Here is a 288,358-nt window from a genome sequence, read left to right on the forward strand (position 1 = left end):
CTCGCCGCGGCAATAGCGGGATAAAATCCCGCGCGACGAAACGGATTTTTAAATTTATGATTCGTCCGTAATGACATATTTCCGTTTAATCGACAGGCTCTGTCGGTCATCGGAAAAATTCGATCATTATTACGTTGGGATACGAATTTGCAATTTAATTCGCATTCCTTGATTTTCGATGTAAATCATGGTCGCCCGCTGGAGAAGTGACGTTGAATAAAATAATTCGGCGAAATATTCGTCTCATCGCGTAATGACACGTAAATGCGTTATTTTGTCGTTAAAACTGTATATAATATCCATCTGCGTAAATTAAATCGTAAATGCGTTTTATTAGCGCGCTATTGCAACGTGATCATCGGTTGTGCGGCTGCATGCGCTCCGTTAGGCAAATTAATAATCGCCCACTGTTTCAAGGGCTTCGACGAACAGACAGGCGTAATAAATACCGGAATCCGGAAAAGCGTAATTATGCACAGCACCCGCGCGGTATTTGGCTTTTAACTCATCACACGGACGCTACCATGCCAATATTACGTCTTTATTACAAATTGTGCAATTTGTTTGTCTCGCGATTCGCGACGACGTCTCTTAAAACATTTACATCAACGACGAACGAAAATAATTCCGGCAGCAAAAAAAGTGTCGTGACAGTCTCGTCTAACGACACGTAAATGCATTTTATTTGTAAGTAAAACCGTGTAATATCCATCAAGGTAAATTAAATCGTAAATGCGTTTTATTAGCATGCCATTGTACAATCGTCAGTTATTCGATTGCGCTTACTCTGATTTTTCTATCATTATTTCCATACGAAAAAGATCCTAGGAGACTTTTTTCGAGAATTTCAGAAAATTAAGTACATGAGAATGATTGAATAAAATTTTGTACAATAAATAAATTATTTAAAGTTACGAGTTAAAAGGCGTTTCCGACAACAGGATAGCAAGAGATAGATAGATAGATAGATAGAGAGAGAGAGAGAGAGAGAGAGAGAGAATTTTCGCGCCTCAACTTCCTCGCTGGAATCCGTATATAGTCTTCCTCATCCATCCGTGATCTCTTCTTAATGCGGGACCGCGCCACCTCCACATCTCTCAAGCCGCGATCTACCGCGCGGCAATTTGTGGCTCGTCCGTGCACGTGTCGGTCCGTCTGTGTGAACCTCACCCTCGACGACGCGGACTAACGCACGTGTGAGATGAGGTAATAAAAATATTACGAGAACCTCTAATCTTTCTCATATAATGGTATCCATAATTCCTCAACGCGCTGTGGAGTCATGATCGGGCCTCCCCCCTAGCTATTCGTCCCGCGTAACCGCCACCACGTGGCCGCCGACCATGCAGGGGTAGATGGTTTCCCGATCTCTACCCTCGTCTCCTCTCACGCCGTTCCGGCCTCATCTATCGGCGGCGGGCATAAAGGAAGGCGCCGATAAGTTTTAACGTCGCCGCTTCCCACCGCGGTTATCTTTTTCGAGCAATCTACCTGACCCTCACTATCCCCCTCCATCGCCCGAGGCTATCCGTCTTTCTATTTTCATGAGTTTTCCCGCGAATTAAGATCCTCCGTTTACGACGAACTGATCCACGCCACATGGTCCGGCCGCACTTTCAAAGCCGATTACGGCAAACTGCTCGTTATCTGTCCAATCGACATCGATCCCACCTTATTAATACCTGGTTAATTTTTATGGATCGCTATTCGAAAGTACGAAGTTTCTAAAACGGTCCTTTTTTAATCCATTAAAGATCACAGTTGTAATAGAATTATAGCAGCAATAATTAATTTTGAAGTCAAATCCATAACTCCTCGATTAGAATTTAAGTAAAATCTGTTCCCCTTTTTGGAGTAACAAAATACCATAATTCAATATCACGAAAAAGCTTTATAAAGCAATACATTAACGCGTTTATAAAAGTTTCGGCTTCTCTTGCGTTTGCCGGTTGTATTCTCATGAGAATAAGTTTTAACATGAGAGTCAACATTGGTAATACAAACTACGCTGCATAAAACAAAATAATAACAATTTTCACACAACTCTTTGTATATATGTAAATAGAAATGCAATGCCGGTGTTTATAAGTTCGTAAAAATTTCACGCAAATGCGTTTGGTCTCTAATTAAATTAAATGTCCATTAGATGAAAAACATGGCAAAGATAAAAGTTGTTCATTTTAATTAACCACAAATAAGTAAAGAGAGCCTCGTCCGCTTTGAATAAAATTCTCCTCGTTTATTTGAATCGATTATTTGAAAAACAATTCGAAAAACGTAAGTCATTTTTTTGTCAAAATTAAAATACTTAAAGAAAATTGTGCAGTATTTACTTTCTCTGATTTTGAATCCTTTAATATTTCAATTTTGCTAAAAAAACTTTGTTTTCCAAATGAATTTGATTGTGTTCGTCGCATATTGGTGGGATTTTTCACTTTATACTTTATAATTAAGCATTTTAATTGCTTTTGTTTCAATAGTGCTTCTCGTATTGTCATAAAGTAAAGATTATCGGTGCTTTAGTTTTATCGTTTCTTCGAAGGAACGGAAAGAGCGAGCTTCTGAATCACTTCGCATCGATGAGGAATAAATGTGGCATACTGCAATGGCGCTGTTGCATGTACAGGCCGAAGTAGTTTCCGTGCCAAATGAAGTTGCATTCAACTTTCGGTTATTATTTCCTAACTTCCATTCCGCGTTTCTAAAACCGCGTTCTGCGGTTTAACGGTCGAGTACTTCCTTGTCGAATGGAAGGCAATGTCTGATTAAACTGGCACAGGTACGTGTTCAATACGCGTTTCGTCGACTTACACTTAAGACGCCAAGCTTCGAGAAAATTGGTTCATATTTAGATATGGCATGTTTCGATCGAGTTCTATATTTCGAATCGCGAATGTAGGACATAAGATATTGATATGTGTAGACGTAAATACCTCAGTTTGTAATAGCCTTTTATTAGCGACAGGTCACTCGATAGTGCAAACAGATGTATACAAATAATGTAAAATATTTGAAAACAAGATTTAAAAACTTTGTAAAAACCTAGAATATAAAAACAGCGAAGTGAGTGAGAGAGAGAGAGAGAGAGAAACATCCAATAGAATTTTTATCAAAGAGAACGAATCGTACATTCGAGAAGCAAGAGGAAAAAAAATGTGCAGTTACATGATAGCTCGTATATTGAATATACGACCCATAAATGTAGCCGTCGATACTGATTTTGCAAAATCCACCGGTGATACCGTATTCATGCGACGTCATGTATGTGCGCGTTCGGGTCTAAAAATAAGGGGCTCAGTCACGAAGCAACGGCTCTCAGATGGAGAGCACGACAACGAGCAGGATGATAAGGAAGCAAAGGAGGATGAAACTTGTACTCGTGGGAATCCGAAATCACGTCCTTAATTTCCATAAAAGAGTGCAAGGACTACGCGGCCGGCCCTCGCCCCTCATCCGCCCCTATCCCTCCCTCAATCGAGAATGTCACGTGACTCCCCTCGTCCACCCACGCCTTCTTTCCTCATCCCCTTCTTCTTTCCCCTCAAAGGAGCTTTTGAGCTCGGTAAGCATATCTCTCAGCATCCTCTTACCTACCCCCGGCTGTGCGCGACGAGCCAGCTACTCAGCACATTCTCGGCGAATCCCGCCGTCCGTCCCTTAAATTCGTTGCATTCGTTTAGGCTGACACACGAGAGTGCGCTCGACGCGGTATCGCTGTTTGAGAAGGTTTGACCGAGAAATCGCTCGCGCAGCCGAAGCGGATTGTTCACGAATGAGAGAGGTAGCGACCGTACGGTAATCTAAGTGCAGAAATTCCCGAAGTACACGCTAAATCCGAATGCAAATGCAGAGAGATTCGGAAACTTCACGCATCGCCCGTCCGCTACATACTTATTATTCGACGCGTCATCCCATTTCCCGTAATTTTATTTCAAATTTAATAGAACTTGTGCCACCTCTCGAGTCATCCGTGACGAATCCCCGAGCGAATAAATTTTCATATACAGAAGTACTTAATGTAATTACCACGCACTAGCCTTCAAAGATCACGTAGTTAATTATTTACCGCGCAATGGATTCAAATTACATATTAAGTGACCTCATTAAGAACGTTGCACGCAGTTCGAACTCTTCTCGCTTGCGATTGTAATTAAATTGTAATAACGCCGTGGTAAGTGTGTGTGTGTGTGCGTGCGTGCGAGGCGTGACGTTAACGTGAAGAATATTGCGCCTTGACGGGCAATCAGTTTCTCGTATATAAATTATTCCGCAAATTGATAAAATAGGATCCACTTACCTTCGTCTCAAGAGAGAAAGACAGAGAGAAGAGGATGAAGGGTTTCGCGTCCCGCGAAAGTTGCTCGCCGTTACTGCCGTGGATAATTAATTAAGGATGAAACGTGGTCTCACAGGCCGAGGCATGAACTTCGGGCCAATGTTCAACCCAGTTTTGTTCCCAGATAATTTGTCAGCGTGCTCGAATTTTTGGATCGAGCGCGGTGCTCTGCCGATGCTCGAGAGCACCGAAACTTTCGCGCGGGCGCGTCGTCGGAACTTTACCTTACCCTTGACGCACGTCGACGAAGAAATTTGTAATGCCTAACTTTGAAGGGTGTGCCGAATCGAACTTTCTCCTAAGCGATTAGTGGCTCTCCTCGTAGATTAGCGGGTTATTGGAATTTATTAATTTACGTCCTTGATATCTCTTCCCGTTGGCGCGTCATGCGTTGATGTACGACGCCGTGTGAATTATTCGATGAGATTATGGCTGGATATATCCAATCAAACGTCAGAATGGCACAATCACAGGAAAAGAAGGAAGGGATTAGAATCTGGCGCGTTCGAGAAAAGAAAAAAAGTGAAGGGAGAGAAGGAATGTGTAGACACAGCGATCGCTGTTGCTGTACAATATAACGTCGCCTTTATTATTACCGTTTTTGGTTATTAACCACAATTGTTAAACGTTCACTTTTTCGTATAATACAACTTTATTCTCTATACACACGCTTTCCTTCCTCCCTAAGAGTTCCACCTTCCGCGCTGCTTAACGTCTATTTTTAGGTAATGTCTGTTCGTGTACATTTTCTGTGTTTTTATATACAAAAGCGCCGGATTATTCGTCCGTCGGCTAAGCTAACGGAGAGAGCCAGCGTTCTCTTCCGCGCGATTGATCTACCACATGACTTCATCCTAATCTCTTCCTCTTCCGAACCATTCCTTCTTTATTATCCTACTCCTCTCTATCCCGGAGCTATTACGAAATTGCTCCTCCGCCTCTTCTCCTCCGCCTCTTCCACCAACGAGATACCCGGCTATTTCTTCTTCTGTATCTTCTACCGAGATCCATCACGATCGTCCCGCTTCTTCCCGCGCTTCCGCTTCATTTCCCCCATCCCATTTTCCCACCCCCGTTTCGTAATGGTTTTCGCTTTACATCGTTCACGTCGTATCGCCATTGGCTACGAAGTAATTGACAAAAACCTGTCAAATAACTCGACTGATTTGCAGCGGGATTAATCCATTCAAGCGAACGTGACTTTATTCTCGCGGTCTTTCATGTGAAAACAGATTGATTTTATCAATGATGGGCATTTTAAAAAAGTTCCCTTACGTTAAGAGACAACGCTTATCTTGTCGCTATAGGAATCATCCGTCATCTGAAAGTGCTATTGTCCATTTTACAAAATTATATGCATATGTATATATGTGTATACATGTATATACACACCGTAAAATTTATAATGACACGTATTATTTTAAGTTACGCCCATCCTTGATAACTGTTACAGCCTCCAAATGCGTAAACTTACAAACAGCGTTAAACGAAAATCTGTATCCCAACAAGACACTTAAAGCTCCTTTGATCACTCGTGTTACGAGAATTACGTTAGTGCTGTGTAGCAACACGCAACTTTGTCCTCGCTACTTCGGAGAGAATAAAACAAAACTTGATTGACGTTGTAAACTTATCTGCAAATTACGCGTGATATAATTTGCAGATAATTATGTACATGTAACTTCTGCATGACATAGGCGGTTACGTTACAGCTGTTCGTCCATTTCTATTACGCGATTATTCATTTCGCGTTTTCCACTTACAACCGTATTATAAATTTACGTTCTGTCTCTGTTCACACAGCCACGGCACAATTTCTTCGTTCCCCCATCAGAAATTTTCCATCGATCCTTCCTTCGTTCCCCTTTGTTTCACGTCACATGTGAATTCATTTCGTCTCACTTCTTTAAAGAAAAGTCCCCTCTCGTGGTCCTGCCGCGGGATGGCCTCAGACTACGTTGTGCGATAGGGAACCGTCATCCCGCCACGTGTTGGCTGGAAGGAAAAAGTCATCTTTTCAAATTCTCATCGAGACGATCCCTTCGCGGTGAAGCACGAAGTTTAGGGGCTCATGGAGCCTGGCTAACATCGTGTGTTACCTCTATAATGCATGTCCTGCGCCATCGACGGACACTTGGCGTTTCCCCGCTGCCGGAATAACACAGAAAGTGCATTTAAGTTGCAGTTCCACGAGAAATGCCGACGAGATTGATTCTTTTATGATCAATCAAAATATTTATAGCAAGAATTTTGTCTACTGATAAAACTTTAATAAACGTTATAGATAAAATAAAAAATCGAATTAAATGTAAAAAAAAAACGATATCCGGTTATTTAATGCTAAAAAAACGCGAAAGAAGCTTTTATTTAAATCAAATAAAGCTCCTTATGCATTGACAATTGTTTATAGAGTATAATTTATAATCTATGTTTAATAAATATAATTTAAACAAACATTTTTTTCCCTTGAGAACCCTTTAATGGATATACTAATATTACGATATTAGATTTACCGCGATATGCCAATTACCCTGATTGACACTACATTCTTCGCACGAAGAGTATCGAATGACATAATCACAAGCGTTATATTACCTTGGCAAAATCGATATTTGTTCGTACGGTTCTATAATGAAGACCCTGCAGCGGTCTGGAATTGTTACCGAGAGGGGCTTTCGGCGTGCTGGAAGGGCCCTGCATTAATTTCCTTAGGGCGTACAGCTAATAACAGAAACAATGCGTTTCTATAGAAAGACGAGATTCCGTCGATTGATCCAACAATATCGACAAAACTATCTTGGAGCCGTCATATAGCGTCGGCCGCTATTTACGATGATTCGATTATTATTGCGAGACACGCGAACTCCTGATAAGCGGACTTTGGGAAGCGAAAAAGGGGGGGGAAAAAATATGCCGGGAGAAGTTCGATGGCAAATCACCGATTGAAAGGATCGATGTTTTACCTCTCGGGCCGTGATGTAAATTGGTTTGTTGAGGATCAGCCAAACCGCCGTTTCCCAACAACCCGGGTGCGTTGTACTACCCTCGTAAGTCATGTAACCGGTGGTGTCCGGTAGAAGGCTTTTCAGGGACAGGTAGCGCACGGGTGCGGTGTCCCCTGAAATATATAAATTATTAATAAGATTTACGTCAGACCCATTCTCTCAAGATAAGATTAAATTATCTCGTCTCACGCGATGAAATCGCTTATCTCAGTTACTTTGCAAGTGGATACGATTATGCCGACTGCCAGCGAATTTCTTTCGCTGGAATTTTCAAGGACTTTCAACGATACTAGCCGAATAAATCAAGCAAAATCAGTCAGCGATACCCCTTTAATTCTAGAAGATTTTCGCACATTAGATGACTTTAAAAGTTTAATTAGATCCTTGGAAAGAAAATCGTAAAAATCGTAAAACAGAAGTGTGTTCCCCAATTAGGAGACGGAGATTACAAAGTGAGAGATTGGGAGAAGCGAGATTCAGGAGTGGTGTTAACGCAATTAGTACATAAAATGCTAAACATGCCGATGTAGAAATAAAGAATTAATTATGGATGACGAGCATGGCACATCTAATAAATAAGATATTCTAAGATGTTTAACTACTATGCACAAGGCAGAAAGCTCTTTCGATGAATCATTTCGTTTTTATGTGCGCTTTTTTTGCGCCTTTTGAAATTCGACTCCTGTACTCGGCCACGAGACTCGGCAAACGAGAATCATTCCCTGCAGCTGCACGCGGCGCGGCGTTCCTATAAATTCAACGATTATCCGGGCGCGCAGCGCGAGCCTCGTACTTTTACCGATAACAGGCGTATGTGGATTACGGGGGATCGTAAAGCGTAAAAGTCTCAAATCTCTCTCGCGCTAAGGCTCCCCGATGGCAAATCGGTGTCGCGATACTCGACGACGAGCCACTTTCGCGCCGAAGCGAACGCGGCGGACAAGGCGAGCGGGCGAAATTGCTCGCGATTCGTTTCTGCGAACTCGCCTTTGAACTTTTGGCACCCCAGCAGAAGCGAGGCGAAAAAAAAACGACGATAAGTCTGGAAAAACGAGGGCGAAAGGAGCAGCCGGCTATGATTGACACTGCGCAAACACACATAAATTGTGCACAAAGCGCGGGCCATGTATTCGCGTTACATATTTAAGTACAATCTGCATTTCCAACACGTGCACTTTTCAGGCGCGTACACGAAAAAAAAAATCGCTAATGCACCGAATGTCCCACAATTATATAATTTAAATCGAGGACAATCTCAAAGAATTAATATTAACGTCTTTTTCGTAGAAGCGATAAAAGCGGCTGATCCTAAACTGCTATTACTACTGACAATTTCATGGATTCACTTCCCACGTTTGCAGCATCTTAAAATTATTATTAGCGAACGTTACTCTTGCCATCGAAATAATGGCACTGCACTTAAGCCATAATGCTCTCGCGGTAATAACGCCCGTTGATTCTGCACATTTAGCGAGTTATAATTTCAAACGTCGCTGGTCATAAGTGTATCATGTAGCCTGGTAAACAGTAGAATTACAAGAACAAACACACAATGTGCAACTCGCTTGCAAGCCGTCACTACGCAAATATCTGCGTCTCATGCAGAATAGTGTGTACACGCAATGCATTATGCACTAACCGGCATAACTTTCTATCGACAACAGTGGGCTTACCGCGTTTCACAAAAGCTGCCATTCACAATTCAATTATTACACTCAAACAACAAACCGTAATTAGTAACTGCACGAAAAGCATACTAAGGTATGTAAAAATTTAATTAGACACAGAGCGGAAAATAATTTTTTTTGTTACCATCAAAATAATTATGAAAGATGCTCAAGCCAGTGTTGCTATAATAGAATATCAAAATTTTTTTGCATTGCTCATCATGCTTGAACATATCCCGCGTAACTATTTTGAAATAGTTTAACAAAACTATTTTCTGATCTGTATCTATTTTCTAAATTAAATTAATTGTTTATTAGTAGTACTGTATAATTGTGATCATCAATGGTCATTCACTGCCTTTCAATGATCGGATTAAAAACGAATTCTCATTGATTGAAATCAATGTATTATTATTGAAAGAAAAAATGGATCACTGTTTAATATAGTTATAAATTATGACACTGAAATCAATAGCTTTAGAGAATAGTTAAATTTTTAACTACTACAGAGAAATCATTCATTCTGTGTATGAGTAATACTTGGGAACAGCTGTTTCTATGTGAAATAAAGATATTTTAAGCAAAAAAAATATGATAAAGTATATAAGGTTTTTTAGCATTTTTCTTTAAGATACACTGAGTTATAAAAATAACGCACACAAGAAAAGCTAATGTTAACGGAATTAACAAGGAGAATCATATTCATGTAATTACGATTTAATTACACATTTAGATGTGACTATATACGATTTTGGCGGATCGATGGAGCGTCGTGCGAAATGAATTTCAGAGAGACCGACGTGCGAGATATGCGTCGACGGAATTTACTCTTGAAGAGAGCGCGAGCGATAGGTTTCGCGGGTGTATGTACGATGGGATGCGCGCCGTTCGTAACCGCCAAATGTCCAGAAGTGATTTGTATCTTTCCTACGTATCGCGCGCGCGGAGCGAAATCCAGCGTAAAAGGTCATCATTTCAGAATGTGCGGTGAAAATAAATCTTTCTCTCGGAACAGTGCGCGCGCTCACGCCGGGGGGATCGTATTTATCGGGACCCTGGGAGGTATGTTACCGCGCGGTTTCACCGCGCGAACCTTCGATTCGAGCGTGTCTTCGTCTCTCCCCGCGCCACGCTTCTCACATCGGCCGGGCGAAAATTAATCTCGCGCGCAGCCGACTGTTCAATTAGAGAGCTCTTTAGCGCGTACCTTGGGGGTGGAAAAAAAAAGCACAGAGAACCGCACGGTCGTCGACTGCGTATCACCGGTATCACCGGCCGTGCGTATGTACATTTTAGGTGTACATAAGATTATCCGAATCTCGTTCGTTGTGGACGAGATGAAAATCCGGCCTGAACCATCTGTACACACACGCCCGCGCCAGTTTATCTACAAATAAAGGGATACATATAATCCACGATGGTTCTATGTAGCCAACATCTAACACGGACTCCACTGTAACGTCCTCCTCCTCGTATATGTTGCATCTATTTCTCGCATCAAGTCTGTGACGTTGTCATGAACCTTCGCTCACAAGCGCATAGAATTCATCCCCCTTTACTTGTATGGAATATAGCGAAATTTACACAAACCGCATGGATATACGTATTATGCCCACTATATCAAATATTGCGGCTAGCCGTGCTGTTCGCTTCATTAATTTATGCATCTAAACGTGAAGAAGTATGTCTTTCCCGTTGTGTTAAATTATGGAAATAATTGTCAACTAATTTTACAGTGTGCTAAACAAATATATTCTTACGCTAAAAGTACTAAGCGATAATCATAGAAATTTCTTGTAGATTTTCTTATAGAAAATAAAATTTTGACATTTTTTGACATTTTAATAATTATATCCTTTATAGCAGTAAAACATTTTTTAGCTTCGATAATCACGTTCCTCATTTTCATAAGTAATTTAGTCGTTTAAGCTTTTCAAGGTTTTACCTTTGAATAAATTATGCGATAAATTATTTAATGTGTACACACAAACATATCATGTATATGTTGATACAGACATTTATCCATTTAATAATTCATCACATAGAACATTTATCCAAAGAACATCATATAGAACAATTAACTCTTTACGATTAAAAAAAATGTCGATACTTCCAGTTATAGCCTGCAAACGTATTTGTTTTATAATCACAACATAGAGGTAAAAAATCAAGTGCATGCAAACGGAAGATTCAAAAGGGGGACTGAAGTATATCAGCCGCAAGCATGGCTGACGAATCTGAGAGTAGATGTGTGTGGAGCAAGTCGCGACGCAGTACAACGGAAACACTTTAAGTGCATCTAACCATCGTAACGAGTCCGTTTGAAGTAGTAACGTAACGCAACGACAATTTCGCCTCTATGCGACGAAAACCACCAGTAGTAACCGCGACGGGGAGCGAGCGCTTCATCAAAATGTCGCTCTATATACGCGGCCGTCTATTTCTCGTATTGAGTCCGTGACATTAAAGATGGGTGAACGCGTTCTCGCAAATGGCAGATCCGGCACAAGGGAGCTGCCTCGTTTTGCCTCGCACAGAGAACGATCCTCCACCCCGTGTGCCGGCTTCCAACGCGCCCCTCGCCGCTCCCCCCTCCCCCTCCCCTTCCCACTGCCGTTTCCTCTTTCGCGCGGAGATATTCTTAGGACGCCGACATTCAGGAACTCCGAGCGCAAAAAGTAGAAGCCGTCAAGTTCTTCTCGAGGCGAACGCCCGCCGTCGACCATCCTGTGTCACTCACCCTCGTTCGCCATTTGGCGCTATCTTTCCACGTCTACGTGTATCGGCCGTGCGTCTTACGGCCCCGCGTGCGTGTGTGTTTATATTTTTATTCATCGTCGCGTTGTGATCTCACTTCCTTCCCGGCGCGCCAGACGAGGTCGGCGTACGAGAGCGCCAGATGGGGAGGGTAAATGGTGCTTGAGGGGGAGGAAAGGAGAAAGAAATCCGGCGAGATGACAAGTAATAATAATGGGGGCGCCGAAGAACGGGAAAATATCAACTGCTTCGTACCGTCTGCGGCAGGGCGCCCGAGGCAGGGCGGGGGAGAAACGAGATGGACGAGAAAGGGTGGGAAGGGCCCTTCTGGTGATTAATGAAATGCATTAACTCCTTCCCCCTGAAGACGGGGAAAAGAGCGAGCCTGAGAAAAGACCGCCGGCTACGAGATCGCTTCGCCGTTTCGAGAGTCTGCGGGGGCTATTGATACGTCCGCGTACACAAGCGAGATTTAAACGAGGCAAAATGCAGTTGTATTATGCATTGTAGAGGACCGCTATAAGGAGAACGGTGGTCTATCGAATCTCGAAATTATCGCGTTTTCTCGCATTCTCATTTTAATAAAATTGAAATGGATTTTTTCAGACGAGTTCAATAAAAGGCCGTCGTTCATCGTTTTTTTTTAACTGTTTTTTTATATTTCTCATAAATCTTTGATAAAAAGATCAAATTTCCGTTGTGAAACGAAGGGCTAAAAGCTGATCTTCGAAAAGCATTGTTTTATCAAAATAATTCTCGTATACATAATTAAACGTAGTCAAACAGACACACAGTTCGCTTAAATCAAAGATTGGCTTTCTCGTAACATAACGTAATCGATTACAACTTTTATTTTACATTTCTGGTTTTCTGTAAAACAAGATATCGTAATTCTCGCGTCAATAGTATTCGAATTTACTAGACATCCCGTATGATAATAATTTTCTTGTGGAAAAAAACGGCGATTTTTGCGGCATGAAAAGCGATACAACACGTTCCCGTTTAATAATTCATGGTCGTCGCAAATCCGTGCCGACGCGCCATTATCTACTATCAAAGTCAGGGCCTCGGGGGTGGCCGGTCGCGCAGATATTCCCGTGGAAGGTCCACACGCACGACACGCGGCCGGCTCGTTGCGTGGAGGTCGCGCATCGCCGGGAATAACGTGAGGTGCTCTTAGGAAAATTGACCGTGCCTAATGGCGCACACCGGCGGGATAATGATGATGACAGCGGCGATAATCGCAACATAAGAACATCTTCGGCGCACGTAACGAACATCGACTCGTACGTGTGCCGTGCCTACGTATGGGGGTATTGTTTGACACACAAGAGGCACTCGTGTCGATTTCGCCTCGTACATTGGGTCGCCGCTCGATTTCTCGAAACGAGATTCCTGTTTGCCAAGTGAATAATTCTCGGCTCGTAAGCCGGCCAAGCTCTCTCGAGCGGTTTATTCTGTCTTATATCCCGAGAGCGAGGGGGAGAAAGACCAAGCGATCATTTTGCTGTTTACTCTCAATTAGCACGCCAACTCGGCACGACCACCACAGCGAGGGGTTTTAATAAAACTCATATAAATGTCGAAATAATTCAAAATAAATATAGAAACGTTACAGTTGATACGAACTCATTACTAAATTGAGCATTATAAGCAGCTCTAAACCTAATCTTTAAAATAACAAGACATTTTTCACTTGGTTGTATTATTCGTATTATCAATCTCAATTATTGTGTTCACTTATTATTGTGTTTGAAATAATCTTTTTAAAATGTCAACATCCTTCTGATTTAATAATTAATTGTTTCATCTGTAATTTCGTACGTGTGCAAAATGAAAGTAAACAGTAATTTATTTAACGTTTGACATATTGCAATTTTGAAAATATTATAGTATATGACTTTGATTAATTAGCAAAAGCGGAAATTCTAATTAAGTCGTGTAATTAATACATTCTGTTTTTTTCATTTGCAATGTTTTGTTGTACAATAAAAGGAAATGTTCCTCTCACATGGTCTTTTTTTAATCAGATTCTTATTGGACACTTGTCATTATTTACGCATACAGAATCTGTAGCCCAAGAACCTAAATATTTGCTGCATATTTATTCATAACTATGCTCCTTCCGAATCGATTTGAAGGTAAGGTAAGCATCATAGTATATTCGACGTATGTGTAGCAGCTCCCGATATGTTTTGAGAGCTTTACAGGAGATACACAGCAACGTATCAATAAATAATAACATCTGTATATATAAAACCACGCTACACGTACTATATCGAATCCACCGGCGCCGGCCAATGCAATCTGATTTCCGTAGCATTATTTCGTAATGTATCCCGCTCTCAGATACATCATTATTTAATACAAGACTTGTCAATTAAACATTATGATATATTTGTGAATATCGTGATCCTAAAGATACTTGTATATCGTTAAAGTTATATATATAACGTTATATATTATCATTTCAATACATCAAATCTTTTTCTTTTTACGAGAGCGACTTACGTTACTTCAAGCAACGTTTAAATATCATGCTTTTTTTCAGTATTCTCAAATCATCGTATCGGCGAAGCTTGTATCCGCGGTTACCCTCGCCGCGAGCGAAAAAAACTCTGAAAAAGAGGAATTGCTCTCTCGGCCCTCGGCACAGAGTAAGAGAGGATGGTCTGTCACCGTGATAAATTCACCACCTCCAATCCTTCGTAGCGACGGAAAATATTTCTATCGACTAGGGAGATCGCGCGTACGGGATAGGGACATGGAAGAAGTGAAAAAGAAGAAAAAAGGGAAGAAGAAGAAAAGCGCCGGGGCAACGACGGATGCATCGGAGGGGGATGCAACCCCGTCGAAAGATAGAAACGCATCGGGTGAGAGATACCTCGCGCCTCCCGACGGCCGGATCCGCAAACTGGTTTCTGGCGTTTCGTTATACGGCGAAACGCCACGTCTGGAGGGTCGGTAGCGGTGGAGGATCGGGGATGGTCGAGAGATAGAAAGGGGCGGTTTTGCTACCCTGCCGTATTGCGACGTTGTGTATACGATTGTGCAGCTGCGCGAGAAGGAAAGAGAAGCAAGGAGAGGGAGAGGGAGGGGGGGAGAGAGAGAGAGACATGCAATCTGGATGCATCGAAGAGAAGCGGGAATGGTGGAAGGGAGAGAGTCAGGACTCTGAAGGGGTTGCGCGAGTGGGCCCCGTCGGTGGCAGGGGTAGCTATAAAATACAATTTCAGGGGTGTCGGTTTAATACCACGCATACCGCGCAAATATTTCATCTATTATCTACATTTCGTAGATACGTAGGCATTCGCCGAGCGGTGTGCGGCTCGGCGGGGCTGTAAACGGGGTTGCGCGTAGAGTAAATGGCTGGTAATGTGTGTGTATGTGCGTGTGTATGTGTGTACGCGAGGCTACGCGAATATTCCTCCGGTACCTAGGACTCCGTCCTGCTCGCTTGCTTCCTCCGTTGTTCGGGTTACTACACCGGCAGCGTCGAAGCATCCCCTTCGTGCGTGTATTACGACCGCGTAAATCAGTGCGTTTTAATTCACCGGCCTCGGTACGATTTCACCACGCGGAAGCCAGCGATGATAATTACAAAGTAACAAGATAAAGGTATCATAAGCAGGAAGGAGAGAAAATTTTCTATAACACAAACATTGAAAACGCACACTGATAATTAATTGTGTATGTTCATTAACTGTTTAATTAATATCGTGGGGAAATTTCGTGGACGTCTAAAAGATGAAAGACTAAAAACTTTACTGGTGTTATTTTTGTATGAAAAAAATCACTTTTAAATGCTACAAATTAGCACGTGAGAAATAGATTCCATTAGTTCCAAATCAGCTTTCCTTTCTTGCTTAATCGCAATTTTGAAACAATTTATTCTTTCCAAATATTCCAGGCATTATATATTAAAATATATTACAGACGCGATGTATGAAAATACGTATGAATACTCGAAACTCATTTATCGAGTAAAAATTATCGCTTAAAATTCGAAGTAATGGGCATACCCTGTATCCCATCGAACAATTCATTCAATGCAGATTTGATGCAACAATTTAAAGAACGCAGTTATAATAAAAATTAGTAATTATGATATATAATTTACGAAACTCGTATGCGCGCGAATAAACGATGTGTGTTCCGAATACGCCTCGAAAATATTCGACGACATGTTGACGCTTTTCTCATCGTGCTTTTCCAATCCATCTGCGCCAGTCGTAATCACCGTTAATTACGTCATACGCATTATTGATCAAGGTTTAAAAACGCATTACTCCCGAAATCGATTTAGCAGGGACATTACTGACATTATTATTAATGATGCTGGTGAAATCAATTTCGCAATGCACATTGTGCGCGGATAAATGAAAAGATCCTTACTTGCTCGCGATTGCATTGCCGTAGGAGCGTTATTAAACGCTTAATTTACATCTAAACTGTTAAAAATATTTTGCATTATCACATGTGTTGCTTTAACTGTAATGCTACTCTGAGTGAATTTTCATCGGAGTGCTAATTTAACTTTAATTAATACAGTTTTTGCTGTTAGTATTTTAATATACAGCTTTAAATAAATAACATTTAATAACATTTTTTCACATTAAAATAATGTAAGTTCAGTTATTCTAACGCATTGCAACATAAAAAAATAGAAAGCAGATATAAAATGGACATAAAAAAGTGTAAATTATGTTAGGTGAAATTTTACTCAGAGTAGTATTTAATGTCGGAAAGATATGAGTAGCATTCCAGGGAATTAATATATTATTATATCGCGAAGAAATTTTGTTGGCTCATTTAATTCGATAAAATTCTAAGAAAAAAAAAAATCTTCCCCGCAATCCCGCGATAGCTCGGGAGTATGTGCGATCTCGCGTGAAATAAAAACTCTCTTTAAAACGTCGTTCCACGCAATTTCATTGGCGAACAATCTGCACGCGAGCGTTCCATGCAAAAACATGTTTAGCTGATGAAAAGCTTGAGTTAAATAAATTTCACGATGGCATAGGCGAACTATTGTGGGCCACTGTATATGCGACGTGCCTGTCTCGGCACGTACACGACAATGGAATACTTAGATCCCGCTGTAGCTCCTCCTCCCCGCGCGCCATTTTCCATTGTCTTATGATTTATGTTCCCTGGTCGCGGTGTCAACAGGGTATTGATTAAAATACACACATAGCCGTGTGCCCGGGCGTGCATACAGATTTATGCACACACCCCAGCCGGCCGGAGTATGTGACATCGCCGTACCTTGTAAATCGACCCCCTCGCCCTCCCTCGAATCCCCCTTCCTCCCTCCCTCTGTCGCGCCGGAGCGCTGATCGTGTTAACCGTGTAAAAAGCGCCAGGCACGCTTCCAGGTCGAATCGTTTATGCGAGGAGACACCGAACATCCTTATACGGACCTACGACTACTGCAGGCGGTGACGTGGGAGGGAAAGCGGTATCTGAAATCCTACCAGGAAGCACACCGGAGTGCGCATCGATGGTCCTTCCGCCATTCTCCCTGCCGCCGGCGTACGTTCCACCCTATCCCCCTTCCCCCTCCCTCCCCCCCCCTCGAGAATACTTGGCTGTAAAGTTTATTTTCTTCCTCGTCGAGCAATGCAACCAGCCGTGGCATTCGCAGAATTATGCCACGCAAGTTGAACGGAGGAGCGAGGCGCTTTCTTGCCGGTGCGGCGCCGCGGCGCCCCGCGCCCTCGGCGGCGCGCGCGACGGTGAATGCGCGGATGCAAATCGCGGGAGGAAGTTTGTTGCGCCGATGGAATTTGCGGAAGAAGAGAAAGAGACCAAGGAACAGAAAGAGAGAAAGAGAAAGAGAGAAAGCGAGAGAAAGAGGGAGTCATATTTCGATTTTACGTCGGGCGCAATTTGCGTCCGTAAGTCGCGGCACGATGCATCAAAACGGTGGATCGCGCTCGCACGCCGCTGCGCCAAGAACGCCACGCGGGCGCTATAATCCATTATGCGCGCCATCCATTTAATTTTAATATCGTAACGAGGCTCTGACGGGCGTTAATTCGCCGAGACAAGTTATGAAAAATCGCGGACGGATCTGCGATGATAAAAACGCGCGGCCGCGACTACCTATAGCGACTCAATTCACGCTCCGGAGTAAACGCCCGCGAGTTATCGGCGGCTTGGATACACACAACGTTACAATTTTCTTTCGCCTCGTATGTATTTAGCATGATTCAGTAAACCATAATTTGCGCGATATTATGCGAATGCTGTGCCCGTATACAATGACGTGATACGAAAGCGATAAAATCAAACCGAATAGAAAAACCGTGGTGTTATAATGTTAAATGCTTCGAAAGAGACGTTTACACACGGAAGTATAACGATAATTTTGTCAAAGTATGTAAGAATTTAGATACACAACTAAAACTAATTTTATTCAACTATTAAATTAATTATGTAGGGTAGTCAAATTATTTAATAGAGTGCCAAAACATTTTGCAGCATTATTATCAAGCTCGACGTTTTATATAATTAATTCAGCAGAACCATTAAAGAACGGTAAAAATAAACAAAATAAACGACGTTATATTGTTAAAATATGTATGGTCGCGATAAAACCTACGACGCCAGATATTATATTTGACGTGATGTCGCATGCAATTTAGATTGTTATTTAGACTATTACTTTAAGCTAAAATTAATCACAAACAAAAGAAAAATGGAGCTCAACGATTACCTCGTTTTTAAGCGAAATATACTAATTATTCTATGGCAATTAGAAAGCTGGAAATTTATTAACTAGCTGTCTAGTAGCATTGTTTCGCTTACTTCGATGCACGGGGGGAGCATTACCGTAAGTAATTTACACTGTCGGTTCGCATTTTCTTCATTACTCTTGCTCTCCGTTAAAACACTTCCTCGTTATTCATACTCACGCTGCTTCTTTTACTTTTTGTCATTCTCAATGGAGCGCGTATTTATAATCCCTGTATTACGTATTACGGACGATCCCTGCAATAATTATTTATATGTATGCGAGCGTTACACGATAAGAATAGCCCCCAGGAATGTCGCGCTTGGAAAAAAAAAAACTATCGTTGTTGAATTACAAATTGTGAACATATACAGCTCTCCGTGTGGTAAGAGGTACGATGGAGAAAAAGAGTTATTAATTGTGTTTAGAAAACGGCTCCGGAAAGCTAACATCCATTACTTATCCAGCCGGATATGACAACTCATCGTTCTTATAAATTCCAACTTAAGATTGGAGAGAAAAGGGTGCTTTTCACCACCCTATCCTATGACGACATAGACGCATCCGCTGGCGCGAATACTCGGCGAGTCGAGGAAGTGACTCGTTATCTTAAGAGAGTCATTTCGTCCCCTTCGTCTTTTTCCTCCCCCGTAGAGGCTCCGCTCTCGACTTTTCACTCTCGACTCGAGTGCCATCCGCTACAGCCGTCGTCGTCGACGCCGCCGTCGCCACCACCACCACCCCTTCAAGCTTTGTCCGGGTATCGCCCGGCAAAACCGATACTCTTCTCTCTTTCTCTCTCTCTCTCCCTCTCGCTCTCAACGGCGTTTTATTTATTATCCGCGGTTACTTCAGCGTTACCGCAGCATCCGGACAAGGCTCTCCGTTTTCGATCGCCACGTGGAGTATTCGATGCGTGAAGCGTGTAATCATCATGACCCGAAACCGCATGTCTAATCCCTGCCCACATCATTGCATTCATCGCAGACTGGTCTTTTAACGAGAGCTTTCATTAATTGCAACGCTCCGCTTTTCAGAACTCTCGGGCGATGTGGAATGAACCGAGAATTTCAGTTACCGCCAAAACTAACGCGGCCTTTAACTCGAGGAATTTCTAAACTTGGAGTTCTCTAAACATATTTGGTTATTTCCGATTAATCTCTTTTATAAACACAAGTCGTGATATCGCTAAAGTGAAAAAGTATGCTGCAAGCTTTGCAGAAACGACGAAAATTAACGATGCAAAAAAAAATATGTTCGCGAAAGATACGAAGCATCGTATATCTTTCTCTAAATTGTCCGAAGAGAAGTAGGCGTTTTTTTTCTCTTTGGAATATTTCCTAGAAATACTTGTAAAAGGATTTTCACATTACGATCCATACAAATTAGATCTCATTATTTCTCAAAGTTCTAGGCATAGCGTCATTCATGCACAAGTTCATTAGATTTCTTCGATGTGGGCTACGTCGGGACGATTTCAATTATGCATTTAGACGGGATATTGTAGGAAATTAGTATCGAGCTGCTGCACAGCTCGTTCAAAATTTACGTTCCGATGACACAATATGGCATAGTTACATCTGTCGTTACGTCGCCCGGTATTCCGGTAAAAAAACGCCAAATAGGAGAGCGCGCGAACAGATAATTATCACACGTCGCTTGTTTCGTCTCGATATCAGTATAACGTAACAGCTGTCCGCGCTGACATCGATGAAATCTGAAGACAATTTTGCAAAAATGTGAGCGCGTTAAAATTTTACTTTCAAATTTTTACTTTCAGAGTTCAATTTTTCAAAAAGAAATTACGTATTGCCCGCTAATTATAAAACGTTCCGCAAGTTTTGGGTCGTTTTAAGGAAATAATGGAGTGATGTTTAAACGCGACACGCGCGACTTACCTTTGTAAACGCTGCTCGTTAATTATGAAGTTATTTTATCCGACCCGGAAGTGGTTACATTTTGTTTTACATTCAATAACATAATTAATAAAATAAAAATTGCTTAACATCCTTTCGTGGTATGTAGCGTAAAAGGAGCTTGCAGCAGATGGACATCGCCGTGCACACAAAAGGAAAGCTATCGCAGCTGGTATACAGTGGAACATCGAGGTTACGGGGTTAAAAAGAAAAAAGTTATCGCGTCGTTGGACAAGATACAAGCAAGCATGTTATTACGCAATAGAGAGCCAAGGATGACGGCGGAATTTCCAGTTTGATTTAGTAAAGGAGCGAAGGAGAAGAGCGTTTTACGCTTCCCTCCGCCCCCGAGTATCGTACTCACCCCGATGTATGACCTTATTGAACACGCTGGTGATGATCTGCAGCTCGGGATTTAACGTCTCGCCGAGCTGAAACAGAAAACAGGTTTCTTTGTGTATCCGGCTAAACGACAGTGACACCTTATACCGCAACACCGTAACACCACTATCATCACCAGCACATCGTCGCCGTCGACGCCGTATGCACCGTCGGCGATGTTGTCCTTCGCCATTCCTTCCCCACCCCACGTCATTCTCTCCGCCCTGATACGTTTTCCATCGATTTCCCATGAAAAGGGGTTGCTCGGTCGGTGCTAAGTGCACCGCATAAAGAGGTGAAGGCAAAGAGTCGTTTCGAAAGTTCTACACTGGGCGCCATTAAAGATAACCGTAAAACCCCTGGCTAAACCAACCGCGGACTTTAAAGTAACGATAAATAATAAAAGTTGATCCGTGCGAGGCGCGCGGCCGCGTGGGTCCGCCGTCGATCAAAAGTTTCGCCGTTTCCTTATCCGTGGCACGAAATTATTATCGCAATCTCTCCGCCTCGTCTCTTCGTTCCGTAAATAGAGGTAAACAAGGGGGATAAGAAGATGGATAAAACGAAGTGAGATACGATCGGGGTTGGAATGCGCGCGCGTGAACGGCAAAGATATTTCTCTTTATAACGGACATATTCTTCGGTATCCAGATTTATGGATAATCGTTAATTAAAACTATCGATGTTACTGCTGCACAGAAGAACGTTTCACAAAAGCTGCTATGAACAAATAATGAGAAAACAACGCTCTCCATTAGCCTTTGAGAATGTCAATTGCGACGAAAAAAAAGAGTACATTGAAAATAAATTACGATATTTTTTTATCAAAAATTGAGATCTTCTCCGGTTTTATGTAAAATATACTTTGCGATAATTAAACTGGCATTAAAAGTTTAACACAGACGCTGCAATTTATATGTTTTAAGAGAAACGTTCGATTTTCGATTCCGAATCTTGCTGATGTTTATAAATTTTATAGCCTTTTATGGCAATTACAATTATCGACTAAAAATGCGTGTAATACTATTGAAATTATCAGGAGTTATGAGTTATGTAAAAAGGTGGCGACTGTTTTACTTCTTAATCCAGACATTTGAGAATTACATAGGACGTAATCGAGATTCAGTTGCGAGACAGGTAAGCAGACGCCGACGGTTTAATCTCCGTTTAAATTTCTTGTAATAAAGGGACCCTAATCTTAATTATGAGCTAAGAGAATTAATCTCAATGACGGCCATCCTTAAACGTTCTTAATCTTGTCGCTCTAGAATAAACTTAACTGGGAAAATTCGCGGTAATCACAATTTCTCCATATTCATTTAATTAAAAAAAAAAAAGTTTTTCTTATTACCAGCACGATGAAACTTTAAAACGTTACGTATATAAAATATTGCCCATATATGTAATATTTTTATTCAATAACTTTATCCCACGGACATTGGAATCTTCAACAAAAATGAACTGGAAAATATTTGTTAAAAATAAAAAAAAATGTACTCCTATATATATATATATAATTAGCGTATGTTTTCAATGTCATTATTGTTTTGTTTAAATTAATTGTGTTTTCCTAAAAATACATTTAATTCCATTATTAATTCACTCTGCGTTTATACCGCCGATGTCCAGTGTAAAATACTGCGAAATCAGCTGCGTTAAATCCCAACACGGTACGACCAAAGTCTATCTAGTTAAATCCGGTCTGCAGTTGCGGCTTACGCCGTCAGCATGTTGCTACTTGTTTGGCAAATCAACTGTACACTAATTTGTAATTGTAGCTTCGTAATTTCCGCGGCAGTTGGGCAATAAACAAGCTCTGACGACGACGCCCTGTCCTGAGATCGTATCGATCGCACGACGAGGGCCCGTCCTTCTAATCTCTCGTCTGGCCACGATCTCGTGCCACGATGATCGCGGATAAGGGTATCGCGCCAAATCGGTGCAAGGAACAGCCAGTGCTCGACTTCGCGTCATATTATGCAGTCTACCGTCGGACATGGAGAATTAGCAAGTCCAGTTCTCTCTCTTTCTCTCTCTCTCTCTCTCTCTCTCCTTCTGCTTTCTCTCTTTCCCTGCCTCTCGGTACCACAGGATCCTTCGTGTCAACTGAATTTCTCCTTCCGTTTGATAGTGCGGAATTCCTGTCTTTTGTCATTACATCAGAACTACTGACTGGCAGTCACGTTAAATTGACGCGTGGCGTAATTACAGGTTAGCAATTTCCTTGCAGTAGTTAAAGTGATAAACAACCGTCCGTGCAGATCATTCGACTACTATATGATATTTGCCAACCGAAAAGAGAGGACAACATGATGTCTCTGTCCCATTTTAATCGTAATTACAATTAATTAAATTGATCACAATTAATTACAATTGATCGAGTCTTTTATTTTCAAAGAGCAAAAAGAAAATTGGCTGTTTTGCATGCAAATTTCGCTCTTAATTCGCTCGTAATAAAACCACAAATTCATGTTTGTATGTAATTTACCTTTTCGATGAATCACAAGCAATTCGTGAAAATAAAGTCGTTGAAATTGCGTGTTACAAATAAATTTTTTCGACCTCGTTTGAGCGGAGTCCGAAAGTTGTTTTTCTAACGGGGGCTTTGCAGCGTGACACTTATACTTCACAGATTTTAGGTCGTAAGTCGCAATTTTCTTTTTCTAATAAACTTTCAATTCTGTTTAGTCGTTATACTTTCTCTGTGACCTTTTCGCATTCCGTAAAGCAATTGTCGTGACGGAACACGCCATTTATACGCCACGATCGTCACAAGGTCACATGTTAGTATAGTGCATATAACTGCAACAATTGTCGCATAATTGTGCAAATTATAAAAATTGTAGTTAGTTTATTAATTCTAGAACGACATACTATTTATTTTGTTGAACGAAAAAAACTAAGTATGGCATATTCATCTCAATTTTGATCTCTTACAGTTTTCATAAAAATAAACATGTAATAATTTTTTTAAATCAAAACGTCAAACATTATGGAATGCAATACATATATCTTATAACAAGCAAACAGATACATCTCTGTTAGTAAAAAAAGTTGCGATAAAAAAAAGGAACAGAAATTAAAGAAACATAAAAAGCTTTTTATGTAGTATATTAAAAACTAGGATCTTAGAATTAAAAGAAAAAGTATATTATATCGTTCCAACATAAATGGGATATTTGATACACTCACAAACTTTTAATTATCATTAAATATTATTCGCTGATTAATATTGTCTTTTAGATAAATATATCTAATGTGCTCAAATCTGCCAAGTATGAGCCAGCCTGAAGCCAACCTTCAAAATTGTAAAAATATTAACCTTCGAAAAAAAAGGTCTAAGAATGCCATACCTAGCACTCTAGGGTTAAGCTACATCCATAATAATAAATCATCTGTTAAGATGTTGAGATTTAGAACAGCACGTTGCGCATTACGAAGTCTTACGTATTGACGCTACAGATTTATACGGTTTAAAAAGTTTCCGACGTTAAAACGTCGACGGAGTTCGTTTCGGTCCGAGATCGCAGAGGTACCGACGTTATCACGGGGTACCGACTCATTTGGATCTCATCCCTCAGACACCCCAGGGTATAATCCGTTTGAATTACAGTCGTCAACCCCGTTGCCTCCAGACACGCCTTTACGATCTATTCGTCGGGAGATCGAGCACCTGTTAAAGGTTTCTAGGAAGGATGATGCCGCATTGGGATTATTCAAAACGCTGACCTCTTCGGGCGTGCGGCCGTATTTGTCCGGATTATTTTGCCCTCTCATTGGAATTATGATTCCGTAGCGAACATTATTTATGACTCATTTATGATTCCGTAACAAAAATTATTTCGCGGTCGTCCAAAATGTTTTCTGTTCATGCGGATATTAATTTATAATATTTAATCTTCCTTTCATTTGTCACACATCTGAAGCGTCGCACGGCTTTATTGAAAGCTTACGTTTATTAATAATTACGTTTATTTATAATAACGTTTAATTCGAGATTATCCGTAACAATCATAACTAAATAAAATCACTGTGATTAAGCAGCTTCAACTGGTCAAAATAAATCCATTGTTCGCATTTTACGTATTTTTCTTCCAATGGAATACTAAATTGCGGGAATGTATAGCAACCGAAAAAAATCTTTTAACGATATCTCTGCGGAAGCAGGATCATGAATATTTATACTTATCTGTCATATTAATCAGCAGATGGGCTGGCAAGCAACGAGAGCTAATGTAAAAGCGCGCGTACAGGCGCGGTTGTAAATTCTAGCGGAAAAAGCGCTATTATGTTCGGTATTATCGCGTCGACGAACCCTTTTCATCGTCTTATGGCCGTCGTCGTCGTCGTCTTAAAGCGCTCGTAAACATCCTCTTAAAAATATTCAGAAGTTGCTCTCATTTGTCGACGGCTGCAAGCGGAGTCAAAGTGCGTCATTATGACGCATAGTCGCTGTAACGCATACAGCTTCTCTTTTTATCTCTCGCCTTCCCTCTTTCTCATTTCATCGTCTTCGTTACATTGCCACGTAGAGGGTCGTGGTTTTGAAAGTTAAGTTGCTAAAGAAGGCAGAAAAGGGCTTGCTGAAAGAGGGTGCGAACGAGTGGCGCGCAGGAGACAGAAGGTCGTCGCTGAAAGTTTCAAAGTTATTTCAGAGGTAAATACAGTTCAGGTCGGTAGTAGTTATTGCATGTTTTATATCGCACCCTTTAAGGACGAGGGGAGAGAGAGAGAAGAGAGAAGTGCATCACGTGACGATAATCTCTTTCATTTCAGATTATTATATGTGAAAAATATTCCGCTTTTCGCCGGCAAAAAATGTGGGAACGAGCTGGTTTGCGTCTCTCCATTGCTATTTGAATAACACAGCTGAAAACTCGTCATTCCGCGGTTTTTATTACAAACGAAAAATACGTGCATATATTTAATAAACACATAGTTCCACGTCTAATTCTATTTACTCGGCGGGATGACATTTCATAAAACCCCACTGATAAAAAAACATTTGATTCTCCTAAAATTTTTATCTTTTTCGAAGTTTTTCTTCCTCGCGGTTTATTTGAGGTATTAATTTGTATGTACGAATTAAACCAGACAAATTTCTTCCATTTCCACTGTTGCGACAATGCTTTTACTGCATGTTACTGTAAAAGCAAGAAATTTAAATCTCAAATTAAAGCAAATTTATGCATTAATTATAATATTTGTACAAATGGTGTAACAAAACCGACTAATGGGGTACATTCCAATCAGAAAAATAGACTTGTGGAAGAAAAGGTATGGCATAATTTCCATTGAAGATTGCAAATTTAGTTTGTAGATGATCTGGAGGAAACTGTCGAGAGAAAGGAAATCGGTTGTCCATGAGCGTTGAAGCAAAATAATTGCTTCACGATAATAATTCCGTTATTTGAAAAGGAAAATACGAGAGGGAAACGGTTCGTTATTTTCGGTATGATATTAAAATCGCATCCGCTTTGATCGTCAATATCGACACTATCTGATTTATTCTTTACGCATACACGTACATTTTGTATATCCGATATTGTTTCTACGATTAAAAAATATAATAGTAATTTCATTTATTATAAGAAACACAATGTATGATGCGCGTAATGGAACGCGATAACAAAATGTAACGTAATATTGTAAACATAATTGAAAATTACATTACAGATATTCGTATGTACATTTATATAGATAAATATAAATACTTGCAATGCAATTTTCGATTGTATATACGATATCGCATTACACTTTATATCATGTTTCATTATATACTATATCAGCTACTAGTTGTACTCATTAATAAATTCGTTAATTGTTAACGTATTAAAGATAATCCTAAAATAATTCATTACAGTTACGTTTAGATTAAAGAGTATAGAAATCATATTTTATGATTTGTAACTCGTAACATAAAAATGGATAAATTTTCTAAAGTAACGCATTTTAATAAACAAAAATCTATCAGCCTGAAAATTGTATAAAATTACAATTTACGACTTGTTGATTTGTCGAGTTGCGTGTTCCGATCCAACGCGTTCAACCATATCGCGATTGTCTATTTTACAGATAATAATATCAATTAAAAGTAAAAAATATTTGCAATTTAATCCTCTCTGTTTTCATATGAGGCGAACGTTCAGTTCATATTTGATTTTTTTAATTGCATAGATATATCATAAAAATTAACTCTAAAATTTTCTGATTTTTTACTTAAAATTCTGGATTATATTTGTATTTTTCTTAATTTTGTTTAGCACACTTTTTGTTAAAGACATCGAAAATGTGTGTTTGGCCGAAGGAACGAGAGCAAAAGAGGGACAATAAAGAGAAAAACGAGAAGGAATGAACCGACGAGGTAAGGAAAGGTAAACGTAAAAGAGAAAAATGAACAAGGGTTAAGAGTAAGTCGCGACTTTAGCCTTTAACCAGAAGGTTCCTCTAAAAAGTTTAAAATTTATTCCTGTGTTAAACGTCCGCGCGTCTTGGAAAACTTACCGCGTGTTTGCTCGCAGCCTCCGACCAAAATGATTATGCCATAATAATGATATTGTTAGTTGGAAATGTAAGGGCTGCCGGAGAGTTCGCAGCTTGAAAAAATAATGGGTAACGTTCGCCCGCGCCTCGATGTAATTAATGCCCGTTTCGGAAAACTTCTACCTGTTGTGCACACGCGCGCGCGCGTACTTCGGGAGTAACATTTTACACGCGAATTTCTCCAAAGTTATTTTATTCGTGTCGAAAACATTTGTTACATCCTTCAACGCATTATTCTCGATGAACTTTATCAGACTGCACCAAATTATTTTTCTGGCGATTCGTCTAAATGTATTATTCTGAAAAAAAAAAAAATTCCCGCAGAAAAGTCAGCGAGTTTAAACTGAAGGAGAATCAATGATAATCGATTATTCATTATTTATTCGTCGATTATTAGTCGCAAGACAAGCATTATTAGCGAGACCACATAGCGTCTGTCATGTACTAACTACCATAATCTCTGATACGCCAAATGCATTTGTAAGGGGAAGCTAAGTGCGGTCCGAAGTCGAGAAAGTTAGTATCACGATATGCGCCCTGTTAGAAACGGCTTCGCCATAACACGATGGCTTGACAAGAGTTAGGGGTTGGGGAGCAACGAAGGTGTTAACAACCAACATAATTATCAATTTACGCTGTTCATTCGTCTAACTAAACGTAGGGTTTAGTTAGAAACCGGTAAATCTTATAAATTTGGATATGTATTTTTAAGTAGTTTATGTTAATATGTATATGATATAAATTAAATTTCAAGTTTCTCGTCGATTGTTATTGGTTTCATTGCATCTTGAATGCTGAACTTAATGTATATTTAAACAGATCTCTTGTGAATTTACATAGGTAGACTTAGTAACTTAGTAAGATCATATAAGTGAATTAGAACTTATGTACTTTTAAATACTTTACGTCATTATGTATAATATTAATGCGATACACGTGAATATATACATTTAAACGTTGAAATCAATATGTATACATATTTGAACAAATTTTATAAAAATTTATATGAATAATGCAAAATAAAAGGTTATTTAATAAAAACCGTTAATAATTTCTAAATCGCAATTATTTAATTTTCGAGAAAAACTCTTATCCTTTAATACTTTAAAGTTGCTATTACAAAATTACGATTTATGTTTCATTTATTCTTTCAGAATTGTATATACCTTCGATTTTACTAAATACAGCAAAGCTAATATCTGCGCGAATTAATTACGTTTTTATTAATGATGTATAAGATTAAATGACTGCAAAAATTTATAGCGTGGAAGTTAACGTGCCACAACTTTTACGGACTTGAACAATTTGAAAAATGGACGAAACTTTCGTCGGTATCCCCGATGGAAAATTCACTCACCTGCACCATTAACGAGATCGCCACCAGTCCCTGACTTTTATGCTGCGCCTCGCTCATGTTGTGATACAGTTCAGCGTTAAAGCCATAGACTTGTATCTGCAACAGAGAAAACCACAAAGAAATTACTTCCCAGTGGAATCGTGCCGCGGGCATAATCGTATCTCCCGCAACGCGATCACGCCGACAAATTCCGTCCCCGCACGAACAAATTCTCGAGTTTAGAGTTTAGATTCTAGAACATTTCGTGCCCGACGACGCCTCGCACCACGTTGTTCCCCCGCGCGTGGCCCCATGCTTCTATCTCCCCTCGAGATCGACTCACGTCTCTAGCCGCCGGCTTTCCTGCAGCTAATTAAACGATAAACCTTCCGATGTATTAAATATCAAATAAATTTTTTCTATAATCTTAAAATGCAGATAATAGGTAAAAATATTTTATAGAAATATTTAATAAACTTAGGTTCCTTTTTCAAAGGCGCTCATATTCCTAAAAATATTGAAACTTAATGTTACAAAATTATTTACGTCTCTTATATAAATTGCCTTTATAAATTTTTAGTTTTACATAAGTTAGATATTGTTAAAAATGAAAGAAATCGATAAGAGGTTCCAGAATATGATCTGCGAGTTCGAGGTATATTCGGCTCGTTTTATATCCTGAATAAATATTCCGAGAATATTTATCGAACACATACCTATTAAATCACATTCTTACGCGAGTATATAAATCTTCAGAGGCACCAAGATTCTTAAGCGCATACCATATGTGGATGCACTTTTCCTTTGACATTTTTGTGCGCCTTCTTACGTCAGAATCTTCGTTTTTAGTAAACGGAAATATTCTCTCATAGTATGGGCTTTTTGTAGTACTTTTTTTAGAAATATTGAACTTTTGCGAGAAAATAAAGTTTTCTTCGATACCTGATCATATCTCGCCTTTAACATTTTGCCTTTGCCCTCGTATTCTCATGCATAAAAATACACGAAATATATGTTATTGAATTGTTACAATACAATAAATGCTCTTTTCGCTACGTCCTTAAGACAAAAGTGTGTGTGTTGCTACGTAATTAATTAAAAAAAAAACCCCTACATGGATACAGTGCACGTAGATAAGTCGCGAAAGACAGGTCTATCGTCGTGCACACAGGAGAGCGTTCAGTTTATAGAGAAATGGAAACCAAGTCGCTCGTAAAATGTATCTTGTTTTTGGGACATACATCTCGTTTCGTGTCTCATATCCCGCGAATGTCACCTGCTATAAGTTTTGTATGCTGGATAAGGCGCGGAAAAGACACCGACGACGTGTACGTGTCTTTCTCGCGAAGAAAAGGATTTCGTCGCGATCGCTTTTCTTTGCAGTATTTCCCCTCACCCTCCCTTCCGCCCCTCTCTCACGTAGTTCCCCTTTGTTTCCACCGTTCTGTTCCTCCTTCGTTGTACCTGTATATCTGTTTCTTTCTGCTGGTAATGGCATTGCCACGGCACTTCCGGTTGTGCCTAAGGGTATCTGAAATGCCCGCGACGCACGACGAGTTCTTTTTCAAAGACGTCGGGGTATGCTGCTGCAGCACGACAGATGGGGGCAAGGGTATGAAGAAGGAGAGATAGAGGGATAAGAGAGATGTGAGATCCGCGAGAAAGAAAAAGATCGTGCAAGATGCGACGCGACGAGAAGGAAGCGGGAGGATTGCTGGGGAGTGAGTGTAAATCCACTGCGTCTGATCAAAGTACGACTCGTACTACTAGGAATAGGAAAGATTCTCTCTTCCTTCTCATTTTCGTGAAATTTTCTCCCGTCTCGACCGCTCCCCTTTCTTTAGTACAACGTCCTCTCATCGTTTCTGCCTTTTAGTAAGATATTTTTCTCTTGGTAACTTCTTCACTCATCGAAGAAGAAATCTCTCTCTCCCTCCCTCCCTCCCTCCCTCTCTCTCTCTCTCTTTTTTTCTGTCGTCACGTAGTAAAAAAATTTTATCTTTTCAAATGTAATTCTAGTTCAATTACTAAAATGATCATTTATTAATATTGGCGAGAATAAAATACGAAGAATGCGTTCATTTTAATGCACTTTGAAAATTGACAAGTAAAAATAAATTATAAAACATGGCTGTGTGTTATTTAATATTGTTCTTTAATATTGTGTAAGCAATTAAAAATATGAATAATATATTTAATTTGTACGTGTATAAACATTTATAAATTTATAACATTGTGTCAGATCAATTCTTCTATACAAAAATAGTCTATGACATTGATAAAAAAATTAATACTTCTGCTTGTTATCATTGAAATTTATTGGCTATTTTACTAATACTTATTTGATACCTATATAATATATTCATGGGATTTATACATGTGTCGAATAATTTTAATTTTGATTTGTCATCTGTCTGTTATCTATCTTAATATTTGAGTCTTTAAGATAAAAATAAATATAATAATGAAACTGAAAGTAAAGTTCCTTCGAACTTAACTTTCAGCAAAAAACTTAAGAAGAAATTATGTGAATCAGCAGAGCGACTTATTTCGACGTTTGATTGACGGTTTTTGCATGCAAACTTGAAGTTTCAATATTTATCGCGAGTAAACAGAAGTGGAAGTTAGGTATGAAAACAGCAGTCTGTGGAGAGTTCAGGGAACATTCATTTTAACTTCATGAAATTTAAAGCATGAATATATTTTAAGATTATCTACGACTGATTTTAAGGAAAAATTAAGTACATATGCATTTAAGCACAACAATTTTGCCGACATATTTTAAGCAATGAAATATATGATAACATATCCGTGTTTGTCTGCTATTAAAAGATTTTGTGACAAATAATAATTCAAGATACAAAGAATCAATACTTTTATCTATTTTTCTCAAATAAAGTTATCTCCTATTATAAATTTAAAAGCTTGCAATTATGAGCCTGGTTTACATGCGACATATATCCGTAATTAGACTTCGTTTAGGCTAATAATTAAATTTTGAATATTTTTTCGACATAACATATGTAATTTTAATAAATAGAATTTTCCCCTAACAGTTTTTTTTTCTTCTAGATTATCCTATATACAGCTAGTCAATACGGTTGAAGAGAAAAATTGTCATTAAGAAGCACTCATTGTACAAGCCATTGCACAAAGCCGCTTTCAGTGCGCTCATTATATAATTGCTGATATAAATCGTAGCAACGTTTTTCTCCGAGTATTACGGAGCACATTAGAAATATCTTTCACGTTTTAAGCCCCTTTCCCGTCTTTGACAAATGAAATAACTTATGTAGCAGAAGAAATTCTGTATCGAAATGTGTCGAACACAAACATACTATTTTAACGTGAATTAAACAGTTTCGAGCTAAGAATTACGTTCATAATTATTTATATTCATCACACAGAAGTGTATAGAAGCGTTTAATTGTTACATACGCATAATTTTCTAATGTAAAATATTTGTAAAAAGAGAAATAAAACAGTCTGTATGATAAATAAAACCCGTTTTTCCACTAATTTTTTTTTCACGTTTTTCATATGCGCTTTTATTCAGAAATACGGTGTACTTCCTTTCGTTCTTCCATTATCTCAAGCCAGGATAAAATTCTGCGGCTCTTAGCTGCGCGGCGATCTCGAAATTCGTTGTCACGGGCGAGCAAAATCCTACTTGACGACCGAGCCAAGGCGGTATATAGCCGAGCTTTCTGAAATTTGCTACGCCCTGGAAATTCGGAATTCACCGCGGGTAACCCGCGAAGTGCCGAGCTGGCCCTCTCTACCTCTGAGCACCTTTACTTCACGTGTACCATCCGATCTCGACGTATCTTCTGCACTCTGCCTCTCATCCTGGCCCGATGCCTCCTTCACGACCGCCTCCTCGTGCTTTACCCGCCACTTTGCCCGCCACTAGAGCATAATCACCATCCTCTACGAAGACTGCGACGAGCCCGCAAACACAGCCGCGCATTCGGTAAACGCATTATCTTCTCTTTAAGCGGTACCCGATGACAGTCTCAGTGAAGATTATTTTTAACCACATCTGGAATTAATCGTCGTAAAGAAGATATTCCGGACTAATAAGAAACATCAGCTTTGTTAAGTGTGAGATGTCACCTGTATGCTTGTGATATTCACTTGAAAGAATGTACAGTAGCTGCTTAATTTAACGTAAATTTAAGTAACGTAATTTATCGCGAAAATAAATATTTATTGTATTATATGTATGCGTAAGAAAACCGTTCAATTTTCGATTACTATTATTAATCTGTAAAAATTCGTGCAAAGATCAAACTGGCAAAAACACAAGTTATAAATTTACTAATTAAATGTATTATCAAATTTTTTACAACATGACTTCTTTAATTTCTAATGTTTAAAAATTACTATTTTATATTTAAAACATCTGTTAGTTCATTATAAGAAAAAACAAAAACTTATTACTAAAAAAGCGACGCGAAAATGCTTATAGCTTAAATTATTTTCAAGTAAAAAAGCAAGTAGACAAATCTCCAGTTCCCCAATAGAAAAATCTTTGGTTAACTTCTCTAAAATTTTAATAACTTTTTTTGTAAAGAGCAGTGCAAGAAAATAAATAATTTAAACAGCAGAAATCTATCTTCGTCATAATAAAGATTTTTTTTTTTCATTCTGGTAGAGCCAAATCTGATATTTTTTAAAGAGTTTATTTGAATAGTAATAAAATTGATCTTCAGCAGAGCAGCCACTGATTTTCAACGACTAGTCTAAGTCTGGCAACCGTGATTGCGAAATGTTCAATTTATTTTATGTTGCAATAGTTCGACACGATATTATGCACATAATGGCATAACGGTAAGCAGTAATTGCAACTGATCCGACGACACTAGTTAACCTATTGGCCTAGACCTACGAGGCTATCTTGCAGTTGCAATGCAACTCCCCCGACTGGACACACGAAATTGTCTCGTATGCAAACTTTGTCCGGATCTGATTACAAACAGTATCCCCTAACGCCTTCGCTCTCACAAGTAGCCCGTTTCCGTATTAACTACATCAAACATGTATATAAATCTCTATCTTATCATTATTGCTTATTTGTATGCCAAAAAAGCGAAAAAAAACCTACTAAAGTTACAGCTACCAAAATCAAATCACAGGGGTAAAAAATAAATCTATTCCTTCCTTAATTGATACGCTCTCGTATTCATAGCGTTATACGCGTTCTTTCAGCGCTGTGCCTCTACTTTGGGAGCAGGTGTGATAACGCTCTGCGAGTCACGACCGATATGAATATTCGATATGCGCGGTTCATTCGTTGGGTGCATCAAGTGTGAAATCAGCGAGTGCAATCGCGAGAGGGTGAGCGTACTAAACTGAAAAATCGGCACCTCGAGATAGGTAAGGTTTATACGAGCTACGCTCGTTGAACAGTTATAAAATATCTCTATCAAATTTAAAGTTGATTTTTTTCACTAATCTTAAATTGAGATAGAAGCATGATGATCAAGAAAATGATAATAAAAATCGGGATTTGTAAGTGCGTTGTAATTGAGGATTTAAAACAATATTTCGAAACAGGATGTTGCTACATGCAGAATTATAATACGCTGTCAAATATAATCCGTCCAACAAATCAAAGGTCGAAAATAAAGTGAACTTTTTGACTCTCAATTTTTCGCTACGATTCTCTGAATCGTAATTACAATTATAGAAGATTTAAGCTTCATATTATGTACAATTTAATCCTGCAGTACGTGCAGCAGAACGTAATAAACGATTAGCCGTAAGCAAATAAACCATAACCAATAAAACAGGTAGATTAAAATCTGCTCCGATGAACTTAACAAGGACAGCATGTCGTGTTGCCGTCATAATTGAAAAATCCAATATTCCCCGAACCGAAAAGCGATGAAATCATATCAAAGCAAAATGAGTACCGAAACGTTTGAGAGTCTCTTCAAAGTTTGATTTTCTTCAGTTTGAGCTTACACGTTTGCGAATTTTTTCATTAACGTGAAAAATAAATGGATTGTCAGGAAATGGACGAGACATCGTACGTTATGAATAAAATAATCGTAGTTTGATATTAGGTGGATTAAATAATAATAATAATAATAATAATAATAATAATAAATCTTTCTCTGGAAATCCTGAGTCTCGTAAATTGAGTTGGTGAATTGAATATAGGTGAACTAAATCATCAATAAAAATTCATGCCTTTTACATATTCATTGTCATTTTGCATATATTTAATTTGTACTTTGATTTTTCGTCACATCAATCATTTCGATGTGTTTCGTATATTCGAATATATTTCCTACATTCTTTTATTATAAGTAAAAAAATATACCTATGCCGACCTCCATAAAAATGATGCGACAAACAGATCGCTTCTGCTGCTCGGCGCAAGATTACCGCTCCCGTTGCGATCTCACGTTGCGTCATTACTCGAGTCTTTTTTTTCTCCCCTCAGATACGCGAGAACGTGTGCATCAAGGATAATTCACGCATTAGGGGGTGCGCTTATGGCGTTCTTGCGGCCTATGGGCATGCCATCACGATTTCTGGCACAATGCGCTATTCTACTGTGATAGATATACAGCTGTAATGCCGCGCTGCCACCTACCCTCCTCCCCTCACCGACCCTTCCACCCGGCGCGGCGGCTCTATATTAACCCACGAGTGCCGGCTGCACAGACACAGAAATGCCTATACAGGCACAACGACGTGACAATACACGCGCCGGGATACGCGTGCATTAATATGCAGATGCGTGTGTATACGTATACGTGTACACACGGGGCCGTCCTGAGAATTTCTACTATTCATATGTAGATGCGTCTTGCGTCATTTTGCTTGAAAAACCGCCAAGTGCTCCATTACCGTCCGAGCGTTACCGTCGCCCTACGGATACGTCCGTTATATCGCGTCGGCGGTTAATTGAATGCGGCGATTATACTTTCAAATTATTGCTAATTACGTTTTAGCGTCGTTAATACGGTTAACCCCCCACGGCGTGTAAAAAAAACCTTTCTTTGCGACGCCCGGATTATCGTCTATCTCTGTTTGTCCAGGGCTTTTGACTGTCACATTTTCACGTCAACCCGCGTCAACGGAGGAAAACGTTTTCTACAATATTCCAATTTTCCATCAGACATTGTATGAATAGCACTCGCGACAATGGCCGGTAGTCACCGTGTTGCTTATCGGCAGTTTTCATTTCAATTATATCACATTTCAACAACGAAAAATTTACAAATAAGATCGAAACAATAGATATATGTATAATTTTTATATTTTATAAATAAAATAAAAAATATTATCATTACATCATGTATGCGCGTATAATAATGCGGTACATAAACATAAAATTAATTAATAAGTTTCCGAAGCTACGCGCGGAGCAAACCATTCGTACCACGTTACATCATTTTACGATCCAATTAACTCGGATCGATATCGCGATTATTAATTTATTTCAGCGGAGCTAAAAAGGTACACTCTTGATATACATGTAACACCGGTCGCGTTGTAAAACTTTGATGACGTTCAAGTAGACGTCGAAATGCGGCGTCCCGCCGAGAGTCACGATGGCAGGAACGATGAAGGGCTTTACGTGTGAAAAAAAAAAGACAAGAGCACTGCACCCTCTCCTCCGACCCCGACGCCGGTAACCTTTTAGCACAAACCGGAAGTAAGGGAGGCGCTCGTGACAACACACAATCGCGACGCGACGAGGGTCGTTCAACTATAAACGACCACTACAATTACGGAAACGCGCGCTAGGCCCTCTCGACTGGTTAAAGCGCCGCACAGAATAATTAAATGAATATACGCGCTACCATTTCGGATTTCCCTTTATTCCACCATACGTTTAATACGCGCTCGCGACCCGCAGCCACGTTCCCCTCTAAAAAGTGTTTCGCTGTAAACTTAATGACAAAGCTGAAAAATTAACAGATTGAGCTCCTAAAATGTATTGTTACCGCGAAATGTATAGATATAATGACACAACAATGCATACAAACACGACAAATAATTATATGGAGATTATTAACATCTCTGTTGTTTTAATTTATTGTTCTAATTTATTGTATAAAATATTCGTACAAATTTCACGTGAAGAAGCTTTATTTATAGATTTATGAATAACGATCATTAATTAATTATTAATATTAAACGTAAAATAACATATGACGAAATTTCGTCATCTTGGCAAGGTCTATTTGTGCCATGAAGTGCACTGATATGCGATGGGTGGCTTTAAGGTATTAGCGTCCTTCCAGACAATTTCGAACGGCCGCGTTCCACAGCCTGGACGCCATGCAGAAATTAAACCAATTATGCCTGTCAATTTGTGTACGCTCTGGTGGCATAATCATAGCACTTGAATCCCGTGCCACGTTGTTTGACCATTAGTGGGTATACCGGCTGTCAGAGCGCCGTTCCTATCAAAAGGACCCTCGGTATCCTACGTCGCATTTGCACTGCGACCGTTCTGTTTCGGTTTTGATGCCGAAATTAATCGGCCGATTAATTATATACTTAAATTAAAACTGCAGAAAATAATAAATTGTAAAACAAGTTTTCTTACAAAAAAAAAATAAGAGAAAAGTCAAAAGAAAGACAGAGATAACGTCGTACAATCATATTGCAAAAATCACGTTTTAACATTTTGATTTATCACTAATTAGATATCATGAAACTTATTTCGTAGCCTATTTGCTAATTAGATTTTTAAATATTAATATCAATTAAACATGATAAAATCTCTTGACGTTTCTCTAAAAGGCGAAACATTTATTTGCCGAAAACAACGCCGCTATATTTTGTCATTTATCTACATAGATGTAATTTAATCAACATTGGAAACTTTTAATCAACAAATTATCGTACAGTATAAAGTTTTAATTATTTTCTTCATCAAGAGAAAACGAGAGCGAAGCTTAAATTTAGGTCATACAAAAACAATAATTACAAGTTGCAATATTTTCCTTGTAGGATCGAAATTACCGTTACATTGAAAGATTTGCTTTCTATTATAATCTTCCAGACATTATAGAGAAGTTCCTCTTTCCCAATATTTACTCTATTGATGGTTCTCTAAAGCTATAGAGTATTATTTATGTTCGTAGATCTATTCGTTGCATTGCATTCCCCGAGTAAATCATTCCTGACTCGATATCTCAAAGACGCTATTGAGTAAAATATCGCACCGACGTTTCTTACGGCGACGTGATCGATGGCGGACAATAACACGCAACGCGCGCGGTTCGCCCAATTTGGCCGGGCACAGCGGCCATAAATTCGCGAACGGTCTCGACAGGGGCCTGTCTACCGAGTGGATAGCGGTACACCGTGGACATCAGTTTCGCGACGCGAGGGAGAAACAGAGAGAGAGAGAGAGAGAGAGAGAGAGACGGACCCCATTCGAGGAGCGCGCACTTGAGGCACTCCATCAGCTGCTCCTCGAGTAGGCTTTCGGCATCAAAGCGGCTCGTCCCTCAAACACGCTGGTAATGGGTCAGACTCGCTCGAGTGTCGTGGCTCTTGGAATCCCCTTGTCCTCCCGGAGCTAGGGCTTTCAAACCGTGCCTTCCTCCCCAAACCGACGCTCGCCCCCACCCCCCCTTCCCTTTCCTTCGGCAGCTAACCACCGTACTAAACCGCCAGACCACCTCCCCCGCGCGTACATGACCGCCGGATCTTCCCACCCACTGGGCTTTCTGAGCATACGTATTAATGCAGATTTCATTATGCACACCGCCAACGCCTAACCATGATCCAGCGAACCACCCTCTCCCCCTCCTTCCCTCCCGCCTTGCCGCCAAGTGTTTACGCGACCAAGATGCCGTTGTCGTCGTCGTCGTCGCAGCAGCTTGAATTATTCGTGTCCCTTTGACGCCACGGAACTATGCGGAGCCCTTCACCGCCGCTGATTAATCGCCCGGCTTTTTAACGCGCCGTTGCCGCTAACGACGCCACTGTTACATTTGAATGCAAATCGTGTAACGTGCTTGTGCGGTGCGCGTATAGCCGCGCACGTAGCTGTTGGCTCTTGCCTGATGGACCATCAGTAAAAAATGTTGATTTCCTTGCGATAGTCGTGAACGAGCTAAAGAGTAAAACTTATAATGAAAAAGATATCTACATGCAGATATGCACTCTGGGCCGAGTTACGCCGACGCATTATAAATTGCGATTTTGCCCGAAATTTCGATTTCATAATCGCGAGGGACGACGATTCGACGGCCGAGATTCGACATTCGAGTTAATTTTGTAGCGTTTGGTTCATACGTGCCAATGTGCTTTCAATGAAAGCGATCTCTTTCTAAATTGAGCGGGTAACTTTTGTCATCAAGCACACAAGCATTCTATTGAACACGGCATTATATACACATAGCTAGCATAATGCACCGTATGTACCGGTGCCGAATGTAATTGTGTTTGCTCTCTCCGCCGGGGGTACTGAATTAATGATCAATAAACATGTTATGCTCTCTTTATTGACTATAATGTTATATGCCGCGCGATTATCGTGTGTTATATTTATCTACCTAACATTCGCACCTTCCCGACTATCCCCTAGACTCCTGAATTCGGTGTTATAGCTCTGGAGTGCCTAATGAATGTGCCTTGTATTAATTAAAAAATACTGCACTTGGCTACGAGATAGTTTTATGAAATAAGATTACCTACTCTAAAAGTTCCTCTTTTCTCTCATATCGAATAGAAAAATAAACTCTATGTTTATATTAATGTTTTTTTCTTTAACTTGGTAAAAAAAAATGCGACCAACTCTTCTTCAACTGAGATCGATTTGGCAAGCGGAAAAGTACACCGAATCTACCCTTCTTGCAGCTACCAAATTAATTCACGTACGTTCTCACATAGTCGATGTCCTATACAGAGAAGCGGCGTGAGCTAGACGAAGGGGGTGGTAGACCGTGCGATGGTAAATGACTGGCTTTGATTCACGATGCCATTGAAAGCCCGTTCCTCACCGAGGACGCAAGGATATAATGGCCAGCCAGCCGCATTTGGCGCTTTTCCTGGCGTCTTGCTAAACAACGATGCGTTCATAACTTAACCCCCTTTTCTCTTAGTACATTAAACTATGACGTATCAAATTTTAACAGATACGGAGAAAAGGAAAAAATTGCGATTTATACGTACGCGCCCTACCACGAGCTTTTTCCTTAGCATGTGATTTGTTGGAAAATCTATGCTTGGTGCATCAAGATGAAAACTATGTATTCGGATGCCTGTGCACGTCGAAATAAAAATACACTCCTAAAACTCGGAAACTGCATATCTAAATTCCTCGTGTCCTGAGCTAGATGGTATTCAACATTCTTCCATTCATGTATCGCGCCTGACATCACACGCACACATCCGAAAGAATGTATGAGATCGATATTCTCTGAATTTTCCCCGTATCTTATATATCATGCTTTTGAATCAAATTGGAGAAATGGATTTTATCTCTAAATAAAGCTTTATCGATGTTATAAAGTAGTTCAAAAAGTCTTAAAAATTATTCCTTCGTAACATTATTTTGCTGAGAATAAATGTAAGAGAAATGTTCTTCTTTCAAAATATTATTCGATAAATAGTTTATGCCCTAATTTCATAAAGATTTTATTTCATTTATTGTGCTTTTGTTTCTATTTATTTCATTTATCATGCCATTGTATATAGAAGAGAGCTACTTTTATCAGAATTTCTGTAAATTGAATTCTGTATATTATAAAATGCTGCATTAAGCAAGATCGTACTTGGTTTCGAATCAATCCTTGAAGTAATAAATAATTAAAAATAAATTATATTAATTATATATAACACCATGAGACTAATCAGTATTAAATCCTCGATTAAATATACATCAATTTCAGACAATAAAAGAAGGAAAAAACAATTGCAATTATAAATTATTAGATAAAATCATTCTTTTTTAATAATTTATGAGATAATTAACATACTTTACATGTACGTTAATTATCTCATTAACAATTTTTGAATTGATAATAGTTCCTTCATAAATAAATTTTAATTTTTTAAATTATAATATAATAAGCTATAAATAAGAACTTTATTATTATTTAATGGTTCGTTTATTTAACAGTATTTGCGATACTTGAATTAAATAATCGTGGCTTTTAACTCATTACCACTATCTAAGAGGATTTACGATGAGGAAATTATTATTGGCATATTAAATTTTACGTACACCGAGGTTTAATAAATGAGAAATCCGTGTTGGTCGTATCATTGATTCGACATCCTACAAATGCATTTAGACTTCTTGATTATCGATTCTCGATAATTACCTCTGGTTGCACAGATTCATTAATCTGCCCTTTTTCGTCATTAAGAAAAAAGGATGGAGAAGTATCCTTCGACCTGTATTTACGAGAAGTACTAATCGATATTGCATTTCCGCCGATTCAACCGCGCTCGCGCGCTTTCGGAAGTTTAATTTTTTAGCAGACTTGGTAATACCGCTTGTGTGGAATCCGTTCGGCTGCATCCCGCTGCGAATTTTTTCCATTGCAATTTATCTTTCAAAGAATATCACACAATTTACTTTTATTTTTTCCCGTCCGATGTCCCTATTTTCTTCACATATCAATTTTTTTCATGAAGCGGGTTTAAAAAATTTTCGAATAGATCTTCCACAATCGTATTTGTGACAATTCTGTCTTAAAAAAGTTAACAAAACATTAGAATATATTGTAATTTTTCTTTTCAATTCTACGAATGATTAAATATTATCAATGTTTCATTACCCGTATTTGCTGTATTGATAAAATTTGATTTACAGGATTCTTCACTTAAATATTCCTACGTATCTCCATGAATTACATTTCAACCTGGATTTTCAATCTAATTTGCCTTCAGATATTCATCATCAATGTCAACTTCTCCTGTCATCTTCAATCATACTTATATTAAAATTACAAAGCGTTCTGCATCAGGAAATGATGATAATGCACTTCTATTTTTGATACGCTGTCTATCATCTTTTTCTTCCTTTAGATCAGCTGTAATTGAATACATTGCACTGCATTATCATTGCTTTATCTGTTTTGTTATTACACAAACAAAACAAAATTTGGTATGTATTTGTACATCTTTTCTTTATATTTTTAAAAACATAATTATATTCTAATCTACTTGTATAATTACGTTATCCGATGTCTTAATCAATATCTTTAATTGTTTTAATTATTGCACTGTATATCTCTTTAATTAACATATAACGTTATATTGTATTATATCGGCTATATTTTATATATATGTTTATTTATTAAGCTAGGGCTTTATTTACTGTGTTATAATTTATTAACATTGTAATCACATTCAATAGTTATATTGTCTTCGTCATACAATTATATTATAATGTATTTGTATTACAATTGGCATATATCAATTATTATAAATGGTATATGACATCATGCCTTAATTCATATTTCCACATACATATATGCTTTGAGTGTTATACTATATGTATTCTTATCTTTTAATATATATACATATATATATGTTATTTATTAATTGGGTGTAATTATATCTTGTTTTATTTTGCATTTACAATAATAAATTAGGTCTTAAAATTCTTATCCTTTTTTATTATCTTAATATATCTTTCTATATTTTATATATTTATTTTGTAGTTATTACATTCAAACTATATTAGTTACATGCTTATGTAATAATCAGATAAGAGACATCACTTAGCTGCAGCCTCATCAATCGCTTTGATGTTCCTTACTTGCAGCATAGGCATTATTTTCTCTGTATATTGATTAATGTAAAATTATTATCTAATGTCGTCAATAAAAAAACAATTATGCTTAATAAAGGTGTTATTATTATTATTATTATTATTATATACTGTTGCGATCTAAGCCAAAAATAGTAACAAAGTCATCATTGATTCCATTGTTCGGGTTATGAGCTTATCAATGATAGCTAATTGCGGTATCGTTTTGTGGATTTAAAAGAAAATTGAAAACAAGGAGGAAGAAGAGGTTAATATCGACTGCTTCCGAGAGAAATAAACAGGTCACAGTTAATTGGGCCGCCGTCATGTCCCGTTTATCGAATGTTTAATTTGTCTCATTACGTTGCCGGCACGTAATTAATTTCAATTAATTATATCGTCATTCCCAGGTCATCCTCCGCTCTCATTTTACGGCAATGATTCTACGTACAGTTCATTCGCGAATAAAATCACGTACGCCAATATGTAGAATTTTACGAGAGGGCCAGGAGCGCCACGTGCCCGTGTCACAGAGGCGGTCGCCGACTGCATTGCGGTTATAATTAATTGGCAAACTGCAAATTACATGATAATTCTAATTATTTGTCGCTTTGTAAAGCGATTGCTAGGATAATGGCGTGATTAGAATTTCACGATTGTCTGTACCGCGCGTTTGTGGTGGCCGTAACCAAAAACCCGGGATTGCAGTTGTAAGTATCGCTTTACTCTCGTAAAGCCGTAGAGAATAAACTATAATTAGTTAATAACGTGGACAACTGCGTGAACTTACAAGCGTGTGATATTTCTCAAATCTTAAAGTTTTCTACTTCACCAACTTTGTGTCGCGAAAAGTGCTTATTCTTTTTATGAAAATCAATGCATCTTTGCAATTTCTTTAACAAAATTTTATATCTTAAGAAACGTCTTAATTACAAATTGAATAACGCTAATTTTGGATTCAATTGTTACATGTACTGTTTTAAAGTACAGATTATTCAATTAGCATTTCGATGTAACGATTATTTCAAACGTTTTTTTATATATGTTTCAATTTCAGAATATATCTCTTTGCGCAATTCTATTCCATAGGCTTCTCCAAAGGAAAAGAGAATTCATTACGAGTGATATGGACATTGAAAAAATGCATCGCTTTAAAATTAACGTTCAAACTGTTCGTAATATATTCTGTCCTATTTCGAATGGTATCTATCCGTCGTTTAAAAAATGCAAACACTTTTGCATAGGCGTCGTGAAGCTGCAGTTCGTTTCGCTCACAATCCGAAAATGGTTTCTCTTTTCCTTTTTATTATTAACCTCTTTAATCCCTTCCCCGTGGGATTTAAGGAAAGGAATAATCAATGTATTCGGCTTTGTAAAAAATATAATGGATATCTCTGAGATTGCTACGAAACATCAATTTTATGTTTTATATCGAATTAAATATTTAAAAATTATAAAACGCCAATTTTTCTGTTAAAATTAATTAATACATTTAATCACACAATTACTTAGCACTTTTATAAAAATGCAGATTTTATTAATGATTTTATTTTATAATTCAAGTCATTAATTCAAATATAAGCAGATTATGGTACTAAGCGGTCCAAATATCTTTTATATTGTTTGTGCTACTCACTTCAGCAGGAAAAGCATAGTTATTAATACGATGCTCAGAGCCATGACCGTCGTCCATTCCGTAGTGAATATATATCTCTTCGAACTGGTAGTGATAGGCGAGCGGGCCACCCGTTATATTAACCCGTATCTTCGCCTCTCTGTCTGCTCTAAATACCAGGAATTGCCCAGTATTATGTAAGTGTCCGGAAATCTGAAAGCAAAATTGATTGAAGTTTGTTAGTACCAATAATAAACTTGGTGAGCAGAATGCAATTAAATAGATTCATTCAGACAGAAGTCTAATTGCATTAATTGATGGATGCCGAAAATGGAAATAAAGTTTGCTATGTACACACAAAATTTGTTCGTACTTTCTCGAGTAATACCAACAAAGAATAATAAACGTAATAAATTGTGATAAATTAAAAAAAATTAAATCATAGAATAATAAAGTCTAACGATATTTAATATATTAGTTGTATACTATATTAATTTATAGTTACGTCTGACATGAATATCTTTTTATTCGTAAGTCAGACTTTTGTCGGTAGTAACGTGAAAGGTTTTTAACACTAATTCGACTGCACTTTAGAAGGAGATTCACAAACAATGAGAGATTCGCATGCCTTATCGTAATGAGCTGCATAAGAGCGCGGTTGCAAAGATGTCTACAAGAAAGGGTGGTAACTCGTCGTTCGTAGGATAATTGATTAGGCATTTAATTGGATGGAATAGCAAAACCAGACACGGTGCCATGTCGCACAGGAGCTCGGCAAAGTGCAAGACGAGGCCGGGGAAGTCCATTTTCTTGTACGTCGCCGAGAACCTGAATTATGGCGTCATCAGTTAGAAATAATGAGGTAACCTCGGGGAGAAGCCAGCCGCGGAAGACACGTCGGCAAAAGTCGTCGGGAGATAACTTATTATTTTGCAATAGATTTTTGGCCCGCCTGACCTCCTTTCGATGCTCTAAACCTCTCGTCTTCCGCGCACAGCGATTTTCCTTCGTGAAATTTATTACATTAGTATAGTATCTTTTTAAAATTGAATTTCTCTAATAAATCGGTAAAAGATGGCAGAAGCCAATATTTCGTTACATGTAAAAGTAATCTTTAAGAATCTTTTAACGTCATTTTTTTTTTCAAGACACAATTTAGTAAAATGGTAAATCATTTAGATATAACAAACCAGTTACAATAACTTCGTATCGCGATGCGAAAATTCCAATCAACGCATAGCCCTGTCTAAGTTTAAGCAATCTCGACCATTACTTTCACTTGGAAAATTCCTTCGTCGCTGTTTCCTCCAGAATTCATTTAGATATGGGAGAGAACGGCGGCTCTCCCCCGCGATGACAGAGAGAAATGAACGCGAACAGGCGGCGCAACTTTCTCCCGGCGCGTAGAGGAGAGTCAATGGCGCATAACTCATTATTTCGCGATAGATTTCCACCCCTCCGGCCGCAGTGGAATAATTCGTCCGCCCCCTTCGTCTTTTTCGCCAGCTCGAATTCCTTTTTCTCTGGTACCAGGCGCCTCTGAACTTGGATCAATGGAGGCGACTTGGTGAGAGACCGGAAGGAAGACTCGCAGCGGAACACGATAGTTCCGCGCGATCTCGAACGGGCGCACAAAAGCCGCCCTTCTTTCGACGAAACTCAAAGTTCGGCCGAGGGGTGGATCATCTTCCAGCTCTACGCTCCCCCCTCTTCACCTCGTGAGCTTTCCCTCTTGCCGGTCGTTCCGCAAAGTCGTCCGCCACGGTCCGAACAATCGTCATTGCGCATTCTGGCCGGCTGCCGTAGAATCCACTCCCATTTTGTTCCCACAGGAGCTGCAGAATTCACGAGCGATGTTGGGGAGGAAATGGCGGGAGGGAAAACGGGGGAGGGGGGGGAGACATCGAGATATAAGAAGGCGCGTGGCGCCAAATCTTCTTAAAGTTCATCGACTTCGCGGCGCGGCGATGCTTCACGATTAATACCGGCCTTATACCGACGACTCCCTTTTTCGGGTAATGGGGATGCCGGTTGGGAGAAGTCGTGAGAATAATCGAGTTTCGCGGGAAGAGGTTGGGGGTAGTGCTTAGTTAAGAGCGCGCCAGACCCCCTGATGTAAAATCTAGTTCTCGCGGAGTGTTTACGAGATTGCCGAAACTCGCTAAATCCGTTTTCCATACGGGCTGCAATTTCGCGATTACGCTCTAGGGAATTCGGGAACTATGAAAAATGGCTTTAGTTGTATAATACGCGGCCTGGCAGGCCACGTTATGTCTGACCCCTTCAAGCTATCCCGATGTGATCTTCATTCGAGATCGCAGGCCGCAGTAGAAACGGACGGACTTTGGTCGTACGGACCGGACTGCGCGCTAAAAAAGAAAGGGCAAATCCCGATCAGAATTAGGTACTATCAGCCCGTACACCAGCGGAATCCAGCTTTCGCGTGAAACGGGAATCAAGGCAGTGGCGGAGGATTAGCGCCACGAAAGACCTTCCAAAAGCCGGTTACGAAGTCCAACATTGTCTGGTAATTAACACGAATCGAGCGGCCACCGGAATCGACCCTGCACGCGACTCACGTACATCCTCGCTCCCCCCCCCCCCCTCCCTCCTATCCCTCTCTTGGTACTCGGAATGCGAAAGGTTTCCTCTCGCTCGCGTGGCCCTTTTCCGCACGGTTAACCGACAGTCCGCTCTCTGTTTATAGGACGGTTAACGTCGTTTCGTGTGCCGCGCGACAGTTTCTTACACCGTTCTGCGATCGAGTTTATCGAAACGTGCCGCTTCAATTATGGCGCGCCGGCCACAGAGGCACGGTCCGGGAATTGGCAATTCCAGCGCGACGTAAGAGAACGCGCTCGTTACAGCTTCGATTATAGCGAAGTCCGCGGATATACACACATACAATTCGCCAGTTTCGCGAGGGAATTGTTCGTGCGAAGAAACGTACTGTGGTATCGACGGGCCGTTAGCGGGCGGCTTTAGTGCGCGCCAGAGATAGAGAAGTAGCTCGTAAAGGCTCGCTGCCGTTCCGATCGGAATCTACTCGATCACTTGTTGCAATAAAATTACGACGGCCCGGGAAAGTAGCGCCGATATATAGAATGGCTCAATCTTACTTTACAAAATTTCTGGATTACCTTAATTACCTCTCTTTTGAATTGCTTGTAAAAATTTTATCGGAAATTAATTTCTTCGTCATAATTAGAATCTGTTGTGTAGCCACAATTTCAAGCAACACCGCAAGTTGATTAGTTAACTATATAATTGTTAAAATAATTAAAATTTTTGTTATCAATATATGCTTTAAATAATTTTTTTACTATCTCTCACTGTTCTGTACATTTTGATACGTCACATCAATTTCCATCAAAATCTAACCGGTCTACGATCTTGGAATAAAATATCGATGATCCCAAACCCCAAAATCCTTTTTACGAGATTACCCGAATTGCAGCAGATGGAACAACGGTGAGAAGGGAACCGAAGAGAATTAGGTTTCGCCGGAAACGTGAGTTTCTATAGGAAAATTATGGTATCTGCCGTATCTACGTCTGCTACCGTACTGTGAAGCGATCTATAGACGTTTTCGCGGGTGAACTGGCCACGAACGGGCGCTGGGCGAAAGAGAGAGGGGGGAAAGGAAGAGAGATGAAACGGCTGCAGAGCAAGCTCCGCTGAGCCGAAGACGTACGTTCGACTCCAGGAGGTGTTGGGGCGCGCGGTTCGTTCTATTGTTTAATTTAAGTGCCAAAGTTTTAACCGGGTTAAACGGCGTATAAATTCACGAGGTCCCCTCCCTCCCCCGGCTCCCACCGGTCTCGCATGACTTCGTCGTACCAACGGGGGGTTCGTTGGTTGGTTGGTCGGTCGGTCGGTCGGTTGGCGTCGGCTATGAAACGGCCGGAGACCGCGTTTAAATAGCGGGACCAGAAGGGACCAGGTGTGACGTCACTGCGGTTTCCGTCGCACGGATCCCGCAGTTTCATCTCGCCCTTTCGCGCACTTCCGACAAATCGAGAGTAGGATCTGAATCTCACTCTCGCGAGAAACTTTCGCTCGATCTCTCCGAGAAAAAGAGAAAAATCATTAAAACAATATGATATGCGTGTACGTGCGTGGGTGTATTTATTGCACGTATAATCTTCTCTTTCCGCTTTAAATTTCCGTTTTATCTCGCGCTACTAATTCAATTCTTTTTTTCCTCGACTCCCTTGATTCCTGCTTGAAATGAAACTTTCAAAAACTTTGCGCCTCGTGTGCTTGCCCCCGCATGTGATTTCTCGGCGGTTTCACGCCGCTTGTTTCAATGAAAGAGGCGAGGGTCGGCACGGCGGCGACGACGCGGTTAACAGCGCGGCAAGAGAGGTAGGAGGATACTTGAGAGAACTCTCTTTAGCGCTTCCTATCGCGCGCGCGCGCGCGCGCACAAACACACACACATACACGAGGAACGGAGGAAGTCGCTTGCTGTGAAGGGTAGGCAAACAATGAAGAGTCCCGTTCGTGGGTCGTTTCAAAGCGCGGCGGAATGCATCCGGTGACGATGTAGCTCGCGCTCGCACAGCTCGTGAAAACGCGGCTACTGACGGCGACGTGGAAAAGATTGACTCTACGATGAGAAGGGCGGTGGCGAAAGGAGCAATGGAAGCGAGATCGTGAGAGGGTGAGAAGGAAACGACGGCGAGGACGACAGGGCGAACGATACCTCGCGCGTTTAAACCTTTTCACGTGCATTTCCGCGGAAGACCACTTTGTGGTCTCCGTCTGCGCTCGGCGAAGTCGAAGAATGCGCACTTTTCTGCCTTTTCTCTTCTCTTCCGTCAGCGGTGGGAGGAGGAGGAGGAGGGGGGAGGGGAGGGGGGAAGAGGGAAACAGGAACAGGATGCGAAATAGATATCATATCTACTACGACTTCCGCGGTGGGTGGACAAATAGCTGGTTGCGCTGAATAACGCACGGTACGAACGTATAAGCCAGAACGCGCTGATAAAGTCGAAGAAGAAATAAGCGAAACGCGTAATGTGAAAGCGAAGCCAAGGAAAAGAAAAGTGATAAAGTTTCCCATATGAAATTCGTTGGTTCGCGGATATCCATCGTCGTACTTGCCTCCCGCAAATTTTCTATTAAACTTTCCGCAGTGTCGTTTTGCGCATAAACGCGGAACGGTTCTGTACTTGTCGTGTTTTATTTTTAGGCGACATTTATCGGAAGCGATAAAAATTATAAGAGATACACAGGCGCGTATTTACCTTGCACGCCCGTGTGACGCAACGAAACGCGATAAAAGGCGCCGGCATATACATATATATATATATCGAGAGGACACCGACGTCGCAATAATATCTTCGTCGCGAGCCAGTTCTGGTCGCTTGCATCTGGTACAAAAGAGTTATTGTCACGAACGTGCCGTATTTATTGTGTCCCTTCGCGGGCAATATCGTCGCGCGGGAGTTTTCGGTCAGCGTCTCGCATGAGGAGACGGGCGAAATACGGACGGCCGGAACCCGTATCCGAGAGAAGGCATTGTCACGGTATTCGGGCATTTTTCATGTTCGCTTTTCTGAGGAATAACGCCCCGAGACCGCGACCCATGCCAGCCGCGCGCGGTGCATGTCCCGTGGAAAATGGTGGGGGCTTACATTGAACACGGGGAGGAAAGAGGTGACCATATAACGCTTCGGTGGCGCGATAGAAATATCTCGGTAGGAACGTTACGCAGTACACAGAATCGACAGGACTGAACAGAGTTATACGACGAACGAAGGCGACGTAAATGGATAGAAATGGAAGTGGTAATGAGGAAATTTACGACAGAATATGTTGCGAGTTTATTGATTTTTGTAAAAGAGTCTGCTTATTATCAAAGTTATTTCCCTTTTTCGCACAAAATATGTATGATTTTTTTGTAAAACAAGTCGGGGAGCCGGCTATCGAAAAAAGTAATACGCGCTATTTTGACGTGAATAATAAAGTGCGATGATGCTTTAAACAAGTAACGAGCGTTTCATTTCCCTCCACCGTCAAATCTCCAACAATTCCAACGTCCACGTGTACGTTCCGCAACTTTTTTTTTTATTCGCTCTCTATAAAATTCGAATTATAGAGTCGTATCCCAAAAGCAAAAAGATATGAATGAGAATATAAATGGAGATGTAAATCGAGCAACGCGCGCGTTACAAGTTCTTCCATTCTACATCGAAAGTTCATACTTCTTCTATATCGAAAGTTCACAGAGACTTTTCGTTCATGCATTTATAAACGGCTTTCGACCCCTCAATATATTCTTCAATGCGCTCATACTGCATGCATGAGTCACTTGTACATGCAGATAGGCGAAAATTCAAAATAACGAATATGTTTGTAAGGAATATAATAGAGTCTCTATAATAAAAAAATAATAAACGTTTTCCTCTTAAGTACGTATCTTTTCTAAAATTCTCTTATTTGGATGCATACTTTCATTCCGTTAAAAAACTATTAGAGATCACTACCGGCAAATCGAGCTAAGCGAATTCGAGAGTAGACGAGTGGTATAATGAATAAATGTTTTCTTAATGGAAAATTAACGCTCACCGAAGCTCTTCGAGGCATCCTCACTGATGGAGTGGAAATCAGCGTTAAATAGGTGGCCTCGTAATTAATGGCTTTATTATCGAATCAACAAACTCGGCCAGTGAAAAATGGAGCAGCCCTCTCGCCAGTGAATTCCAAATCCATTACTATCACGTGACAGCTCTGGGAATACCTTTATGCTAGCCAACGTGATTTTATCCTTGCTTTTCGAAAGATGCTTCGAAGCAAATGAATCATTCTCGACGTTCCAATTTTAATTTAGTTTCGCGGCGTTAATATTAAAATATCGACTTAATAACTAGATGTAAATTCTTACCGAGTTTATGCCACGTTTCAATATAAATCAATCGCTAAATGTTTTTTATAAGATCTAAAATATGATATAATTTTATATGTTTGACATAGTAGAAATATATCATATAATGTAATAATTCTCTTCCATTTCATTAAATAAAAATTTTGGTAAGTATGTAATTTTAGCGTGCACATATTGCAATGAAAACTATACAATTATGTAAAATCTAAATTGCTGTTATATTTAACGTTAAACAGAATCATATATTTATTCAGTACGTGAATCGAGTTGCATTGTGTAATTATGAAATTTCATTAACGTGTACTGCATTTATTTTTCTAGCTGCGATACCATTTATACTTCATTTTATTCGAGATAATGTGCACCAGGCTTCAAATAATGAAAATAATTATCATACATGTACATTTATAATTTTATTCTGACTTGTTTTAATTATAAAATGGTACTCTTTATATATATATATATACATATATATGTATATATATTATACACACCAATCTTGCGACTGAAATAACTCGATTGCAATATGCATAATAGTGCGTGACACGTAATTACACAGGATAGTCAACATATTCAAACGTATCCGAAATAAACAATGTATCATGAGTCATAATGAGTGACCGCGTTTGGAAATCATTAATATCAATGAGAGGTATCTCATTATCCGTCCGCCAAACGCAAAAACCCGAGCAATTTAATCATCCCGCCGAGGGACACCCAGTATGTACTGCGCTTGACTAACGAGCGTCCATCAGACGACTCTTTCGTCTTCATTTGAAGTGGACGTGCACATGGGACGGGACCGAACTTCAGAATTTACTTCTTCGTACCCTTTTCCCCGAGATATCATACTCGAACGCGCAATGATATACGTGGTGCCCGATGTTGTTGCGTTAAATCTTAATTTATCGAGAATTGGCAGACTAGAATAAATAATGTAGAAATAGCTACTGTAAATTTTATGAACCAGTCAGCATCTCAAATTGAAATGTAATGTACAACTTTCTTGCATATGTCAATTTGAAACTGAAGCATATTTTAGCATCAAGTTTCATATAATAATTAATTTTGTATGTTATTCATTACTTAATTACATAATTAGATATACAATTAAGCATTTCATTTCAGACAAATTTATTAAATTTTTAAAACAAAGTTTTAATAATAAGCTTATTATTATATCAAGAAATGAACAATACCTAATAAGAAAAACATAATAAATAAGAAGTAATATTTTTTAATAAAAGCGGATCTTGGTATTTTAAATAAGATTTTCATATTCAATTATTATCATTTCATTTATTAAATACATTTTTTTAAACTGCGTGCCCAATACAGTTGTTGGATTTAAAACGCAATTGTAAACTGAAGCGAAGCAAAAGTTTTAAATTGTAATTTTCTTCACGAGGTTCTGACTTTATTGTACGCTTGCAACCTAAAGGCCTGCTCTACTCAAATTACTTCGCAATTTTGTAAACTAAAAGATTAAATATATTACCCTGTGTTTGTCGACGTGCACCGGTCTCAAGTGACGATCGAAAAGTAACTTGTCCGGCTCGATGTTGATTGGACTCTGCCGTCTTCCTTTCGTACAGAGGGACCATTGCGGATTTATCAGACCCCAAAACGAAGGTCCTGCAAAAAATATTACATGTGTCAATATGACAAAAAATAATTAAAAATCATAACAGAAAAACAATAACAAAATTGTTGCAAATTTACAAAAAACCTCGAAAATTGTAACAGATAAAAAAAAAGAGAATACTTAAAAACTACAATTAAATAATTTCAACAAATAATTTTTTAAACAAAAAGAATAAAAAAATACGTCGAGGAGCATGCTGAAACATGCGTTATTTTATCCCGAAATTTTGTACTTGTATCGTATCTCCGAGAGTCTGAAAAGTACGGGAGAAACTCGGCCGCGCGAACTCCCAGGTGGGATTCTTATTTTCTCTGTTTGAGTATGAATCGTCGTGTCACGTGTCAACCGCTCAGAAAAATCTGAAATTTTTATAATTTCAACTTTTCTGGCTGGTCGCGCCGACCGGTCCGCTCCTTGTCCGGCTCGCGTCAAGTTTCGCTCGGCAGAAGGGATTTTGAACTCGTTTTGCCGGCTTCGTACGCCAGGGACCGACGCAACCCCCCTTCCGATACTTTCGTCTTAGGGACCGACCGACGTTCGCGTTTTCCGCCACTCCTCTGAGAAATTTAACTTTCTTCACGTCACCCGCGAGGATCGATATCCCGAGAAAGCCCGACTTAACGAATCCTCGGTCGCAAATCTGAGCTCGCGAAACTCAGGCACGAATTGCATTGTGTACTTGTATTTCGAATAATATTCAACGTTTAAAATCCGCAATGAGCACGATTATATTTAAAAAAATCAACGATTTTTATTCGATTTCTATTCCCACTCATATTTATTTGGTGTATCTATCTATTTCCGTACGTATCTATCTATCTCTATATGTAACCGGCAGTTCAATTTATCACTCTATTCTCTACAATTCTAAGAAAAATTATAAGTCACGTTCTTAATCCACTCATCCTCGTGAGGGATAATAAATAAAACTTCCCTGAAATGTTCTTGCCCTGAGTGAAATTTTTCTCTCTATCTTTCTAATAATCCTTTCTTTACAAAATCACGGTCATACAACGGTCCTTCATGGAGAGTGGCAATTTATTTGTCTCAATTAAGAATGAATGCAATAAATTATTAGTATAACACCTCGCTTAAGCGATACACCGAAGATGTCAATAGGAATCTGACAATGATAATCATAAAAAAACTCACATATATATTAATATTATCTGAGAAATAAAGTATATATAAAGTGCCGTAAAAAATATGAATTTTTACTACCTCTAACAAGCCGCGATTAATTTATTCATAAAACAAAGACACCACGCACATATATTATTCGCGCTGAAGCGCAGTTAATCAAAATAATTGTGATATTGGAGTAAATGCGACGTCATATAATATTCCTCATATTGATAAAATAAATGCTCCACCACTGCTCCTGTCAATTTTGCAACGAGTACACTAAATATGTGACACCTAAAATTTTGTCAAATTAATCACACAGAAAGCTCATTTGTTTATCTTGATTTTCAACAAAAAACAAACGTTCTCTCTCTCTCTCTCTTATGAATATATCACTACCATGATTATCAGATCGCATTGCGTCGTGATTCTAACATACCCCATGCCGTCGTACATAAAAACAGTCGTAGATATTCGTGTACTAGACGATGAGAGCCAAATTTACGTAAATAAAGCCGAGTGTTTTAGATCATCCCGTGTACGTGGGCAAGCGAAACAGGTGTGTGAAAGGGAATATGTTCCAGGCCCATGTATTAACGCCGAGGATCTACCACGGAGGGTACGAGGGATGACACGTAATGACATCCCGGCACGCGAGCATAATCAAAACTTACGGCCCGATAAACGTGCGTATCGGTTCAGTGGCGAGCAACCCTATTGGGTCGGGTTTGCGCATACACGCACGCTCGTGTGTAACAGCAACGACACGTCGGCACTTTAGCATCGTAATAGCGGTAAATGTAATTAACCTTCGTTATAATGAGCATTTCAAGCGCAAGAACGCGCACTTTTTTTTTCATCTTTAACCGTCACGTGAGGTTTCTGTGCACGACGTGCGTGAGCGATTCACTTTATCGAACGGAATTTATTAATTAAAGAATTGTATATTAGCCAGTAATTTTTTTTCTTTGTCTCGCGATACAAAATGTACAACTATATAGTCCTATAAAGCAAGTAAAACGAGATTATGTAGATTGATTTTGACAGGTGTTAAAAGAGCATCGCCTCCCCCGCTCAAGTGTTTACTTCCGCTTGTGATTTTAATGTAAAAAAATCACTAAACTCTCTCTCCCACCATAAATCTCAATTGACTGCGGCAGCATGAAAAATGGGTTGATGTGACGCAGAGGGATATTATTTTTTGATTTATTTTCTGGACACAAGTTGTTACACATTCACCGGCACGCTCTTTATAACTTTCCTCGCACGTGAAGCACGGGAGCGCACGCGGCCGCCTAAAGAAGGCCGCCTTGATTTCTTAACGCAAGCGCGAGCGAGGGCCGCTATTATTATCCGCACACATCCCGCGCGACACACATTCTTCTGCACCGCGGGAGGTTTTTTTTTTTTTTTTGCCTTTCCATGCCGCGGAATTTATGTCGGAGGAAACGACGGCACGCCACCGCGCCAGCCATGCAAAAGTTTATTAAATGACGCACACATGTATAAATGCACGCCTTCTCCTTTTATTCCGGTCGTCAATTCGTCGCGCGATACTTTCGCGTTGCGATAACGCTCTCCGCACCCCATTTCTGCGATCTTCGTCATATCTCTCCGTTATCGCCACGCATCGACCACCCCATGCACGCGGCACGGGATTACGGCGGGATATATACACACACACCTTACGTGCATCTGCTTATCAGGAGATTACACGGATTCGCGATTTATCCGATTGAGATTCTCAAACACACGGCCGCCGGCGACGTGTACGTGCGTGCGTGCGTGCATGCGTGCGGGCACGCAACCGCGGAGAGACGTCTGAAGTATTTTGTTGCAATTTAGATTCCATATCGCCTCTTAGATACTAGCGTGCTCGGTGGACATAAAACGCTCATACGTAATCTACGCTCCGTAACAAATACGTGCCGCGAAAAATAAAAATGTTTCCCCAAGTCGGCCGGCTGTTTATAGCATCGTAGCGTTTTTCAGTTCATTAAGTCGTGAAACTTATTAACGAAAATATCGTTTCCTTAATGGAACCGTATATTACATTTAAGTGTCGCGATAAAAGGTGCCACGTTCCTTAGGAGCGAGATCCGGCGTATGGCGCGCGAGGCTGTTTTAGGAGTGAATTATTCCGCAAAATACCACACTATGAAATATATTACTATATTAGTTTTATTGCGCGGCACTTTGTTCGGCGCGAGATACATTACGCGTGACAGTGAATTATTAGCTCGCGGAAAGCATCGTACGTTGTGTGTATGTACCGGACGTGTAATCTACTATTGGATTATAGTTACATGGGCGCCGTTTAAATCGATTCGCGCCAGTGGACGATCGGACCTAAACCACATCGGACCGTATTCTATTAAATTAAGCCCATTGTTCTTCGCGGACATAGCTACGTTGTATCGGCCCCGAGAACAGACCAATTTAAAGCCACGAGATCCAATTAGGATCGATCACACACACATTCAGTCGTAGTGCTAACGGGCCCGGCTGGGTTTATTAAATATTTCAATCAAATGCGTAATAACGGGCGAGAAAGAGACAGAGAAGGATTCCTATCAATTAATTTTAATATAATTTACGAGAAGCTCCGGAGAAGCTCTTGATATAATTATTTTCTTTTTCCGTTATAACCTCGCGCGATGATGGATAACTTCTTGGACTGTAGGGAGGTGAGACAACTGTCACTCGGTACGTTTAGGATCGATCCCGTTGCGAGTGGTATGATACATTTGGTGTGATAGTATATCGATCGTAGTACAGTCCTCTGCACAAATAGCCAAGAGAAGTGAAAACATCTAAATCGAGATTACAATACTTTTTAGCTAAAAACAGAGAATTGGTGGATCTTGCACAGCAGAAATGTAATAATTCTCTTCTTCGATAATTAATACGATCGATAGAAATGATTGGATAATTGCATCGCAAGTGTGAGATATTCTGACATTTTGCTGCATTTGCTGTCCAATTAAATCTAATTTCATATTTAATGGTAAACGTACATGTTACACGTTTAAGCGATATCGCCATTTGGAATTTGATAATCGCGAAATAAGATTACAACGATCTCTACGCCGTAAGTCTTGGTTGCTATTTTGGAAATATATCCAAATTTGCTAAACCGCAACTCCGTCCTCTCGTTGCTAATTCGTCGAGTTTTACTTTCGCATAATTGCATAATTACCTTCCCGACCGTTATTAAGAGGCAAGCTCGCTGATCGTCGGTGCAACGGATAAGAGTGGCCGCTCCCGGGGTAAGTGCACGGGGGAGAGATAATGAAATAACGGTAGGCAGATGGAATGATTGCTTTCTTATCACCCCAAGGCAGGTAGGCTATTATAGCATTCATCACGTGGAACCTGAGGAGGCGAATTCGACGACGGCGAGGCGGAACTCCAAGTGGCGGGGTGAAGATGAAGGGGGTACGAACAGACACAGGCATCTCCCCTCCCCCCTCCCTCTCTGGCCCCGGTGTATAACCGGGGCTACGAAGGAGGTCCTGGCGGGGGTGTAACAACCCCATTATTGAAACTTCAAGCGCGGAGCAATCATTCTGCAATTAGCAAAAGTGATTAAGTGTGGAAGCCAAGGTAGCCCGGTCCCCTCCCCCTCTCTTCGCCCCTTCTCTTCTCGCCTCAGCCGCATTCACCCCCTCGAACCTCGGCAACCAGCGTCGTGCCGGATCCTCGCTTAAGCGGTATTTTCCGACCCTTCAGCACGGGCTTGCACGGGCCCTTTCCCCACTCCACTACTGTAGTCCTTAAACACCTGTTTTAATTATTCACCTATCCTAATAACTTCTAATGAGAAAGGACGGTTAGAGCGAGGAAAAAAAAGTAAGCCGGCGATGCCTCGTCTCCATTCTCGTTAACCGACCTAATTATAGGTTAACAGGCGCCGGGAATAATTGCCGGAAATTTTTTGTCCTCGCCCTTGCTGCTTCGCCGCTCCATCTTAGCCCGATTTTCTTTTTCTACCGTTCAACCGAGCGGAGTCGTTTCTTCCCTCGCCGTCAGATTTCCGCCGATAAGAAGCAGCACGTTGTACGGGAACGGCAGCGGGATTAATCAAGGGTGGATTAGCCCCTACGGGATGGGTCTTTTCGATAAAAACAATTAATCGACGGCTAGTGTTTGAAAAATGCCGGGATCGAATCGGCTTTGGAACGCGTTTTAATGATTTTTGCAGGCGCGAGAAGATCGAATAATAGTCGTATTGGCGAAAATCGAGCAGGAAACTCAAGATTTTGATGATAAACTCATAATTAAAACAAATAAAAACGCTCGGCAATCTCTACTTGCGTGACCTAAATGCTCAAACTGCGGACTGATTGTTTATTTGTAACTCTCGCATCCCTCCGTATATTGTACTTTAATACGTTCAACGATACTTTGAACATAATATTAAAAATGTTGCACTCTCTCTCTTCCTATACTATAATGAAATACAATTCATTATAGTTCACAGCAAAATAAAAGGAAACCTTTCATAACTCTTTTGAAAAGAAGGATTAACGTGTGTATAACATGACGTGTGTTTTATCATAAAAATATCTCTCTGGATGAAATAAATAATATACTTAGTTGATGCATGCAATTGCTGTGCAGCGTAGGATATTAACTCGCTCCGAAACAAAACAAAACGTTTCCCTTCTGTTGCGCGGTGCGAATTGTGTTATGGAAAACCGTGTAAAGCAATTTTTGAATAGCGTACTCGGGACGCGCGCGCTGCAAAACTCGCGTGGCGTACGCAAACGAAGCGGGAAAGAGCCTCGTGTTTCATCGCGACATTTAAATTTCACGAAAAAATCGTGACGTACAAACTCGTTCGCGCCTCGCTTAGTGCAACGAGGGCGTAACAACGGGTAGCTACGTCGCGCATAAGATCTGAAAACCAAATGCTTGTAAAAACTGTGTTAATGGCGCGTCCTGGAAAGAGAAAAGTTGAGGGAAAGTAGGGAGCGGTTATTTGCATGGTATTCATTAGCATATATATTTACGCGTCAGCAAAGACCCCCGGCTGTTACTGAATATACAACGGACTATTTTGATAAATGCGTTGTGCGTTCGCACTTCCATGGAAACGTGGTTTGAATGTCGATCCTGTTCGCTTTTTTCCCGGTGCGTATATATACTGTGAAAAAAACGGTTTTCCCAAAATACGGTTATAACCCACAATTAAGTAATCAAATTATTTGGATTGTTCATAACCCTACTGTAGGAAAAATTTTAAACAATTTTTTTTTAGTTAAACACCTTAATATTTTGATTAGTGCCATACTTAAGTGAAAAATATCTGCGTAAATGAATATCGACGGAATTAATTGAGAGATTTGACTAGTATAACTTAAAAATCTTTGAAATAGATGGAATAGCTAATTGCAATTTTTAATTAATATCAGATTAAATTGAAACAATAAACGTAAAATTATGGTTACGAGCAATCTGAATAATTTAATTACTTAATTGTGAGTTACAGCCGTATTCGAGAAAACTATTTTTCCAAGAGTATATACATATACATATATATATATATATATATATATATATATATATATATATATAAAAAACGCTATTTTTCACTTGAAAATTTGAAAGAAAAATTATAATTGAAATGCTAATTAAAATTAACGTTATATGCATAAAAAGTTTACCTCTCTTTAAATCTTTGTAAGTACTAAAGCGCGATATTAAATATATTATAAAACCGCCACAATTTTTTGCAAAAGCAAGATAATTCTTTGATTAAACTGAGATATAATTATTTCAATAACTAACGTTTAACTAAAATTATATATACGTAAACAAGTAGAATATAAAATCTTTTATATTTTCGTTCTTTTTTCTTTTAATTAATTAATTCGCCAAAATAAGAGCGATTAATAAATTAGAACGCAAAAAGAAAGTAAAAAATAATAAAATATTACTTTTAAGCACCTATATAAAATTACTGACCTAATTTAACGATTTAACAAAGAAAGGTATTATCTTAATTTAGATTCTTTTCTTATTCTCTTACGATTTAACATCACGGTTGTCATCTTTTTCAGATCTTCAGATTAAAGCGGATACATTTCTCTAAAACGTTTAAATCGTCAGTGTCACGAAAGTGTTGCGGTTTCCACGGACACGATTTGGCGATCTACTAGAAAGCGCTGCAAGTAAACTCGGCCAAATAAACGAGCCGATTGACTTCCAAGAGAGGTTTACGTAAGAATTCCGTTAAGTTGCGGGCGTAACACGAGTTTTCAATCTGACTCGTCGATGCTTACACTACCGTGGCAAAGTGAAAAAGAGCTTAGCGGCGAAAACAGTAAAAATTCTTCCAGCACGCTGTAAAAAATATATCGTAGAGGACTCGCTGGGTGGCTGGATAGCTGGCGGGTTCTCGATTCTCTTCGGGAAACTCTCGTTTCCACCGAAAGGGAGGAAGATTTATCGACTCCTGTGAGAACATGAAAAGTGTCGCGACCGACCATCGGGCGCAGCCGAGTTTTGCCACGAAGGAGGCAAAGGTCGTCGATATAAGGAATATAATGGCGCCGGGAGGTCCTTCATAAGTTGTGGAAGTCCTGGAAGGACGCTTGATTTTATTTTCTTCATAGCTGCCAGCTTCTTCTCGAGATCGTTAAGTCGCTTATATCGTAACGGGAACTCTTTCAAAGGAGAAGTGATAAGAATTATTAGTAATAAGAGCAGAATGAATGTTCGTTCAAACGCTAAATGTGGAAAGTTTCTTTGGTTTTTCTTTCTTCTTTTCCTAAAAATCTCGACGATTAAATATAATTTAATCGGCCCGAGGGGATTAATATACATCGGAAAATTAAATTAATTGGAAGAAACGCGCTAAAAAAATTAAAATATCTTTCTCAACTGTTTAATATATACGGAATAATTTAATAAAGATATGCAAGTAGAACTTTACTTTTCGCAAACTTTTATCCTTATATATTTAATTTAGTGATTTCAGTTTCAAAAGATTAAAATTTAAATGCACATGTCCGCTCAAGTCAAAATTTTACTCCTACTTTTGACCTTAATTAGACCTTTTGAGCTCCTATTGTGTGCTTCAAAATGATAGTTATCGGAAAAATTCCCATTTTGAGATTAAAAAGAGGTTTACGGTAAAAACCTCTTAAAACTTTCCATAGATCCTATTATAGTCAATAGGTTAAGTAAGTATAATATCAAAAGAGGTCTGCTTGAGTGCTTAAACCATCAAAATGAGCGTAAAAGGTCTAGATAAGGTCGAAAGTATACATACAAGCGTATACAAGAAAAGAAATGTGACTCAAGTATGATTTTATTAATACCAAGTTTTTTCGTTTATAGCAATGTATTATCTCGAATAGATTTATTCGCATTTTGAATTCCTCCAGTATCAGAATAAGTTTGTATAAAAGTTGGAAAGAATTAATCCTCCTTATTCGACCGGCCGAGCGCAACCTTTGACCCACTTTCCACGATTTTTTCTCACGAAAGATAAGAGGGCATTCGCACCGGTCGGGTCATTGCAATCCGCCCGAACGAAGTCGTTCGATCTCTGGCTTCTGATAAAAATAAATCACGATCACAATATCTTTCTTTAGAAAGCCAAATATTCTGACCGAGAATATCGGCCGCGGGATATTCTCGATCAGAATATTCTTTATTAAATAATCACACAAAATTCCGCGGAATTTTTTTTACACAGATTAACTACACAGATTAACTACATATTTGATAATGTAATGTCAGAGACACGAAACAGATATTGCAGCTTGTTGTAACTTGCTCGGCTTAAAGACATCTATGAAAGAGAGCAGATCGCCATTAAAACGATACTCTTTAAAATGACATTTACATCCATCATGATTAATGAAGGGAGAGAACTGTAGGGATCAAATATTAAGAATTCACGACTTATTGTCCGAGGATTATGACATCATCTCGAGGGTCTTCGCTTCGGCTTCGACGTCGTTAAAGCTGTCGCATCACTTCCAAATTAATTGCCGTTGTATAATTAATCAATGTCGTCGCGACGTCACGTCCTTTACAAATCGAATCGAACTACTTCCTGAATAACGATATCATCGAAGACGGAACATCTTGCGTGGGAGGAAACCATAAAGAAAAACAGAATGCAATATTATATGCCAAATCTTCTACGTCAATCTTCATCAAAATAAACTTAAAATATTTTATAAGCACATTTTACATTGTCAATTACATAAACCTTTTCTTTGTAAAACGCTAAGTTTGAAAAATTCTATAGTTCAAATAAAGCATTTAAGACTAATGTTCAAGTTTCTAAAACGTTATGTTTAGATCTTCGTAATTCCCCCTTCCAGAAATATTATATATGCAACTATAAAAATCTATATCGATATCGTGTTACTCTATTAATTAAATTAGTTCGATATCAATAAAATGCATTATGTTCATCTCCCAAAGATTCTAACGAGAGGCATAATCGGTGTGAAATGGAGAAACAGGGCGGCCGCGTTCATTAGCATGTGGATATTCCATGTCCCCAAAAAATACCTGGCCATGCTATGCGGCCCGGACAATAGCTCTGCAGTCGACTCTCCCCAATGGGTTGATTGGGGAACAGCGAAATGTATTCATGTATGCATATGAATTCAGCCCTCTCGCGGTAGGCCGAGGCGCCTAGATACGCCAATGTCTGTGGACTAAAGCCCGACCGTTGAAAAACATCTTAATTGGACTTCGCGCCCTACCGGTTTGTCATCCCCAAACCTCTCGTCCTAAGCCGTTCCTATCGCGGATTCAACATCCCATCCCTTCTCTGCATCTCTTTCTTTCTCTCTATCCGACCACAATGCTGACACACGGGGGTATCTCAGACTTCTATCTCCGATTCTTCGATTAATTTTTTCAGAGTTTTATTCTCAAAAGTGTAAATATAAATCACGATTTTATCAAGAACTTGTAATTCAAATTATAAAACTACATAAAGATTATGAATAGACATGGACGACATGTGTAATCAAATTTTTACTCGGAAGGATATACTTTATTTTAGTTCAAAATAGTTCATGAATAAATACACACACGAAATCTGAGTTAGCCCGTATATCAACAACTCTCTTCGCTATCTCTAATTCTCCCTATGCACCTTCTAATATCAGCGGTCGTCGATAACCGAGAGAGAACCGCGATGCATCCTCGCGATCGGGGGAATCGGAAGGAACACATATTTTTCCGAAGCTAGGGAGATGCCGATGGTTTTCCATCAGGCGCGTTGCGGCGGGATGGCGTGCCGCAAGTAAATTTGTAGCCGAAGGGATGTGCGCAAGATGCGTGAAGTCGCTGGTTGATGAAGGAACCGACGTTGAAAAGTGGCGAACGGGAAGGGAGATATCAGGACTGAAGCTAACGACGTCGGGACACGTCAACGGACTGTTAGAGCTTTTCACTTGCTACCTTCCGCCCGTTTCTACAGATCTCTCTTTACTGCCCTTTTCAGTTTAAGACCTTGCGCTTTTCACTACGTTAACGGGACCGTTAATCGATGTTATGTAACTCTCGAATAGTGTCATTTCCCTCGTCCTATCGATTTCTTATCCCATAATATTATATAAAGTCATAGAGAAGAAATTAGAAGTTACTATATAAAATTACTGTAGAAATTATTTTTCATCTGCAAATTTAAAATATTTGCAGCCTAAGAAAACTAGTGTTAATTAACTAACAATTAGAATCTTCTTCAAGAAATATTTCGTTTTAATATCAGTTTATAATTTCTCTCTTTTTTTAGTATTAATTTTTTTAAATTTTATAATTAGTTTTATAATTAGTTCTATTGTACAGAATAGAGCTTCCGTCCCGTTACTGTCAGATTAAAACCGAATATTGCGTGCTCAAAAGTAATATAACTTGTACGAAATCAGCGCTAAACGACTACTTACACAGCTTCGCTTGGATAATAAACGACACTCGTGCGACGATAAACAAACGCTTTTATAAACTGAGAAGCGCTCGGTTACGACGCGATGTGCCGAATGAGTCGCAAAAATATGGCGTGAGATAAGGACAGTTAATTGTCGATGCATAACGACGCCGTTGTAATGTTATGGCTTCACGCGTACGGCGTCGTACTTTTCGTAGCCGAGAACCGTTTCGCCTATTAAAAGGATTCGGAAGGATTTCGAAGTGATAACGCGAAGCGGGGGATACAATACCATAATAATGTAATGCTGTTTTAACGTCACGTTCAGTGGAAACGACACACTCGCGCGCGTGTCGTCCGCACACACACTGGACACGTACGTAACAATTACGTTTAATTTCAATATAACATCGTCGTATTATCTCGTACACACGTGCGCACTATATATACATTCGATATTTGGCGTTTCGTCGTAATGGCAACCGGTTTAACGACTGGCAGGGAAAAAGGGGAGGGGGAGGGTGGGGGCGAGGGGCAACAAGTTTAGTCTGGAGGATGAAAAATGCACTGGACACGGGGCAAATGAATTAAATTTTACATCGTTCGCGAGATTTACGGCGCGTAAATCCCGGCGCGATTAAAGTATTCGAATATATCCGCGTGAAATATTTTGTCACGCGCGACGAGATATTAAAAAGCCACGTTATTGATTTTGAGAGCCACCGTGGGCATCGTCCACGTTCGATGCTCGCGTCAATTTGTCGGCAAGCGATTTGGCTCGTCGTTTTGAGTTACTATATTATCGTACATAAAATAGTCTCGTTCGTACGCGACGATTGTGCGTGAACTCTATAGAATCAATGATTTAAAATCAAAATTTTGGCGAATAATTAATCTTCAAAAATAATCAAACGAAATAATTCAAATCTCGCAATCATTGGGTGTGTAATACACCCTAGAATTTACGCTATGCGAAGATGAAGTTAATGTCATGACAGACAAATACGAGAATGCTGATGAACCCATGACTGTAATTGTCTTCTTGTTATTTTTAAAGTCGGTGCTCATTTATATTTCACTTAAGCTAATGGACCACTTGTAGTCCAGGGAGACTACGAGCTTATCCAAAATGCATCGAGCTAAAATACGGGCGCGAGTTTCCCTCATCAGTACACAACTGCTACGGCAGATCAGGTGTTCGAGGGACTTGAAAATTTCATCAGCTTTCGCAGCCGCGCAACCCGCCATTGCGAATAATCTCCCGAAAAAAAAAAAATCAAGTTAGCTTGAAAATCTTAACGAGAATACACGACGATAATAAATTTGCCGTCTAACGCGATCGAGTGTCATCATTTTCCTACAAAAAATGTCAATTTTGTCGAGTGTGATATATTTGTATTGCGTTATCATAATTCGCAATATTTTTTTAATTTCACCGACACCGACAGAATGTTTTTTGTTTTAAGAATAAAAAAAATTACCGCTCTTTGCTAATAGCAATATCCGGAAAAACATACCTCGCGAAGATAATAGAATCATTCACGCGGCCAATATAAATTGTAATTTGCATATGGAATTTGCAAACGAACTTCGATACGTTGGCCGTTTTTCAGTCCGCGGGAAAACAGAGCGAATTGCTAGTTTTCGCCGCTACAAATATAATGACATTTACAGTTTCAGTAATTTGTCGTGTCGCGCGCGCGCGCGCACGAAAATTTGCGGCTCGCCATCCATATTTACGCTAATCAACGCGTGGCAAAGTGGATGCGGCAAATATAGTATCAGCTACGTAGCTTCCACGCCGGGCAACGATCTCGTTGCTTTACGTGTATTCAACACGATAAATCCTTCCCAAGATAAATTCGTATCAAGGTGAAAGAATATGTGCGCAACACGCGTGGAAAACGAGCGCAAATTAGTAATATTTGCATATCGTTCGCGACGCACCAACGTAATTCACGACGCCAACGGACCGAAGCTCCACCGAAGCTTAATACCTAGTGATAACGATATCGTCGGGTTCGTATTCACGCTGTTACTGTCGTAGCGCCGCCCATACGTACCGATCTGCCTGTGCCGTAGTTGTAAATTCGTTAATTAACTAAGGCAATTGCTTCTGTAACCCGATAATGAATTCAGTTCTGAGTAGTGCGTAACACGTATGATGCACACGGTGACGAACGTCGCTCGATAACGACTGAATAAACACGCGTCTTTGGAGCATTGCTCGAATTAACTTATAATAATTGCGTAATCATCAGTTTCCTTATTAAAAATATAACAAATCGTGCGCGTTGCAAAATCTCGTAATGTTACACGGAGAAAAATTTATAATAAAATTATTATGGTAAAGAGCAGATCAAGGAAAGAATTATGAAAATTTTTACTATGTTTTTCATTAAATTGCCATAGTATTTACATTACTTAGGTATGATTTTTTGAAATTTTTTTCTCTCGGTTCGTGGCTACTATGGTACATAATAATTTTTGATATAAAATTTTCTCCGTGTAGATGATATTAAAACATATTCTGTAACCCAATATATTTTTAATTCTTAATATTATTTTTAAGAAATTATTCGCAAGAGTATTGTTAATTGTTTTGGATAAATTAATTTACTAAAAAAATAACAAACAAGTACCTTTGTACTATTTGTCGCATTAACTTATGACTGCACGTAAGTACCAATTTTCCTATTAAAAAAATAAAAACCAACCGTGTAGATTTTAAAATCTAAGGCAAAATTTAATATTTCTATAATTCTCAATACAATTTTTACAGAAGATTCTTTTCATATAAAATTATTCTTAAAAATATTGTATGTCGTTTTGGATGATAAATTAATTCACTAAAAAAAGGAGTATCACTGTTTCGCAAATGACTTTGTAGGCGGACTTGAATTGGCACTCGCACGATCGATCTCGAAGTTCTCGTTTCTACGTCTAAGATAAGTCGGCTAATTCACGTTTACAGGTATACGAGAACCAGGCTGTGAGCGTCTACTCTTCGTAGAAGTTTAATCGAAGCTTTTACGCCGAGCATCGTGTGAATAACGCAGCTGCCTGTTTTGTATCTTCATCAGACGGCGACGGCGACGTCGGCGACGACGACGACGACGACGACGACGACGACGACGACGACGACGACGACTTCATTACAACGCTCGCGCGCACGAGCAGCGATCGACCAAAATTTCGCCGGTTAACTTGGAGACACGGCGGATTTATTAGTTTGCATCTGTGCCAGTGGGACATATTTATTTATTACTTGCCGATATCGACTAGTTTCCCTACACACAGTTTACGATTTACGATCGCGTACGTACGCGCGTGGATTTATGCGCGTGATTGCAAAGCTCGTAGTAAAAGGACATTTAGTTACAGCCGGCAATCTCATCGGCGGGAAAAAAGCAGACCCCTCGAGCGCGAATACTTTTTTCTCTCGCACAACCGTAATTTTATTGCTCGTATCAGTGATATTGCAAGTAATTCCTTGAAAAGCGTGATAGCTGGAGGCTTCATTTGAATATCCACGCTACCGTATGAACGGCGCGAGAGAACTTCGCAATCAACGGTACAGCACCTGTCGCGTGACCGTTCGTTCACGAACTCTCTCCCTTTTTTCCCCCCTTCCTCCCGGGGAGGGATAATTCCACCACTGATGCCGTTATTGCTTTCAGTTTTTAAACATAACTGTGCATAAAGACATTTATTACGTTTTTCCGCACAATGTATCGCCGCCCAGTATTCGTAATCACGAATCGTAAAACTCGTAGGTAAATTAATCAATTCGGCGAAATCGACCTATCCGATCGCGCGATATGTGACGAAGTAACTCATAGATATCTGGCAAGATCAAATTAAACAGTTTGTTTTTTTTTTTCCCGATAGAAAAGATAATTCGATAATTTTACAGAATACAAAGATGTTCCAATGGTAAAAAATTGCCGTAGACGTCTTTGTAAAACTGGGAAAACACTTGCGACAAATCGCGCAATGTCGCGAGCCCGAGCAATCTTCGTCAGTAATTACTAGTACATTGATACATTACCAGTAATTACCGGTCACGCGCTCTATCTATGTCAGTTACAAAATCAATCAAGCGATCACTCGTTCGGCCGCTGCTCATTTACGTTTGGGTCGGCGAGTCGAATCGATCGCGCGTATAGTCTGGTTCCGAATTCCAGTGAAACGCGGGTTCATGAAACCCTGGAAGAAGATAAATCTTATATCCCGGGCATCGGCCGATAAACGTCATAATCTTTACGTTTCGCGTGAATACACCTCACTGCAGTTTTCTTCGGTGATTATTATCATCCCCTCCGTCGCGTCGCACCGCAACTGGCAGCTTGGAAGTTTTACGAAAATTCGGAGTGGAGCATCAACCGTTGGACTACAAGTGCTAACACGTTTCGATTTTAATCTGATCCAACTCCCGGCCGTTGGCTGGCGCGCCGCCAGTCGCGCCGGAACGAAAAGAACATTCGCTTTTTAGTGCTAAATAAGCCCGGCGTATATCGTCGCGCAGTGAGCGTTATCTGAGCGTTAAAAAGTTTCATAGGAATCCTAGTCCGGTGCCTCGAGTAGCGTTGGATAAAACAACGACGAAATATAAACTTTTACTGGAAGAAAGTACCGTATAGCAATCGCGATTAAATCTGAAAGCGCGGTATCAGTGAAAGCGAATGCGGTTAATTTCCCGTTTAATTAGAACTTCCTGTACACGAAGGGCGAGGGTGAAACGTAAAGATAGACGCAGCCCGGTCCGATAAACAGACACGTACCGCATAACGAAAGCACGCAGGAGCGCGAAGACCCGCTTGTTTGAAATCCACACGTCGCGCGTACTCGCCCCTCTTTCGCTTTCTCTATCTCTATCTCGTCTCCTCTGGCCGGATACACGTCGCTATAGTAATGTATGCACGCACTCGAGCCAGCCAGCCAGCCAGCCAGCCAGCCAGCCATCCAACCAACCGGCGGATAGACCAACCGGACCGGTACAGTAGAGTGGAGCAGAGTCGGTTTTCCGGAAACATATTCTATGCATACATGCATGTTCAACACCTGCGAAGCAGCGCCCGGCATCGTCCGGCCGCCGGTAGTCAGGATGTTAAATTACGGCATTTAAATAATTTCGTTTAATCTCTGTGCACGGCCCTTCTGCTACTCCTCTCCCGCTATCTCTCTCTCTTCCCTCTTCTCCCTCTCTCACCGGCGGCCCCGGCCATCCTCCGTCGTTCTTCTCCGAAACGGACCGAGCGAGGAATATTTTTCCACGTTAATTCCATGAACCAGTCGCGCTGCCGGTCCCGGCAACGACAAAAAGCCGTATAACGCCGAGAAACACCTTCCGGTACGTTTTACGTTGTCGCCCGCGAATTCGGGCCGCGACAACGCTGTCGGTCGCGACATCAACGGGGGTCGGATATTAAACCGGCGAAAGTGCTAATTAAGCGTGGCAACGACATGCGTATTTTTTTATCATCGGCCGTCGCGTGATGAACGACGCCGCCACATACGCTGATCCTCCCGGTTCGGGTTCATTCTGCTTAAAATTAAACGGCTGTATTATAAAACAAGATCTTGCTGTTTAATTGCAATTTAAAATTATATCAAGCTGGAATATGAAAGGTCTCGACATAATCGTCGAGAACAGAGTCGAGAATAAAATTGTGCAAATTTAAACAAATCTTTCGTTCTATTTAGAGTGCACGACCTATACGTATGATACTCGTGTATACGTTACATTATATTTGTATTAAACGTAAGAAACGGGGTGTATTTTACAGCGACGGACTTATTTTGCAAAAACTTGTCAAGATGCGATATCGCACGTAAATCACAACGACACAGTGTGCAACGCGATAACGACACGATTGTGTCGCCTGCGAGTGACTACTCATCGCAAAGAGTGATGCACAACGGCAGCCAACGGCAACGTGATTGATAGCACATACGTCGGCTTTATCCGCCCCGTTATCCTCTACCACTCCGCAATCTGGCTCCCTAGAAAATACGTGCATCGAGCGCGTGACAAATTTATTTTCAGTCGCTCTCTCTAAGAGCACACTTTCTGCTAATCGTGCCGTATCGATTGACGGAATCGTTGATGGAAAGGAAACTTATTACCTCGCTAACACTTATTTACATTTGAAAGAAAACGCGAGAATCTGTGTTGGCAGAAAAAAAGCTAGAGATAGAATAGAGAAAAGTGACTCTCTCTCTCTCTCTCTCTCGCTCGCTCGCTCGTTCGCTCGCTCTCTCGCTTTCTCTCCGCCTCCTGGAAATATGGATTTAAGTTTGGTTTGTAAATAAACTCTTTAATAGTCCGACCACGACGTCCAATTTACTCTGCGTTCGTGACCACAAGCGTTTTAGAATCGCGACAATGAACGTTACATGAAAGAAAAGAAAATCTCCACGCTCCCTCTCTCCCTTTCATCCGCATGTTTTTCCATCCCTTTCTCGCGACCCGTGCCGCGCGCACAGTTAAGTCGGCGCACTTGTATTCAGCGCGAAGTGATAAAGATGGAAAGTGGCCGGCATTTGCATGTTTATTCCACTTCTTTAATTCCGACCGTTCTTTCTTTTCCACCCCCCTCCTCCTTCCCTCATGGTGGAGATTCACGCAACCACACGCACGCGGAAAAATATATACGCACGGGAAGATCCTACCTCTCTTACTCCTCTCAATCTAAATCGTGTTTGTGATGGTAAAACCGCAGGATCATATTTTGTGCATTTTTCAGACTGCATCCGTCGCGGATAACTTTTGACTACGCGTTAACGTATTTATTCTACGTCACGTTACATGTTGATCCGTTTCCGCCTTCGATTAAAATAGATGGCATGTGAGAAATGACGTAATAAATGAGGAAGCGCTATTTTTCTTTTCAATCACGTTTGATCCCGCTAATTTTTAATTTACCAAAAATATCGTTAAAATTTTATACGTTGATATAATTTTATACGAAATGTCGGTTAATTAAATAGTCGGATGTATAATTGATTTCTTTTACATCATTAAAACCCCAAAAATTAATCTCTGTATATAAATAATATAATAAATCAATTTTAATCTATCCATTTTTGTTGGTTGTTCTTTTTTTCATCAAAATGCTATTTCGATTATCTTGTTATTCTGATTCTATCTATTACAGATTAAGATCGGGGATTGTAGAACTTTTTTGTATATAAACAATATAAATTATTTCAGATTATTATTGCTCATTATTATTGCTGCCATTCCCCGAATTCATTCCCCGAAACATTATTTCAATTGGATTGTTATCGCTGAAGAGACAAGATGAGGTTTCGTTTGTCTGACTTGTTTGGCTATTTTCACTTAATCTGAAAATTCACGTATACAAACGTATAATACAATAAATATCTGTAACGTAATTAAGGTCAAGAGATATCACTTTGTATATAAATAATATAAATCATTTTTTTATCTATCCATTTCACTATCATTAACTTCGTGTTTTTTTTTTATCAAAATACTATTCCGATCAAATTCCGATCAAAATCCAATAAAATTTGATTTGAATCCATCACCTTTGACTAATTGACTAATTCGAATGTTTGATTCTGAAACGCAACGATGCAAGAATTTCGTTGATATATAGATACGCACTTACATTTGCAATCTCCGTGCAAACTTCTCTGTGCGACAGAATATACAACGCGCCGACCGTCACTTCGTCGGAAGTTTCTGCGTGCGTAGACTCGTTTCGTTAATCCAGCGGAGTACAGCCAGAGATGGAAGCTATTAGAAGTTTTCGATTCGGCTTGTTAATTATCCGAGACTTGATTTCTCGCGTTGGAATTTGCGCATAGCGGCAGCGACAGCGACGATTTAATCCGCGACCGAAACTTCATCGTTACATCGCCGAGTATGGATCGAAGATGTAACGTTCTATATGTCCCCTCAATCGTATTCTACGTTGACAATTTGCAGTAATCGTTAAAAAAATATAATGCAACTTAAAAACTGATAAATACAGTTGACTCATTGAAAAATAAAATTCTCAAAGAAGTTTAAGATAAAAGTCTAAATTATTTCTCTCTTTTTATATAACGCTACGTAGCAAAAACAATTTTCGACATATCTTTATAAGTACGAGAAAATAAAAATTTACCCAGTCTGTATAAATGCATGGACACAAGGGCTTAAATAAAAGGCTGCCACTTTCATTGAAACTCCACTCCACTGTAACCACAATTAGCCAAAAGCTTATATGTGCATAAACCGACCCTGGTTTTGGCAAGTAGTCGATCAGATATCGGACACGTGTGGTATGATCACGTGGCTAAATTCCATGACATTTCACAAATTAGTGAAATTCCGAGAAATTCCCGTCCGGCGGTCCCAGAAACGTTACCATGAACCACAGGATTTCATGAGTGTTCTTACACACGGTGAGGTGTGTCAATCCGTTTTTTTTTTTAATTCAACTAATGTTATGCCAGTACAAATCGCGGATATTTGCAGAGAAAATGAGATTACAAATAGCGCATTTTTTTAAATTGAGCAGCATATTTCATTCGGTTTATGCTTTTGGCGCATAAACCCAATTTCGGGCAGAGAAAGAGAGGAAAAATATATGCTCGGAAGCGCATGAGGGATATATGAATTTACGTGTGTAGGGCTTGACCTTTGACCCGAATTGCGAAACACAAAATGTCGCTTTAATTCGCGCTTAAAATCTGAGACCGACCCAGACCCATTTGATCATAAATCGCGGCGAAAATTTCGTTGACCCTGACGCAAACGCTACGCACTGGACACATCGGTCGGCGTCATGGGAGAGATCAATGCATCATTTTGCGCGGGATGGCAGAGTGGGTCAAAAAGGCCAGCATAAATCTTCACCTCGGAGAATTTTTATGACGCCGTTACGCCCGCGGCCGAAAAGCGCGATCCATTTTACACCTGCATTAATGACGGCCACCGCGCCATATGGGTGTGTGTATGTATATAACGCGGCCCGAAATAATATTCACGCAGTGGCAAAATCAATTACATTTCCAATGAATCACGTTATCGGGGTCTATACACCATCGGCGCGTGATGAAAATTGCGTTTTTACGAAAACCCGTTATTTCAGAGTAGCACGACACTTATAAATAATCATAATATCGATCCCGTGGCAAATTCATTTCTCCGCCACAAAAGTTTTCTATCATCTTTTTACGGAATCTACTTTTTACCTGTGAAATATCAAAATAACACGGGAGCACTGCCATCGGCGCGACCTAATGTCACTTTACAAATGAAGGCACGCTATTTTTATTTTACTAACGCGCGTCGTTTCCATTCCAGGAGTGAATGCCGCTTACCTACTTTTCTCTGCACTTTTTGAAAAGAAAGATAGGTCTCAAATTTACACGGCTCAGTCTTTTAAAGATTATTATGGATGCATCATCTTTAAATGAGCAGAAATGAGCCCTTTCTACAATATTCCAAGTTTTCACTTTTAATGTCCTTATTATAATTTTCCGAAATTATATTAGATTATATAAAAACACTTTTTTTATCCAATAAATATAATTTTTCTGTTATCTAGTGATAAACTATCATTAAGTACAGTGCACAGCACAGTATTATAGAATGCAGCAGAGTTAAACAATCAGGTAAACAAAGGTCAAATAAACACTTGTGCTCACGGAGCTGTAGAAAATCCATTTCTTCATCTACTCTCTAAATAATGCATTCGATGCATTCTCCCAGGACCGAGAAGGCGTGCGAGAAAGTGGACTGCTGCATATGTAAGCGAGAGACGGTTTTGATTACCGTGATGTGCTCGGCTATGCCAAGTAGGAATCTACGAATTTACGCACGCGAGTGGTCGTTCCATGACTGCAGCGAACACGTATTCGTCTGGTAATCTCGCCGGCCGAATAGTTGAGCTTTCAGGCAAACTTTGATTGACCGAATGATCGACTTGCTTACAGGAAACAGTAAGCGTGTCTAAGCAACTGTTCGTTCGCCGTAGTCAAACTAGTCGCGCGAATTTCTCATATCTGTCCTATAAATTTTGCTATCGTAAATGATTCGCTAAATTATGTCAATGCGTCGATTCATGTAATGCCATTTATAAAAACAAATAAATAATTGTCGATAAAGACAAATGATAGAGTCTAGTAAAATCTTACAGCATTCTCTCTATATTAAGCTGTAATTACATATTTTATTAAATTTAGCTGAATTATGTATTAATTATATCATTAAAACAATTATCTGGAATACACTGTAGGCCCTAAAAATATCTGCAACTTATAAAAAAATAATCTTTCTAAATTATTCACGGAACGAACCGTACGCTGAACTGACAGGATTTATCAACAGATCCTTAAATAAATTTTTAATATCTTAAATTTATACCGAGAATTCTGATTTAGTACGCAATGCGGAATGCATACGGTATATTCGTTTAACTTCCTAAAGATAGCGTCGGAAGATATTCATATCCGGTACGAAAGGTACCACAGAAATGACCTACAGGACACACGGTGAATATTTCAAAAGAGCTCGGAAGATTCGTATCAAATATTCAAAAGCATTATTTTCATCAAAGATCTTCATTTTTCAGACACAATAAGTCTTCAAGATGCAGTTATTTCAACCTGCAGATATTGAAAAACAAAATATTCAAATGTGTAAATGATTTCAATATGCATTAAAAATAAAATAAAAGAATCGAGCATTAATTAACATTAAAATTTAGAGACATCAACTTCAATAAAATTTAATGCAAAAAAATAAAAGATGTAAAAATTATAATTCTAAATAAATTCTTTTCTTATGGCGTTGAAAAGAAAATTTATATTTAACTTCATATTTGATTCTTATTTTATTTTTTAATTTTTATCTGATCTCAAAAATTTAATTATTCTATTGAATTGTAAACTTTCGTAAAGATTCATATTATTGACGCACAAATCTATAATAATGATAATTCCTTCCTTGGAAGATTTCGAAAATAATATTAACACGTATATGTTTGCGTCCTTTTCATATGTACATGTATATTTATATTTTACGAAAGATACGCAGTGTTCTCTGTTGTATTCGGCTAGAAAAACATTCAGTATTCGTGCAGCCATTTGTAAAATTGCCTCAACGTTTGCTTTCGTATTTCGATATTTCCGTCTGCCTGGTTCATGTTTGGATCCAAACGTCGAGTCCGGCCATTTCACGCTTGTTGAGCAGCGGACAACTCCGCAATTTGGGTAAAGGACCGTATCGAGTGCGGGGTTCAAGAAATTTCTAATTTCGTTGTCAAACTCTGCTGCACTCCGCATTAAAAGAAAAAAGTGTTGAAATTCAAATCGCATCATCTAATGATATAAAAAAAATTAGCAAATAAAATGTAATTATATATGTATTTACTTAGATACAACTACGCAATACCGTTAGTAATATTCTCGTCCAAACTCGACGAAAATGTCCGCGGTTGGGAAAAAACGCATTTATAGCCGAGATGACTCATTCCGCAACGAGAAATTACTTATTTTCTCAGCTGTCGCACCAACTGAGAAGCACCCTCTACGTAGCTACGCAAATATCACGAGGCTTTCGAATATTTAGAACGCAGGAGCCCGCAATTCCCGCCGGTAAACTGGTTTGCGCGGTAATTTCAATTATCGTATTGCATGGAGATTCGTCTAACTTCTCCCTCATAAATACATTAGTGTTAGTGATTTAACGCGGATGTGCAAATATCTGGGTAGTCGGCACTCTCAGTCGCTACCCGAAAACTTAGCAGGCGAACCCGGCCCAGGTACGTACGGGAGTTTGAAAAGGCCATTCATTCGGGTAAATATTTGGACGACAAGAAAATAGGCTGCTCACAATTTCCACCGGAGAAATCCATTACTTTTTTTTAACCCGTTGAAATTAAGTTCAAGCTGCCACATGTTCCATAGAATTCTTATACGAACTTACGTGTATTCTTCACCTTTAGACTCTAAAAAGATATATCAAACGAATAAACAAATATCAAGAGCTAACTCTGAAGTTCCAGCAGTGAATTGAAAATTTTCCACGTGCCACAAATATATATCTCGCACAGTTTTCACGTTATTATCGCGAATAGGGATCGTTTTTTGCGGATCTATTGCATTAAAATTTGAAATAACTTTTTTGCAGCCACGGGTTCGTAATGCAGCTCCCACTAGAAATGCAACGCGTGGCTGGAGGCGCACGAATCCCCGAGAAACGCGTTACATTTTTCAACGTCTTTAGCCGGAAAGACATATTCTCGCTGCACCGCGGAAATTTCATCTTCAGCTTCGTAGTGCTTCTTCTCCTCTCGGGCTTAAGAAACTGTTCGTCAAGTAACGGGGTGCTGCCAATGCTACCAGTTGCGTGGCGGAGTAAAGGAAGGACGACCGAGGCGCGTCGAGCTTAATCCCGTCGCCCTGGAAAAGTTCCGCATCCGCCGAGATTTTTCTCGCAAGCCATCTCTCTCCCGCCGGTCGCGGGATTTTTTTATTAGTCCGATGATTCACATCGACTCCGCCACAATTCGCGACCCCTATATAATCCCCGCGACTTGTTTCCCGTGGCCGCGAGTATTCCTCATATTATGTGTAATATCACCGTATGCCGAGAGGCGGCGGCCGTTTAATCTTCCAAAATCGATGCAAGCGCAATTTGAATGCATCATACATAATGAATTAGCATTTATCGCGGGAGCGAGAGAGCTTCGGAATATATAATTAGGAGATTGAGATATTTCGCTTATTTACAACAATTTCAACGCGGAGATGTAAGTGTCGGACAAAATTTTAAATTATTTTAAACGTTATCGATTTATACGAATAAATAAAGAAGCTCCAACTATAATCGAAACTAGATCTTGGTGCTTAATATTATTTTGCATATAAATCTTAAATTTTTCGTTTTATAAACTGCGCGCTGAATACGGTCAATCTTGAAACGCAATTATAAACTGAAAAGTAACTAGAAATAATATACAAATTAAATTGATCGTCAATTTAAGTGATTCTAAAAGCACTTTATTTATTACGAGAAATATTAATCTCTATTAAGCCAAGGTATATTTTTATTTATGTAACTACATTTAAACGATCGGGTTCAAATTATTATTGTTAGCAATTTAATTTTGTGAAAACGTCACGCACCAAGTTCTAATAAATTAGTTACTTTTACGTTTTTTCTTCTTCAGTATCTGTAGTTGGGAAGAGCGCCGGTAAATCTGGAACACGCGGCATGTTCGCGAATAATCGAAGCAATATATCTTGAAACTTCTTTTTTTCTTTCTCGTCTCACATTTATAATATAACAACGGTAGCAAAGTTCAGCCAGTAGTTTGCTCGAATATCCTCGAGGCAAAATCAAAGATATATCATGTACTGCGGCACGTCGCTCATAAAATCAGAAGCCGTTCCGTAAACCCGGTTGCCACGACAGTGCATTTTGAGGTCGAAAAAAGCATAAGTGCTCGACTTGCAATCTGCGTTGTAATGTAACCAGATTATTCCGCTGTCGCATAAATACACGCGGAAATGCAATTGTTCATGCACTCTGCGCTCGCGCAGACTTTGTGAAATTGGCAGCCTTCCACGTTGATACTCACTACTTGGTAAAACACGTCCCACGTAGCATTAAAGAAACATATCTATTAAAGCTATTAGGAAAATCACTCTAAATATAATTTCGACTCGTCTTCAATCTGCAATTAATTTTTCACGAACAAAATTTTGAATTATGTGATAATGCACTACTTGAAATTAATTCTACGACGAAATTCTAACTAGAAAATGAAAATCTTATTTCAAAGCTAAATTCATCAGTACTTTAGTATTTTAGGTAAAAATTATCTAACTAAAAAGATATTATGATATCAAATGTTAAATAACTTTGCAAAAAAGAGGCAGGTAATTAGATTTTTGGTAAAATATCTCGCCTTCAAATTTATCAAAAATTGTTTTATAAACAATTTCGCAAATAAGAGAGAACGTAATATAAAATTCGAGAGAAGAAAGGACCTTGTATAAATCTGGAAAAAACGGAGTACGTAATGTTCAGATCAAAGTGTACGACCGAGGGTGTGCGCTTATTGGTTGTAAAACGAGAACGCCCATCTGTCCACGCGATATGAGACATCAGTGAATCCTAAAAATCGACGACTCCCATCATCGATCACCACGATAAGTCACCTAGCCGATTCGACAGCGACGGGTGTGCCTAAAGTGCGAATCATTCCATTGAAAAATTCGGTGTGACTCGACACGCTGCGATCAATCGTGAAATATTCTTTAAAACGATAAAATACTAAAAATATATCTCACATATCTGACAGATATGCCTTTGTAAAAAAAATTAAATTGCAAAAGTGCTAAGAAAAAATGTGAAAGGATACACATCACAGTTTATACGATTAATAAGGAATTAACAAATGACATTTTGAACTTATGTATATATGTATACACGGAGAGAATTTTCTCTTAAAATTTACCCTCAAAATCTGGTAATCGTAGGATAATGTGTGACCTCGACGAATTTTACTACATTTTATTATATACTTTTAGTAAATTTTACTAAAAAGTATAGTAAAATTCCTCGAGGTCACACGTTATCTCACAATTACCGGATTTTGATAATCCGGTATTAATAATACAAGTATTTTGATACCGGTAAATTTTAAGAGAAAATTCTTTCCGTGTATGATAATAGAGAATAATAGAGAAAGATAGTAAATAACATATCCTTTCATTTTATTAAAGTGAGAATTTTTGAAATCCGCATTACACAGAAGTCAAAGTGCGATTAGCCGAACAGAAAAAAGATGAAGCGACAAGTTGTCCGTCGCAAGAATATCGCTCGTAATAACGATATTATCGGCACTTCGCGGAGCGGGCTTAATTTCGTTGCGACACTCGAGCTAATCGATGACGAAATTTTGTGACGCTCGTAAATTTTGAAATGAGATCAACAACTTCCTCTCTCCGCGACGTCAACAGGCTGAAGCGAAATTCGTAGGGTTCGCGCGACCGAAGGAAACGCGGGAGGAGAGGGGGCGGACGACTGGGGGTGCAGCTGAAATTTTTGGCGTTTTATGCGAACGCCCGAGTATACGGCACTGTTTTTCGTGTGGCAGCTGGCTCGCATGGCGGAACAACACTAAACTCAAGATCCAGGACCAACCGACGTGGCAGCCTTATCGGCGCGCGCGCTCGCCTTATTTTTAATAAAAACTACGACGAAGGGGAAAGGGATGTGGGTGCGAGATTAAAAAATTCACCGGCGCCCGGAAGCACTCGATGGCCTCGTAACTTAAAATTAAGAAAATTAGGAAGCCGCACGACCGGCTGAGCTCGCGAAACGCTTATACCCTGTTCTCGGGAATTTAATAGTAATCACTTGGCGAATGATGCATCTGTATCGATACGCGCGCGCCGCAAAATTACATTCAAATACGTTTTTATAAGCGGACAATGAGATAATCTCACGTTATTATAACAAGGAAACTGTAGACTTAGTAGATCAATTATCAGGTATGCTTGCAGAGAATATTGCATTGTAAAATTAATTTTAATTGTGTAATGTACTTTGCGCCACGTGTCCTCGGGATAATTCGGGGATATTAATTTTACTATTAACGTCGTCCTCAGTATTCGGTAGTGAAATTGTGAGAATTTTGCGCGAAATGAACAAACTTGGTGAAACGGGCGGGTTAAGTTTCCTACTTTGTCTATCATTACCGCGCGACACTCGGAAATATCAAAAAAGTGAAGAACACGAAAATTACACTCACAACGCGTAAAAGCGGCGACAGAGCGAAAAAATGTCGTAAGCTCAACAAATGTTCCTCGACAGTAAATAACTAGTGACAATGAATTATGTTATATAATAGCAATGGTAATAATTAATCATTCGCATACGCAAAATAGATAAATGTCGCTCTTAAATGTCGCATGTATGAATTGTTAATTGCCAATTAATTGCCAATTACTATATATCTTTATACCTTATATTCACGTCATTAATTTGAGCTTAAAATTTAAACGGATAAGCTTAACAAGTGTTTGATGTCGACATTGGTGAAACTTTTACCTTCTAAACAACTAAATTCATAAAAAGAAAGGTATTCTCACCAGAAATACCATCGTAGGTCCACCATTCCTCCCAGCTGGCTTCGGATTCTGCAAACAGAGACAAAAAAGAATATTAGTAAAAAAAAACTTGTTTCTAAAATAGTAATTACAACTACCTTCTTAGATTTAGCGTCCGTGCAAACTGTTCTAAGCTATACGGTAACGCGCGTACGTTGCACGTTTGGATTGCGATAGCCGCAATTTTATTTCTCGTACATTTTGCCCGAGCAATTCCCGAGAAACCCCCGCAAACGTACGTACGGCGGAAAACTTTAGAACTCTATCACCGCGTCCCGTAGACGCCGCGCCGGCCGGTACATCGATCAATTGCAGTTGTAGATCGGGGACGATCGGTCAATCGATTACCGCGCGGCAGAATTCCTAAGGCGGATGCTGCTCTCGAATTGTGCCACGTGGTTTTATGCGCGTCGGACATACCAGAAGTGCGACGGATCCGCCCCGTCGCACGTGCACACACTCGAGAAACTCTCGTGCCCCGTCTTCCTTGCTCTCCTCTCCCCTCCTCCCTCTCTCTCTCTCTCTCTCTCTCTCTCTCTCATTCTCCCTCTCTTGCAGTCGCTCCGATCGTAGCTCGACCCCATCCCGCTTTAGACGCTGACCCATATTCGATTATCTGGATGCATGCCATCCAACGCCGTACTGCAAACTAATTGCTTCAAATTGGAAAACTTTCTCGGGCTATCCCGGATTCGCCGCCTCGTCTGCTCTCCACTTCCCTCCCCCTCTCTCTTTCCCTTCGTCTTTCTCTCTTAGTGCCTCCCTTTCTCTCTCTCTCTCTCTCTCTCTCTCTCTCTCTCTCTCTCTCTCTCTCTCTCTCTCTCTCTCTCTCTCTCTCTCTTTCTCTCTCTCTCTTTCTACTGTCAATCGCGATGTTTCTCACCGGCATTCCTCTTCTCGGGTCCACAAGATATTTATAGGCGTCTATTCCGTTTCAGCGTTCATGATCCATCGACCGTTACGGACTACCGACTTGTGTCCATAATATCTGATGCGCCACATGTTTATCCGCGTGTACGACGTGCAACACGGCATACATGCTCGCTGATTGTACAGTGTACACCTTAATGGGACCGGTAGGGACGCGTTTCTCGTAACTGCACGATTGAATATTAGTCGCATCTGTACGATTTGCAGGATGTCCGGGAACCGTGTTGTGTCACGATTCGGTGATTTATAATTAAACATCATTAAAGAAACTAAATACGAGATATAAATTAACGCGATGTGTCAATCTCGGCGAGTTTATCGGGATTGAACATCCTGTTCGAGATGAATGGCTTGCATCTAAAAAGTAGTAGAAAGTTTCCCCCCCCCCTCCCCGCAACCCTGTAGCGTGAAGGAAACCATTTCACAAGTATCGAAATCTGCCATCGCGCTCGCGTGTTATGACCGGCGGAGAATTGATGCGCTGTCGTCACGTGAAATCAGGTTTCTTACGTACGTAGGCGAGAGTACGTGTGAACTTTGGCTGTCAAGCGCGAATACAAATGGAATACGACCCGGCGTGGCGGCTGCGAATGTGTTCGCGAGAACGCGAGGAGAGTCGACAATCGTGCGCGGCTTACATGCATCGTGCATAATCGATAGTGACGCCTGTCACTGTCACGCCCGACGGATGATATTATCAGCTCGAGCGTAGCACGCGGCAAATCTTGAACCCGATATTAGAACCGCAGTCGAACGCGATATTTGCGCTATTTCACAAATTTCTGATTTTTATGATCGTTGTACGCATCATCAGTTAGAGATTAGTTATCACAGAAGTAGATGACAGCACTTGCAAATGTCGTTGACTTTAACAACATTGTAACATAATGTTTTATTATGTCAAAATCGAATTAATATGTCACATTCGGATTACATGTTTAGATATTTTCGTTATCTCTTTATCGATCGATATTATTTTTTATTAAAACGACAGTTTTTGTCTCGATTTTCAGTGAAATAAAACAGATGGGTTTCCTCACGGCGCAATAAAAAAGTTTATTAGTCTCGTAACCCTGTCCAAGTTTGGGCCATAACGTTTCCTCTGGCGGATATTTTAGGACAACGTCGCCCAATACGTCTAATTTGAATATTTCATTTGTGGAAGACTTGTTTTCTCAACGGAACATTCCATCATTCATTGCACGTTTTATATTCATACTGTTCTGACGCGACACTCGATGCATACGAAAAAAATACATATTTACAGAGAGCCGCGCAGTTCGCAGCCGTAGTTAGTTTTAGTGACGATGAGAATTACGACGAAAACTTGCAGTTGGATCTTGTAGCAGACAACTTTTCCTCTTCATTTTTAATATAGTGTGACAACCACGTACGAAATATTTAACACACATCGCGTTATCAAAGTGACAAATCAATGAATTCGTCGGATCAAAGTTCACGAGGTTACCATTAATACTGACTTGCATATGCAAAGATACGTTTACGAGGTGCTTCCTACCGGCATCATTTCGATTATACGATAGCGTTTATCGCGTCTGGGTCACACGTCCCCCGCACACGAGCGATCACGAACGGCGTTCCAGATACTTACGTCTGACATAGGGCAAAGAAGTACCTTTTAGGATCGAGGAAGCAACGTTGAAAATACCGATAACATAGAACTGTCGCATATCGTCTGGGAGACTTTTCGTATTGGCAGCCCGTGGCAACCGTGTGAAACTACTTTTCCACTTGCGACTTACTCGCGCCTGACAACGTAAAAACAAGTGAAAGAAAGACTTTAGATAATTACATTCGGTGACGTATCCGAAAATGCGCGAGGATCATGCGCTCCTCTAATGCACGCGTCAGTGCCTGACCTATTTCTGACTGTACTACTTAAGTTAAGTAGCGACGAGATGCCACAAGTAAATCTCGCTCGCTTCGCTCCGTTTTGTATTCCTTTCTTCTCTCTTTCTTTGTTTTCTTTCTTTCTCCTTTTCTCGTTTTCGCATGTTGCTTGAGTTGCATTATAAATGCGACATTATGTTGTATAATAACGCAGATGCGAAACATTTCCCTGATTATCTTTTCACGCTAACTGCGGAAAGACCAACGCGCATGGGGCAAATGTTCCGAGCACGAATTTAACAAGCCGCTTAAACAGGATGTGTCGGAATAGTTTATCTTCGCACGGAAAATCCGTCGGAATTTCTCTTAATTTCAAGACAAATCTGGGAATCTTGAAAAATAAATAAAAATGTAAACAAGAAAATGTGATGTAGATTGTTCGTAATTCATTTAATTACAATAAACAGGTCAATATATCAAATCAAGAAAAATTATCCTAATACAAAAATTTATTAAATAAAAAATATATAACTATAAACTCGACTACAAAATGACTTTGTCGAAATTTGTTTAACATTTTTTAACACAGTTGTTTTGTAGTCGCGTTTATAATTATATATTTTTTATTTAATAAATTATATTGTATTAGGATAATTTGTCTTGGCTCGATATATTGACCTGTTTATCGTATTATTTTTGCTTAGCATTAATGAGCTCTTTATATTTGTTTGTTTTTAATTTAATTATGTATAATGAAATCATTTAAATGTCCACTCGTGATAGATTTTGCCACTTATTTCATAATTATAATATTTCGTTATTCACGAGACGTATCAAACGCCATCACGACTTAAATGAATTTTTTATAACAGCATAATATAATTATATCATTCTACAAAATACGTATTGCGGCTTCAGATTAAATTAAAATACGTCAAGCACTTTATTTAAAATATAAACGTTAAAAATGTTACAATCGTCGGACACAAACAGCGCGACAATATTTCGCACAATCCGTAACAATCCAGTTTGCGCATTATGTACTTTCACTGCAAGAAATAAACACTGAAATAACAGTTAAAAGGAGAAATATTGTTACGAGTGCCGTGGATAGTATTCTCGAATAAAACGTTACGCGCGAAAACTCTTTGAACGGAAATAGAAAGAAAAAGAGAAAGAAAGAAAAAAGAGAGGGGGGAAAAAATACAAATAGAAAAAGAAAAATTAATTCACAAATGTCCAAAGACGAATTATGCAATTATCAATGAAAGTCTCAACGACCTCTCGCATGCACCGGATACATATATGACTTCATGGGAATTGCACGCAGGTTAAAGGGTGCATCGCCTCAGAATAACGCTTGCACCAATTTCCCCGCCTCGCGCGCGGCAAGAGCATATCCGTGCCGGCAGGTGTGAGCGCACTTACACGATCCTCCCAAATTGTTACTCTTATTACACGCGGAATCGATAGTACGCCTATTCCACCGTGCTCTCCTTACCATTACCACCGCCGCTTTCTCGAACCCCTTTCCCACAGGGAAAAACAACCCGCGTATTTAGACACGCGGACCTCGCCTTAAGGCAGGTGGAATAATTTCCGCGAAGCTTTCAATAATTCATGTCACGTGCCGCCGCCGGAGATTCCGCGAGAAATACGCAACAGAAAATTGAACTTGGGAAGGAGGAAAGTTTAGCCCTATTGAGAATAATCAATATTTCATTATAATTCCTTAACATGCGGCTCCCCTTGATGAAAATCATCATTTTCTCGTTTCATTCGTGTTAACGTAAGCATTCTCAAATAAACCGTGGCTTCTTCCCGTCGATGAATCGATCCCGTGAAAGAGTTTCTCATTCGCTTTTTACCGCGAGCGACACTACGAGTAAGCCAATTTTCCAGGCGCCACGATAGGCGATAGGATGGGCGATATTGTCGAATCAGGGGGAAGTGTTTGCGCTAAATTAATTTCGGGTCAGGTTTGCGCGCGAGCAAAGACACGTAACGTGTGTGTAGTGAACAAAGTGAAACAAAATTGAATCACGGATCGAAAATGCGGACCGCGGGGTTGGTGCACCTAAAGGGTTATCCCAGGGCAGAACTAACGCACGCGAGGGTGTGTTAAAGTACCGCGGTTCGGATAATTTAAGTAAATATTTCGTGATATAAATGAAAGGCACGTGAGCCAGATACTGATTAAACATTAAAATTGATCGCCGTGGAGCCATACGAAATTACAGTCCACAAATGCCGGCGCGCCGTTTCGCAAGATAAGCCTGGGCAAATAACGGTGCAGATACTATCGCCTGTGCCTCTTTCTTTTATCAAGGGGCATATCAAATAAGTCTATAACTAACCAACCGTATCATGGCCAAGTTATTCCGCGATCAGGCGCATAGCGCACGAAATATTTTCGAGATGCTAATAGAAGTTTCGCTCCGGACACAAACGATTCCCCAAGAAATTCTTCTTTGAACGATAAGTTCTTCACCCGCATAAATCTTTTTAATATTAACCTAACAAATAATGCGAACGTTCCGCTTTTGTAGGGATAGTTTCGTTTTCCCGATGGTGTTGTTCCACTGTTCTACCGCCGAACATATAAATGTCTCAATTTAAAAGATATATTAATAAAAATTAATTTTCATTGAAATTGTTAAGAATTCGATCCTGCAACACAAAATTGTCCCGCCTTAGATTAGAAAATATCTGCTCACGTTACTCACAACGTTCTAAATATTAGTAAAATTTATATTACAAATTTTATATTAATGCATTCGTTGACACAAACGTTTCTCTTTTTTTCCCAAAGTAGGAACGAATGTCTCGTACTGAGAAAATTCCGATATTCGATTACGAATTAATCGATACAGCCGACATGCCGGCGATCTCGACACGTGATAATTCCGCGTAATTCTATTCGTATATACGCGGCGCGAAATTACCGGGCACCTTCAACGACGTGACATGGAAGCAGAACGAGATCATCCGCCCCGGCTAATTTTCTAATACTTATTCTTCTATTACAGCACAGCGCGCGTTACCATATTACTACACTCGTGATCTGAATACATGCATATTCATCCATACGTCTTTATAACGGCGGGCGCACATAGCTTAAGGACCCCCTTTTTTGCATAGAGAGCCATCCCGTATAAACGGATAAATTCAAATTGAAGCAGCACAAAAGTGTAAATGAACTTTGCGCCGAAAAAGGCCGCTTGTCCAGGCGCCGTCGACACGGATGACTTTAAAGGGCCGGATGGCCTTTGCGTATATACAGCAGCCTCCGGATTAAAAGATGAAAAGAAGTACAAGCGCGTCGACGTACGCTCACCAGACAGTTAATGACCGACAGTACACGTTCCTTCGCGTATTTAAACGACCTGCGTGTAAATTTCTTTTATAATGAAGTTTACTACAAAAGCTTGAGGGTCAACTTCATTCTAACAAGCTTTTACAAACCATAAAAATCTCCATAAAAATGCGATATACCTATTCCTCGCATTTTTATTAAAAAAATATCTTTAGAAAATTATTCTCTCAACTTGCGATTCTTATTTCTCATGACTTACAATTTATTCTATTTAGTGTTCTTAGATAATTAGAAATAATGCGTTCTTCATATCTCATTAATTGCACAAAAATGCGTAAAATATACAAAATGCCTTGTAATGACAACGGAAATGTCACAGAAACGTATATCTCCTCTTTAATTCCAATTTTTCAAGGGATATCAAAGGCGCTCCCCTCTTGGATGAACTTTAGATTAATCGCGAAGTATATGGGAGTAACAAGCGGGTCGTAAACGAATTCTCTGCTACGTACGCTCTTCGCGAAGTGTCGGTGAGGTGCGGGCGCGTAGAAAGGACTACTTGCGGCGCTCGTTCGTGCTCGAGCGAAGGGAAAGGGCCGCGAAATAGGTTACACGGAGAAGGAGTAGGATGGAGGAAAGGAAGGTGAGAGCCGGAGTGTCCAAACGAGTGGCCAAATGTAATTTAAAGAAGGAACGAACTTCATCTCCTACCACCACACTCTTGAGCCCACTCACCGCTACCCGCCTGCGCCGTACCATCCTCAGGCAACGACCAGGAGGAAGAAGGCGAAAAGTTCAGTCTGGTTTACAATTCAGCCCGCATACAGCCAACCGATCCTCTGCCTTCCTCCCCTCCTTTCTCCAGCATCATCATCTTCTCTCGCTCTTTCACGTCCGCCTCTTACACTCACCGTCACCGTCCTTGTTTGATTTCGCCTACAGTCCATTTCGAGTTTGCCTAACACGCGTCCACATAACGCTGCTATCGATCTATGAATAATATTCTCTTTCTTTCTTTCGGTCGTCTTCTTTTTGCCATCACTCGCGGTATATACTACAAAGTTTAATAAACACGTCCGACTTTCTGATAGATAAATACTGAAATTTTGTATTCCAAATTTAGAAATAAGATTAACGTTTCAATTTTTTATGTTACTATTAATCTTTATTATATGTTATGGCTCTAAAGTTGTTTATATATAACTTTTTAATGTATAATAATTTTATGCATGTTTTGAGTAATTTTTAAAAAATAATAAGATAACTATTAATTAACAAATCAAAAATTAATTATTTACATTGTTTATTTCTTGTAAAATATTAAGAATTGCGATATAAATCTTTCCTTTCCAATTAAACTTTTTCATATCTTACAAATACACTTAAAAAATACTAAGTATAGTTATTTTTTTAATAAAAAAAATATTTGTATAAGTAGTAAATTATAATTAAAGATTTTATATAATCTAAAAGCTGAGAGCGAAGAAATATTGCTGTACTAGTGAATTCATAATTTAGAATAAAAATGGTACACTATATGGACAAATCAAGTTAAAATCTTAAAAATATGTTTAAACACGATGACACATCTATATGTGTGATAGAATTATAAAAATATATAAACGTAAAAATAAAATAAAAGTAAAACAAATTAAATTGATCGTTAAATTTAGACGTATTCAAAACGATTTGATTTGGTAATAAAACATTAATAGTGTCAACAATTGACACTGATTGAATAAAAAACATCAATATAAAATCTCAAATAATCAGATATTTTATATTTGATACAACTTCTGTCGAAAGTAAAACATATAGTGATGAAAAGCCGATGGGAAAACCGTGACGAACGAGACGCGTGCATCCAGCTCCTTCGATATTCACTTAATATGTAGTTCCAGCAGAACGGATGCGATTCGTTAAGCTTGATATCGCCGTGCACTTACGGCGACAGCGGCAATAAATCGCATACGCGCACGCGAATTCTCAACGATTCGTATAACGCCATCAAGTGTCTGCGTGTGAATAGCTCGCGTCTACGTGTAGACCGTGTGTAAACTACTTCTTTACGCGTAATCCACGTAGACGGTGCATAATTCACGCGAACGGCGCCACTAATGGCCACGCTTCTCCACCTTTTCCTTGTTTTTAAAAATAAATACACTTTAATGGAAGAAATTAAATTTAATTTACGATTACGATACGAACTTTTTCCCTCCGTATTACTGCGAGCGTTAGCACGAGAATTATTTGCGAGATAACTTATTTTTTACATTACGTACTGTACGTACGGCGCAAGTCGAAATCGCGCGCATCGACAAATTCCTCCAGATTGGGCGTTTCGCTTCAATTGTCGATTGCTCCCGCCTCGTCCGCCCAAACATAAACTCTTACTACTTGGTGCGCGCGGAGTCGAACCGGCGACGGCGACGGCGACGGCGTCTCTCTAGTAAGTGCGGCCGTAAACACGCGCGCGGGGTAGTCTCCTTAATCCTTAAAACCTCCGGTCCGCGCGATTCGTTCCGCCGTTCATTCTGGAATTTATAGCCTTCTCGCGATACAGCGCGTCGCGCCACCGACGACGCTGCTGCTGCGGAGTCGTCTCGTTTCGGAATTCTCGCCCTCATCTTCCGCGACGCCGCTCTACGATCGTTTTAGCGACGACCATCGTTGGTCGTTTCCATTTCCAGCGCGGGAGAGGAAATGCGGGGCTGGAAACAACGAAGTGGGAAAAAGAAACGGCGTCTCCAGGATTCCACGCGAGTCGCGTTTACTCCGCGTCATCAGCGTAATTGTATGCGAGGGAATAAACAAAACTATAAAGCTCTCGTCGGTCCGGATTACTTTTCCACAAGTTCTCTCCTGTGGTCCTCTTTCTCTCCTCCCCCCTACCCTCTCTTCTCACTCGTTTTTGCGCCCTACGAGAAATCTCCTTGCGCTCTTTGCGTACCTTCTCACTCTTTTATCTCTAAAAAAAAAAAGGACATCCGGAATCGAGAAACGCGCGTATGCGTTTAACTCACGTTGCATCGACCTTCTCGTGCACACGAATGTATACAGGGTGTATCTCGAAACTCAAGATCTCAATTCTCCGTCTTTTCAAAATCGTTATGAATACACTGGCGCAAAATAAAATTGTTATCATTAAATAAAATTATACAAAATCGTATTAAAATGTTACCCAAAAATAATATTTTAATATATCGCCGTCTTTTGGCCAAATTTCCGAGGAAGACAGATCTCTGTCTTAAGACACGACCCCTGTATACTTTCTTCTAGTCTAACTTCTCACGAAATGTGCGCGCGCGTGTGGTGCGCACGTGTAAATACATGCACACACATACAGCGAGACCGACTTCCATCCCTTCTTGGCGGTTGCTTTTTATTTACCCCATTTCCTCCTTTGTTTACTCGAGGGGTTCCCTCGCTATCCTCGTTCCTCTTCTTCTTTCTCTCCGATGGCTCCCAGTCCTCCTTACCTACGGAATCGAGTACAGCCTCGGGGATGGCACACAGGGCCGAATCAAATGGTCTCGTCACCCTTGTCGGCGTTCCCTCTCGAGGACTGGCCAATGGGATTAACGGGCAATCGAGGTGGCAGGTGAAATTCTCACCGGAGTTCGACTCAATGGCTTCCTTAAACTCCCGCCGCTGAAGCCCTCTCGCGAAAAAGATTTCGTAGATAAACGAAAAGCGTCGATCGCGCACCCGGCCTTTTCTCGATTCCGCGGTTTTTCCCCGTGCATACTTTAGCGTATGCCATCACGTGCGCCTTATACTACTCTCATAAAACTTTACGAATTGGTAATATATGCAAATGAGATATTCCAGGCTGATGTGTGCGCGATAAAAGGGGACTTTAACGAAATCGCAGACAAGCGCGTGGATTTTTCTTGTTATCTCTATACCATATACCGTATATTACGCTATTTTTTAAACGATTTAATAATATATTGAACACTGAAAAAGAAGTATTTGATATCTGTAACTATAATTAAGTATTAAAATAATTATAATAAAATAATTTGAATAATATACTGTATCGTTTGTTAACATTACGTTTCATGTATAGTAGAGCTTCAATTTTGCTATCTTGGTTTCACGCGTAATTATTTAATTTCATTGCTTCAAAAGGCAATCTCAGTTTCTCGATGGTAGTTCATGGCATTTGTCATGGTTCTACTGCAAAAACGTGCGTATGCGCGCGTACGTGTGTGTTGCATACAAAACGCGCCTGGCGACAATCCCTTTGTTGCGACAGGCAGGGAGCGCAAGACTACGCCACTGACGTTAAATTTACGTGAGAGAAAACGAGGGGTGCAGGCACCGCACTCGTAAATACGCCCTCGTAAACACGTGCCCCCGCGGCGGCATTAGGACACGTAAATGAACTAATATCGCGTTCCACCTCTCATCCTCCGTGGCGCAAGTGCTTTCCCGGCGCCGGTCCTAATTACACTAGCATAATGAATCCGTGAGACGAAGCACGATGATTTCACAATATTCTCCACAAACGACACAGACAAGGACGCACGTAAAGCGTACTTGCGCCGGAAAAAGATAAATAGCCATGCCGATTGATCGACATTACAATTTAATTAATTGTCAATTTTTCAATTAAATTGTAAATGGAATTTCAAAAGAAACATTAACGCGATATGCCGCAACTTCTCATAATTATTTAATATAATTTGATATACTTTTTATTATATAATTTTATAATCATTTTGCATTTCTCTTAATAACGTATCATAATTTAATTTAAAGAGACTAGAATAACATATTATTTTTGTAAATGTGTTCAATCGTGCTATTAGCCGGCGCTTGATTTCCGAGGAAACGCGTGCGTGCCATTCGAGAGATGCAACACAGGGACGTTCATCAGTGTCCTTAACTTCCGGAATGCTCATCACGCAAGGAAACATCGAATGCAAGCGCAACGGGTTAAACCCGTGAGAATGAGGGTTCGTAGCGCCGGGGGGTTTGAGTTGCGTGCGCTGTTTCTAAGCTGCTTAGAATTTACGAGCTACGTCGCAAATGGCACCTTCATCCTCTGTCTCGGGATGCAACCGAGTAAGACATTCGGTCTGATCCGTGAACTTTGCTGACATCACGACAAGCCCAGCGTACCGTGAATTTCCGATTTCGGACGGAGCGCATACGGTCGGCAATGCGTGTATCATAAAATTCCGTCTCGTTTCAGAACCTCGAGACGATCTCGAGACGATCTCGCCTCCAACAATCGATTGTCTGTACTTATAATATTTTTCCTCCTTTTAAATAAGTAAGCAACGATAACATTAATATTAACGATGATAGTCTACGCAATCTTAATATTGATTATCCAAAAGAATCCTACCGCCCTTAGACAGATCTGACCTGGATCAAGAAAATGACGACGTGTACTTAACCCATTCGTTACAAAGTTCCAATATTGGATCATTCGACATTATCGACTTGGCTTCTTCGAAACTGCCACACTTGACATTTTTCATAGCTTTCGTTAGAGATGTTTATTTAGCGCGGAAGCCAAGGAAAAATTGATACATCCGTTCGAAGTTGTGACACGTGTTGTGTCTCATAATTCATGACGAAGGTATAAAAAGAACTACGGCAACGAATGAGTTAACGCGTTCTACATGCTTGCAATTTTTAATTCACTAACTCACAGTTAGGTGACCCCCACGAGGAGAAAAGTGCAGCGCGACGAGGCCGACGTTTACTTTCTCCCGGGCATAGCTGATGGTGCGTACGCACTTAGGAACGGAGATTGGCGTAGGCGAGAGGGAGGGCCGGGAGGGGTAACTTCGTTCAGGTTAGCGGTGATTCGATTTACCTGGAAGGCCGGTACGGCCAAGTGTACAACATGTTGCAGGCTGGGACAGCAATATGTAATCCACTTTAGCCACGCGCGCGCTGCCTCTCCTGTCTCCCCTTCTCTGTCTCACCGCTCACCCGCGCACGATATTTATCCCCCTCCCCTGCTCCCGTTCCTGTCATCCTCCCTCTTTCTCTCTCTCGCTTTCTCTGTTCTCGACCGCGGATGTTGCCTACCGTTGAGTAGATTTTCCATATTACGGAAACGCTATCATCGACCCTCGTGATGCAAAATCATAAACAATAAATCGTTAAAAATCACATATCGAGACTGCCGCACAAAAGTCGCGATTATAAAAGATTTTATGATGGAGGAAAAAAAACAGGTTGTTTTAAAAATTATAAAGAACTTTCAAAGCATCTTTGCCGACAATGAAATGTAATTCGATTTTTATCAACCCTTACTATCGAGACTCAGATATCGAGTAAATTAATTCTCTTTCTCTTTTTTTTACCTTTTCTCTACCCATCTTTCTCTTTCTCTCGTTGCTTGTAACTTTGATCTATTTTCTGACAAAAAACAAAGCCAATATGATGCTCAATTTAATTCAATATTGTTAATTATAGATAGAGAGATAATTTTATCAAGTCCATATTAACTAACAATATATCACAAATTTCAGACATTTTCGGCGTAATCCAATTTGTTTTTGATATTCTTTCTTCAATATCCTTTCCTGTAATACGTATAGATTTTCTATAACAAGTTTAACCAAATTTGCGCATGCTTTATAAATTATTATAATATTGTATGTAGCTTTCTTATGTAATAATTGAACATCCATTTCTCCAATTTCTATCTATTATCTTAATTATAAAAACAATTATTTAATTTCAAATTTTATTAAAATAAGATAGCGTAATTTAATTCTCTTATATTTTCGACGAAAATAACATTTTTCACGAAAACTCTCAGAAAGAATTCTGCTAACACGCATACTGTAGTTAAAAAGAGAATGCCAAATGCCACGTTGAACAATATTCAAATATTGTCTCGCAAGACTTATGAAATAATATAATTAAGCAAAGCAAGAAAGTCTCTCTCTCTCTCTCTCTCTCTCTCTCTCTCGCTCTTTGACTCCCTTTTTCCTCTTTTCTTCTGAAGAGCGGAATATTTTACATTTCGTGCATACATTTCTGAAAGATCGTACTGTGCTTTTCGAGACATTTATACAGATTCCGCTATCTTACCGATGTTCTTCTTTCATCTTATATGCATCTACTGAATGCCAACTATGCGCCAACATTTTCCGTATTATGGTTTCGCTTGTCGATCGATCTGCCCGCGATTCCAGGCAGAATCGTTTAGGTCGGATGCACGCTCGACGTCTCAGAGAAGCTTGACAGAGGTCGGCTCTAATAGTTCGCTTCCATGGCCGACGTAATAATAACAAGGCACGCCCGGTAATTAAATCCAGGAGATCGGCCGTGTCCTTCCTTAATGACAATGCGTCGATCGTATTCATTAATAATTTCCCGACCGGCCACATACCTCGTCCTCGAAAATCAGGATTGTCGCATAAATTCAGTGTGGTATAAATAAGTAGACTGTAGCGATCTCTCTATGTAAAGCGATGCGATGCACACGTCTATTCTCAGCACAAATTTAGTCAGCTATATTAATCATCACATGTACATTTTGGGATCGGCCAATGAAAAATTTACTTAACAAAGAAATTCTAATTTTATCTATAATGAAATAACAGTTCTCTATTTAAGAATGGAGTTAACTAAAAGTTGCCGCTTGTGGAATTGGCATAATTGTGGAAGTACAATGTAGCTATACGATCTAGAATAGAACTCAAAATGCACTACCTATTTTCACAAAATAGGAGCGCGGTAATTATACCATTATCGTGGCCATTGCTTTCAATGTAAGAGAACGACGTCCGCGCACTTTCGCAATGGCGTCATCGAATCTCGCGCTTGATTGGAAATTCCAGGAAGGCATTTGCCTCACGCGTAAAATTCTTCCGAGATTCAAATTTTAAATAATTCAGAAAACATTTTGTTATAGCTAGGCTTTAAACGAAACGTTATTTCCCGCGAAAGGTTTATTGCGTCACGCGGGCAAGTGCATGCCATAACTTACCAATTTAGAACAGATTTTCATTAGTTTAACTTCCGCCGGCGTGTCTCCACTGTTCCACAACATTCTGTGGACAGCATAGTTTCTCTCTTGGGCTCGTAATTAATTTAATAGAAGGGACCCGAGTGAAACCGCTACATAACGAATCTTCGCATTGCTTTCGCGTGATTACACCACTTCGTGGCTTCATATTTTATTGACGTTCACCGAGTCGATCGACGTGCAAGCTTTAAAAAAAAATATATGGATTTTATTCTCGCGCACCGGTCAACGATGGCATCTTAGCGAAATCCGACTTACCACCGGCATACAAATGACAGCGCGTCAACGTATTATCGGTATAATCGCGCGCGTGTCACGCGTGAGTATTTGCCGATGACAAACTCGCTTTAGAGCGAACCATGTCGACCGGCCCACGAGTCCAGTCGAGTGCGTTTAATCGAATAATATCTGCGACACCCAATAACAATACCCGCCTCACCCTTCTCATTGTCGCGGCGCGATAGCGCACTCGCGTGCAGGCACGGAAATGAAGGCGAGTGCGCGGATGCGTATTTATACACGGGCGCGCTTGTGTTAGCGCTTATGTACGAGGGATGCGTTCCCCGATGTGCCACCCGCTCGCGTTTATCGGCTACGCTCGATACGCATATTTCTGCACGCACCACATCCGCACACGCCTGCACACATCCGCGTATCCTTGGTTATTTGTTCGGTGTAATCTGCCGCAAAGGTTCTGATTATTTATTCGTGTCAACGTTGCTAATACGTCTGCGGACCATACATTTATAAAGCAGATCGTAATTATATATCATTTTTATGTAAATTTTTTTCATTCTTGGAAAGGAAATATTTCATCACCAATGCTCGAAACGGGATCGATTGGTTTTCTCGATAAGTTTGTTCTATTTTGATTTAAAATAACTTTCAATCTCTAAGGACCTACTCGACCAACTTCAGTTAACTTTAATCGATGATTAACTCAATCGGCAGAGTTACCAACATAGAAAGTAAAATATTATTAGAATCAGACGGAAAATTCTGTCCTTTTTTTAAAATCTACATTTAATGATAAAATTATATATTTTTTATTAATATTAACTGCTGATAGAATTAATCATCGATTAAAGGTAATTGAGTTAAAGTAACCCAAAATATTTAAAAGAGCTTAATAATGAACTGTGTGCATATGTACATGTCTATTATTAATAAGCAATCATAAGAACTAACGAAAACGGCTGTTAATTTTTGATTCAAACTTATGAGACCGCATGTTCTCGGATACACAACGCAGAGAAGACAAATACATGGCTGTTGTGGGCGTAATTAGGTTCACGGCAGATGATATTTTAATTAGTACAATAATTCAGTAGACTACCGGAGAGAGAGGGAGAGAAAGAGAGATCCAGATTTTCATCGGTATTAGTTCGGAAATGTATGACACCGAGTGGGCCGATACGATAATTATCCAACCCGAATATCACGCGATAGTGCCACTCTATGCACGCGTTATCCTTCAAATTAAGCTGGATATTACAGACCCGTGATATATTATTAACGAATATTACGCCGTGCATGTTTTCTTATGTAATAATACAGTGTATACTCTAATCACCAAATAAGTAATTAGAATTTTAACAGTTACAGTACTTAACGCTTCCTTGCGCTAAAATAATACGTAATTATAATTTTAATAAAAACCAAAAAAAAATTATAAAATAACCCGACGAGAAAATACATTTTAAAAAAGTAAAAAGATTTCTCTCCTTTTGGTCTCGTTTAGGTTTCTGTTAACTTTTATTTCATGTAGATTGATATTACCATCTCAAATGTTTAAGTAACGTAATAGAAATAAGTTAACTCAAGCAACGCTAATAAAAATCGCCCACAAGAAGCCTATCTTGACTTCTCGCACGTTATATTTGAACAATTCAACCTCCGTTGATCCGTAATTGCGTATGTACCGATTCACCACGTGCATGCGGAATTCCCGACCGGTCTACGCGTATGTCGTATATATGTAGATACGCGTAAGTGTGTCAACATTGTGTATCCATAACCCCACAGGATGTTTCGGGTTAGGATTTCTGTGGAATGTTATACCGCACGTGTGTGTGGGAGAGGATTGGTAATCCGGTGCGGGAAACGAGGGGGGCGGACGGGCTTGAATTCGGGTCGCGCGATAAGGGTAATCCAAGGGTTTCGAAATACCGGATAATTTCTACGAGGACCCTGTCCCGCCTCGCGTTTACGAGTATTTCGGGCGTAGCGGCCATCGCCTCGATCGCGCGAGAGAACACAGGTAATTTCGTATCGCGGAGCGGTCCCGAACGGCCGATCCTCGTTTGCGGCCAGGGCCCCCACCCCCTCTCCCCATTTTGAAGTTATGCAACCGGCCAATTATTATCATGTCGGTGAATCGCGCGAGGAAATACATACTGCCGGGGATTGTACGGTCTCGCGTGGCAAGCGCAGAATCGCGGAATTATTTAACGCCATCGGAGGGATGAATGCAACCCTCGGAACGGCGTGCCCGAGACCTAACGCTCCAACCTCCTTCATTTCTCGCTGCTCATATGATATGGTTCTCGAGCGCAATTTAATAACACGTTGCAGCAAATTAAATCTAATTAAAACGTGTTTCACACACACACACACACACACACACACACACACACACACACAAACAAACAAACACACACACAAATGATATAGAAAAGCTTTAAATAGAAGATAATTAAAGATTATCCATACGTAAACTGTATTTTCACCGGTACAAAGTCGTCGTTCATATGTAGGTAATAACGGCAAAAGATTTGCAACATAAAACAGCGGCGCTGCTTTAGCATCCAATAACGCATCGGATATTAAAATATCTCCGACAGCTACAAAATCGACAACCTACGGTGCGCGCGATTTTCACCTCCGGCGCTTTTTTATCTCGTTTTTCTTTCTCCTCTCCGGGAATACCGGTGAGCCATGCAAATACCGTCTCGAAATAAGATCGCGCGGCGTTATCTCTTCCTTACCTCCTTTTTTCCACCGCGCGTTTGTTCTCTCACGTTCGTTCTTTCGTTCGTTCACCTCGTTCGGTATTCCTGACCGATAAATTCCTCGTGGATTCTCCGAGCAACCGTGGGAAAATGGTTTTCGTGATGGGCTGCTTAGCGAGGGATAATAACGATAATAATGACGCTAACGCGCTGCATTGCCGTTCCCGCCAAGGCGAGAGAAGCTACACGAAGAAATCGAAGGTACAAGGTGTGCCCGAGTGGGTTGAGAGATGACGGCTGAAGGCAAGGAAAGAGGGCTGGATGAGGGAAGAAGGGTAGTGTGGGGCAAAGATGGAAAACTTGCCAACTGAGTTATTCCTCGCCCGAATTCTTCGTCCTGCAGTCTGCCAGAACGAAGAAGGAAATATTATTTCGCTTCCATCGGTGTTCCCTTTCGCCCGCTGCCGCCACCTCCTTTCGCTCACCGCTTCCCCTTTCCATGGTTCCCTTTGTCGTTAATCGAGAGTTCGAACTTTAGATTACACTCGCCTTCTGCGTGCCTTCTTTGCCGGCCGGTGAGAATTCAAAGGACATTGTGTCGAAACTTGGGAACGAGAATCAGCTGAAGGGTGCATAGTCCCGATGCGGATAGCAGGTTGAAAAGGAGGGGAAGAGAGACGGACAGAAAAAGGGAGAAAATAAAGAAACCAGAGAAGAACCAAAATGCGGAGTTGAGTTATTCCTATCGCGAATAGGAGAAGTCGTCTCTGCGGGAAGACGAACGGCTTGCGCTGCTATCATCGAAAAGAAATTTCGGCGGTCGTGATCTGTCTTTTTGAAATTATTCCAATCAAGTAAAAACTAAGTAAAAATAAATTTACTACGATATCCTTGTTGATACATTCGACACTGACAGTTAGGAATGAAAGTTAACGTTACATAAATTTCTCTATTCGTTTTAACGAGCTCCAATTATTGTTTTACGATGCAAGAAACAACGTCACATCTTTAAAGAATTTAACATTGGATTATTGCAATAGTCGTTGAACAATCGCCAGTAAGTGAGAGAGAAAAATATTAAGATAATAAGACTTCAAATAATAAATTGTGTGTGTATGTTAATTATACTGTAATGCAAATTAACTATGATATTTTTTGAGGGAGAGATAATAATTTAATAGTTATCATATTGTTTTCGTTTGTTCATTGAGTGGTGCACGTAGTGTTTCTGTATATTAACGAAGGCTTATCGATTATATTTACTTTAAGTTAATAACATCACGATAGCAAAGAACACGAAATAAGTTCTTCGAGTCAGCTCGCAATTGCACCGATCGCTTCGCGCTTATTACGTTTCAGATTGCGCTTACAAAATTACCGTCTTTCGTACACATAGCACGTCATTCTCTCATTCTCCTTTTTCCGTTGCTTTCGGTTTGTAAGCCGACGTTTGGAGGCACGCAACACGGGCTTCTCGTCGGTCAGGAAAGAACGCGTTGCTCGATACGGCGGTGGCGAGAAAACAGCACGAGCGAGCGGAGAGGCAATTCTCGTAGCACATGGTAAAATACGGTGCAAAATTGTTGGCGAAACTATTCGCCGGCGTTTCCGCTAACTATGTCGCGTCATTGCGTCCAGAATAGGGATGGTCAGGAAGGACTCGGTAGCTGGCGCTATGTCGGCTTATTCGGCCAAACAGGCATGCGTTATGCCAACCTATGCCACCTCGTGTGCCCGTGTATACGCGCCCCTAAGTAATACCTACGTGCAGTTTCGTGCGAGACCTTGCAAATTACTAGATGAGGCAAGTAGAAGTCAAAAGCAAAAAGTATGTTGCACAGTCCTGATATCAGTGGACGCGTATCCTGGTATTATCTTTTTCAGCGGTCACTCCACCGTATACTTACGGTCTTAAAGTGAGGGATCCTAAATAGCAACCTTGCGCTCTGATCTATTTTAAAAAGTGCAAAGTCAAAAGGGTAAAAGTGATTTAATGTTTAATGGTACTTCATATCAGGCTCGCTATCGCTTCGGTTTTATCTTTTCGGTTTTAACCTTTCTTTTCCGAAGGAAACTAATTACGTCCGTAGAGGATTAAGCACGTCCAGCAAACAAGAATTTCGCGCTCGTCAGCCCGATGCCACGAAATTAAAGCGATTTGTGTCACGCCGATCGCAGAGAAATTATAATATAACTAATTAAACGACGTTCTTCCCTCCTCTATTTCCAATCTACAAACCGTTATAGACGCCTGCGTCTAATAAAATTTTGTAGTAAACTGCTGCTATCCAAGACAGTTTGAAACCGAAAGCAAACGTAATTCTCTGTATCATTGGGAAGCCTTACTGCTGTCCAGGATCGGAACTTTGATAGCCGAACGTTATATCGATGAAGTTTTAAAAGAGGAGTTCTTCTCCGTGCGCCAGCCGGAGTTCTCGAAAAACGTGTTTTCTGGGACAATCGAATAGTTTCGGACAGTTTACCGGGATTGTCGGGACTAGCGGACAAGAAGAAGGAGTAGGAGGAGGAGAAGGAGATGCACCAGGCGGAGGAGAAGGCGCTGGAGGAAGTGCGCTCGAAAGAGGGTGGAAAGAGAGGGTGAGAGTGGGTCGAGCCCCGAGCTATCGACTGATGGTATGTAGTAGGATAGGATTAGTCGACCGCAGACTAAATTGGGTTTCTGTACAGTCGCCTGCAAATACTTCCTCGACAGATAGCCCGGTGCGCGCCCGGAGTTAGACCAGACAGATAGACGACCAGCGGAGGAGCGGTGATGGTATTGGTGGTAGCTGTTGGGCAGGACGGATAGGCGATGTAGGGAAGCGGAGAAAGAGGAATTATCCTTCACCCTCTTTTTTCGATTAAATTGGTACCCTTTAGTAGAAAGAAGAAGGGAGAAAGAGAGAGAGAAAGCAGTCAGAAGCAGGCCGCACTTCATTCAACGGAATACTCCAATTTTTCGGACCCTTATGCGAAGAGTCTTTTTATTTCCCCTTTAATCTTCCCTTTTATTGTTATTAAGACCAGTTATAAATCTCTCTCTTAATTTTGTGCCGTTAAATAAAGAAATAAATCAACGATTAAATAGACACTTCTTCAAGCAACTCTTCGACAACGTTACGTTTAACTAAATATAAATTTTTAATTATTTGTAAAGTTTAAATAGACGTATGTTTTATGTATTTGCAATAAAAAAAATAATAATAATATTATATATATTCTGTACTTTGCTGTCGTAAGTTCCTACCATACGTTTTGCCAACTTTCGCGTTATAGAATTACTCACTGCAACTCACGGTAAATTTTCCTGGCATCCCTTAGGCGATCTCTAATGTGAAAATCCGTGAGAGTGCACATGTATTAACTACATCGTATTTGATGGAACGTGCGTGACGGTGTGGCCGAATGGTAATAAAATTTCGCATTAAACTTTGTTCACAGAAGTTGGTCAAATGAGGCGGATTTTTGCTAAAAATAGCGTCAGTATAATGAAAGCATTTTACGAGTCAGCTATTGAAACATTTTTCAATTATGCTTGAGAGTTCCAACTGCGCTATTCATACGAATTTTGCATTGAATTTGTGGCTTTCCTCGTGCGGCCTTGTTATAAATATCTACATATATTCAACGTGTATATTATATATATATATATATATATATATATATATATATATATATATATATATATTTCTGAATCAATTTATAATCTCCGCCAGTTATTTATATTTATAACAAATACGTAAATGAATAAAATGGAAGCACCATAAAATTTCCTCGATCCAAATATATATCTATAATTCAGGAACAAAAACTTTCCAACCGTTGGTCCGTGTCATTTATTAATCGATTAAGATAATCAGATCAAACAATTAAGTTGTCGCTTCTTTCGTCGAGAAACAAACAAACCTTACTTTGTCAATAAATTAATCTGTTCAGAGAGAAAACCGACATCCTAAAAAATATCTTGCAGCTATAGTTAATCAAATTCCAGGGATTTAAAGACGCTCCGCGTTTTCTCGAATTCTTATTATTTTTCCTCCATCAGTTCATCAAAGTCGATAAAAATATGTTTTGCATTCGGAAACGTGAAGCGCGGAATTATTTTTTAATTCGGATCAAATTGTTCATTTTCATAGTTATAACATCCAGAAGAGCGAATAAACGATTTTCGCTGAAAAACACGCGCGACGACGAGCCATCTTTTTTTCGACCGTTCGAAAGAGCACGCTTCCCATTCCAGTCTAGATATAAAACGCGTCGTAACACGATATACCCGATTCAATACTGCAACGCGGCCGGCTAGCCAGCCAACCGGTCAGGTTTTCCATTTGTTTGCCTTGTTACTTCGGGCGCCGGCCTAAATTCGGTGCTTTCAGTCGCGCTAGACCCCTCCTTTAAGCTCATTCGCGGGTGTACGAATAAAAAAGGGAAGAAGAAGAAGGAAAAAAAAGGAATGGGAGAACGAAGAAGAACGTGCGAGAGCGGGCACGGGAGTTTCCATCGATTTGAGGGCGAGCCCCCGTGAAAAGGTAAGCGAAAAAAGGGGGAAAAGAAAGACAGAAAAGCACGGCACGCCCGAATCCGATGAAAACGTTCCGAGTGATCGTGAATTCTTCGATGCGACAATCTACCACCCCCCCCCCCTCCCCCGATCGGGAAACGGCGAGGAGTACCCCGGGGATGAGGCCGGAGGGGAGAAGTGTCCGGGGAGGATTGGCGGCTGTGCGCGTGAGTCGTTCATTACGATTCCGTCGATTCTCCGATTCGCTGCGCCGCGTTTACGACAGAGAGAAGTTGTCAATCGGTTTGAAAGGTTCGCCCGGTTGCAAATTGCGATCTTTCCCGAGGAAAAACTCGTTGATCTCGGGTGACGCGCGCAAAAAAGGGGGAGCGTGACGTAGCGTTCAGGGTGCAAACGTATTCGGCACCTTTGCGATTCATATCGCGATAAGAGGGTCTCGTGGACTCGGTGACGAGATGCAAAAATGCTTGAATTTATTCAATTTCACGCACAAAGAAATATTAATCGAATCGGACGCTTTGAAAAGGGAATTTTATGAAAGACAAAAATTCACCGGGATTGAAAATACGTTGCTTTCTGGACGACATTTCGTACTTACAGAGAAATACACGTTTAAAAAATGATGTTACTACTATGTCATGAAAGATTTTCGCATCCGCCAAAGATAATTTTTTTTTAGAAAATTTCTTTATGGAATACATAAGCGAATAATCTTCGGCTATATAGGTATCTCGTTTAATACTCTCTCATGTTACGTTTTTATGGCACGTATCGCAGCCTCTAAAAATTCAAACCGTACTGACATCGCTCGGAAATTTCACGTGCGTGGAGAGCCTTGGCCCGTGAAATTGAACCGTGTGATTTCGTTCCAAGCGATGGACAGCCACGGATTTGCGAGAAAGCATTGCACCGGAAGTAGCGCCCTGGAATCTTATATACGAAGGATCGCCGTGCCGTTTTATCATCGTTCTCGCAGGTGATCGACATTTTCCTATCGTCGGTCCAGTTATAAGTTATATCGGAGACGATAAAAACCGTGACATAAAAATAGTAAGTAATCCTTCATAAAGAAAAAGATTAATTAAACTTGAAAGATGAATCTTCTTCGCATGAAATGTTTTTTGGGAAGTTGAGATTGAAAATCTAAAAAACCCAAGATTCTCTCTCTCTCTCTCTCTCTCTCAGAATGCTTAATTCCCAAAATAGAATATGTATGCAATTCGCTCCCTTAAATTGCATCATAAAATGTATTAAATGGAAACTTCTTTATTTCCAAAGTATCCAGTAACTAGCTTGGTTAGAGTGGTTTCAATTGAGTCTGTTAAGTTTACTGACCTTCCTATTGGTACCTTTCTCGATTCCAAATGATTCCAAGTCTTTAAGGAAAATCACTAAATCGACGGAAATTGCATTCATGCAGATTTTCCTCTTTGCACTTACTGTTCTCCCAGTATTTTCGAATTCTACAGTTCTCCCCGGGAGTTCCTTAGAAAATATCTCTAAGAGAAAGACAGAGAGAATCTTTGAGAGAATATAAAGTCATTGGAGGATTAATTAACTATGCGATTTAGAGCGCAGAGACGAAATTAAACGCGTCTAAATTTCCATTGATCACTTTCGACTTTAGCAAATTCATGAGACTATAAACGAAAAAGAAAAATATTTGACGATAAGCGTCCTATAAGAATATAAAATTTAGAAATTAACACTTAATATATTAAAAATCTTACACGACACAGATACTAATGACTTTGATTAATATTTTTAATGTAAATATATTGTTGATTTGTATAAAAAATATTTTTGACCGCGCAAATATATTGACAACGAGATAAATTTGTCTAGTATCTTATCTGTATACGATATTACATGCGTGAAAAATTCACGCTTGTCCGTTCGATGCGATGCATCTGTCCCGCTATTCAAACGAGTAACCCGAACCCGAAGTGAACAAAATTACGGGCTCATGAATATATCTCCGCCAATCATTGCCGGCGATGCGCGACATTTCGCTTCCGCGTGTTCCGAAATAATATCGCGTGAATATTTTAGCAAATACAGTACTGATTTTAGTTTAATCCTTATACTCTCATCTGAATCGTTTGCACACAATTATACTTTTTTAATTAAATACAATTCAATGGACTAATGAGAATGACAATAACAAATTTTTCAAGTTCGTAATCTTTCAATAAAAGCGTCTCTCGTTCCATAAAATCCATAAGATAAATATTACTACAATTACTACTTAGATTTAAAAGCCTATTATTGACTAATATACGCGAATCCAATATTTAGTAGTACGGTAGTTAATTTACTCGAATAATTAATGCTTATAAAAAATTATTTCAGTGTAACAATTATTATTCGCAGAAAAATCTAAAAAATCGCGTTAGAGAAATTACTATTGAAATAATTGTAACGTGCAAGTCTCTGCAATTACAGATTCAACGATAGTACAGCATTCATCGATTACACATTGCTTGAAATCCGTTAATGCGTAAACCGGAAACACCGTTGACAAGTGCGGATTAAGCCCTTTGACCATTCGCAGCTTTGATTAAACAGATTGTTGCGTTACTACAAGGGAACAATTCATTGATCAGTGCAAATGTTTTTAGCTTTACAAATGTATTCCATTTTGAATCAATTCGATCGTGCCTAAATTTTTTTAATGAAAAAATATTTCGCGATTGTATAATTTGTATAAAGTCTAATTATAAATGTTAAAAAATTACTAAATTAAACTACTTCAAAGAGAAATTGGAAGGAAATTGTAAATACAAGTTACATAAAATTAAATTAAGCGCAAAACTTAGATTATATAAACAATTACCTTACACGAAATAAGTAGAAAATTGACATCTGTATTTATAGAAAATATTCTAAAATTCGAATTGACTTCTTAATACGTATATTTGCATGCACAAATGACTTTCTTCTTAATATCGTATCTGTGCAATACTTTCTGCATAGTATCGGATTTTCTTCCAATATTCAACGTGCACGGGCCAGCTTAATTTGTCGAAAGACTTTGACCGTCCTCGATACCTTTAGCGCGCGAATCGTTCATGAATTAAAGACAGCCCCGACTCCGGGGGAGGATCACGTTGCAAAATTCACCGAAGCGCGATTGAATTTGCATTCAAATACCTAGCCCGGTTATACGCCGAAAAGGACCGACGCCCTTTGCCAGGCCTTTTCTCTCCATCCCCCTATCGTATTCGTCGAACTTCGACACACAAAGAACATTCAACGATAGTATTATACGAGGTGTCCCCCCCTCCTCTCTTTTACTCCTTTTATCTCTCATTTCTTTTTTACCTCTCCTTTTCTTATCTTTCTCGCACCTTCCTCCCCCACCCTCTCTCTTTCTCTTTCTCTCACCGTCGAATTATTTATCTTGGTCCTAATGCCTGGCAAGCCTGCGCTTGCATCCCCCCAAAAGGAATCTTTGCTCTCCATAGGCTTTTGTGCTAACTAAGCAATTTAAAGATTGTCCTTGAACGTCAGAGTACGAAAAAGGAATAGTTCATTATCTTTGATGATAGGAATATTCTAAACTTTAAATGCCAAAGAGAAACTCGTGAAAGGCTCGTTTGTGAAAGATGTCGCGTCGAGTGTCTATAAAGACTCTGTTTCTATATTTATTTATACATAATATTTTGACTATGATAATATATATACAATTGTAATACACACTCTCATAAAAAAATTGTACAATTCGATAAAGTATATAAATAATATTACAAATGTCCGAGGAACAATACAGAATGTGACACACAGTGCAGAGAGCTTTATTTATAACGTTGCGTTCAATTGAATTGTCCCGTTTCATCTGAAGCGAGACATCTGACGCGTTTATTCAAGGCGTCCTACAAGAACAAAAGCAGATAATCTTCTCCTCTAAGTGAAACGTGGAGACTAAATTACGGTTACACCTGCTCGGAAGACCCACACATGTCAAACTCCATACATAGTTTTGAACTTCCAATGTCTAACAAAACTTGGCGTCGAGTTTCACTTGGTGCATAAAATGACAACTTTATAAAATTTTCAAGCGCGCATTTTGCATGTGTGGGTCTACGCGATGAAGTATTCTTTTAAATTCTCATAACTGAATTTCGCGTAAAAATCGTTACTGTATCCGATTACTTCGTTGCCCTCTGAGAATATAATATTTAATGTACAGGGTACTATTACACTTCTCTTTCAGTGTGAAATGATTTAGTCATTCGATATTGTAAAAAGTGTCATGGATATCCGGAAAAAATCCAAAAAATTCTCTTGGATCTTCACATTTTATTGGGAAAAAAAAAAAGATTAAAGAGTGCGCACGTGTGTACATGTATGCATTCTACATTACGATCTGTAAATCGCTTAAATTGATTGAGACGTGAAAGTTTGGTCATTGTTTCTATCATGATTGACGTTGATAGCTTTAGTTTAATAAAATATAAAGTGCAAAAGCGTTAAAAAGAATGCACTGAACATAAAAAGTGCGCATATGAACATTTCAAACACGTTTCCAAATAAACATATAACGTAAAACCGATATTCGATATTCCTAATTTAATTTATAACGAATCCAGGTCACACTTACACAAGTATAGCTATCAGTTTCAATCTTGAAAAACATACAAGTTTTTTTATTTTTCATATATGTTTTTTAAAATTGCGTCATTCCATGTCTCTTATTTTGATTAAATTTTAATCATTAAAATTTTTGCGCACATACAAGTTTAAATAGTATCTGTTTAATTTTAATAACTATATTTTTATGAATCTAACGGTGACGTAACGGCAATTTATTAAATAACTGGACGTTCCATCATTCAGTTGTCTAAAATTCAGAAACTATTTTTCGTAGACTATAAATTGGTCGAAATACTTAACTCACTGTGGCGCAGTTTTAACAATGCACCAACGTTATCATGCAGACATGCACGATAATGTTACGAGAATGACACGCGATAAAGATTGTAACTGCATTTTTTGGATTAGAGGGCAATAGCCATCTGCCAGTGATCTGGCTTGTATGAGGCCGCATAAATTTTCAAAGAATTTTATGCTTTATTATATTTTTGTTATTATCCAGTTTTAGACAAATAAATTCTTATTTCAGACGCAGTAAAATATATTTTATATATGTACATGCTACATATTATTTAAATCATTATTTTGTAACTCTTTTTCGCTTATTCTTTTTTAATATATAATTAGTAATATAGCACAATGACTATAATTATTCAAACCGTACACACATACTTTCCTAAAATATTTTCGGATTTCTGTATCAAATTATATGGATAACAATATTAACAATTTATTATAATAATTATATTTAAAGCAATATTCTATTTAAATTTCACGCATTAAATATTGATTTTTGATAAAAATTCCTAATGTTGGAGTAGGAATTATTTTTACACGCGTTATTCTATGAGCGTACTTAATCTACTTGCACGGCTGGAATGTAACGCACGCAACGAGAAGAATCGCGCAGCTTCAAGCGCTTTATTAATTTTCCTTAATTGCACCGTAATTGCCGAGTAATTATTTACACGGCGTTGGTTTTACCTCCGCTAAGCCGCGAAAATAATTGCGCCAGCAATAACGCGGAAATAATAATCATAACTGGAAGTGCGAAGAGCAAAGTTTATGAATAGCTCGTCTGAGATCGCGTTATCTCTGTAGCCCAGGACGATATTTCTGGCGAGCGTGGCACAAGTTAAACGACGATTTAATGAACTAACGGGATGTTTTGAACCGCAGATACCTATATTTCACAAAAGACTGATGCGATAGAAATGCATTAACTGTAGCATGAATATTTAACATCAACTTCACTAACTACAATTAAAATAAAAGGGTGTGTATACGAATGTGTGTACGAATTCGTGTGTGCATGTTAAGTGTATCCAGACATCCAGACGTTCGGGTATAAATCGTTTCGGTTCATAGCTGTTTGATCGATTCATATTGGGGCGCGAAGCCCATAGTCAATTGCTTGCTAAAGTTCGCTCGAATTTCCTGTAATTGCCTGATATTACTTTGACAATAGAAGCGAGATAAATATTTGAACGCGGAGGATAGAAGAGAGACCGAATGTGAAAAGTGACGATACGCCGTTGCCTCTATCAAACGGATCGAACGCAAGAACTTGAGGCTCCTGATGGCTTTTTGATGCACCGAGGCAATTCGCTAAAAAATACCGATTCTGAAAAAAAAAAATGAAAGAATCGAACGGTTTCGCATGATGGATTACTCGAGATCGTTTCTTTTGCGTAATATTCTATAGTTTTTGAGGCAGAATCACAGTTACGAATTGTATTTTTACTTTACTCGTGTTTTAAAATTAAATACCTTTGTCTTTATTCTCAAATTACACTTTTCCAAGATAAACCCTTTCCATAAAATATCAAATTAAACAATTTCTACTGCCGGTATATTTTTTTAATAAAAACAATTATTGCTACTTAAATGCGTATATTATTTTCTACAAAAATATTAAATGTTCTTTTATTTTGTTATAACCGCACATATAAAAAAATGTCACCCTGTTTTGTTATATAGAGTATATAAAGTTCGTGTATGTATGCGGGCAATTTTTGTAAACTAGTTTTTTCGACCACTGGATTATTTGACGCGTAAAAATATACAATAACGATCACGGATTTGTTTTTTTTTTTCTCTGGTCGCGCGCGCGTCACGTCTTCTTTTGTTTAAAAAATAATGTTTACATCAAATAAATGTCTCTGAATGAGTGCAATTCACGTCTGTTGTGTATATATTCCCGTACATACACAGAAATATTACATTCTTGCACTTTGTGTCAATAGAATATTTTCACTCATTTCGATATTTAGAATATGGAAAAATCGCATCTATAATTAAAATTACTCATTCTCATATAATTTTAATAACTTCTCTTTCATTTAAAAAGAAAGGAATTTCTGCAGAAATTGTATTCGCGATAATATCTCACGTTTATTATTTAAAGTGCTCGTTTAAAGACGATGGCTGTGCATTATTTAAAGTCTTGTTTTAAGTGCGCTAGATACTTATTACTTAAGGTGCCTTCGAGGAACTTTGTCGCGACTTCTTTTTCTCATTTTGAGGCATAACAGTCCCACGTCTTTTCACAGTTTCCAGTAAATTAACATATAATATACAACATGAAACAAAACGGCAGTAAAAAAATACACATCTATAGTAAAAAAATAGAAAATTTGATAATGTATTTATATGCAAATTAATTGATAAGTAACAAACAATACTCGTATTTATTTTCTTTAAAAATCAATATTTTATTCAATAAATGCTGTTATATCCATTTCCAACCGCATCTAATATTTATGAATGTTTAAAAGAAGGAAAGAATAGCTTTATTTAAATCTCTAAAAATTTAGCTGAATTTAAAAAAGATTTTATTGGACTATTAAAAATAATATGTAGAACACTTAAACATGATGAGCAATATCGCAAAAATACTGCTTCCAACATTCTAATAACCAGCTAAACGTCTGACGTAATTTCATTTTGATGATTTAACAAAATTATTTTCAAATTTGTATCTTTTATATATACATATAAAATTAAATTTTTAGATATTTTAACAGAATTATGATTTCCATGTATATATATACATATTTCTATTTTTAATTTTTAATACAAGTGACACAAAGTGTTGCCCTTTAAACTTGCAATTTGATAATTCGTCATGGCATGGGCTACTTATATTTTCACACCACCTGCAATGAATGCAATGAATTTTCAGAAAGGGCTCAGCCTTATCCGAGCCCTCAAAAACATTTCGTACGTTCGAGAACGGGCGTGGATGCCTCGCGAGCCCCGGATCCCACGAGGGGACGCCCGTACGGAAAGCGCGTTGCATCGACATTGCGCCCCGCCGCTCTAACCCCCGTATCGTCACCCCCAATAATTTCGTAACGGCACGCTCGGCGTTTCGTATTCCGCTTTCATTTCACGCGGCAGGAAGCGACGTGTACGCTACGCGACGGCACTCCACTTCGTCGCTTCCGACGAGAGGAGATAAAATTCGCCGTACTCGATTCCGGGGTGTCCCGATGCAACTTACAAATTCACGGTGTAAGCGCGGAAATCCGCACGTGAGTTTCAATATCGATAGCTATTTACGTAAGCACGTTAACCTGTGGAATATCGATGACGTTAAACTCTTGCCTTTTTACTGCAGTATCGTAAAAGATAACGCAGATAAAGATGTATATTTATAAACTCAACACGGTTCGCAATTCACTGTTTTTCTTTTTGCAAGATTTCCTACTTTTGTTTAAAATAATCGGAGCACGAAATAGAAAATGCAAAACATAAAACAGTATCTTTGTTTTTGTTCTGGAGGGTCAAGTTTGCGGTAAGCTTTGATAATTAAATTCGGAATGCATTTATCATGTATAAGCGGGTCGATATCATCTGACGGTGCTTACCTTCATAACCTGCTCTTTAACTGTGTCTCGTCTCTAAGATGACGGAAATTCGTGGAATTTGCAACGTCGAGATGCTTCTAAAGATGCAATCTGCACCTCGGGCATGTCTCTTCAAAGAGAGAGAGATATATAGGTATACAAACACACACGTACACCACATACATGTATATACACTATCTACCGCAGCGCGTTTCTCTTTGGCCCTTGCGTTAATAATACTAGATACTAATTTAAATTCCTTTGATCATTAACCGACTTTGATTAAGGCAATATGTAAGAGAAACAATGCAGAATAAAAATTAATTTTTTAATTAGCACTTTTCCGCGCCCCAGCATTCTTCTCGCCGCGTGCTGTTTATCGGCGACACAAAAGAATGGAAGATTTCATCGTACATAAGTTTTCGCGGCAATTGAGCATATCACGGTGCAATACTTTTTCTGCAGCCAATATACACTTCATCGATATTTCCGATAAAAAGTTGCGCAACAATTCAGATAAAAACAATTTAGTAACGTAATTTGATTATTGAATATCTCATCAAACAGAATTTTGCAAATTGATCTAAATGACGTCAAAGGGTATTAAAAAAATGACCATGGTTGTGTTCCGACATACATTACTAAAAATCCAATACTAAAAATCTATAGTTCACGTTACGTATATTACAGATTTTCAGTATTGGAATTTCGAAATTTCAGAACGCAGTTCATAAAAAATGTTTTAAATAAAAATCGACATATATACAAGTGTTACATGCAGTTTATTTCGGATTTCAAAACAATTTAGATATTACCATCGATTATTATTTGTAATCGGTAAAACCCGAATAGATCGTATAAATAAAAAGTTCTTAAATGTTAAAAAAAAGTCATTTAAAGTTGAATTAAGATTTGATGCGATACGTGTTTTTTCACATAAAACATTTCTACATCTAAAATATTTACATTTAAATCAACTTGATACTATCTAAGAGGTGTTTATTAATGTGTAATTATTCCAACATCTAGATCTGTTAAAGAAACAATACAGCAAAAGAAAAGAGACGCAATAATCTATTTTAAATTTTCTTTGCTCTTTTTATCTGAATTAATTTCTTCGCTCTTATTATTTTATCTTAATAAAACTTTGAAAGTAATTTTAATAAAATTTCTATATTAAACTTAATAAACCAATTTTCTTGAATATTCTAATACCTACAAATAAAACTGTCTTTATAATTAAAGAAATTGAGGTAACCTACTGATTTTCAAATTATTTTTAATTTATCGAAATTATTTGTAATATTTCTGGTGCCGCAACAGATTTAACGGATTTAAGTGCAAATCTCATCTTTCTAGAATTCAGTTTGCCAAACTTGGGATTTGCCAGGCTTGATTATCGATTAAGAGGGTGATTATAGGCGCGAGTATGATACGGAGGTCATTAGACTTGCCCCTTAATTAGCCAGGTAAGCCCCGGATATTAGGTTTGTACGTCGTTGCACACCGGTGTGAACGATACGAAGAACGGAGAACAGCCGAAGATGCATGCGGGACGGGGCGATGTGCGGGGTTAGCCTAATTCGCACGTGCCAGCCCGCAGGTGCGAACGTTCGAATTGTTTTCCGATACAGAGAGCGACCTTAGTCGACGCCACCTCTCGTTCGCCTTCGCGCTTTACCAGACACACACGTGCGCGCTTGCCTACCACACGTAACACGTATTTCCTGTTCACTTTCATGCATCGATCTACAAGAAAGACTTCACATTGTGCTCGAAATGAACAAAACTTTTCAGCCGTTTTAGTGTATCAATTTTACATTAACCTACAAATTAATATTATAATTACTACTATAATTATAATTTGTAATTAAACATAATTACAAATTATATTAATATTAATATCGTGAATATTGAATAGAAATTATATATATTAAAGTATACGATTACATATTATCGAAGAGATAGTCTGGTTCACGATACAACTCGTTTAGTAGCTTTTATTTGGGATATTTCTGAGAGAATTTTATCAATGATTGCATAAACTATGTACTATCTTGATTAATCTCAATATACTCAGATATCTAAAATCAATATATTGTAATCGCATGTAATCTTAATTGGAAATAATTTTTCTAATCTGTAAAATATAAGACGTCAATCAATTCAAAATCTCTGGATTAATTACATAATTATTTGTAAAAACACACATACACATATTCGTTCATTTCTAATTTTTTATTACGAAATGTTATTCAACTGAAACGATTAAAAATCAGTCTCGAAAAGGTCAAACAACGCAGGAGACGAGTAGAGATGGGGTAAATATGATTAATGTGTCTAGGTAGTCAATTTAAAAATAACAGACTGCAAGCGAGTATTTCAACCCTGTAAGTGAGGCGTTATTATCAACGCGACGTAGCTAACCGACTCTGGTGTAGCTCGACCTGGCGAAGGGGGTAGCTATTTAGGGGCTTAACACCTCAGGGGGTGGTCGACGGGTGACGGAGGGAACGCGGCTAGGTAGGTAGGGGGATAGCCTGGTACCAGGCTTGTGCAACCACTGTGTCACCTTTATCACCTTTATCACCTGCTGCAAATTGCCACCATTTGGATGCTAAACCTCGGGGTCTCACCTCACTGACGACTATTTGCAGGAACGGCGCGCATGAGTGAGAGCACTGGTAAAACAGGAAGAGACCACCGTGACGCTGATAGAGCGAGAGAACGGGAAACGGGAAAATGGAACAGGAGGGGAGGGCGGCAACGAGAGAGCGAGGAGAAACGAGATGGAAAGAGAGCCACACCGAATGCACGGTACATACATGCGCCTCGGAAATGCTTTAATCGGATTATCCGATGGTTTTAGAGTCGCTCCGTATCGTTGGGACCGCTCTCGATTCGACAAGATCGAATTTCACCTCGAGAGTGCAGTGCCGCGAATGTACTCGCTTCTGCGTATACTCGCGATATTTTATTTTAACGCTTTTCGCCATTGTACCCAGCTGCTTTTTTACAAATTTCATTTTGCCCGCGTTACGCACGTAAGCGTCAAACCGTAAACGGCCAAACCGTGATAGAGCATAATTTGCGCGAGTTTGCAGTGACAAACACTGATGCCGAGAGGTTTCGGAGCAGGATGTGTCGTGGGGGGGAAAAAAAAAAAATCTATCGAGAGTACCGAGAGCGAAAAAATATTCGGTGAGACACGCGACGAATTTTTATCGCTTCTCGTTGCCACTCTTACGCGCGCGTATAAACTTTTCTGGCTAAGTAAGTGCACGCGGGAGAAAACTAGGCTACCCCGGCGAGTCTTCTATACCTCTCGGAAAACTCTCTCGCCCATCCCGACCGCGGGCGCCGCGGCATAGAGAAGCCTCCGTCGCCGCCAAACTTCGCGCGGTGTTCTGAAAATGACTGTTATATGACGTATTTTGAATCTCTTTTACGCTTTCGCGCGACGTGCCCCCGCTCCGCCTCCCCACCCCTCCTGTTCAGCGCCTCCCTATCCATTTTGATTTCTCGCCCGCTTGCCTTTCGCTCCTTTCTCACCGGGCCGCGGCGATGCACCTTTCTAAAACTGCATCGCCCGGCGTGTGGCAACTTTTCTCATGGCTTCCCCCCCTTTTTTTTTCTTGCACTTGTTGCTCCCGCGGATTCGCGTTCAAAGTGAACTTTACCGTACGCGGCTCTTTTCCGCGTCCCCTTTTTTTTTCTGTCACCGGCATTGATTCTCCCCAACACGGGTATACGCGGGTGCATATGTGCGCATCGCAGAATGCTGCGCGCATGCAACGTGCAACCGTCGACGTAATTCACCCTGCGCGATAATGTAACGTACGATAAAGGTCTCGTGTAATAAGCGTCAAGCGTAAACCCGATTTATCGAAACACCGCGCGCAAAATGCACCTCCCTGTTAAAATACTGCACAGATGCATTTTCATGACACTTCCGTGACACGTCGGATAGTATTATGGTTTAAACGTTCGTTATCGCCTTATAAAACTACAAGCACGTAAATGTACTTTGAATGTACATTTTCCAAAGCCTCGTAAAACAATTAACGCGTAAAATTTTTATTTCCTATCGGAAGGTAATAGCTCGAACGCGTCTAACGTCTTTGTCGGGATTTTGATAACTCTCGAATCGCGATAAGCCGGATGATCCGCGACAAGCTGAAGGTGGGAAGCGTTGAGAGGCTGCGAAAAAGATCCGGAAGAACGTGCGAGAAACGAAAGGAGAGTCGGCTGGCAGCAAACACGACAGTCGGAATTACGGGAGAAGACAAGAGTACAAAGGCTGATGTGCGATAAATGAAACTACGTTTCGAAAGTGGTAACAGGTGATATTGAGAGCCATCCGCGCGCGAGTATTGTGATATCCGCATTTGTGGCATGTAAGAATATGTGCGTTCACTCAAGAATCACGTCTAATATTACGTCGAAAAATTAATTTGGCGATCTGAACCAACACTACAATTTATATTTATCTTATTTAAAAAGCAAAATGCTTACGTAACATCAAAGGTACTTGCGAAGACGTCTAATCAACAGTTAAAAAAAACTTGTAAGTTTAATTCGCGATGGAAACTGAAAATATCTTCGGTAATTTTGTCCTTGAACGCTGCGCATCACGTGCTTCGGAAAAAAAAAAAGAAAAACCCCGTCGACTTGACACCGCAAAACGCCATAAACTCCCCGACCTTTGAAGTGGACCCAGGATACCGTTTTTTTTTTGTGTGAGACAGGAAGAAAACGATATCCTTTCCGCTTGCGAGATTTAACCCATCCCACGAAAAGGTCTCGGAGCCTCTGAAGAGAGTCTTTTACCTCGTACCAGACAGGATAAACGGAAGGAACGTCGAAGTGTGGCGGGGTCGACAAGGAAAAGAGGGAGGGTCTCCTCCTCGTACGAGGGAGGAGGAAGGTGAACTTGTCGGTAAGGAGGATGAGTGGGCCACTTCCTTCGACGATAAGTTAGGAAGGAGTCTCGCGGATGTTCGCGCCATTTGCGCGAGCACCGCCCGAGATAATACCGAGCCGATAGACGATACCGGGTGGCGATACCGCTCGCCGGTTGGCTGCCACTGATGGACATGCCCATTTTATCTGAGCGAGCGATACGTCGCCCTTTTGCGATATCATACCCTCCCCACGATCGCGCGCAATTTCTCTCTCGATCCTCTCATATTGTGAGAGATGGCTAAAAAAATATGTTCCTTCCTATTAGCCGGCGCAATGACGAAACAATTTCGCCCGTCTTGCATCCGCTAGGATACACGAAGTAAACCGGTCGACGAAGTTGCGCGCTAACTTTTTGTATTAACTTTATATAATTATTAGGATAAACTCTAGGAATTTTTAGTTAAAACATACACAAAAGGGAGAGTACAAAGTTAATTTATTTGTCTCCCAATTTATATATCGCGAGGAATATTAAAAGATATTAACTGCGAATTCGAATAATTCCATATTACGTATTGTAATCCATCCGTCGTACTATATTATAGTTATCTCGCAAAGTTGAATAACCGATGGAATTCATTCGCGGTATAGTGCCCTTCGCGTTCCTCAATATCCAACTTTTACAAGAATTAATGTAATCAATGAAGCTGGGCTACGAGTAACACGAAACTCATTTCTAGGGAATTACTATGCGAAGCGGATAAAAGCGAACGGAAGTTTCTCTGTTTTTTTCCCCCCCTTGCCTTCTCCGCACTCGGCAACGCCACGAAGGCAGAGGTGGACGTTATTTCTCCGGCTTCATTATCCATGCCGTTGACATATTACATCGTTTTCTCTTCTTGCGCAAGTCCAAAGTTCGCGCTCTTTAATAAAACCGAAGTTACCCGGCTATTTTCTTTTTCCTCAAACAGTCGGAGAAAGAGAGAAAGAGAGAGGCAGACGGACAGACAGACAGAGAGAATTTCGATGAGCCTCGATCTCGCGGAAAATTCGAACGGTCACGAGCGAAACTCATGTTATCGCGCAATAACCGTGCTCGGTTTATCTACCGATGGGAATGCGCCATTCGGAAATTTTCCCAGGCAAATGTTCCCAACCCAGGGCAGAAATTTCCAGACGGGTGTTTCGAGGGAAGGAAGGAAGGGGCAATTTTCCCCAAAAAATATTTAACAGAATAAAATTCATTTCTAATCACAATATATCTCTGTTATATCTTTAATTTTTAACAGTTTATAAAAAAAAAATACACGAACAGATCAGAGTCAAGTCGAGTTACGAGGAACTCGAATCGACGAAAATGACGTAACAATTTCGTCGCTACATTTCTCGTTCCAACGAAAAAATCGATCGGGTACACGCTTTCCAATTGCGATAGGAAGAAAGGAAAATAGGGGATCGTGGTACACAGAAACAGCAGGATAACTCTCTTTCTCCCGTAGGTCGGAAGCTGTAAAGCAAGGCCGGCAGTGCGCGGACCGGCGGCTCGCATCGCGATCGCTCGGAAGATTCTCCCCGGTGTGATCCGAGAGGATATAACCCATCTATTCGGTATCCCCCAGTCGGTTCTCTCCAACCTGAACCTTTTCGGTTTTTTCGGTCGAATTAATACCTTCGATGAGAGCTTCCGGGCAAGCCGCCAGACACAGCGGCACGGTTTCAATTTGCGAGCCGACTCAAACAGGTCCCCCCCCCCCTCCCCAGGCGCAACCGCGATGCGTGCACACGTCCACCGATTTATGTACACGCACACGCTTGCATCCGTGTAAAAGTTGATCCACCAACGGGACGACACACACTCATACGGAAACGGTGATGCCTTTCTCGCTCGCTCGTTCATTCACTAAACCCATCCGTCTCTCGTCCATCCATTTCTCTTTCGCTCTCTCTATCTCCCATCTCGCTTTCTCTCCCTCGTTCATGCCGAGCTGTTCTCCCCTGTGCGCGATAAAACCCTCGGGCTCTTCCTGGCCAGCTTCCGCGGATTTATATATATTTTTCTCATCCTTTTTTTTTTACCTCGCTGATTCGTTTATTTTAATTTTCGCATTTCTATCCGTCCAGCTGGCCTTTGACGCTTTGCCCCGTTCGTCGCGAACACTCGGCTAACTCTCGTTACCGATTTTCCCCTCGACACGCCGTATATTAGCGTTCCGTTCGCCCCTAGACTCATTTCCAAACGACCACCCCCGATTTCCGTTCTCTACCGACGTGTTGATGCGTTTTCTTTTATTGACGCGTCCATTTGACGCCTCTGGGAAATTTCGAACCACGATCGTGCTTTGGAAACAAGTTTACTCAACGCGATTGTTTCGTCGCGCCACGATACGACGAAATGAAAAGGTCCACTGGTCATTAACTTTGATCTGATCTGGTGTTTGTAAATATTTATACAAACGTCGCTCGCGTTTGCCGACATTGCGATATTGATCATATTTCCGCTCCTCGTCGCACTTAGTAAACCATGTTTTTCAGAACATTGCGATGCGAATTATTGGCAGCTGAGAAATTCATATGTAGAGAGGGGAATACAAGCGACAAGCTCGTAGCAAAAAACGAGACAAGCATATATAATTTATGTCGTCAAATTAAAATATCCGAGTAAAATCACATTTTAATACCGATAAGAAAAAAAAATATACAGTACGTCAATCAAAATGTAACGAGGCAAAATCGATCAACTGTCAAGATACCATTTGCAATACCCTACGGGAATAAACGAAAAACTTTGATACGTCGATCAAGGGACGGGAAATTTTATAACGAAACGGTTCATTAACTTTTTCCGCATATACACCGATATTTTCCGACGTTTATCGCGACAAAGAAAACGTCTATTTCGTATAAAATTGATATTTTTCTAAAAAAATCGTCCTCCATTTCGCGCGCCGAAAGCGCGAACCTGTCAAGTACCAGCAGGATGCACTCGAAAATATTTAGACTATTCTAGCAAAAGTTACGGTATATTTTTTACACATGCCGGTTGTTTGCGTGGCTCGTGCGCGGCCGGCATTCGATTTTACTTCAAAGCGCGATATTGCCGCGAGCTGAAAAACGAGGTCTGTATTATTTCACGTGACGGTAGTTTTGCAAGACCCCTCTCCTACGATACACCGATTTTAACATCGTTGCTTCTAATTGTTGCGCGAGCGACTGAAGAATATTACTGTACGTCAAACAATACCTATTTTTCTCGCGGTATATTAGTGACAATTTGTTCCGCCGTCACATCACTTGACGTTCCTTTAAGCCGACCACCTTCCGCTTACAATGCCTCACCTTCCCCAATGGTGCACTTTTTGTCGTTCGTTTTCACTTTGCCGGCGTTGTGCCATTACGACCGCAGTCCCGCGACCCATTGCACGCGATCGTCTTTTTTGTTTCGCTTATTTCCCTCCATCTTTCCATTACTCATTGCCGGCGTGCTGCATTTTTCATTGCAAAGTAACATGGAGCGTGTAATTCATACGTGGTCGCTTGTTAATAATGAAACGCAAGAGGTTTTTTTTTCCACAAAATAAACGTCGATTCTTTCCAAAACTAAATAACCCGTGAAATTCACACGTTCGCGGCTTCTCCAAATTACAATTGTTTTAGGAGCGATTCGCATCGAGGTGTCATCATGGAAGTACCTGACAAGCCGAAATACGTGCTGTACTTCATAGATAATTAACATAATCAACGGGGTCATTACGCTCGTTAAACCAGAGCGCGATTGTTATGCCACATGTTATCACTCTGCTTCAGCAACACGTGACGCAATAATTGCTCCGTTTTAGTAGTTCGCTATGTACCAATTTTACGGTGCTTTAACCAATCAGACATCTGCCCACTGACTTTTTAACAAAACAAAAATAATTATGTCACAAAAATAAGTTATAATTAACGTAGTTATATAATTGTTCTCTGATATTTTACTCTAAATATAATATTACTGGAAAAATACATTCTCTCGATTATACGTATATATTTCACGTTTAGCAATTAAATCTACAGTTGCTGCATATGATCTGTCAAACAAAGTAGATATAGTACAAATGATTTTAGAGTATTGTTTGCTTTGACATCGTTGAATGTTGAAGCAGGTGCAACATAAAAGAGAGTAAGCTATATTTCGAGTCCCTCTTTGTACAAAATACACGAGTGTCTGTATCGTTCATGTATATTACCGTACAGAGGTGTAAAGGAACAACCGAACGGACGCACTGCGAGTGAAATATGTTCGTTTATATTTCATTCAAAGTGCGTGCACTCGCTTGTTCCATTACACATTCATGCAATAGCGTACACAGGCTAAAAAATACTCGTGCGTTTGATAAAAAGAAAGAAGAACGACATTATTTTTCACTTCTCTTTTAACGTGTATCACGTGTAGCAGATTTTGCTTCTTTTATATTTGTACAAAGTTCAGTTAAATTTCAGCAAATTAACAATTATGCCTCTGCATTAAAGCAAAGATATATTATCAAACCAATTATTGCATATATTTAAATATGCAATAATTGGTACGAATAATGTTATTTCGTACAAAATCGGATAGATACATATCCCTATTTCACGTCGCATTACAGCTTCACTGACAACCAATATTCCTCTCATTCCCTCGAGCTACGACCCGTGATACCCTTGCATCCATGCAATGGAACAATCGAGTTCTCGAGGAACATCGTCTCGCTTATACCGAGAAGGCATCGTGTGTGTAACTCCATTTCAAAACCAGTTGGTCGCACACAAAGATGACACCGGCAAGGCACGAGTCTTTCTAATGGACAAAGTGTAATCCTAGCTCTTCGCTTCATGTCCGCATGTCACACCGTGCCATTTCACCATCCCCCCGCAACATTCTCCCGCACTTTCGCCCCCTTACTTTTCCATCACGCTCATCACGTCAGAGTGAGCGATGCGCGTAGTTTGCGCCCGCGATGAAACTTGTCCTTGGACTGGACTCGCTTCTCGGCGGCCCACTTTGTCCGCCCATCGTTATTTCGCCAGGGAGAACGTCTGGACAGGTAGAAAACGGCGCGACAACGCGCATTTACGAAGCGCCAGTAGCAGTCTCGCCTATTGTAATATGTACGTCACACGCTGCCTCCCACGATTGTACGTTATACGGGCGGATATTCTTGAAATGTCTCTCATATTGTTGCAATCTATGCAACGAATGCGGACACTTCAATATTTTTATCCGGTTTTACTTTCTTTTTATCTCTCGCGAGAAAACTAAAATGCTAAATAAAAACTCTTATAAATCCTATATTTTACATACTATTATATTGTATTTTAATGTTAAATATAAAATATACTGCGAATAATCAGAAAAAAAATCTATCTGAAAACATTACGTTCTTGAAAATTAATAAATGATACAGAAGATGTATAAAATAATATCTTTAACAAAAAGATATAAGAGATATAATTAGTTATGTTAATAACATTAATACTCTTTAAAGAAACATTCCATAGAATTAACATATTTATTCATCGCAATGTTGCAATAAATAAAATTTTACTGTTTATCATTTCATCTCGGAGATAACCTGCATTTCTCTCATTTGTTTTAAATCTGTCCTCATTATAAAAATCAATCAAAACCTACTCGCAACGTCGCGTCCCGATGTGCATCATTTCTACATCATACATGGAATTTAATCGTGCGATAATAATGTCATTCTTGCGCAAAGGCGCCACGTCAGTTATTGGAATATCGTATCATGTGCGGTTACAGAAATTATTACACAAAGTATCCCACGATTATCGCGAGTATAAACTTTAATAGCGTATTTTAGAGAATAATTAAAGTCACAAATTTTAATACAAAATTTTTGTAATAATTTTTAAATTATAATCTGTTTAAAATGGTTAAAATCTGTTACTAACGTTCATAGAATGTCAAGACGATAACTTAACGCTTATATTTCTATGTACTTTTAAAAATTAAATTTATATCAAATGCTTTATATAAAATACTTAATTTTTGTTGATTCAGTAATTATATAATAAATTGTTTCAACTTCTTCAGCTCTTATAATAAGTGTTTTCGCGCGTATAGCGTTTTATAACATACTACTGAATTCGATCCATAGATAAATTATTCTTCGCTCTTCGCATTTCAAAATAATTCCTCATAGCTATTTTTCATGTATTAATCTTAACTTGAAAAACAATATTTATCTGTTTCGATCAAATACATATTTATCGTAAGTTAAATTTACCGTTATTATTTTCCGACGATTTTCGTTCCGATAGGAACAAAATATAGCATAATTAATGTTTCGATACTTTTGGTTAATAAAACTTTTTTTCTTTCTCATTATGTATAAAATTATACTTTCTCTCTTCAACTCTTCGCCTGAAAGAGAGCAAGCGAAAGAGAGAGAGGGGGAGAGAGAGAGAGAAAGAGAATGATCCTTGACGGCGTAAAGTGCATGTAAATAACGATTCGCCGTTAGCACATAATTAACCGATATAATTATTGCGCAATCAGTAGAAACTTAAACTGTTTCCCTTCCGGCTTGTTGTATCGATTTACGCTCGTTATTTCGAGTCTCGTGTACATAATTCGTGGTCGGCATTAACAGACGGCCCCCGAAGTACCTCTTACAACGCCTGCACCACCTCTCATCGTCTCCCTGCCCGCAATATCCCTCCCCATTTACTTCGTCGTAATTATATCTCGCCTCTCACGAAGCCCGACCGAGACTTCGTCGAGGATCCATAAATTTCTACGAAGAATTCGAGGCATCCTGCAGCAACAAATTCCCGAAATTTTCTCGCCAAAAATATTTCAAATATTCGTCCCGTACGCGTCCGCTTCCACTTCTCCTTTACGACGCCTAGTTGCTTTTTTATTCACTTCTACTTTTTTTTTTTAAACCTCGCTGCCAGCGCCACATTCGCACTCCCTAGCAGAATATATATTTAAAGACGAAGGAACGACGAGAAATGTTTGTTTCTGCGACAAACAAAATTCACAGAGCGCCGCAATTTCTAGAATGGGTAAATTTGACATAATTATAAGGCCTGCGGCTTGTTGTCAGAATGTGTCTGTATATAGCATTTATTAATTCTTAATGCTCGTATTTGAAAAACTAAAATCACATCTCTTCATCTACATTTTGCGACCTTAACAATTTTTTTTAATTGCTCCCAAATGAGAGAGAAAGAGAGGAAGAAAAGGTAGAGAAAAATAAAATATATAGATAATAAAATAACAATAAAATTCTTAACAAGATTAATAAATACATGAAATAGTTGTTATTTTCATTCGCTGTTGCGAATTCCTTACAACATCGCAGGATTTTCACGCTAGTCAGACAACGCCATCCATTTCCACTTTATTGAAACGCCACTGATCGGGATTTTACCGAGTAACATTTGTGAACTTGCCTGATTCTTACGTAAGGGTCTTCAATCATTGCTCTCGTTCCTATCCAACAGCATCAAGTAGAATCGCCTGATGCACACATCTCCCTTTCCATCCTTTTAAACCCGCGCTCTTTCTCTCTCTTTCTCTCATCCCCGCAAAATAAAGTCCGGATAACTCGGGAGCATGCATCGCCGCGTCGCTCCTCCCCTCGACCCGCTCGTTCTTTTTTTCTATTACGCCACATTTACCCGGGAAAATAATGCCCGTGCACATTTCACCCGCGTTATCTGCTCGCCAGGTTGCCCTCGACCCCCGCCGTTCCCGCTTTTTGTCGCACGCTGCTTGAGAGAGAAGGAAGAGAAAAGAGGGGCTGGACCGTTGGCCCCGAAAGCCTGCCAGTCGACGTGTCCTACGCTGACGTCGCTATCTGAATTGAAACGGACTCTTCCAACACGACGGTCCCATTTTGCCTCCCCCCCCCCCGCTCCCCTCATAGACCATAGACCCCCAAAACCTACTTCTGCCCCCGCTTTCACGTCTCTCGCTCTTCACAGATATCTCCGCCGTCTGCCATTTATCTCGTCAAGCGCGCATGAAACGCTCACATGCTGGCAAACGCACACATATGCCAACGGACGATAAAAATACATACAGGATGCTCCAAAATTGCATTTCTTTTCACTTTAACCACAATATACATTCTTATACTTTCTCAGAAAAAAATGTCATGATTAATCTAGTATATCTGTCACGTGAATAACAGTAATTACATCCATAATGTGGCTGGAGACCGTTCACTCGATTTTATTTTTAACTAGAAAGGTAGAGAAAAGAAAGACGAGATACGCCGTAACCACGAATTTGAATTTAACAAGTAACCGAGATTGCTTAACGCAAATATCAAAAGATCTTATCCTCGATCTTTTAGCCTCGATCGTAAAAAAAATATTTAAAGTATTTTACGGTAAATACGTATTATAATGGTTCCCGCTCAAAAAGATTCTTACAAAAATAAAAGCCTTTAACTCGCAAAAATTATTTCGGAATAACCAAGCATCTTTTCCGAATCCAACATAAATCTAATAATAATTTACCGTTTCACAGATTATCTATGGGACAAAGACAATTATAAATCTATTTTTGAACAAAAATTTGGCGGAAAATGATAGTTGTGTTTTAATTTTGAATATTAAAAGTTTCGATTTAATTTTTTATAAATCCCGTAGGCGTGGAATTAACCGGAAAAGTCAGATCTTCTTATCTTGTTCTTTATACTGTCGAATCTAACTTTACCGAAGTTCCTTAATCTTCAATAATAAATGCTCATTTAGACTTCTCATGAAGTTTTCGATGAAGAAAGATTGATGGTAAGTTTATAGCAGAATTTAGTTAAAGCGAAATATACGATAATTTTAAATTACAGTCTCGGTATATAAAAAATATTATCAATAAAAATAGGGAATAATTTGGAGAAAATTATTTAATCGGTACAGAGTGACGTAAGCTATTAGATTTCTTCCTTTATAACCCTTACTTCGCACTGCGTCGTCCTTGGCAAAACGCTTGCCATTTATCTTGGTAGAAATACGCGAAGCTTCCCGGCAGCCAGCAAACGTTATCCTTGTTTAGCTCGTCTATGCGACGTCATAAACAAACCGGAGGAAGATGTTGCCTTGTAGTGCGCGATGTATCGTCAAATAACAGTCGAGCTTTATCACACTCGACGCTCTAAGTCTTGATTTTCTGCGGGTCGTAGATCCATTAAACACACACAAAATTACCAGTAACACGAAATCTCTGGGGTACTGGCGTAATCACGTACCAAGGTATAAATAACATTTAATTAACGCGTGAGAGTAAAGAAACGATCTCGCCATTTTAGTGTACGTCGCGTATATTTTAGTACAAAGAAAAAATTAAAACAAATATATTATAAACGCGAATAAGGTTTATGCAAGAATTATTTCCAGTGAAACATATAACGCTGAGAACGTAAAGGCGCGCGAGGGGACAGCAGCTTTGCGTAGAAGATGCAGTGCAAGGGAGGGAAACGAAGGGTCGAGAAAAGTGCAAAATTGGCAACTTGATGGAACTCGATGACGTCAGCACCGGTTCGTTCCGATATGGAGGTAATGGGGCAAAATAAAATCCTCGGGGAGGGTTGAACGTTGTTAGCCGAGGTAGGGGGACGGGGGACACGGGTGGATGGGTGCATCAAGCGCCACAATGGCGGTCATCGCCAAGACGATAGCCGATATTCATGAATCATCCGCTCGCAATACTTGCAAAATCATCTTTATTTAACACCCAAGTTTTCCCGATATCACATCACATGCCCTAAATATAAATCTTAAAAAAGTATATTGTTTTTCAAAATTAAAACTCTTGCTAAAATTAAATTAATCCCTTAAATGCATTTCCATAATAAATACGAAAGGAGAAATATTATTGACGACGGAAAAGATGCAACTTTATATATAAAATGTAATCTAAATATATATTAGATATCTAATATGTAAAATCTTTTGTTAAAGGAATATCGATTTTAGTAAAAAAAAATATATATGAAATAGGAGCACTTGTAGAAGCACGGTGGTCGTCATGCTCGAGTTTATTCTTAAAATTCTATCTCACAGTCGGGCGGAAAAAATAGATTAACATAAAAAAGCGCTAAATCCAGGCGTAAAAGGAGCATTCTTACGTATGATTAAGGCAAACATAGCCCCGACCGCAATCCGAGGAAAGCGTATTGTCTGCGGAGTTGCTCGTTGGAATTTATGCGCCAAAAATCCGCCCTCTTAGCTGACTAACAATAACACGTGAAGATGGAGCTCCGTCAGCCGACTAACAATAATCAGCGGAGGGTTATGCCGCAGTCAGAAAGCCAGCAGGGAGAGACGGGGAGGAGGGCGGGCGGATTGTTGAAAGAGACGCGGTTGGAAGAGACGAACGCGAAAGAGCGAGCGTCGCAAATTGAAACAAATGGGGACTTATATGCATCACGGCGCATTCCGCAGTTTTACTGCCAGCTCATTTCATCTCCGGCCGGCGACAGCGTGCTTTTATTGCTGTTACGACGTTATGGTCTTTCGCCATTATTGTCACTGCTTCTCGAGAAACGTGTCTCTGGTACCGCACCGAAAGAAACAGAGCATTGGGGTCGATAGAACGCGCACCGAAGGGCCACGGCTGACCACTTTCGTCCGTTACTACTGGCAGCGCGCACGGCGGCGTATCGTCCTCTCGAATAAAAGTTTAACGCGAGTGACTTTGAATGAGAATAAACGTTGCCCATGAATTCTATAGTCTATTCGACGTTATTTGCCTAGCAAAAAATTGTTCCAACACCATTGTTTTTTTAAAATTTATAAGTACCATTTAATGGTATATATGAACATGTATAGATACTTGACTTGTATATTTTCATAATTATGTATTGTCCATTATAAGTATTTATCTATTGTATGTACTTAACATTTTAAAAAATGTATATAAAATTTCACGTTTTAATTAATTTAATATGTACCTACATTTTTTTACATTTTTTTACATTTTTACTCGTTCACAAAATAATACAATGCAAATTTAATTTTTGATAAGAATTATTAAACAGTAAAAATATGAATGAATATATAACTCTCTTTCTCATATTATAAATAATACATTTATATCAGATATACATTTAATATCAATTATATTTATTCGTATCTTTATTGTTTAAATTCTCATTAAAAATTACATTAACATTATACCATTTTATCAGTAGACAGAACTAAACAAAAAATGTTAAATTGTTTATGTATAAATAAAGGGAAATATTTATTATTCGATATATTATCTTAAGCGTCTCGTAATACCACGAAGATCTGTGAATACCTATGAGATTGTAGCTTTTCTGGTTTCTCCGTGAATAAAGGAAAATCGGATTGAGGGATAAGTCGTAAGTCGGATGACGTAAGATAAACGGAGATATTGGTAACAACAGGAGAGGCAGTAAGATGTCGAGGGGTTAAATTACTGACTTATAAACGTACATGTGTGGAAGAATTATTTCTACAACTCTCTAACACGCGGGCGTCGTGCACGCTCGAACACTCATAACTTACCGTATCCGAAGAATGGATTTGGAATTTCAATCGTCGAAACTAAATTTTCGTGTAATTTTCGTGTAATAGTCTTCGACATTTATCGCCGAAAGTTTCAAGTGATCGCCGCCGACTCCGAAAATGTTCTTACACACGCAACCAGTTCCTATCGCGATTAATCGATTTAAAGTACACGATTGCGCCGTGCACCAAATGCCAGGAACGCCCGTTACGTCGATTTAAACGTATGGAGGAAAGATAGGAAACGCCGTTCCGCGACAGAAAAAAAAAAAAAAACATAAAATTCGTCTCGAAAGACCTACACACTATACAGAATGTTCCGTATCTATCGCCGCGATCTCTCGATCACAATAACACGATTAGTTTCGTGTTCGATTCGGGAGAAGCCTCTTTATCCGCTCCCCCTTGTCTCTTATATGAAATTTCCGTTTACGGAGACGTGGCCTTTTCGAAATGACCAATTCAATTGATATCGGGTTACCGAGAGGTGGTCTATCCAGTCCCACCAGCCGATCCTGGCAAACAAGGGAAGTCAGATTCGAGGGATCACATCCTTCGGCCGAGTCGTAACTTGACTGAGAGTAGATATAGGTACTAGGGTGGGAAGGTCGACGATGCCAATGGGGTTACGGTGAAGGAGATGGCAAGCGAGAAATCGCCGCCGAGGTATGGCGGGAATAAAAGTAACGGGGATAGATAGAAAGAACATTTCGAACTACTATCGCAGATGTAAACTTGCTATCGGCGAAGGATAGATATAGACGGCGTAGTTTCCGACGCGCCCCGGGGATGCTTCGGGGAGAATATACAGGGGAAGGGGGCGGGGGGGAAGTGAAGGCAAACCATCCCGTCTCGTTCCCGTCATTGTCTCACGAACTTTTCGGCGGGAAAAACTTGGCCGACGTCGTGGCGATACAGCGCGACAATACCTTTTAAAAGTTACATGCGTTCCGCCAACGCGTCGGCTTCTCTCGCGCGCACCTCGAATTTCAGAGCCCCGCCGTATATTGTATCCCGATGCCTGACTTTTACGGCTGAGATACGAGAATTATTCATTCGGCGAAGGCGGGGGCAACGCATCGCCAGGAAAAGCACGAGGATCCAAACTTGTTTTTCTCGGTTTTTCGTTCGTTTCATATCGCTCTGCCGCGAATTGCTGAACTATAGCTTCATGAAATTCTTTCAGATATTAAATAAGTAAATAAATATATATTTATTTTATGGGCCGAATAAAACGTAAGCGTTCACGAAAGTGCAGATATCTAAAAATTCATCTGAATGACACTATATGCAATAAATTTTAGTTTTCATTGGAAAATGAACTATACACGCGCGATTCGCCGCAATTCCTTCCGTGTCAACCAAGTTTCCGTGAAATGCTGTACGTTTCCAGACATCGTCGGAAAGAAAAGTAGTTTCGCCGTAATAGAAATTAATTCAGTTTCGACTCTACGTATCCTACGTATTTCGCTTCCGCTACGTACGCTACTACATCCTGCTGATTTCTAACAAGCATGACTCTTTTGCAAAAAGAGACGAAGCACGTACGCCGCGGAGTTTGTCAAAGTAATTCGAGCTTTCTTCAACGCGCGATTCAAGTCACGTACGACCAAGCTCTCGTCTTTACCTCCTTGGATCCTTATTATCCTATATCCGCAGCCATAATCCCTGTCCTTCCGGGATAACCTCGGCCGAGCCGTGAAATCGTAATAACATTCGGATTTAACGTCCTAATCATCCCTCGACGACCGGCAATTTTGCAACGAAAATATCAAATGCGTACAAACAATTTTTCATTGGTCTGTTTTCAACCGGTAGAGCACGCTCCGAAATAAAAGTCGCAATAATAATCTCATTAATACGCGTTGCAATTAATTTCAAACGGGTAGACTAGTGTAGAGTATTTGTGTCAGACTTTGAATAACGCGAGAGATATCGTGTTTCTCCCGCTAGGAAATTTGATGCAAATTATCGCGACGTCTAATAACATTTGCAACATCGTTTGTTAAGCATGTCGTGATCGCGTTGCAAGCATGTCACCCAAATTATTTTCGAATGCAAAGTAATACCCGGGTCTTTTTACTCGGCGTAATATGTATCAGCGTGCGCCGTATTAAAGAGAATGAAAATTATGCGACTTGCATTTAGCGCTGCACGAAGTAAGCACGCAACGACACGGTGCTCCGCAATAAACACCGGCGATTTACGACGACGAAATATTCCCGACGTCATTCGAAACTAAACCCGCGCCAATTTATTTATTCACGATCCTTTTGCTAGAACAGCTTTCGCGTTGAAACGCTTTCATTGCCAAGACCAGTGATCGGCCATTGTAATTTAAATACCGTGGATTATAGATAGAATAATTCACACGAGCTACATTTCTAAAAGTTTCACTTAAAAAAAACTCAATAAAAACGCAAAATTAAATTTGAGTATTTCTTATATTGTAATCCGCGTTGATCATTGCACATGAAACATACAAAATGTGCGCAATAAATTGCAAAATTCCTAAAGCGTGTTTCAGGCTCATCTATCAGTTTGATTAAAAACCGCATTTTCCGTTTTCGATTTTCACACGACGCTGTGGCGGCAGTATTATCGATTGCACGCGCGTTCATGCTTCGCTATTTGTAGAAAAAAAAAAAAGAACCAAGGGGAAGGGAAAAAAGCCTGTGAAAATACAACCCGGATGAATCTGGCAGTAAAGTAATTATTTCGAGGCTCCCCGAGGTTTCTTGGATTATGCTTTGAATAAATCATGGCAACGTTCGAATATACGCACCGCGGCGGCGACGGCTCGAAAAACCATTCTCGTTCGCGGATAAAAAAAAGGAGGGGAGAAAAACGGGGTGAAAACAGCATTTACGCGGCACTCCCGTATTTTTCAATTTGCTATGTATACACCTTCCCTCGTCGCGGCTTAACACCCTTTTTTCTGAAATCCCTTTCATTTTCGAGTGAGATTCTTGCGGCTATATCGCATGGTATATGCTAACGAGAAAAAAACGCGTGCGATAGTGGACATTCGCGAATGACGATCGCAAAGTGCCGCAACGTTTCGCCTTCTAATTCTACCGCACATTGTATCAATATATAATCAATATACTACCGTCCGAAAAAAAGAAAATATTCGTATTCGCGCATTTCCCACTCCGCCGCGCAACAACCTTGGCTGCAAAATAGATGTGTCACGATAAAAAGAAGTATTGAAAATTATTAATCCTTCGTACAGCGCAACGTTTACCTAGATCTAGATTTTCTGAAAAATATCTCAGTTTATTCAGTTATTCTCGTACTTTCTAATTTAAAGTTGTAATTATCAATTACATCAATTATCAATTAGCAATAATTATACATATAATTATATCATACATTATATATATATAATTATGTCAATAATATCAATTAGTAATATATACACTGTCTTTCAGTGATAAGTGAGAATATCCTTAATTTTCTTTTAATCACTGAATCACTGAAAGATAATGAATAGTCACTAATTATCACAGTTATTATATACTGCACATCAATAAATAATACAGTGATTCTAATTTAAAAAGTATCTTTTATGGTCGATTTTTTCGCTGCAGTCATATTGAATATCAAAAGCGAAAAAAATTATACGGAATTAAATGTAATAATAATAACGCGAGTTTCTTCATTCACACTTTCAACGCTTTTCAATTCATATTTTGTTCCGAGGATTTTTTCTCTTCATATAAAGATCATGGCAAACTATTTTTCAATAAAAATTTAATTAAACGTTCCCTCCATGAAAAGACTCGAAATTTAAAGTCGAAGCCTTGACACACGCATAACGCATTCCTTCGACATGCGAGTACACTTGCACATACATCCTCACCGTGCACAAGTACCCGCGGGCGTCGTCTTACCGCCAAATTTCTCTCATACGGAAGTCGCGAATGCCTTTCGCGAATATGCGAACTCATAGCACGCCATGCGGAAAGACGCCCCGTACCGTAGTCATCCTCGTCGTCATCGTCCCGACGTCACGTCTCCGTCGACGTCGTCGCATTGACGCCACGATGCGTCCGCCAAGAAGCACGCACGCATTAATCAACCCGTTATAATTCGCAGGGTTGTTGAACGCGTATGGAGAGCGGAGTAATCTGCGGGATGACAGAGAAAGAAAAAAAAAAATACAAAGAGAGAAAGAGATTTAAATTATCCGTGCGTTTTATTATCAGTTTATCGGTCGCTGGATGTGTAATACATAACTTCGCTCGTCGACGGACGTGGTGACAACCGTCGTACTTTTTTTCCAAACGCATGGCGAGCGCGGAACTTTTTTGCGCATACGTGTAATTTTATAACGATTTACCGTCGCTCTGGAAAATTTCCCGCAAAAATGCGCGAACCGACCTGACACGGCGCGAGCGTGTCTCGTGCCGCTAATTTGTTAATAAATGTGTATGAGCTCTAAGAGTGCCATGCGGTTTACTCTCGTGTGGCTGTCATGGCTTAAAGTGCAACTATTGCCACGAGTTGTTCATTTAATGATTAACTCGATGAGTGGCGTGGCAGGTATTCCGCGTCATTATCATTTTCATGTATCAATAATTAACTGAATGCAAATGCTACTCGTGTGTTTAACGATTAATTGTCGAGCGATAGAATAAAGCACTAAAAAATACATGTAATGCTTGTTGTACAATTTAATTTTCTTAAAAATTTATGAAAGAGAGGAGAGTAGATAATAAGAGAAAATTGGAGAACCCGACGATTACTCATAAAAAAAAAGTAAGAAAACTTAATTTAACCTTTTGCTCTCATTTCTACCCCTGAAATTTTCATTCAAGTGCGTGACCAAAGTACCTACGATCAAATTAGGCTGGTTATGCAGAAGCGAGTTTTACGGTCTCTTTAGGGTCCTTTGCTCATTTTACATGTTGTCAGTACGAAATATTTCTTAGCAATATTCCTATGCCTCCATGTACGATCGCGTTCCCATATCCTAGCGGGAGCATTTTCACCTGGATGTACGCTCGTAATCCGCCAAGTGGAAAAAGACCACCGTAAAATTCACAGGAAAAATTCTCGCGCTTGTCGCATCGGGCGAAAAAATTCAAGTTTGCTTAAATTGCTCATATGACCTCTGAAGCATGTAATATCTATTATCATTTCGTTTCATCTATTACATTACATACGCGATATAAGTGAACTTGTATGTGTTTTGCCCTATTTTATTCGGCAATTTATTAAATAATATCGTCTAATATTAGACACGCCGCAGATAGTTCAAATTTAATTGCTCATTGTACGCCGTATTAGCACGGCGGCAATTACGAACAACATTATTAAATTATCTCGATGTTTTTATTCCATGGCCCGGTATAGTCGATTTTTATTTTAAGTCCATCTCAAGTACAGTTTCATGACGTGATAAAGTTTATCAGATAAATCGATAGACCCATATTAGTATGGTAATACTAGTCAAGACAATCTGCAAGCGAGAACAAGATAATGGTTTATACAGTGCGTAATGATCATATTTTACTATAGTTTTTAAGTAAATAACTTTTAACGAATAAGTGGATCCAAACAAAACTTTTGAACTTTCGCATTCATTAGAGCTTTCTTAGTGTAAGTAAAAAATTTGATTTATATGCATAATGAAATTTTTACATCTTTGATATATGAGATATGAGATGCATACATTTTTAATACTCTGTACATACATTATATCACACTTAAATTATATTTTAATATTTATAAAAATATTTCTGTATATTACAAAAAAATTGTAAATATATAAATGACAAGGCTTTTCGTTTTTCAAAAGAAAGAAATTTGCAGGCCAATATTATTGACTTGTGTATGCAGAGAGTGTTAAACGTTTATTGACCGTTTAGGTATAGTGTTCAACGATGTGCGCTTTCTCTTTCGTTTGCTATATTTCAATAGAACGGTTCGAGATTATTTATATATATATACCCTAACTCATCTTTCTCAACCGTCAATGAATGAGGGAATTGTTATTTGCGAACTGTTAGAGGTAGAAACGTCAATTGTGCCGACAGTGTGACGCGCACGCGTCATTAAAGGCGTCAGCCCGCGTGTTCATGCGAACACGCGGCACATGTTATGTGCAGATGCCGCCGTCACCGGTCTGATTTTCTAGTCACGGTCAAGAGACGTGGCACGCAAATACTTGAAATTGTAAACGTCATCCATTGTCTCATCGTCACAAGAATGTACACGTATGTATCACATCTCAAAGCATTATTAGTACAAAGATTGCAAAGACTGTTCTATTATTATGTTTGAAAGCGTGCAATTATTTATTGTTTTATTCTTTCAGTTAATTTTGAAATTAAAATTCAGATATTTACGATCAAAATTTTTAGTTGATTAAACAAAAGGATAAACATTTAAGAAGTTGCAAAAAGAAACATGCAATTTTTATATTTGGTTATTAACTTTCAGCTGCTATTATATAATCAAAATTTAATAAAGATAAATTTGTACAAGGTTGTCAGTAATTTTTAACAACAGCATTATTATTATTATTATTATTGTCATTTCACAGATATAATATAATAAATATGCAATGACACTATTGTAGAAAGAGAAAGAGAAAGAGAGAGAGAACAGAGAATTAAATAATAGCTTACTCTCTAAATTTATCTTTTATAGGATCATCATTATTATCGTCATATCATCATCTGCTTTATGTGAATATCTTTTATGTAAATTCGATTATATAGATCTTGCGTAGGTCTTATACTACTTTATCGTAGGTCTAACTTAGATCTACGTATATATAGTATCTATATACGTAGTCTTTATACATATACAATACCTTAAGCGAAGAAACGACTATACATGGTACGCTTTCAAGAATTCCGTTTCCAGGTTAAAATCCTTTTAAAGCGACCGAAAGTTAAACGCGTGATCATCATCGGACCGATCGAACCGAGAAACGGTGATCGTCTTCGGACGATGGCCAATTTCGCACGATAGCCAGTACTAGAGAGGACTAGATTTCCGGAGACGACCGATATAACATGCATGTTCTGTGCTTTCTATCGCCTGGAATCACGCTCGCGCAGCCTGCTGACGATGATTGGTTCGAATCCGACAATACCCGATAGTTCGCGCGTATACGAACGGGAATCAAATCGCGCGACTGAGATTTGGCTCCCGTTGTTCGTTTCTCACCACCGCTGTATATGGTAACGAAATGTGCAAGTGTTACAAAATACGTTACAGAAAAATAAAACAAGACGTCCATTATATTCTAAGCTATATTTTATATAGATACTCTTTAGATATCCTTTTAAATTGTTTCCATTTGGTTGAGTGTTTATTTGGATATTTATAATTTTACCTTTCTTGATTCTACACGATTGTATTACCTTCCGTTAATAATAAATGCTTCCCTATTTTTCACTGTTTACAATTACAATGAAATTTTCCCTCAGCCACTCTCTCAACGTACACATATATAACCGTTCATGCTCGCCATTAATCACGATGCTCGATGCATACAGTTATGCATTTTTATCTCAAATATTTGTGATGCCGCGCATAACGTCATGATTAATTAATTACACGGAGTTCAAACAATGGCGGAGGTAACGGCGTATCTTGCGCGCCGAGCGAAGCGTTTATACCAACACACACCGATTTATTTTTGCATTTTTGTTACATGTCCTAGCCAAAAAGCGCCTCTCTTTTACGAGTATTTGGAATTAGCTTTTCCGTGCAATAGTGGAGCCGCGAAAGCCGCAGTATACCACGTACAGGATTATATTAATTAATGTAAGCACGGTCAAACACATAAACATCGCTGCGCTGTACAAACAAAATCCTTTCAGATGGAAAAAAATATTATAATAAAATGCACACTGATATGACATTCAAAAATCACGAAAATATTATCTCTACCGTGATATTTGTTTCATAAAGATTTCTTATCGCGAGAATTGTTTTCTACCATTAAAGAGTTTCGCCGAGTGTCGTTATGACGTTCTATTAAAATTTTGCTAAGTGAAAATTGCGCTTCCGAGTAGATTAAAAAAAATTGCGATTAAAAGATATACAAGTAGACATTCCGTGAAAATGCGCAAATAGCACACCACACGTTTTTTCCACTCAGCAGAGAGATTCTAAAACGATGGTAAAAAGGGAACGGAGTCTCGAATGGCATGAATACGCGTGTGCAGTACGCTAAAACCGCTGAAAAAGGGAATCATTATTCGGCGAGTCTTTCAATTTACCCTGAATGAAACTGATACCACCCCCTGGCCCTTGCCGGCGTAATTTTTTGTCGTGCCGATCGCTCGGTTTTTTTTTACGCGTCGCCGATACATTGGAACGACAAAAATATCAGCCCTTTTTTTCCCGTCGCAGTTCGTACAACGGCAGAGCTCCGTTAGCACACGTTAACAACCTCAATCTGGCCCGGCTTTTTCTTCTCTCCCTCTCTTTTTCTCCCTTTCATTGTGTTTCCCCTTTCACCTTTTGCGAAAATGTCCACCTCGCTCTCTGTCTCCTTCTTTCATCGTCTCGCCGTTACTATGCCGCCGTCTCTCCCGGCTTCGTCGTCCCCCCGATTTCAGCACATAGATTACGGCCATCGGCACGCGCGTATGGCGTGCGCCCGTAAAAACCGGCTATGTATAAAACCGTCATGTTCCCGTGCTCGACGAGCGAGCATTTTCGTCGGGTCTTCCCCTTCCTCCACCTCGCGTCGTTCTTTTTCTGCGAGGTCCATCCGTGTCGCCCGTCAACGCTGCGCGGAGAAAAGCACACCGGAGAACAAGAAACATAAAGAATGATGGGTCAGCTCTTACTTACATTTCCGGAACCGGGCGCAAAATTTACACGCGAATTTCGAGTTTGCCTCGAAAGATTATGTTGACGGACAAACAATTTTCTTGACGCTTTAAAATAAACGTAGGAAAAAAAACAAAAGGCTTTTTATCTGCCGCGTTCACATTTTTTCAAATAAATTTTCAAAACTTTATTAATTCTGTCCCTCCCTCATCATTCTCTCACCTAAGAAATAATCATTGGCTATACAAATGTGTTCAATGATCATTGAAATATTAATGATCATTAACATCCCGTTGCATACTTAAACCGCCATAAATTGCAAAACATTTTTAATTACGCTGCTTTAATTACAAATACGAATACGCAAAGAGATTGCGTTTTTTTTCTTTCGTAAAATATTTCTCCCCTTTTTCCATGCGCCAGACAAAAAACTAGTCCGAGGGAATGAACTTTCGGTAATGCTAACGTTGTCGCGGGCTTACCGTTGACGACAGCGATGATGCCGAGGACGCACAGTAGCAGCGATCTCGAGCACATCTTCAGCTCCTTCTCCTTCCGTCTTCCTCGATGAAAGAAAAGCGAAGAGAGACAGGTACGCGCGATCCTTACGTCGCTTTATCGAACATCGTCCGTCCTCGTCCTATTAATGCGTAGGATCAATTCCTTCCCCGATCAGTCAACTCTGATCAATCAGTCGATAACAAGCACGGAGGAGACGTTTCTGGGAAATGCTGCGCCCGTCATCATTGCCGAATGATACCGAAAATATCTTGAGTCAGCATCGAGATGGGATCGGTTTCACACCCTTCCTCCGACAAAAAAACGACGACGACGACGACGACAATGACGTCTCGATTAGATATTCACGATCACGCAGGTTCGTCAGGCGAAAAAGCGAATTACGACTGCGAAATAGCTGACTGCTAATTAGGGACGATCGCATTAATCGGCTCTTAACCACCAGCACCGGCACCCGGAAGTACCTCGATCGAAATCCTATCTCGCCTGTCTAACTTGCCTGTCGTAATAACCCCGAGGCTCGAGCTTCCAAGCTCTCTCTTCCTCCTCTCGTCCTTCGTCTTCGACGAAGTGCTTCCTCTGACGTCTTTCTACTCTCCTCCGTTCTCTCTCTCTCTCTCACCTTCTCTCCCTCTCTTTCTTTCTTCACCTTTCCCTTTTCCAACCCCCTGCTTCCTGCTCCAGCTGCTGCTGCTTCGCCTTCGCTTTCTTTTCCTTTAGCCTTGGGACATAATGCTCTCCCCGCCGCGAACCTTCAGTCTACTTGTTTGTTCTAGATGACGTCAGCTCGCCGAAAGCTACCTCGCAATTCCTCACGGGCTAGCTTCCTCGATCCGGGATCCTCTCAGCGTAACTTAGCGAAGTAAGTTGAAGTGCCCCTTAGCGCAACTAGACCTCTTATTCATCGAATATAGTCGAACTTTTATCTTTGATCAAAGCATCCGTTCGACGCAAGGGGAATGCGAGACATGAACTTAATTGTCCCCCCTTTTTCTTTCTCAAATAAAAAAAAGTTGCGACTTTTGTCTAGAATTTAATGAAGTAATTCTTCTATGTCTTCGTAAAAGTAATTTTCCGGAAAATCGCCAAGTGTATCACGCCGCAAGTTCAGCGGAAAACAAACGTCGGCGAGAATATCACGACTTGCCGATTCGCGACTTTTCTCCGCGAAACTTTTCCCCCGCGCGAAGTTCCGGAACTTGGGGAAATAGCGAGCGTCTCGTCGCCGGGATACAAGTCTGGGATGCAGGGGGGATTATATTTTATCTGTCGACGCGTGACAACCGCGAGACGCTCCCGGCCACGGCGAGCTCGCGGCGCTTACTGAGCTTGCGGGAAAGCTCCTCGAGGAGCGTCCGCGAGATGAGAGCACGTTTCTCATCCCCACTTGGCGAACCCGCGATTACGCTGCGCGCCGCGCGCGCTGATTGGCCGGGCATGCGCCCGAAAGCTCGCCGAGTAACGTGCATGCCCCCGTCGGAGGGAGAAAGAAAAAGAGGGAAAGAGAGGGAAGGGAGGAGGATTGGCTGCGAGGGAGACAGAGTTAAGGGCGACGGAGGAGGGGGAGAGGGGGGGGCAACGAAAGCTCTGCGATGCTTTTGGAGTACCGACTGCCGAGTAGTGTTGAAACGCTGTTGAAACCGCCGGTAGTGGGGCGACAACGCGACGGGAAGGAAGGAGAACGGGAGACGCGCGCGATCCAGAAAGGACACCGGGTACATCGTGCGCTTCGCGCCACTACCCGCGCTCGCACACGCGTCGAGCTTGCGGCAAAAGTTATGACCTCAAAGGGGTCGTTAACGAGCGCCCGCCAAATTAGTATAACGGCTCGCCCCCCAGTCTATCCTCTCCCACCAACACCTCCCCCCTCCTCCCCCTTGCTCTCTCACTGTTCCTTCCAGCCTCCCCCATGCCCCGCGAGTGTCCTTTCCCTATACCTGTCTACGCGCCGCTATTTTTGACCGCACTCGCAAGTACTATCCATCATCTGTCCGTCGACTGCCTCCCCCCCCTTTCTCCCCAAGGCGAATCGTACGCGCATTGTCTATCGATTCATTACGGCTCGTCCACTTTATGATTGATTACTATAATTGTGTCTGCAATTGGTATAAATATGAGTGGCCTTTTTTTATTATTGAAAATTTTAAAAATGATAAAATGTTTTAATTGACGAGAAAAAAAGCTTTTATAACATTTTTGTACGAATTTTTCCCGTTTTTTTTAATAAAAATAATATAACTTAAAATATCCAGTACAATATCTAAAATTATTTTATGCAACATATCTGAATGCAATTTACAGAGAATCTGTATTGATAGAATTTGTCAAATCTGTCATTTATATTAAATTAATAAAAAAAACAGCACTATATTTTACAAAAAATCATTATGGCTGATAATCAATTGAGTAGCAATAGCTTATAATTATTCATATTTACATTTTGTTTTACTTGAGTTTTTTACTTTACGTATAAATAAATCGATCATCATTCTAAGTATGTAAAGCTTACCGTTAGCAATCTCTATTATTCAAGCATAATCGTGGACAATGACGTTACTATCTATACACAAAATAGTATTACACGTTATACTTATAAAAAATATTTGGAAAGCGGAAAACGCGATCGAAAAATAAAACAGAGATGTTTCCAAATTTACTCGTTTTTGTGTAAAATAAACTTTTTAATTATTTTCGCATAATATACGATAAAAAGATTAAATAGAGTTATAGCAAATTTTCAGAAAGTCAATCTAACGCAGGATCTCACAATCGGTATTTTTGGCGACACTTTGTGTCGGTCATGATACTTTTCCGCCGCAAACTTCTCATGGGGCACCGTCGGTGCTCATGAAATTACTTTCCATTACGTGAAACTCGGTAACTCACGGAAGAAGTAAAAGTAAAAGCTTGGACGATCGACGCGGTCCAGCGGCCGCCGCGCCGTTGGATTTCGTGAGGGACAACTTCGGAAATACCGGCGACATCGCAGACGCTAGTAGTGCAGTCAATATATAATGCGCGACGTGCTCCTGCATTTCAAATTACCGCACAGTACTACCAGCGACGAACGTGCGGGCGTCACTTCCCGATGCTGCCGATCGCCCAGCAACAGCAATGGTACGACACTATGAATTCGAGCAATTTCTCTTACTGTCCCTCTCGCACTCTCTCTCTCTCTCTCTCTTCACATTGTACATTGCGTTTCGTATTATCATCCCGAATTCAGGGGCAACACATTATTACAATACAACAAATTTACGTTTCCTCTAAATGCAAATTCTCTTTGCAGTCTTACGTTAATATAAACGCACGTCGTAAATATAAAACCGCATAAAATTTATATGCGTAATATCGTTTCTAATATTTGTTTATATGTATAAAAACTAAACGAAATTTTAAATATTAATGAACACTCGAAAGACGTAAAAAAATTTTTCTCCCATTCCTATCTTACTTTACTTACGTTATTAATAATTGGTCATTAAGTTACCTTTCTCATACATATGTATGATTTTTAACTTGGTGTCATTATATTACGTTTCATTAATTAGCTTGATGTCGAAGCTCTGATTAATACCTCCGAGTGCAGTAATTAATTCACGTACGTCGTAGTATTCTAACTTAGAATAGAATGGGCGTCGTGCCTCTAGAGACATAAATAATTATCCAATAGCTGCACGATAATGTAGTGGTAAACGCGTGCACTGCCAGACAAGCATTGCCAGATGCACAATGTATGGCATCATGAATTTGGAAATGTTAATCTTTCTTGCATTAGACTCTAATTTTATCTTTATATAGTTCCAAAAATCTCCTTTGTAAAAACATAATCAAGTAGTGCATTATAATGAAGCAGAAGCACAAAGCCCGTCCTAACGAAAAAGTGTCTTCTATCTCTTGACTTCTGAAGAAAGAAAATGTTTACAAAGCCACGTACGCGAATCGTACGGATTGGCGTCCGGGCGAATGGAAGAATTTCAACTTCAAAGAGAGAGAGAGTATTAAGTTTTGTGATTTGCCGTCTGTCCGCAACACAAAGCGGGTAAGTATTATGGCGAAATAGAAAGCTGCTCCTCGCGACGTCGTTAGCCGTTCGACGTGCCGTCGCTCGCGATGAATAAGCGCGTGACTGAAGAAAAACGACGGGCATAATTACGAGTTTGAGTAACCCTTAACTATTCACCGGTCGATCGCGTTCTATAATTCGCGTTTCAAAGGGCCGACATTTTTCCGAGGCGACGGTTTCTTCAGCGGACCGCGGCTGATAATCGGGAGCGAGGTACGTGCTCAACCAAGATGAATTCCGTACAGAGAAAGAGATTTTCGCGTCGCCTCGCGCTTTGATCGACGTACCGTCAAAGCGACGTTTCACTGTCTCATTTCGATTCTGTTTTACTTCACCCGCATATCGATAACCCCCAGGTTTTTTTCCAGCTTCTTACGTCTCTTCGATCCTTTAACGCGCGCGAGCGCACGCCTCCGTCCTCTCTTTTTCCATCCGCCGCCCCCTCCGGGACCAATTCTCAGTCTAGCATGGAATATACCGGAAGATGAAAGAAAGGATCCAGTCATTAACTGTCGTCGCCCCGACAAAAGGAGACGTGCACAGACGCGGAAATACGCGGATGCATTTTTTATTTAATTCCGGAAGAAACGTGACGGTGCCAAGAGAAACGCGAGAAGCAATAAGAAAGTGTCAATAGTAGAGAGTAAAATTGCAGTCGGTGGTTACACTTGGTAGGTATAAACGCACCCTTCCATCTCCCCCCCTTTCCCGCAACTTCCCGCGTATAATGAGTCGTATTGTATTTCTCTCAATTTTAACTTAATGACAGATTACTTCTCTCACTCCCAGCATAATTAATTGCGCAGAAATAACAATCAGCTTCCTACTATTCAATCGTATTACAAAGATGTATAATAAAAAAGAATTGATATCAAATTAACAATCGTTATTTTATTTACATACAAGAATATAAAATGTTATCCACCTGATTAAAATTCAATGAACATAACGGACATAAATTGATTTTTAAAAAATTTGTATGATTTTATTAGGATAAATAATATGTATTTATCATCATGCAATAACAATGTTTAAGAATTGAGAGGAAAAAATTAAGTAAGAAATAACAATATCTTCAAACGAAGAATTAGAATTTGACAATTATTATCCAAACATTCATTTTTTTAGATGATTATTATATCGAAATAAAATTATAATATTTTGCAGAAATTTAAGCTAAAGCTCTTAAAAAATCTCGTATTTTTCCTTATATGCGAAGCAATGATTGTCGATTCGATACCATTTCTTTTCTACGCGCGGAATTCAGTCGCGTTTAAAACGCTGCGAAACCAAACACTTTCGATTTACGAATACGGCAGGCAATTCGTGCGTCCAATGATAATTAAGCTCTCTCCGTCGACCGATTGATTTGTGTACAAAGTGGGAGAGATTCTCATCGTTTATACACGTAAAGTTTCCCCCGCACGCAAATACGCGCGGGCGACAATCGCGGTGTATATAACTCGTCGCGCAGCTTATCCGGCAATACATATATACCCGCTCGCGGACGATTATCGTGACAATTCCATTTCGCATTATACTGTCCGCGCAGCTCTGCCCCCGCCCTCCCCCTTCCCTTCAACTGGCCAATGACTTCGTGCCGGCCCGAAAACTACCCCTCTCGTATCTCCGATCGCGGACAACCCCGGCGCTATATTCGGTAAATTTCCCTTCGGGACATGTTCCGTGTGTATCGAAACCCGTTTAATCGAAATTTCGAATGTGAGTTTAATCCATCCCCTCCCTCCCTCCCTCCGAAAAAAACGTCGCTTTCTGCAACATCGTCTGTCGCGTGCATAAATGCGCACTCGTAAAAAAAAAAAAAAATCTCTCTGTAGCCGATATGAACCTGAAGCCTGCGATGGACGGATTCAAAAGTCGAAGCACTCGGGGCCAAATTGCCGTTAACGTACCTCCCGCCGGAACTGCGCGATTTTCAAAGCGATTTTGGTATCCGGTTTTCAAATTTATTGACAGAAACTTTTAAACAATACACGTGGAAAGCTATTAATTTTTTTTTTTTGACAATAGAGTTTAACGTTGATACACCGATGAGCAAATATTAGTGATAGCTGTTATCGAGTTTAAAATTACTTCGGCGACAAATATATATATTTCTTTAATCAAACTTGCAATCAAAATATAACTGTCATTATTATTATTGACCAGACTCTGTACGACAATGACGAGGAATCGGAATAGCGATGCAATCGGTTCGTCCTAAGCGAAACGTTTCTATTATCGGAGTCGACGAAGCCGACGGCGGGGATGCATACATTTCAAATCGCGGATTGCAATAACACGCACATTGTTGTGAGAATAAATTCCAGGTCGCGTCGCGTCGCCGATCAGCGATTTTTCCACGGCGCGTCCGCAAACGGTGAATTCGAGCGAAAGCAAACCAACGGCGACGAGCGCCGGCCAATTGTCTCGGCACCGATCAATTCAAGCCGGTCGATTATATTTTCCAAAAATGCAAACGACTCTGTGACGCGTCTCTCTCTCTCTCTCTCTCTCTCTCTCTCTCTCTCTCTCTCTCTCTCTCTCTCTCTCTCTCTCTCTCTCTCTTCCTCTCTATCTTTCTATCTCTCTGTCCCTCGTTTCTCTCCCTTCTCGCTCCCGCTTTTTTTTCTTTCAGGCAAGAATTTTTCAATATTCGCTACACTTCCCTCGGGATGTTCCGCGTATCGATATTCCATTTCGTCGGGAATTGAGCGACCGACGTACGGCGTGGTGACAGAGAACGAGGGAGGCGAGAGAAAGAGAGAGAGAGAGAGAGAGAGCGAGAAAGGGAGGTGAGAGGGGAGGAATGGTGACGCCGCCGTGCCGTGGAAAAAGGACTCGCCACGCTATCCGGCTGAAAGATGTGACGAGACCATCGTTTACCTTTTATCGTCGCCCTTACTTTCGTCATCGTCATTATATCGGATTATCGGCGGATTTCTTGGGTGCTCCATTCGCCGCCGCCACCGCGAGTTTATCAAAACGTAACGCGTCGCGCGCCGAGCCCGCGGCGAAAAGTACACGGACGACACATTTACGTAAACGCTACAACGCACGCGGTTTGAATACGGTCTGTCCGCGACACGGCTCTAGTTTACGGGAACAGAGCTCGAAAGGTGTCTTCCATTCGTTAGCAATATTTTTTTTTTATAAAAACTCGCGAGTCACAAGGGACTGTACGAGAGAATTTTTATTGCTAATCGATCACGCAAAGCAATTAGATAAAAGAAATGCTCGAGGAAACAATTAAGCTTGTCCGAGAATTTTAATTGGAAAGTGGAGTTCCTCCCAAGTTTCCCCGAATATATATATATCAACAAAATCCCACGATTTTCGGGGGATAAAAAATAATATTGAAGATTCCAAGCGATAAATGATAACAATGCAACAAGTAACTCACTCACCGGTCGATGTGCTGTTACCATAGTCCTGTTTCTGCTTCCGGCTTTTCCTTTCTCCTGCTATGGCACGTATCCTTAATTTTGCTCCTGCTATCACTGTTACTCACGCAACTTAACGCCGTACGACCGCGCGACCGACCGGACAATCAGGTTAGGTTAGGTTAGGTTAGGTTATCGCGACGGGACATTTACGAATTTTCCAGGAATTGCACAGACCGAAAAACACGCGGAGCGATCACCCGTTCGTAATATCAACTTTCGACGAAGAAAAAGATACGCGATTACGAAATAAATAATACGACTTTGCACGCTCGACGTCCGAGGGAAATGAAGTACTTGCCGAAAATTTGGAAATAATCGGAAGCAATCGGAAGGGCTTGCGAGAGCCATCTTGCGGGTACACTTTCCTTCAAGTAGGGAGACACCGTCACACGAGTGGAGCTCCACCTTTGAGATCTCAATCAAAATTTTTATCGACGAAACGAAGAATTATCTTCAGACAAGCGACGCACTTCACGGCACTGAGATCGACGCGCCCGTATCTCCCGACGGGACTAACATACTGACCTGACTGAAAATTTGGAAAGAAAAACTGCACGCGAAGATCACCTCTATGCGAATACACTACTCGAAAGAGACTGATCGCGACGCAAGTGAGGCTCGATTGATTTTCGTATCGACGAAACGAAGCATGCGAAACCACCTTCGGACGAGCGAGGTGAAATGCGACGCGAATGTCTACGCACTTCACGACATTAAATAACCTCCGCGTATTTCACGCGCATGACGTTCCTCCATTTTTCACACCTTGCACGTAGTAACGAACGCATCAAGGTCAATCACCATTGTTCGCGATATTCACTTTCGACAGTAGGAGGAAAAGACATCCGGTCACGAAATAAGTAACATGACTGATGAGGCGCGTTCGACATCGTCTCCCGAATCGAAAATACATATCGAAATTTAGAGGAGAGAAAGGGGGAAACGTCGGCCAACTTGGTGCGAATAAACAATTTTTTCGAAGAGAGGCCAATTGCGACACACACTCTTTAATATCTTAATAAATTTCGACGTCGACGAAACAAAAAACAGGGAAAAGTTTCAGGCGAGTCGCGAGCACTGCGAACGAAAACGCGACATATTCGAGATATCAAATCGAGATGTTCATCACATACGACGTTTCCCGAAAGTTATCTCTCAAAAACGTGGCACGAAAGATTGCGACTGAAGCGATCGCCTGTTGCTCGATTTGACGCTCGTACAAGACGGAAAAACGCGCGATCGCGGAGCGTAAACAGCACGACGATCTTACCACTCGTGTCCTCGCGGCGGAACTGAGTCGTATGCGTTGGAGGGGGTAAAGTTATGGGAGAGACGAGCAGCTGATTGGTCACCTCGGGAATCGGCAGTTCTAGGAAGAAAAAAAAGTCTAACCGCGACTTCCAGGAAGCCGAGGCGATTTCCAAGAAGCCCCGCATAAACACGTCTCCAAAAAACCTTCCGAAAATTGAAAGCCACGCACGCGAGTTTTCTCGTTCGTCGACGTGGTAATTTTTTTTTTTTTTACTTTAAAATAGAATTTAACAATATGAAATTACGGCAGGTATTTTCGATAACGGCGAAAAGAGGGACACTGAAACTGTATAGGACATATAAGTCTGACGTATAAAAGCTCTTCAATTTGCTATTCTTTTTTCCTATAGGGCTTGCTTTGTACCGAAATTCGATAAATGAAATTAATGCACATGGTATATTTCCGCATGGCGGAGCTACCGCGCGAATTGATTTCATCTCCAATTTCTGCACATTTCGTCGTGGTTTTTAATTTTGTTTTTTACGCGCAGACTCATCCCGCACTACTATCCCTCTCTCTCTCTCTCCCCTTCTTTCTCTCTCTGCTGCCAGTAATCTTTTATCGCCCCATAACACGCTCGCGGCTGCATCATTTGCGCGTTTCTTTTTTCTATTCGTTTATTCTATTTGCATGCGACAAGGATTTGCTTGCCTGTGCTAATAAATCACCGGTATCCCTCGGTCTGCCAGGACAAAACAAGCCCGGCTGCTATGCGGCTTGAAATCCACGGGGTGTCCAATAATCACTGTACGATATTCTAATAGGGTAACTCTTGGAATTAATTAGAGACGGATATACGCGGGAAACGTCAGGAACTTCCGGGTGTTATAAGCCGATGATACCACGCGTTCAGGTAATCGTGCTTACACGCGTACCGATTTGTTCTTTCGCGTTGAAATATTCATCGAACTCTGTTTCATTTTAATTTGTTTCAAGGGAAGCGTTGAAGCTATCGATAAACGTGGATATGAAAGATTGCAATAGAAATCGGCGCAATATGAAAGAACAAATATGATTACAAATTATTACGTTCTTTGTTAAATAAATTACTTGGATTGCACTATGACTAATCATTGAAATATTTCTTGTTTTTGTTTTATTTCATTTTATGTTTAATAGGCAATGAAAAAAATCTTTGAACATCATTGATCTTGTACTGATAATTAATTCTGCAAAAAAACTAAAAATACCAAAACACTCACTTTTATAAATAATTAAGTACTTTTCACCAAACTTTTAATTTTTTTTTTAATTTTTATTTGTAAAAATATTTGCGATACTTCATCTTTTTATTTATACCTACAACCTTTTCTTTTTGGGAGAGGACAATTAACATAATAGGACAGAGGCAATCAATTTGTAATTAATATTCTGCCAAAAATAACAAACAATTGTTCTGTTCTGTAAAGCTAGTATAATCTCACCTGTGTGATAAATCAACAGATATTCCAAAATTAAATATATTAATATATTAACTTTATCCTCTAGCCTATCCATTTCAAGGCAATGGATCTGTGAAGTTTCGCATTTATCCGTAATATTTTTTTCATAGATCCATTACCTCAAATTAAAATAAAAGATAATTCGTTACTCACCAACACGTGACGCGCAACAGTGGAATTGTAACTACGTTGTGTACGTTAATCTGTAAAATTCAAATATAAAATTCAAGTTATTATAACGGAAAAACAAATAACATTTCTAAAAACTACTCAGGTGACTTGAATTTTTTATTCGTTGTTTCGTATTAAATAAACTAAATTTACCATTTCCGAAAAGAATGTTTTTCTTCCAAAGACAAACTTACAAAATTTTGTAAATAAAAATCCAATTCATATATAATCCAAATAATTGTAAATTCTAAGCGTATTAGAAATACATATGTATCCAATTATCCAAATATACATACCAAATATAGAAAATACGCAACTACATGTAAATTAAACTACGTACCAATAAAAAATTTTAAAAATCGAGCAAAATATCAGAGAACATTTTATACTTTGTTTTGTATTATCGCGTAAGGTAGCGCGTAAATAATACGATCGATTAATTCGCGCGAATAACACAGATATGAATAAATAAGTAATAATAAATAATAGATAAGATTAAATAAATAACGAATTACCTCGAGGTTGCTCCACCGTCGCCCGATGTCTCCCCGGGCCTCGTCGTCCTCTCAGCCAACACGCACACACACGCACAGCTCACTCGCGAGAACGTTAATTACGATCGCGTACAAGTTACCGAAATCGATGATCACGCGTTACTATGAACGGCACTCCCGGTGTTAATCGAACGAGACGCGCGCTCTATTAATTACGCCGCAATCCTAATCAACGTATGGGGAAGAGAGAGAGGGAGGGAGAGAGTGAGAGAGAGAGAGAGAGAGAGAGAAAAAGGCTAGGATACAAGTACTACAATCACGTCTCGCGAAGCGACGCGACATATAATTGTTACCTTGCAGACCGCCAATGGCGCTGGCGCCAACGCGACGAATCTCGATCGAACGAACACATCGAATTCCTAACGAATCGTCGTCCACGCGTGAACTCACGCTACGTAAACGACAGGTATCGTCAGACCCCTACGGGCTGAATTTACCAGCAGGCTGTATTTACCGTGATTAAACGCGTCGCAGCTCGACGATCAATCCGCTTCGTAACGTCCCTGCCTCACTAATGCCAAAATGATGGTTAGGTGGAGGGAGAGCGACAACTTCACTCGACGCGAGATTCACGAGACGCGAGACGTTCAAAGCGTAAGACGGAACGGTCGATGCGGAACGACGCGACGTACGATCGCGGTATCCGAGCCACGAGTCAAACGTACGAATCAAACGCACGGTAATCGCTGGACGAGGGGCCACGCACACATACACACGGCGCCGTTTTCTATGCGAGTGCGAGCGCTTACCGCACGGGGTCCTCTTCGCACAGGGGAAGGACGGCGGCGAGTTACGCTCGAACCCAGACGCCACGCGCCGTTGGGGACCCGATTCCGCGAACAGTGCGGCGAGAAAGATCGCGACCGGCCACGACAGTAGTCACTTCGAGGGAAATACTTACGTAAGTTGGCTCGAGGCGTTATTTGCTCGGTCGAGATTACTCGGATTAACGTGCCCCCAGAATTTTGGCGCAATTCGCCATGTCTCGAAGCGAGAGAGAAGAGAGAGCGAGAGAGGGAGAGAGAGAGAGAAAATGATGGTACGGAGTGCGCGTAGCAAAGCAGCACGAGCTGCCCGAAGGCATCGGCCTCTGCCTAAATGTTACAATTGATATTGCAGATAAAGTATCCTGCGGCGTCCTTCGCATCTCATGTTTCTCGTTTCGCGGCCTCGTTATCGCTGATTCCGCTGGATCGAGGAGCATGGAGTAATTACTGGAATCCTGATTCATCGAGTGTGTAATTGATAGGTGCACGTCATAGAATGACACATCGAGATTACGTAGGTTGTTTTAATAAATTAAGACCAAGAACAAAAGAATGAGTCGCGCAATACTTTCTCCCGTAAATTTGACTTTGCTTCTCTTAGGGCCGGTTCGCAATCTTCGGTTACCTTAACCGACTGATTATTCCATTGGAATTGACCAATCGTATTTGTCGAAATTAACAAATACGATTGGTCAATTCCAATAGAATAACCTACGATTTACTTCTTAAGTAATCTTTAACAAATTTTAAGTACACTAACAACCTATTTTTAAAAAAGAGAATTGAATAGCAATTAATTCCATAACAATTCCACATTCTGGGAATTAATTTAAAAATAACAAAAGCTTTATCGATTAAGATTTTTAATGATCATATATTAATTTGTCACTTTGTTATTAATTCTTACTTTAGATCCTACTGTTTTTTTTACTTTGCTTTTGTTTTTTTAATTTGTATATGCATAAAATTACATACAATAGTTGATTGATGAGTTAACTGACAAACTGATTATTAATTGCTATTCAATTTTCTTTTTTGAAAATAAATTATTGGTTCGGTAGTTTACTTAAGAAAGATTGCATTTCTTAAATTTAAAGTTTATTTAGTAAAAATGGACGCAGAATAATTGTATCAATTTTGCTATTACATTTTATTATCTAATACACACAATTCTTTTTTTTGTTCTTCTTTTTTAAGTTGAGACATATGTTCTGTTTTAGGATAACACCCAACTTGCGTGGTCCAGAATGCAGCGAATGAACTTTTCACTTAGATCGACCGGCTGGTGGATACTTGCGAAGGAAGCGAGAGCCTCAACTTACCCCTTAAGCGACCACCGATTTCCACTTGAAGGTACCGTACTTTATGTGATTTTTCTACCTCCTTGTTTTTTTTTAAAAAGAAAAGCGAAGATTATAGAAGAAGGAGAAGTTAAATAAGAAAATTATTTTATATTTAGCGTTTTGAATATCTATTATTATTCGTTTGTCGATTATATTTTTATTCTAATTATTTCATTGGTTTACCCGTTTTATAAGTTTATCTTTAATTTGTTTTAACATGTTGATTGGACAATTATAACGCAAAAGGAGGAAATGTGATGGAGTATTTGAAAAATTTTAATAAAATCGAATCAAAATTAATTGCGATACTATTCTACATGATGTGCGAGACAGTTGTAATGGAGATATCGCGCATCCGAAAACCCCGGTAATTCGCGACGCTCTCCGAACGAGCTTTTAAGTACATCGCGTGGATTTTACTGCGTCCTTTTTCCAGCGTCATAAAATTTCTTAGCAACACTCTCCCCTCGCGTTGCTCTTCGTTCCTCTCAAGGAGAATAATCTTGCAAGCTGAAAAGGGGAAAAGACGTGAAATGATGACTCAAAGTCGGTAGCTTTTGCAAGAAGATCCGAAGGCGATGTTTTAACAGCGTCCCCCCATCGGCGGATGTTTCATATCCTCCCTTTGTCTCCCTCTGGGCATGCGTACGCCGGCGTTTACATAGATCCGTATGTGCGCGTGAGTATCGCACGAGAACGAGAATCAGTGCAAATTAAAGCGAAGTGAGAATATTTTAATACGTTTCTCCGTGAATTCTGCACATGTAAAATCGGATCGGAAGTTTTGGGAGGCGAACGTTTGCCCGCGTGAGAATTTCCTAGGGATTAATATTATCGTAGGGATAATACTAAGGAAATTAATATACTCTCTCGGTAGTTTTAATGGCTTTTGCGACACGGTTGTTCTTTGTGGTCAAGTTGCGTTCAAACCTGCAAACAAACGTAGTAAACGCGAGGTAGAATGCGCATATTCGTAGGTGAACACACCTATGTACGTCTATAGCCGCAGGCCGGCCACGCAAACATGTCGCAAAAACATCGCACACGCGAGAGACCCCCCTCCCCCCCCCGTGAATGGTTTGCGGACGCACATGAAGTACCACCATGAGTGAGAAGCTCTTGTTTAAATCCTTCCTGGAGAGCCAAGAGGTCGCTTCATGAGTTTCCCACGTGATTTTCCAGATAGCATTTCGAAGTAAATAAATCCTCCGGTTTCCGTAAAAAAGCACATTCGAAACCTATGAAAAATTTTACTTTCTTCATTAAATTTGTTTTTTTTCTACTGATAAAGTGGGATAAATCTAAAGTTTCCTGATTATAAATTTCTTTTAACGTTATATATAGTATATCAATCAGTATTTTAATAATTTACTATCCGTTGTATTCTTTTTAAAGAATTAGATGAGAGAATAGATAAGAAATGATTAATCTAATAATTTCTTATCCAATAAGTTCTAATACTCAATAATGGCATTTAAAATTCGCGAATGGAACTAGATGAAGAGCTCTCCTCGAGTCAACGAGGGAGGCGGATGAAATTGAAATTCACAAACGTAGCAGATCATTTTAAAACGCGTCGGATGTAAGCCTTAATCTGCAATTGAACGGAAACTTAATGGCGGGCCATCGGATTCTATGGAATGTGGCAGAGCAGCCACTTGGCAATCCGCTCAAATACGCTGCATCCGCGCGTCCAGAAGCCGATCGGACTGCCTATCTTCTGTTCGATCTCACAATCCGGCTCCGCTCGGTACACCTCCCACGGTATCCTCCTCCCACACGATGGTCGTGGGAAACCACATCCTGGCGTGACTCCAAATTGCGTGCAAAACCATCAGTGGTAAATGCGAGTCGAGCGTCGAGGAACAGAGTGGATGGACGGAGAAAGAGAGAGAGAGAGAGAGAGAGGAGGGAGGGAAGGAGTAGGAATTAGGAAAGGGGTGCTGTCGATCGCGATCGATTGAGCCTAGCTACCGTACGCTGAAAGGCAATTAATCATTAATGACCTGCCGTAAAAGAACGGTGCCGGCTTTTAGCGGGAGAACTTTTGAAGTGCGGGACGATGTACAGTGAAGTGTACCGTAATTCGGAGATACAGCTAATTCGCTGATAATGAAATTCGCAGCTGTTGATCGTATCGCCCGGGTAAGCGCATTTCTTAAAACCGTTGCCTTGTACTCTCCTATTTTATTTAAACATGTCACTTGCACATTCTTATAAATCGTTTCTTTTTGCTCCAATTTTAATCAAGCAACGCGGGAGCGCAATTGTTTTTTTTTTATTTATTTATTTAATTTGAGCCTCGAATTTTCTAATAAACGCGAGATAAAATGAAAGATTGACACAGCCCCGTACTTTATAAATTCCACTTGTTGCCGCTAAGTTACACGCTAGCGCAGAGTCCGGAGCGACGGTGCCATCCAATCGTGTCTTTTCTGCGATAATTGACTGCGCGCAAGTGCCTCACTGACAGCCCAATTACGCGCGAAGATACTTACAATCAAGCCAATAATTGTCGCCGACTGCCGCGGATAGCACCGTGCGCTGCAATATTCGCCGACAGCGGCCGATACATCGGCGGTGGCAGACGTAATTAGCTCCGACGCCCAGCACTGTTTCTAGATTTCAATTTCGTCGACGAGCACAGTGGATTACTGATACACGACGACGTCTCTCACCCCCGGTGATGCCGGAGAATAACGGTTCGCCCGTACTAATCGCACTTTCACGGGAATTCTCCCGATTAGGACACTTGCTACAAAACAATTCGCGTTACAAACGAGTACGTCTCGCATCACGCGTTTCACAAATGCTGCACCATCGATGACTAAATTTAAATTTCCAATGATATATTTACATATGATACTTACGCGCTCGCAGAACGGTTTTGTATCTAAAAATTTAGCTTAGTATAGTTTTGAAAATAATTTTGTTGTTAATCGTGGCGGGTGCTCAAGCTGATTGCTAGAACGTCAAGATTTTCTGCCGCATTATTATTGAATATTTCACGTTCCTGCTTTCCTTTTTACTTGAGGACTACTTCGGGTAAATTATAATTACATTCCGATGTTAATATCGAATCTGTGATCTACTCGCGCGAATGATAGAATTGACTCTACCCTAGCCAGAGGGGAAATTGAGTTCTGTCTATGAAATAATTAATGCCAAGCTCGCAGACGACACGGATGTTGCGCGTCACCACGTTAACGTCCTCGACCTCCTCTCCTTCGCAATCCCAGAACGCGGCCCGCCATCCCGTCCGCCGGTCCCTCGTGCCGCACGACCCACGACCCTTCGTTTCACCTGCGTCACCTCCTGCGTCTGCCTGACCGCTGCCGCCACCGCCATCGTTTCCGGTCATAACTCAAAATCCCTCAGGTGTGCTAACCGCGTATGCCAGCGGTCACGTTGGAATGTTAGGCCGCGAGTTTCCACCATTATTAAGCCTCGTCCCGCGTTTGCAGTCCTCGCACGTGCGCCGCGACATACACACACATATGACCTCTCTTCTCTGCCTGCCGAGGCCACGCGAATATCATCGGCAGAAACGCCGTGGTCCCCACGTTTCACGAAATTTCGCCAGAGCGACAAATTCGAGCGACCGTGATAAATTTGCGGCTGTAATAAATGGAGCAGCCGAGAATAAGCCGCTGGTAAAACGTTTTAGTCTTGACACTTAAGGCATTGCCCAACAATTATCCAACTGAGAACTAGGGGAAAGAGACACTTTCCGTGATGAATTTTACAAAGGAAGGATGATATATGTAAGTTTTCTGATTAACAAGAAATTTTCGTAGAAAGAAAAGGAGTTTATAATGTGCGGCGATTTATCCTCGAACGAGTGGCGATGCATGTATTCCGTGTATAAATAGCGATCTCACGCGATACAGAAAAGAACCGATAAACTTTCTCGATACTTGGCTGAAAGTCGCTTATCGGTGACGAAAATTATTAATTCAAACATCGTCAGTAAACGTGCATATTTTACCCACATCGGCCGTGAATATAAAGTTCCTGCACGGCGCGTGGTTCCGAGAAGGCGAGGTTTCGAACTTCTTCAACCAAAATGTGCCAAATTGAAGCCGAATTATAACTTTTCTGTGATGTGTCAAACCGAACTTGAGCCTCGATCCTGGATGTAAAGTTCGAAGTCGACTTTTATGAGCATAGTTCCCCCGCTTTTATAAGATCGTCCTACTTTCTTTCTAGTTTGGCTTCCACTCTGTCACAGAGACCGCCGATTGATACCTGACAATCGGGATTAGAAAATTCAACTGTTGTCGGTAGTCGCAATCAAAATTTAACTTTTCTTTGAATTAAAAAATGACTGGAGCGAGTTTATCGTTAATTCAATTCTTGCAAATGTGCATTAAAGATGAGATAAGAATACGTGACATGACTACACGATTATCTTATTATTCTTTTTTAGAGTTGTAACATGTTAAAAATTTTTTGCTTCTTAACTTTTTATTTGAATAATAAACTTTTAATTTTACCAAAATATTAACGTATCTTATTATCTAATAGTTTCCAATTTCTCCAGAGATAATAAATTTAGAAAATTAATATATATATATAATATAATGTTTGTAATAATATAAAATAAATTAAGTAATATAACAATATACTCAGATTTTGATATTTAAAAAATATTATAAATTATCTGACATTGATTGATGAGAGACTTAAAAATATTGCTCACAAGTAGATTGCAGATTTTGAAATTACTATTACATTACTTTTAAGTTATTTTTTAAATTTTATGCAATTATTTATTACATTTTATTTATTAAATAATTTATTTAATTATTGACTATTATATATTTTTTTACTTAAAAAAAAAACACCTTTAACTAAACAATATTCGTTCAAATTAAATTTTTAAAACATAGCTCTCATTATAACTTTTTGAAAATCAGATTGTTAAAATATTTGCCGTCACATCATAAAAAAGCATAATCGCGGCTGTAATTGCATTTAATTTCTCAGCAAGCTTTCCGCTATTCCGTATCAAAACAACTAGAACTCGTCCATTCTCCGCGGCGGCTATGAATTATCTCGTTTAACCGTCCCGCCGTCGTGTTTTCGGACGTAACCACGTCGTTTCATTACGCGTAATAGAGAAATCTTGCGCGCGAGCTGCCGCGTGAGAGTTTGCCAGGTTCATGTAAAAAGCGACGAAAGGGATTCGCTTCTCCGTAACAGCCGACCAACCGTGGGACATATACAGACACGCCGAAAGCTCGGTATCGCTTTTTGCCGCGCTAGCCAATTTGTCGGGGCCGATTCCGACAAGTCGCGGCAAGAAAACGTTTGACAAACGTCGGGATATTCCCACGGTAGGACCGTTGAGGTTCCGCCAGGGGTTTCCCGAACCAAGTCCGATCTTTGCGAAAGAGACGAATGGACCTTGGGGAAAGTTCGACACCGTCGTCGTTAACGACGGCCGCATTAATTTTGATTGGCGGTCCTTATCAATTGACACGCAGCCATCCGACGGATCCGCGCAATATCAGCAGCATTATTCGACGCGTTATCCTGCATAATATATATGTTTACCGTTCGTATTCGTATATAGAATGTAACGATATAGTACAGGAAAATTCAAGTAATTTCTCCAACTGTAATTTGATGAAAATGGTAATAAATTAAGCATACCGAGAAAGGATGCGCGTTTGCATAAAATGCAGACGCAGTCGTTAGAAATTTTTCATTTTACATATTTATGTTTGCGCGGATACTTTGGGATAAACGGAGTCGCAAGTAAGCGAAGCAAGAGAATCAATCAACATCACGAAAAAGAGACTTCATACAGTTTTTAAAGAGGATTTTATGAAAAGTTGTAATTTTTTACAAATATAATTACTTCAATTTCTCTCTCTCTCTCTTTCTATATATATAAGCTCCACATTCCAATTTCGCACACTCGCTGAAGTACAGCAAAGAAAAGTGCGGAGCTGCTTTTCTTTTCTGGTATCGATTACAGGCTTACCCCGCGGCTACGCATTAAAGTCGTCGAGAAGAAAAAAAAAGAAAGGCGCAAGATAATTTTGAGCGACGGCGTTAACGAGATTTTAATATGCAACGCCGCTACGGAGGAAAGTCAGAAAATACCGTTGCCCTTTTCAAGGAGTCTATCCGGAAGCGTCGTTTGCGCAAAAGGGTTTGAACGGGGCCATGAAGCAGGGAGAAGGAGTAGATAGTCCGATGGGGAAGAAATCGCGCCCTCCACATCGGGGTAGCTGAGAAGTTTGCGTTCCATCCCTTTCACGAGACCTCGGACGAGCTTTCATTCGTCTCCTACGAATCAATTCGTATCACCTCCGACCCCAGCTCGCTCCATCGTCGTCGCCGTCGTCCCTTGTTCTCGGCCCTTTTGCGACTTCACAAATTGCCGTACTCTGGAAATTCCCACTAAGCAAAGTAGCCTGCGAGTTTTTCGATACTGCACCCTTTCAACATTCGTTCGCTTATTAATATTCCACTTCGCCACATATTAAAATTCTACTTCGCTACATCGGTTGAGACGTTCCTTGTACTTAAACAGTCCCTCAAGCTGTTTCGTCTATCGTTGCGATATTTGCATAAAGAAAACACTTCAGATTTGCAGCGCTGTCGAATAAATTTTTCGCAGTGCTCTTTTTTTTCGAAATATGTTTTGCTACCTCGAATTTTGCGAAAAATAATATTTACGTTGCGACCGCAAAATAACACAGACCGTCTGGTGTTACAATCCCGATACGGGCGATCTATTCGCAATTCTCTAACAATATCGGTCGATGAATTCTGCGCGCTACGCTGGAGGTTTTTGGATTAATATCAACATATATATTTAAAAAAATATTGAAATATCAAGATTTTTTCGATATTAAAATGTCCAGGAAAAATATTAGCGACAAGGTCTCGAACAAAGTTTCTCACGTGTAACGCAGGGAGAATTCCCTTTTCGTAAACACCGTCGTCGACTTAGCGTAAACCCCGTCTTAACAATCGGGCATTTTGACAAGCACCAGAAGTAAGGAAAATTTCATTCCGAACCCGGCCACGTACAACAAAATAGTTCTACGATTGGGCGGACTTGCGAAATAGCTTGGGAACGATGAGTTCCATACATACCTGGCCGGCACATGTATTCGATGCGCGTATACTGCTTTCCTTTTTTTTTTCACCGTTTACGTTTGCGCGCGAAAATGGAGGCTAATCCGTTCGTTTCTTCACAACGCAGTATGTCGTTTACCGTAAAAATTTTCAAACCGAATGTAATGTTCCTGAATATAGTTTCTGCATGTATGATTTCGGAGTCTCTGATTAATACCGCAAATATGAAATTTGGTCGCATTATATTACAGATGTCATATCCAACTGAAAACATGAGAAATTTCTTTGCATTAACGAAATACGGAGGAAATAAATAGATTTATGCGACAGAAATTTTTTATTAATATATATGATTTACTTATGTTACACGAGCAACATTACATTCTATTTTAATGATCTACATATATTAGTTTGTTTAATTACGTCCTATTTCCATACAGAATTAACGTACGTCGCATCTCCGTAACTTCATCGTTATCGATTCAATCGAATTTCAATTCATTAATTATCAAATTGATCATTTTCGCAATTAATTAACTGACCGTGTTATTGGCACGAAACACTGTTTTTTTTCTATTTGTCGAGTGTATGCTGGCGGTTCGTGAATATTTAGAATTTAATTACTCCACTAGTATCTTGTGTCGTTATATCAAGTCTGTAATGCAAATGGAATCAATATTTCTATATCTAAAAAGCAACAATTAATTAATGCAATATTTAAAACACATATATGTATACCTTTGACGTATACATACATGAAAGAATAAAAGCATGACAATTTAACATAACATTACTTACATCTTTTTAATGGGTTAATGGAAAATAGAGTTAACTGTTCTTTCGAATATTTGCAAATGATTTTATTAATCAGAATTATTAATAGAATTTAAATTATAAGCTGTTGAGGATAAAGAGCTTTTCCCGAATTAAACTTCAAATGAAGCTAATGAAATATTACTCATCGTTCTATTTGAGTTTCCATTACGCGTTTTACCCCAATAAAATTTGAACTTGGTTCAGTTGCTGCAATATATCAGATCGGAGATAAAGCTAAATCTATCAGGCACAACACTCGTTTTTAGCCGACTTATTTTACAAGTTAAGTCACTCTCTTTCTCCCTTTTTCTCTCCCTCTCTGTCGCGCTCATGTGCACACCATCGCTTCCAAGCCTCTTTTCTTCGAGTGGCTTCAAAGTGTCAGGGCCGCGCGCGCCTGTGTAGATACGCGATAGTTTACGAGTCCGAGCTGCCGCATATCGATCCTCGGGGGTTGAAGTGAGTCCTCTCGCGCACACCATCCCGCCTTGGCCCACGCTCACTCACCCGCTCGATTCCGCACGCGGCGCGGCGCCTAAATGCATTCGATCGGTGCTCCTAAAATAGAAATTGCATCCCCGCGAAGGGCCGTAAAAGGAAAATTTCCACCGCGAGAGGGTCGAATGGGGGACCAAAGCAGGGTGAGAGCAGACAATCGCGGTAAGTAGCGCACGGGTTGACACGTTCGGGAATGTCTTCGCGCCAGGATGAAACTCGCGAGCTTTTCCCGGAGATGGTTGCACCAGGAGGTTGCGGGGAAACGATAGAACGATCGGAGGAAGAGGAGAAGGAGGAGGAGGGGAATGAAAGGGGGGGGAGCGACAGGGGCGAAGGAGGATGGCTGATGCGAATTGAATCATGGGGGCGTTTTAGCGTCTACGTGGCCCGCATTCGAAATTTCGGCGCCCCCGTACCACATCCAATACCTCGAGCTTCGTCTTAGCGTACACGTGTGTACACACAGACACACACATACACACGCGCGCGCGCACCAGCGAACGGTAGAGGCAACGGAACGAGGCAAGGCTCGGAGAAAAAAATGGATACGTATTTTCGATTTGCAATTCTGCGGCCTCGTGATCTCGGCGGCGCATATGCGATGTATCAAACTGGAAAATCCCCCAAAGGTACTCCCAGAAAGCATTAAAAATACAGACCCAGGCTGTGAGGCAACGGACCGTAAAAATAATACGCGCGCTCTCTCGATCTACAACGGCAACGAAAGTATAGTTGGAGTTTTATGAAACAAATTGTTAATTTGCATTATAATTTATCTGAGCGGCTAAATTAATTATTATTGTTTAATACACCTGTTACCTGAGTTATACAAGATTTAAGCAATAAGAATAAAAGTGCCACGTTTTGACCAGACAGAAATAAAGACCGAACGGAAACTTCATATGCATTCGAATACCAATCGTGTCTACCAAAAATCCTATTGAAGCGACGAAAGGGAGCGCACGCTTATCGCACTGTAGTTTATATCGCCCATCGTACGCGTATCTGACCAGTGTGTATACGTTCCTTTCCTATTCACGAGACGGGGAAAAGGAGATAAAAGAAAGGAAGGATGGTTTCACCCCCTCGCGAAATCGAGAAGAAGGAACGAGGAGAGAAAGAGGGAGGTAAGGAAAAGGAAACGCAAAGGGAAGAAGACGAAGAAGGTTCCTCGAGACTGCATCGATTTTTAAACTTGCTCAGTTGTGTGCGGGGGCTCGAAGGAGTTGGCGAGGGAAGGGGAAAGTGTAGTAGCGACCCTTTCAGAATTTGTCCGATTGAAAATTTATCCGATGTGCACGGTGTATCAAGCAGCCGCCATTTCTATCGGCGCACGCGCGCGCGCCGTCTTTTCTCGCTTTATTCTTTCTTTTCTCTTCTCGTCTTTGTTCGTTTATTTTTTAAGGACGCGCCTTTTTGCGCCCCCCCTCCCCCGCTCCTGCGGATACGCGTTCTTTTGCCTGGTCTCCTCGCCCCTTTCGTACCTTCGATATAATCCGCGGCTCGTCAATAATTCCAACGATCGAGCGCGGGTAGGAAGGGGATGGTGAAAGAAGTGTTTTATCCACGACGTTGTTATAAGTTATTTCGCATCGTGAAGAATTTAAGATGGACGGGGGCTTCGCCGTCCGAAGTTTTGGAATTTTTCAACAGAGATCTTCTTCCGTATACCCTTTTTTAATGAAGATCTGCTCTTTTTTTCAATAAAAATCTTCTGCTACTCTTACGTTCTGGAAATTATAAAATTAACGAAAATTACGTTGTTATAATATTGAGGAAAGTTACGCATTGTATTATATTATCGAAAAGATGACAAGATCATTAATAATTTGACGAAAAAATCGAGACAGAGTCTAGGGAAATCATCGGAGAGCCGTAATATTCTAAAGAAACTCGTCGTAAAAATGGCGTCAAATCAACTCTACGGCGGTTTACTTATTTATTCGATGCGAAAGAGAAACTCAAGACCGGGAGGGAGGCGGGATTACAGTGGAGCATGCAAGCCACGATAAAGTGTATCGTCAAAATGCGTCGGGTGTTATTCGCACACACGGACGTAACGTGGCAATAATCCCGTGGAAACACTATTGTGGTAACGCGCGGAATCGACTGGGCCGCTTCTGATGTGATTGATATGGTCGGACAACCGTGGCGTATCGTTGCGCGATTACGATCGAAAGTAGCGGTGGTCGTGAGCCGCCCTCGAAACCACCCCTTGTTCGTGCCGCGAGTGAATTCACATTCAAGCGTATCAATTCGAGCGATACCGCGCGCGGTCACTTTCACGAGGTATTCCACGTATTCGACGTATGTACATGGATGTTTCTAGTTCTCAAAATGTGAGTTCTGCGTGATAAATTTGTAATCGTAAAAGGGAGAAAGGCTGTCGACGTCGATTTGCGTTAGGCAAGAACAAATTCGCAAGGGGTTCTCGTCGCTTTCGTCGGACGATTCGCATCGCTTCGGAGCAACACAACGTTGCGTTAACATCGTATTTGTGCAATGTCTATGGTGTAACGCACATTACGGTGATTGCTCAATTCGGGAAAACGTGTACTATATTTCCCCTTACGATGAAATTCCTTTTGTTCGCATGCATGCAACCGATTGTTACGAAACACAGTTTTTTTTTTTTAGTTTGACTTCGCGGTAAATAATTAGGTATTATTAAATTATATTATCGCGGTAAGAATAATTCAGCAGAAAGTCAAATTACAATTTTACTAAAAAAATTAAAGTAAACTCGAAGGCTTTGTCATTACGACGAATTAAATTTCTAATTTTCAAATGCCTGAAAATATATTAGCCAAATTAAAATTATATTTGAAATACGGTTCTGTTTTAAAAATTCGAAAGAATCTTGATTGTTCCATTTGAAAAAACAATTAAACCAAAATACTTAAATGCAGTCCAGCAGACAGTTAATCGAGATTAATGCAGAGGTATCGAACATTTTTTTCTCGTATATCTTTATTTCATTGGCAACGGGCCTCTTGCGATTCTCCACTCGTATCCACTTTCAATGTTTTAATTACTGACCGCGCGCGCGCGCATTCGTTTACAGTGAAAAAAAAAATTAAAAAAAATAAAATAAAACGAAGGAAAACGCGAGCGGACGAGCGATTGGAAAAATATCAACGGACGAGCAACCGGCGCTGATAATGAAGCGGCTGAAAATTCAATTAACGAAAACACGCCAATTGCCGAGTCTCCTTCCTTTTTTTTCAATTTCGACCACTTTCCACTAACCGGACAAGCTAATTTTTGCGAAATTGATACGTTGCACGTATCATGGGTTTATCGGAGTGTGAATTTCCGTGATACGCAACCGAAACGAAATCGTAATATAATTAGAGGCAAAAAAGGTAAATATTAATTGCGAAATTATGCTCTCACTCGCGGATTCTCGTCGATAATGGAAGCCTGGGAGAAATTAATTTATGCTTTCAGAATTTTGTACCTGCCTGTAAACGCGCCCATTACAATATGTAACCAGTTTGTACCGTTTTGCACGCCTGTTTCTGAAAGTGCACACGCACACATAACAACGTCCATGTATCATCGTTCTCTATTTTCAGTCGAGTTTTGTGCCTCTTCAAAATACGATTATTAATAATAAATAAGGGAATGCATATTATTATATGTTACCGTCAATTCGTTTTATCTCGAACAATCTAATCTCGTACAATTAATTAATACATGCAGGTATGATTTATATCTAAAAATATTTACACATCACGCACATTTAGAAATATATGGAATACACGTATAAAACAGAGAGAGAGAGAGAGAGAGAGAGAGAGAATGTAAAGATTGAAAAAATATTTTTCAAGTATTATAATAAACTTTTTCAAATATTTTTTCGTTTATTTAAAAAAAAAAAAATTTTATAAAATTAAAATCAGTTTAAATAACCAAGTTGTTAAAGTAAAATCGATATATTCATTGTTCCGTTTATTATAGATATTAACTACATATTATATTACACCAATCAGCTCTGATAATTATGCAAATATGAAAAATAATTTACTGAATCAAATAAATTTAATTAGCTCTTAGTTATTACATTGACTTTTCTAAAAAATATGAGATATTGTCAAGATCACATTAAATAATCTCTGTCCAAGTACAAAGTTTAATAAAAAGACGGCATATTAATTAGAAACGTGTTAGACACGCTGTAACAATTGTGAAAGAAACAATCTTTTGTTCGCAAGACCTGTCTCGCTCCATTCCAGCTGATGTAGTTGAACTGCTACACGGCTGTTCCTGCACAGAGACCTGTAGAAAATTCCTGATATAATATTCAAAATCCTCGGCCCCGAATGGTTCCTCTCAATTTAATTTGACTTATTAAACTCACCATCTGGCGACGTACACGCACACCTCCGGATTATCACTATTAATAATTTTCCGAGTTCGTTCGAACGCGATATATATTAAACATCGATGCGAATAAGCGACGAATTAAATATTGTTTTGTGAATTTATTTATTTCGCTGGGTTATGCAAGCTCACATCCCGATTTTCGGTTTACGCCACAAATCAATTTCATATATTGCATTTTATATAAATACATGAATACGCAAGAGTACGTCATATAAATATTTTTGCATCTTAATACATTTAAATGTTATATCGCACTAAATCCGCCATTCAGAATGACATGCATTAAATATCCGCAAGGTGAAATTTGACAAACGAGGTCAACTGCACGTAATGGGGAGCTTTAAAGTCGCTTCTGTGGAACGGAGGCTTTGCCTCGCGGTGGTATTTAGTAAAGTTTGGAAATCTTGAGCAATCACGTGAGCAGAGTGTAAATGTTATTGGATAGTTCCGTTGCGTTGTTTGAGAACATGTTTGAAAAGCGGAAATGGTCCCGGCGCCAGTGCGGTGCTATTACACATATTAGTTTGTAGATCGTTAACGGGCTTTCCACTTACAACCGTATAAATGTTCTTCCGTGATGACGCGAAACGGCTTGGCGTACTGGCAATTTCTGTGAAATCTTGTGCCAAAATAATGCGGGTGATGTGTTTGTAAATGAATAAATAGTATACTTAATGCGCCTGATAAATAACGCCGCATTAAAATTTTTATATGACAAAAAAACCGATATAAATTATATATATATTATATTCAATACATTTCCTTCACGTCAAGAATTTATTAAAGAATATTCTCTTATACATATAATAAATGTAATAAATACTTCAAACACACTTGAAACTAAACTCGAGAAACCTTATAAACTAAGTGGACTGAATAAGATTCACTTAATTTATTTTATTTTTTAAAATTTTTGTTAAAAATGTGTGTAGGTATGTGCAATTATTTAACAAATAATTAAGAGTTTTTAATAATTAAGAAATTAAATTATATATCGCTTTAATCAGCTTCCTTCACCAAACATCTTATTCTCTATTTACGTATTTCCTAAAATCTTTATATCTGTTAACATCACGTGACTTTTTATCACAAAAGCTTAATTATTCCTAATACACAGAAAGATTTCTTTAAATTTAATAAATTTTGTTCGGCTACAAAGCATTAGAATAGTCGAAGAAAATTGTTTATTAAATCTAAAGAAATCTTTCTCTTTGTGTACTTTTCAACATTCTAATAGCACAAAGCACTTGTTTACGTTTGATGTAATCTGCAGTACTGTTACTTTCTGTAATTATTAAATCACGCATGTACGTCGGGGGGTCAACGTAATATGTCGCGTCAGGAACGAAATCTCTCAGCAAAGCTCTTTGCCCGTTGGTCAATTAGTTAATGAACAACGGGTTTTATTAATTAATTCGCCCTGTGGCGCCACGCTCGAAGCGAACTTAATAGCCGCTGGCTGGCCCGAAATATATTGTACCGCTGAATTTAACTACTCGATAATATTGTCCCGACGGACCGTAACGATATTCAAGATTCATACCCAGCCGGACCGAAATCGGGGGTTTGATAATTCCAAATACCTATTTGGTGCTCCCCGCGAATTTAACGGGCGGTTTTATTTATTGCGCATCGAGAGGATGCGCTTCGTTACGTTTCGAGATCGAATCTGCGAGATTTTTGTGTTACCTCACGTTGTGAAATTTTAACGTTGCTTACTTTTGACGATTATTTTGCCGAATGTCCAAGATAGAATATGTTTATGTTACTTTGCTTTTTTTTCTCGCAAAAGGAGTCGCATAGAAGTATTCGAGAAATCGTGAAAAAGCCGCACATCTTTTTGATAAAAAATATTTTCTACTGAGCTCCACAGCGTAGCACACGTAGCGCAGTGCGTAATCACTATTCGACGGACGCTTATTGCGCGATCCAATTCCATCTTGGAGTCATAAATTTTTTTGCGGCGCTCGTAAAGGTAGAGTCGTCGTGATATATCGCGCATTCCTCACAAAAGGCCGCAACGAGTTAAGATAGCGCAAGCTCCGCTAACACTATGCCCGCTATAATCAAGGCGTATAAAACTTTCGAGACTCTAAAATTCGCCGAATGGAAAATAGAGACGCGGAATTTTTCCCCCTGTTATCAAGTCTTATAAATAAAAAAAATATCCAATCTTTGAATGAGCTCTATGACCGATAAATTTGTTTCTGCTTATTTTAAAGTAGGACATAAGTTGAATTAATTTATTGCTGGAAATGACATCCCATCAGAAATGTTATGTAATACGTATTTCGTATTTATTTTTACAATATCCAGTTTGTTTGATAACAAGAATATGAGCTTTTACTTCAATATCTTTTTGTCTAACGATGCGACATATGCAATAGCAAAATCAAAACGTTGAATATTCCAGGAAATTGACTTTTCTATCGTCAGCAAAAAGAGTCGCGTTCTATGAGTCCATTGCAAGTAATAAGGAATATCTAATCGGTCAAAGTGAAGTCAAATAAAAAAGCACGCGCGCGCGCGCGTCAACATTCGTCTAACAAATTTTATCTAAATTCTACGAATTTGAATTGGGAATGTTATTAAAGTAAAGAATATTGAATGGGAAATATGATAATCGGGAAGCCGGTGAATATCTCAATTTAATTCACTGTGTAATCAAACAAATGAGTAAAATTAGTGAAACACTGAATATTAAAATACGATTATTATATCTTAAAATTGAAAGGATAATTACCGTCTTTCGACGTGTTTCCAACATTTCAGCATTTGTGGTGATATAAGTTTAGGTAATACTGTTTCGCAAATAAAAATATAATTAAAGATTTACTTTTGATACGCTGATTTACTTCAAATTTATTTTTATCGACTTCATTTTATTAACTTCCCAATTATTTCTCTTTTAAAAGTGGAAAATGATCGAATCCAATAAAAGATACTACTGATCGCCAATGACGGCGAACATTTGTCGTAGCAGGTTGCAGCTTCATTTCCGGTCCACTTTCTCGTTCTCTCTTACCTTTCTCCCAATATCTCCCTGCTTCTTTTATTTCGCTGTAGCGAAGAAACCTTATGTCTGCACGATAGTCCTTCGAGTAGACTGAAATCAGATTGGGTCAGATCAGATTCGCGTCTCCCGCCTTTTAAAACAAAAGGTAGCATCCTGGAAAAATTTCCTCCCGACTGAACAGTTCACTATCCCCTTCCGTCTCCGTGCGATCCTTCCTAACGATTTTTAGTAGTACAATGTGCACGTGCGACTAATATGATACTTCAGCAGCAAATGTCTAATATTCCCTATCACTTCTCTGACATTCTTCATTCTTGTCTTTTTTATTGTTAAATAATTTAACAAATAAAAAAGGACGTTTTATTTATAAAAAGCAAAAAAATATATCTTTCTAAACATTTTAAAGATACATCTTATATAACGCAAAATATTAGAGGAGATAACACAGAAATTATTTAATTCTAAAGTTATAAAGGAGAAATATTTGAGGGAAGTAGCTCATCCTCCATCGAGATTCTTACTCTTATTTTTAATACATAATCTCTTTTTTATCGCCATTTTTATTACGTATAATCTCTTTTATATCAAACTTTTACGCTATGGCGTTAATCAAACGACGCGGGCAGCGCTTTATGTGTCACGAGTCGCGGCGGTTTAATTTAACGTTACGCCACTGGCGCGGCCGACTCGCTCGTCTGTTTCCCCTTCTCTCTGCCGAGAGAGCGGCTCGAAACTCGGAAGGGTCTCACCCCGCGTCTCGCGCGCACTGGGGAAGATCGAATTTGCGAAATGGCTGTGTATGAGGGCTGAATACTTGACGAGGTAATTCGCGAGGGCACCGGGCGCGGGAACGACGTAATGTCCCGTGGAAAGTAGAAAGGAAAAGCTCGTAAAGGGAGCGAAATTCAAAGTAAATTTTCCAAAGTAGGCGGCAGTGCATTACGGCAGCTCCGTCAATTGACTTTGTTAGGAAGAATAGTTGTCGTCAGACGTGCGCGACAGACGTCGCGTTTAGCCATTCTTTTTTTGCACAACGAGCTTTTTGATCCATCCATCGTGGATCCGTGGATTCCTGAAAAATCTGAAGGGTAACGTCGGCGAAAATGCGAGCGGGTAAAAACGGTACATCTAATCCGGCGAAATACAGCCTTGTTCATCGCACATAATAAAATTCATTTAAAACTGATGGAAAAGAACTACTTATGGATTCTGAATTTTTAACACCGTACATTTTTCGCGATATAAAGTTAAATAAAATTTCTTTTAAAGTAAAATCTGTAAAGATTTACCACGGGAAGAGAGAGAGAGAGAGAGAGAGAGAGAGGGAGGAGGCCTTACTATCCATCTTTTGAATCTTAACTCACGAAAACTTTTTCATCTGCAATGTTAAATATCTTTCTGATTATAACTTTCATCAAATCTTCATCAAGCTAAAATCGATTTCGCATATTACGCAGTTACGGTAAATGCGAGACTGGCTCTGCGTAAAGTCAACGAAATCGAGTAAAATCATGTTATTACATTTAGACTTTGCCCGCCGTACATTAAATCCTGCATTCGATTGAGCATCGCCGCTCTTAATTGCGAGATTTAATCAACACATTGAATCTTTCTTTCTCTGTCGCGAATTGTCAAACGCGCTCGAGTGGGACAAAGGCGCTCGGTATCGATAAAAGTACGAAGTCGCGCGAGGCAGAGAAAGAGAGACGGAAGAAAAAGGAGACGAGAGAGGTTGAAGAGAAAAAGCACGGAGAAGAAGAGGCGGATCGCGTGGTTTTCATCTACGAAAATTAAGGCAGAATCTGCCCGATGGTAAGAAAGTCCGTGCTAATTAAGGCTGTTTCTTCAGAGATTCCCCCTTTCGCGGCCGGTCTCTCCCCTTCCATCCTTCTCGGCCTTGGCTTTTAAATAAATTATACCGAGTTAAAAGCCTCTTCGCACTTCCTCGGATAATCCGCAGGGCCGTTTCGCTCGCCAAAGTTATACCCGCGGGAGAAATCCTCGCGCCCGTGCGGGAAAAGGACGAGGAGTGTTCCACCCCCCGCTCACGGGGGGGGGGTGGGGGGGATACGCCGCCGCGCCAGGCCATAACGCGCCGCGTGATCTAAAGCGGGGGAATACTTTCTGCTGCAATTACGTTATAAAGCAAACAAGAATGTGCTCGTCCTCCCCCCCGGCCAATCTCACCGCCCGATTCTTTACGAAAATGCGATTAACCCCGCCGAGCCAAATTCAATTATCCCCCGCGTGGCGATTAACGACGCTTGCGCTAATATCTCCTTTTTGCCCGATAAATCGCTAGCCGTAAATCGATTTATTGAAAATGATTACCCGATAATAACCGCGCGCGCGAGCGACCGGAATTCCACGTTATTGAGAAAACCGTGTGTAAATTTAAGTACGCTAATATATGACGGTTATGAAATTGTTACGTATCATGTGGAAGACAAAAATTCCTCTCGGCACAGGAAACATCGGTTAAGAGGAATTGTAAATGTCCCAGTCGGCTTTTCAGGATTTTGAATTTCTCGTCTTTTGTTGGACGAGGTGTCGTCGAACGGACGGCGAGTCATCGTTAACGCCATTGTTCTCACGGTACTCCCGGCGCGTTAAGAGCGTCCCGTGGCGCCTCCGGAGTTAAGTAGATGTTTCTCGGTACGTCGGGTGCATTTTTAAATAATTCGATGCAAAGCAGCCGAGAAAAGGCGCGAATTTCCTCTCGCCAGGGAGAGGTCCTGAAGAATGACGCGGGAAAAGGTGCGGAACACGGGGAGGGGGGGGAAGAACGAATGGAATTTCCGTGGGATTCGCTCCTCTCCCCGCGACAGACGTGGCTGGAAAGCGCGAGCGATTCGGAGCGACTTTTACAACTTAATTTTTGCGTATTTGCGAGCACCGCGACAACGACGGCGCGGTGCGGCGGCGGGTGGCTGGCTTTGCGGGAGAAAAGTAAATTTTCCGACACGTTTGTTCGCGCACATGGCGTCGCGTTCGTAAGCAGCGGTGTGTCACCCTCGTGGATTTGCGTCAGAATTTTATTAATTTGCTATCCACCAATTTTATTAGGTTTACGAAGAAAAAAAGATGGATTTATAACCAGTTTATTGAGTCTTTATTAACTTTTATGAAAATGAAAGGTTTGCGATTAATAGTGACATTTCATAAAATCTATTAAAAGATTTCAATTTGATCAAAGAATTTGCAACCTGAAAGGAAAAATGCCGTACACTTTGTATCAGAAAACGCTACGTTGCTTTATCGATATACACGAACAGGCAACATTATTTCTTTTCATTTTAATTTATTACACTTATTTCGTTCTTACGCGCTCTCCGAGATATTATATCACAGGTCTTCCCGCGTTCTAAATGTAGGGAGGTTCCTCCTACGAGCCGACTATCAAGTAGTGAAGATAAATGCTAACTCCGACCATAAGATATCACTCGATAGGTATGCCGTAGTAGCGTACTACCAATATCAACATCTCAATTCTTATGGGTTTATAAATTTGTATTATACGTAGCAATAAAATGTAATATAAAAGGAAAGAATTTTTAACTCCAACACAATCGTTTAGAGATATAACCGAGACGTAATTTTTTAGACATTACATCCTGATTAAAAATATATGTCTATAAACGTTTTGCGTGCAAGAGTCCACGAATTGTCGACTAATTTGTCTTTCACGTCAATTCTAAATCCCACAAATTGCGAATCAGATTGCTTGTACAGGTTACTATATAAGACGGTGCGGTTTCGAATGGAAGCTGACTATCAAGTAGCAGGGATGGATGCCAGGGCAGATGGTATTAACCACTCGACCTATTGGTATTGGCACGTGCACGCGGAGAAAATATTGCCGAGTCGAGAATTCGCGAATAAATCTAAATAACCTTCGTATCGGGATACCGTAGTCTTTCGTATCTCTCTATTCCGCGTATTTATTAAAAACAGCAATGCTGGAATGATTTTTCCCCACGTGCTAACGGATATGTATCACATTTTATTTTTCGCCCTCAAATAAAAGGACAAAAACTTTTATTGATATATATTTATGCTTTATTCTTTAACATTCAAATATCTGAATATAAAATACTAGACAGATTTATACAATCGTTTTATGTAAATCAGTATAGAAAGCTCGGAAGTATCAATATGGAATAATTCAAGAATCATTCGTATAATTCGATTAATGAAATTAGTAAATATCTGAAATACACTAAATATTTTGATTTACTAATATAATTTCATAAGAGAGAGACATATACATCCGCAAATTATTGAAAAATATGTATTAATTTCCTCCGAAAGACATTTCATTCAGTCATATTGACTGCAAATCAATCGTCGTGTACTCTCAAAAATATTAGCACAATTTTCATACATGGTATCACTCATTATTTTGCAACAAAAATTTGCAAGTAAAAATGCGTAAATAGAAATTTGGCCTATCGTACTTAAGTCGGTGCAAATCTTTTATAGAACGGAAAACTATAAAATTGCCAAGATGCACCTTCTTTCTCTCGTTGCATAATTTAATTATTTTTTATTCACGTATTACCTTCCAATTCTCTCTGTATGCATCGGACAGGATCGAAGCAACGCACGAATACTCTGCCAAACGAACCGCAGAAGGTAGCGATGGCAAAAAACAAATAATTCCAGAAGTAAGAGTCCATCTTATCTACCGCCGCGATTCGTCAATCCAGATCCAACATTTCTCCAGATGTAAAACTGTCTCCGCGATCATCCTTCTGACTTCTATCGATATGACCGTCGGGCGATAGATCTTTGCCAGAGGGGCGATTACCGAAATTCAGGAAATCCGAACAGGGACTGCCAGCCTGCGTAGTTTCGGAAAACATTCTCTTTGTCATCGCCCTTATAGTAATTATTTTCAAAAGTGTTTACTTGGAGCAAAAAGTTGTCCGTATCATTCTCCATCGGCGGCTGCCGGTACATTCGTCTCGGCGACACAGTCGCACATTGCTGCAAAGCGCTATCGCAGAAATTCATTGTACTTTCCTGCAATTAATACCAAATATTTCATCAAATAATTAAAATGCCAAATTTCTATCCAATTTTTGTTAAAAAATTCGCCTTTAATTACTATCATCATTGTAACTATAAAATTAATAAATTATAATTATAATCGGTAATTGTTTTGTAACACTTGAGTTGATTTAAGCTTATTACTTAAAAAATAATTAGGAAAAGAAGTACCATAATTTTACTTACGAATTTAGATTTGTCGTCGATAACCTTGACGATATCGCCCTCCTCGGTCGTAGTGATAATGCCAGTACCGAGCTTTTTACCGAGTATTTTCACCTCTTTTCTACATCCTTCGGATACCTCGGCAACATTGGGTACATAAGCGTTCTGCATAGAAGTATTCTTAAGAAATTGCTCGTAAGGACTGAGGAATCTAGTATCCTGATAGTGCGGAGTTATCAATTCATGAGCATGATTTTTCGGTCCCAAGATCTTCACTTCGTTTAGACCGGGAAATATCTTTGGTGGTGGTAAAGAAAATCTGTCACTGAAAGTCTGTGGAAGAAAATACATCATGTAAATATGTCGTGTAGAAGTATTTTCAATGAGTATCATGCGCAAACGATGTTCAACCGACTGTACCTTCATACATTGACTTCCGGAGTCGAGCATCTTCATGTCCGATTGACCAAAGGGCATTAAACCGGTATCACAGTCGTCGTCGAAGACCGAGGACAGTTTCATCTTCGGGTCGTAATCCTGAGCCGAATGATGTTCCTCCATGGGGGACACACCGAGAATATTTAGATCTTCCGTAAGGCTCTGATTGCTCTTTAGATACGGTAATGTCTCGCTCAACAACGATAATGGCGGATGGTTCTTCATTAACAGAGATGATAACGAGGATTGCGAGCTGGTTAGATTCGAGGGATGACCCAAGATGCTCGTTAGATCTTGCTGGCTCGATGTCACAGCCATTGCTGGGATCGATAACCATTGATAAAAGTTATGAGCATATGACTGTTCTAAAACCAATTCCAAACGTCTCAAGAGATTTAGCGTAGCTGCAAATTTGCGTACCTTTGTTCTTTCTTACATCAACCCGAATTTTGTTATTAACTATTAACTACTTAAAACTATAAAAAAAAGTGAAATCAAAGTAAAATCAGACTTTATATTTGAGAAAATTGTACGACGGTTCCTGCAACATCCGAGGGATTTTTTTTAAATTGACATAACGGCGTCGATTCACTTACCATCGTCATGCCCGGCGAGAGCGCCATCCCCATCGATAGGCAGCGATTTGGAGCCCAGCAGGAGATCATCGATTTTGGTCTGGGAAAGGAATGTCATGCCATCCACGAAACGATCGTCGAGGCTTTTACTGTCGAGAATTCTAATGTCTTTATCGTCGAGAATCTCGATGCCGTCCATTGACATACCGCTGGACTTCTGGCCGGATTCCAATACCATGATCTGATTATCGTTGTCGCCGATGATGACGTCACCGTTATTGCGTATATTCGCGAGATTGATGGCGTCCGCCTGTTCGCCGTCAAGAATCGTTACGTCGTGGGAATTCTGCGCCATTAAATCGCGGGCCTCGCTGTTCGTCATGACCTGCAACCGTAACACGCGTGTAAAGGCATTGAACTGTTTAAAGCTTCGTCATGATCGGAATAATTTATTACGATAGGGCAAACTGTACGACGCACACAAACACACACACAAATATGATGAAATTTTCATTATATTTTTATAACCACGATAATATCTACAATTGCAAAAAAATCAATTTTATTACAATTACGAAATCGTGTTCAACTTTAGAGATCAATCTGAAATACTGTATACTGAATAAGATTATTTTAAATCAAACATTCAAATAAAGGATTCTTAAAATGTTGAATAAAACATTCGCATATCAATTTAAATTTTATAAATGAAAATTAGCTTTCACGAGTTATTTACGAAAATTGCAATGTAGAAGTTAAGATTTAATTAAAACTCTTGTAGTAATTGGGGCTTATCGATATAAGTAATCTGGTTTCTACGGCTAATTTAAAGAGACGTCAAAGATAAATTCCAGCGAATGTTATATGTTCCTATAAGAACGTTACACAGCACACGTTTCGCAAACGCGGCAGCGTGGCAGTTCTCTAAATAGAGAACTCTATGTAAAGGAATGAAGGTGCCTGACGTGAATACCTCGAATGTGTCGAGCGTACTGTGAGTCGAAAAGTCGATCGAAAAGACGTTGTAATGCCGGCTTTGCGTAAGAAAAAAAAAGTACATCGTCCTTTCAAAAATAAAGATGTCGAAAGACGACGTTGCTGCTCTGAAATTTGTATAATTCTACATCAAATTCCCGCAATATCGGCAATTATCTTCTTCTCAATTTTATCAAAGTTTATCATAGCAATCATAACATATGAGACAGTTATCAGGGATTATGCCACCTTAAGTCTTTCAGAACTCGCAAAAATATACCGCGGGAATAATTGAATCAAACCGTGGGGATCAAATTTATTTTAAGACAAGAGATATTATCCTATTCCCAAAATGTAACTATCACCAGAGGCGCCTCTATGAACGTCAACACAACTTCATACGTTAAATGCGATCGTTTCTGCATTTACCTCGTAACGACCGTCCTCCGTGGCGCGAACAAACTGTATTCCACCTTGCGCAGCCAGTTCCAGTAACTCGTTACACTCGTCTATCGACGTAGTTGAGCCCGGGCCGTTTTGCCGGTCCAACTCATTGCGATTGAGCACAGTAGGAGAAAATTGCGAGTCCAACGCTGTCACCAGATCATCTGACGACAGATTAAAGAGAGGAGCGCATCTCCCTCTCCTCCATCTCGCCTTGCTAGATCGACAAGAGAGCTTACCTTGCTCCTGTTCCGCGCCGGGAGGCTCAATGACGAAGCTGGATCTGCCGTCGAGTTCGATATTCTGTGTCACAGTCGCAACTACCGGTACCTTCACCTGAACAGCCTTATTACCGTCTGCGTCTGGGGCCTCGGTAGAATTCAGAGTTATTTTTCCTGCCATTCGTAAATCCTCAGCGGTCGCAGGTGTTAGCATCTGTGATAAATAATGTATAATGATAATTATACATCTCACAACTAAACACATCAAATAATTAAAGAATATTAGTAAATATTAGTATTAATATATTGAACATATAACTTTTAATACGTTACTAATATTATAGTAGTATGTTTAAATTTTAGAATTTTATTTATATAATTTTTTAAATAACAATTTTTTGTGCTCACCTTTTTCGTTAAAATCCTAAATTTCTGAGATGATTTAATTATGCTGATAACATGTAAAAATACTTACGTGTTTATTATTCGCAGTAGGCGAAATTTTAACGAGTACCGGTATACCTTTCGCGGGTTTATAAAGAGCGAAAGGAGTCTGGCCCTGGAGCACTGCCATTTCCATCGCTTTGGTATCAATTTTGTTTATCACGATGCTGTCGATCACATCCGACTTTCATGAAACAGGATTCCAAAACTAATTACACAATCCGTAATTTCTTGTATTTATAAATCAAAATTGTAAATCAAATATAATACTAACCGAGCCGAAATAATCTTTCTCTTTGCTTTCATTTGTTTGATTCCGATCACCGTTAGACAATTGAATGATCCTAACGTTCTTACTGAAAATGCATAATTACATATCGCTGAAATATCTATAATTAAATTAATTTTACATCGTATAAAATAATTAAATATATAGCACTTTGATCACCCTACTCTTTAGCGTCGAGAAATAAAAAAAGATCTCTCCAATTAATAAAGACCTCTCTTACAGGATTTACCTGTGAAATTATAACAAATTGCCTTTAATTCGTCTATTTTTACGGTATTTTTCCTCTTATATATCCAACAAAAATACCAACCAGTAATTCATAACAGAAATCGATATTTTTAATTAAATGAGTTTGGAATTAACTGATCGCATTCTATGGATATTCATTCGGAAAGTGACCGACAAATTCCAATGAGATTTTTTCAGACCGTTTATATATTTATCATACCAATTTGCACATTGTATCATAATTAATGTCACAGACACTTTCTCGCATACCTTTTCCCGGCATTTCCGGTCTCATTCGTGACAGATTGTGCATTGCCCGTGCTTCGATACTTAATACCGTGCTTGTACTCCTCGTGCGAACGTAGAGCGAACCTGCGCGGGAACTCCTTTCCGCAGACTCCACATGAATATTGCATCTTGTCGGCGTGTGCGTGCGCTTTCACCTTGTGACAGACTAAATTCGACATCTGATTGAACCCCTTGCTGCATAGCTCACACTTATACGGCCGCTCGTTCGTGTGTGTGAACACATGGTTACGCAAGTTGCCTATAAAGACGGAGCAACATTATTTGCTCGATTTTTTTATAACGATCCGCTTTACAATGATTTACGTTACAAAAAATATATAATTGTATTATCGCTAGATATAAATAAATCTGAACATACAAAAAAAAAAAAGATTTTACGATAATTGAAAATTCTTTCGAAAGAAATTTGCTGGCTCAGATTATTGCATAATTTATATTCATGTGTTTATACCTTTTTGATGAAATCCTTTACCGCACACATGACACTTGTGCGGCTTATGTTCCGAGTGCGTTTTCCGATGGGAGATTAACGTAGATACTCTAAAATACACATCACAATTAAATATTAAAAATACATTGTTTGTTGTAAAACTTAAAGACAATTTTCAACCTGTTAAATGTTTTCTTGCAAAATTCGCACACATAGGGTCTGGCGTCGCTGTGTATAGCTTTGTGCTGGCTCAATGTTGACAACTGTCGGAAAGCCTTGCCGCAAGCCTCGCATTTAAAGTTTCTCTCGTCGGTATGAGTTGGCAAGTGTCTCATCAGAGTGTACTGATGGCGAAACTCTTTTGAACCTGATTCGAATATTAAACGTAAAAGTTTCTTGTAACGAAAATAAGCTGCCGGGTCGCCCAAGTCGACATTAAAAAGTAATTACTCGCTACGCTGCGAGTAATCAAATGAGAAATCTAAATCACACTTTCCAAAAGAAAAGGATTTGTCATCTTTATTTTTAATTCTATTTCTTTTCTTTTCGATTGTAATTATTTTTCGATACAATTATTAACTAATAATTTAACAATACAGGAAAATTATCATTTAAAATATGAATTATCATTCACATAAAATATTCTTTTTTATTTGATTGTTAGTAATTTTTTTTCATTTTTTTTATTCATTACTTCAATAAATTTGAATATTATTATACTGAAAAATGTTACATACAAATGCCGCATTCCCAGATCTTGAGCGTCTTGCCATCGCGTTTCAGATATTTTACGAAATGCAGTCTGGATCGCGGATCATCCTTATCGATAAGCCGAGTTGTTGTCGATGACGAAGGTACATCGGTAACAGGATGTGAATATACGACTACATTCTTGTCCGGCGCGCTAATGCTTTGCTCGAAAATCTGAAAAAGAGATCGCGTTTAAATGAAAATACCAATAAAACTTGAAAGAAAAAAAAACAAGAAAATCTACAAGGTATCGCGACGAAGAAATGCTGTAAAGTTAAACCGCATACATCCGTTGGCGCAATTTCAAGGATTGCATTATGCGGCTGCGTAAAAATATACAGTTTCCAACAATACTCCCGCAATTATGCATCGCGATGTAGATAGGCAAAATACTTGGCGCATAAAACTATAGAAACGGGCGTATGCAAATGGCACTCTTCAAAGTAAGAAGAAAGGAGGCGAACTAGATAAACGGAGCAACGCCCGTCAGGTGAAATATTTCATATAAACTGCCACTGTAACGATATGCACTCGCTCTTGGCAAACAACTTGCCGCGCTAATAGTTCGACAAATATTTAAGATACCTTACTTTGGCACTTACTTTGTACCTTAACGCGTCCTTGCCGAGCTTCGTGACGGCGCTGCCGATATTGATCACTTCGGATTCTACAGCATCATCCAGATCCACGCACTCCTCCTTGAAAGTGATTTCATTCGGTAGAAAATCACTCTCATTTTTGATAAAATTATTGTAGCGATTGTTTACTTGGGTCAATTGATGACTGGCGACGGGTACCGATCCCGAAACACCCGCTACATCACCGTTCCTCGATTCCGGGGCCGAGTCTTCCTTCACATAAACCTCGTACACGCTACCGGTCCCCGCATTGTTTTCATATTTAATGGGATTAATAACGGAATTACAACAAAAATGTCGTACGTTTTCTCTACTACAACAGACAACAGACAACTAACCCTTTTTTTTACATGTATAAACATTCACCTAAAGAAAACACTGAATGTTATCGTCAGCTTATTAAATATTACAAAAAAAAAGATTGTTTTACATAACAATTTACATAAAGTTCGATAATTATACTTTTCGTTGTATACCTATACTGGAAAAAAAGTAGTTCGCATTCGTACTTACGTTGACTATTTACGCGAACGTTTCGAGCTTACCTGATAACTTCGTCCGGAATGGGACGAGGAAATTGCACCTGTGAATCGTCGTACTGAGTTTCCCCTGCGAAATCGAAAAGCACATTCCGTTAAGAAATTGTTGTCTTATCTTCAAAATAATTACGACGTTACGTTGCACGTTATCCAGACACTTTGTATCGCACGTGAGAAGCATATTTTTGATATTTTGAAGTAACTTTTTTTATTTACTTCGCAAACATGCACTTTATTATTTTATATCGAATGCTTTGTCGAAATCGTAATTTTTGCGGTTTATATTTTTAAGGATCCATTAAAAAAGCATCTTGTAGCCCTTGTCATTATTGTTATTCTACCAACAGCGGATTTATGCAGGTATAAGCAGTAAAATTTACAATTCGACAAAGCGGCGTAAAAATACTACGAAATAATTTTTCATTCTCGATATCCACCCGGCAACAACAATGTTTTCTTGCTCGAGAAGAAATACGTTTGCGATATTATTGTTTGTGGAAGAATTAATCGAAAACTTTCCGCTTTTGTTATTGCTCCGAAATTCTTCCGGGGAAGAAGAGAGAACGAGAGAGCGAGAAAGCGAGAGAGCAAAAGAACTAGAGAGCGAGAGAACGGGGGGAGACCGAGAGAGAAAGAGGGAGGAAGGGGGAGAGTTCTGTTTGTTTGGTAATGCAGCCGTCTAATCGGCGAATGGCATCTCGAGCGAGATAACGCGACACAGTCGTATCGGTACAGACACATGCATGCTGCTCGTCTTATATACAGGGATATTACATCGTGTAAACATCTGTCTCAAAGTTTCGTTGCGTTCATAAATTATGCATCAAGGCTCGCATCGTTTACCATCGACACTCATTTCACGTGTTACATTTTGCGCTAGTAGCTGTTAATACATAGATAGAAAGTCATATTTGCAGCCACGTCAAGTTAAAATAGAAATTAATTGCATAATGTCAAATCGATATATATATATATATGTATGTATATTAAAACTCTGTATAAGATCTAGATTTATTTAAGTATCAAAGTTAGTTAATTACATTATCTGTGTTAACTTAAAATATGAACCAAAGAAACTATAACCTACTGTTACTATTTATGAATACAATCTATTTCTATTATTCGTATCACACCTATATAAAAATAGATAGACTATTATTTTTAATTAAATGTATAATCCATTAGTCCCACATTCTATTATCGATGAATTACTGACATAATTTCTTTCATTTTAATCATCTTACTCCGAAATATTTTCGCCACATTCTGCAATTATCAGGCATCGTTGCATGCACGAACAATACACAATAACCAGATAATAACACAATCAAAAAAAGAAGCGTACTATGAACGGCATTCTGCGCGAGGCATCAACGTTTTCGAAGAAATTCACAAGCCAAAAATCGTCCTTGGACGATGCACGATGCAATATACGTTCATCGACATAGCGTCGATTTTTTTTTTTTATTCATCGAATACTCTGTTTACGTAAATCGAGAAAACACGGCGATAGTTTCTCTCACACTTTCTCTCCCGTACGACACGCGACCGATCTTCCCGAGGGTGTCACGTTGCATCGCGATTCGCGGCCTCGGCTTGTTTTGTCTGGCGTCAAATAAACGAAAGCCGCCATTATCAGAGCTCATTTTTCATGTGGTGCAGGCGGTGCCCGCTCGGCGGATCCGCGACTTATTGGCGAGAAAAATGGTAGACGGTTGTACTTACAGTTGTATCCCTGCAGCAAATTGCCGTGCGACATTTTCGCATCGATCGTTCTTACGCCCGTGGATCGATCCTTGGCCGGCTCCTGCGGCGCTCGAGGTCATTCGCATTGACCGCTACGGGCTAATTCTAGGAATCAGGCAAAGACAAGGACTGCGCGAGCGGAGTCCTCTAGCGGAACGATCCTTGAAGCTCAGCAGGAGCGTGTCTTTTATGTCACCTCTTCTTACAAGAGGGCTCGCTCCTCAAGATTATTTTGAAGGCGCAAATAAAGCTGTAAATATACTTTTTATGTTATAAATTTACAATATAAATATTCGTCATATAATATTTATAATAATTTATAATTATTTATATTTATATAAATATATAATTATATTATATGTATACATAATTATTTATGTTTTATAATATATTTATCGATATAAATATAATATAAATACGACAAAGATGTTTTTCGTGAAATTTTTAAATAAAAATTAGAATATCTCCAATAAAGAAAAAACATGAAAAGTTTCGTGAAATTTAACGAAACGTACTTAATTGCTGAAATATCTAAATTGGACATTTTTTAGCTTTTCTTAAGCAGTCATATGCGACTTTTTATATTTCTTCTTCTTCCCTTCTCTTTCTCTCGTGCCGTAGTCGAAGGAGGGATATTTGCGCGTATAGCATTAATATGCCGGGAAACATCTGTACTCCATTCGATCGGCGACGAACTAACGGAAACCATCTCGAGACCGAAGAACTCCTCCCCTGTTTTCGAATTCCAGTCAGGTATGTCGGCAGCGGCGCTTTCCACCTACCGACATGGACTCCCGCCATACTTGCCCGACTCAATTATGACTTGCTACTTCTTGTTAGCCGCTGTTTAAGTTACTTCGGCCTTCCTTCCTGCCTGCCTTGCCTCTGTCTACGTCTTCTTACTCGAGTCAGCCGAATCACCTATCAGCCTTCTCCCTCGCGAACGCTAAGAAACAATTTTTTTCCACATAGATGTCTTCCTTTGCAGAACGAGGCGTTTAGATCTGCTGGTCCTCTCGGGATTAAGTGATCGCATAAATGTTTTTTATGAATATTTTATTAAACATTTTTTCTCTGACATTTTAATGAGATTTTGTTAATTTGAAGTATCTCTTTTCTGTGAGTTTTTACTTTTCACAACTTTTTTTTTATCATAATGACACTCAAGCGATATAAATGTATAATAAATTTGAACAGAATAGCAGGATTAAAGGATGACAGGATCAATATTTAAGGAAATTTTAATTTTAGAAGGAAATACAATAATATATACTATACGTTTTGGAGAGATTTAATTATTCACAATTTTTTTTAATTATGACAAAATACTCTTGTAAGCCAGACAATAGACGGGTCATTTTTCGCTTCGCATACAAACGTTTAATATCAAGTGGGAAATTGCGTTACCTGTTGCTCATAGTTATATTTACATACATACGAGTTTTAGCTCTATGCTTCCCTTATTCTTTCACAAAGATTTAAGCTCGACGCCACGCGATATGTATTATATATCTAGTGAAAGTACGCTCGCGCGATTGGTCGCCGCGCAGTGAAAAAGAAGTGCTCGTGAACTATGCGCGAGTTGGCGGCATCCACGCCGATGTTTGCCAGCTACTTGCAAACTGTTGAGGAAGTGACGGCAGTTCTCGCTGGGTGTTCTTACTGCAAAACTTGGTCTCCTTTCGGCGCGCTGCATGGGCGGAACAAAGCGTGCTTCTCTCTCGATAGCGATGGTGTTACGAACCAACGAGGGAGAGAAGCTCTCTCGGGTGATGTCAGAAATTACATGCGCGCTTCCGGAGTACGTACGCGGCAAATTTTCATATACAAGATTCTGGTTGACAGATTCGATTCAAATCTGGGAGAGAGGACTGCAATTAAATACCGAAGAGAAAACAGAACTTAATCTTTCAGTTAATAATTTAACAGGTTTAGGATTTTCATTTTTCCAAGTTTTTGGAAAAGAGGATCATGATTGTGTGTTGCTCTGAAAAGCTTTCGACTTCAGATAGGATTTACTTGAAGAACGTCTTTGCTGGTTGAAAGGAATCTTAATTTAAAGAGTTCTACTTTTGCGCAAGATGCACTTCGTATTTTTAGATAAGGCAACATTATACGGGGTTTTATATTCTTTCATCTCTGCGTCAAACACTGGCGAGTTTTTTCTTCGAAGCTTTTCAAGTCGATCGAAATTTTTCGCAAAGGACGTGAGATTTCCAAATGAAAGCGCGGTCATTAGAATGGCGAAAGAATTGTTTTTCTCGGGGAACGTTTGATTTACCTCATCAGCGAGTTCTTAACTTCGGCGTGGGGTCTTGAATGGCGGTCGGGTGCTTGAACGAAACGCTTTCACAAACTCGACTCGGCGAGTGGCTGTAGAAAGGTGCGAGAATTCGTGAGGAAGAGAGAAGGACGGAGGAAAAAGGGAAGTGCAGCGAAGGAAGGAGCTCACGGCGGCCGACGGTGGGGTGGCAATTTGATTTTGCAACCTAGATAAAGAAAGCTTTCTTCCTCGTTATTGGTTACTACGAGTTCGAATCCTCCTCGCTCCTTAAACTCGGAAGAATTTCTCGGTACGCGGTGAAACAGCCATGGGGATAGCCTCCGCCGACGTGAACTTTCTAATGCAATATACGCGCGCGCGCGGCGTAAATTACAGACGCGGCACGAAGATGCGTGACCGCGTGGTATAGATGCTCTCAGTGGTATCGAATGTTCGGCGAACGTCGGCTACCGTGAGATGGATAGCCTTGTATAGGAATGGACCATTCTGCAAACTGTGTAACGATGAATCATCGAACTAGAAATAAGGAATGGAATGTCAAAGGTACAATTCTCCGTTTCTCTCTCTCTCTCTCTCTCTCTCTCTCTCTCTCTCTTTTGTTTCTGCACTAACGAATTCTGGGGGGAGGGGGATTAACCTCCTCTTCCAAATTAAAAAAGATGTCTTAAAAAATTAAGTAAAATGATGCAGGGCGCCTGTGGATCAAATTCTTATACATAGGATTCACTGTCTGATATCCGATATACGAAAAATTTTATTAAAACTCATTATCGACGTAAGGATCCGCTACTGTTCCTGTAGAAAGGAAGAAATTACATTTTTTCAATCCATTTTTAGTTACTTAGTTAGAAATCTATAAATATTTCAGTTGGTTTCTTAATATAATCTTTCTTTAACAAGTTTTTCACTTGAGCATCACCAAAATAAAACTGTCGAGCGAAACGATACGTTCAGGACTCCAGATCGCTGAAATAAGAATTTGCGATCGTCAACGTAACGGATGTTCAGCCAGGCATCACCGTCCGCTCGTCTTCCCACGACTTGGGATCGAGAAAGAAAGTCCCCCGACGCCCTTCCGAAGTGCCGATGGAGTCGGCCGACCCAAAAACAAAGCCGTAACTCGATAGAGACGTCATCCTACCGCCAAGAAACTCGGGGTGACAAGAATAGGGTGACTCACGAAGCCTCTGCCGCCACCGCTACCACCGATTCGCTCTCATCCCTTTCCACCGCCTGTCCATCCCGATCACCCCGCGCATCCCCTCCGCCATACTCGTACCCCGCAATGACCCGGACGACGACGACGCTCGTCTTCTGGGCGACCACGAACTGTCCAACTGTCCAAGTGCCCATTTTCACGCGGGCTCTGGCGGAACACCTCCATCTCTCTCCTATCGCGAATAATATCTCTCCGGGATACCGACAGGCGCGTCTCGCGAGCGAGTCCTGACAAATACGTAACCGTGGCCCTCGTATCATTCGAGTTTACCCTACCAGAACATATCTCGACGGGCGAATCTTTCGGAAGAACGGTAGCCGCGTCGGCTTCTATCAGCGTTGTATTCGTCCGTCATTTTCCATGTAACGATGTGAAAAGGTCGTCCCCCGCCTAATAAACGTCTACAAAGATGACCAGCCTTTGTGGATTCAATTACATGCAATTGTGTGTCACGAAATGAACAAGGAGATACATACTTGATAGAAAGGGCGAAAAGTAAAATGTGACAACTATTCCTAAAACAAGTCGCGATAATATTGAAAATGAAATAAATGAAAGAAGAGTTAAAACGGATTGATGTTACGTGACGTACGTTCTCCCTGTCGAATTCACAGACACACGTATGTATATACACGGGCTTTTTTTCAAACTAACACGCATCACGAAGGAATTAATTTTCTTAATGGTTGCGCGTGCGTAAAATTTCGTTTTCATTTATTAATTTTCTTAATGGCATAATCTTCAGTTTACATCCAATTGCTATCACTACTTCTGGGATCAGATCACCAGGAGGAACGACGCACATCCGCTTTAACGGACCGGTTGTAAAAAATTAATTTTCTTAATGCAACACTATCTGCGAAATGGGGTGAATGCCGAGATTGCGAAGTAATTAGTGTTTCCTCGGTTGGCGTCCGCGAACTGAAATTTCCCAGGAAAATTCTTCCGGTATTAAGTTCCGACTGTATAAGTTCCATAGCGATTGCCCACCGGAATATTATATTGTATGTACACTGTGTGTATTTTTTTTTTTTTGTATTGCATAGATGCGAAGCGCGCGCGTATGTGCTACCGCATTTAAAATCGCGAAACTTTTACGATAACCGTAACACCCTGGATTAAAGCTGCTCGATGTAAGTCCTGGAATTGTTGTTAACTAGATAATTTCTCTGTGCAAATTCGCGCGTTACACTGAGAGAAAAAAATATATTTATCATAATTTAACTATGACACAGTCATTTTCAGTGTCGATTATGTAATTTATAGTTGTTTTAATCGTACAAGTTATAGTTATTAATTTTTATTACTACGTGATCAATAAGCATATATTTTAAAAATAGGTATATTTACTATAATTGCCATTGCATTCACTATGTAAAAGTATTTATTTTATATTTTTATCATTTTGATAATTTTATAATCTTAATATTTCAAACTATTATGATTTACAGTAAATTTTTTAATAGTTAGTAGAAATATGTTGTTATAAATATATTTTATTATTATTCTTAATATTACAGTAATAGTATTAGTGAGAAAAATAAAATTTTTTAATCATAATTATTTTACACAAATAACAAATGCACTTCCCTCAGTGTACACAGAATTCTTTTATGATATATAATTTGCAATTCTTATTCTTTATTTTATTTACAACCTTGGATTTTTTTCTTTTATTTTCAAATTACGAACGTTAATTATTTTTCCTCGCGAAAGTTTAACTTATTTTTTTTGTGTGACAATATACACATAATATATTTCTCATTAACAGTAGTTCGTACGTGTTGTTTTTATGTTAATAATAATTTAAAAAAAATAATATTTGCTGCGGTAAATTATATTATTTGACGACATCTTTCTTCATAACAGTTTGATTACTCGCTTCTTCATATCACATCTGTGTACAAGAAGCAAATGTTTGGAAGCTTCTTCAAGGTTGAAAGGCGTGTTTTACATTCCGGTACCATTAAGAAAATGAAATTTGCAATTCAGATAGGCGAGATACTTCTCGCATTTGCATTGACGTTGCCGACTTTTTCAGTAGAAAAATTCGAGTGTGCCCTATAACACGCGCGTCAGAAATTAAGCTAATCATTTAGTAATTATTATAGAGAGAGAGAGAGAGAGAGAGAGAAAGATCTAAATAGCTTGAACCATCAAACAGTCGATCATCGTAAATGAAGACCTCCTCTATCCCTACAAATTTGACGTTGAGTTCCTATCATTTGCCTCTTCGAGTGCAGTGCACGCCATCGGACAGATGCCCTTTTGTGTATCAAATCTTTTCTCGAGATTATTTCGGATGGTTCAATCAGAATCAAGAGTTTCCATCAACGAGAAGTCGTAAGTCTTCAAAGAAACAAAGGAGGAGAGCGTGTGATGGCAGGAAGAACGGCGACGCGGGCGAAGAAAACGGCGTCTCCCTCCGGCAATCTCGTGTCGCGACGTCGTAACTACCTCGGACGTCCTATAGGTTCGTAACCGTTTCGGAATCCGGGGAAGGCGCACGGGCGAGGAAGGGGGTGACGGTTGGCACGGAGTAACGGATACAGCGTAAATTGTTAAGGCGAGGCCTCGCCTAGTTATAAATTAGGAAAGAGGCAATCTCGCCCAGGTCGGATGTTTTCCCGCATTTCCCGCGCATCCCCGCCCCCTTCGCGCTGCCTCCTTGTCTCTTTGTACGAGGCTTTAGTACCGGTCATAAAAAAAGGAGAAAGCGAGCCGTCTCAGAAATCCAGCTGAAATTAAGCCCCACTGTATGGTTCGTCCGGAAAAAAAAAGAGCAGAAAAAAGAAAGAAGGGAGGAGGTAGAGAGGAAAGAAAGAACACCGGACCGGAAACTTCGCAACGTCTCCTCCTCGGTGCGTTCTCCCTTTCTTACCTAATCACAGTTAGGCCACAGAGTTGCTGTCTTTCGCGAGATTGTGTCGCGTTTGTGTGATAGTATCGCGACAAAGCGCGCCCTTTGTCATGGAAAGCGGTTTAAGGAAAAGCCCGATTCGCAGGAAGTCGGAGACGCGTTTCCTGTAACTAAGGACGTCTTCAAGATTCTATAAGGGAGCCCGCGCACACAAAGAGACGGGTAACTATAACAAATAGTTATACTTACTCTCTAGCTACTTACTTCCTTTTCTAACCACGGATCTGACAAATGCGAGGTATTTTTCCACCACGCATCCAAATCTCGCCTGCTGGTTTTTAAGGGCAGCTTATGTTTATAAAGAAAAAAAGAAAGAATCTCTAGATTCTCACACGTACGTGTATGGATTATAATCGTGTTCTGTCGTTTAAAAGCATCAAATATAGGTCAGAAAATGAATCGGTTTCGTCGTTGAACACGTACGCGATTAAAATGAGATATGAAAAGATTATTTACATACATGTCCGCAGGGAGAATCTGATATTTTAACTAAAAACGTGATTCAATTACATCAATTTTTTTTTTTTAAATCTAATTCTACCCAGATCTTTCATTACATTTTCGAGGTATAGTCCTGTCGTATGTATTCTACCATGCGTTTTTTTCCCCCAAAACGGGCTCAAGCGGGGACGTGCGGAGGTATCACGCGAATATTCCATATCTCGTCGAACGTGCCCTTTGTTCGATTTGGATAATACGGGAGTGTCAGATTTCAATCTCTCGATATGCGAGATACGCCGGGGCGTGCGCCCGCGCGGCTCCTTTTTAATATCTCTAATATTTCCAGTCAATATTCCCCATTTATTCCCGATCCATCACTTGTCTGACGTGTAACCGGATGCCTCCCCTGCCTCCCACCTACCTGCCTGATATAGAGTCAATCCGATATAGAGAGCGGAGTTCGAATTTCCCGCACCGTAAGGCGATCCGCTGTAAGTTGAGTGCAGAGGCAAATGTTTTCTTTCCAGATGGAAAATAACCAGCGTCGCATTTCCCGGACGGGCACGTGTGGGTCGCGAGTGAACATGCGCGCGCCATGTACCCTACATATCTCGCTGATATGGAAAAATAATTCCATCTCTCGTAATTTCCTGCGGGGAAGAGTTCATTTCGAGGTTTTTCCGATGATTTTTCCAAGTCCGGAATCGATGCTCCATGATCGAATTTTCATTTTCTCGTCGTTAAATGCGAGAGAGATGCCTTTACGACACACCTGTGTATATCTCTCGCCTCTCGCATTGCCTTCTAAATTTTAATAAAAACAAAATGTGAATTCAAAATAAAAGAGAATTTCGAACGACTCTCAAAGCTCTTTAATAAATAAAAGTAAAAAAGGGGCAAATGCAAAACATTGAAATTTAATTTTGCGTAAAGATAATTCTTATTCATAATACTTAATTGAATGTTTCGATTCTATTTTAAACCACCTCCAATAACATCACGAAACAACACCCAGAGGAATAACGCTGAGCATCTTTTTATATTTCATATTTCAAAATTCAATAATACTGACAGCGTTAGAAATAAATTTTGATGAAATAAGATAATCCGTAAATTATATTAATAAAATTTACAATATAAGTAATGACAGCTGGGTCAAGCAAAAATAAAAAAATTATTTCTTATCTTTGACTTCTATTTGACTTCTCTATCATTATTATTTTGTGAATTTTATTAATGTATTATATTGTGTGTCAAATCAAAAGTAAAAAACAAAATACATGATTTAACTTCCGTTTGACCCAGTGTATTTTTCACTCTCTTGATTTTATTGGATTTTATAAAGAAATAACAGACCTTTGCTATCATATTTATTTTCATTTGATTGATCAACTACGTGTCAACATCAGTGATATACTCGAATAAAAGTTATCTTTACTCGATATTAAATCTGTGCCCCAATTTTTTTTCCGTGCTGTACTGTCACTAATTCTCTTGTTACTCTTATTAATTATTAAAATGCGAATTACATTAATATGATATATTTTTACTCATTTTTCAAATACGTTCTCTGTTTTCAGACAAATAAATTGCGATAGAAGTTGTCAATTAAACGTCTGATCGTAGATAATATGAGAAAAAATTGTTTTCGTAAAAGCGAGCTTACATCCTCATCGTCCAAATCGAGTGGATCACGACGCGCAATCTTGGTCGAACTCGCATCTCGAAAGCGAGAACGGTAGAAAAAAAAAGAAAGAAAGGAGCAGAGCTGCCGCAGTGGTCACTGCGGAGGGATCGCGATTCCATCGAGTGGTTACGCCCAGAACTAGTCAGGCAGTGGGTTGGCCCGATTAGGATCAGACCGAGGCCCGGAACGAGCCTCCGGTTATCCGGCTCACGCGCGTCGTTCTCCTCGCAAAAACCGACGGTCAATGTCTCCGTCTGCTGATCTGTACGTAGAATGTTCCCTTTCCGGCTACGTGTCGGCGAACGATGGCGGGCATCGACGGTTATCCGGTGGAAATTTCGTCCGGGGGGAAAACGACCGCGGACGAGGAACACGATTTCCACTTGCGTTGTATTTTAATCGGGAAACTGAACGGCGTAGTGGTCCGAAATTCTGCGCGAAAACGGTAGGAAAGTAAGGGCCACCTCAGCTAGAAGTAATAGTTGTTTTTGTTATTGCTGTATGCTTGTACTATACAAATGAAGTTTAATTTGTACAACTTTTTATATCAGTTTCAGACAAAATTTTAGCAAATTAAGATTGATTCTGCTTTAATATTCTTAACAATTTAATATTTTTTTCATTTTGCATAAATCATATTGCAATTATGTAATTTATAATGTACGATTATCCAAAGATAATTTATTTCAATTATGCTGAGAGAGTAAACAAGTATTTTTCAAACTCAATTTGAAAATATAGAATTGCACGAAATATTGCACTCTGAACCGCATATACACTGAAATGTACTAAAAAACATTTTCGAAATATTCTTTTGTGAAAATATTTATTTAATTCGCGTTTATTAATATTTTGAGTTGAATCGTTTTTTATTTACTACAATTATCGTTCTACATGATCTAAAAGTGTAATATTGCAAAACACGACCAATATAAAAAGATATATTTATTTATCGGATTGCCTTTGGTCAATGCAATATCTTAGGTTTAGGAAATATCAAACAATTTATTTTCGGCGAGGCACTCGAAGCTCCGGCACTCAGCGGCGGCACGAAACAAGGCGCGGGCCATTTCCTGCCACCCCGGTAATCGACCCCAAGTGATTGGATATGGATTATAATGGAAGTTAGACTTAATGCCGATGTACTCCACCCTGAAGCATTCGTGGCGATATGCGATACCCGTAATCCTCAAACGCAGATTGAGAATTGATCGCTCGGTGGAACATATCCGGTCGCTTCGTCGTGAATATTCGGCCACAATCGCATAAAAAAATAAATGATCTATCTGATAAACCAATGAAACAAATAAAAAATCGATTTACTTGAATATTCTTATGTTCTTACCGCTAAATGAGACTAAATTATTATGCATTCATTACTAAGAGAAAAAATTGTTTTATATTATTTATCTTTTATCTGCGACGGAAAAAACTTTTGTTCAACTACCAAGTGTATTGCAGGTACAATGACAGTTCAATTTATCATTTTTATATCAATCAATATACAAAATTATAAAGAATTGACAGTGAGGAAATGTTTCGATTCACTTTTATGTTTCAATCCTCGATATGCCAACTGCTTTACACCGCCGTAAGAAACGTGATATCAACTATTTGCCGCGTCTCATCGTCGGCCTGTGAGTGTCGTAAACTTCCTCCCCCTGAATTACTCTGATTTGGTTGACTTTCGGGCCATTGACTTCCGCTCCTCCGCCGGCAGACACAGAAGTGTTGGCTAAATTAGGCGTAACGACCGCGAAACACGCGCGCGTATTTGTGTATTTGCAAAACTAATCCACGCGCCGCGCGCTTGCCTTGGCGTGGGACGCGCTGAATCGTTTCCGCAGACGAGCGAGAGCGCAGGGAGTTTCCAATCTGGCCGCTGTCGTTTCCGGGAGAATTATGCGTTCCCTTGCTTAAAGGTAAGGTAATTAGTCCGGTCTGTTGAACATTAATACGATTATTTTACGTAAACGCCCTTTGTAGGAAGTTGTAATTGGATGAAGGCCCCGTTTTACGTTTTGATTCGCAGTCTTAACTCGCGTCTGAATGTACTATGCGACGTTACCGATTAAGTGCTCTTGCGCTTTGCATCGTAACGGAAGCGGAAGCGCGCTAGGACGATTATGATAATGCGATTCTGCGAAAGATTGATCTGCGCGAGATATAAAAAAATTGATAATTTACTCCTAATATGACTTGTGACAGAATTGCACGTTAGGTTGGTACAAAAGTTTGCCGTTTCTCTATCGGTCTAAGATCTTAAAATATCCCCTTTAAGTAATGATTAATAAGTATTACTTCCGAATGCTTAATAATTTCGTCCTGGATTTTATTGGCAGATGACACGGACTTTTCACGTCACAAACAACACTAAAATTATTGTCTTCTCTTTCGATATAAAGAATATTTATATATCCAATGGCTATTTTCGTAAATGTTTTTCTTAAGAGAAAATAGACGTTTTTTTTTTTTTATTCGCGATGAAATCACTGGTGTGTTACCGCAAAATTTATTGGGAATTTAATGTGGTATAGATTATTTAGTTAGAGCATATAGTATGTACAGCGAAATCTTTAAGAATCGTCGGGAAAGTGGCGTTGGATGGGGACTGCGAACGGAGAAGAGAATTCTTTGAAAGTCCTCGAAAGTAATAGGCTGCCTCTCGACCCGAAGTATCACGAATTAGATCTTGAGATAATGCCGCTTCAGCGCTAATGAATCCAAACTATTGAACTCTAATTACATCCTAAAATTGCTTAACTATGCTGAAATCCTGACGAGGAAATGAGAGATGAAGTAGTTACAGAGCAAACTAGAGAAACAGAGTGAGAGAGAGAGAGAGAGAGAGAGAGAGAGAGAGAGAGAGAATTTGCGGAGGAAGATAACGAGACGGTAAATGTAATGTTGTAAATTTGTTTCACTGTATTGCGTTGATAAATATGTACTGCTGACCTTGCTTCTCCGTAAACGCGCATCCTGTTTAAATACATAAAAAAGAGTATGGAAAATTGAATTCAACTAAGGTCGGTCGCGATAATGGTGAGCGTAATCACGGTCTTCGCCGATCCTCTTCTCTCCGTGACACAGGCTCGATCAGATTGGAACATTGCTATTCGGACCGAACACACAAACCCGCTCGCCGCCGTGAAAGTTGTTCCGCCGACCAAGATTCGCCGGCGATAACAGTCGTTCCCCTAGGAACGGCCGCTTATCTGACGATTTTTTCAGGGTTTTGCACCGCAATCGACCGGAAGACCCCGGCCGGGGCTGAAATTAAATGCTCGAATTCTGAAATCCCGTATAGGTCGAATTGGGTGTAAGCTCGGCGTCTCGTTAAGAGGAACCGCGCCGTAATTGAATCGCGCGGGATGACTTGGCTATATCGCGCGGATTTCATCATTTATCACGTAATTGAGATCCGCCGAGGCGCAATTAATTAGCCAATTTGTAAAAATTACTGTGTTTCACATAACATCTACTTATTTTACGCCGGGTTATCCTACACTTTGGAACTTCTTTTTCCGCCGCCATAAATATCGTATAACAACCTACCTTACCTGCCTTTCCTTCCGTCTAAGTTTTAACATCTGACATGTACTTGCTTTCAAACTCGGCCATCAACTCTATCGTATGCCGCTTTCTCTTCCCGCGGCTCTCTTCTCACACCTTACACACTTCCCCCCTCGAGAATAATCCGTTCCTTTTATGAAAGCTCGTTCTCCAGTACTTTCACGTATTATCTCACCTCGCCTACCATCGCTACCAAAACATCATCTCGGCAATCCAATTGCAAAATTTGCCCGCTCAGCCGCTTTCCAGCCGCGCGAATTTTTCGAGTGCCATTATCGTCGCAAATAAATGAATATTTATGGGCCGCAATTTATGCAAAATGAAATTACGCTTAATAGAAGACCCGATACTGTCTGTCCGTAACGTTGTATTAAATCCGCGAAACGAAAAGCCTGCTTTTCGCGACGAAAGCAGAAAGAGCATCTCTTACTGAGAACGAGGCAACGGGAAGAAAGGTAAGTCGCGAGAGGGGGAGGGACGCGAGACGGGGATAAGAGTGACAAGAGTAAGAAGAATGGCCCGCGACGACACAGTGGAGAGCAAACCATAAAGATAGTAAAGAGCCGCGCGCACACCAATTCCAAGGTCTATCTAGACGACACGGGACGAGAGACCTTTGAAAATCGCGTTGCGTCTTTTATCAAACACACAGTACGGTTGTGCCTTCGCCGCGATTCAAGCAAGCTAAAGAAAACTGTGTCTGCTGTGAAAGCTCCTCGCGAGGGAGTATCTTCGATGACGACGACGACGACGACGAGCTATCGTTTGCGACTTCGTTTAAGAATTCCCGTCTAAGAAATTTCCGCGGTTCCGTCGATTACGTTGTACGTCGACCCTCAACTTTTCTCACAACTTTTAATTTAATTGTTGACTAAATATTCGTCACGATGACTAGAAATCCGCTACAAATTATGGACATCTCGGAAACTGTCATAGAGAGTCAACTTCAAGAGAGTTGTTGGAGTCTGTGATAGACATCCTGCATTCTTAGAAAAATTCTTGCAAAGATGAAAAGTCCTTCCATCTATTTATTTCTTGAGGAATTGAAAGACTGTCACAAAAATACATTGAGATATAAAATAAAGGATAGCTCATTGCCTCACTAAGAATCTACATCTTCGGATCGAAAAAGACACAAAAGGCAAATTATTGTTTGATTACCACGCCGAATGTTAATGGACTAAAGCTTACGAAAATGAGCGGCGAACGTGCTCCAAGACCGCGGGACTACGAGCCGGCGTTATTGACACACAGGCCGCGCGGAGGCGAGATCGTTTCGAAGATCCGCGTGAAACCGCGGTTAAATCCAACGTAAAAATAAAGGCGCGCTTTACGCCCCCGAGGGATCCGCGCGAGAAAGTAGAGCGAGTCCGACGGGGTGCGGCGGGGGAGGGCACAGCCGTGGGATTTACACGTGCCGTCCGGCGGTGGAAGCTTGGGTGCGCGGGGGTGCGGAGCGGCGAGAAGCGAGGTGAGAGCGAAAATACGGGGGATAAAAAAAAAGGGGAGGGGGAGAGAAGCGGGATAGAGCGACGCGCGGATGGATGGCGGAGAGGGTGAGCGCGGAGGGGGGCAAGCGAATCTCCGGGCATTTATGTAGCCCGCGTCTGCACTTAACTCTCTATGAGCCAATGAAGTGGCTAAATCACTTTACGACGGACGTTTACAACGCCATCGACCCCTATTTATTTATTACGCCAGTCTCTACCCTCTGCTATCGTTTCCGTTCCTCGTCTCTCTCTCTCTCTCTCTCTCTCTCTCTCTTTCCGCTTTTCGCGCCTTGTTTCCTCCCCTCTGCCTGGAGGAAGGTAACTTTCCTCCTCCGTCTCGGCTTATATCCCGGGGAAACAAATTTAATATGTGTCGTGGCTCGCGGCCGCCTCGTTTCCCTCTGTGCGCGGGTGCGAATATGGGAAATTTCATTTGCGGAGTCGCTCGCGTCCGGCTGAAATTGCATACGGACGGATTTAGATTTTATCGAGAGGCGGGCAAATGGGAACGAAATTATCGGAGCAGCGCCGTCGCGCCGCGGCAAACGATACGCACGATGATTACACGTATCGGTTCCCTCGAATGTGTCATCCGTTGGTCAATTTGCGCAAAACGCGAAACCGGAAATTCCCAATTCTCCCTTGGAGAGAAAATGATATTCGAGTTTGTTTCCACGAGCGCGTACCGACGACGGCGCGGTTGATGAAACACTGATGGAAGCGGCGTCATTAACGTGAGACGACGGATTCTTACGTTTTATTTATCCACATACGTGGAACGTCCGTTCTCCGTCTCAATTTTGCACGCAACCTCATTGAAATCTTCCTCGCCTCCCGCGATTGCAGATAATTGCGACGGTAGCAGGACGGAAGGATGGAAAGGATGTTGTTTACCGTGGCGCCGATCAATTTGAAGCGGAGTGGAGACTCGCTTAATTAATGCATTCTAGTCCGGCTCTCGCGCTTAATAAAGAAAAGAGAAGAAAAACCGATGTCCCCCGGAGAAAGAGAGGGGAAAACCCGGGGGGGGGGGTAGGAGAGAGAGTTTACCGAATTCATTACCATTCCGTTAATGCCATGCATATTTATAGTCTCAGACGTCTCTCTGCTGCGTCGTCGTCGTCGTCGTCGTCGTTGCCATCGTCAGCGGGACAGTACTCGGTGACGTACGCAGATGTTCATTTACTCGGATTATCAAGAGAAGCGCATACAATGAATAAGTAGCGAGGACTGTAATTTACGCGAAAAATCCCGGCAGCCGCGCAATGACGATTTCTTTTCACCATCTTTATTTTTTGCGCGAATCAAGCATGTTATGCAAATACCCGCGCGGACATTTGCAATTCTGTCTCTCTGCACGCGAAACGTAAAATAATATACATCCGATACATTTCACGCGATCGTTGAAGAGAGTTTTGGAAACGTTGTCCGTTTTTGCGATGACGAGTGACACGTTTATTTAAGAAATGGAATCGATCGAAGATTGTAATTCCTTTAAAAATAAGTACGGCGCACGTATCGCATGACTTCTATAGAGTGCATCTATATTATTTTAAACGAGTGTGTTTCCACATTTCCTTCGGTTTCCATACGGTTGGAAACGCTCAACTTCCTTTACAAACCTTCAGCTATTTAAAATTTTTTTTCTCCATTTTGTTTCGATAAAGTGTCTTTTCAAAACTGCACTGGATTTATTTTAACGCATAGAATGTTTTATAACTAAATATAACATTAATTATACAAGTTAAGTCTCTCAATGAGATTATTTAAAATTGCAGAAAATTTCTTAAAGTCCTGGGCGCGATCGTCAAAGAAATTCAATCCGGCGAAAGGAAAGACTATACACTCTATCGCGAACGTGATTTGCGCCATATTTCAAAAGTAATAAAGCTGTCCCTCTCCCGCGAGCGCGGAATATCGTATCGCCTTTACGACCCTTATACCGAGCGCTTAAATCAAACTTAACCGGGGCCCTTCGTAGAAGGGAGCCGGATAGTCGGGCAGAGAGAAGGGTTGCGCGCCCTATCGCGCGGAGTTGCCACCCTCGGACCGTCCGCTCGTCGTATGCTCGATTACATGTAAAGTTTTGTCATTTGTGGTTGGACCGTATTACACGGGTTCACGAGCTTATTTTACGCAAGGGCGAATCTCCACATGGAAGCTAATAAAACTTGCTCTTCGAACCCTCGGTACGTCAAGAGAGGGCATCTCGTCCCTTTCTGTTCAAAAATATCCTAAGACTGTGTAATGTTACATTAGAGTTACGTGAAACGTTTTCAGCGGCGGAAAGAATTACATGTAATTTCGAACAATTTGTTTTACGTAGACATTATTTGACAGTTACGCAGTTACATTATGCAAATACATCAGCACGTAAATATTGACATTTTCATTGTGTATTTAATGGTCCATTATTATTATGCATTTGATAATAATATGACCGAGCGACATCAGTTCTGCTTTTCTGATTTTTAGTGCTCGGATAAGTGACATAATAAATAATCTAATATTATAACTGTGAATTGCGTACGTGTTTTTGCGTTTTAATACTATGTAAAAACATCATATTTAAGTACGTTTAAAAGTATTCAAATGCGTGATGTTTTTTTATTTAAATGAGAATATTAATGGCAAAAAGTGTATACACTGTAGATTCAAATGAGCAGGCAGCTACATTATTTAATCGCTGCACGGATATGCAATCCGCTGTTGCAATGAAAAATTTTCTTCATTGAAATTGTCTGGCAATCGTGTGTAATTAACTCGCTCATTCGCATTGGCATTCGCATTTTGTTACAACTGAATATTGAATTTTTCCATTAACAGCTAGCATGCTCGTATAAATGTTATTTAACAAATCACTCTCGAGACAGAGTGTACCAAATTAATTATTAATTTGCATAAAATAGCAGTTTTCTATAATTTATCGATATGCTAAGTACTCTTAAAAACAACGAAGGAAGGAAGATGTACGGAAGTCCTGAAAAAAAGGAATGCGATATTAAATGAAGCAAAACCTTCGACAATAATATATTTTTATTAGCCTTATTGTTTTTACAATTACGTACATTTATCGCAGTTTCAAAATGACAGGATTCTTGATATCTTCAGTTCTTGAAGAAAGAGGTTACCGTCGATAGAAAATATTTCATTAAATCTTTGGGGTCAACACAAAATTAACGATTTCATTTCGGGACTAAAATTGTTCGATTAATCGAATTTTAATCGTCAAGCGAAATATCTATAATCGAGAATGACTGCTGTACATTGACTGATTCTTAACAGAAATAGACAGATGGATTGAAGTGCGGAAGCCCCGTATTCAAGCACTAGCTACGCGCGACAAGGGTCTCCGTGGAAGGTACTCGTGCGAAAGGGAGAGAAGTACGGACAGAAGTGGAAGAGGAAGTAAAGGTGGAAGAGAGGAGGCAGAGAAAGAGAAACCGAGAAGAGAGAAAGAGAGAGAGAGGGAGAGAGAGAGAGAAGTGGAAAAGCAGGACGCTGCACTCGAAGTTGATGGCGTCAGCTGTTACGTACTGTTGTCGACTTAGGTCCAAGCCCTACACCTATCTACCGTCTCTCTCTCTCTCTCTCTCTCTCTCTCTCTCTCTCTCTCTCTCTCTCTCTTTCTCTATCTTTCTTCCGGTCACGTGGAGAGAAGCCGGCCGAAAGCGACGACAAGAAAAGAATATAATATTAAATCTCACGGTCCGCGTCCTCTACCCAGGACGGATAATCCGTGGTTTACGCTACGACGACGACCGTGCACCGGGGCGCCTCTTTTCGTGGCCCATGCGAGGAGACGGTACGCGAAAAGTTATCAGGCTTTCCATTATACGTATCTTACGACTGCCTTCACGCCGCGAAAGAAATCCTTCACTACCCCCGCTGCCTCTCTCTCTCTCTCTCTTTCTTTCTCTATCCACCTTCACCTTAGATTTCGGTTCTCGCCGTTTCTATACCAACGCGCGATTCTCCGGGAACTCAATTTGATGTCTTCTGTTATTCTGTTTGTGCCGTTGCACCTCTTTCTGCTTCTCCCGTTCTGTTCCCTGTCGAAGCCCTAAGGCAAACCTTGCTTCTTTCATTGCTCGCGTAAACATTTGGACTAGCAGGAGGGGAGGGGTAGGCGATAAGAAATTTCTTCTTCGGCCCTTCCAAATATTAATAATTATAAAGCTATTTCTTATACAAACAGAATAAAAACAACGGAGTGTTGGTTGCCATAAAGGAAATGAAGAAATGAAGCAATAACTTGCGATTACAGGAAGGATGCAGCAAAACGAATGTAATGAACATTCTTTCCAATTTTTATGAAAAAATTTAAGCGTGAATAGTTCTCTGTTTTATAATTATCCGCGAATACCTCGTGCTCATTACGGCGGAAACATATAAAGCGAACAATACAAATAATGCATCGAAATAAACAATTCTATTTGCAAATGGATTGAGGACGATTCGATTACCGAGAATTCATTGATCGCCGGGAGCTCGGCTCGTTTAATCAGACGTCATCGTCATGTTTGTTCGCATTTATTCATCACGGCTTTTATTTTCCACATAATTACCGTTTAACAGTTCTGATCTTTCCGAATCATCTCATTTGTAGTGACGTGTGCAATATGCATTGATGAAAATCTCACGTTTTGATACGTTTAATGACGTACATTACATGGCTTTAACTGCCTCAGTTTCCTTACTAGAAATCATTTTTGTTGTTTTGAGAACAATTTTTTTATTATAATCTTTTATTAACAAATATTTCTGGCGTGTCGACTAAAAAGCAAATTTGTTATAATGTATTAATTTTTATGAGAGTTATAAATAATCAAAGTTAGGTTGGATATGTCATAACACGTGTCATTCCAGCGATAAAATGAATAAGTGTGTCGTTCCAAGATTAAGAAACTTTGCCGAATTTCTGTAATTCTCTTTCTCTCTTTTGCTCTTTCAATAATTAACAGTTTTTCCTCCTTAGCTTTATTTTTTTTTCAGCAAAAGTTAGAAGAATCTTGTCTTAGGAATTTAACATTAAAATAAAAAGATACGATTCACAGCGATCGAGAATTTAGCCTAACAAATTATTAATTTCAAGAGTATCCTGTTACGCGCGCTGTTCGCACCTTAATTAATTCTTTACTTGCTTCACTTTTCCAAATTCCGACATGGTGCAACATACCGAAAATGTGGCGCAGGCATTCGCTGGCATTAATTTATTGGAGTTAAATGCGAGAAGTTTCTCTTCCCCGCGCGAATACGTATTCGCGACGGTAGTTCATCTCTCGTGCGCGCGATCCCCCACTGATTCTCCGCGAAAATTCTCGAACGCATAATTTCATAGAAATATCTCGCGTGTTTCATAGATCTGTCCCGGAGTTCACGCGGACTTTTTTCTACTCCGCGGCGCGGAAAATGGCTGCGGCTCGCGACGCACGGTCTGTCGGTGTCACGATGAAGAATCCACCCGCGGTTCATTCCCCTTTTATATTTTGATCCTCTCTTTTTCCTTTTCCTCCCACTCGCTCCTTTTTCGAGAGCAGTCGTATAACTTTGACCCTCGTGTATTCTATTTTAACGCCCACGATCGCGACCTGGCTCGAATTTACCATCGCCGTACACGCTTCAACCGAACACGCGACGTTTATACGTCACCGTCCCTTCGGTTTCTGCTCACGACAATATCTCTTATTATTCATGCGAACGAACGAAATTGCCTTTCAACATCGGTATCTTCAAGATAATTATCCGCCTTGAGCGTACAAAATATTTCAAACTTATATAAAGGATATACAATTTATAAACAAACGTTTTGATTTAAATCGATTTCACACACGTTCAATTATAAGTAGCAAATATGTTTTGATAGAACAAAAAATTAGATTTCCTTTTTCAATTATGATTTTACATAATAGTAAAGAATTTTAATAAACGTCTTATTTATCTATATTTTTTCTTACCTGATAAAATTCTTGAAGAATTCTTAATCTGAAATTTTTAACGTATGTTTTCATTGTCTTGCAAGTATTAAAATTTGGCGAGTAACTCGAATATACAAAAACCGAGTTTTCCCGGTTTTGAGTTATTCGATACCGTTGGCTCGTTTTTCCGTAACCAAAAGAATTCGTGTTTCGCGACCAATGTAATCGTTCGGTAAAGCTCGGAAAGTCGCGCGCGATTCTTTTTCATTGAAATGCATGCGAGAAACGGACTTGTCGATAGAAAAGTTTCGGCTTGGCACGCGAAATGACGTTATTGCGCGTGCTTATTCCTCAAAATAGGTTAAACGCAGATGTAGCAATAAATATTTTCTGCGTTTCAAGATTATATAATATAAATTCGCAGATGTAAAATTGGAGATAACATTTTTCGCGTCGCGTATGCCCTCGTCTAATCTAACGTGAAGACCAAAAATCGATTTCGCGTGGATTGCATCTCACGAAGCGTGTAGATTCGTTAAATTTACGATCACTGTCACGTACAGGTCTTCTAAACTTACACAGGCCATGAAAATCTATTAATGTCTATGTAAGTTTAAAGGATCGCTGGGTTACATTGGAAATTGAAGGATTAAGAGCCTCGTGCATTTTGGTGGCCGAAATAATTTTACACATAATTTCCTGATCACCGAATGTAATCCCAAAGATAACGAAATCGTATCGTGTGTCTCGCCTTCTCCCGGCTACTCTTCAAAAAATCACCCGGGATTACGCTCATGCGACAGTGCGCCGTGCGGTATAAAAGGGTATTTCGCTCCATAAATGTCAACGTCATTCTCTCTTTTTTTTTTTCCTTTCCGTTTTCGGTGTACCGTGGCCGAAAGAATCATGTTTCAATTCGCGTTACATTCGCATGCGACCGAAAATGCGACGGTGGTGTATTTAACTGGATTTCGCGCGGAAGCACTCGTGGGACGGCGCAGCACGCTGCAACGGTCGGCCGGTCGTTCGGTCGGTCGGTTGGTCGGCCGATCGATCTCGACAATTTCAGCGCCGACAGGTCGGGCGGACTCTGACGCGGTTACTGAAAATCTAGAAAAAAAAAAAATAAAAAAAGAGGGAAGAAAACAGACGAAAAATTGGGGAGGAATGGACACGCGGCGCGACGCGACGGCCGAGGGGGTTGATGCGCGTGGAGAAATAGCGACGTCAACGACTGACAAAAAAAGGGACGCGAGCGGGCGAGCTGTGTTTCAGGAGGAAAATATTGCGGCGCGATAAACGTCACCGATAAGCGCGTGGAGACGACCAATAAATTTTTTGACGGTTGACGGTGCCCGCGAGAGAGCGAACTTGTTTAGTGGCCGTCGGAATTCGAAATAAAATGCGTCTCTTCCCTTTCTCCCTGTCTCTGCCCCTCTCTCTCTCTCTCTCTCTCTCTCTTACTTCCTTCCTTTCTCTCTATATTTCTCTCTCTATCTCTCTGTTGTTTTTTTTCTTCCCGTCGTTTTATTCGCTAACCTTTTGCACGAGGAAGTCCACACGCTAGAGTGCGTAACGGCGCGCAGGAATTTTCCGCGCGTTGTTGGGAAGTTTTTGTTGGCGGCAGTCACGGGCGCGCAGGAAACCAATTTTTTCTTTTTTTATCGTTTTTTTTAATGAAATCAAACTATTTCTTTCACATGCCGTTTGACATTACTCCGCTTCTCTCGATAGAAACAATTTGTCAATGTGAATGTGTTTCGGAAGTTGATTTTTTTCATAACTGAAAACGTCAATCATTCCCAGCAACAAGTAATTAGAAATCTATTGCGTTTTTTAATCGAATCATACGAATTAAGCGCATAATATATCTTTATCTGCTATTTGACCTAAATAAATCCTAAAATTTAATAGAAAATCCGAATTTAATGAAGCTGGTATTAATCATTGAAATATTTAGTTTCCAGAATACATTCAAAAATGAATGATCATACTTTACAATTTAAGTATAATAACATCTTGTAAATAAATTATTTAAAGTATAAATGTAATCTAGAAATTTACAAAATTCGAGAAAATACATTTAGTATCACTGAAAGTTTAACACTCTTTGGAAAATGTTCGCTTCTCCATACGAGCGCTTTAATGGGTATTCTCGTGAGCCTCAGAAAATTAAAAATTTAAGATTTTGAATTAAACGATTCGAGAGTAAGAGTATGGAGAGAGAGAGAGAGAGAGAGAGAGAGAATAAAAGAAAGAAAGGGAAAGAGAAAGAGAAGCGACCATTGCTGGATTATCTCGTGCAGAAGCTCGAAACGTAAAAGGGTTGGCAAGATAAAAAAAAAGCATCCGCTTCATTCCGTACATCATCGGATAGTGGCTAGTATAAATGGGTGTCGCCGATAGCCCTCGGCCACCGTTGGGAAAACCGATAGCGCAACGATCATCGAGTAAAAGCGTGATTGATAAAAAAGGAAATGCGAAGCGGCCATTGCATTGCCGCTTTCCTCTCTCGTGGGGATCGTATCTGCCGGCAGTGGCATCGAAATGAAATGATTATCGCATGCAACGATAACCCCCGTCGTTAAATTGGCGCAGTTAATAAAACATTGAAAGCATCGATTGTCGTTTGAGCGCGATAATTTATCTAGAAAAGTGTTTTCTCTTTGACGACGGAGCCTTGGGGAACGCAATTCCTTTGAGCGCGTAACACAATACTGCACTTTCAGGATGGCCGACGGCATAAAAAATTCATGTAATGTCTTCCGTGATGACTTAATAATTTTGTATTTTATATTAAACAAATCCTATTAATTCTTGTGACCTATCGAATGACTTGAGAAGAGAAATACGAATCCGATGACTTAAGAAGGAGAGAGAATCACGTAAGAGAACGTCATTATTTCGATATATATAGATTCACGATGGATGATGACTCGGGATTATGTTTGGAGACTGAGTATTAACCTAACCGGCGACATTCTCTGGATGTCAATAAAGGGATAAAGAGATGGAATCGACTTCGCTTGCCTCATACTGAGATATCGACTTTGTCCGCAATATCCGGCGCAGATATTTTGCAATGGTCCAAGTGTGTTTCACTCGATTCTTTATCCGAAAGCGATTTCCGAAGATCCCCAAAGGTAAAAAGGAAGTAGTTTTTTTTCTTATTAGAACGATATATCTAAATATTCTAAATTATAGAAAACAAATTACATTCTGTTTTTTTTTTTATTAACAGTGGTTAATCACCAATGGTTGATCACTTAAAAATGAAATAACCGATGTCTTTCGAATTTTAAGCAAATAATTTAATTGTTATAACTATGCGTGGTTATTTAACTATGCTGCCAGTTCATTTCTTCTCCATTAAAGTAATTGAAGCAACTAATTTAAATGTAAACAAATTTTTATAATCCTCATAGTATTAATACAAACATCTCCTTATATGATTACATATCAAATATTTCGTATTGTATAATGGAAGGCTTATTAATGCACGCACAGGAAGCACGAGTGCGAAATGACGGATACCGTTACATACATTGGCCGGGACGCGGTGCGAATTCCTCAATTTTCATTCGAGCCTCTAATGCGGTATATTAGGCGCCAATCGGTCATCGTCATTGGTGCGCATATGCACATCGCTCTCGCGTTTAGGAACGCATTTTGTACACCGTTCTGCCGGGGCGGAACGCTTGCCAGTCGTTCCGACAGCTACCGCCGCCGCATCTATTAGTCAATGGTGAATGAATATTTGATAGTGAGAGTTATGGTCCGATCAAATTCCAGCTCCGTGTACAGCCCCGGCTGCTTACGGATATTTTATGTACATGACCGGCTGATATATACAGGATGTATCTCTTATTTACGGCTCGCTGTGCGGATCGACGAGCGCGAACGATATTTCCACACTTCGCAAAAATTCCCACTTGTCCGTGTTTATTCGCGCCGCATTACATCAGACACATTCGAGAGAAACGATGTATTCTTCACGGATATTTATGTATGCGAAATATTTCGGTGTTTTCAATTTTAATTTCAGCAACAGGTTCCTCGGGAAGAAACGAGCTCGAAAATTAACTTGTACACATTTTGAAAAACAAAATAAATTTGTTAATATTTTGGATTATTTTATTTATAATTTTTATCTTACGTATCTTGAATTTTTATTTTTATTGTAATATACGTTCTGTTAAAACGCAAAGTTTTTACTAATGCATCTTTATAGACTATTAAAGATTGTATCTTATTAAAATATAATAAAGATGATTAAAATATTAGAATATAATAAAGATGGTTAAAATATAGAACAGTTTGCAAAAAGATAAAATATTACCTCTCTTCTTCGAATGCAAAAAACGTCTATTAATTATTATTAAAAAACTATTTATAAAAAATTATTTAATAGCCTTTGAAGGCAGCGGTTTCTGCTATCACAGTTCATACAATAAAGAAATATTACATTATAGAAATGAACATTGTAAATTGGGTCAATTTATTACACAAGAAAAAATGATTTTCTTAAGTGTGTCTAAAGGTTCAGCTGAATATAGATTTCAGAGTAATTCAATCAAAAATAATTATGTAGAACGCTCAAGAGTTAATTGCTAGAATATCAAAACTTTTTTGTAGTATGGTTCATGTTTAAACATTCTTCATAATTATTTCGATAGTTTAACCAAATTATTTTCAAATCTGTATCCAACTAAATTTTTAGACTTTTCAGCAAAATCGTTCCGTGTAATAATATAGCATAATTTAATTTAATGACACGATAAATAATTTAATTTCTATCTTAACACGTGCATTTGTAACAAGTTTCTCATTATAATATTTGTTACGTTTATTAAAATATACGTATACATAATTATAAAAAATATTTCCTTGTCAACCTACGCAACGAATTAATTGATCAGCGTTATAGTCAATCGCAATATATGAAGCGAAAGCGTTTAAAACTTATAGACTTTTGTGACGAGTGACGAGAACAATCTCACGGATTAACGCTACATTGCGTAATAGAAGATACACTTTAAGTGAAAGATCTCTCGTGCCCGATTGCAACGCTCTCTATTGTTATTGCTACATTGTTTCGCTAAAATTAATGGACCAACCGTGCTCCTACTTTCTACGATTTAACGACCTTATCTACGTCTACGAAACTTTGTGAAATAGTTTTAGTAGGAGAAATTGTATGTAATTATTTTATAATATGATAACCATCTCTCTTTTTTTATAATAATTAATTTCACGCGTCACTATACGTCGAACAATGCTAGATTACAACACGTGTTAAATTTTATACGTGCGTGCATAACATTTAAATGGCTTTCGAGAACGCAAAGAGTAATGATTTCTGTCAACAATACAATCGCTACGTTATCGCTGGCGACAATACGATAAGAGTTAAACGCGTACAAAGCGTAAAGTCGCTACGGCTGACCATCGTCGGCCGTTACTACTTGAATTGATACGCCGCCGCGGCACGCCGTGTGGCCATTCTTCTTTACACATACCGGCCCTTTTGTTTCCCTTCATCCATTACTCCGCGAAGAGACGAGGAAAACAGAGGCACGTGTACGTGTGTATGTGTTAATGAATGTGTATCGTGCGCGAGCACGTGTTTCTTTGAACTCATGTACACATACAGAACGCATACAGAATAACAGCTCACAAATATTTTGTGAAGATGTAAAATGCGTTTTTACATCTTCGATTGTAATAATTTTTCAATAGAAAATGTTGAAGGAAATTGTTATTGAGAATACATATATTTTGTATTTGTGTTAAAACCGGTCCTTGATAAAATTTTTGTTAATTTAACGTAATGTTACTTGAATATTTTGTGTTAAATTAATATTCAACATTTCTTGCAGTGATAAAAGTAATAGTTTAAGAATAACTTTAACAAATTTTGTGTTAAAACTTCGAGTGGACATTTGAAATTCATCAAGTTTAACATGAAATTGTTTATTACATAAGTAAATAAAACACATAACTCCTTTTAAATTGAATATTTCGGGTACTTCAGGTCTCTTTTAAAATTTTTAAACACAAAATAGAGGCACTTTGAATCGCTCTTTCTCCACCTTAAAATCATTATTAAGTTTATCTATACAATTCTATAAAACTTCAATATTATTCTGTAAACACACTGTATACGTATTTCTGTACCCTCGGCACGCTCTGGCCTTAGCTATTTAGTCATCGCGCGTGACTCGCCTGGTGAACCAGCTTTTAGTCCGCTGCTCAAAGGGAAACCCGAACGGTGAGATAAGAAGGCGGACTGCGAACGGCAGGAAAAAATTCTAGGGAATATACGACGACGAGCGAAACGAAGTGAATGTAACGGGGTAAGTCGCGGACTTTATCAGTTGCCTCTCCCAAGTTTGTACACCATCGCTTTACCGTCGCCATTCTTGCAAGTTGACGCTGTCGGCCCTCTCGAGTCCGCTCCTCTCTCATCGCCTTCCATTCCTTCTTCTCCCGCGGCCCTGAGACGACGCCTGATTGAACGGCTTTGTCGCGACACAGAGGCACGTCGTCCCGTTGCGGTAAATACATTTCCCGCAAGGTTCGAACAGATTTTCGACAAAACGGTTGCGTCAGATAATACGGCATTCGACGTGCACACAAACGCGCTCGCTCGACCGCTATCGACAGCTATGCACGTCTACGAGATGCCGAATTTCGCTTAAAATTAATTGAACTAAAGTTCAGCAACGGTCCGATAACGCTTTTCAATCTTCCGGAAGAGAGAGAGAGAGAGAGAGAGATAAAAAGGGACAGTTAACATCATAATGATAGTCTGGCTGTTCTTTTTCCCTGTCCTACAATTTTATCGGCCATTTTGCAAATCCCTTGTGCAACATACAATAACAATCGCGCCGCTTCGCGCTTATTCGAGAAGTCTTCCCCGTTCTCGTACGACACGCGAAATCGGCAGCGACGACAAATTTTGCCGGGGTATTACGTGCGGCACGAACGTAATATTAAAGCTTAGCGTGCTCTCCAATGGATTCGGCGCGTATAAACCGCGCCGTGTCGTAACACCGGCGCGAGACATTTACGCGGCATTTAACGCCCAGTGTTTCTACACCGACCCGGTGTGTGTCAGTAAGGCAAGTGTAAGTGGGTCGTGCAAACGTAGTTACAACTGTGCGGCCGGACACAGCGGCGGGGAGGTTTAGCCCATTACACCGCTCCGGGATGACCATCGGGCGTCTTGGGCGAAACTGAGCTAAGTATTTCCGCGTTAACGCTCGTTAACGTTGCGCGTTAATTACGCGCGGTCATCTGCCGCCACCAGTGTCCAGTTAACCGAAATAATAATACGTAATTATTGCGTTATTATCGCGTTATCCCGTGAACGTTTGATTTATAATTATTGACGTTGTAATAATGTCAATAATTAATTTATACTTACCGTATTATTACTACAAACGTTTGATTTATAATTATCGTATTATTATTGCGCCATTGTTTCGCAAACGTTTCTGTTTTAAATTGTTATGCAATTATCGCTTACAGATTATTTAAGTGTTCGATTACACCGATATTTCGCAATTGTTCGCGATATGATGGAATATTTAATCGATCATTTGTACCGGCGTAATGAACGATTTCGCGTGCTCTCCTTCAACGTACAAGTCCTTCAGCGTACTTTCGAGGAATGGCACCGGACGATTTGGCTTCGAGATATCGAAGTGACTTAACGAGAGTCAATCAATATCAGGAGCGTGTAGGGAATGGCAAAGTCTTGCGTAATAATACCAAATCCCGTAAAATGCGGAAATTGCGGAGGATTGTATCGCGCGTAGCGTACGTATCGGGCTTTTCTCTCTTTCTCTCTCTCTCTCTCTCCCTCTCTCTCTCTTTCTCTACGTAAAAATTCAGTTTCCATCGAGTCGTAAGCTCTCGCGAAATGAACGATTCGCTGATATCGCATCCCGCGGAAAGAATCGCGTGCGACGGAGCGAGTCATCGTCACACGTGACTCGGATTTACGGATGGCACTTTTAGCTTGTCTCTCCATTTTTCTGGTCGCGAGTCCGGATTTGTGAGAGGAAAACGCGAAATGCCTGGCCGCCACCGCGCCGAGAGAGGAGAAGAGAGAGAACGAGACAAAGAGCCGTCGTTCGACGTGAAAGGAAGAAAGAGGGCTTGTTGTAACAGCAGGCACTGACTTTATCGGGCTTTCGAGTTTATATATTTTTCTTTTACAAGGGGTTGCCGCCCCCGCATTTTCACGCTCTCGAACCCGGCCTTCTCTTCTCACTCTCGACGACTTTCTCTCTTTCTCTCTTTCTCTCTTTCTCTTTCTCTCTTTCCACCCCCGCTGCTCCGCCGACACTTGCATTCACCGGCAGCCGCCCCATTTCGTGCACTGCGCATTCATTTCAAGCCCTCACCCCCGTCCAAAGTCCTCCTCGTACCCTCTCTATCGCGCACCCCTATTTCGCACTTAGAAACCAACCTCTCCCAACCACTCTCTCCATCGGTTATTTATTTGCGATAGTCCGGTACTTTTTACACTGCTAGCTGCTATCGTGTCGGAACCCTTTGTTCCCTCGAGCCACCTTCGGAGCACGATTCCTTCGTCCTACTCGACGGGAGGTTGAAAAGCGCCGGGAAAGGTGTGTACGAAACGTTGCCCGACGACCGCTACTAAGATGCATCGTGAAGATGGAAAAATAACAATTTTCGTGATATCCCGTATTATTATCAAAAAACACGGTCATCAAGACTTCATTTAGTGCGTCTCTCTCTTTTTTTGCATTTTGTTTTCTTCCCTTTTGTCTTGAACCTCGTACGATGTTCGATAATGCGGCTTGGCTTTCCAGGCTTGATGATAGCTTTATCGAACCCGTTCATGAGCTCCGCTCAATTAGCCTCCCCTCGATGCAACGACAAAAGCGTAACGACGCGTGTCCATTACTTCGTGCTTCGATCCTTGTGTTTTATTAATTTTCCTTTTTATTAGGCTTTCCCCTGTGATTTTTTGTTTTAGTGTGCATTTACTTCGAAATAAAAAAAGAACGTGCAAAATTTATCTTTATTAGAATTTAATAAGAAATCGACAATCTCTTTGTAAAGTTGAAAATACAGATGTAAGGACGTAACTTAAACGCGTGTTGTTACATTACACCGTAACGGGCGACTTATCTCACGTAAGTAAGCCGACGACGTAGGTCTTAAAGGGCCGATTAGTGGGTCCAACTAATTGGGAAAGCCACTCCTCCGTTTTCGCAGGGAGAACAGAAACGCGCTGGACAACAACGCGCCCAGACAAGCGCAAGCTCGCCCGCTCTCTCGAGCCGGTAACAACAGGAAGATTAATCGCTTTAATTTCCGAGACATGATTAATCATAATTAACAGCTTGCGTTGGTAGCAGCCCCAAACATTAGAGGGTGAGGGAGCCGCCGAAAGTGGGGGATGAGAAAGCGCAAGCGAGGAAGCGAAGAGCGAGGAGAGGCGGCATTGCGGAGAGACTGTGACAGATAATATCAAAATACAGGAGATCGAAGATAAGGCCCGAATTTAACAGCCGAAGGTAACATATTAGACTAGAGCAAGCAAAGGAAAAGCTGTTGGCTTTCCTTGCAATATGTTAGTTTAACGCTTATCATGAGTTTCTGTAATTTCATTCATGTACGGAAATTTCGACGATTTCAAGATAAATGAGATTAATTTCTGCAATTTTTGTAGAAATTTCAACGTTATTTTCCGTAATCCTTTTTTTTACTCTTTAATATTGAATACATACGTGAGAAAAACAGTTTTGCTGAAGCATTAAAAAATTTAACTGAATACAGATTTAAAAATAATTTTATTAAACTATATTAAAATAATTATAAAGGCTGTTCAATAATTTATAATGAAGAGTGCCGTAAAAAAATGTTATATTCTAGCAGCCAACTTAAGCTCTCTTTATAATTGTTTTGATGGTCTAACAAAATTATATAAATCTGTATCGAGCTAAATGTTTAGATACTTTAGCACAAAGTTATTGTTTTCGTGCATATATGCGTACAAATAGATTCACACGAAACGGTAATTAAGTCGTGGATTGGAATTTCGCTAAGGCAAAATCTACCAAAGATTTTAGAGAGTGTCTCGTCATCTATATGTACTGTTTGTTCATTGTCTGCTCTTCTTGGACTAATGACGCGCTGTGAATCGCTATTGTTGAAGGAAATAGCATACGTTTTACGCGTTGCGCGCGGAGGTCTTGCGTTGCTGCGCGAAATCTTTAGGTATTCTCATACAATAGAACATCGTGTAAAAGTTACGCGAAGCCCCGGCGGCTCTACGAATCCTCAAACGCAGTGGCAGACTTACGTTTAAATATTCAGGTCTAAAGATGTAAAATTATGCCGCGGAGAACGTGAACTGTACCCAAAGCGGAGTAAGACTTAAGACATTGACTGGAACGGGAAACAACTTTGAAAATTTCGTATTCCCAGGAAGTCTTAGTGTATATCCGCCTTTTAGGGAGAAGTACAAGACAAACTTGAGGCAGAGGCTGCCTTGTCTGTTTGCTTCAATAATGTCGTATTAACATATGAAAATAAAAGTAAGATATGGTGTGCAGGATAATTCTAGAGAAATCTACGAAACTTTATACACAGAGACTCCTCACACACCAACGTAAAGTTTATGACTTGTTAGTAAGACAATTTGGAATGTCAATTTTATTCCGGTTTTATTAAATTATTATTAATGTTTCTTAATATAATCGAGTTGTATAGAAATTACTTTGTTAAAGTCTCGTAAAATTAAATATGAGTATTATCTTTCACATTTTTACAAATTTTTGCTTCCCAATCGTGTTCCCAATTAAAAAAATAATTAATACGTCAAAAGTCTTGTAATCAACAAATTGATATGGCAATACAAATAAAGTTTAAGAAAACAATCTTGTTATCGCAGAGAATGACATTTCAAGAGCGAGTGATAAGTGGCCATTAACTGTCGGAATTGTTTATAGTAATTGCCGAGGAAAAAAAACATAAGCAAGAGAACACGGTGGCGAAGGGAAAGAGGGAGCGGTGTAATCCGACGAAAGGAGGTCAAGAGCCGGTTGGTTGGAATGAATAATATCCCGACACATGCGGCGAACAGTTTCAACCCTACGGCGCTTCATTTAGCAGGCTCCCCTCCGCACCCCTTTCTCGCATCATCTCGTCTCTCTCTCCCTCTCTTTCTCTCCCTCCCCTACCACTTCTCCCAGAGAAAGCGGTGTTTTTCGCAAATTAAGAGATTCGCAATAATGGCCTTAATGGTAGCCGTAAGATTAGCAGCTGAAAATTACGTTGCCACTTAAACGCGATTATTTATTGCCTAATTTACTATTACTGCCGACAGGACGCTCTCTCCGTGTACTTCAGTCGGTACACCGACTCGTTATAACATTATGGCTCGTTGTGTGCCCATAATTAATTTTTTCCTACCTTCCTTCTTTTTCCCCTCGTTACTCTCCCCCTCCCCTCTCCCTCCCCTTCGTCTCTCGATTATCCGTGTGCGGCTGAGACTTGAAACTGCAAGAGACGCGCAGGAAATTTCACGGAACCGATTAACTCTAAGTAAATCACGTGGAAGAAAGTACGCGGATACGTATTAGCAATAACATTTATTCCTCTCTCGTCCAGACGCAAGCTCGATATTAAATCCGTAAAGCTTATGAAGTTATAATATTTAATAATATTTCGGCACGGAAATGCATGTGTCTTAATTCTTGGATCACGCGGTGATTTGTGTGCGGAGGCACAAACGGTGATTACAATTTAAACAGGGTTTCGAAGGACGGAGAAAAATCGGTAGTTACGTAATAAAAGCGTCGAAATCTCAACGCCGGACTAAGATGTCGAGGATCAGGAGCGTTATGAAGTCTTAAGCTTCGCCGGCGAGAACCCTTGGGGTGGCTGCTGCTGCTGCTGCTACTACTGCTGCTACTGCTGCCGTCCGATCGGAAAGTATTTCTCATTTAGCCTTTCAGGCTGCTCTCAGGATTACCCCTCGACCGATCCCACTTTCCACCGTTCACCGCCAGCCCCCTCGCTTGCACACGTCTACCGAAGACATCAATAACGCCGGTACCAAAGTTTTGCCCCGCTTCAAAGTGTTTCTCCTGCCTTCTTCTCACCTCCCACCCTCTTTTTCCTGCATTTTTTATAGCTCACGTCCGATGGTCCGGGAAGCAATGAACTTTGCTCAAAAAATGACAAACGAGCGCGCGCAAAAAGTGGCGAGAAGCCACGGGGGAACGGTGGCCGAAAGCTGAGTCCACGGAGTGGAAATCTGTCGAGTTTGTTTCCGGATTTAGCGTAACAAGGAATTTCTCAAATAAACTTAGCTATACTCTCCGTAATAATATTGATCTTTTAAAATCTTTCAATTATTTGCATCTTTTGGGAATTTATGCTTTCACAAATAAATAAAAAAATCCTCCTTTTATAAGGAAAAATTTAATCTCACGTTCTACTCGATGGTTTTTCAGCAGATCAACTCGCAACGATTCGCATTTACAACTACGCCAGAGGTAGGTCACGAAACAGAGGAGGCTAAAGGATAACCGGCAAGATCCAAGTCCAAGCTAACAAGGGGTAGTCGGATGAGAGGCCGGGCGCTCTTGAAAAGAGAAAGAAACGAAGAATCGGGAGTTTAGTTGAAGGCACTGCATCAAATAGATCAAACGTTTCCCGTTGGTTGTCTTCCTCTTCCTCCTTCTCACCCTTCGCGGGGAAAACCACGGAGAAAACCCCCGGACGGAAAAAAAAATCTCTTAACCAAATGACGCGAAAGAAAGACCCGTTCGGCGGCGAAACGGAAAGGAGAAGCGAAGAGGACGATGGAAGAAAAGCTCGCTGAAATTTTAAGCTCCTTCGAAAAGAGAGCGGCCGATAAGAGATTGGGACGAACATGCTCGCGGCGGGAGCGGGACAAATAAAAAGTTCTGCAAATTTGAGTGGTGGTTTTAACGCCGATGTACGAACCACCGTGGCTGACCGCCGATAAAACCGCTCCTCCCCCGACCGCCCTCTCCCGCAGGGTCGATGCCGAAGGCGATCCCGGTTGCGATCGATTGTAATTAAATGGAAACGCTTTTACGTCCACGATGGGCTCGTTACGCTTATCGCTCCATTTTTTCTCCCTTTTTTGTCGCGAAATAATATTTTAATTATTACGACCGCGTGACGCGTCAAGCGCGGATTTAGCGATGATAGAAACGCTTTGCTGAAACAACGATTTCTTAACGGGAAAGATAAAGCCCTTGCGTTAAGTATAAATTTATAGTATAACTCCGTGTGAAACTCTTTCTTCCCCCCTTTTTTTAGTTTATATATATATAACGTTATTACAATTTTGATAAGCGTTAGTCGTCAACAAGGTGGACGCAAAAATATTGCGCTTTTTTAGACGCTTTTTATTTTTCAGCAACCACATTGTAACTAACATTAAACGAAACTAAATAATATCCTGCTTTAAATGCGAGAAGATAATTTGCCAAAATAATTATATTAAATAAACAATATACATATGCAAACATTATGCATAAACCATTAATACATAGAATAAGCGGCAATCGCGTGCGAGATAAAAATAAATATATATATTAAAATTTAAAAAATTAAAAGTATAAGAAAATAAAGGATTACAAAAGTTGATTTTTCATAAATAAATAAGCTTTAAGCAAGCACAGAATAAAGATTCTGTATAATTTTAAATTAATATTTTAAGAGAAATTAATCGTTTTCTAGTTATATCATGATTGTATTACGATCCATCTTGTATGATATATTATTCGAAAAAAGTACATTAATTTTTTTGTACAATATTTTTTTATAGGAAACTAGTAGCCACAGTTTTATTTGAATTTTCCTGCAATAGAGTTACATTTATCGAGCACGGTGACATGATTGCATCATGTGTTTTGCATGTTTTTTTTTTCAACGTGACATCGTTTTCTCGTAATTATACCACGGTCATTACATTAATGTCATATAACTACCAACAGCATATGCATCACGTGACATTTGAGGGAGAGGAAACGTATCCGCATATATTTTTATCGAGAGAAGAATCTTACCTGTCATAAAATGCAACACGCTTATTTACACAATTTCGTATAATTAATTTCGTATAGCATTAGTTTAATTGATAGAAATTCTGTCTGCGACTCTGCCTCGAGTTAAATTAATTTAACGTGAAATTAATTAAAAGTTTTAAATTTCTTATTCAACGTCAAACAGCATCGCAAACGTTCAGATAATAAGTTCGAGCGATCACATTTTCCATGCAATTTATATCGTATACCATAATGTAATTTTTCGGTTGACACCCTTCATCGACATTACATATATCGTATCCTTGGTATCGGCAACGGCTGCCCAAGGTCCGGCGGATCCATGTTTCCGGCAAGTAGTAATACCGCAAATGCGGTCAGCCGCCAGTCCAGATTCTGATGGAAATCGCCGGCCGCAAATCCAGATTTCCACGAGAATCGCGAAACACGTCCGACATTCTCGATGAGAAATCGTAGAATTTACGCGCCCGCCACCGCCGCCGCCGCCACCGCCGCCACCGCTTACATTAAATTAAAAGCTTAATTAACTGCGCCCTGCAAGTGGCAATCAATAGCCGACGGAATTCCGTAATAACCACCGCCTTATTAATTTCCCGCACGACATTGAAAAGAATGTCAGGAGTCAACGATGCCGCATGACAACTATGAGCGAAAGAAAGATTTTCAAGGCAACGCATATGAGGAAGAAAAATCGAATGCGGACAAAATGATGCGGTACCACATCTGCATGTCTTTTCTCTTTAGTTTTTTTTAAATTTGTTATCGACATATTTTCTCTAAGTCTTTGAGAATTGCTGCATCGCTCTTCTATAAATAGATATTTGCATGATTAAACGCTAGATGATCGCTAGAATTATCGAACGCAATGATATATAAAAACCAGCGGCAATCGCTGCACGTGTTGCAACGGCACTATACACGATCGTCACGCACGATTTCAATCAAAATAACCGCGGTGTCAGCGCTGTCACCGTCGCCGTAGTCGTCTGCGTGTACGCGAGCAAATATTCATTGCAAAAGTTGACTCGGGACAAGCCGATGCGTGACCTACTGACGTCAACGGTCGACACTGCGGTTGTTTTCCGAGATGTCGGCGTGTGTGACTAGTTTTACGTCATATAACTTCTCGTTGCGGCCCCGATATCGCGAAACAAGTTTACATATCCGCACGTTCTTTTCCAGCCAGAGTTTATCAAGACCCCCTCTGAATACGTCTGACATAAAAATAGAGACGGGCATTGCGGCAACCGATTGCCGCAATGGCGAAATGACGACAGGAGATACATCTATAATTTAATGTCACAAATATATTCGTATCTTGATTGAATTTTTTTAGTCAAATTGTAAGTTAATCCAGTCAATTAATTTGTAAGCCAATCTAGCGAAAGGCGGTAGATAGATATATTCGGATTAAATTTAAAAGCCGATGCTCTACATAGATAAAAGCAGGGAAGACTTGGGGCCAAAGTTGCCGAATTTAGACGCATTCGCGCAAGCCTCACCTGCTGTGTCAGTAGCGATAACGATGTATGCATCGATTATGGCAGCCGTTTTATCGCTGAGAGCGCGCAGATTCTTCGGATGATAAATTATGTATGAGCGCTGTCGCGAAGCATGCCGGGCGAAGGGTAAAGGACAAAGGGCGAGGGGATAGTACATACGAGACAGGAATACATATTTATTCATTCAACGGGCGCATATTTTTTTGCATAATACAGTCTGCACGCGGTGCTCCTGATCGCGTCGACGTCGTCTGAAATATCGGGAGTAATTCCACTCGCGAAAGGAAGAAAAGCAAAAGAAGGATGCGGAAAAAGGGAGAAGAAAGAGAGAAAGAGCTAACGTTCTTAGGTGTCGCGGAAAGCGGCGTGACAGCTCGAAACACGAAAATCGCGGAGGACGCTAAGGTTTACAGGAAACGACGCTACTAAAGAGACGCATAATTATCATAGTTACGCGCAGTTATGGCAAGCGCCGAATTGTTAAAATGTTGAGCGGCGAGGAATTCTGGACCGAGGCTCGAAACCAGCTCGTGAATTTAGGAAATTCAAGCTGCAAGCGGACACACGTGAAAAGAACTCGCCGGAATTAATCACCACCGACTAAAATAACTGAACTGCGTGACATAGTTGCATTTCTTTCCCTCCACCCTTCCCTCCCCTTCACCCTTCCTCTCAACGAAATATAAAACTGCATATTTGCACAAGAGCACATGTTTTATATAATTCATATAATATCATTGTAATGTATATTAATATCCGCATGTTTTAATATTCTACGTTTTAAAAACTTGCTCATTTAAATTAATTCTAACACTTTAATCGCATTTCATTATATTTTATAACAATGGAAAAAATGTCTTTTTATTTTAAAATAAGTTTTAATGTCTGAATAAATTATTACTTAATATTTGTGAGAATGTAAAATATAAAAAGATTAAATTTAAATCAACTCCTTGAGCTAAATAACATTTTGTTTTTTTTTTAATTCCCATGTATTGAAATTTATTTTTACATAAAACATATCGTTAAAAAACAACCACATTTAATCAATTATTTCTGCGATTCAATTGCTCAGTTTCAAAATAAGTAGCATTTATATTAACAGAACTTGATAATAAATAATAAATCAAATTTGAGTCATTTAATGTCTATAATTCTTAAGTTACATTAATTTAATTCCATTGTTTTAGTTAAATTAAGAAAAATTTATTGAGTAGCAGTGACAACGTGGGTACAATTTAAATACCGGAATTCGTCATTACGAATTTAACGATGTACATTCACAATACTTTTTTATATCGTATATCATGCATTTGTTCATCGAAGATACCGGAAATGTTTCTCGTTTCGCAACGTCAAGTATTCCGGCCGGGACGTGCTGCCGAATCGCTTTGAAATTTTGACAAGCACGATTTAGGGAATAAACGCGCGTTTCACACATACCGGCACTTTGATCGCAACTGAGATCACAACTATTTGATCAATGGTCGTACGTCGAGGCAACTCGAGCCTAGCTTATATAATACCGCGGGAAAGTATGCGCCCTATGCGCCCAAACCTTGCGGCCAACTAAATATTTGGTTGCTGCTGTGGGCAGATCTGCTAAAATGGTTCGGTATCCCACGTTCACCCTCAAAATAGTTAGGGATAATCGATAGACCGCCGTTTTGAAGCAAAGTGGTGACAATGCATTGTTGCGAAATTGCGAGACTAAAAGACGCATCCCGCACGCGGCGGGGTGATCCACTGATCTACCGCCGTCCTTTAATAACAATGGAGTAAGCGCACTATCTGCTACTCTATTGTTACTAAGAACGGCGATGAATCAGTGAATCCCGCCGGACGTCTTTCAGACGCGATATTTCATAAAATAATAAAATTTCAAAAATTGAATTCTAACAAATGATAAAATAAACGAATACGCACGTACACATACATAATTTTAATAAATGATGAAATATTTTATTAAATAACGAAACGGTGAATTATTTCGTCATTTTAAATTTGTCTCTTCTCGCTACAAAACGTGGAAATAAATTGTCCGTTCGTTGCTTTCTTTATCCGAGATTTTGGGCACGTCAAGTTTCGCGAGCGTATGCTCGGACATCAGGCCCGATGTTTAATATTTACTATGCGGGCCACGTTACAGTAGTTACGACACGATGGATCGGAGTAATAATACGCCCGGCACGCTGGTACGCTCAGTCATATTTCATGCTCTTAATACAGTTCCAACGTAATATTACTTCATCGCCGGGCCGGGCGTCTCTTTTCCGGGCCCCGAAAGTTGCCAATAATTTTACGTAATCGCTTCAGCATCCGCATAATCTCGTCCCGCGGAAGCACATCTTCCTCTAATGCGTGATCTGCAAGTTTTATATTGGCACGATGAAACTGCTATCGAACTATCGGAAAAACAGACGTAGAGCGTAGATTATTGTTTTCGCAATATATATTGAACGACCGATTAATTATTAAATAGCTTTTAATCTCAGAATAATAGATATTATATGCTGATCGTGTGTTTGCGGAACTTTGATGTTATTATGTGAGAAATTGAAATGTTGTAACACTGATAATTTTAACAATATTGAAAAAACATCTTCAAAGAGCGTAAAAAATTCTAAACATTGTGCAAATTTATGGTGAAAAAGAACCGTATTAAATGTGTTAATGAATTATTAGAAAAAAGCCATCCCCACACAATTTTATATTAAAAACATTCATATTTTAGTATTTTAGATTTAGATGTATTTTTATTTTATTTATAAATGATAATTCTATCGTGTATATTCGGCCACCTGATTCAAACATGCATGCGCGCGCTAATGGATACGTGGCGCCATCTTCGTTGTTCACTGGAAATCATTTCAACAAGAAATGTATTCGTCTGTCGATAACATCAATCTGCCAATAGTCGAAATGTTCGTATCAACTGTCAAGAAATTTATAGGTTATAGCGTATCTGAAAATTTGTAGCATATCTAACTGACAGTCACTAACGTACCCTTCAATTATCCCCGAACTCACCCACTTGGAAGTGGTGAAAGTTTACTTGGGACACGAGGTCATTCATATAGTTCTCGTTATACCGTAAAGTTCTAATAGCGTCACGAGCATGGAGCCCGCGCACTCAACGGCGGAATCTGACCGGCTCCGTTTTTTCCGCGTGATCTCGCCGCCCCGGAGGAGACAGAACTGGTCGGACGAGTGTCCTAATCGCCTTTCACTCGCCTGTCTCTCGCCGTTCGGCAGTTGATCGATTTTGCAATTCCCGCAGTGCTATATCGGCCCCCTGCGAACCGCGGGCGGGTGATTATCGCGGACGACGTCAAGACTGTTTGTCCGGTTATCGCGTCCGTTGTTGCGTATACACCAGCTGTACGAGCCCCCCTCGCCGTTATCGGGACTTGCACAAGACCCCTGCAGCGAGAATCCCGCGTCGTGTCGCCGGATTTTGGAAACTTGATGGCATGCGGTAGCACACCGACGAGTCAGATCAGCTTACGAATCCCATGAAGCAACAGCTAGCAACAATGTTCTCCTGGAGGAATGTCGTCTCCCTCGTCTCGCAGAAGTTTGTGAGGAAGTTACATCTGTCGAAAGTCCGGTGAGCACAGGATCAATCGAAAAGAAGGACTTTTTTGGAAAGAAAATATATTTTAATAAAGGACATACAATTTAAAAAAATTAATTTCTTCGAGTAAAATCTTACGTATAATATATAAATTACTGTATTGTCTTTTTAATAACATATATTTTCATTTCATATTTCTTTTATATAAAATGTATCTTTAATTATTCTATTCTTATTCTAAATCAAATTGTACGATATTCGGTACTCCTAATCCACAATTATTTTTTAATTTGCAAAGCAGATAACGCAATATAAATTATAACTTTCTAATAGTATGTAAAAAGTAGGTTTATTATGACATATGCATGTAGAATCTTTAAATGTTAAACAAGCATTAAACATAGAAAATAGCAGTGACAAAAGATAATTTTATTTTTATTTTCAATTATTTTATAAATTCTTTGTTTCTGCCAAAACTGTATTTCTTTTTATTTTATATGTATATATTTTTTATTAAAAAATAATCTAAAAATATTAAATAATCATGATTTTCTATTATTTTTATTAAATTCAAAATTTTGTCATTTTTATATATATATATATAGGCAAGAAGCTGTGATCATAGATGGGACTAAAATAGCAGAGGAGATTCAAGAGGAATTAAAGGTGGTTGTAGAAACTTGTATACATGCAGGAAAAAAGAGGCCAAAGCTGGTGGCGATATTAGTGGGGAACCATCCATCCAGCAAAGCATACATTGGTAGGAAAATGAAAGCAGCAAAGTCAATAGGTAATTTTATTTTTATTCTTGCAGCAAACAGATAATAGTTTCCACAGTTTAATTCACAAGTTAATCATATTTATTGATGATTATCAGGAATCGAGAGTTACACTATTCATTTGGGAGAAAATATAACGCAAGCAGACCTGCTTAAGGAAATTGATAGTCTCAACAGAGATCCGTCAGTTGATGGTGTTCTGGTTCAGTTACCGCTGCCAAAGGGCATGAATGAGAGAGAAGTATGTCAAGCGATAGTTCCTAAGAAGGACGTGGATGGCTTCCACTTGGAAAACCTTGGTAATCTGACATTGGACAATAGCAGTATTGTACCCGCCACTGCTCTAGCTGTTAAGGAACTGGTCCTCAGAAGCAAAATCGAGACTTTTGGAAAGAACGCCGTAGTTGTGGGTAGATCGAAACACGTCGGACTGCCTATCGCACTTTTACTTCACGCCGATGGCAAAGGTGATTGAATTATGTTATCAATTCGGCAGTAAAATTTCATCGTACTATAAAGTCGAGATAACATTTTGACGTCATAGACCTTTCAAATTGTGTCACTTGTGTGTGCTGTTTGTTTTGTCTGTAGCTTTATCTAAATTCTTGCAAACTGTTTCGTAATAATTTCTTTTATTTTTGTCAATTCATGCTTCCTCTTTCTTTAAGAGGAAACTTTATCACGAATTAAAGTTTTAATACATGACTACATAAAGACAGTATATCAGTCCCCGAATCATCTGTAAATAATTGTTTGAGAAAAATATTAAATAAGCGTTAAAAATAAAAAATTGCAAATTAATTAATATCTTTAGATAATTTTTACATAGATTTGATAAAATGTTGTACTTGTAAATTTAATTATATTAAATTATTTTTATTTGTTCGTTGATGTAGTGACTTTACGTAAATTTCGTCAAATTTTTATATTTTTATCTTGGATTTTTTAAACTAACATGCTATTTTTTAGGTGAAACGGGCGCACTGGATATGACAACGACAATCTGCCATCGTCACACACCTCACACAGAGCTAGAGAAATACACGAAACTAGCGGATTTGGTGGTGGTGGCAGCCGGGGTTCCTGGCTTGATTACCAAGGAAATGATAAAACCAGGTGCCTGCGTTATCGATGTGGGTATCACCAGGGTGAAGACAGCAGAAGGCAAGCATCGTCTGGTGGGGGACGTGGATTACGACAACGTGAAAGAGATTGCTGGGCATATCACGCCGGTTCCTGGCGGTGTTGGCCCCATGACGGTCGCGATGCTGATGAAGAATACGGTTACGGCCGCTATGAGGAATCAAGAAGACACAAAGCAATCTGACCAATTAGAAGACAGCAAGGCATTTATATGTTGACATACGACGAATAGCTTGTTTTAGGACCTCCGTTTGATGATTGTTGTATTTTGTAATACACAAATGAAGTATTATTCTTGCAAAGATAATTATAAATAAAATTGTTTATCCATTTAATTTAAGCAATGTTATCTCAGACCATTATATATATTTATTAAAAAGAAGAAAATTGTATCAAAAATAAAATCTGTTTCTTTTATATATGCTTTAACAAGTTTTTCATTATTTTGTATGTATTTTTAAAATATGATTATTTTACATGTGTTCGTTAATTTTGTTAATAATAAATAAGTCAATATTTTTGTTGAAGAAAGTTTTAGAAATTTTTTAAGATCCCACAAATATTAATTTCTTTAGAAATATATATACTGACTTCAGAAATATTAACTTCTAAAAATATTAATTTTATTTCCCAAAAGTATTGACTTTAGGCCCCAGAAATGCTGATCCGCTACTGTTCTCTGTTATCTCTGATAGTATTGCGAATTTCGAAAACATACATTTCTTATTAATTGCAATGAACATTTCTGCATAGAATTTTTCATATGTATTCGCTGATTGGCGGCATAATGTTACATCATATGAAATCGCGTTTCTTTCTCAAGCTAATTCTTTTGAAAAAATCTTGAGAAATATAAGTGGGGTTATATAGTTTGTTATCGTGTCACGCGACTATTTGTTCGACGAATGACCGAAAAACATAAATAAATGTCAGTAAACTATGATATTCGTCAATGTCGTCCGTTTCGTTAGGCAAAACAAGGGATTCTTTCGGCTTCCAAAAAGAATCAGTTTAATAACCTACGATTATCCGAAAGCTTTGATATCGAACGCCGTCGAAATGAGCAAACCCAAAGTCTTGATTACACGGCCAGATATTCCCGTGGCGGGCTTAAATTTGCTGCGTAAACGGTGAGGCAATTTAAATTATTATCATGTCTTGTGTTTCTGCCTGGTTCTTTTAGTGTTATAATTTTTATGCTACCGTTGAATTTTGTGTTATACCAAATGTAACAAATGTTCATAATATATTTACGTACATCAAATAATTTATATAAATACGTATTTGTAACTCAATTTGGTTCAGCTTTTAACAGAAATTGTTTCATTTATAGATATCACCTTATAATATGGCACAAACCAGAGCCAATACCACGTCACGAATTATTGACCAAAATCCGTGGAGTGGACGCCGTATTTTGCGTGCTAACAGACAAGATAGATAATGAGGTTCTAAATTATGCAGGTCCACAGTTGAAAGTCGTGGCGTCGATGTCCGTGGGCCTGGACCACCTAGACATAGACAGCTTGCAAAGAAGAAGCATCAAAATTGGTTATACTCCCAACGTCCTGACTGAGAGCACCGCGGAATTAATAGTAGGTCTTTTACTAACCACATCGAGGAATTTGATACATGCAAACTCAGCAGTTTTCAGGTACATCAGACAAGTTTATTAAGAATAAATTTTATAAAATAGCATAACGCTTGATATGTTGAAACTGACATATATTGTACGCTCATTACAGAGGTGAATGGTCATCCTGGTCGCCTGGATGGATGTGCGGCACAGGACTGGCAGGAAAAACTGTAGGAATTGTCGGTATGGGTAGGATTGGCTTTAGAGTTGCAGAGATACTTAAAAGCTTCAACGTTGCCAAGATATTGTACTATAGCAGAACTGTTAAGCCAGAAGCAGAATCCAAATTTGGTGGTGAAAGAGTGGACTTTCACACATTACTTCAGAACAGCGATTTTGTTATAGTGACTGTAGCATTGACGCCCGATACGAGACACATGTTTAATGCTCATGCCTTCAGCCAAATGAAGAAAACAGCTATATTTGTGAATGGTAGCCGTGGGGACGTGGTGGATCAAGAGGCGTTAATCGAAGCCTTGGACTATAATAAAATCGCAGCAGCTGGTTTAGATGTCACATCACCAGAGCCGTTACCAATGAATAGTGAACTTTTACAGCTAGATAATTGTGGTATGTGTATCAATACAGACTTACATCAGGAATTGCATAGGATGTTAAATGTGTAATGATAATAATCTACATTTGTGTTCTTTTAGTGGTTCTACCTCACATCGGAAGCGCTACCACAGAAACTAGAGAAGAAATGGCTTGCATTACAGCAAAAAATATTATAGCTGTCTTGGAGGGAAACCCCGAAGAGATGCCAGCAGAATATGTGCGTGTGGATTCTTAACATGGCTATATGATACATAATCGTAAAGAATTACCAATAATCATATTGTGATATACAGTTCTTTGTTGAGAAGATAAACTTATGTAATTTATTTTTTCAGTTTATATATATATGTGTATAATAGAATTTATGTAATTTATATAAAAGTCTACCGTGTAAAAAAACTTTATCTCACAGAAATCAGTCTTTCAAAATACAAGTTAAACAACACTTATATATGTTCTTTTTTCATTTAATGCTTCTAACATCGCAATATTTTTAATAGTAACAGAACTTGTTCGTATGCAGTAAAATGTAAAGCTGAAGTTGCAGTGGCTTTCACTTGGCTTGGCACTAAGCCTTTAAATAAACCTCGCACACCTTCCTCTTTTATTGTCACTTTTAAGCAGTCCATTAACCCGTTACATTGGAAAAATTTGCCGAATCCTTTACGACCGTGCTGGAAACCTTGTATCTGCAGCCTTCTTCTAGCAAGATCGAATGGATATACGATTGTTTTCGCTAGAAGTCCAGCAGTGCTACCAGATAACATAGAATTATAGAAATTTGTATCAGTACCGAAGGTGTGTTTTTTATAGAAATCAGTGAAGAACGCATAGAATGCAAATTGCAGGCCAGTATGTGGAGCAATTTGCAATAAAGTTGGTAGCAGACCGGAAAAAAAGGCTTTTGGTGATTCTTGTCGAAGAATCGAACTGAAACAAAAAATGATATATGTTACTCAAGCATAAAAAAAAGAATATTATTTCTTTAAGAAATTTCTACACTAGTCAGTAAAACATTCTAAATTATAATTTTTATTATCAAGAACACTAATTAAAGTCAAAATCAAAATTAAAAATTTGTTATAGCTTGCCTGCAAGAATGTAACACCCCTTTGTACACCTGATGATTACTTGACTGAGCCACTAATCTAGTTCTCACTGTGTCAAAAGGAAACGAGATGATTGTTCCTACGCTGCCAGCACCAGCCCCAGCAATAAAATGCATTGTGTGATGCCATTCATTAATTTGTGGAACTTGTTGCAGCATTTTCGTAAATACATTGTAAGAATAAAACTGCACACACAAATGATTTATACTATTAGAAATAAAGAACATAATAATGAGTCTTGAAATTATTTTATAAGTCTATAATTATAATATGATTTTATAAGGCTATAATAGGTCTTTGAAATTATGATATAAACTGACTCATTACAATTAGATCATTAAATTTTATTTAGCACCTGAGCCGTCCCATAGATAATCGAGAGTATTTGTGCAGGTACGTGACCTTTCCATAAGGCAGTAGATCCTTCTTCTCTTATAATTAGCAAGAAAGCTTGCAATACAGATCTGTATTTACTAATGTGATACCTTGAAATTGGTTCAACTTGCAACTGCAATAAAAATAATAGTTTACTGATTAAAGGAAACTGAAAAAATGTATTAGAGTACATACTTTATGTAAAACGATTTACTTGAAATCTAATTTTTACGACGTCCAAAGGTTGACACAGAAATCTCGTTATGCAACCACTGACAGCGCCCGCAATTGCGTGATCTGAGTTTGGCTCCGTGGGTTTTTGTGCTGAAAAGCCCATAGTCACACACTCTAATGCACATGCAATTATTTATTCATAAAAGTAACACGAAATATATAAGTACTTGTTAGACATTCTATTTCGACTTGCACTTCTATTTAAACTTGCACAGTTAAATAAATGAAAGAAGCATCGATAAAACAAACACCATCATATAATAATTATATCAAACTCGTGAAACATGATCGGAAGAAACTCTAAATTCAATCCTCATATTATGTCTAATCAGCTGATGTCACCTACCCTTACGAGACCTATCCCTACCTTCATCTACTTTAAAAAAAAAACCGCGTGAGCCACGGTGGATCTTATCTCATCAACAAGAATTTCCATTTTCCAGTTGTCACAAAACTTGGCGCGATATAAAAACTACGAAAGAATCCAAAGATGAAATTGCTTGTGTGTACGTGTTACCTGTCTTGCATGGCGATTATCGGTTTTGCGCTTGCACTGCCGGTGAACAAAACTTCCATCAACGCGATACATCCTATAGTTCCTGATATAGGTATAAACGCAAATGTGTTTTACATAAGAATCAGTTAAAAAAGAGAGCACTAAATTCATTTCACTTAAAAATGTTGATGCAATGATAATTTCACGTCTTCTCGTCTTCACTTCTGCGTCGGAACAACAGAACGCAAATTACAGAATATAAATCTTTAATTCAGTTAGAACATCGAATCAAGACTTATTACGGCTCTACGAATCGTCGCAGGACGCGGAAGTCCGTCCTGGTTTATTTGAAGGAGATATAGCTGTCACCAGCGAGGTACACGCACATCGCTTTTCTTTTTCCATTCCACATTTCTTGGATAATACGTTTTGTATCATTTTTATATAGTACTTCGATTACTGGCGCGTCGGTTTACGTTGGGACGTTTTTCCGGATAAATTATGGGAAAATAGGACAGTTCCTTACATAATCAGCGCCCTGTACAGTACGTATAATTTTTTTGATGTTCAATATAATATCCGAAAGCACAATAGAGAACAATAGAAATAAAATCTCTAAAAGAATAACGTATACAAATGTTTCTAGATGTAACGGATTACGTGAAAATATATAAAGCCGTCACGTATATAAATTATATGACATGCATAAAATTTATTCCATGGGATGGTAAAGCCAAGGATTTCTTGCTGATTTGGCCGACAATGCATCCGAAAGGGTAAATATTCGCATGTAAAAAGATATGTAGCGTTTTTGTCCCGAAATAGAAGATTAATTCTCTTCATTTATCTCGTGAAATTAATCTATAGGTGCTGGTCATTTGTTGGAAAATTTGGTGGAGCACAGATACTTTCTCTAGAACCGCCAGACGAAAAGGGGCCAAATTGCTTAGAAAACGAGGGAAGAGCGATACACGAGTTGATGCATGCTCTCGGTATTTTCCATGAGCACAGTCGCGCTGATAGAGACATGTATATAGACATACACTATGAGAATATTATCCCTGGTAAATATATTAACGTATAAAAAACTACGTTAACATACCCTATAAAATACCCTACATGTTTAATATTTTATTACGTGAAGACAATAATTGTGCTTCTATATTCATCACATTACCAGAATTTCGATCCAACTTCAACAAGCAATCACCGGAGAACGCGACGTACAATTACGAATACGGATATAATAGTATCATGCATTACGGAAGCCATTTCTTCAGCACAAATCCTACAAAACCGACTTTGACACCAAAAATACCAGGCGTCACGATTGGCCAACGAAAAGCGATGAGTAAAACTGACTGTCTGAAGCTGAACGATCTGTACGGATGCTTGGACAAACTAGAGGAAGCGCAAATATATTACAATATTTGTAAAACATTAGGATTATGAATCTACAAACATATTTATTTTTTTATATAAAATTACAAAAAAATGGTTAAAACTATGAACTAAATCAATTAAATAATATACATTAATCTAAATAACGTCAATTACATAAATGATTAAATAAAAAAATATAAGTAAAAAATTATTTTTATTAATAAGTTTATTAATTAAACTTAATAATAAATAGCTAATAAGAAATTTTGTTTAAACCATCCACGCATTACATATCAATTTTTCCAATAAATAAATAACAAGGTAGGTGGAAACTATCAAGTGTTCAACTGTTGTCCTTTTTTGTATTAGTTGTCCAATGTTACCGTCACATCGATTTTTCCCAGTTGTATATTTCTGAAATTTTAAATTTACAAATCTTAATGTTTGATTTTGAGAATTTTGCAATAATAAAAATTACAACTTAAATTATCAGTTCTTCTTAGAGGTAATATCGTGTGTGTATAATCACAGTGTATCATAAAACGATATCATCACATTATAATAAATGAGTAATGGTATGCACACTTTTATTAGACATATCGCAAGTTATTAAGCTAAAAATTATTTTACTAAAATAAATGATAAAAAATAAGAATTTCTTCCAAAAGTCTAAGCTAGCTAATACATAGAAGTTATTTATTCAATCTAATTTATTTTGTAACAAAATTTCAATCTAAAATGTAATTATTAAATTGTTTAAAAAAATTAGAAAAGGTTTTGATCAAAGAAAACTAATTCAATATCGATCGAATAAGGAGACAAAATCGATTTGAAACGTTCTGTAAGATTTAATTATTTTTTTCGAATTTTTAACAACTTTAATACAAAGGCAACTTACAATTAAAAACAAGTTCTTTTAAGGACCCGTCTGGTAACAATGCTTCGTTCGAGTTCGTCCTTGAAATGTGCAACTGTTAAATTAAAGATTATTAGATAAGATGTATATAGATGTATATAAAAATTTAAAATTTATTCGTACACAAATTTTGGAAGAAATAGATATCGGAAACTTAGAGAAACGGCTCCAGACAGTATCGTGTGGATTCCGAAGGCAAGTTCCCTTTTTGCTTTACCTCCCACAAGCATTCATGCGCCAGCGAGATACAAGCTGGAGGCATGCCAAAATGAGAGGACTACGTATCAACATTTAATGCAATTATTAAGGAGAGACAGAAAATTTGTACGAATAAATTAAAAATAAATTTATTTCAAAAAAAGAAATAGATACGATTCTCTGATTATAAGGAGATAACTTTACATAAAAATTAGAGTTTTATGTTTATGTTGTTAACATTTTGTAATAAATTTGCCTAATAGCCTATTTTAAATTTAATCTATGTAGCAAAGTGTTCTAAGAAAAACTAGACTAAAAAAAATAAGAGATTGTTTTTTTTATAAGTCATAAAATTGTGATAAAATCTAAAATTTTTATATGTTTTTAGTAACTTTTTTATTTTTAATAAATTTTGTATTACAATCTTATCTTCTATGCTTTAAATATAAGAGTAAATAACATTTAAATAGAAAACTGTTTCTATTTATTACTTTTCTTGAAATAAATTTGCAAATTCCACCTTTAAAATTTAACTTTTAAATTTTCTCTTACCTGTTAATAAGCGATTTCTAACAAGTATGAATTTGAGTGTTTAGTTGTTGTCTTCTCTTGTAGTTGCCTAATGTAGCTGTCATACTGATTTTTTACAGTATATTCTGAAATTTTAAATTTATAATTCTTAATGTTTAATTCTAAGAATTTTGCAATAATAAAAATTGCAATTTAAATTGTCAGTTCTTCTTAGAGGTAATATCGTGTGTGTATAATCACAGTATATCATAAAACGATATCATCACATAATAAATGAATGCCGTGCATACTCTTTTTAGACATACTGCAAGTTATTCAACTTAAAATTATTTTACTAAAATAAATGATCAAAAATAAGGATTTTTTTTAGAAGTTTAAGCTAGCTAATACATAAAAGATTTATTCAATCAAATTTATAACAAAATTTTTATCTAAAATGTAATTATTAAATTGTTTAAAAAGTTAGAAAAGTTTGGGCCAAAGAAGACTGATTCAAGATCAACAAGGTAAGAAGACAAGATTGATTTAAAACCTTCTGCAAGATTTTATTATTCTTTTCAAATTTTTAACAACTTCAGTACAAAGGCACTTACGATTATATAAAACAAGTTCTTCGGATGATCCATCTAGTAATACCATAATGCTCCCTTCGAGTTTGTCCTCGAAATATATAATTCTGTTAAATTAAAACTCATTAGATAAGATGTATATAGATGTATTATAAAACTATGAAATTTATGGAACAAATTTTGAAAGAATTAGATGTCGGAAACTTTGAGAAACGGCTCCAGACAGTATCGTGTGGATTCCGAAGGCAAGTTCCCTCTTTGCTTTACCTCCCACAAGCATTCATGCTCCAGCGAGATACGAACTGGAGGCATGCCAAAATGAGAGGACACTACGTATCGACGTTTAATGCAATTATTAAAGAGACAGAAAATTTGTTCAGATAAATTGAAGATAAGTTTGTTCCAAGAAAAGAAATAAATATGGTTCGAAGATTCTTTCTATCCGCAATCAAGTCAAACCACGTGGCGTAACCGGCGTAAATTTGAATTCCAAGAAAAACCGGTTAGAAATGACAAAAATAAAAAAATTACAAATACGATATTCACGCAAAAAAAACAATCGACAAAACGATGTGACTTTCAAAGTTTCGTGGACAAGCGAAGACAAATGCCTACAAAAGATTACGAAAAAATGGGTGTTCGAGTCTTACCTCCACCATTGCCAATAATGAAAAGAATGAACGAAGTGCGAACGCAACGGAACGCAAACCGCAAACGAGCCTTCCGGCCTTTCCTCCGGCAAATTAGCCTGATCACACGCGATATCCAATGAGAGCTCTGTTTTGTGAAAAAAAGGATAAAAATTCCGGCGTGAGAACAGCTGAACCTCTGTCATTGGTTGCCCAGTTTGATATGCGCGTATCGCTATACGCGCATAGGCATGGGACGTCACTCAGGAAAGTGGGAAACTTCCGGTATCGGATTTGACCAATCAGAGATTCATTTGGTCTGTTCTTTTCAGCTGTATTTTTTGCACCGTTTGTCTGTCTTTGTCCTTCTATCGAGAAAAGAGAATAAGAAAAAAGACAAATGATGTAAGAAATTCCGCCAAAAAGAACAAACTTTAGATTTCGAATCATGAATAACCTATAACCGAAATAACCTTATTTTTCGGTGTCAAATAACCTACAACGAAAGTTCGGTTGACGGCACGTTAAATCATAAAAAAAACCTCATTTTTCTTCTCTTTCAAACTTGAGGTATTCTGTAAATGTGATTTTCAGAAGAAAGGAGGAGCTCTGAAATTAATGTTGTGAAGAAAAGCGAGAATCTGTCGCTTTCAATCACGTCTGTGTTACAAACGAGATTAGAAATTAAACGCAAGAAGCATGTCCATGCTCGCGGAGCGCCGACGAAAACAAAAGTGGTCCCTCAATCCACGAGGAAAGTGGTGGACTGAAGGTGAATATTTCAAGAAATTTTATTAAAAATCCATAATGTGAAAAAAAATTTTTTTTATGATATACTTAAATATATGTAATTGTTTCATATCTGAATAATACTGCATGCGCAAACCAATGGTCTTAATTTATATTTTCTCTATTAATATGTTGCTATTGACAGACTCGAACAAATTCGGTCAGAGAATGTTGGAAAAGATGGGCTGGACAAAAGGAAAGGGACTTGGCGCTAATGAGCAAGGCATTACTGAATTTTCTGCCACATCGTACAAGAATGATACAACTGGTAACTAAAGCAATTTGTAATTGTTACATAGAGGCCATATAGATATTAAATAAAATCTTGTTTCCTTCTTAAAGGGGTAGGATTTGACAAAAATGTTGAGGCATGGACTGAACAAATGGATAAATTCAGTGAATTTCTACAGCAGCTTAATGAGACTCAAGATCAAGTTGATATTGAAGACTCTAATCTTAATGGACAGTCCATTGAGCTAAAGTCTAAGGAGAATTATGTGCAGTAAGCATTATATTATTCTCTAATTTCTCTGTAGATATATATCTGAGCAAATAAATAATATAAATGTCAGATGTTTGCATATACAGTTAGATATGAAATAGAAATAGAATAAGATAAAATTTTAAATAATGTTTATGAGTTTTACAAGTAATAATAATATTAATTCTTTATTCACTTTAGCAGTGAGTTTTACAAGTATTATAATTTAAAAAATGATATTGATAAATATTTTATATATTATTATATTATATATACTAATTTATTTGCAGCTACAAGAAATTTACACATGGCAAAGGTACAAATAAACATATTTCAAAAGATTTGGCATGTACATCTGACCAAAAAGAATCAGTTAATAAAACTGATAATACTCAAATTAATATAGAAAAAAATAGTAATGAGAGAAAAGTTTCTGAATGTAGAGATGATTGGTATGGAGTTGTTACTATTAACGGTGGTAACATGACTGATTACTTTAAACATAAAGCGAATTATAAAATGTCTAAATACTTGAAATGTAATCAGTTGGGCAATGATATGAATTTATCAAACAGTAGAATTGATAATCGAATGACTGATTCCGAAAATGAGGATGATCAACACGTTGGTTTCGGATTTACATCAAAAATAGAAAATATATCGGCATCTAATTATGGAGCATTAAAAAACTCTGATGATAAGAGCAATTTCGCTTTTGATAATCCTTGCTTGGGATTAAATAGTCCAATAAAAACTGTAGAAACTTCCACTAATGATTCTTCTGCAATGTCTAGAAAAAAGAGAAAAAAGAAATTTGAAAATAATGATTCATATATCACTGAAACAGATAAACATCATGCCAGAAAAAAATTAAGAAGTATTGATGGTGATTGCAAAAGTGGTTTTGTCAACCCAGCTCTTAATCTAGAAACGAAACCTGAAGAGGATTGCAATGGCAAGGAATTTGAAGTATTTAGAACCCAGTTTGGTCTTGAAAACTGTGGTTTAGATCTGTTGGATGAAATAGATGACAAGAAACGTGTAACGTTTAACGATCATGTTATGTTGTACGAATATAATATGAATTCCACTAAGAAAAAGAAAGGAGAGGTCACATTGGATAAATTTGAAGTTGAAAATAAGAAGAAAAATAAAAAACGGAAATGTGAGAGCGCTACGACTCCCGCGACTAACGGATTTATTAATGAAGCGTTAGACGAACAAATATTATATGAAGAAATTAATGATAATGAATTAAATGAACATAGAAATAAAAAGGTTAAAAAGAGAAAAATATCTAAAATATCCCATCTAGAGACGATACAAGAATCACCAGAAAAGGAAATAGAAGAAATAAATTTAGAATCGGAAGATACTTTGGATATTAGTATTGTCGAAAATGGAGAAACCGACATTGTAGAACAAAAATCGAAGAAGAAGAAAAAGAATAAAGAGAAGAAGAAACGGACCAAAGTTGAAGATATTACAGTACTTCAAGTTTCGAACGAGGAACCAGATATTGTGATTGAAAAAATAATTAGCAAAAGTAAAAAGGTCAAAAAAGCTAAGCAAAGTAAAGAAGAGGAAGAAACAACTATCTCTAAGAAACACAAAAAAAAGAAGAAGGATAAAGAAAATTGCAAGAGTGAAAAACAGACTATTCAAATTGAAATAAACAATGATCAAGATATCGGGATATTAGATAAGTCAAATATTGAAATAGAGTCATTTTCTTTGACCAAAGATGAAGAAGAAGAAAAAGAATTAAAAAGAACTAAACAAAAGAAAAAAAAGAGGAAAAGCATCACTAAAGAAGATTGTTTGAATGAAATTAATGTATATAATATGATTGAAGATACATTGCCAGTTTCTTCATTCAAAGAGAAAAAAGAAGAGAAAGAATTAGAAAAAACTAAACAAGAGAAAAAGAATAGTATTAATAAAGATTGTTCGAATGAAATTACTGTATATAATATAACTGAAACATTGTTAGTTTCTTCAATCAAAGAAACAGAAGAAAAAGAATTACAAAAAGTTAAACAAAAGAAAAATAGAAAAAGCACAAACAAAGAAGATTGTCCCAATGAGATTAATACAGAAAAGGAAATCTCCGATAAGGAAAATACTGACAAAGAAAAAGATACTAATACTAAAATATTAACCAAAAAAGATAAAAAAAGTAAGAAATCGAAAGATAAGAATGTATTTGACATAGAAGATTCTTCCAATCCTAACACGGAAGTTGTAGATGCAAATGTTATTAAGCAGGACAAAATAGAAAATACAGAGTGTACTGATACACCTTCAAAAAAAGGAAAAGTAAGTGAAGTTATCGATAATATAATTAGTAGTCCATGGAGTGTAAAAGCAAGAATGTCTAAGAAAATGTTAATAACTTTTTTCCATAACAATGCAATATTAGAGTTTCCAGGTTCTAATAGTCATAAAATAAAGGGATATGGTACTGACATTGACTGCGAATTATAATATTTTCTGTAATATGTAATTTTGATAATATGACTTTTTTAAAGATAAATAATCTTTTATTTGACAAGAATTTTGTATATTTAATCCTTGTGGAGTGGTATAGCGCAGTGAAGGAACACTCTAGATGCGGGGAAATGTTTGGGGAAATGCTGTTAGTGTTATCAACATAAGTCCATCTTCATTACTCATTAAAAGTAGAACAAGGATAGACTAATGCTGATAGCGCTAATAGCGTTCTCCCCAAACGCACCCTTTATACAGCAGAACGAAAATAGTAGTTCTTACTGTGAGTGTATATATGCATCAACAAACCAAAATATTCTTTTTCTGAGCGCATGTACAGGCGATCATTATTTAAAAGATTAATATTTGTAACGTATCCATTTATGTATATATATTTTTTAAACAAAAAACACATTAATATATACAAATATTGATTTGTAATAATAACAAATTATTTCAATATATGTAATCTAATAAATTATTTAATATATTAAAAGTTTTTGAAAAAAAAAACAATGTTTAATATAATTAATTTTATATTATAAGATAAAACAAATTTATGTGTTTATATTTGTATTTTTTAATTTTGATAGTGTTTTTTTAAAGAAAAATTTCTATATTGAAACAATAACTGTATTTAAAATTTTATATTAAAATATTTAAAAAATATTTTAAATATTTATAATATATTTATAATACAATATGTATATACAAAATTTTTATTAATGTATTTTCAAACAATTTTGTGAATAAATTCTTTGATCATAATTATTATGTTATATGTACAAATAACATCTTTTATTATATACATTTCATTTTAAATTATCATATATACGAGTGACATCTTCTAAGCTTAAAACTTTCTCACGGATATGAGAAACGGCTTCTAAATCTAAATCATTTAATTCTATTAGAGTTTGTGGTATATAATCATCTTCTGCTGAAAGCACACAGTATTGACGCTCTTCTAAAAGATGTTTTACTTTATTTAAAAGCTGTGGATCACATTTAAACTGTAACAAAATAATAACTATATACAATAATATGTATACAAATTGTAATTTATGTATATGTATGTATATATATATACATACATACATATATATATATACATATATACATATATACATACACACATTATATAGTGCTTGTAATTAATATATTAAATTATGTCTATATAATTTTAAATATTTAAAAAATAAATTCTTATTGGATACCTGAAAATATTCTGTATCATTCTCTTTAAATTCTTCAACATCTTCTGCACCAATATTAATGGCATCTTCCATAGCTTGCTCTAAATTATCTTTTTTTTCAACTATGATGCTACTTGTATGAGTAAATATCTTTATGGCAGCAGTATCTGTAGCTTTTCCTCTATGGAATACACAATTAAAAAATAAATGTTGGATATATTTTGGACTATATAGTCCACATGCTCTTATGTAATACTTTTATATGAAAAAGAACTTATTAACTCTCTGAATATTATATATAAAAATATTTTATAATAATTAACACATTTTAAATATATATTTCATATGTCAAAAATACATATTGTTCATACTTGGTCTTTTTAAGTTTTGAATTAAGCTCCATTTTAAATAACTTGTGATTATCTGTCATATAGCCCACAAGCATGATATAACCATTTGGTCCACGAACTTCCAATATACCTGTCTGAGTCTTGTTCTTGCGTGACTCCATTTTTTCAAGAAAAGAGTTTATTGATGCCACAGGCATATTTGCCTTTCTAGCTTGTTCAATAATCTGCGATAATTTTGAATTCTGAGTAGGTTTTGTACTACCACCCTCTGAAAGAAAATACTGTTTTTTTTTTTTTTTTATAGAAAAATTATATATATGGTGATATATGTGTTAGATTCTAGTTAAATAATTATAAGAGACCAACAAAGAGATACGTGTTGTTAAGTTAAAATTGTAAATCAAGTAATTTCTTGGCATATAAGCACAAGTAAATAAAATAGCTTATTATTTAGCAAGTAGACTGTCACAGGGAATATTACATACCTTCTATAGCAATCTTCATTTGCATTTTCAACTGATGAAACAATATCATCCGTTTGTGATCATTTTCTTCTTTTATATGCTTTATATTCGCCCATTTACTATGACCAGCGAATCTTTTATTGCTTTCATACAGAAAATAAATACGTCTCCTGAGTAACCTGTTCAATGCTTGTGCCATTTTTTTTTAAAGGTTATGGTGCATTGTAATTGTATAGCAGACGATAAAACGTCAGGTACGAAGGTCCGCCTTTGTTTGTTGAATCGTCTACGTTTTATTTGTTGCTTTTCTTTTTTTCCTCGATATATGTGAAAATACACACAATTATTTTATATTGTTTTAATAAGAAATGGAAGAAATATCCTTAAAACGTACATCTATTAACGAGATTATTAGAGCCGCATATTGTTTACATTGTGCCATTAATTCAGTGACGTGCAAATTCGAGCAATTTATTTAATCGTATTGCTAATTAATTTTGAAAACTTTGAATTTTAAAAGTGATATTTGTTAAAATATATTTTTTTTATCCCGCAACCTCGTTACCGATCGAGTAAAGTCGAGTTTTCGCAGCGAGCCTTAAAGTTCGCCGCAAGATCGAGCCAGTTGCTAACTTTTTTTGACGCATTTCCACATCCTTGTATTGTAGCTGTATATTTTATATACCGTTTATATTACATATACTATTCTAAGAGTGTTCTTGCAATTCTTCTCTCTTTCCTCGGTTACGTGTCCACTCAAAATGAGAGGTACAAGATAACCGTAGCGGAAGAAGACAGATCTCAATCATTGCGTAGCTGTGCATACAAAGGGACCGTTGCGTGGCGGCCATGTTGATTTCGCGCTATTTCGCGCCTTGACGAGTTCGAAACCGATCGCTCCGCACCTTTCGCATCTTTCGTCGGCGAAGAAACTGGAACTGTACCCGCGAACATGCGTTACGAGTGCCGCGCGGTCGTCGTGGATCGTTCGTTGTGCGAGACTGAAGCCGTGAAGCCCGCAACAACTGTAATTCGTCGCGATCGCAATTGTCCCGTGCAATTAACCTTCGTACGTCGGACGATACCGCACGTCGATTTCGCGCCACGAATGATGCTCCGCTCGAGGTAAGAAAAGTAGCTCCGCGGTTGTCTCCTTTTGCCAGGGAAAACTGACTCGTATAGAAAAATATCGGATCAAGTTAATTTCGCGTTGTGTCCTCTTCCCCTGCCTCCCTGAAAGCGGGGGGGGGGGGGGAGAAAGATCCGCCGCGTTTTTCGCACTCTTTTCGTTGGGAAAGATTGAATTAAGCAGGAAACAAGTAAATGCATCGTGTGCGATCTTTTAAGTTAAGGATTAATAATGATAATCGGCCATGTTTAATTTCGTGCCTCCCCCTCCCCCCTCACCGCCGTGGGGAGATTGTGCCCTTCGTGGTTTTCGCGTCATTCGCCGCGAGAGAACCGAGCCACGCAGAAAAGTACAAGTGCGGAAGTCGGAAGTGCGGAATATCATACGAGCGACTGTCCCGGTTCGCAATTGGTCGCGATTTAATATGCCGGTCGCAATTTAATACGCCGGTCGCGATTTAATACGCCGGTTTCCCGCGCGCGCGCGCGCGTAGTTGGCAGTAACGATAATCGGCCATGTTTAATCTCGCGCCGTACCCCCCGCAGCTCGGAGCCGACGTGGGCGACGATCGTGTCGCACCCGCGTTCCCCCTCCTCCGTGCAGAAGGTATTCGTCGGGAGTACACGCCTCGTTACGGAGGCACCGAGGCAATCGTCGTCGATCGATGACCGTCACGACGATTTATTGGTTAATCGCCCGCCGGTCACTTAACCTCGCATCTCGAGTGTCTCTAGCTTGAACGGTTCCCGAGACCGCTTCTGACGCCGGGTCTCCCTCTCGCCCTCTCCTGAGGGAACCACCTGATTGCGGTTTGATATCGCGGTACTGTGTGCCGTGTGCCGTGTGTTGGGAGAAAAGTCAAGCGGAGGAACGAGCGGACGACGTCGCCGCGGGACGAGGTAAGTGACAGAGCGATTGTTGATACACGTCACTTTATCGAAATGTGTTGCTTTCCGTTACCGAATTGATTTGAGAACTGGGGAAAACGATTCTGATATTTCCTCGGACGAAAGTCCCATCTCGGAAACCGCGGATCTGCCGCGGTCGTACGTTGGAACGTAAGAGAGATCGCGTGTGAAATTTTATTGGAAGGTTCACCCCGAGGTAATTACCGGAGCGTAATTAACTCGGCAGCGTCTTTCCCTGGTCCTCCCGTAAAAGAAGAAGAAATCAGTTTTGTTGCGAGCGGCGGCGTCAAAGAATTTCAGCGTCGCGAATTGATGCGACGAACGCAGTAATAAGAACACTGCATGAGAGAGAGGGGAGGGGGAGGGGGGGGGGGGAGAGAGAGAGAGAGAGAGAGAGAGAGAGAGAGAGAGAGAGAGAGAGAGAGAGAGAGAGAGAGAGAGAGAGAGAGAGAGAGAGAGAGAGAGAGAGAGAGAGAGAGAGAGAGAGAGAGTTTACTCACACACCTTTTCTTTTCCCCAGGTTAATCAATGGACGGCGTGGAATCAAAGGGAACGGTGCGGCGGGCGGGAAGCCCCGCACGGATTGCGTCAAAGGAACCAGCGGCTACAAAATTAACGCGATTAGGCCGGATGGTGGCGTCGGCGGCAGCGGTGGACTCGCTCGGGGGTAAGTAAAAAGAACGGCAGTCGAACGGAGTCGACTAAATTTAGAAAGCCGAGGGGTGTGAAGGCGCTTAACGAACCGTCCGTCGCCGCGGAGGGTCGATATTTAGTCCGCGCGATCTTCATCTTGATGGCCACAGCGGGCGGCTTTGAAAAGTCGCCGGTTTTAAGCGCATAATGGAGCGAGCGACCCCCTCCCTCCCCCCCCAGACAACAATAAGGGGGAGGTAATATCGGGATTTGTAGCAGACTCATTAAATTGTAACGGTTATGCGCGATTTGTTTACTTAATGAATGCGCACGGCAATGCGGGCGTGCGTGTTCGCATTTTTAAGTGTTACACGTATTTCACGCCGTGTTGTTTATGCAATTTTCTCTTCTCGCGCGTGGGCGCGTGTTAATAATAGTCACGAGTAATTTAACATCGCGATCATCTATTCAGGAGCCGAGCTATTGCCGTCCCTCCCCCCCGAATTCTACCTGTAACGTAAATGGATGGATGAAGGTTTCATTACAAGTTTATCCCCGAAGTTTAATTCCCCAGAATCACTCGACTTTGATGTTGACTCGAATGTTACGTACCTCTCTGTAATTAAACGACGTTACTCGACCCAAATTTCACGGCCAATATTATCTTTTATTTCATCCCCACCGGGTATTAAATGTCCCCGTACATTTGAATTAAAATGACGCCGGTCTCCTTTATTTTCTTACGTGTATTTCCGTACGTCCGAATTTCAAATGATATCGATTACCATTTCATTAGTAAATTGCGCGACAGACTTGTGTGCCGTTTCCGTCATCGTATTAGGAAAGTTAATTAATAGTCAAGAGTGCATGTATGCGAGTCCGATCAATCATTCTCCATCTCATCAGATCGTTAGTCATTCGAGATGGCTCACAAGTGCTCGACTCTGGTTACAAGTAATGGAATAATAGCGACCGAATGTAGATAAGCAATCATTCGTCACTACAGATAATAACAATTTTTCTTTAAAATAAAGAAAATACACTAATATATAATATCTATAAATCTTTATTCCTCGGCTTCTAAATTTAATCGACGTGCAACATAAAAAAATTGTTGTCAAAGGATTATTATAAAACGTCGAAAATATTTTAAATTAAATCACCGAGATAGATATTTGATTAAGAAAAGAACATTGAGAAAATTGATAAAATACTTTTACATTTCCGGAACGTTATCTTTCTTTTTTTATAATGATTTTATAAAAACATTCTATATACATACAGCTTGATATTTTGTCTGTTGTTTTATCGTAATAAGATATTGGGAAATAATATGTGTAAACTTATGTATATAAAGAGTTTATGTATTATTATTATTATTAATACTTTTCATAATATCTTATTAAAAATAATATACATTTAGATGTATAAAGCAATATTTAATAAAAAAACAATACGATTTTTAAAATTCTTTATATATAAAGAAAAATTCTAAAATCAATATAGATATCCATATTCTAACATTTTTGAACGATGTCTGTGATTAAGTCTTTCAGACACTTTGATATGCTTACTCACGTTGAAACTTAACAGAAAAGCTTATAGAAATCTTGGCGTTCTCAAAAAGATTTTTCTAACATTTTAGAACCATGTCCGTGATTAAGTCTTTCAGACACTTTGATACACTTACATTGAAACTTAACAGAAGCCTATAGAAATCTTGGCGTATTCGGAAAAAAATTTTTCTCGTCAAGAGATAGAAAAATTACTCGGGGTAAAAAGACAACGCGTGGTGAATGGTGCACTTTAATTCCCGTGAATCGACAGGTCGTTCTATCGGAATGAGAAACCTTCGAGCTTAATGACCGCGTCGCGCGAGCCTCCTCGCCCTCTCGTCCTGATTTTTGCCCGAGCCCTTTCGTCCGTTTTCCTACCCCTACGTGTGTACGCCGTCGTCGGTGCGTATAGATGTACACGTCGTGTTCAATTTTATGAAGGAGGATACGCGCGTGAGGGGACTCTGACGGGGCGGGGGCGGCGACGTTTAATAAAGGGCGTGGGCATGTGTATGTATGTGTGTTGGGGGTGCTAGTTAGCACGGCGCTTGGCGCCGTCGACGACGTCGCCGTCTGGACGCGTATAGTCTCTTCTCGACGTTCTGCACCGACGACGACCTCGTCTTTTAAGGCACACACACTCGCAGGCACACCGATGCTACGCGCAAACGATGCTTCTTTAAACAGCGAGCCAATGATACGAAATAAAGTAACTTGGCGTTCTCAGTTGACGCCGAGACACCGACACGACACGCCGCGTGCGCATTCTCCAAGATAACTAAGTAACGAACTTAATAAATGAATAAGCACGGACCATCAAGATGCATGGGATTCTGTTCGTTCCATTACGTAATATAATGGGATCGCTACGTGTTCAAGCATGAAAAATTTGTAAAGATTTTTTGTTTCTTTTTCGAACATAGGCAGAAATGACAGAGAGATAACTGAGAAATACGCGAATGAGCATAAGTCATTGAAGAACACCCTGAATCTCTTTGCCTTAAATTTCTGTGCAACACGGGCTACAGTTTTACAAAACACACGTAACATACTTTTTTTTAAATGATCGCAAGTTCAATCGATCTCTTTCCGTTCGTCAATTTCAATTCCTCTCGGACGGAGCACTTTTTGCCGTATAATTCTGGGGATACTTTGACATACATTACGAGTTATTTAATTTTCAATCCGATAGAAATATCCCAGTATCGATTGAATCTCGTCTCGTCACGCTTGCGGACGTTTGCTCGATCACCCGATGTATCTGTGCTTTCAATTGAATAGGTTACTATGCACACTACTCCGGTCTTTATTAGCCGCCTGTGGTAAAGAGAGACGGTCGGTCGGTTTGCACGTAATCCAAGTTAACATTCGGGGGATTAGAACTTCCTCCCACCCGTTCTCATTCGTATATATTCTGCCCCGCTTCACCCGACCCTTCGCCGCAGCTCGCCGTATTTAGTCAGCAGTAAAAGCTTTAATGAAAAGGATCTTGGTTTCACGAGGCACTAAAATCGGTTATATTGGCAGCGCGAGGAGAGAGAGATTCGACGAACGAACGCCCTTTATCGAACGATCACATAAACGCATCCCCTCCTCTCTCTCTCTCTCTCTCTCTCTCTCTCTCTCTCTCTCTCCCTTCCATATAGTCTTTCTTTCTTTTCCTCTCTTTTCCCTGCATCCTCGAAACCGATACGAAACTTTGGATTAAAAACACGTCGGGGGCGCGCGCGGCTCAATATCACCGCGAGCGAACAGTCCGATTGATGAAGTGTTCGGTTATGTAACGCGATATACAACGGATAAACAACGTATAATGTTCGTTGTATGCGCCGCTACATCGATCTCATCTCTCCGTTTTCGAAGGATTATTATGTATTACGTGTTACACACAACGCGAGATGTATTAATCTCTGCGAAAGTTTCGCGGCGTGGCGTCTTGCCAAAACTGCGACTTGCAGCCGTCTTAAATAATTGAGCGCCGATCGTAGAGATGTGCACGTTATTATGATTATACGCGAAACAATAACGCTTACAAATTGATGTATACGTCAGCAGCGACGTTATCGATAACCGTACAAGCACATCGGACGCTCATTATCGTAAACGACGCGGCCGACAGACAGTGTTGTCTGTCGATTGTAGTTCTTTCTCCGGTACTTTATCCCCCACACACGTGTGCTTTGCGAGTTTAATGGCGTGTTCCCATCGTTTATTAAATTAACGATCAGTCGTGAAGCTCACCTTTATTGGATGCTCTTGGGAGAGCACATAGGCGGGGAAGAGGGGTGGATTTGAAGCTACAAACTATGCTAAACGGAACGACATTCAAGAATTTATTATCCCCATTATTATTCTCTAATACAATACATTAGTTAATAAATATGTTATATCCTTAAATTAAATGTAGTAACTAAAAAGTAATAATTTATAAATTATTAGTTTTAAATAGCTAAACGTGGTTTTTTATTTTGATGCTTTGTCTTTATCTAAATTAATATTCCTTTTTTTTTTTTAAGTTTTAACTGACAGAATTATGGCTTTTTCTTAAAATATTATTACGTTTTTAATAAAAGAATAACGATTTTAGTGAATAAATGTAAGAAATAAAAAATTACGACATAATATCTTAATTTTAATTGTGTGAAAGAAATTGATAATAACTTCATTTTAATTGAAGTCAATTTGAGTATTTTTAGATAGATGTGTCTGTTTTAATATTATTTAATACTTTAAAAAATTATTAAATATTCTCAATTTAATTCATAGAAACTTATAATTAGAACATTGCTATCTGATATAATTATATCGAAATGTATTCCAAAAAAGATATAGAGATGAAGATATTTTATAAAAATATATAATATTATATATTTTATAATAATATATTAAATCTCTTATTTTTTATAAAATATATAATATATAATTATATCGTACTGTATTCCAAAAAAGAGAATTAATTTTACAGAGATAAATGCTTACTCGTGTATAAAGTAGAGAAAATGAGAAGAAGAGAGAGGAAGTACGGATTCTAAATATTACATGATATCGTACGACTTAAATTTTATGGCAACAATTCTAAAAGTACTTAATGTACATTATAACGTCGGAATACCGTAGAGTTTCGTATTGGAATTCATTAAATCGATTTTTGCTTAATTAAAGAAAATTATATTTCTTGAAATGTAAAAATAACGCGCAGTAAGCAAAATGTTGGAGCACAATTTATCCCAGTAATCATTTAAGTCGTAGGATAAAATTTCATCGGACTTATCGGATAATATTCAGGTCATTCGAATAATAAAATAGATTATTGGATTTTCTTCCAAGTTACACACTCTTCGAGTTATATTATAAATAGATTTCCTTAGTACTCGTTTTATAGGCACATCACTTGAAGAGCGAGACGCGCTAGCTATATTTATGTACATGGGAGAATATAAAAAGAGATTAAATTCACTTTGGTCTCTTTCTTCGAGACGAGATTTCCGCTGTACGGTGGATGATACTTTCAGCCACTTGGCAGAGCATTAACGTCCCCGGGAATAGTCCGAACATATCTCCTCTTTTTTGTGACTAACTCGCGATTTTCGGGCTTCATCGAAAAACGTCGTAAATTTGTTCCACGTATCAAACGCGGGGACGCGATCTCTGGTAAGCGAGAGAGTATTTCAAATGTCAGCGCTACGACCGCTACGTATAAGAAACACGACTAGCCAAAGGCAGACAGCTAGCGCCGGTAAGAAAGAGGAAAACGCAGAGTCTCCCTAGCAAAGGAGAGAGTATTTCATCGTTCTTTCGCGGGTTTTTTGCGGCGGATTCTTGCCAAGTCCTGGGCGGGTATTACCTCCTTTGAATCTACCTCGAACAAGGCTTGATCTTTAAGACGCTCGGGGGTTAGGTTAGTAATTTGCGGATTATACGAGGAGAGGACGCCCGAGGAGAGGAATAGGAAGCGAGGAATAAGCCAGGGCAATAGAAAGGAAAAGAAACAGCGTCGCTGGTGAACTCGGCCAAAGTATGCACCCTTGCCTGTAATTTTCTGACCTCTCTGACATCGCGCCCTCTCTCCCTTAGTTTCCTCCTCTCTTTCTTTTTCTGCTATCGCTCGCCCTGTTTTCACCCTGCCTCGTTTCCTTCGTCGTCGTCCCGCGTGATTCAGCATCTGCGGAGCAGTGAGAAGGACTTTTCATTTCGATAACTATGACAGTGTGCTATTTACGCCCGTGGACGAAAGGCATTCGGGGAGGGCTTCGATGGCAATTTACGCTACATTCTGTACTTTATCTTTGATGATCTAAGATACTGTATAGCTCCATCAGTAGGGCCGTTGATAATCCCTCCCCCCCAGGAAGATTATAGAGAACTTACAAAGCTTCGTTTCCTGAATATGCTGTAATTGATCAGCTTCTCTTCTATCTATTCCGAAGCAACGAGTTTCAACGAGTTTGTGAACTTCCAAGACACTCGCCGATAGCACTTTTTCAGACAGAAAATTACCATATTAGATATTAGTCGAGTCAAAGTTATCAAGTGCGATTATACTACTGAAAACAGTTGAAAAAAAATTTTTTTTCTTCGAGTAAATTCTCTGTTTTAATCTAATTTGCGTCAAATTACACCTGTGTTGCGTCTGTATAAGTTGACTCGCTTCGAAATAATATTATTAAGAAGCGTCTTTATTTAGCTTAACGAGCGTTTTTCTCGTACCTGAGAGATTTCGTTTATCATTTTTAAAATCAAGTGAATTTATGGATTATTCGGTGCAGCGACAGAGAAACAATGGCACTCGCGGGAATAGCGATAGGCGTACGTAACTACCAGCCTTATAAATATTGCGATAATTAATGTATCGGAAACGGTACTACCGTCGTGCATTAATTTCAGCAGACATTATTAACGACGGAGTATGTGTCACTTTTTATTTTTCAAATAATTTCCGAAGGCACTGAAATAAACTAGTTAATTTGGATAACTCTCAAGAACTAAAAATTAAAATTAATTAACACATATTTCCACAGGTATAAAGTTTGAATTGGCAACTTTTGCTTGTAAAAATTATTTTTACTTGTTTACTTTTTTAAATATTTAACTCTTTTGCTCTCTCTCTCTCTCTCTCTCTCTCTTTCCGCTCTCTTCTGTATAAAAATCCCAGAAATCTGTTGACATGGCAACTCGATGATCGCTAAATAGATTGGTGATATTATCATAAAAAAATGTTAGAAATTGTGTTAGAACGAAGGTACACGCTAGGACGTCTCGACGCAAAACAATAGCTGCAGCAGCGGAAAGGTACAATCTTTTGGAAACGTATACATTAGCCCTTGTTAAAGTGGTAGTCATTTCTCCCCGAGACATCCTGTAGGCGGTGCGCCGAGTAAATAGGTTGCATTTAGAGGCACTCAGCGCACAGCGTGTGGCCCGTTCAAAACACGCGAGGAAAAGCCGCATTGACATTATCGGCTCTTTCCCTTCGGTCCTTCTTCCGGGCCAGGATGCGGTCCGCAGGGTGCCCTGTAAGTATCGCACGCACAGGGAGAGACAATGGATTCTTTTATATTGATAGAGAAAAAAACAGTAGCTTACATGAAACCGCCGATGGCGTGCCGATGTTGCTATGGTACGTAGCGACGTAAGCGTGGTGATTGCGATGTTTCTCCGTTGAAAAAAAAGTAAGATTACCTTAATGCCAAGGAAGCATACTTAATTTTTTTTTGTACTTATCAATTTTTCTTTGACAATTTGTTTTAAGGTGATAAATATTTGTTTGAATATAATCTGGTTTCTACATTAATTTCAACTATTCGTTACTTATGCAACGAGCGAACTATTTATGCAACCAATAATAATTAATAAAATAGATTATTTGAAGCTTTATTTTTGTATACCAACAATTTATTCACACATGTAACCGATAAAGTTCTATATTTTTGGTCATTCTGGACGATAATTTTGCCAATTTTGAGGATGTATTTAATCTATTAACTCATCATTCGTAAATGTTCTGTTCTCTCAATATTTGTTTTAGCATCCTTGAAAGATATTAGGTTCTCGAGTCAATAATTTTGATCGTGCTTGAAATTTACGTTTGAAGTTACATTGATTTCTGAACTGTATTTTTGGCCGTTTCGCAAAGAATTCCGTAAATCCACACGGTAGCCAGTTATTACAAGAAACAACGCGAATACGGTTGGTGATTGGCACGGGGACTGCTTGCGAACGGCCGAGCACGAAAGCCACGGGTACAAATGCATCAGTTGGTATTGATTGCAACAGCGCCGGGGCAGACGCTCTCTCACACCGACATTGCCTGGTGCATGTCGTGCGGTGGCACCAGAGAGATGTACCGCACGCGCGCGCACGTAAAGTGCATCGGTGTAGAGAGAGGAGAAACCTCACTACGCGGTAAGGCGACAGGGATAGGGATACAGAGTGTGCAGCGTGTAGGGCTGATGTTCCACGCGGAGGTCATGGAACGTCAGTGATTGACGATGCACGCATGCTGTCACCCGCACATACGCGGGGCCACACGTACAAACGGACGGACAGACGGACGTTATTCTCGCCCCCATTCTCGCGCGGGGTAGCGCGCGACGGGATCAAGGACGAAGCACGTCCGCGGGAGTAGACACCATAGAGGGAAAAGCCCAACAGGCAGGCAGTCACACACATCGGGCGTTACTGACCTACTTCAAGCTTCCGATCCTCTCTTTACCACCCTTCGTTCCGTTCCCTCGCGCGGCCTCCTTGCATATATAGCTCGCGTGCTTCATTTAAAAATAATTATTCAAAGTGACGCGGTGTCTCTTGTAGCGCAAGGGACTTGGAGTTTTTGAGGCCCCTTTAAATTTCTTCTCCAAGTAGTTGCAATTGAGAAGGGTAACTCGAGATAATAATTTCTAATTTCTAATTTAATCTTAACAGAAACTGGAATCAAAGTCAGAGCTATAAATCTGTCTTAATTGTATCGCGATTAATTTTGATCAGTTAGAGAGTATTATGGAAAATCTAAACCGGAATTTTACACGTCCGTAAAATTTCCGAAATGTTAATGTTGATGGTTGCTATTTAAATAAGCTGTTTTCAAATAAGATAACATAATCTGATAGAATCTGTTCTGGGCTTGCAATTTTGGCCCAACCTAATATCCGTTTGCATAGGTATAGTGTATCATCATCTCTCTGTGATATTCTATTGAGTCCAACGGACATACAATCCAACGGATGTTCGTGTATGCGCATCTCCCATGTATGGGCGATCTAGGAACTGAACATCGTACGGTTGTAATAGCTCTGGTCCCATTGACTGCATAATACGTTCGATATTGATCTAAATTGGCATATCTGTAAACTCAATTGCGTTACTTATAATTCTTACAATATTATACGAAACAATGTCAACACTCTATTGTTTTCGCTCGACAAACGAACGTTGGCTCTTGTACGAACGCCTCGTTCAGATCACACGTCTCAAAATCTTTAACGAAAATTGTAAAACCAGCTATACAAATATACCAAGGTTGGGATATAATAAGTAATTGAAAAGTTGAAAGTTAAATAATAAAGTTATCCAATTAATTTTTTTACTTAGTTAATTTTAAATGATTTAATTTTTAACTTTAACTTAGTTATTTTTTAAATACATAAACTTTAATAGATTAACTTTTTTTTTCCCCCAAAAAATTTACCCATGTAGAAGAGAAGAATTAAATTAACGAAATCTTTTAATTATTAGCAAATGATTAAGCTTTCTTTGCATTTAGTACAAAACATTAAATAACAAAATATTAAACTAAGATTTCATTATGGCATATCTACCGTTACGAAATACAGTGACCGTACCAGACTGCGCAAGATACATAATATCTTGCAGTGATCGCGCAAGATTGTGGTATTGTTTGCTTATCTCGCATTGAACTACGCGTAATCTGTGCCAGACGGGTTACCGCTCGATTATTAATTCAGTGTTAACGAGGCGGATAATCATAATACACATCAATGAATTGTTTCGATGCGATAATAACGACTATAATAATTACTTTGGTGGAGCCGAATTGGAGAATGCGCGTTATGAATGTAATATTCAATACATTCGATATGCTCAATCTTTACAGGGATAGTACCATCGTGAAGTAAAATTGTCCTAATTCAATTAATCAGTAATTGCATCTATATTGCTATTATAATTTTTGTATTATATAATGAGAAATGCATTATTTGGAGTTAATATCTTATCTTTAGTAAATTCTAAACGAATTTTTATAATTTCACGAAGGGAGAAAAAATTAATAATTAAATATTTGTATAACATTTTTTTTATAAAGCTTATATGAAATTAGCGTGTAGCAGTTATTCCGCAACTTTCGATAAATTATATTGTGTGTTCTATACACATTGAAAGCTTATTTTTTAAGTGTCTCTTCTCCAGTCATTTATGTAACAAGATTTGTTGTAGACCAGACGGATTTGTATTTTATTAGATTAATCATTTATATTGCGAATCCATTTTCGTTTTCCAACGTTTTGAAGTTTTCCAACGTTTCCAACGAAGCGCGCTTTCTTTAAGTTATTCGTTTTGTATTAAGCTAAAAGATTTCTTCATTTACGATTTCCGTAATCGAGTAAAGCACAATGTAATTGAGATTATGAAATATTACTGTAATTTGTGAATATTTAATTCACTCCATTGTATTTTAACGGTAACGTCATCATAATTACTGATGCTGGGAACTTTGGTCTTGAATATTCAGAAGGTATGAACAGTCACTCTGGTAAGCTTTATGACTCGTGCCGAGAGAGTCCTTTAATTAGCCTTCCGAAATAAATTGGGACGTTTAAGCGTACGGAGATAAGATAGCGCGGCCGAAACCAGCAAATAAAGGCAAAAGTTTTCGTTTTATTCGTACACGTACAGTTTTATATATTTGGTCAACTCTATCTACCTATTTGATCGTACCCGGCTGGCGCGGCGGTCGACCGACGATTCGTTTGGATTTTTCCCAATGTACATTCGCGCGGCTGAATCGCCGGCGGTTCAGCGGCGGGAGAAACAGATAAGTGGAGATAACATACTCATCCAGTTTCCCGGCGAATGAAAACGTAGTGTCATCTGTTGCTCTTTTCGCGTTGGACCGCCAACAAGTGGTATCAGCCGAAATTTAAGGGGTCGAGAAAACTCGGGTCAGCCACCCCTGGCGTTGTACCATTACTCCCCCCTTTTCTCACTCCCATCTCTTCCACCCTCCTCCCCTACTTACCCTCTATCTCCCTTATGCGGCGCACTATCGGCATCCACCTCTCTCGCTTCGCGTTACAGCCACGTCTTACAGGGGATGGATCTCTCGCGCTTCCGGGCTTTAATTGTGTTCCGGAAAGATCTCTCCGAGATCCTCTCCGAGTGGATATCCGCCGAGTGTAATGGCTCGCGAAAGAAAAAGAAAAGAAATGACAACGCGATGTAGCCCGAGCTGCAGTTTCGGACTGATAACCGATTGGAGATTATCACGTGGTATCATCAAGTGATAACTCGGTTAGTGGCATTACGTTTCGATGTAATGTTTATTTAACAGAGAAATTGATATGTTTATTATTCATAAGTTTTTATTATTTTTATATCGTAAGTTACGATATTTTTCAAATCTATGTTGACCGTACGATACGAACGAGACACACTGATCGATTTTGTGTTAGATAATAATTAAGAAGAATTTGTTCATATACCAGTGAATAATTAATAAATGCAAATTGATTATGCGATACGGTTGACGATGAAATATTATATTGATTTATCGCGAATATAAATTATGTGACATAGGATGAGTGATGGTGAATGGGATCGAATGAATTATGTTTTATGTTCCACTAATTGTAAATTAGCGACTGCAATGTGAAGCGTGATAATTACGTGGTAATACAATAAATGTTATACACATTCATATCAAAGCATACCTACATAAGCGTTTAAAAAAATGATGGCGAAAACCAAGACGCTGCTTTTATCCATTTAAAGAGTTTGTCTAAAAAAAAAAAGAGCCTTTAACCATTCACGTTATTATATTTTAAGCTTTACTCATTTTGTAACTCACCACGAACATATTTGGAAAATCTTCTTTCTCGTCGCGTCTCCTCTGTTGTCGCTATCAACACGCAAGAAGTTAAAGAAGTTGTTTGCGAGGGATGAAATTGCGGAGGGAGGAGGGCAAGAGACTGTGCCATATCGCAGCTTCAGGTCTTATTTAGTTGGGATAGCCGAAGCTCTCGAATCTCCTCGCGACTAGTCGCAAGATATATTGCGCGAGCGCTGACACTCGCGCGATGCATAAAACTTGTGCGAAATTCAACGACGTTAATCATAACGTCACGACCAGCCGCCACGACAAACTATCGAGGCGCATACGCACGCAGGTTTGCACTCTTGACAAATCCTCTTGTCCACAGTATTCCTGCGGTTTATCTGCATACAAACGTGTGCACCATTCGCGTATACGGACGCACGAGAGTATATTCCTGAGTAAAAATATAATCACGTCGTTAGCGCGGCCCCAGTGCCGATCGATAAACTTCTTCCTCAGTCTTCATTTCGATTTCGACGTGATGAATTTTTTAAATCTTAATTTGATCAACAACTTTCTATTTAGATCGAATAATGCGGCCTGATTTTTCCATAACAAATATTCCTATAATTCGTTTCGATATCGTGTTCCCTTTTGCACCAACAAATTTGTTAAAAGGTTACTTCAAATTCCAATCTAAAAGAAGTTGTAGCTCTTCTATTCAACATAAAAACGGCATTCGCCGAAATATCACTTCGATATAATCGTACCGTGTATATTTATAATAATATAAAATTTATTTGTCGTTATTAGATAACACACACATTCCACACTCGAGCATTTTATAATGGCTATAACATTAAACATTTGCATCGCCCGGCTATGAATGACAATGGGTTCATATCACTATGGCGGAATAGGTAGTGTTAGCCTGCACGGAATATTCTGCCATGGGGATGTAGGTCAGTTTATCTGCGTGGAATATTCCACTTATTAATGTCGCAATTTTCTTTGCCGCTATCTGCGACTAAGAATAATGAAAATACAAACAGTGTCTGTTCTCTATTAAAATATTAATATCCCTGATTCGGATTTGATCTCTCGCTACGCTTTTGCATTAATTTTTAAAAAAGCTTTTTTCAGACATACTTACAATCAAATTAGGTACGTCGAGATGTAGAACGCGTTTGTATGTGTAAAAAACTCCACAGACGACTGTAACTGTCATTAATAAATTTATTTTTTTGCACTAGATCGGTGCATGCATCGCGTGCTAATGTCTTTTTATCGTTTCTACTCTGGGAACTGTAACTTCACGTGAGACTATATTTCAAATTGTATGAAAAGAATTTAATCCTTTAGAAAGCATAGAAGAAGAGCATAGAAAGATTGCATTTTGACCATCTTATTTTTTATTACGAAAAACAGTAAAACTTGTTAATATAACAAAGGTGGAATGCGGATCTAATAGACGGATAGAAACGTCCATAAATGCTGAATCGAAGCGACAACCAATAGCCCTCTTCCATCTCTCGCGGTTGATAGCAGGCCGCAAAATAATCATAGACGTAACCCTCGAGGAAAGGGGAAACGAGGAAGGTGTGGATAGCACTTGTTCTGAGAGCGGTCTGAGTGGTCGAGCGAAAGGAATGGGAGATCGGGGTGATCTAACGAAGGGGCGGGGAGGAGTGGTGGACGGCGAAGATGGTCGGTGCGAGCCACGGCGGAGGGAGAAAAATCTTGGAACGGGATGAAGCAAGAGGGAAAGCGAAGAGACGAGGAGCGTGGGGTTCTCTCCCACCTTGGCGGGGTAGAGACGAGTTGGGATACGAGAGAGGGATGAAAGCGACCGTGGGAAGGTAACGCGGCGAAGGGAGGCAGGGTGGACGAATTACTCGCGTGGCGCAGGCGCCATTTTGCAAACGCGAACGGCCATCTTGTAATGGGGTACGAGGATACGCGGTGCCGCGCGGGGGGTGGTAGGAAGATAATATAACCATTCCTGGTATCGAACAGCGCTTCAGTGCTTACCGAGACAGAGACAGACCTACTACGACCTACTACGATCAAGAGAGCTGCTCCTGCGGCGAGCGAGACCGCGGTTTTTCCCCGCATCTTTTGCCCATCGTACACTCGGTTATCTCAATTCCACTCGACCACCACGGACTTTGACGGACAGTCTTATCTCGCCAAAACGGTACGACGTGCTCGCTTGCGAACGATCCGATTCCCTATTTTCGCCGTCTTTTTTTTTCCCACCCTCCAAGTGACGTTTCTCCCCGTCAGCGATCGTTTTCGCAACTCCGAAGGGTTCGAGCGAGAGCATACTGCGGAAGAACCTTGCAATTCGGAATTTAGAGAGGGACGGAGAGAATCGTACGCCGAAGCTTTACGCAGGACGAATACACTTTACGGGTCGCAGGTGCGCGTAGCGTGTATTATTATTTGTCGCATCGGAGGATGCTGCCGATCTGTTGCAAATTGGGTCACGTTACGCGTAAGCGGTCGATAGCCGAACCTGACGTTGCCGCTTTTTTCGCGCTCCCCTCAGCTAAATGATAATTATTTCTGTAACAGACGTATATTATGCGAAATTAAATCTCTTCCGCGTAGTTAATTTATTTACGAGCCTGTGTAGAAATTACATATTACCTGTTGCATACTGCGTTTTTAATAAGCCGGGATTCACCACGGTTGAAAGTAATGGGCAAAAACGTTGACTGAAACGTTTTCGCCTAGCATTTGTGTTTGCCTACACTTACCACCTACAAACGTACGCACAATTTACGCGGGGATAAAATAGCCCGTAGGATCCATGTATCGTCGGCGATATAGTGTATTATGTTATGTTACACAGCGCCGCGGCCGCGTAATATCGATTTTTCAAGCGCGACGACGACGACGACGGCGGCGACATCGTACCACAGGATTTTCGATGCACAAACACGCCTCCTCTCTTCGCATTAAAACACACGTGCCGCATTTTGTCATCTAGTTATCGTCCGATTTGCGCGAAATCCGAAAGTAATCCAGGAGAATGGATTCCCGGTGACTGCGAACCTGCTAATTAGAAATCCATGTCGTAAGTTACATCGTGTCGCTACCTGTTGCGCGTTACTTTCCTGTGGGAAGGCCATATCGGCCATAACACTTTTTTCTCGCACGATCAAGCCATTTATAACTGGCTTCTCAATTCATCTTGCAACTTTCGCAGAGATTTTGATATTCTTCCTTCGTTTAACAAGCTACAATTACATTGTACTGATAAATTTCTGAATATCTTAATTAATTTTAGTGACTAATTTTTATATAAAATATTAAAATTCATCACTTTTATATTACATAATTTTACTAACATATTTGGGTAAATAGTCCAAATTTTTATTTGAAAGCTGCACTTCAATCAAGAGTTACAAAGTCCAAAATAATAATGATCCAAAGTTTTTAAAAATAAATATGACGACGATAATCGTCTAATTTAAATAATATAATTTAATATAGGCATAATAATGGCAAATGTATAAGAATATAGATGAGGACAAATATCCATATGTTGTATTGTATTTTTATGATGCCTGATAAAATTTTTATAGTTCCATTTATGAAAGAGAATCATCTATCATATTATAAAGATCGAAGATAATTTTGTTACTACTAATAAATGAAAGTCCACAAGAACACACAAGAGAAATGAAGAAAAAGAAGTTAATATTTAATGAATGTAGAATTTTTAATATTCTGCGCGATTTAATTTTGTCCACATCCTTTTGCATTATTTCACTACACATATCACGTAAAGTAGAATTCAACTCAATTACGTTCCCGTAGTATCGTTGCGTAATGTAGAACGCGAATTGTTCTCGTGTGTCGTTAATATGTACTCCTATACAGGCTGCTGCGACGGCGAAGACACAAGTGTGCGGCACGTCGGCAAAATTAATTCTACATCGTAGACGGATACTAAGTGCCTACCTGTTGCACCGCGTGATAGGACGATCGCGTTTTGAACAGATCAGGAGCGCGGACGACGAAAGACGTTGGCACTCGGCAAATGAAAAATTTTACGCGCCTACTTGTAACAGGCTGATAGGATTGACGCTCTTCGCAACTTGTTGCTCGGAAACCGCTAATCTTTGAGATACTCGGCTCTTCCGCGGCAGCCGCGAGTAAATTTCGCGACGAACAAGGCTTGTTTCGATGCTGTAGAAATATTTCGTGATTTCAACTTCTCAAGATTGCTTCAGAGTGCACGTGATAAATTTTTTAATCTCAATTTCAAGCTAAATTCTTCTGCGACGTACGTCAATCTTTGAAAAAAAAAAAAAATGTAGGGACGTACGTTTTTATGTAGTGCACGAGGTAGAGCTTATCCTTGCTCATTTTTATTCTGAAAATATCTCTCGCTCGGATCGTCGATTATATATATTTACCGAGACTATTTTTATTGAGGATAGCACCAACTTTTCAAGTCTAACAATAAGCTAGTGTTCCTTGATTACATTTCGTATAGCTTGAAATAACTTGTCTATTCGCTATCGGTGGACGTATGCCAGCAGGTAGCTTTCAAATACGCGTCAGGGAACGTCGATGAGAAACTTTAAGATGACTTACTCTGTCTGACTTACGTGACGGAGACGCATACTAGCGCACCTGTTGCACGTTAATTCAAGATAAGGGAAAAGAGAGATAGGGGGGAGGGAGAGAAAAAAGAAAAAAAGATCGCATTGTGTCTCGGTCGAACGTTTAAACAATTTCCTTCGACTTGCGTCTTTGCCCTACCTGTTGCACCAAGCAGATTTATAAGCTTCCCGTCAATCTTCATAGTCCACTTTGTTTATCAAGTCCAACAACAAATAACCTTGTAAACTACAGAATTTGCCCAGCAGCTATTGGTGTTGGCAAGTTTGATTAATAGCAAGTGATATTGACCGACTGTTATTTACGTAGCCAAAGTAAATTGTTGCGATGTAAAATTTAACCACTTTTTATTGTGTTATTGAAATTTTAATTATTAAACAAAAAATTTAATATTGGACGCAAATTAATTTTACAATAGATTATTTGTCTTATATTCAAAATAAATTACATTTTACGTTTATGTAGGCGCGCATTGTTAATATACATGAATTAGCGTGGTATTATTTTATTTTTATTTATATATCTGGTTTATTTAAGAGTGCTTGAAAATAATATTAAAAAATTTTTTTTTAATGGAAAATTGATGGTTGGACGGTTTACGCAGTGACAGAAATTACGAATTACAAACGTGACAAACTCGCGTTTACGAATCACTCGCGAATTGATATTTCTCTAACAATTGTTTCGAAAATTTTACCGGATTACGCGGAGTAATCGATATCGTTGCTGATTCTATCACATCATCAAGTACAATCGGTATTCTGGTTGTGTCTGGGAGAACCACGTTCGTCAATGTCGGTGAGTGTAGAAACTTGCATGCATGTTCATTAGATGTAAGATTTCGTGTAGAATTTAGAAATAAGAGAATTAGAAATAAGAGCAGAGCAGAGAATTTCATAATATAATTTAGTTCTTTAAAAACGATCTGAAGGAGACGAAGATTTATTCTATTTCTTTAGGAAATATGTAGTATGCATACAAGATTTATAGAACATTTCTCGAAAAAACCGTGATAAATTACCTTACCGCGCGCTAGAATGAAATAGGCCAGATTTATAAAAGCTAAAAGTGCCCGAAATCTAAAAGGGGTTAAAAATCATCAAAGCGCGGAACATGAGCCGTAATGCCACGACCGAAAGTAACCAAAATGGAGCATGACCTCGTATGTGATTTTCACGAATCACATTACAGGTGACCTCTTTTGCATAATGTATGTCATACGTTACCGTTGAAACGCAGCGGTACGATGATCTCGGCTGGGGCTGAAAGCTTTAAGCGTGGAAAGAATAAAATCACGAAATACGAAAGAATAAGGAAATCCGCGTGCAAGATATTCTTCCCGCGTGTATTGTAGAATTCTTACGTACCTCGTCCGCAAGAAGAGGAAGAGTAGCAAAAATGTCTCAATAGTTTTTGATATAAATAAATGTCGCGATAAGATACAAAAATGTACGTGCCATTAACCACTCAATATTTTGAATAACAATTTTTCTTTTTGACATTACATATATTTTAAATTGCTTTTCAAAATTATAAATAATTATAATTTTACGAATTGTTGGCAGAATAAAAAATTGTTAGCAATTATTTATATATAATTCGATGTTAATAATGTTAAAATACAATTACAAATATAAGTAAAGAAAAGAATCAGATAACTTTTTTGTTAAATAATCCCTAAATTATTGTTTTCGCTTTTTATACATCGATTTGCACTAGGTTTAACATTTATAAATAAATAAAGTAATTGAATAGCCAATGACTGTTAAGTTAATAAAAGAGCACGCGAGCAAATTCTGCACCTTCTATCATATTTTTGAAAGAAGCTTAAGGCATGGGTATCACAAACTAAACGGCGATAAAGCTTTAATTGCGGGAATCATGATTGCCAGGACCATTTCGTATATACGCCGTGTACCAAAGGAACGATTACTAACCACGCCTTACGCCGGCTCGGTCGTTTGACGAAGCTTCATCGGGGAAATTCATTATACGATTAGATAATTAAGTTAATTGACGAAGCGTAATGGAAGACGGGCGTCTTTACCAGTCGTAAATTTAGCGCTGAAGCCACATTACATCTTAGAGAGTTATTATGTCGCTCGCGAATGTTCCCTCTTCCATTTGCATTCACCGGATCAAACTTTATTTCGTTGACTATTTATCAGCAAAAGAATTCCACCTACTTTTTAACAGTTTATTATTTAATATATACGTTAAAATTAATAATGAATTACATTTAAATGCACTATTTTAACATGAGTAAAAAATTAATTTTTTTATCTTTTTAAATATAAACAAACACACATGCACGAACAAAGTAAATGTATAAGCCGCGCGAAAAACGTTGTGCCTTCAAATTACAAAATGTTCCGAAAGTAAAGATAAAATCGCGATTAGACTTAGCGGTCACGTTCCTCTGATGAACTCTGATGCAGCCTCCGTAGAATCACGCGCGATTTAGATTCAGATAGCGCACTGGATTAGCCCATTTATTTGAAATTAGGCAATTGGGAATTAGTTCATCTACTTTCAGGCAATTTTTAATCACTGTCGATCTCCGTCCGGGGCGGGTGGGGGCGGACTCGCGTTAAACGCCGGGGCGCGAAACGCCAACTATTTCCCGACTGCGGTGCCCTAATAACGGCGTTATAGTGTGCACGCGGCGTAACCGGATCGCGGATGACAATAGCGCCAGGTTAATTCCGCTCGGCGGCGGCGACGCGATTCCGTCGCTTTTTTTTTCCTTTCCCCCATTTTTTTTTATTCCATTCATTCCGACCGAATTGCAATCGGCTCGATTACGGGCGCATTCAGATGCCGGCGCGATGTTTCGCCGTGAGAATAACTTCGTCGCCTGTGTCCCTCTTGCTCCTCTTCTTCCTCTCTCTCTCTCTTTCTCTCTCTTGCACGTCTATTTTCATTTGTATCCGCGGAAATCACGTCGCTTGATAAAACTCTACGCTTGAGATGCGTCAATCGATACGAGGGTAAATCGCGTACGACTAATTTATCAGAAATTATGCCGGATTCATCAGCTGTCTGTGATAGATAGGAAACGATGCGAATATATCGAGTTATTATTCAGTATTCAGTAATAACTTCTGATAATAACAATTCTAATAACATCTTGATAATTACTCTCTAAATCAGAATTAGTGAAAACTCGACCAAATCAGTGAAAATACACTGACTTCCAGTGATATACATACTGATTATCAGTGTATATATTTCACTGACAATCAGTGAAATAAATACACTGATCTTTCAGTGACTATACACTAATTCTAAAGTGAAAATTACTGAAAGACACTAAATATTCACTGATTATCACAGTTATAAGTATGCCACTGTGAATCAGTGAATATCCACTGATTAAGATTTAGAGAGTACTTTTTATTCTGATTATTTTTTAAAATAATTCCTTTTTGCGTTGCAGAAATGGGTCTGTACAGATTTAGTTATAAATCAAATAAACTTTTAAACGCCATTTACATATACGAACACGCAATATTCTTTTAATTCTGCAATTATGATTATCTGCATAAGTGTCGCACATACAAAATCTTTGTAGAAACAGTTTGTCCTATATTTATGTGGGAATATAGTGCTTTTCGTTGCAATGCTATGCGTTTTCGATGCAAATGCATCATAACATAATCTGATAGTGCATAGATGCATATAAACATATATATGTAATGCTCGCTGCGTTCGTATGCCTGGCAAATACAATCTCCCAGACACACACCACTATTCAGGATATATGACATCATTATTTCCTGCGCGACTCATCTTTATCTCTCAAATTGGGACGCATTGAGTGCATAAAAAGCAGTGTGTTACCAGCCGGCAAAAGGCGACGCCCGTTTTATCACGGAAAAAGTAGAACAACCCTATCATTGTGGCAGCCATTAAAAATCTGATTTACGAGCGCGATATTGATGGCTCACATAAAATACTTCAATATTAATTGTATAATTTTGTCCGAATACATTTCGGTTCCGCGTTAAAACGTAAATCAGAGCCTTTTTGCAATAAAAAAAGATTAGAATCACGAATAATTAAAAGTTATTATTAGCTGTTATATATAATAAATGTGACGTTCTTGTTGAAGAGTAAAGTTAAATAATAAAATTAAATCGATAAAAATAAAATAATATCTCGATTCCGAGATTACATCGTTATATTATTTATCCGATAAAGTGCAATGCATTTACGAGTACATTCGACGCGATGGGAATCATTGGTAATGCGGACAGCGCGGTTTGCGATTTTCGAAGAGCCACAAATTGGGACACTGGAAACCGCGGAATCAACGAACGCGAGAGAGCTATTTATTAAGAATGAGTAGATGTACATTGTGTAAACGGGATGTGGCTTAAATAGTCGATGGAACGTTGCACATAATGTGAAAGACGAAAGAACGCGCATACCGATACTCGATGTGGTGGTGCTCTTATCCGAGTGCAAACTGCATGTACGGGGGGTGCTTTCAGAGAAACAAGAAATACAGCGACGGAAATAGTGGTGAGAACACACAAAAGGTACAATAGACGGTGAAAACTTTTCCGGGGGATGGAGGGGGGACGTGAGTAGTTGGGGGATGCGGTATTGAAACGCACATGCAGGCTCGCCGAAAGAATTCAGGTCAACGGAAAGAGGCCCGAGGGAAGTATAGGAGTACTCTTTTATCGCTTTGAAGTTTCCCGAAATTTCTAATCCCCACGCCTTTTTTATTCGATTACTTCGAATATTTTCAATTCTTATTTGTAGTCGCAACGTAAATCTCGTATGAAATGTCGGATAAAGTATTTAGAATAAAATTCCATAATTTTTAATGTAAGCGATAATTAACTCGTCTCACAGAATTATTTCACAGTTTGATGCAGTTCAGGCCTCTCTTCTCTTTCTCGCAGATTCATTTGTTGCGCTCGTTCAAATACATTTACAAATGAAAACATTGTTAATTACACGATTACGTGTATTAATCATTACAAAAGAATAATCGCCCGCATTTTGCACAGCACTCCCCACAGCGTTAATTGCACGCGACGCGCACTTTACTGTTGTACATTGCGTCGGATCCCCTCGAAACGTGATTGCGAAAATAATGCGAGAAAAATACAAAGTTCCATGATGCGTTCAACACCTGTAAATCTCACACAATGAATGAAACAGCGGAAGATCGTAATAAACGATGTATAAATATTTAAAACCAATAATTAAGCCATATAAAATATAGACTTAATTGCGATTTAACGAGTAACCTTATTTGTTTCATACGCACTTGACATTCCGCCTACTATAAGAAATGCTGATTAATATTGTCTAATAATAAACGTATCGCATTCTTAATCTGAAAGCGACATTCAAATTAGCGCAACACGAGACACATTAAAATTCAAATCAATTAATGAATTTATTGTCACACAAATGTAATTGTTATATTAATTATTATATTAATAATTTCCATCCCGGATCTTTTATTTTTCATCTGTGTTCAGTTTTACGATTATACTTTGAAAAGTACTAGAAAATGTTTATGTCAATTACAAATATTTTTGTGTGGTACGTAAGAAGCGCTGATAAGGTTGAGTAAAGTATCTTTACGTATTCATGCGAGACCAGACAAGCTCGATGCATGTTCTGCATTGCCAAAATTATCACACACGTGTAAGAAGATACGCCTAAAAGGGTATACATATTTATAGGGATCGCTTCGTATACGTGCCACCGCTGTGCCTGTTGAGTTTGCCTGCCTAACCAATTTCCAGAGCTTTTTACCTGTTGCTCCAATATAACCGTATTCAAATATCTTCGTGCGTTATCTCTTTCTAATGATAAATATTGAACGACGTTTGTACACGTTTGTCAAGTTTACGCTACACGCCACATGTCAATTTGCATACCATCCCGGCTGGCAAAATTATTTCATTTTATATTGCTTGTATAATGAGACTGTGTAGACTTTTAATTTATGGGAACTTGTTGAAATTCTTATCCGAGAACTGAAAAATCACCGGAACTTTCTCATTTTTGTTTTTATCGTCAAACTATAGATAGTTTTGAATAGACCTTCATAACTTCTAACGATTATGGTCAACGTCCGACATGATAAGAATAAAAATGACAATGAAGTTCCAGACATATTTTAATTCTTGGGAATTTACGAGAAATTTTCCAAATTCCATAGAATTAATTTTTTTTTCTTAAATTCAATATTTTCTCAAGAATTCCAGATAATGTTTATTAAAAATTGAAAAATATTATTTAATTTTAATTAAAATTAAAAAATTATCAATTTATACTTAACGAAAATAATATTGATATTTTTAGGATGTCTTTTTTTCAAGTTTATTTTTTGCATTTAATCGCGTTATATTTCCTTTTTAATTGTATCAATTATTTTAGGAAGAGGTAAAATTCTATTAATTACAACGAAATTCTAAAAATATAATGCTAACTTTAAGAGGTCACTAAAGCGCAATTCTGATTTTAGCGGTTAATGCATTATCGATGTTCAATATAAGATTTCCGAAACCGAATACCACGCTATGCAAGAATCTTCGCTCGATATCGTCAGCTTATCGTATTACGTGAGTTTAACGCTAAAACGGAGGAAAATATATTCAACGAAGCGAGAGCTATCCTGGGTTTATTCTGGCAATCTTCTTCTATTTCTTCATCGTGTTCCAGCAATTTGATTATTTGAAACATAAATGTGCCGATGAAAAATGTCAGTTTTATTTGATATAAAGAAATGGTTTAATTTTAAATACATATATACCTTACAGTTATATAGAGATAACGTTATCTTAAAGAGAGATTCTATGTTTACCTAATAAGAGGTCTTATCAACTTTTATTTTATTATTGCATCGCAACCTGTCCGATTCAATATTTTATAAGCTTTAATGGCGAAAATTACCTGAAATTTAGTTTCGGAAAAATTATCTTGAATACTCAGTCCCCGAAATACCGCGGGTACTAAAAGTCGAAAGTTTTAATGGCCTACCATCATCTCTCAAAGCCTGTCGTAAATAACGGAGTTAATGCTCTTTCCGGGCACAACGGCTTTGCCAAAATTTCGAAATCGATAAACGCGCTGAGCGAGAGCGTTTTGAAATTCCGGCACTTTTAAGAATCGCTTGCAGCATCAGCGTTTAAAGGTGCGAATGTTACGCGTAATCACTGCAGCTGCAGAGGAATGCTTGTCGCCAGTTTTTTTTACATCTTAAATCATTTGGCTAAAAATATCCTTTCTGCGATATGAGTATATTAATATACATTATTAATAGCAAAATCTATCTATACAACTATCTTTGTGAATATCTTTGTTTTTATTTTTTTGTCCCTCAAATTAAAAAATTTGACATTACGTTAAAATAAAGTTACGATACGCGAGTAATAAAATTTGCCCGGACGTACGTCGCGTACACGCAAAGTTCGCAATTTCCGGCAAAAACTCCGTCGGGTCGCCTTTGCGAGAAGCAGTTTGCGTGGGTCGTCGGAGTGTCGTACGAGACCGGGGGTGGGAGGAAGGGCTCGCGCGGGGGTTGCGCAACGAATCAAGTTAAACTTTAATCAGGCATAAATGACGGCGGAGGCGTAACTTTTAACGGGCCAATAAAAACGGGGAAATGAAAATCGTCAGCGCGCATACCGTGTGTACCGTCGTTGATAATGGCGCCGCAATGTGCAACGGATGGCCGTTTTACTGGTCACGTTATCGTTATGTCGCTTCGTGTGCCGTGTGAAATGGACAAAGGCGCTGTCAACGAATTTATGGATTCCACCGTCGATTAGAGAGAGGCCAACGAAGGCACGACGGGGAGGGAGGGGGTGGCCTTACCGACGACGTCGAATAATTTTTGTTGGGCGCGATCCTTTCGGAAATCCGGTTAGCTGGCAACCGAAACGCGGCGACCGATCGATCGTTCCGCGTCGTCGCTTTGCTATAAGGAGTAATGAAAGCAGGAGGCAGAAGGGCGGAAGGGTGAGAGGAGCGACGTGCCGATGAACTAACTTTACGGATATCGAATATTAATATCGAGATGCAGTTTAGAATATATGTATATATCTTTCGTCGTCCGTGTGATCTTAATTATTGTACAAACGTGGATGACACTTCGGTAGATGAAGAAGGATGAGTGTATTATCCGACTTCTTGGTTTACTCGAATGTGTGTGTTACGTTGAATGTTATTTTGGAAATTGTAAAAATTATTACAATCGCTGTTGCATCGACTCGAGTATAACAAGATGAAAGGAAATGAATATCCTTTCCGATTATTTCTTTGCTTTGATGCAGTACGTATCTTTGTAAATGTTAATGTATATATTATCTTAATTTAATTTCAGAATGAGATAAACAGGCACATTAGGGAAAGAATATGCTTTACATTTGCATTTTTCCTTAATATTTTATACAATCTTGTGTGTCGGAAGAAGAAAATAAAATGAAATCTTTAATATTCTTTTCGTTATTAACGATTATTGATATTTTCTTATTAGTTGGAAATTTTATATGTGATCTTTATTTATTTCACAAATTTGAAGGTCTCCAGTCAATATATAAATAGTTCTTTCTTTTCTAATAATATGTAATATTATTATTTTTCTATTTGTAACGCTAAGAACTTAATACTGAGGTTCCGAATAGAGATTATTATCTCATTTAGTTTCTCGCGTTTCAATACAACAGATAATGAATTTTATTAAACCGTACACTTATCTGTTAACAAATCAGCACGTATTATTTAATAACGTTTCGTGACTGCACGATAATCGCGATCGTTACGCTACTTTGTAAAACGATTTTGCTTCGTATAGCATGCATATCATAGACGATCTAAACGGTCGATACAATAACCTTAATGCATAAATGTGTAATTAATGGTTGCAGTGAAAATTTTGACACGTTCTGCCATAACGATGTTATATATTCCTGAAATCACACTGAAATTCTAAATTGCTGTCGATATTACAGGGATTTCAAAATGAATAAATAATTAGTCAGAGATCGAATATCTGATGTAACCCAAATGATATTCCGTTATAACAGAATTTAACAAGAAAGTGACCTTTTCTATAACATACATATTCAAATTCAAACAGAATGAGAACGAGATTTCATCGTCGATAAAATTCCATTCGTTCGGCACACATATACACGTATAAACGTAAACTCTCGTTTCAGAATTACTATATTAATATTGACAAAAAAAAAATCATTTGCGTTAATAACATAGAGATCGCAAACTGTAATGTGAATAATTCCAATAACTTTTATGTATTTTTATTTCTGTATGTCTCTTGATTGTATCTCTCTTTCTCGTGCATTTCATCGTTTTCGTAAGAGAACTTCTGCTTTTCTATAGACGGGCGTATCGTTTTTTGCGTTTGGGATTAAGCCAAACGATTTATCCAGCAAGTCTGAGAAAGATGCAGTCGAGGAAACCTTATCCGCCGGTTTCTGTACCATGGTATTAATTTGTGGCATCTTTTAGCTATCTATTTTAGATACCTTTTCCTCCTCCTCCCTTCCCCTGTCTCTCTCTCTCTCTCTCTCTTTCTCTCTTCAGTTGCGACTCTTTGTGCTCATGAGCTTAGCTGAGGTAGTCAAAGGTACGTCACTTAAAACTTACGTCATGGCAAAGTCCGCAACTTACATTTGAAGGCAAAGCTAGAGCGGACCGACAGAAGGCCAAAGGCTTGCGGTATCCTCGAGGGCTGCTTCGCGGATGCAACGAGTAGACGGCAGCAACGAACAAGAGAGGAAGAGAGAGAGAGGGGGGGGGAGGAGAGTAACGGTCGTCCCTCTTTAATTTGAGACACAGTGTGCACTCGTCGTCTTTGAAGCAGTCTCGCCCACTGTCGTGTAAGTAATCAGTTGAGCCTCCGTCCGGCACCGCTGCCACGACACTTGTATCCGCGTTGCCTCGAGACCAGTCTACCCTCGTCTTCGTAGGTCTCTCCTTTTTAAAGCTAAAAGAGAAACAAGACCCGTAAGAAAATCCGACCAGTCATTTTCGCAAGCGCTGGATATACTTGGCACTACGTATATGTTATTTATAGCTCGCGTCAACATAGCCGTTAATTTAAAATCGGTCTACAGTTAAAAAAATATAGAATATACCGAATTGAATTTTAATGTCATATTAATCGGTGATAAGATATGTCACGATACATATATACCTTCATAAGTTACCAAAAGTAGCGATGTAGAAATGGCAAAAGCAATCGCAATTTCTTTCTCGAACGGATGTAATACCGATATTAACTCGGGCCTTTTATACCACGAGCTGCTTTCGCGTAAAAAGCGTTGGTCTCCGCGGACCGAGACGTTCATCGATCTTCCGTGAATCACGGATCAACTTAGTCGCGGTATTCCCTCTAGTCTGACGCAAGTCTGACCTTTACCACTGACGCGTCTCCGGAAAATCCCAGCGGGCTGCGGAGCAGGAGGTATACGAGATAGGATGGGGGGGGGGGTTCGGGGTTCTTACCGGTTTCTCGGAACAAGGAAGCGAGGAGAAGGATGCGGCCTCTTGGCCGTCGTTCCGCTTTAATTTGCGACATCGTGTCGCGTTCGTGTCTTTGAAGTAGTTTCGCTCTTCGCCGCGCCCGTCGTGGCTTGCAGGGAAAGAGGCGTACAACGATGCCGGCCATTACGCAGCGGGGTCAGATTCAAAAATGCGTAGCCAAACAAATTATACGCGAATACATTTAAGACGGATAATTAAATTCGTGAAATAAAAATATAAAGTTTTAACTTTCTGTAGCTTTTTTTTTTTTTTTTTTTACGAAAGTACCGCACGGCAATCGGCCAATTGTCTGACGTAGATCTCGTCTGTTCTACTTGCGTGAATTTTTATTTTCTCAAATGTATTCGTATGCATTCGAAAAACGCTATATTTTTCGAAATTTGCACCGCAAGTCGAAAGCGTATAAAATAATTGAGCGCGGGCAAACATTGCCGTGATTTGCATGATTGCGGTAATCACGGAGGTATATACATTCGCGCTGTAATTATTTCGGAGAAATTTGTGGCCGCTATAACTCCATGCATAGGAATGGGACACAAAAGAGACGCGCGCGACCTCCTGGCCGACGTCGAGTGGGATGACGTGGAATATATCGGAATTAGAGGTAATTGAAGCGGAGCGATCAGAGACGAGCGCGCTTATGGCGAGAATAATCGAACTGCAAGGATTAATGATGAATTCACGTAGACCACCCGGTCGGTCGGCCAGCTCGCGCGCTTTCGGATCGATAGGTCGTCGCAAGAGCGTGGGAAGAGCGGGTTAATAATCAGGCACGACCGCGAGAGTAGAACATACGAATACATATGTGTATCACAATATCGGGGAGATTGCGCTGACGGGTTTCCGAACTGGCGAAATGCAAGAATTTTAGCTGGCGCTTGCATGCGCGCTTTAATATCGGATTTCCCCTTCGCGAGAATGGCTGTCAATCATCTCATTGAACGTTACCGCTTCAATATCGCGGCAAATTTACCGAGTAAAAAGAAGGTGTGCGCGCAATAAAATAATGGGATTTCGAGGATCACGGTTGGACGTTGGAAATTCGATTCCGATCGTACGTTTACCGAGATTCGGGCGATCCCCATTGCGACGGGCGATTTACCGATCTGACTCCGGAAAGTTGCATCGACTCGGAACAGACAGAATTGCCGCACGATTGCACTGTCGCGCTTCCGACGGACACGCGCGCCCGTTGATTTATGATGCCATAAAGGTGTTCGATTGAGCAAGATGCGTCTTGATGTTATTCGACAGAATCGAGGATGATTCTCGACTCGCGCGGCCAAACTTAATTCACTCGGAATTCAAATTAATGCCCCGGCTCTCTTTCTCTCTTTCTCTCGCTCCTATTTCGTCACGTATTTCCGCTTTTCCCTTCTTCCATTCTCTCTCTCTTTCTTCTTTCACGTCTCGCTCTACTCGCGCTCCTTCCGCCGATGAATTTCATTACAGTGCGTGTCTCAGCCGCGAACGTTTCCGCGCACATGTCGCTGCATTTATGCATGTCCGCGTATAATTCTTGGTCGGTTTCCCGATGCGTACACGATGCATTCTTGCACCACTTACAATGCGCCTCTCTTTACAGCGGCCGGAGGTTACAGACCGCGCTCGCTCGAGGGAAGAATATTTAGAGGAACGGTAGAGGTAGACGAAAAATCAATGTTGCAACGGGCGAGATGTATAGGTATAGGACATATTGGATGACTGCGGATGTAATAGTGGAAATTGAAGTTTATTTTAAATGTCACTTAGCTGGCAGTTTATGTCGCCCGTTTTGCAACAGAATTTTCAATATTATCAAATTTGTTCAGTCATATACAATCAGAACCTTACTCTCAATGGTCAATATCCACTTTTTTTCTTTTACATTATTATCTGTTATTGCTATCCTTTGTTATTTCTCTTTTTAGGTGAATTTATTATCTGTTGTGTATATTGTTACTTGTTTCCTGTATTTTTATTTTATACATTTATTTTATATGACATTTTTTAAAGTTACATAACTCAGCTTTATGTATCTATTTCTACGCTAATATATTTTAGTCGCGATCGCTTTTATATTTATTTAGCGTTCGTCTGCTATTTGATCGTTCGCCGCAATATCGAAACTCCCATTTTCCAAGTCGAATTTAGCCGGACTTTTTTTTTCCAACCGTTTTATTTTCCCCGACTGTTTACGAGCGGTCGTAATTTTGCTACCGAAAACCGTGACGGATAATACCTTTAGTGGTTGCTTTAATTGTAATTGAATACTTATATCGACGAAAAGATACGTGGAAGGAAAATTGCACGTTATTTTCATCAAAATTATCGTTCAGTAGCTTTTTCTTCGAGGCCCAAGTTACCCGAATCGGTAATTGCAACACAATACTCGATGCTGCAGCATAGCGAAGAGGCGGGTAACGAAGTACGAAAACGAGGATATTACGACAGGTGTATTGAAAGTTCGTTATAATAATCGTTATGTTAATCGAGCGTTCTACGGCACAGGCGAGGGTCGAAAGTAAATTTTATGTCCATTAACTGGCAAATTTGCTTAAAGCCTTTTGTGGCCCGAAATGGCCTTAGGATTTACACCACGTGATCGCGCAATGTTACGCATTGCGGAGACACAGCGAAATTGTTAGGGGAGGCCTGTAAACAGAATTATACGGCGCGATCATGTGAGATGCTTCAGAATTACGTGCAATTAAAAGATGATAGCAGAGTGCACCTTAAAGTCGCTAATATATTTCTCATGTACGATATTAAATCTATTTTTTTTTTAAGAATAGAATTAATTAATTGTAAACTTGTATTTGGAACTTTTGCATGCTACAGATTTTTTTTACAGTAAATGGTATGTTTTGGGTTTTTTCTTCTCGGGAAAAGCTTTTTGAAAATATATGCGAGCATTATCGAACAATAGGAGTGGCGCGAAAGTTATCGATGGCTATTATTTCGCCCTTTCCCTCTATCTCTCTCTTTCCCTCTGACTTTCCCAATTTACTGCCGCCCACTCGCAGTTCGGTGCTAAACTATTTATTAACGCCGGCTAACTTACTCGCCGCAGAACTTTGATCTGCGTTAAACGAATTACTGCGTGAACACCATAAACTGGAGTATTCAGCACTCAGCCGTGCCCTCGATGTAGGTCAACGCGCTCCTTTTGGGTCCCGCGATTAAATTGTTCGAATGGAGAGAAACGCGAACGAACTAAAAATGTCTTTATCACGAGCTTTTATTTTACGGCCGAAGGTTCTGTTTACGTGAAAAATGTGTCTCCTGATAATTAGAATAATAATTGACATGAAATTTTAGCGGGAAACGAAAACCATTGATTTTGATAATTTTAATGAAATGAAATATTTATTACGCATACATTAAATATATTATTCAAGATGCAGTATTTTATTCACGACAAGATTAAAGTTCTATTTTAATAAGAAAATACAAGTAATTGATCTCGTCAAGTCGCTAAAAATATAAGAACGGTTCTAAGGCCACTTCTTTATGCCCGCGACAAAAAAATTACGCCATGCCGATCGAGAGTTCCACACTCCTTAGTCGTTTTTCCGCGTGAAATATACGCGACGGAATTTCGAATTTCGCAATTTAAAAAATTCGCTCTGATTTAACCGGCACGGCGGAGTCGATTAAAATGGAACGACCGGGGGGGGAGGTTTCGGTTAAAGGCGAAAGAGCCCCTACGAATACGGGGGACATTTATTATGGCGGTTAAAGGTGATTTTCCAGCGGTGGCGCGGTCATTCCGCAGGCGGGTGCTACTTGCGTTCCGCGCCGGCACATTCGCGTAAGATCGTAAAGGGAGGCGAAACGAGAAGTTGCGATGTGACCGGGGAGGGGGAGGAGGGGTGCAGGAGTTTGATCTACGTATGGAGGTGAGCGCGCGCTTCAAGCTTTACGACTTCGTTCACTTTACATTAAAAGCATTCTCGCGGTTAATGGACGACTTCTCGTTAACGAACTCTAACCGTGAGTTATCGGCACGTGAAATTCCAGGGACGAGTCAGGCCCGAGCTGCCGGAGTCTCTCTCTCTCTCTCTCTCTCTCTCACCTTTCGATCTTCTTTCCACGCGCGCGCGCGCGTTCCGCCGCGCTCATAAATTATCATCGTCGATTAAAACTTTATTGCCGGCGTAGCCCCGGAGGATAGACTGTAAACGTCGAACGCACGGAGATAGAAAATTTCCAAGTTCGCCGTTCGTTCATTCGTTCGTACGTTCGTTCGAAAGTTCTCGCGAACGAGTCGCGCGGGGGTATCGTCGCGCGCGGGGGGGCCGCGAACTAAATCTCGAAGATGACAATCTTCGTGTTCTCCCTCCTCCGGCGGGAGTCGATTCCTCCGAAAAGGAGCGCAAACGGGAGAGGGAGAGGGTTGCTGCAACCGGGGGAAGAGGACGCGCGAAAGTTCGCGCGTGTACAGGGAAAGGAAGCTTGTAAGTTCAGCCCGAAAGTTTGCCCGATAACACTCCCTACGGAGGGCTGAATTAACGCGCGCGCGCGAATCTTTCGCCTTTTCGCAAGAGTGTCGCGACTACGCGAGACAGTCGATTCGAAGTTCAACAGCGACATTCAAACGTTGGGTCCAAATATCCATTCGCTCGCTCGGTCGCGCGAAAGAACAGCAATTGCAGTTTCATTGAAAGCACCAGTGCGCTCGTAGAGCGAAGTTTCGTTATTACCGAAATTACTCGTGTAGAGCGTGTGTCAGGGAGTGTTTTCATTGGCCTCCATAATGCACGATGCGATACCAAATTTTGCGGCTATCTAACAATTAGTTGCTCTCGCTCGTAACGGCCGCATTTACGCCATATGCGCTCACGCATGGAGAATAGAATAATATGTATGGAATCACGTATATACCGGGATTAATATCTATTTTCCTATTATATGCGTTCTATATTATTTTTCAAATGTCAAAAACTGCATCAGTGTTGTCACAAAAAGCACAAACACTTGATTCACGAAATGCTGGATTTTTACCCGCAAATAACAAACTCAAAAAGACGGTGTCGGAATAGGAAATTCTTTTTTCCTATTTACTTAACAATAGTACAAATAGAGATGTGTATTTAGTGGGAAAAGTATCTCTTGTTGAAATGATCACCTCGTCATTTTCAAAATTGAACTGCCGTCTCTTTTTCGCAATAATTCTTTTGCTTCGAATTTACTACATTTATTTAATTAATTAGTTGCAGTATTTACGCACGAAGGCGTGTATGACGTATATACGCGTCTTCGAGGCTGTTATCTACGTCCCCGGACGACATCGTCGCACGTTGTCGCGGGTAGAGATAGGCTAATGGTCGAACGGTGTGAATGCAGGCATGGGGTGATCGTAAGACGACTGGCTGCGGGATAATTAATCGTTCACGTATTCCGTCCATGTGCGTACGCGCGTGACACGCGGCTGCATGCGTGCATGACGGAACACGGAATAATTATCGTTTCCGCTGTCGCGTGACGCGGGGATATTTTCCTGTGAATCCGCACGTAATTAACGATGGATTACAACGGCTGGTTAATTATTGCAGAGTCCCACTTCTGGACCGATTGTTGCTACGTCGGGGGCACGTCACTTCGCGGCAATATCACTCGATCAATTATATTCCAGTGGTCTATAATACCGCAGAAATAGGAACGAATCGATACGCGTCTGTGTCGGACATTTTTGAAAAGGTCGAAGCTTTAGTATTTTATGAGAGAGTAGAATTTAATCGCAATTTGCATCTCATTATACCTTCCGATGAAACACAAATGGATTTTTAAAGTCGAATTATTTTTGAATAATGAAAGAAAATTAATATGGGCCTCTTAATGCATGATCTCTCGCTCCTGATCTTCGAATCCAGATTTAAATCCAGACGATTCGATTTTAACTAACCAGCGAATCTTCGCTTCGGAAGTTTGTAGCTTGATTCTCCGTCTCTCCGGCAGTGCCTCTTGTTATTCATCCCGACTATGTGTAAATCCCGACGTGGCCGCTTACTGCATATTATCACGCATACAATCGTGCTGCTCCAATTGGTTCATCACGAATAAAGCTGGTTGATGCCTCGCAATTGTATACTCAGCCGGCGAAATCCCCTTGTAAGTTGTTAATTTTATGCATAAGAGGCGCGCATGGATCGAGATGATTCCTGCATTACACGCGTGTTATAATCTCGCAACAAGCCCGACTAACGGTGAATAATGGATTGCAAATCGCATTCTCTCTTGTTTTATATACAATTGTCTATCTTAAATATCTTCTTTCTTTCATACGTAGGCGGTTCAAGTTTATTCGGTTGATTTTTCACGATAGAGACTGTACCATTTTTACGATAAATCGATTAAAGAATCCAAAAAGTTGTAAAATAAACATTATGGATGTACTTTCGGTATTGCGGAAAGCTTCTTTTTATTATTTCATTATAATACAATTTCAACGTAAAGAGACAATCTAAAATATCAAAAGTTAAATGTTAACGTGAAAATTTAATTAGTTTGACTTTTTAAACTAATTTTATCGTATTTGAAAAGATGAATTTAGAAAACGAAGGCGAAGAAAAGCGTGACACTTTTTGCGAATCTCCGGGAGATGTAATTTGTTTGTGTCACATCGCCGTGCGGGAGTTTCTTGAATCTGACAGATCGAAGATTCGAATAAGCGGGGAACCCTCTTTGATTACCGAGGGTTGTCGAGCTTTTAGTATATATGTGTATCCATTAACCCTGTTTATATAATCCGAGTGCGCATGTGCGTCCCTGAGCGTATCGAAACTTTCGTAATACACACGTCGCGATTGTGCGTTTACTGCTTTCTGCCATGTAAACGCGAGGCTCATTCAATCAGTACGTATAGCGGCATGGCAATACTATTGAACGGCTCTCCCATTGATTTCTATATATTCGACACAAAAAATCGCTCGCGTAGTTCTATCCTTCGTTCGTGTGTAGTTCGGCAAACATTACCCTTACCTCGTCTCTCGGAGTCCCTTGATTCCGAGTACAAAACGTACTGTAACGTACTGCCGCAATAATTCATACCATTTTCTAACGTTTCGCCATTTACAACATTACTGAAATGCACATCTCAGATATTTCAAGCTTTTCCTGGAAATATGTATATATAAACTCGCGACGTCGCCCACCCTTCCTCCCTCCGATGCACGGCATGCCTCAACGTCCAACAATGCTAATGCGAGCCATTCTAGCTATTTGTGGGATAGACATTTATATCCCGCGCAATACGTATACCATTTTATTATCCATCGGTGCCAAATTTCCTCCTCGCGGAAGCTTGCAAATGCCGATCGGTCGGCCAAAATTTCCGCGCCCGCGGGCAAACGAAATGGGACAGAGGAGAGGTCAAATCGAGGGCGGCGGCCTTTTTCGACAGTCGCGAGTGAAATTCCATTCGCGCCCAACTCGCCATGGTAACGGCACGTTTATGGTTATTTATAAATCACGCGGGCAGAAAACGGAAGGCGCGCGCTTTTTTCCCCGAAGAAAAAGTAAATTCCGTGTAATTTTCGCAGATTAGCGGCAACGTATCCGGCGCCGCGATTCGAGCTCTCTCTCTCTCTCTCTCTCTCTCTCTCTCTCTCTCTCTCTCTCTCTCTCTCTCTCTCTATCTCTCTCTTTCTCTCGTAAACTCGTAACCGAGCTGCGTAAGTTACGAGCGACCGCCGTTCTCGTTCTACACCGCAATTAGTGTGATCTATCGCGTAAATGTAATAACGCGTATACATCGCCGCCGCCGCGTTTTAAGTGTTTCGTTTCAGCGGCCGTAAAAATATGACGACGGCGGTGTATCGAGTTACCTGCGGAATCCTCTCATTTGCTACCCCCCCCTTTGCCTATCTCGTTTCCTATATCCCGTCTTTTCCACCTCATTTTTCCCCCTCCCTCTGCCTTTCTCTCGCGAGCGGGAAATACTACGCGCGCGGATCCGCGATACGATTTAAACGTTGGCGCGCGATTTGCATGCGCGCCGATATTTCTATTTCGGGGGGGGGGGAAATGTGTGTATGTTGGATTAATTCCGAAGGAGACGCGATAGTGGTGCACACGCAGGTACATAATCACTTTTTTACTATGCCAACCGCCTACCTGTGTCCGATACGCAACGCTGCTCCGGTGTGCTTTGGACAGCACTTTTAATGCTATTTCTTTGTACCGTGAATACCATTATAATGGGAATGAAGTAACGTCAATCGTATATTCGCATCTCTTCCCTTCCTCCCCTCTCTTTCCGTATTATCCCTTTGACCGGTGAACTTTTTTACAATGATGTTTGATCCAATTATTAAAAAAAAAAAAATTAATGCTATACTAACATAGTGGATATACGGGAATATGACAAGAGGCGAAATAAGAGATATAATTAAAGCTGAAAGTATAATAATATAAAAATTACATGACATAATTACACGTAGTACAAACAAAATTATACAAATGTATTTTAAAACGTAGAGCACAACGGAAGATCGCGATACTTATAAAAGATACAAAAATCATATCGGAAACTAAATTCATGATATATCACCAGATTTCGAGAGACATTTTTGGTAGTGATAATTTTTCCTTCCAATAATTCTCTGCGCGAGATTTTATTTTGGGCGACATTGCTGTCGTTCGAAACGCACGTTTATGGATATTTCTGTCGCGTTTCTAATTGTGCGCGGTCTCTCAAATTTTTGATGATCGACGTAAATTGCGATAAGTAGCGTGTATCGTATTAACCCCGTTTCCTCATAAGCGATCGACATTGTCGTCGCGTCAGCGACACGCACACGTGATCAGGCTTTTAACAAACTTGACGACAAAGGCTGTTGTAATTGGGGAGGACAGTAACAAAGCCTCACCCATAATGAACTTCTCTTTATCTCGTCGAATAAATTTCAATCCCGATTTCATAAATGTGACACGTCGCTGTTCTTCGCGCCGGCTGGCTTATTGTAATCCAAAGTTATATAAACACAGTGTATAGAATATTACATAACTCAGCTTTCAATTTAAAGTTGATTTGTGTTTAAGAGAGAGAGAGAGATGAATTGATACAATTATAACTTTTGACAAAATTACCGTGCGTGGAAGTGTAATTTCAAGAACAAATACAATCGGGAGTAGGGGAGCTGAGTAAATAATGTTTTAAAATCAATCGACGTACAATTTCTATAAATGCAAGGAGCTCAATACTTTTCACACCCCGCCGTTATAAGCTCGCCGCAAATTAAAATTCAGCTCGCGATTGTTTCGAAGAATTTAAAACGATTACCAGGGATCCGATGGAGTTTGTTTCGTATACGTGTAAAGTTTCCCACGTTTTACGTGTGTGTGTGTGTGTGTGTGTCTTTGTATCAACACACAAACACACATACGTGTACACGCGCGGTCCAAGGTGGAAGTCCGCGCGGCCAAACACTCCTGCGGATGCACTTAACACAGCGATAATATTATGTCTCGTTGGAACAGTTGGCGGTTGAAGAGGCTGAAATGGTTGGCGGCCAACCATTTGCGGTAAATCGGTCGCGACAGGGACTCGCTCGTGGCGGACTTGCGGCCTCGGGACGGCCCTTACTTGCCAACGTACATCGAGCGTACACGTCACAGTAAAGGTCTAGAGATTCGAGCAAAAAGAAAAGGATCTTATAATCTTCCTCTCTCTCTCTCTCTCTCTCTAGAAGATCTTATTTCGAATAAAGAAGAAATTACAGTGGCGAGACGGTCTCGGGAAACACTTTGGAAAATTTACATTTCGCGCGTTCATTTCAATTTCGAGGCGAGAAGTGATCCCGGATTGTTCGCCGTCGGAATCGCGACCGGGGCCTTTTAACTTCAACTCTGTCGCGAGTCGTGTAAAATCGGGAGGAATGAGTTTCGCTTCCCGTATCCCTCATTTAATTTCATTGCGTCGCTCACCGCAACCATCATGAGGAAGTCGTTCGTCTTTTTGTCACACGCTGCCGATCTTTAAAATCCGCGGTTAGCCCGTAAACGTTGCTATATACCTCGATGTCTCGCGTAAGCCGGGGCCGTTAACCGGAAACTTCATTTCTTTAATGAGCATGTAAATTCCAACGTGACAACGGCAACCGGCGTACACACGTATATCCAGCATCCGCGGCGAAAACGCGCAGGGAATTTCGTTACGGCAGTCATGCACGTGGAGGGGGAGGGGGGGAGAGCGTCCGTTTCGCAACGAGCGGTGCCGACGGTGGTGACGACCGGCGCGAAGGAGATTTACTCTCCTTTTTATATTTCGCCCAAGACGCGTATTTCCGACGGACGACGGAGGAAAGCGAGATTAATGAATATTCAGGAGCAACGGAGCGCAGAGTTGGACTCTGCACTGGTTGGTGCGAGAGTGAGAGAGAGAGAGAGAGAGGAGGGAGGGGAGGAAAAAATAGAATGGTCAGCAAGGGAGGAAGCTGGAGGAAGCTCGTAGAAGAAAGGCGCGCAGAGGAGGAGAGACAGAGGACGTGAGAAAATGCCCTGACGTTAACGCGATTAATTTGCTGGGAACTTTACATTTTAATATTCATCCCGGGGACGCTCTCTCTGACCTCCTTTCTTCTCTTTCTGCCCTCTCTCTCTCTCTCTCTCTCTCTCTCTCTCTTTCACCGTCTTCCTTGCTTTTTCCTTGTCCTTATTTTTCCGCTCGCCTTACTTTTTCGCGCGACCCTTCGTCTAATCCCGCTTTTTTTTTTTCTTCAGTCTTCCCCATGCGTTTCCCAGCCTTTCCCAGGCTTCTTTGCACTTATTTACCCTGGCGGAATTGTGACGATGCGCCTCGAAAGTTGAGTATAATAACAATCTCTCGCGAGTCGAGAAGCCAATGAGGCAAGAGTCAGGAGAGAGTACGTGTTTAAAAATTTATCAGACAGTTTATGATATTAACACATCCGAGATAACTAATAAATCAGGAAAAAGTATATTTCTCATCTGCAATATTTTTTCTGGCCGTAATATTTTGGATTAAAATGAATCATAGTAACTTTTAGGCGTATATATTACACAAGAAAACATCTTGATTTGATGAAAGAACGTGATTATACTTTAAAGACACGATTACGCCGCGAAAACGAGGACAAAGTTCATAGATACTGAAATTAAAACAAATTTACGCGGATTCGCTCAAATAACTTTTTTTTCTTTTACCGAGCTACTACATTAAGAAATAGACTTAATAGCTGGCTTTCCTTACGTTTCTCTTGATTACAGAACAAACATTCCTAATTAAACACGTTTCTCGTTTCTTTTCGTTCGTACGGCTATACGCGTCTCTTATTTCACGGCGGGTTTTTGATTTGCGTTAACAGCGGTTTCAGTATGTGCGCGCATCAGGCGAGCCGATATCGATCGAGAGAGGAGCGCCGTGCGCGCGTGCATTGCGTGTCCTACTCGTATATTTATTTAATTAGTCGGGCGATGGGAAGAAAACGAGAGTTGACGCCGCGGGACATTACAGATAGATTGCTTGGTTACCACCCGCGGGCTCTCTAATTAAACTCGGCGCGAACTACAATGTAATAAAAACACAGGTGCGACTATCCGGTAGACAACGAGCGTATCGATTATTGTTGTCCGACGTTGACGCGGAAAATCTGCTCGTCCTTTCTCTCTTTTAATCCCGTTATTTTCGCTACGAAACACCCTACGTACGCGCGCGCGCGTGTGTGTGTGTATTACAGTTTAATTTAGTCAACGCGAGAATAATCCTCGTTGTGCCAACTGAATAAATGTGTTTTTGCAGATTTTTTACAAATGTGGAAATCTCCATAAAAGTATACAGTTTACAGTAACATTATTGCATATTGCACATGATTGTTGACGTAACATAAAAGATTAGCGTTGTCATGCGCAATCCGCGCTTTGGAGGGAAATATACAAATCCATCGGAAAACTGAAACGCTTATTTTTCAAAGCGAAACATTTTACGGTGTTGGTTTGATATTGACGATCGACTGGCAGAGACACATCGAAAACTACAGCTGACAATTTCCGCAGTCTCTTCTGCAGAAGCACGTGCGTGGAGGCCGGGGAGACCCGCAGAACGACGAGGAACGAAAGCGGGGGCGAGAAGGGAGGGTTTTCGCCGCTGGTAATAAGGATAGGCGGAGGTGGATATAGCCGGTGAAGTATGGGAGCGAAGAAGAAGGGAAATCAAGTCAGCTGTAGGTTGAGACCTTTTGCATCCACGTACAGCGGCGCTCAGAGGGTTATGCGCAGGAGCCTCGTAATAATATAGATGACTCCGATGCGATTACGAACGCAAGCTTCGAGGAAATGGTCCTTCAGAGGTGCTTACCAGGCGTCCCGCCCTCTTCTCTCTTTCTCCCGTTCTCTCGTTGCATGCAATATTCGAGCTTGTCTGGCGGCAGGCAGCAGGTCCCCCTTCGATCTTCTATCGATTCTCGTTTCCCCCTTCGCTCGGTTGATAGGCGTAGATCGGGACGGCCGTCTCTCTCTCTCTCTCTCTCTCTCTCTCTTTTTCTCTCGTGCCATTGGGGACTGATCCCTCGAGGCCTTTCCTCGAATATCCGCTGCTTAGCACACGTTCCGTATACATTTTTAATCGATTCGACACGCTTTCGTTCCGGCGAGCGAGCCGCTTTAACAGTGATTTCAACTCGATCGAATTTACCACTCTTCCGCATGAACGCGGTAGTCTTGCTTTTATTTTTTCAGCCGTTGCAGTTTTTATCCGGGTCAGGAATGATGTCGGGATTCAATAATTGATGCGTAATCGGCCGACGTCAAAATTTTAACATGGCAAATTTAATTCTGTTCTTTAATCCTCTAGGGTGTTATATATATTTACATGACGTGTATTTTTCCGCGCGCAGGTATAAGAATTAGTAAATGTATCAAGAAATTCAATATTAGAGTAAATCAGCGCAAAAAAGTAATGACAAGTTGATTATTTTTTAAGGGTTACTGACGTGCCAAGTATTCTTTAATATGATTACCTGGTAAAAGTTTTGACAATTGCGCGGTCTCTTTATAGTCGCCAAAGGGGAAACGTAATTACACGTCACGCTTAACTTTCGAAAATTTCTTTGCACGTAAAATTGAAATTTGCGGAGACGGAGACTAAAAAAACCGGTTAACTGTCCGGCGGGCTCTTTAAGCGAAATTAGTCTATGGTTACCGAGTCGAGAGGCGGTGATAATGGCACTTGTTGGTGAGCGAAGCTTGCCCGTTCGGGCTTCGTCCTCTAAAATAAAGTTACGGCCATTAACAAAACTAGGTTTCTCACTTTAACTTGTTCTAAAAATCCACGTTGCGTCAAAATTGGAGTCGCTAAATTGGTGGCAGTTGCTGTCCCGCGTATTTTTCACACTTTGCAGGGCAAGGTGTGCTTTCGCGATCCCCTTTTTTCCTTTCTGAATTTGTTTTATAATTTTCGTAAAATAAAGTAAATATTTATACACGGCGCATTTAACATTTTAATTGTATACAATTAAAATAAATTTTCATAAAATTTATAACGATACATTCAATTAACAAGAACATAACAACGTATGAAATTTCAGATACATTATTAAAAATATTATATATATTGCATTGTGCCATTAAATTATTCTTATACAAAATTTGATTAAAGCATATTATTAATTTTATTTTATTAATTTAATTTCCGCCATGCGTGTTGCAGTTACAGAAATATTTTCTAATTATACTCGAAGTTAAATATTGCTGTAACTTGCTAAATTGTCCGAAAGCATTTTAAAAACACAGCCGAGGCCGTTGTTTGCTCTTTAATTTCTAACCCGCAAACAACGAATAATATTATCCGCGCGACAACGTGACTGCGGTGGCATTTTCCCTCATATGTTTAGGACAAAAAACGTACGATATTTTAAGTTACCTGAGATTTTTTCAGAAGACACACAATTTATTGCCGGTCCCTCGAGTTTCCTGCCACGGCCATGGATAACCCCCGGTCCCCCAACCCGCCCTGGCGGATAACCCGGCTCTGTCCGCGCCACGTTCGCTCTATGGTGGCACTCTCTTTCATACATAGCTGACATTTACCACCTCCCATATCCACCCTCTCTCATATTACGCGCTGAAATAGCCCTCGTCCCCCGAGCGAAGGCGCAGCAGGACGTAATAGCATTCTCGGAGAATTACTTATACCCTCCTGTGACCACCACTCATCGCGGCCAAGTTTCTCTCTTTCCACAAGCTCTTTTCCTGATAAAGTCTCGCCTTGTTAAAAGCAGCGTCACTCTTGCCCCTGTCGGCGATGAAAATAATCAGAAATAAACGCGCGGCATTTAGTACGGTAATCTTCTCTCCTCTCCTCCATTCTCCCGAGGTATTTGCTCGACGATTATATTTCATAGGAGATGATACCTAGGACAACAATCTCTATGCGTTTCATATTTGAAAATATTTTTTGAGAAATATTGAATTCAAAAGAATGGAGAAAAGAGAAAAAAAAAGAAATTTCGCTTTTAATGATCTTGTTACATTCGTTTAAATCATATGCCACTTACGCACACGAGTAATAGTACGAGAAATTTTACGGTAAATGTGCCGCAAAATTATAAGTACGCGACACATCGTAATATTTTTAATAAGGTGGCAATAACGTCTTTACGACTTTCACACGAGTGGCAAGACTACATCACGATCCGCCATCAAGTGTATGTCCTATCCATACAGGCATTACGTAATTACTACGAGACGTTTATATAACGGGAATATTAATGATTACGTAACGGATGGTATAATATACACACTAATAAGCACATGCAGCGTTGTATAAAGTAAATTTCATCATTACTACTGAATCGTCGTTTTGTAGTAAAAAGTTTGCGGCATAGGTTTATGCGAATGTGTGCCGGTGATTATTCGCGATTATTCACTCGAATGCAGAAGAAGAGAAAACTCTCATTTTCCCTCATTTCGTTCCCCCGTTTGCTCAGTTTTTCCCTCCCAAGCCGAATCTTGTTATCCCCTAATTGCATTCTTACATAAATTAACTTACATTCTTTTACATAAATTAAACGATGTCAAAGTCTATCAAGTTTCGTTTATGAATATTTTATTTTCTTAATGCAACGCTATATTTGTTGATCAGTTGACCAATCATAAACCTCTATATTTAAAATATTAACAAGAGAGCTTTTGATATTGAACGTTGTAATGTTATATTTCAATACATTATTACAATAAATTTTTCATTTTATTTTAACATGTTTATTTTAAATTGTCTACTTTAACGCAAGCAAATACACTGACTTAAAATATTTAACAAGTTTGAAAGTTTAAAAATTTGTAAATTAAAGATATCATTAATGTATTTGTTTCAACAGCCATTATAAGTAACCATAAATACTAGGTTTTTCTAAAACCGAATCGTTAACATTATTAGAAAAATAGATTATCTTCTAAACGTAAATTAATAAAATTGCAATCTTTTAACAAGGATTTTATATTAAAAAATATCTTCCTAAAATAATTTGTTTACAATTGTTTGTACTCGCAATATAATAATTTATGCGTTCAAAGAAAGCCTCTAACACGAACAGGTAATTCTTAATATTCAGAAATCCACCAGTGTAATAAATGTGTACGATCTTGGCGCAGATAGTTGTGTGTTTGTTTCTTTGTGCCGAAGATCCGGGTTCAAATCCGACCAGAAACATCGAGTTTTATTCGATCGCTATTTTTCGGAAGACAATGGCAAACCACTGAGGGTTACTTGTCATGAGAATCCCTCTAAATAGATCATTGGGAACCGATAAAACTGTAGATCCCCTATAGCTGTAAACTGTAACAACACACACACATTGTAGAAATACATTGAGGGATCACCATTCCTCTAATATTCGGCTGAGGAAAGAGTGCAGTAAAAGTAATACCTTTTAATTTTTTTTCTACTCATCACGTTTGACATCGATACGATAAGTTATCGAGTTTTTAATTTTTAGATCCTATGAAAATATTTGAACTACGAAATTCGAATGTGCCTCCGCGAGAGCCATTGTGTATAAAATTCGATTTTATTTCGATGAAATCCTGATTATCGGCGCACCGGTGGATTGATATCTTTTGCGCGTGATCGACTTAGTGCTTTTTAAGGTAATGTTAATCGCGTGACTGGCGCAGAAATAGGCGACTGATAGGAACGGTTTCATATATATTGCGGTTGATATCGCGGCGCTGACCTTTCCGCCGGCGGAAAAATAGGAACCTTCGCTGCATGCGAGGGAGAGACGGGATTAGAAATCACGTCGACCTGCGAACCGGCACGGTGTATCTCACGGTGCGTGTGCGTGTCGGGAAATGGCTCGAGCGAGTCACGAGCGTATAATGCAGTTTCCCAGTGCGCATTACGCTTGACCCTCCATCGGTCGCGTATGCATCTGAGAGATATACGGCCGGACTTATATTTTAACCGGATTTCCGTTTGTATAACACAGAGCAAAACGAGCAAAGTAAATTAATCCTCCAACGAGTGGTTCTTCCTTCCGTGTTATATCAGAGAGACAATTTTTTTTACGCGCACTTATTGAATTCATAATAAATCCAATAAAATATGTGACATCACGTTAGACGATACATATTTGAAAGAAATATATATAATTTTCGAATTTTACTTTATTGCGAGCAATGCAGATAAAGATTTCTCTTTTATTCAAATGAAGCGGCGAATAGAATTAATCGTGCTCTTAACCCGCGATAACTCATTAATTATTTAATTAATCCGCGTTTCTCATTTTCGATGTAGTTATATAAAATATATCTCTTAGAATGTTTGATTAAGCCTTTTATCAGGCTACGCATTGGAGATTGGAAATTGCGAGCTGGAAATTAGAATTTAGCTAACCAGAACAAAATTAATTAAAATTAAATTTATTCAAATTTAGTCGGCTTTTAATCTGTAGGTCACAATTTTCAATCTCTGTGTCTCTCTCTGTCTCCAATACATCAATCAGATATGAGTTTTAGACACACAATTTTTGAATAGAAAATTGTTCAATACTTGTCAGTTAGAGACATACGTAATCAGTAGAGTGCTTTCGCAAATACCCTCCTTCCTTCGATCAAGTGTTGTATGACAAAAGTCAGAGGCGGTGTTGATACCACGCGTTAAACTATAACTACGCGCGTACCAGTGTTTTAATGTGAGTCGGCGCGCCGAGTGATACAAACAATATTCCTCTCATGAATAACAAGAACGACGGAGAGAAGCAACGTGCGACACGCGCTGACGTATTATCATGTGCTTAACTGCCGAACGTGTCGTATCACCGTCCGCCTCGGAAGGACGAGTCATCGTGTAATCTTCGCAAATTTTCTACGTCTTTATTAGCTAAATTCACCTCTTTTTTTTGTTAGCGGTATAGCATTTAGCATGTAATCATATCGTGTAAAATATGAAATCTGGTCCTCACGTATGTATAAAATATGTCTGCTCTCTGTAGATAAAGTAATCGAGTTATCATCCTGTCCAAAAGAAGAAAACGATATGCGCGTATATCTCTGCGTTAAGTTCTTCCGTAGACATCAAATTTTCTCTCGATTGTCCATTCGACTCGAAATATGTGGCCTTCCTATATTTTGCTTCTTTTATGCGTTATCTCGTATACGTACGGCGGCAAACCTCGTTCTTTCACATGTCGCGATCGACGAAGAGTTAGAGTCGCGTTAAGATCGCCCAGAGCGGATCCTCGTGCCAATGTCCGAATTTCGATCGAGGTAGTCTGCATTAGTGTCCTCGTCGTCGTCGTCGTCGTCGTCGGGTCGTAACGTCTCCCTCGCGGTGGCGTCCTCCCTCGATTCGTCGCCGTTATCGATCGCGGCGACGGTGGCGGCGGCCGAAGAATTCGGGACGCCGGACGGGGGACGTGTCAGTTTCTTTGCGGTTTTATTACACGGCTCGCCGGAGGTGGCAATTTGTTGAAGCCCGCGTTGTCAAAGACCGGAAGTAGGTCCCTCACTCTTTGTCCCGCGCCGATCGACGCCAGCTCGATCCATCTGCAATGGCGAAACACGTGAAAGAGGGGTTCTCCCTCGTCTCCTCTCCTTTTTTTTCCCTCCCCCCCCCCGAAGAGAGTCGTTTCCTCCTAATGCCCGCAAACCTTTTGTATTTTATTGGCAATGTTCCATTAAAGATATTACGGCGAAGTGGAAGAGCGGATCACGTAATGGCGCATTATTATTATTTTTTTTTTTTTTAAGAGATTACATTTTAAGCTAACAGCAATTATTTCGTTTTTTTGTTTTAAATTTCATGTTTTATAACATCAAAAGATTAACAATTTTTATTGAAAAGCGAATGTCGAACTATAATCTATATAATTTGATGAGGAAGAACGAAGAATGTCGATTACATTTAATAAAACTCGAGCATCCCGTACGAAAAGTCATTTTGCTTCATTTTTTTAACGCACTTGATCGCATTATACGAATGAATAACGGCGGTTCTGGTATAATTTGGAAGTAACGAATGTTCAAACAACCGCGAATTGCACCGAATTGTCGAGTCTCGACGCAACGATAGTTAATAAATACCAGGGCGTTGGGACGATATCGGCGCCGCGCGTAATTTTTAACACGCGCCACGCGAATTTGTCGTTCAATGAATCACGACGCGACTCGCGTCGCACGAGCAGGCATGCACGAACGAGTTCACTTCCCACCTGTTGTTTTTGTATTTTGCGAGGGGTTGAGCGGCTGGATGAGGCGTTTCGGTGGGGAAATATGTGGCCCCATAAAAATCCAAACCACGGCTCAGCAGCATCGAGGTCTCCTCCACGCTGGCCAGGGTAACCCTTATAACGGGTGGCCCCGTATAAATCGTCGGCGGCTCGTTCAGATTCTGCGCGTCGCTCTTTAGCTTGTCATTGATGGCCTTCACTGATTTATTTAACATGACTTTATTGCGTGCGTTGCAGAAAGGCAAAAAGCTCGGCGCGTCACGTAAAAGTAATAGCACTTCTTAAGCGCGAATATATGTGGCATGCAAAGTTAATTGCAAAATTTATTGTAACGGGAATTATAAAGAGACGCAATTGTTTAAGTCGTTGAACGTATCCTCGAAAGTGACAGAGAAAAAGATTTTTAAACATAAATTAACTTAGAGTCAATCATAAATTGTTTGTTTCTAGTTTCTTTAGAAGTAAAGTTGATACTAATTTGGTTATAATATTAAATTTAAAAACTATCCTTATTTTGATTTCTTATTTTTTTTTATTTTTATTATATTTTTTCAGTTTTTAAAATATTCCTTATTTATTTTAATTCTACTTGGTGCGCGTATGTGTGTGTCACTTTTCTTGTGGGGAAAGCAATACGTTGAACGATTTTTCTCAAAAGATAAATTTTTTTATTCAGATTGCGTCTTAAATTATATTTACGCAAAATACATCTAACATATAAATGCATATAAGCGAAAAGATTTTTGAGGTCGTGAAGGGGGAAGCAGTATCCATCACGTTACGCGTATAGGGTCTGAAGCTTTCCCCCGGAAAGAGCGACGGTATGAGAAATATGGAGAAGAAGCATTTGCATTTTCGTGACTCACAAACAGTTCCCGTATTCAGGGGTAGCCTGGTTACTTCGACGATAGATCGATATTTGTAGAGAGCGTGTCTAATATCGTCCTCCGGCAGCTCTTCGGGCACATCTAGAACGTAGACCGTGAAGATCTTCGCCGGTCTACATGGTATAGCAATCTATATATGTTACGAAATAACACGTATTATTCACCAAATTTGTTCCGGTAAAAGATTAGAAAATGGTTGAATAAAGTGAATTGCAAAATTACATTTTAGAGGAGTAAAGGGAAATTTATTCTCAAAAATAAAGCAGGCATGTAGCGAATTCCGGTATTTTATCAGCTTTTAAAGTTAATGCAATAATCAAATTTAACGTTCCAAGTTGCTCAGGCAAACTATTATTAAAATATTTTCGTTGCTGAACACCCTTTGTACTTCGTTGCGTATCTGCAACATGTGTTTGTGCCACGGGGGCATAGAATCCTTGCAGATCCCGAGATTATAGTTGCAGAAGCGCTATAAGGTATTTCTGTGTATCAGGTGCTTTAGTGAGGTTACCCACGTGCAACATAATGCAATACCCCCAGACGTAAAGTTTAAAAACGCTAATATACGTGAAATTATTTGTGTAAATAAAAGAACTACTTTGTCAGCCGTTATTTATCAGAAAGACAAAATATTTCCGTGACTTTATAAGCGCAGGGCTAATTAAACCGCGAGAATACGGTTTGGTACGGGATATCTACCTTTTTGTAGAAACGAGCGCCCGTTACTTTGTGAAAGCCTTTTTTATACACCGCCTGAAAGTCCTCGATGTTGCTGAACTTGAAGAGAATCCCGGTGGCGGTCTTCGTCAAAGAAAATGCACCTCTAGATCACATAATAGAAGGTCATTTTGACTGATGATACCAATTAATAAGGGAAATTTTTGTATAATATGTGAAAAAAAAAATATATATGTGATAGAATAAAATACCGCGATTAATGATTAATTCGCTCTGTAGCTTTGCTACAGACTCGCCTAAGTGCGAATGGATTCCTGCCACTGTCACGCACATGAACCTATTGTCGATGTGTAAAAACGTTTACACACAGCATCAAACGCAGTTAGCTTAATGGATTTGTTGTCCGACCTGTTACTGCCTTTACTACTTCGCGCGACGCCGCCAGCTGACTTAACTACTTTTAGATCCGATTCGGGCACGAAATTACTTCGGGATCTCTCTTGCGGATTAAACTAAGTGAAGACCGAAGTAATCTAGACAATACATAATCGATACAAGTCAGTAAAAATAAAAATAAAATATCTTCCTACGAATATCTTGATACTACGTGAATTTATACTAATTTGTCTTTATAACAAACGAGTACAAATAATATAAAATAATTAATTCTTATAAGTATAAATATTTCGTTATAAATTGTATTTTTGTTTTTTAAAATGTGAAAAATTTAACCTACATTATTGTTTCGATAACGGTTTTACAAGAAAACCCGAAAGTTGCACAGTAATTCTCACGTGAAATATCTCTATGTCTCGATTAAAAATCTAAAGAATTATTATCAAATTACGTTTTTCAACATACGATCTGTAAGCCTTACGCGATACAAGTGCGTGTATCTTTTTGCGATAATGATAAACCTGTCGGACACAATCGAACGGTAGACGCAAGGCGCACGATAAAGCAACTAAAGGAAACCGACGCGACACGGTTTCGAAGCTCGTCCGTCATAGTTATCGGAGTTCGGGGTTTAACGTCTCTTTCATCGAACGACCCGAGATCCGGGAAATAATCCTACGTCCCAAGCGACGAGAGATGGCCTGCCAAAGTGATGCGCTCACCGGAAGTTCATCTTCTCGCAGATGGTGGCGGCCTTCTCCATGCTCAGCTCGTGACTCGGGGTGAGCAGGAATGCACCCTTGGTTAGGAAGTCGGTCTCGCTGACCTCCGAGTCGGTGTCGACCTGGTCCTGCCAGTCGGCGGAACCCCGTCGGCCCTCCTGATTCAGGCGCAACATCGAGCTACTCTTGGACGTCGACATGTCTTTCTCGCACTGCGCACTGCCGCCCTGTTCCGGCTGCGACATCTTTTATAGCGCTGCCAGCGAACCGAGAACGAGTGATCTCACGTGTGCCCGCTTGTCAAGAGGGAACGGCCGTATATACGATCCCACACGTACGTAACGCGCGTTACGCGAGATCGATCGCTCGCAGAGAATATCGGCGCGAGACCGGACATACGTCGTGCTAGACTGCTTCGTATCGCGTTCCACCGTGGCCCTTTTATACGCGCCATCCGGATCGTCGTGATCGGACGGATGGACGGGCGTACTAGATCGACGAAGGATTGGTGGCCGAAAGATCGCGCGGCAAAAAGTGCCCCTGAGCGCGGCCCGTTAGTCCCCCGATTGTTATTGATGCGCATATGCGCGAGAAAAGGATCGATTGCGTAGGTCCGATCGCCAGTTCAATTGTTAGTACAAATAACTGTGTAGGAGGAAATGGAGACACTTGGCTATGGATTATTACTCACACTAATGATTTCAATAGATCAGGATGCTCGTGGGATCTTGTCGAAAAAACTACGCGCTATATACGCACAAGCATTTTTGATACGTCCGTAAATGTCAGGCATCACAAACGTAATGTTTACGATCCTTTATATATCTTTTACATTAATAATTTACAAAGATGCTTTGTGCGTTAAGGTAGAAGAGCGCGAGGCGGTTTTTGCCGACCTTTTTTTTTTATGTATCGTTTATCGCTTATAAAAAGATACAGAGAGTCCCATCAGAAAGAGAGAAAGAGAGATCAGAGACTGTAATACGTTAACTTTATAACCTATTTAATTTGTATATATAATTCATAATATGACTGTATTAACAGAGATGGCAGTGTGGAATTTTTTTCGAGATATACACTCTGTCTTGTGTTTTCATTGTTTTGTCGCGAGATGTGTGATATCAATCTGGAGATTCACATAAATATTTAAACATCACTAATCTAACATCGCAAGTGTACTATGAGAAGCTTCATTTGAATTCATTTCGAATGCCCTCCGGCATGCTTTCAGCAAAGTATCTGTGAGATAATCGAGTACGGAGCTGTATCGATTTGTCACGCATAGTTTCTACACTGAGAAAAAAATGTTGTCAATTTGACTGAATTTTCCAACCAAATTAAATTTTGTTTATTCAAGTATTTATATATTCCAATTAACTATATAAATGCTTGAAATTTTGTGTATTTGAGTTAATAAATGCATAAATTCTTGAACTGACAAAATTTTAATTTATTTTGTCAAATCAACAATTTTTTTTTCTCAGTGTAGAATACTGGAGAAAATACTCAAAAGTAAAACTATCGTAGTTAAAGAATGTTAATCAAAATGGAACGTTCTCTTAATATTTAGTCTGATGCATTTTTTTACTCTTTTTTAGCGCTGTGTCTCTTGATACTTTCAACAGATTTCTTATTGCATCCGTATGTGTGCGGAGAATGTATCTACAAAGATTAGAGGTGTATATAATTGTCACTTAAACAATTCTAACTAAATCGCCAGCCGCTCGCTCACATGACCTCTCTTTCGTACGCCTTTTAACCAAGTCCACTTGACTTCTTTTATTTTTAAATTAAAATTTTATGTTGGTTATTATTTGTCGATTAGTTTAATTAATTAGCTTGGGTTTTTTTTTTTTTTTGTTAACAGATCTTACGGATCAACATCGAGGCCGCCTGAAATCAAATCGCCAGACCAATCAAAGGTAAGGACAATAAATTATTTTAGATTTACATATACGTATTGGTAATGTAAGCTTTAAAATTATTCTGACATAATGTTTTTATTAGCACATTAATAAAAAGGTGATACATGTATATAAAATTTAAACATGTATTAAGCGAAAGATAGGAGTTTAGGAGTACTCCGACATCGTATATAATTCTTTTATTCGCACGTAACTCCGTAAGACTTATTTATCCTAGCAATCAGTAAGACAGTAAAACATGGGTCTCGCTAACGGCAACGGCAAACAATCGTGTAGCGTTCGCTTATCGCGCTCGAGATCTCGAAACACCTTGACCACGGGTCGCCGCCTCATTCTCGCGGTCGTCAAACCCTTCAACGTACGCATTGGGAGGGTCAATCGGTGGTGCGGGGTCATCCGGTATCGTCAAAGCGATTGCGAAACGACGAATCTCCATTCAAATCTCTTAATTGCCTGCCGTGTTAGACGACGCGTCGACACGCCGATCGGAAACCGCGCGCGTCGGTCGTGATGGCGATTCGCCCGGAGGGGCCAGCCGCAGCGTGTGCACAATACGGGACGCGTTATGCGAATATCGCGGAACATCCGCTTACGCCGACGATTGCAAGAACGATGATTGTGCCACGGCTCGCGGCGCCGAGAGGCGAGAGCTCGCTGATAATTCACCGGCTTGGTTGACAGTACCGCGCGCGATACTTCATCGTCAATAATCTGCCCGGCGCATCATCATCATCATCCGGGCGGCATATCGTCCGGGAATACGTGGGCGGCCCATCAACGCCGCTCTCCGCTCGCGTCTCTTTTTTTCCAGCAAAGAGATGCGAGTAATGAATTGGCCGCGTGGGCATTTAATTGGATGATTGGCCGAAACGATACGTCCTCGATAAATTGGCCTGCGAACGGAAAAAAAAACGAAGGAGGAAACGGGAGTTTTTGCTTGTCCATTACGGTCAAAAATTGTTATTAACGGCAATGAGGCATTACGTATTACGTGAAAAAGGAAATAGGAAAATGTGATATCATTATTTTGATCGAACGAGAGTTTTATTCTTTTTCTTGGACCGTAATCATTAATTGGACGCTGTATAAAATTACTTTTTAAATTTATGTTAGCAATAATTTTTAGAGACGATATGAGAGTGACTAAAAATTATATATAATTTTATATATCGGCTTTTTGATCTTTTGCAGTTATTTATAAATTAACTTTTTATACATTAAATATTTTAACATTTTTAGGTATCCAAATATTTATTCTTTTGATATCAAAAATTAATGTGTATAATATAATATTGTTATCGTTACTTTATATAATATTTTCTAAAAAAACATGAATGTGTTTAAAAAAGAATTCGTATTTGTTCAGATCTTCAAAAAGAAATAAAATTAAACCGTTATGTATAAATTCATTTAGTAGATTTTACAACGGGAATAATTTCGAGTTTGATTCCGTCATTAATCAATCATTATCGAGGTATGACATACCACCCAGAGGCAATAATTGTCAAGGGCCTGTCGAAAACCGCAGTGATCAAAGAAACGTCAACAGCATCGTTCGTTCGCAAACATACAAAATACAAAAGAAAATATCGCAGTTCTGTCGCACGGCAGAATAACAGAGTACAAAGCGTTTCGAGTCAAAGCTTTCGGAAAAAAAAAATAGATATACAAGCTATAATTGGTGCAAAAACTACGGATGGGAGGCGTGGTGAATGAAATAAGATTTTATTTTAATACTTTTCCTGTTAGTTTTTATTTACTAGTCAACGGGACGCCGATGGACGTATTATTAAGGGACTCCGTCGCGTTAAAATTAATCGTTATTTATACTCTCTTATTTATACGCCGTTGAGCCGTTTCGTCTTAATGCTTATCGATCGCCGGGAGATTAGCTATCGGGGCATAAAAAAGGCACTTTCACGGGGTCTAATGAGAGTAATGGAGTCTTGTAGCTCGAGAACGCTTTTCTTCTGGATGGGTATGCCCGAAGCATAGTTTCGCAAAAGTATTGAAGAGGACCTCCGTTCTCACTTCGGCCAGAGAAACGAGAGAGCAATAGAGGATGAAAAGATTCAGTTACTTATGTCGTTACTGAAGTTGAAAAAAAATCCATGTCGCGAAATTGTCTCTTATGCCGTTGAACGTAGAGCATCTGTTTAATTTCTCACAGTTTCTCTTTCTCTCTCTCCCTCCCTCTCTCTCTCTCCCCGGCGAACTTTCTTCGTAAGGACTCGCCCTCACATCCGAAACTCCTTAAACTTCACTCTACTGCCCGCTTCACTTTAGTTATGCTTCTCATCTTATCACACACAGGTGCACGATTTCATGTCTGTGCGTAAAACGCGCTGAACCTAATTTAAATTAAATACTCGGAACAATTTTAGAGATATAATAATATAAACTTTAAATCTCTCTTTTATCACTATATATTAAATATAGCATATGTATTTTACTGTCCAATATTTAATATTAATTTATCTCGATAAATGTATGCATGTTATATTACATCTTGCTTTAATTCATGAAATTTTAAATGATAAATAAATAAATAAATATGGTACAGTGCTTTCCAATATTTATCACTTCAATCATATTATAGTAAAAGTTACATTGCGACTATCTTAAAACACAAACATCCATCATTGCTGATCGGTCAGTAAACGGCCAGAAGGAGGCGAGGGACGAAGTGTGACCGGGTTGAAAAGACGGAAGGGAGACGAAATGAAGAGAAAAGAAATGATTGCTCCTGGCGGCAGCGCGCTTGCGAAATGAACGCGGCGTGACTGCCGCTTTGAAACGAGGATGAATTGTAATTGGACGGAAATGGAATTCGGATAGTTCAGGACCAAATACGTAGAGAGAGACAGATCGCGGAGGAGCAGAGAGAGAGTGAGAGA

General features: G+C 39.5%; 10 protein-coding genes and 4 long non-coding RNA genes across 16 annotated transcripts in view; 7 read left to right on the top strand and 7 right to left on the bottom strand.

Annotated features, from left to right (window-relative positions):
- Window positions 1-4,898: 4,898 nt before the first annotated feature.
- Window positions 4,899-136,910, bottom strand: LOC105833820 (carbonic anhydrase-related protein 10). 2 transcript variants are annotated; one of them, XM_012675839.3, is made up of 10 exons: window positions 135,504-136,910; window positions 79,740-79,787; window positions 52,433-52,569; window positions 44,064-44,255; window positions 28,702-28,797; window positions 20,785-20,851; window positions 7,300-7,454; window positions 6,932-7,057; window positions 6,436-6,484; window positions 4,899-6,349 (listed from the first exon to the last, which is right to left on the bottom strand). In XM_012675839.3, the coding sequence occupies exons 1-10, from the start codon at window positions 135,556-135,558 to the stop codon at window positions 6,285-6,287; spliced, it is 990 nt and encodes a 329-aa protein (XP_012531293.2). In that variant the 5' UTR covers window positions 135,559-136,910; the 3' UTR covers window positions 4,899-6,284. The 2 variants fall into 2 exon arrangements, with proteins under 2 accessions (XP_012531293.2, XP_036146365.1); XM_036290472.1 differs by having other exon boundaries at window positions 4,899-6,331; window positions 135,504-136,908.
- An 832-nt stretch (window positions 136,911-137,742) lies between these two features.
- LOC114254253 lies at window positions 137,743-153,399 on the top strand. Its single transcript, XR_003625621.2, has 3 exons — window positions 137,743-138,657; window positions 147,651-147,812; window positions 148,519-153,399. It is a non-coding gene; the product is annotated as an uncharacterized LOC114254253 (long non-coding RNA).
- On the bottom strand, window positions 141,618-147,432 carry LOC118646798. Its single transcript, XR_004964229.1, has 2 exons — window positions 146,493-147,432; window positions 141,618-146,009 (listed from the first exon to the last, which is right to left on the bottom strand). It is a non-coding gene; the product is annotated as an uncharacterized LOC118646798 (long non-coding RNA).
- Window positions 153,400-160,844: 7,445 nt separating the features above from the next.
- Window positions 160,845-181,338, bottom strand: LOC105835607. The gene is made up of 13 exons (XM_036291570.1): window positions 181,166-181,338; window positions 175,962-176,025; window positions 175,381-175,749; window positions 174,766-174,952; window positions 174,209-174,395; window positions 174,050-174,138; window positions 173,560-173,836; window positions 173,047-173,128; window positions 172,804-172,956; window positions 172,093-172,542; window positions 170,710-171,073; window positions 169,697-170,433; window positions 160,845-169,483 (listed from the first exon to the last, which is right to left on the bottom strand). Exons 1-13 carry the CDS (start codon window positions 181,336-181,338, stop codon window positions 169,265-169,267), a joined length of 3,351 nt encoding a protein of 1,116 aa, XP_036147463.1. The 3' UTR covers window positions 160,845-169,264.
- Window positions 181,339-194,970: 13,632 nt separating this feature from the next.
- On the top strand, window positions 194,971-210,859 carry LOC118646797. Its single transcript, XR_004964228.1, has 2 exons — window positions 194,971-195,440; window positions 195,514-210,859. It is a non-coding gene; the product is annotated as an uncharacterized LOC118646797 (long non-coding RNA).
- Window positions 210,860-215,927: 5,068 nt separating this feature from the next.
- Window positions 215,928-218,743, top strand: LOC105835617 (bifunctional methylenetetrahydrofolate dehydrogenase/cyclohydrolase, mitochondrial). The gene is made up of 4 exons (XM_036291181.1): window positions 215,928-216,435; window positions 217,008-217,192; window positions 217,280-217,648; window positions 218,151-218,743. Exons 1-4 carry the CDS (start codon window positions 216,341-216,343, stop codon window positions 218,540-218,542), a joined length of 1,041 nt encoding a protein of 346 aa, XP_036147074.1. The 5' UTR covers window positions 215,928-216,340; the 3' UTR covers window positions 218,543-218,743.
- Window positions 218,744-218,977: 234 nt separating this feature from the next.
- Window positions 218,978-220,898, top strand: LOC105835621 (glyoxylate reductase/hydroxypyruvate reductase). Of its 2 annotated transcripts, none has more exons than XM_012679073.3 (4): window positions 218,978-219,454; window positions 219,658-219,978; window positions 220,070-220,530; window positions 220,617-220,898. In XM_012679073.3, exons 1-4 carry the CDS (start codon window positions 219,264-219,266, stop codon window positions 220,751-220,753), a joined length of 1,110 nt encoding a protein of 369 aa, XP_012534527.1. In that variant the 5' UTR covers window positions 218,978-219,263; the 3' UTR covers window positions 220,754-220,898. The 2 variants fall into 2 exon arrangements, with proteins under 2 accessions (XP_012534527.1, XP_012534528.1); XM_012679074.3 differs by having other exon boundaries at window positions 219,452-219,552.
- Window positions 220,899-220,969: 71 nt separating this feature from the next.
- LOC105835609 (mitochondrial thiamine pyrophosphate carrier) lies at window positions 220,970-222,595 on the bottom strand. The gene is made up of 4 exons (XM_012679059.3): window positions 222,217-222,595; window positions 221,983-222,135; window positions 221,610-221,812; window positions 220,970-221,448 (listed from the first exon to the last, which is right to left on the bottom strand). The coding sequence occupies exons 1-4, from the start codon at window positions 222,337-222,339 to the stop codon at window positions 220,995-220,997; spliced, it is 933 nt and encodes a 310-aa protein (XP_012534513.1). The 5' UTR covers window positions 222,340-222,595; the 3' UTR covers window positions 220,970-220,994.
- A 10-nt stretch (window positions 222,596-222,605) lies between these two features.
- LOC105835610 (astacin) lies at window positions 222,606-224,267 on the top strand. The gene is made up of 6 exons (XM_012679060.3): window positions 222,606-222,844; window positions 223,008-223,108; window positions 223,181-223,277; window positions 223,379-223,508; window positions 223,600-223,796; window positions 223,913-224,267. The coding sequence occupies exons 1-6, from the start codon at window positions 222,727-222,729 to the stop codon at window positions 224,182-224,184; spliced, it is 915 nt and encodes a 304-aa protein (XP_012534514.2). The 5' UTR covers window positions 222,606-222,726; the 3' UTR covers window positions 224,185-224,267.
- A 2,982-nt stretch (window positions 224,268-227,249) lies between these two features.
- LOC105835616 (probable E3 ubiquitin-protein ligase bre1) lies at window positions 227,250-231,032 on the top strand. Its single transcript, XM_012679071.3, has 4 exons — window positions 227,250-227,730; window positions 227,893-228,015; window positions 228,090-228,249; window positions 228,519-231,032. The coding sequence occupies exons 1-4, from the start codon at window positions 227,658-227,660 to the stop codon at window positions 230,713-230,715; spliced, it is 2,553 nt and encodes an 850-aa protein (XP_012534525.2). The 5' UTR covers window positions 227,250-227,657; the 3' UTR covers window positions 230,716-231,032.
- Window positions 231,033-231,480: 448 nt separating this feature from the next.
- Window positions 231,481-234,737, bottom strand: LOC105835613 (translational activator of cytochrome c oxidase 1). Its single transcript, XM_012679066.3, has 4 exons — window positions 232,750-234,737; window positions 232,286-232,532; window positions 231,936-232,095; window positions 231,481-231,731 (listed from the first exon to the last, which is right to left on the bottom strand). The coding sequence occupies exons 1-4, from the start codon at window positions 232,925-232,927 to the stop codon at window positions 231,531-231,533; spliced, it is 786 nt and encodes a 261-aa protein (XP_012534520.1). The 5' UTR covers window positions 232,928-234,737; the 3' UTR covers window positions 231,481-231,530.
- The window catches only part of LOC105834882, a 105,228-nt gene continuing 50,550 nt past the window's right edge, over window positions 233,681-288,358 (top strand). The window contains exons 1-3 of the mRNA XM_036291571.1: window positions 233,681-233,853; window positions 235,286-235,432; window positions 285,404-285,458. Coding sequence (XP_036147464.1) covers window positions 233,681-233,853; window positions 235,286-235,432; window positions 285,404-285,458 — 375 coding nt within the window. The remainder of the gene's footprint in view (window positions 233,854-235,285; window positions 235,433-285,403; window positions 285,459-288,358) is intronic.
- LOC118647078 lies at window positions 239,514-252,438 on the bottom strand. The gene is made up of 3 exons (XR_004964388.1): window positions 242,538-252,438; window positions 241,323-242,465; window positions 239,514-241,116 (listed from the first exon to the last, which is right to left on the bottom strand). It is a non-coding gene; the product is annotated as an uncharacterized LOC118647078 (long non-coding RNA).
- Window positions 264,341-285,386, bottom strand: LOC105834883. The gene is made up of 5 exons (XM_036291284.1): window positions 283,537-285,386; window positions 282,440-282,563; window positions 281,720-281,870; window positions 280,836-281,052; window positions 264,341-280,170 (listed from the first exon to the last, which is right to left on the bottom strand). Exons 1-5 carry the CDS (start codon window positions 283,779-283,781, stop codon window positions 280,044-280,046), a joined length of 864 nt encoding a protein of 287 aa, XP_036147177.1. The 5' UTR covers window positions 283,782-285,386; the 3' UTR covers window positions 264,341-280,043.

This window comes from Monomorium pharaonis, chromosome 8 (genome assembly GCF_013373865.1).
Source record: "Monomorium pharaonis isolate MP-MQ-018 chromosome 8, ASM1337386v2, whole genome shotgun sequence".
Taxonomy (NCBI): domain Eukaryota; kingdom Metazoa; phylum Arthropoda; class Insecta; order Hymenoptera; family Formicidae; genus Monomorium; species Monomorium pharaonis.

Excerpts from the sequence above, each read along its gene's own strand:
- LOC105833820 (XM_012675839.3), bottom strand. The coding sequence starts at position 135,558 with ATGTGCTCGAGATCGCTGCTACTGTGCGTCCTCGGCATCATCGCTGTC. Across the intron at positions 28,798-44,063 it reads ACTATGCTTTTCCTGCTGAA|ATACAAGTCTATGGCTTTAA; the intron begins GTGAGTAGCACA and ends TCTCTGTTGCAG. Across the intron at positions 7,058-7,299 it reads TTTACATCACGGCCCGAGAG|CTGTACGCCCTAAGGAAATT; the intron begins GTAAAACATCGA and ends TTCTGTTATTAG.
- LOC105835607 (XM_036291570.1), bottom strand. The coding sequence starts at position 181,338 with ATGGGCACTTGGACAGTTGGACAGTTCGTGGTCGCCCAGAAGACGAGC. Across the intron at positions 174,396-174,765 it reads GATCTGGGAATGCGGCATTT|GTTCAAAAGAGTTTCGCCAT; the intron begins GTATGTAACATT and ends TATTCGAATCAG. Across the intron at positions 174,139-174,208 it reads TGCAAGAAAACATTTAACAG|AGTATCTACGTTAATCTCCC; the intron begins GTTGAAAATTGT and ends TGTGTATTTTAG.
- LOC105835617 (XM_036291181.1), top strand. The coding sequence starts at position 216,341 with ATGAAGCAACAGCTAGCAACAATGTTCTCCTGGAGGAATGTCGTCTCC. Across the intron at positions 216,436-217,007 it reads TTACATCTGTCGAAAGTCCG|GCAAGAAGCTGTGATCATAG; the intron begins GTGAGCACAGGA and ends ATATATATATAG. Across the intron at positions 217,649-218,150 it reads ACTTCACGCCGATGGCAAAG|GTGAAACGGGCGCACTGGAT; the intron begins GTGATTGAATTA and ends GCTATTTTTTAG.
- LOC105835621 (XM_012679073.3), top strand. The coding sequence starts at position 219,264 with ATGATATTCGTCAATGTCGTCCGTTTCGTTAGGCAAAACAAGGGATTC. Across the intron at positions 219,979-220,069 it reads GCAAACTCAGCAGTTTTCAG|AGGTGAATGGTCATCCTGGT; the intron begins GTACATCAGACA and ends CGCTCATTACAG. Across the intron at positions 220,531-220,616 it reads TTTACAGCTAGATAATTGTG|TGGTTCTACCTCACATCGGA; the intron begins GTATGTGTATCA and ends GTGTTCTTTTAG.
- LOC105835609 (XM_012679059.3), bottom strand. The coding sequence starts at position 222,339 with ATGGGCTTTTCAGCACAAAAACCCACGGAGCCAAACTCAGATCACGCA. Across the intron at positions 221,813-221,982 it reads TTATCTATGGGACGGCTCAG|TTTTATTCTTACAATGTATT; the intron begins GTGCTAAATAAA and ends TTGTGTGTGCAG. Across the intron at positions 221,449-221,609 it reads GGGGTGTTACATTCTTGCAG|TTCGATTCTTCGACAAGAAT; the intron begins GCAAGCTATAAC and ends TTTTTGTTTCAG.
- LOC105835610 (XM_012679060.3), top strand. The coding sequence starts at position 222,727 with ATGAAATTGCTTGTGTGTACGTGTTACCTGTCTTGCATGGCGATTATC. Across the intron at positions 223,109-223,180 it reads ATATAGCTGTCACCAGCGAG|TACTTCGATTACTGGCGCGT; the intron begins GTACACGCACAT and ends ATTTTTATATAG. Across the intron at positions 223,509-223,599 it reads CCGACAATGCATCCGAAAGG|GTGCTGGTCATTTGTTGGAA; the intron begins GTAAATATTCGC and ends ATTAATCTATAG.
- LOC105835616 (XM_012679071.3), top strand. The coding sequence starts at position 227,658 with ATGTCCATGCTCGCGGAGCGCCGACGAAAACAAAAGTGGTCCCTCAAT. Across the intron at positions 227,731-227,892 it reads AGGAAAGTGGTGGACTGAAG|ACTCGAACAAATTCGGTCAG; the intron begins GTGAATATTTCA and ends TGCTATTGACAG. Across the intron at positions 228,016-228,089 it reads GTACAAGAATGATACAACTG|GGGTAGGATTTGACAAAAAT; the intron begins GTAACTAAAGCA and ends TCCTTCTTAAAG.
- LOC105835613 (XM_012679066.3), bottom strand. The coding sequence starts at position 232,927 with ATGGCACAAGCATTGAACAGGTTACTCAGGAGACGTATTTATTTTCTG. Across the intron at positions 232,533-232,749 it reads AATGAAGATTGCTATAGAAG|AGGGTGGTAGTACAAAACCT; the intron begins GTATGTAATATT and ends ATTTTCTTTCAG. Across the intron at positions 232,096-232,285 it reads TCAAAACTTAAAAAGACCAA|AGGAAAAGCTACAGATACTG; the intron begins GTATGAACAATA and ends TGTATTCCATAG.
- LOC105834883 (XM_036291284.1), bottom strand. The coding sequence starts at position 283,781 with ATGTCGCAGCCGGAACAGGGCGGCAGTGCGCAGTGCGAGAAAGACATG. Across the intron at positions 282,564-283,536 it reads TGCGAGAAGATGAACTTCCG|AGGTGCATTTTCTTTGACGA; the intron begins GTGAGCGCATCA and ends TATGTGATCTAG. Across the intron at positions 281,871-282,439 it reads GCGCTCGTTTCTACAAAAAG|ATTGCTATACCATGTAGACC; the intron begins GTAGATATCCCG and ends TAACATATATAG.